At 34.9% G+C, this 273,992-nt stretch overlaps 1 protein-coding gene across 7 annotated transcripts; it reads left to right on the top strand.

The window, feature by feature from the left end:
* Positions 1-34,492: 34,492 nt before the first annotated feature.
* Positions 34,493-180,627, top strand: GABRA2 (gamma-aminobutyric acid type A receptor subunit alpha2). Of its 7 annotated transcripts, none has more exons than XM_074396081.1 (11): positions 34,493-34,802; positions 36,282-36,362; positions 38,833-38,948; positions 94,578-94,645; positions 117,443-117,663; positions 119,904-119,986; positions 124,565-124,708; positions 126,236-126,388; positions 163,655-163,857; positions 169,391-169,570; positions 175,591-180,627. In XM_074396081.1, exons 2-11 carry the CDS (start codon positions 36,292-36,294, stop codon positions 175,885-175,887), a joined length of 1,536 nt encoding a protein of 511 aa, XP_074252182.1. In that variant the 5' UTR covers positions 34,493-34,802; positions 36,282-36,291; the 3' UTR covers positions 175,888-180,627. The 7 variants fall into 7 exon arrangements, with proteins under 7 accessions (XP_074252182.1, XP_039324518.1, XP_074252180.1 ...); XM_039468584.2 differs by lacking the exon at positions 34,493-34,802 and adding an exon at positions 34,819-35,237; XM_074396079.1 differs by lacking the exon at positions 34,493-34,802 and adding an exon at positions 35,261-35,724.
* Positions 180,628-273,992: the final 93,365 nt, after the last annotated feature.

The following is a 273,992-nucleotide window of genomic DNA, read 5'->3' as shown; positions in this document are numbered from 1 at the left end:
CTCAATGCCCATTAGAAATGTCTCACTCATTTCTGGCTCCTTTGTTTGAGCCATGCTGGGTACTCAGTTAGAATTGGAATAATGCTGAACTGTCCATGTGAGGGGATAGCAGAAGGAAGTCAAGGCCACCTTGTTCGTGCTTTACTCCTCTTTGTGGTCTCAGACACCATCAGAGTGCTTTCACACTTTTCCCTTCCTTATCTCTGAATTCATTCGTTGAAAATATATTTATGAGATGTCTACCATACGCTTGTCACTACTGCAGGCTCTGGGATCCATCAGTGAATGAAACAAACAAAATACTGCTCTCATAGAGCTTACCTTCAGTATGTAGGCAGCAGAAAAATGATCAAATGGATATAAAACACAAATGTCAGGTAATGATAACTATCATGAAGAAAAATAAAAAGGGATAGAGAGTTTCCAGACGAGATCCAGCGCGTTCAGGGTGGTATGGCCATAGATGAGAGTTTCCAGAGATGCCATTTTTTTAGGTAAGGTGGTCAACATTTTGAAATAATAATAGCTGATCAGAGACAGTATATATCTAGTGATTGAAGGTGCAAGAGTAGAATGGCAAGGTAAGGGGTCAAGACAGAGCATGTGTGGTGTGACTACCACCACAGCAAAATGAACCATGTGTCTGTAGCATAGTAAGCAGATGGAAGTGTGGTAGAAAGAAGTGGATGTCTGATATTGTGGAACCTTGAAGGAATATTGCAGGACTCTGATATTGTAGGGCCTTGATATTATTGTGACATATACACATAATCATATATTGATTTATTTGCACCTTACTTTAATATAAGATACTACTTAAGTTTGAATAGAGAACTGATAAGATGTGATTTATCTTTGAAAGGATTACTCTGATGTTGTGCATTATAAACTGAAGGAGAGCAAGAGAAAAAGCAGACAGACTAGTTAGAAGGCAATTGCCCCAGTCCAAGAATGAAATTGCTCTAATGTGGATTAGGATAGCAATTGTAAAATGAATAAGAAACCGTTACTTCCTAGATTTAAGCTGAGATAATGGGAAATGTGACTGGATTACATGGAGGAGGTGGAAGCTGAGAAAAGTAAAGAATGGCTCCATAAAATTTGGCCTGAGCCACTGATAGAATAATAGCATTCTTTAGAGAGTTAGGATGCACGATAGGGTGTATGGTAGGAAGGCAGAGATGAGCTGGTTTTGAAGTGCAGCAGGAATCATAATTTCATCTTGGGAGACTCTCAGTCGATTTTTCTGTTGGTATAACAAGATATCTGAAACTGGGTCATTTGTAAATAATAGAAATATATTTCTCACAATTCTGGAGACTGGTAAGTCCAAGATAAAGGTGTCAGCATCTGGTGAGAATATCTTGCTGCATCCTTAAATCGTGGAAGGTGTAAGGGGAGGAGAGAACTGAACACTGCATAAAGCGTTTTTTTTATAAAGGCATGAATCCCATTGAACAGGGAGAAACTCTCATTGCCAAGTCTTATCATAAAGGCCACACCTCTTAATACCATCACATTGACAACATCTGCGTTTTTGAGGGGATATTCAAACAATAGCAAAGATTTCTTTTAAGTTTCTGATGCTTACTGGACACCTAAATGAAATGTCCTAGATTTCCGAAAAAATGGGAAAGGCTGGATGTTTAAATTTGGGAGTTATTAGTGACTACAAGCCATGGAATCAGGTGGACTCAGGAATTAATTATAGGAAGTAAATGGAGAGAGATAAGAGAATGGAGAAATGAAATACTCTGTCATTTATGGGTCAGAAAGAAGAAGGTAATCCAGTAAAAGAGACTGAGAGGAAGAGAAAAAAAAAGAAATTTTTTTTTAAAAAGCATATCTAGTTAGAACCTGCTTTTCTTTTTTGCTTTGAATGTTTTTTATTTTTTTTCTCATTTTCTATACATCTCAAAAAGTGAGATTGATCCTGTGATCCAATCTATGTATTAAAATTATTCAGGCAGAGTATGGTAGCTTAAGCCTGTAATCCCAGCATTTTGGGAGGCCAAGTCTGGCAGATCACCTGAGGCCAGGAGTCGAGACCAGACTGACCAACATGGTAAGACCCTGTCTCTACTAAAAATACAAAAATTAGCAGCGCATGATGGCCCAGGTACTCGGGATGCTGAGGCAGGAGAATCGCTTGAATCCAGGAGGCAGGGATTACAGTGAGCCGTGATTGTGCCACTGCACTCCAGCCTCGGTGATAGAGTAAAACTTCATAAATAAATAAATAAATAAATAAATAAATAAATAAAATTATTCACACTGAGACCAACACATCCAATTTCCCCAGTGTGTAAAGTGATGTCTAAAGTATCCATCATGGATCATAGTGTTCCTGATTCCATCAGTCAGTTACCTATCTCATCTTACAGTTCGCCCCTTGCTTTATTATAGAGGGACAGAGCTGCAGGGTGGAGGTTAGATGTTTGGACTGTGTCCATTAGGTTTATTCAGACCTAGGCTCTGAAGAACATTTTATCTTATTAAGGTCAATTTTGCTAAAATTTATAAATGCTTTGAAAGTAATTACAGTAAATGCCTTCTTATTTGGCCTCTTAAAAACTAGCTAAGAATGTTTCTCTTTCCTATTCTGTTCTTTAAAAATACTAACTAAGGCCTATATATACTAATTGCTCTCAGCCATAGACTTCTCTCCCACTGTGTTTAGGATGATTTCAAATTTTTTTGTTACCAGACCCATTTGTGCCAATTGTACTTATACTCAACTTGATGTAATATTTGTACACTGATAAAATATGAAAACAAAATATGCTGCTTTGCTAAATGTTGATGAATGTGAGTTATTACATTATACTAAAATAATTTTGATAATTTTGTGTTGGAGAAACAACTTAAAACTAGAGTGAAATTATAAATGTTTATAAAAAATGTATAACCAAGTTCTGAATCTAGATTTCTCCACCTGCCTTTTAAGCACCCATATAACTGGAGGAAGGAAAGAAAGCAGGCAGACAAAAAGAAATACATGAAGAAAGAACAGAGAAGAATTTTGCAAAAATATGGAACTGTGAGATGATGCATTTTGGATACAATTCATTTAAGAGAGATAATTTAAAACTTCAGTTACACCCAAAGAAATGTTACATGTTGACATTTCTGTATCAAAATATTGGCAAATAAATGGATATGCATGTGATTTAAGTTAAAATAAAAATGTTTAAGTATTGTATGTATTATATTTATTGAATGCACTGTAAAACCGATTTTGATGCCTACCACTGTTTTTCCTATTACTATGGTACTTATGAATATATATTTATTTGTGGCTCAGAAGAATTTAAGATGGTCAAAGTTGCTGCAAAACAACCCAAGTAAAGTGCCTATCTCTTTTCAAAATAGCTTCCCTTCATGACATAATTTAAGAATAAGTTGACCAGCATCTTTTTGAAATTCCCTTCCTCTTATTGATGCATTTATTTAAATAAATTTTAAAATTAAATTTAAAACATGACACATTTAACAAATTTGACATTAATAGTATAAAATCAAAAGCACTTATCAGTGTCCTATCTAACTTTGAAAACAATAATAAAAATAACTATTTAAAATGCTTCTTTGGAAAACAAAATGAAACAGCTGAATCTTCTAAAAAAGAAAGGCAAAATCAATTTGGAAGAAAAAAAAACAGAAATAACAGAAAAGACTATGAAGCAGAAGATACCATTCTAGTGTCATTTTTAAATTCTCAGAATAAAATGGATTTACATCTTGTCATGTAGAGAGAATTGTGCAGCTTTCTAATTCTTTTTATTTTGAATATCTGTGTTAACTAACTTCTACCTGACTTAATGAAAAGAGAAAACCCCAGTTATAAGCTTAGTTTTACCATAAGCTCCCTATAAGATAGTCAGTTTTCAAGCATTTACCCCAAGCCATGCACTGTTTCCCCTTTAATTCTCTTAATAATCTTTCCAGGTAGTTATCATCAGCCTCTTTTTTTTTTTTTTTTTTTTTTTTTTTAACATAGAAATTCAGGCTTAGAAATGGACTAACCACACAAACAATGGCGGGGCAGGGGTGCCTGCAAATCTTCGCCTGATGACAAAGGCTGTATGTTTAACCTATCCCTTACTATCTCAACTCAATCATTCATGTGTCCATTTCTTCTTTTGCGAATTAGAGATGTTTGCCTTCCCCAGAACAGGTCCAATCCAAATCTCATGCAGTGTTTATTGTTATTAACATCTCTCAGAGAAAACGAGAAAACATTATAAAAACTCAGTAGCGGTGCTTTCCCTAGAGACATGGAAACATGTTCAGCCCAAAAGCTAGGCCCGTGCTTCTAGTCAGCCGTTTCCTGCTATTCCACACTCCAAGCGAGGGTCCCTTTATGCTACACAAATTGTCCTGCATTATTATACTGCTTAGCAGTGGGTCAAAGAATCAGCAGATTAACTTTTCAAACAACTTAATTTTGCATCATGGAAGAACCAGAAGTTGCATAAGTCTCAGTTCTCATTTTAACAGGGGACAGAGAGGACTGCTGGCCAGTGACCAGCTATCAGCAAGCATGCCTGCTTCAGATACCTCCCCAACTTGGGAGAAATGCCTAAAGACAGGAAATGATGAAACAAATACTACAGAGAGTTATGGAATTGTCTTTAGGTCAAAGGTAGGAATCCCCTTGGAGAATCAATTTTGGACAGATGCCTGGTTATTAACATGTGACCTCAATGATGAGACACATATCGTATTGCCCCTGTCAAAAAAAATCCTACATTTATTTGAAAAAAATTCTGAATGAAACATAAGGAAAAAAAATATATATACATATACATATATATATATATATATATATATATATGTATATATATATATCACCTTTTCTACTGAGGTTTAACAAATCAGTTTAAAAAATTTGTCACTAAATATTTCATGATTACATTAGCTTGCAGAAATATCCAGGGATTAGAAATTAGAATGGATGGCCGGATATAAAGTGGCTTAGGGGTAATTATTAATTGACATTTTACTGAACAGGTTAAAGATGATGTTCCCCAAGAGTGAGTTTTAGGGCAGACAGTGTGAACAGTAATGGTATGTAATTGATTCCTAGGAGGGGACTTCAGATATTTGTTAGAAGCATGTACTTCAGGAAACCTAGAAATAGAATAAAGCTACGTAACTATTTTTTTATTAAACATAATGTGTTAGTTTTCACTCAATGAGCAGAAGGACCAGAATAAGATATGGGATAGATAAGAGATATATTAAATAAATAATTTAAAAAAAAAAAACTAAAAAAGGATACATTCAAATTCCCAGCCTGGGGTGCTTGATTTCAGAGTGTCAACAGATAGTGTTTCTTCTAGTTTCCCACAGTGTCCTAAATGAGGATATTTTCCAAGATATCTAAAAATTAGGTCTTTTAAGTTTAAAATTTAAGTCAAATCACAAAAGAAAATGAAGACAATATTTAGAGGTGAGTTTTCATTTCATTTCTGACTCATGAAAGTGCTGTGATAAAACTGTGAAAGAAGATGCTCTAGCTATGAAATTCTCCAATAACAGTGTTCTACAGGGATTTATTAGGAAAGCATGTAAGTGGGCAAGCAGGTTTAGGAATCTGTATTTTTGGGCCTTTTTTGGACACTCACAGTGCACAAAATCATGCTACAAAGAAATCGATCTAACCTTGTTGGGTCCAGTTTTTCCTATATTTTTCTCCCTTACAGTAGATGATTTGTTTTGTTTTGTTTTTCTAATGGAAATTAAATAACAGCTTTCCAAATATTCAGGGATAAGCTGATGATGCATTAAGGATAATTTGTTATATGTCTTACTGTGTGCTTCTCTATGGACACTAATTACACTGGCAGCAAATATTTTTTGCCTAGCTTCTCATTTATAGGAGTATATTTAGTATCTAGTAGACTGCCTAGCATGTAACAGATGCTCAATAAATAACTGTTGAACTAAATGGAATGAGGAAAGTTATTACTTGATTGATATTTAGTCAGATATGTGGTCCTAATAATGAAGTAGTTACATGTAATGCACACACACACACACACACACAGTACTCACACATGGAGCTGAGATTTTAATTGTAAGACAGAGTTTACAAAATAGGTTTTTGTATTAATAAGAGTATACTCATATTTTATTTCCACAAATACTTGTGAAATAGCTTCTATTCAGCAGGATACTGAAGAAGATGGCTAGCTTTCCATCAAAACTTGTTTTTTGTTTTTTTTTTTTACTTGTAATATTGTGAAAGTAATGTAGTTGCTGGAAAGTGACTAAGTAGATATGATTTCTCAGTGCTCCTCCATCCCTTATATATAGATGTGACTATTTTTCACCAATGTAACATGAGTGGATATGAGACCTATCACTTCTGAACCAAGGCTTTTAAGCAATGTATGTCCTTCTCTGTGCTCCCACTCCCCTTTTGCTACTGCATAAAATAAACAGAACTGCCATATAGGGAAAACTTGGGTCCATGTATTGTATAGAATAAGGTTGATTACCAGCCTAGAACAACCAATTAGGCTGTTAAGTGTGCAAGAGAAAATAAATTGTTGAGGTGAGCAATTGATAATGGATTTATTACAGCAGGTAATGGTACTGTGACTACTTAAAAACATCTAGGGCAGAAATAGTTTAACATATGCAAGACAATAAATGTGATACATCTCATAAACAAAATTAAAAACAAAAATCATGTGAACATCTCAAGATGCAGAAAAGGCATTTGAGAAAATAAAGCAATCCTTTATAATTAAAACCCTCAGCAAAATCAACATAGAAGGGACATACCTCAATGTAATAAAAGCCATCTATGACAAACCCACAGCCAACATAATACTATGGGGAAAAGCTGAAAGCATTTCCCCTGAGAACTGTAACAGAACAAGGGTGCCCATTCTCACCACTTCTATTCAACATAGTTATGGGAGTCCTAGCCAGAGCAATCAGACTAAAAAAATAAAGAGCCTTCGAATCTCTAATGAGTGAGTCAAAGTATTGCTGTTTCTTGGTAATATGATTGTTCACCTAGAAAACCCTAATGAATCCTCAAAAAGCTCCTAGAACTGATAAACGAAATCAACAAGGTTTTAGGACACAAAATTAATGTATACAAATCAGTAGCTCTGCTATATGCTAATAGCAACCAAGCTGAGAATCGAATCAAGAACTCACCCCTTTTACAATAGCTGCAATAAAACAAAATAAAAATAAAATACTTATGAATATACTTAGCCAAGGAAGTTAAAGACCTCTATAAGGAAAACTACAGAACACTGCTGAAAGAAATCATAGATGACACAAATAAATGGAAGGAAACACATCCAATACTCATGGATGGGTAGAATGAATATTGTGAAAATCACCATACTGGCCAAAGCAATCTACAAAGTCAGTGCAATTCCCATCATAATAGCAACATCATTGTTCACAGAACTAGAAAAAGCAAACCTTAAAATTCATATGGAACCAATAGGAGCCTGCACTAAGCAAAAAGAATAAATCTGGAGGCATCACATTATCTGATTTCAAACTATACTATAATAAGGCCATAGTCATCAAGACTGCATGCTGCTAGTATAAAAATAGGCATATTGACCAATGGGACCGAATAGAGAATCCAGAAACAAAGCCGTATATGTACAGCCAACTGATCTTTGACAAAGCAAACAAAAATATTTCTAAAAAAAAAATTTGTTGAATAAGGGGAAGGACACCCTTTCAACAAATAATGCTGGAAAAATTGACTGGCCCCATGTAGAATAAAACTAAATCTTCTCTCACCTTATACAAAAATTGACTCAAGATAGATCAAAGACTTAAATCTAAGACCTGAAACCATAAAAATTCTAGAAGATAACATCAGAAAAACTCTTCTAGACATTAGCTTGGGCAAAGACTTCATGACAAAAAACCCAAAAGCAAATGCAACAAAAACAAAGATAAATAGATAACACTTCATCAAACTAAAATCCTTGAGCACAGCAAAAGAAACAATCAGCAAAGTAAACAGACGACCCACAGACTGGAATAAAATCCTCACAGTCTATACATCTGACAAAGGACCAGTATCCAAAATCTACAAGGCACTCAAACAAATTAGCTCAAAAAAGAAACAATCTCATCAAAAAATGGGCTAAGGACATGAACAGACAATTCTCAAAAGAAGATATACAGATGGCCGACAAACATATGAAAACATGCTCAACATCACTAATGATCAGGGAACTGCAAATCAAAACAACAAGGCAATACCGCTTTATTCCTGCAAAACAGCCATAAAAAAATAATCAAGAAATGATAGATACTGGTGGGGATGTGATAAAAAGGGAAAACTTTTACATTGCTGGTGAGAATGTAAACTAGTACAACCACTATGAAAAACTGGCAATTCCTTAAAGAACTGAAAGTACAACTACCGTTTGATTCAGCAATCCCACTACTGGTTATCTACCCGGAGGAAAAGAAGTCATTATACAAAAAAGACACTTGCCTGCTTATGTTTATCGCAGCACAATTTGCAATTGCAAAAAATATGGATCCAGACCAAATGCCCATCAATCAAAGAGTGAATAAAGAAAACGTAAGATATGTGTGTGTGTGTGTGTGTGTGTGTGTGTGTGTGTGTGTGTGTGGTGGTGGTATACGTATGTGTGTGTGTGTGTGCGTGTGTACAGAAACAAGGATAGATGTATATAAACACACACACACACACACACACACACACACACATACATACACTACCATATATAAATATAGATACTGGAATACTACTCAGCCATAAAAAGAAACAAAATAGCAGCATTTCAAGCAAACTGGGTGGAATTGGAGACTATTATTCTAAGTGACGTAACTCAGGAATGGAAAGTCAAACATCTTAAGTTCTCACTCATAAGTGGCAGCTGACCTATAAGGATTCAGAGGCATAGGAACGATACAATGAACTTTGGGGACTCAGGGAAAAGGGCAGGAGGAGGTGAGGGATAAAAGACTACAAATTGGGCACAGTGTATACTGCTCAGGTTATGGGTGCACCAAAATCTCAGAAATCACCACTAAAGTACTTATTCATGTAACCAAACACCACCTGTTTTCCAAAAACTTGTGGAAATAAAAAAAATAATAATATTTAAAAAAAACCTTTTTCAAATTCCAGAATCCATGAAAGACGAAGTTTGATTACATTTTTAAAAAATTTCATGTGTTGAAATAAAATAAAAACAAAGGCAAAAGACATAAAGAAACTAATAAAAATGAACACCATGAATGTGTTGAACTAAACGAGACAGACACAAGAGAGTGAGGCAGTATGATTTCACTTTCACAGTTTCAATAAAAGCAACACTAATGTGTATTGTTAGAAATCTCAAGGAGTTGGGTTAGAACGGGAACCCAGAAGGTGATTATGGGGTGCTAGCAATTTTCTGCCTCTTGTTAAAATGCTGGTTATGTGGGTGTGTTCAATCTGTGAAAAGTCAGAAAGTTGTATACACTTTTATGTGTATATATGAGTTATTGTATCATACTCAGGTTTTTAAATGTTAAAAAGGAACAGTAGTTTAGTTAGTGGTAGTTTACTGACTTTGGGTTTTTTCTGATGTGCTGTAGTTATGTAAATATTATAAGAAGAACCTGAATAATGTTACATAGGACTTCTTTGTACTATTTTTGCAACTACTTATGAGTCTGTAATTACCTTAATTAAAAATTTACTTAAATGGAAAAAATAAAATGAAAAGAAAGCTAGTGCTATCATAGCATATTAGAGAAATTGAAATGTAAAAAAGTCAACTGACTTAACTAATATTAGTCAGTGAAAGGCCCAAATGTCAAATCCAGGTCCTTTAATTATAAAGTCAAAGCTCTTTTGAATGCTTCCTGCTGCCTCCCAGCCAGATATTCATTCAGGTTGGCCAGGCAGAGTTATTGACGGAAGAGTTTGTCCTTTCTGAAGTCTTGAATTTAGTACCTTGCATTTGTGAGGTTGCTTTGACAATTCAATATGAGAATAATATTTTTAATGATGATAATAGTGCCATCACATTTGGCACTTTTTAGTTGATAACATATTTCTTTAGATGTCTCATTTAGCCCTCATAATAATTCTGCATGCTATGTAGATTTCTATGTCTATGTTATAGATAGACTAGATAGTCTAGGTGATAAAACAGAAAGTTAGATAAGTAATTTTGTCCCAGATCATATTATCCAGTTTAGAACAGTAGAATGAAGACTCCAGAAAAAAAGGTTTTTAGGGAAAAGAAAAAAAAAGAGGTAAAGAGAGACTGTCTCAGTAGAATTCCCAACATAATACATGTCTGGAAGAACATTTGAGAATACAATCAAGAAAATGAGAGATAATTAAAATGTTAGGTGAAAAGAAAATACCTAAAAAAAAAAAAAGAAAATGGAAGAAGAATTACTCTGCTTGGCTCTCCAGTGCAAAATATATACCTAACCATAATCATGTATGCACTATTTATTCATTGAAATAAAAATAGTAATAAAACCATATAGGGCCTATGAGATAGATTAGTAGGGTCGAGTTGTAAAAGAATAAAATCCTCATCCAAAATAACAGAGACTCTGAGGGTATTTCAAATTAATGAGCAAGGGGTATCAACATGTGAATGTTGTTTTTATAGAAGGAGGTAGCTGCTAGACAAAATGATTAAAAGGGTTAAAAGTTGTTGCCTCTGAGGTGATGCAACTAAGGGGTGAGAGGCAGGGCTTAGGTTTTTTGTTCAGCTTTCTGTGACATTTGGTGTTTTAATTATACACTACTACTCTAATTAGAAATGACATTTAACTGGCAATAAAAAGTCAAATGCATAAAACTAGTGAGAATGATATATATATAGATATGCTGTCCACTTTTTGTCCCCTGAGGACAAAGTCAGAAGTTAGCTCAGTTCCCATGTGGCTGGGATGAAAGTGGCAGCTTACACACAGACGTGCAGGATTACAGGGAAGAGACTATAGGGAAACATGAATACTTGCAGAAAGAGCCTTTAGGAGCAATTACCATTACCGAAGTCAGGGAGTTTAGGCCTGGAGTAGTTGTTGTAATGGAGTCAATGAGAATGGGAAGCATTCTGATATGCCCTGAAGGTAGAAACAAAGGATTTGCAGATCCATTGGATATTGAGTGTAAGAATAAAAGGTAGTAAACAAGGACTTTAAAGTTTGGGACTGAACAACATAAAGAATGAAATTGCTGTTTTATGGAGATTAAAAAAAAACATGTGAGGAACAGATTTGGGAGATGGAAATCAAAATTGCAATATTGAACATGATAAATTAGTTATACTTATTAAACCTCCAATATGGTTTGGATTAGTGTCCCCGCCCAAATTTCATGTCAAATTAGAGGAGTGGCCTGGTCAGAGGTGATTCGATCTTGGGCGTAGATTTTCACCTCGCTCTTCTCGTAATAGTGAGTGAGTTTTCACGAAATCTGATTCTTCAAAAGTGCGTGGCACCTCCTCTCCCCTCTCCTTCCTGCTGCACCATGATAAGATGTGCTTGCTTGCCTTTCACCATGTTGTCCTAAGTTTCCTGAGGCTTCCCAGTCATGCTTCTGCTTAAGACTGCAGAACTATGAGTCAATTAAACTTATTTTCTTCATAAATTAGTCAGTCCCAACTGGTCATTTATAGCCATGTGAGAAGAAACTAATACAACCTCCAACTGGAAATGTCATGTAAGCACTTAAATATATGAGTCTGTAATTCAGGAATAGTTTTAAAATAGAGCTATTGAGTGAAGTATTAGTCTATAGATGGTATTTAAAGCCATAAATGGATGAGGCCAATTAAGGAGTGAGCATAGAGAGTGAAGGAATCCAGTCTGAGGATGGAGTCTTATTTACTCTGAAGGGTAGAAGTAGGGGAGATGAGAAGAAGCCAGCAAAGGTGACAAAGAAAAAATGACTAGAGAAGCAGACACCACACTAGACAAAGTGGGGTGTCCAGAAGGTTAAGTGAAGATAGTATTTCAAAGAGGTGAGAATGAACAACTGTTTCAAACACTGTTAAGGACTTAAATGAAGACTGAATATTAAATGATGCTTACAGGATGGTAACATGAAGATTACACAGGATTTTAGATTTGGTAGTGGGAGCATGTGAAAACTCTCTCTCTCATCCATTTTGCTTATTTTCCTGGAGAACAAGAAGCAAAATTATCAGCAGAGTGAGGCAAAGAGAAGTGGTGGATGCTTGATGAGAGAGAAGAGGTATGAAATAACCATCTAGCAGAGTGACAGAGAAAACTGCCCCTAGAAATACGGCAGTAATTCTCTGAAGTGCTAAGGTAAAACACTTTCTCTCTAGCCACATGCTGCTGCTTCCCAAGTTACCAGATTTAGCTTCAAACAGTAACGGTCTTTTCCTAAATTAGTTTGACAAAGTAAGAGAGGAGTAAGGGAGAATGGGTCTATTCAGGGAATGATTATGGAGATTGGAATCCAGATCAGGTAAAAAAAAGACAAGAGCATGGTCAATGATCCTCATGCTTAATAGGGCCTCACATATTTGTGGAATTGTAGGAACTTAAGTACCAGAATAAAAGGGTAAAAAGATAGAAAATGGGAACAAGAAGAAGGGATAAGAGGTGATGTACTCAAGAAATTAACTTCAAAAAAGATGAGATAATGAGGTAGGAGGAAAGGACAATGGTCTGAATGCCACAATGGGCAACAAGTGTATGAGGGCTATAGGAAATTCAGTCTTCCGTGTAGATAGACAAAGTTCAGTGTACCTGTCAAAATAAATTATGCACATATATTTTAGAATATATTTTTGAATTTAAACATACAATATGACACACCCTTTAAAAATTATATAAACATATATTATTTTTTTCTAGAAATAAACACCTCTGAGGATTTTTTCTGATGTTTTCTTCTTTGTAATCTATATAATTTACATACTATAGCCATATAATTATATAATCTACATATGTATCTGCATATGTATTATGCATTTGTTCTCTTCTATTATTGGATAAGAAAATAATAAAAGGGAAACAAAACAAGTCCCAGGAAGCATTAATATTAAGTATAAGATTATTTGTCACAGCTACTTGTTCTCTGAATCTCTTTAACTCAAATCTTATCTCTTAGCATAAGTTTAACATATTCTTTTTGTCATTTAAATATTCACCACTCAGCATTTTGGAAATGACTTCGTAGTATTTTGCTAGCAATAACTTTCTTTGGCTCTTTTGCCAAGTAGTTGATATCCAGATGCTCGTAAGCACAATAATGTGTTGGCATAAACTAATTATCTGCCATGTGCAACTATTTATACGTCCTCACTACATTAGTAAGATATGAAAGCGATTTACAATTTCCTTTAAATAGCCACATGCACCTGCAGGCAGTTTTGGTTCAATAACGCAGAAATGAATGATAAAGATATGTTAGGCATCTTTGTTCTTTATGGCTTTAAGAGTTCAAATGACTGCGAATAAAACATTTCCTTTCCCTTTGCAGTGTTGCAAATACTGTGACTCTTTTTTTTTTTCCAATTCCCAGATTAATTCTGGAGTGTTATATCTTGGAAGGAAAGAAATTTAAGTTCTTTAAACTCATAGAATTTAGGCTTGATGGATTATGCTATTAGTATTTTAAAAATCATTTTGGGAGAAGTGGGAAAAATGTATGGTTCATGATTTGATGGTGGCAGAGATGAGGGGAATACATAGAAGGACATAGCTGTTGGATTCATTCCATCAGCCCAAGTTTGAATTCTGTCTCTGCAAGGTCAACTTATTTATTAGGCATAGTAGGCATGATTTTTGGTGGGGTCTCACAAAATATTTTAATTTTAATTTCTTTTGAATTCAAGAAAAAACAATTGAATATAGTAATAATGAAAATAGTAAATCCAGCTTGAGTTATAATTGTCTTCATACTTAGGCAGTTACAAGACATAATTTTTGTTTTTTAATGAAGCAATGGGCCCACAAAGACAAAAGTGCCTAGACCTCATAAAACTGATAATGCTGTTCTGAGTGGCTCGGTTGCCTTGAGTGAATAACTTGGAATAACTTAACCAGCTTGAACCTTTCTCTTTTAATCTTTAAAGCAGAGATAGTATCTGAGAGGGCTGTTATAAGAAATCCACGAAACACTGTATGTAGAGTTCTCTGTAGACTGTTAGGCATAGAGTAAGGGCTTAATAAATGGGAGTTATTGCTAAGTTTTGCTAAAAATGGAGACTTTGACACTCTTACCACAGTCAAAGTAGCTTAAGGATTTCTTTCTTTCCTTTGTTCTCTCCCTAAAATGACATTCTTCACTACATTGCTACTTGATGAAACTGATTGTAAGGTGATTGGTGAATTCAATCAGAAAGAATCTTTGTTAAGATAATTGATGGCTTTATAAATTAACTGCTGATCTTAACCACTTAGGCATTTAACTGAAATATCTTTGGCTACACATCCAGGTTCCTTGGCTTATGTAGAGCTCGTGGACCTTGTGTACATTTATATTTATTTTTCATTTGAGTATTTATAAATGAGTAGGAAACTATGTATTTTTTTTTTACCAAATTCTTAAATATGGGACTACAGAAAATCTGACTTAATTTGAAAAAAGAATGTTTATAAACACTCTTACCATGTAAATTATGGTTGAATTCCTATGAAAAATAACTGAATGAAGAAAAATAAAGTATTAGTATCACTCTTCCTCTGGCACCCAGTAATGATAGCCAGGGTTTCAGTCACAGAAAGAACTGGAATTAGGCCAGGTGTGATGAATAGGAGTAACCCCAGCACTTTGGGAGGCTGAGGTGGGAGGATCCCTTGAGCTTAGGAATTCAATACCAGCCTGTGCAACATAGTGAGACCTCACCTCTAAAAAATTTTTTTTAATTAGCTGGGTTTGGTGGCACATGCCTAGAGTCCCAACTACTTGGTTGAGATAAGATCACCTGAGTCCAGGAATTTCAGGCCACAGTAAGATATGATCATACCAATGCACTCCAACCTGGGTGTCAGAGCAAGACCCTGTCTCAAAACAGCAGCAACAACTACTGGAATTATTTCCAATTTTATCTGCTGATTTTGGAAAATGACAATGAGAAGTGAGGTGACAGAGGGGCCTGAATATTATGTGGTCTGGTATAAATTTAAATCTTTAAGTGGGAACAAGCTGGACCTTCCCAATGCCAGATAGTGTAATGGTATGCTTGATTTTCTGTTCTTGGAATGTTATAGCCTTCCCAGCCTTGCTTATTAACTCATTAATCTGGCTCGCCTTCAGTAGAGAATCTAATGGAATCTGATGATTCCTTGGCTAATAGCATAGTCTTGTTAAGTTTTCAACTGTCTCTTGAGCTCTAATCTATGGCCCTAAATCTGTGATATTTCTGTCAGTGAAGAGAGGGTCCTTAGGAATGATAGGAACTTAATCAAATTGAATAATCAGCCCATTGTACAGCATCCTGCCCCAAAGTCTATTTTTCCCCTATATGGAATACAATCACCTTGTTGGTTGGAACCAGTTTCTGACAGACTCTGGCAACTTACAGATGGACACTAGTGAATTTTCCTTATTACATTGCTAAAATATCCACCCAAAAGGAGCTATAGTTTTGTTACCATAACATGCAACTTATGTACTGGTGTAATGACTCACTACGTCTGTATAGCTGAGACCCCTATTCTCCCTTATCTACATGTGATGAAGTATTCTCTCCCCAGTTCATTATCCCATACAACTTCTTGTCTCTTGCCCTCAGGAAGGTACTGCTTTGGAGAATACTCTCAGTGTCCTCCTGTTTAACATTCTTATTGATGGAAACTTGTGTTCTCATGGACAGCCATTTGTTACTCACCAGGTGAGTTAAATCTGGTTTTTTACTGGTAACATTTCCATTTCAGTCCTATTCATGCTAGTATGTGCCATTGATACCTTTCCCACAAGATTAACAAGAATTGCATGCTGAGTTGAACTCAGAATGCAGAGCTTCGATGAGTCAAGATTACACCACTGCAAGTTAGGGTCCTAATACTGTGTAAGACTTGATTTGCATTTTCCGTGTTCCTATAGATGGGATCTCTGACATTGGAATCAAAAGGTTTTTGATTAAGGATTACTTAAGATGATTTTCAGGACCAGAATTCCGCTAGCCAGGTTGAATACTCTTACAGAGGAATAAGATCAGCAATATAATAGAACTTCTTCATCTCCTTGTCCCATGACTTCGTTGTGCACTCTTAGACCAGTCAATGATCTCTACACTTCAACCCATTCCAAGATCCTTAGAAACCTTAATTCCAATTCATCTTAATTCATCTCCAAATTCCTTTAGGAGATGAATTTGAGGATTCTTCCTATCTCCTTGTTCAGTGATCTACAATTAATTCTCTTTCTCTGCTCCAACTCAGTGTCTCAGTGTATTCACCTGCTGTGTGCACCAGGTAATAAGCCTATTACAGTTACACCTTAGTGGTGATCCTACTAAGAGGTACCCCTTATGAGCATCTGTCCATGGCTAGTGCCCCTTTCATTTTGGAGGACCAAGAGATAATCTCAAGTAGCTGCCTGAGTCATTTAAGCCAGGGGCGATCTCTGGAGCCTTCCTTGCCAGTGGAATGTTGTCAACATTTAGCACATAAGCTTCCTAGAAGTAGAGAAATGGTTTCTGAGTCTGAAAGACGTCTTCTGAATCTGATGAGTACTCCCAAGTTCAATGAACACCACTTTTCCCCTCTCCTGATCTGTTGACCTTTTCAGAGGTCCTGTAACCCGTTAGAAGGTCCTGTAGACCCTCCCTAACCTAAAGGAAGGACCTTGTTTAAGGGGATTTTCCCCAACTTGAAAGATAATAAAGAGCACTGTTTGGAGGAGGTACTCCTGGAAACTTTGGATCTCAGTTCTGAAATCTGGTTTCAGAATTCTGGCTTGTAAGGCTACATGCTTGTTCTTGTTCCATTTGTGAGTGTGGAACCCTGAAGGAGTCACTAGCAGATGCTCAATAGGCCTGACTTGCAGGGAACCAATTTGTCTCTTTTTCTATGTTAAAACCAGATACTGAGAAGAGTGACTGGTATTGCATCTTTGTTACATCTATAATTTTGTCTTGCCTGCTATGGCAAACGATAAGTTGATCCTTTTAAGCAGCCTACTGGGCTGTGTACTACAAAATTGGGAATTCTCCACCTAAGAATCCATGAAAAAGAAAAAAAATTATTTATATTTATAATGTAGTGTCGACCCAGTACTTATTAGAATATAGGGAAAGATGGCCAGAAATGGTTCCTTTAGTTACAGTACCTTTTTGCAGCTAGACTTGTTTTGAAAGAAAGAAGAAAAGCAAGATGAAGTCCCTCATTATAATGTTTTGTATTGCTTTGCCAAAATAGGTCAATAAAGAAGACAATGTTAATCAACTGGTACTGTAGAATGTTAATTAACCTGTACTACAGGTTAATATACCTGTATTAGTACAGGTTTATTAACATTAACTAGAGAATATTAATATGCTTGTACTAGAAACATTATCTCCTTACTTCCAGTAAAGACGTAATGATACTTTGCTAATCTAGGTAAACAAATGATCAGCTCCCCTTCTCCTTCTTTATGGGGGATTCCAGACCACATCAAGAGGTCCTTAACCATTGTTCCCACCTCCAAGAGGCCAGGAACGAGGGGGTTACAGGAATGGTCTTCTTTCTCACACCTATCAGAGAAACCTTCAGCCAGGGTGCCACTTTAACATCAGCAGGGCAATTCTGCCTTTGGCAGCTAGTTATGGGAGGTATTGATGTCAGTGTAGTGTAACCTATGGGGCTGATTTTGGGTAACCTATGGGGCTTCATTCTCTACTTCTGACTTACTCAATTGGAAAAATAATATGCCCACTTATTGGGATGCTTCCAAATAAATTTTAAAAAATTGTTTTCATTGTGTTTTCAATTCATAACCCCACCTGGGCCAATGTTCAAAGCCTGTTAAATATACTTCTAATATCTGCAGAGTGGAGAATGGTCTTAGAAAGGCTAGAGATGAAGCAGGTCATTTGCATGCTGACTTTCCCAGCAACCCTGGTATAGGCAGCAGGCCAAATTTCAGTGCCTATAGCCAACCCTGGATGGAATGCTAACGCTGGAGACAAGCCTAAACTTGAGCATTATCATGATTGCATTGTGGCTAGACTCCATCAAGAGGCACTGAAGTAAAAAAGCCTTAACAAAGTTCAAGAAGTAAGGCAAAAGCCCAATGAGAACCTCTCAGAGTTTCTGGGATGCTTTTTAAAGTTTTCAGGCAGGAAATACATATATATTGACCTCACTGTTCCAGAATATTTAAACACAATAAATATAACATGTATTAGCCAGAGTACTTCTGATATGCTGAGAAAGTTGCAAAAGATCAAAGGGGGATTGGGCATGTCTTTGTCTCAATTGGTGGAGATTTCTTTCAAAGTATTCACCAGCAGTGACCAAGTTCAGAAGCAGAAAAAGCAATGAAAAATGCAACAACAAGCCACCCTGCTTGGGCACCCAACTTAAGATAAGACACCATTTTCCCCATGCTTCCAATAAGAAGGGGCACTCCACCTCAGATCCTGACCAATGTGCTTATTGCAGACAGGAGGGCCATTGGAGAAAAGATTGTCCAAATCACAGAGGGGCAAATACTCAGGAAAATAAACCTCTCTTTCAGCAAATGCATTATCTGCTCCCCACAGGCAAGGGGCTTGAGGCTGAGAACTTTGTTGATGAGGGACAGGAATTACAGGACCCCGAGAGCTCCTTCTGATCTAAACAACACCCTTCAGGTTTCCCACACAGAACCCCAGGTTGTTATAACAATGTGATACAGACTTTTGGAATTTCTAGCAGATACTAGAGCTACCTACTGGGTATTAAATACCTACCCATCCAAACTGTCTTCAGAAACCACAAAAGTGACTGAAGTCCCAGGGAGGACCCTATAAAGAACACTTCAACCCCTGGATTCCCAGCATAGTTTCTTCAAGTTGAATTGTTACATTAAGCTGGTAGGCCCGCTTCCAGCCCAGAAGAATTGCTACAAAGGGTGAGTCAGCATTCCTGAGCAAACAGGACAGCAGAGAGGGCTAAATCCATAACACCAGTACAGGACAGGTTAATGTATGTGTAGAAATGGCACTGCCAAATATAAAACAATATCTCTGAGGAAAAAAGCACAATAAGATACAAATCTTTTTTACTCATTTTCCTCCAATTTAGGCTCATTAGACCCTTCTGGTCCACATATAACACACCTATCTTGCTGGTCCAGAGGCCTGGGACTAAGGATTATAGGGTTATTCAGGACTTGAGACCATTAACCTAATTGCAAAGGACATTCACCCAGTGGTTTCCAATCCTTATACACTACTCACAACTTTAGCTGGTGAACTTCGCTGATTTACAGTCTCAGTTCTAAAAGATGCTTTCTTTTTCATTCCTTTTATTTCAGAGTCACAGAAATTTTTGCTTTTGAATGAGAGGGCCCAGATACTAAGGAAAAACGGCAGTACTGTTGGACAGCTCTCCAGACCTTTAAAAACTCTCCAATCATCTTTGGGGAAATTCTTGCTAAGCACTCTCAGGACCTTCAACTAAAATATGGGACTCTGCTCTCATATGTTAATGACATATTAGGTGCTGGCACAAGCAACGAGGCTTCCGACCAGAACACCATATTAACATTAAATCTTCTGGACAAACAGGGATACTAAGTATGCAAGAAAAGGCAAAATGTTACAATCCTTAGTTAAACACCTTGGGGCTAAGCTCTTGCAGGGACAGAGAAACGTCCCTGACTAGAAGAAAGTTCTTTCTAGAGCTGCCAGGCCTAGGACGTGGCAGCAGCTAAGGAACTTTTTAGGCCTGGCTGTGTTCTGCCGCATTTGGATCCACAACTTCAGACTTATGGCAAAGTCGTTGCATGGTGTTTTAAAGGGGGGATATAATGATAACCCGAACTCCATGTTGTGGTTACTTCACACTGAATGCCTGTATCAAAATATCTCACATACTCCATAAAATATGTACCTACTATGTACCCGCAAAATTTTAAAAACAATAAAATATAAAAAGGGAATATAACAAACTGTTAAAATGAACTGGGGATTGCTAAAAAGCTTTATTTGACCGTTAAAGAGAAGCTGATAACAGCTCCGGTATTAAGACTCCCCAGTATAAAGAAGCCATCTGACCTATTTCTACATGAAAGACGAGGAAGAGAACTAGGAATGATAACCCAGTATTTAGGGAACATCAAGAGAACAGATGCCTACTTCACAAAACAACTGGGCACTGCCACAAGGAGATGGCCATCTTGCCTTGGGCTATTGCTGCCAGTTGTGATTTTCTTTAGGAAGCAGAAAAGTTTATTCTGGCCCAAACAACTAGAGTGCATGCACCCCACTATGTAGGTCCATTACTGGGACAAAAAGGAAGCTACTAGTTGACCTCTAGAAGCCTAGGTCAATATTAAGCTATCCTCCCGAGTAACCTAAATGTGATGTTGAGAGCTGTTATTACTTTAAATTCCCCCACCTTGCTCCCTCAGATAGCATCTAAACCTAAGTATGACTGCTTAAAAGTATCCAACAAGTTTATTCTAGCTGGCCAGATTTGATTGACATACTATTGGAAGATCCAGATCTAGAGATGCTCACAGATGGACGTAGCTTTATGGACCAGCAACAACAACAACAACAACAACAACAACGCCAGGTATGGTGTGTTGAAACACCAGTAAGTTTTCGAAGCTGAGGCACTTCCCCCAGAACATCATAGAAAGCAAAAGTCATTAACCTCACCCACATCCTGCAAATAGGTAAAGACTACAAATGACTAGCTACACAGATTCCATTTATGCCTTCTCTGTTATCCATACTCACGTGGTGATTTGAAAAAAAAAAAAAAAAAAGAGGGGTTTTAAATTCTGGTAACAAGAAAATTAAGCATTCTGAAGAGATTTTAGCTCTGCTGGAGGCAATCATGGTCCCCAAAGAAGTGGCTGTAGTTCATTGCCCTGGGCATCAATAGACAGACAGTTTGTTAGCAAAAGACAATAATGAGTTAGACAAGTATGAAAAGACAGCAGCAAGAGAAAAGGTCCCCCAAACTTTACTAATGCCATTAACACCTGGAATAATCCTTGACCTTGAACTGCCAACATACTCAGAGGAGGACTTAAAAGAGCACTTGATAGGAGTTTTGACCCTACTTGAAAAACAGAGGATGGATGGATACCTAACCAAGAGGGGATAGTTTTAGTGTTTGAATGCCTCATGGGTGGCATTGCTGGACATACTCAGGGCACCACTGGGTATATAGGTCGGAAAACCTTTTCCATTGGATTAGAGATATATTGTTGACCCATGTTTGAGTAAGATTTTTCAAATGGTCATACAGAAATGTCTCCCCTGGGCCTGAAACAACCCCAAAACTATCCCTCCACCCATGATACAAGGCATCCAATCAAGAAGCAAAGGCCATCTTGGGATTGGCAGGTTGACGTCACCAGGATGTGGAGGGTGGCAGGAAACTTTAAATATCTGCTCATGTTTATAGATACTTTTTCAGGATAGATTGAGGTATTCCATTGCAGAACAGAGAATACATCTGAAGTTGTTAAGGCTCTGCTTTAAAAAATATCATCCCTCAGTTTGGCTTGCCCTTTTCTAATCAGAGTGACAATGGTGCCAGCTTTGTGGTCAAAGTCACTCACTATGTCGCTCAAGTCCTTGGCATAACATGGAAATTCCACACAGCCTGGAGAACCCACCAGGAAGAGTGAAAAAATGAAACATGTCCTGAAAAAAGGCTTCAGTTAAGATTTGTCGGGAAACTAACCTGACCTTGGATAAGGCTTTGCCTATTTCCTTGCTCAGAGTAAGAGTGGCTCTTAAAAGTAGGCTCAAATTTAGTTCTTTTGAAATACTATATGGGATGCCATTCTCATGCTCCACCCTTAGATTAAAAGACCTCAACAACATACATAAAAAACAGTGAGACACCATCAGGTATGTGCAACTTAGGCCTGATTCTATCTGCCATTCATAAGTTTGCTTCTAGCAGATTGCTGCTTCCTACAGATGTGCTCCTTCATCATACGCAGCCTGGAGACTGGGTGTTATTGAAGGCCTGGAAAGCCAGCTTCCTGGCAACTAAGTAAAGCCTCAGTAGAACAGATCACATGAAGTCTTGCTGGAAACTCACTTTTCCATAGAGCTCATGAGGATTAGACCTTGGGTTTAGCACAGCCACGTGAAGTCAGCCCCGCCTGACTTAACAACCGAAGTGCAGCATGATTAATGCTTAATTATAACTGTTTTTTTTTTTCTGCCCAGAATCCAGCATGTAATTCTTGTAAACTCTATGGGGGCGGTTTCACCATGGTGAGCTTTCTTTGGGGAAAGATGCTAAAACTTAAAATATCTCTGGTTCCGACTTGGGTCAGAGCCAAACTCTGAGCCTACCAACAACCAGGCTCAAGAGTTTCTTCCCATATTACCTACAAGTATTCTAGAAATAAAACTCCTTTTATTCCCCATGCCCTTTCTACCTGTGGCATAAGTTTTATTTTCCAAGGGAGGCCTTGTCTAAGTTGAAAAACCTAGGCTCAGGTGTGAGTGCACCTTTCCCTTCTGTACTACCTTCAGCCAGCTTGTGTCACTATTGCTACCTTTAGCCGTATGACAACTCTAAAGCCATGGCAACACTTTCTTAAACACCAGCTGCTCACTCCTTGTTCTCTTATTTTCAAACTCTACAGATCCTGTGAACAGTTCTACATCACCCAACTATGAAAAACCAACTTGATCCTTTAGTGAATGTCAAGTTCTTCTGGTAATCATGAGTAACCACCACTGATTAGAGGTAGTCTCTAGCCTGCAATCTCTCCACTAGATGTTAACTCACAATGAAAGCAGATGTCGGGAGAAAATCTTCCAAGCAGAATACATTTATTAACAAGCAGGTATAGTCATGGAACTTCTTAGCTTGGGAAAAGTTTCATTCCTTTTCCCTTAGTTCCACAGACCAGAATCTTCCATGAAATATTCACTTTGAGTGGGACACAAGAGGTTCTAATGGCAAGATCTGCTGGCCTTGCAATTGGATCCATTGGCAAGATGTCTCCAGGCCAGAAGCTCTATAGTTGGCTTCCTGTAATCTGGTCATTGCTGAACTTGCTCTTTGTAGTCCTTATTCATGAAAGGAGTTTTGGTGCTCTTAAAGTCTTCTTAACTTCAAATCCCACTACTATTACCACCAAAAGGTTATTTTGCCATTTGCTATCATAGGTCTTACACTAATTAATGAGCCTAGTACAGGTTGATTTACACTGAAAAGTTTCTTAGGTTAATTAACCCCACTGTAAGGTATTAAATTAAGTTGTCTATACCTGTATGTCTACTACTTATACTGAAATGTCTGCAGTTAATTGCACCCAGAAAATATCATAAACAAACCAGCTTGTGGTGTTGGCAGAGTGTTTGAGAGGGTTTCTCACTGAGCCCCTAGATGACTTGTAAATTCAGTGGTTTCTTGAAGTTAGTCAGCTTCATGGCTCAGACATAGCCCTAGGTAGAAATATATGGTAGGACTGATTTTGATGACAAAGTCCCTGAAAACATTTCAGTCTGATTTTCTAATGTCAGTGTTCATCTTTATCCATCAGACTGTAGTCCTTCATCCTAGCTAAATAATAATAGATGATTCTATTTTAGGCAGAGATACTAAGGCAAGATTTGATGGATGTCAGTTCCCGAACACCTGCAAAATCCCACATGCAGTTTTATCCTTTGAAGCTAATAGTCAATTGGCTTCTATCATTACCAACTATACTGGATGAGCAGATCTTCCTTATTGTGAACCAAATACATCATTTCCTTTTGCTGGCCTACCTTGATTGAATTTCTCTCCCACTTTTTTACCAACATAAAATGTGTCCTCGCCGGGTGCGGTGGCTCAAGCCTGTAATCCCAGCACTTTGGGAGGCCGAGGCGGGTGGATCATGAGGTCTAGAGATCGAGACCATCCTGGTCAATATGGTGAAACCCCGTCTCTACTAAAAATACAAAAAATTAGCTGGGCATGGTGGCTCGTGCCTGTAATCCCAGCTACTCAGGAGGCTGAGGCAGGAGAATTTCCTGAACCCAGGAGGTGGAGGTTGTGGTGAGCCGAGATCGCGCCATTGCACTCCAGCCTGGGTAACAAGAGTGAGACTCCGTCTCAAAAAAAAAAAAAAAAAAAAAAATGTGTCCTCTTCTCATTTCTCATAAGTGTAGAGAGGCAGTGACATTGTCTCTAGTTCCTAGATCTCCATAGGGTCTTTATGACCATGGCAGTAATCCAAATAATTCGACTATAGACTTAATTTTAGGAATAGGAGATGTTAGCTTTGAAAGAGACATTATACATCACATTCTGAGTTTGTTACACATTTATTTGTTTTTCATTTTTTTCGATAATGACTTATTGCATGCTTACAATGAATCAGGACATAATGTCCTAATTCAAGGATATTTTACAATGTTAAGTAAAAATAAGCAGGACATCTGAACTCAGAATATATTGCACCTTTTGTTAACCAATGTTAATAAAATAATCACCCACAATGATTAAAAAACTGAGAGAAAGATATCTAAAAAAAGCACATTTAACAAGGGAACATAACAGAAACTGGAGGTGGGGTTACTGTGTCAGGAAAATCTTGAGGAAGTGCTTCCTAATTTTTCTAAGAGGAATGAATAGGTGCAAATCAGGTAAAGGAGGTAGGAGGCTTCTGTCAGAGGAAACCTGTGCTATGATGCTCTATGGCAGGAACAGAAATGCCATCAGGGAGCCTGGCATATTTCAGGTACTGAAGGAAGCTGGTGGTCCTGGAGCCAGGAAAACAGTGGTCCAAGACCAGACAGGAGCCAAGGCATGCAAGACCCAGCAATATAAGAAATCTAGTCTTGACTTTAGGAGAAATAGAAAGTGTCTGAAGAATTTTAAGTTATGCAGTGGCATGATCAACTGATTGAGGCAAGATCATACAGTCTACCGCACTGGGGCCAGGCTAGAGAGGGTCCAAATGGAGAAGGTGAGAATAGGTGAGCTACTATAAACAACCTTTGAGAACTTTTTGACATAGTTTTTCATTCATTTATTAATTTACTCATATTTATTCACTTGTCTATTGTACTCTCTATTAATGTTTATTGAGCACTTATTGTATGGAAAGCACTGTGAGGAATATAAAGAGAAAGAATCATAGTTTCTGCTCCCTCAAGGGCTTATTAAAGAAAAGTACCTTTTTCTTCTCACAATTTGATGTTAAATTATCTCAATGGATTGATTTTGATTGACTAACTAAAAGCAGTTTAAAACCATAAATTTTTGCTCCAGTGAATTTGTGCAGTGACAACAGAATAATTCATATTAAAATCTGTAACTAACTGGCCTTTTATATCTTGTCAAAAATCTCTGAAAATGGCCTCAAAGTTCTCACTGTATTTTTAGGTCAGAGCCAATTTCTTTTGTCTTTCTTTGTATAGTGAAACACAGAGATACATTCCTAACATGCGTTTCTACTCAGAACCCGTTTTTTTTTAGTTATCTCTCTTTCACTTTAACATCTAGCAGTTGCTGTCACACCAGTCCTCTTTTCCTTATCCCTTTTTAAAAATCATTTCCTATCCCATTTCTTATACCTGTCAGATGATTTGATAATCAGAGTTCCTGTTAGAACTCAATGAATATCATCCACCTACCCAATGTCTGTGCCACTGTAAGGAGGAATGAAACAGAGATTTAGAAGAAATGTTTGTCAGGAATCATCTCAGATGTTTTCTCAGCCTCTCTGGGTATTTAGGTGGAGAAAGAAAGATAAGAACAGTTAAGAAATGGGGGAAAAAAAAGCATAAATACAACCAAAGACCAAGGAAATCAATTGGTTTAGCCTTAGGCAAGCAGATATTTATGGGCTGTGATTTTTTGGATCTTTTACAGAATCTTCTTTGCCAGAAAAGATTTTATATGCCACTTCATCAATCAATGTTTGGTATTAAAACGAGACAAAAAAAAAAATACCTTGCTTTTCTCTTCATATGTCAGCAGTAAGGATAGGTCAAGTTATTCTGTAGTTAGATACTACTCCAAATTTTAGAGATTTAAAGCAACAAATATGTATTTCTTGTCCACGCTATATGTTCAGTGCCAGTTATTTAACAGTTCTAATCTTTGTAATCCTCATTCAAGGACACACTGAGCAACCACCACTATTAGGAGCATCACTGGCCATAAACAGATAATAGGGAAGGAGAAAACCTGTGAATTGGACACTCATTCATTCAGTTTCCATCTTGAAATGGCCTATGTCTGTTTAGCTCCCCTATCATTGGTCAGAGAGATTTTCAATAGCAACTCTAATTTCAAGGAAATAGGGGAAATTTAATCTGTTCATACATCTATGCTGGAAACTAGCATTATTTGCTGTATAGCCCTAATGTCCATCATTAACCACTTTAAAAATATCTCCCTCCCTGGAGGTTGTGATGAGCTGAGATGGCACCATTGCACTCCAGCCTGGGTAACAAGAGTGAAAACTCCATCTCAAAAAAAAAAAAAAAAAAAAAAAAAAAAAGAAAAAATCTCCCTCCCCACCAAAATATTTTGGGACAGTTTGTTATTTTAATTGTTATCCTATTTTAAGGATCGTTTGTTAATTCTGAATTCATAATACAGACAATTTTCATATTTCTTGTTTTCCAACGGAGTACATACTGGATAATCAGAAGTCACAGAAAAAGGAAAAGAAACTTTTAATCATATTTCACCCTAGGGCATGGATAGGAGGGACAACTGGAAGCCTCCACATTGACAAATGAATTTAGCTCTTTAGCTGTTACAGATTTGGGCTTCATTTAAACATGTGGCATTAAAAAAAAAAATTCAGGCAAATCAGTAGTTATTTCAAAAAAGAAAGTCACCTGACTTTTCAATTCAATTAATATAATTGATCAATAGCATACATTTGAATGGATTTAATAGTAATGCTTATACAGAGACCTTTACCCAGAAACACAGACAGGGATGCCCACACATGTGCAGCATAAGCATTCACATTCCCATCTGCTTAAATAGACACTGTCTTCTTATCTGTATGCACTCTTACAAACACGTTTTTCCATATGCCAAAAGACAAGTGCATACACAAATGCAGATGTATGCTACGTATGAATACTAATGAGAAAGAGGGAGGAAAAGGGGACATTAGAGAACTAACGAAAGATGGAAACAGGCCGAGCTGGAATAAAAAGGAGGGCATAGGATACTAAAAGGAGGACAGGAGAAAAAACAGAGCAGAGAAAAAGGGAGGGAACGAGGGAAAAAAACGTATTCATGAGAAAAAAAATATCTAATGCAACGTAAGAGAATGTAGGTATATGTGCTGGGTTCTGACAGGTCATTCTGTGAAGGTGGGAGCTTGAATGTGGGTGGGAAAGAGTGGATGGGAACATATTCACACTCATGAGAAAAGATAAGAGCCAAACGATTCAACACATTCAAGGGCTGTGCATGCAACTAAATCTCATCAACTGAATGTGGAGGCAGTGATCTAACAGCTTTCAAATACTTCCATAACACCAGCAAACACTGTTGTAGTGTGGTCTATGATCCGTGTGTTGTTCTGTGCACATATATTAACTCAAAAAACACTTGTGATGACCGAAAGTAGTGAGTTCTACGAATACGTTTATTATTCAGGTAAGAAAACTAAGACAAGATTAGGGAATTTGTCAAAGGTTTTATAGTGAGTAAGTAGTAGAATCAGGATCTAGAACCAGAGTCTGAGCTCTTAACCACAACTCTCTGTTACATTTCATTCCTCTGAAGGAAGGATTGTGATTTCCATATACATATTGTTTTAGTTCATTTTGCAATGCTATAAAGAAATACATGAACCTGGGTAATTTATAAGAAAAGAGGTTTATTTGGTCTATGGTTCTGCAGTTGCTGTACAAAAGGCAGGGCACCGGCATCAGCTTCTGGTGAGGGCTTCAGGCTGCTTCCACTGAGGAAGAAGTCATATTTTTGACAGAAGGCATTAAATGGCAAGACGAAGAAAGAAAGAGAAGAGGCAGTGCCAGCCTCTTTTAACAATCAGATCTTAAGGGAACTAGTAGAGGAAGAACTCATTCATTACTGTGGGAGGGCACAAAGCCCTTCATGAGGGACCTGCCCCCAAATACCTCCCACTAGGCCCCATTTCCAATACTGAGAATCAAATTTTGGCATGAGATTTAAAAGGAACAAATATGCAAACTCTATCACGTATGAAGGTACAAATGCTCATGTCCTCAAGAATTTCCTGAAAGATGATGTATGTTTGACTGCCAGTGCATGTAGAAGGTGAACAATGAAAACACACGGACACAAGGAGGGGAACATCACACACCAGGTCCTGGGGGCAGAGGGGCTAAAGGAGGAATAGCAGGGGCTGGCAGGATTGGGGAGGGATAGCATTAGGAGAAATACCTAATGTAGATGATAGGGCAATGGATGCAGCAAACCACCACCATGGCACATGTATACCTATGTAACAAACCTGCACGATCTGCACAGGTACCTCAGAACTTACAGTACAATAATGGGGAAAAAAAAGGTAGCTAAGATGAGTTTCCTTTTGCCTTTAAATTGCTCACAATCTAATAGGATGTGTGCTATGATCTGAATGTTTGTGTTCTCCCAAAATTCATGTGTTGAAATCCCAATCCTCATGGTATTAGGAGGTGAGGACTTCTGGAAGATGCTTAGGTCATGAGAGCAGAGCCCTAATGAATAAGGTTGATGTCCTTATGAAAGAGGCCCCAGAGAGCTACCTTCCCTTTTCTACCATGTGAGGATACGGCCAGGAGGCACCATCTATGAACAAGAAAGCATGCCTTCACCAGACACTGAATCTGGCAGTGCCTGGATCTTCGAGTTCTTGGCCTTCAGAAATGTACAAAATAAATTTATCATATTTAAAAGCTACCACTGTATGGTATTTGGTTATAGCAGCCCAAAGTGACTAAGACAGTGTGATGAAAAGGTTAAGAAATAATTTCAGCTGATTATTCTAGGTTTAATGTTAAATGACTGTGCTAAGTTCATCAGGAGTACAAAGTAAGGTATAGTAATTTTATCTGGAAGAAGAAGTAGTTTATAGAGCTGAAATTTGGAGTGTTAATTGGGTAGACAGAGTGAAAGTGGCATTCTGGTAGGAGAATCAGTGAAAAATAAAAGCATAGCAACATGAAACCACTGGCACTTGAGAGAAATGCGAAAAGTCGTATTTGGAGGGAGCATAGAAGAAAAGATGATGCTTGAAAAATGAATGCTGGTTATGGATGTGTGTGTATGTCTCTGTGTGTGTGTATGTGCATGCGTGCGTGTGTGTGCTTGCATGCATGCCTGCATATGTGTAACAAGGAGTGTGCAGAGAGAGCAGAGTTGAGGCTGGAGGTATAAGCTATAAACCGAAGTCAGATGTGATATACAAAAGAGTTGGACCTTATACTATTATCCAGAAAACATTTTGGGTGACTGAATGACACTATCAAAATCAGTTTTAGAAATATTTTTGTTGCTCCAATGGAAGATATATTGGAGAGAATGGAGATCAGAGTCAGAGAAACTAATTAGTAGGCTACCACTGTATGGTTTATTAGTATTGCAGTAGTCCAAGTAAGGATAGACGTAAGGCTATGGAATTGGTAATGAATAGAATGGTTCAGATAATGGATAGATAGGATGTAGTTTCTTAGCAATAGTAAATGTGTGTGTGTGTTTGTGTGTGTGTCTGTGTGTGTGTATGTGTGTCTGTGTGTGTCTGTGTGTGTGTATGGTACTGGCTGGGTGTTGAGAGAGTCTAGAATGAACATCTCCCAGTTTTCAGGATTTTGGTAGAGGAAAGGTGATAAGATAGAGAACACCAAAAGAAATACCCTTTGAGGAAAAAAGGTATCTAAGCACTAATAGTTATGTACAGTTAGAGACAGAGCTTTAAGAGTTAACAGCACATATCATCGCTAAGACTATCCAAGGTCAGGCTATTATTAACTCTGTAACTAAGGCTCTCAATTTTTATTCCAAAGTGCTTAACTTTACTAAGATCAGCAATTATTTATTGAGCATCTATGAGAAAGCCGCTCTCTCAGATACAAAAAGTCTACCAAAGAGAAATGATCTATATTTAAAATCATTTGATATCCATAATTAATTTGCCATAGCATTATTCACTTTTTCTTAGAAATAATTGGTTTCTATTTTCTTTCATGTCGCTCTGACTGACCATAAAATGTCCATAGCCTGATTATATTTTTCATTTATTTTTTCACTATATGTTCTCTTTTCCTCTCAAGATGCAAGAGTTTTGATGCTATAAATAATTATATTGGAATAATCCTTCAGTTGGACAAATCTTATCCCACCTGAGGTGTTTACAAATGGGTTCAAATTAGGTGCTGAACTCCCTCTGTTTTCTGATTTCCTTGTTGTTATTATTGTTGTTGAATAATTGCACATGATGAGGTGTTATTACAAATAGTATAGTAGTTATGGAAACTCTGGAATCATATTGTCAGGGCTCTACTCTTTCCGTCACCACTGTAAGAACTTGAGTCAGCTTAATGTTTCTGTGTCTAAACTTTCTTATCAGTGAAACAGAAATAATAATAACTTCTTACTTTTAAAGATTAAATTTGTTAAAACGAAGTATTTAGAATGGGATCTAAGATGTTATACCATTGAAGACATTACAGGTTTCCTTTTATTATTGTCATTAGTATGAATATTATTTAAAGGACATATGTCTCAGGCAAAGCTGCTGATCATGTAGCCTCTTATACTTCGTTAACATGCATAGTTTTCAATGAGGGAATTTTTGGTTTGAATTGCCAGAGTTTTATCTTTGTTTTAGGAAGCAATTTGTTAACCTAAAAATAAATTTTACCTATAATTTTACAAAAGGAAGGCAAAATAATTTTCTTACAAATAATTCTTATGTGTGTCATGATGTAAATATTTTTTAAAAATCTCAGAAACCACCAGGATATCCTTAATGCTTGATATATTATATTTGCAAGTTGGATGATAATTTGTAAAATTACTTTACAAACAGTTACTAATTACATTTGAAGAAGGTAATGTGCATAGTTTGTTCAAGCTAGTATGGATGATATACTTAGCTCTAATGAAATGTAACCTAGATCCATTAATAGAAAAGAATAGTTTTGGAATCCTTTGTTTGTGAAACTAGTTATTTTCACTTTACAGCTGTTTCTTCTTTCAGAATCTTGGGGCCTAACTCTCCACCTAAATGCAATATATGGGGAAGTAGAGCTTGACCACGTCCTGGTTTTGACTTGATAATTGTCTACTAAAAATTTGCACCAGTTTTGTTTTTTTTTTGTTTTGTCTTTTGATAATGTGGTGAATGTATGAGAACTGACTTATACTCCAGGTCCATTTTGAAATCAGTAAATCATTCAATGGGAAAAGTAGGAGATAATATTTAATTGCTTGAAAACAGAATAATCAGTGGTTCAGTTCCTAATTTTTCATAAATTTGTATTCTCATTCAAATGAATGAATCACATAGAAATGTATGTAGTTAAAATATATGTAAATATATAAAATATGTACTGAGAGTTTAAAAAGTTAAATATAGTAAGAGGCTATTCTTATTGAAGTAATTATGATATTGCTCTTCAAAGCATGTAAAAATCATCATGATCCAATTTATGTAGTAGCAAGATTAAATGTATTTTGTAGAATTGTGATATTTAAATGCTATTCTTATTAAAATTCTCATGTCTATTTTTATTAGTTCAGATATATATTTATCTACAGCTATATCAGCATATCTGTATATATGTATGTATGCATATGTGTACAATAAATATAGACGTATTATATATACACATATGTAATATATATTTACATACATGTATCATTCTATAGAAAGCTTAAAATTAATGCAGTCCCCTAGGGCATTAAAGCATATAACGTAGTAGATCTGTATAGCAGTAATGTTAGGTTGGGTCCTAAAAATGAAAGCTGTACAAAATATCTGTTCAAGCACATGAACAGTTTATATAACAAATCTTAAAATTGTACAATATTGTGAGACATCAGCTAATAAGAAATCAGACAAAACCAGGATCTCCCAGTTCTTCAGCTGTTTAAAATTCTTGGTCTTTATGTGGAAGTTTTCCTAGAGATTTTAGTGTTGGGGCTGGGGAATATACAACAAATGACCACCCCACCCACCAACCTAATTTGTTTGTCAGTTATTCGAACAGGCTCCAAACAGAAGGTTTTGTGCTACCCAAGCCTGGGTGGAAATGGATTTACTGGTAACCAATTAGATGTCAATTCTTCCTCAGGATTGGTTGCCTTAGGACATGTTTCAAAAGGAGTGGGTAGGAAGACCTTAGGCTAGCTCAGATCTCAGATAGTTAACCTGCACTCTCTCACAAAGAGCAGAGAAAAAAATCTGGCTGAGTTCGTCAGATGTTTGAGGAAGATGGACAATCCTTAAATTCCCAGAGAATTTTGTCTGGGCTAGTGATACAGCAAAATAACAGTATAAATACGCCTATATAGTAGAAATCTGCTGCCCACAATCAACTTTTCTAGTTCGATTTTTTTTAATGTGATTTGAAGTTCAAGTCACAGCTATCCAACATTTAAAATTGTAAGACATTTTGGGAGATCTAAAAGCAAGGTTTTATAATAAAACATTTTAAATTGAGTTTTTATGGTGGGTCTTTCTCCTGTAAATGCATCCCTAAATCTGTGGGATGTACTAACATACACTTAAAGAGAAAACTAAAATGGTGAAAATCATCCAAAGCAGTTTGAACTTTGTGTAGTGTCATATAAGAGGGTCATATGTCATTGAAATTACACATTTAATAAGAGTGCTAATGGGAAAAGCTAATTCCTCAAAACAAATCATTCCCATTAATATAAATGTTGAATGAAAAAAATTAAAACTAACATTTATAATTTGATACCAGAATCCAGGAGAAGACCATGTAAATATGAGAATAACATGTAAATATATTTACAAAAATTTTGACATTCATTAAAGAAAAATGTTGTTGGAGCATAGCAATTATGGAAAGAAACCATGCACTGCTTAGCTTCTATTATCAAAATATCAACAATTTAGTAGTAACATAAATGGAGAGGCGATAGAGATCTTAATGAAGATTAACTCATAGAAATGGAAAACAGGAAAATACAGTAGAAAGTGAACTGTTCATGCCAAGACACTTAGGTTCTCTGGTTGCAAGGTTTTAAATGGCATGCTTTTTATCTTGGTGAATTTCAATTAGACTCTGCAATGGGCAAGTCAGGAAAAGAATATTAATGATGGAGGAGAGAGCTGGGTGGTATTCCATTCTTCACAGAGCAAGCTAAATAAGACAGCAAATGTTTGTTTAGGTTGTAGCATGTTAAATGCTCATCCAGAAAATGGCGATTAATAGGTTAAAAAGGACAGCTGGAAATATTTACAGTGTAAAGGTTTTACTCTCTTCCCATAATTTTCAAAGCAAAGCTAAAATTTACTGTAGATTACAAGTGCCTGTTAGAAAAACTGCACCATCTAGGAAAAACATCTGAATTTTTGGTGCATAACTAACAAAATTGAAGTGTTTGGCACATATTGACTCTGAATGTAAAATGACAGAAACATATCAGCATACTTATCTCTCTCTTTTTCCTTTAAAGTGTCTAACGTTTATAACAACTTCTGGAAGAGATAAACACTGGCTCTGCTTTGCCTTAGTAGAATGTGCATAACATTTTGTCTTATGTGCAGTACAAAAAGGAAAATGTCTTTTTTTTGTTCAAGTTGCACGTTTGGATTTTATTGCCTCAGGTAAAATAGAACAGAAACGAGACAGATCAAACACACAATGCTGAAAGTTTAAGATGGGACTGGAATTCCAAGTCCCTTTGCCAGCAAAAAGCCCTAAAGGGGGAAAACCTCAAACCTTGTTTCCTTTCCTCCCGCTGGAAAAGGAGTTACAGAGATAGTAGAAGCACAGCAGGTCCCTGTTTGCTACGGGGTAATGTAAACTTTCTGGAGCTGTTGATTGAGTTTGATCACCTGCTAGGGAGGGCACCTGTGAAAAGAGGTTGGAAAAAGGATTGCTGGAAGTGAGCGGGAGGTTTCCCAAGATGTGTGTGTAATCTGCAAATGGACTTTACTGACTGGCTCAAAGGAAGTCTCCAGCCCTCAAAGGTTTGAGGGGAAATCGGTCTTGATTGCAGGAGTGTGAAGGAATGAATGGTGTATCAGGAGGGTTGAGGAAATCAAAGAAACTTCCTGCTGTCTGATTCCACGCAACATGCTTTGAACTTGGTCCTGCGTGGATGAGCTGATGACTAAGTGAAGGCGTGATTAGTCCCTCGCCCTCCAGCGGGAGCGGTACCTCTTTACCTCTTAGCAGCCACGTCTCTCCACAGCAGGGTGATGTTGGGGGACGGGCGGCTGGGCGCGGCCCCAGGGATCTAGGGCGTCACAGCCACGCTGCATTCCCGACTTTACATCAACACCCACCGGCAGCTTCCCCAGGAACCTTGGGGCCTCTCGGGAGCCCCAGCAAGCAGCCTCGGGGAGCAGCCCGGGGCGGCGCGTGGGCTCCGCTCCTCCGGCGCGGCGTGGGCGAGGGGAGCGGCGCTCGGAGCGCACCCAGGAGCCCGACGCCGCCCGGGACTGCGCCGCTGCTAGTGCCAGGCGGGCGACGGTCAGTCACCAGGGATAGGGGCGGGGGAGAGTGTGTGCGGGGGTCCCCGCATTCCCGGGAACCTCCTTAGCCCTCCTACCGGGTCTGACTCCTCCTCCTCCAGGCGCGGGGCTCGTGCCCGCCACCGCCGGCGCGCACCGCGCCTCCGCCCGCGTCCCCCCAATTTCCCCCCGCCCCAGCTCCTGCCACCGTTTTCCCCCTCCTCCTCTTCCTCCTCCTCCACCCATCACCGCCACTACGAACGCCTTCGTCTCCTACACCTCGCGCCGCCGCCGCCGCTCCTCGCGCCCCGCTCTGGCTTCCACCAGCCCACCGCTCCGCGTTCGCTCGGCTGCTGCAGTCTCAGTCAGTCTCTCTCCTTCTCTCTCTAAGTTTCCTATCTCGTCAAGATCAGGGCAAAAGGAAGAGCACACCGAATTCTGCTCGCCGTTTCAGGTAGGGTCGCACACGTTGGTCCCGACAGGGACCCTTTCTCGTTTGTCTGTGCCTCGCGTGCAATCCTCATCTCCCCCCACCCCACTTTCAGAGGCTCCCTGGAAACGGGGGAGGCTCAATTCCCCCACAGTTCCCCTCCCCAGCGCAGTTTAAACATAATTTCGATACTTATCCCCAGAAGCCTCTTTGCGACTACAATAAAATCCAGGACGCCCGCCCGGCAGGCAGCACACTAGCCTGGCTCTTTTCGAGTCTTCAACTTTGCACGCTGTGGCTGCCGCTGCCTGCCTGCCTGCCTGGCGTTTGCTGCCGGAGCCTCGCGCTCCTTCTCTTATTGTGGTCGTCGGCTCCGGAGCAGCTGTCAAACGCATCGTTTCGCAGCACTTGATCCGATCCCGGCTGCCTCCAAGACACGGTCTTGGGCAACCGTGGGTGGCCAGGGAGGGAGATTATTTTATTCCGTTAAGGGGAGTGAAGAAATGGAGACGTAAGGACCGCAGTTCACTGTAATGAAAAGAATAATTGCAAAAGTGGGCTGCCTGCCCCTAGCTTTTGCCGCTGTGGTTGCGGAGGTGGTCTTGGTTGAGGGGGCTGTGGCGTGAAGTACTCATCCCTCCTCTCCTTTCCGACTCTCCCCTCCAACCCATTCCCTTTCCAGCTCATATGTCAGTTTGAAGTCCAGGGTGTTATTACATGTGTGCGCAAAACAGTGTTTGCTGACGATGAGGCTGGGGGGACGTTCCTGGCAGAGAGAAGTCTGATTACTTGATCCTCTTGCTGTTTAAAAAAAAAAAAAAAAGAAGAAGAAGAAGAAGAAGAAAGAAAGAAAGAAAAGAAAAGAAAGAAAAAGGGTGGGATGTGTGTGGGGGGGGTGGGGGGAAGAAAAATCTCCCAATTATCAAAGCCTACACACAATCCCGGAAGTAATCTCCATAGCTTTAACTCGAATCCCTAACTAAAAGGATATTTTGGAGGGTTACTTCGATAGTGGAACTGAGGGCAATTTTAAGTGTATTTTGTTTTTCCTTCCATGGCTTTGTAAAGAGCGGCGGTGATGAAGACAAAATTGAACATCTACAACATGCATTTGCTGCTTTTTGTTTTCTTGGTGTGGGACCCTGCCAGGTGAGACATTTACTGTATTTGACTATGTTAATTCAGGGTAAAGGTGTGTTTCTTGTATGTCATCAAAGCTTTTGAGAATCTAGAGTGTTTTAAAGAATTATTTCTCAGAAAAGGGGGTGTATGGGGAAAGTGCACTATGAAGTAGTAGACTGTAAAAACTTCACTGCTTCTTGTTCTTAGCGATAAGCTCCAAAAGCAAACAGAAACATTTTCTATGGAGAAAATTCACAGAAGAAAAGAAAATCCTTTTAATGGCATATTACTACAATGAATTGAAGTGATTAGTATAGGCACTTAGAATATTCTAACACCAGGATTCAGTAAGGAAGCCAAGTTTCCCTTCAAAGCTGACAGAAAAGTACCAGCTAAGTGATTTGAGTGTTAACTTAATTTTTTTTCCCTTTTTCTTTTCTTTTTTTTTTTTTTAGTGGTATGGCTCCTTTAGTCATCATAGAAAACTCCAATGATGTGTGAGTCTTAAACCTCTAGGTGGAGGTAGTATACAACTTCACAATCACAAACAATAAAACAAAAGCTAGATTTATTAATCATAAACTTTTTGCATTATTAGAATCCTTTTTGTCTCAAATGCTTAGAGTCAGAAGTACTTATTTAAAATATATAATGAATTTTTTTTCACCTATGCTCTAAAAAGATGAAATTAATTTATATTGCTTTCAGTAACTTCATCTTAGTTGCAGTATTCCCTGCTTTTCATCATCAGTGGACACCTTTTCATTAATGCCGTTAGGATATGATTTTCAAAATACCAGAATACGTAAGATACAAGTTTTAGAAGAATATTCCTGTAATCCCTCATTTTTTAAAAAAAACAAATGTCTTTATTACACATTTATTTCTCTTTTAACTTTTTATTTTATTGTCCAAGTAATGGTCAAAATATGAAAACATTTCTTAGAATTGAGAGGCCGTCTATCTTATAAAGCCTTGTTTTCGTTTGGTAAATATCTACTAATTTAACATCTACATATTGATTTGAGAAAGAAAATATAAAATATGATTAAAAAACACTTTTAAGTGAAAATCTCTATGTGAAACTTTATGAACATCTTAGTTACTGGTTGTAAAATTAGCCTAAGTGGGCAATATAGAAAGTTTTGAGGCCGGAGAGTTTAAAATGATGCACTTATTTAATTTGTAGATGTTTATCTTCATTTCAAGATTTTAATATTTTCTCTGCTCTTAAGGCAATATTTGTTTGAAGTTGGTTGCCAGTTTTTGATGTATCATGACTAGTTTTAGCTATTAGCTCTGTAGTCATTTAAATGCAAATTGACACTTTCAATAATATTTTATACAATGCACCTTGATCATTAGAATGTAATTACATATAATATTTTAAAGGAGTGGACAATCCATGATCAATTAACAATCATTGAAAATCTCAGTGTTTAGGCATATTTCTCTTAACTAGTTTCCTGTTCTATATTTGAGCAGTAATGCTTATGCCAGTATTTTATTCTATTATATAAATGATTCTTTTTCAGGGCCAGTAATTTAAATCTCTGATTCATTCTGAGAAAAAAAAATGGCAGTGGAAAGGGACATTCTGTTTTATACATTCAGTTGCTTCTGTAACAAATGGCTGCATGTCACAAAATCAGGTGTTTGGCTTTATGATGGAGAAATAATGGAGAAAATCACATTTTCTAAACCTTTTCTGGTGATATTTTAAGACCATTTGTCCTTTCTACAAATTTATTATTTTTTAAAAAAAGTAACTAGGAATTTTAATCTTTACATTGCGCCTTATTGCTCTTCTCAGAAATCAATCAGGAAGAACTAGGCTCTAAGGCTCTCTGCAGCTGTGTATGTGTTACTGATGCTTTCATAGCCCACCTCCACCTCCTGGCTACATTTTGCCTGGCACATAGCCAGTGGAGTTTCCCTGATGTCTATATTGCACTTGGCCATTGGGTGGAGGTATACGCAAAGTAAGGAAAAAATCCCGATTTAAAAGAGAAAAAGACATACAAAAAAGAAAGACACTTACGAGAGAGATAGAAAATATATTTACCTCCAAAAAGAAAATTTATTTTCCAATTCATATTGAAAACAGTTATTTCAGGAGTCTGTTTGATTATTGGACTTTTCTAGCTACACTATAGCAATACTAATAGTGTTTGCATGTGAAAATCTATCATCACAATATGTCCCAATAGAGAGATTTAGAAAGACAATGAATAGTCTACATAAAATGTTAAAGGAGTAAGAATCTCAGATAATGTTAACACCAAACTTCTGATAATCTACTGTTTAGAATCTATTTCAACTTCATGTTCACCTATTTTTGCAGACGTACTGGTATTTAGGGAAATTTTAAAAGGAGGAAAACTAGTGGTACTAATAGGTCAGGGAGTGTTAAAATTTCAATTAAGGAAGAAAAGCTTTCTGGCATTTGCAAAACACACATATGTATATATATCAGCTTTTAAAATTATCTGTTTAGGTTGGTGCTGGCTAACATCCAAGAAGATGAGGCTAAAAATAACATTACCATCTTTACGAGAATTCTTGACAGACTTCTGGATGGTTACGATAATCGGCTTAGACCAGGACTGGGAGGTAAAAATAGTTTTCCTTTTTTAAAACTCTCATAAAATAATGCCTTTAAAAGTTAAGGGTAATACTCCTATTTTAATACATTTTATGTATGTATGTATCATTGTGTATATAAAATTATAGAAAATAGAAAGATATATGAAAAAGCATTATCTGTGATTCCTTTTATACACACATAATGTATTTAACATATCTTTCATAGAATGCCTAAAGTCATCTGGATCCTAGAGTTTCTGCATGAATAGTTTTTAAGTTAATTTATTTCAAATGGCTAACTTTCTCACACTTAGAGTATGTTAAAGTCTAGTATTATTGAGCAGATATACTTATGTAGTATATTTACTTTATTTGATCATATTTTCATATCAGTTCAGACACACAGAAATAAGGAACATAAAAAGTATAAGAATAGAGTCGTTGAGTTTTAACAAATATACTTTTTAGAATTCCATAATGATACTTCTTTACACATGCATGTGATATTTCTAAAATACAGTACAAGTTTGTTATTCTTGAAACTTTCAGACATTTCAGATATACACTAGATATAGGTCTAAATTTTTGGATTGAAGCGCAATTTGATTTCAAATTTAAACATTATTTTTTTACTCAGAAAAATAGATACATGTATTTATTCAAAAAGGGAAAAGAAATTGGGTTTGGCTAATATGTTAAATTTTAATGACCACATTTAAAGCTTTTATGTTTCACAATCATTAAGATGTTTAGTTTCACAGTTAATATAAGACAAATTAGTTGAACAGTTGATACTAATATAAGATTTATATAGTTTACCTGGTTATTGACAGGTTTGGTGACTTTGCAATGCTAAGTTTCTGGAAAAGATTTGCATTAGTCTGACTAAATGCCTGAGTATTTATGCAAATAATTCCTCTAAAAAATATAAATTTTGTGTGTATGGTTTGGATTGTCTCTGGGTAATAAAAAGTCAGAAGAGACCAGGCTGGTTCAGTAATATGCCATTTAAGTTTGATTAGTTTTTTACTTGAATCCCTGAGTAATATCTTACATTTAAATCCCAGAAAGGACTAATGTTCACATCTATATGACACATTGCATCCTGAAGGAAAAATTCAGTTGTTGCATATATACTCAATTTCTAACAGGAAAAATAAAAAGGAAAAGAATATGTGATTAGTAATTAATACACCTAAAAAGCATGAATATAAAGAATTACTGTCCATGTTAACATATGCGGCAATGAACTATTGGTCAAACTCGTATAAGAGAAGTAAGCCTAGTAAGTAAGAAGTAAGGCTTTCATAATTCACAATGGTACTTTAAGAGATAGCACTAAGGCAGATTTTTTTTTTCTAAACCATAGATTTTATTATTTTTAAATAAATCATCTACTGTCAAATTTTAAAATGTTCAAGCTAGACTGTAGACTTTGTCTCTGAAGTTTTAGGAGGAATATTTATCCTCTGGGTGTATGGTTGGGTAGTAGAACCTACCTGTTTGAGGCCTTACATATTGTTGTTGATCTCTTTGTATTTCCTTTTAAAATCTTGCATCCTTTTTATTTCTAATGCTTGCATTCAAGTAGATTTTGTTAATTGGGTTAGTGCAATACACTAAGTGACTTTTCTTGCATTATTTTCTTCCTGTCTCAATCCTCTGATATTGAACACAGCTAATATCTCACAGTCAGGTCAGTCTTCTTTTAGCTTTATATTCCTTTTTATATGCCACTCTCTTCTCTTGATCAAGTGCCTTTGGTGGCTCCCCATTTCCTTTGGTAGATGGTGGTGAGGGATAGTGGAAGGAACATAATCCTTGGAGGCAGATAGATCTAGACTGGAATTCTGCTCCATCCACACACAAAGCTGTGCCTTGGCCATATCACCTCTGTTTCCTTTATTTAAATTGGCTGTTATATATTTACCTTTCTACCTTATCGGGTTGTTGAGTTATTTATATAAACAAAGAGTATACACAAAGCATGTGCTACATACCGGCAGTTCAATGATATCAATTCTTTCCCTCCTTCCTTGGATTGCTAATTTAATGAGGATTTCTGCAGTCTACTTCTCTGGTGTCATTTGCCACTTTATCCCACCTCCCATTCTTCCTGCCCTTCAGACATATCTATTTATTTTCTCTTGATAATTCATCTTATCTACTCTCTTGGTTTTTGGTAATATAATCTCCTCTGACTAGAATCATTTTTTTCCTCATCCCCTCTGGTGATCCAAACCCTACCTTTCCTATGAAAATCATATTAACACCAGTCCTTTTTAGTAAAGATATTTTACCTGAATTGAAGCACCCAGAATAAATTTTCTCTCTTGATTTTTTTTTTAACTAGTCATTGACTCTGTGTCTCCTGGTACATATGTGCTATCATGTGTGATTTATTACCATTTTATGTTTCTCTTGTTAAATTATTAAGATTCAAAGCTCATTGAGTCCAAATATTGTATAATAAATCCTCTTTTTTCTCAGCAACTAAATAGTGATTTGCATATTGTGGTCATAAAATAAATGTTGATGCTTGATTAACTTTTCTGTGATCAGTTAATTGTCTGGAAAATGGGACTATTCATATCTGGCTGACTTTCGAGTTAGGAGTGTTGAGGTGGTATGTTGAGTATTGCTCTGTAGAAGAGCAGTGTGACTTAATGAAGAGAACCTTGCTTTAGACTGGAGATTTAGTAAAATCCTGGCTCTTGGGCTAAGCAGTTGTGTGACCTTTCAATCCTTAGCCTCTCTGGATCTATATTTGTCATCTGTGAAACAGGATTTCTAATGCCATTCTTAAAATTTTTGATGAATATTAAATATGATATATACAATGAATTTAGCACAGTAACTGGCAATTAGTTTATAAATTACAATATATAGGATATTGAAGTCTTATAAATGACACATAAGACATAAATGACAACTAAAAGACTCTGAAGAACTTTCTAAATGTACTGTTGCAAGTTTAAATGATTATCTGATTACTTCTGCATCCAACATTTTTAGTCTGAAGGCACACATGTCATTTCCAATAGAAAGCTCAGGGAAATAACCTATAGCATTATTTCCCATAAATGAATAATAAGGGAAAAATGGGTTTAATGCAATTTTAATATATTAAACTGAACATCTCTACTGATGGGCAATCTAGTTAATCTCAAATACTGTTTTCTTTCCTTTATAACTTTAATATAAATGGGTACATAGAAAAGGGAAACCAGTTTTGAACTATGAGTTAGAAAAATTGTTCTTTTCACCTGGCTTACTTACCACCTCTTATTGTAGGCATTTTGAGCCTCGATATTTTCTTTGGGAAACTGGGAATAATAGAATTTTATTCTGAGAGGAGGAGAGTCCATTGTGATTCATTTATATGGCAAAGATTATATAATATATTGAGTAAAAAATCTTAAGATATTTAATGATTAATAATAGATCCCTTTAAAAATTTAAGTCAGAACCTGCCCCTCAGCTGCTCAGATCCTTGCAATGGTGTCCTATTCATTCAGAATAAAAGCTGGATTTCTTGTGGGGGCCTGTAAGGCCCTGCAAGGTTTGTCTCCCCACTCATTCTTTAACCTCACCTCACACAACTCTCCCTCTTGTTAACGTTACTTCAGTCACATTGGCTTCATTCCTACTTTTTGAACACACTGGGATGCTCTGTGGAGCCTTTCCCCTGGTTGTCTCCTCTTCCCTGGTATATCCACGGATCTCAACCTCTCAGTGAGGTCAACCCTAACCAACCTAATGAAAGTCCAACCTGTCTACCCATAAGCAATCCTGATCCCCTTTGCCCACTTTCATTTTTTCTTTGTGCTTCTTTAGCATTTTAAATATATACCATTATTTATTACCATTATATTAATTACATATTTTTGTCTCTTTTGCTAGAATATATGCTCTATGAGGTCAGGAATTTTTGCCTGTTTTGTAGCTTGATTCACTGATACATCTATGCTAAGCATCTAGAACAGTGACTAGCACATAGTAAGTACTGAACTAAGTATCTCTTGAATGATTCAATTTTATTAATTTCATTTTTGTTTTTAGTATGCCACCATGAAAATGATCAACTATAGAGCTTAATTCATCCTTAAAACTAATGGAGTGATGATTTAATTACTACCCCGGCCTCTCCACTATTAACATCAACATATTTGAAGTTGATTTCTCAGTGAATTGGAGTAATTGTTACACCAAATACTCAGACTCCTGACTTATAGTACCTGTGATTCTGTCATGAATGAACAAATGGAGTGATTCATTTGTCCCATCTATGACTTAATTTACTCATCTGTCAAGTGGGAGTAGGAGTTCCACATATTCATTTATATCTCATAGGGATAGTATATGGCTCAGATACATTGAAATTCTTAAGAAAGCACAATGTGACGTGCAATCGATAGGTATTAGTATTGTGAGGTATAGCAGAGGAGAATTCTTCAAGGAGTATATTATGTCAGGGAGTATTATTCTTCAAAAACATGTCAAGAAAATACTGATAGGTCTTATGCATTTGGTAGTCTTATTCCATTGTGGGCCTGAAAACTTGAGATGGGATTGCCTCAAAAATCTTATCTGCCAAGACCATGCATTCAGATTAGCTAGGAATAATAAGCAAATCAAGTCTTCTTTTTGTCTTTTGTCTTCAATTTAGTCATTAGAGCTAACAAGTTGGGGTACCACCCAAATGAAAATATTTCATAAGGGGCTTTCACATTGTTAAATGAATAAAAGGAACATTTGTTTTCTGGACAGATTTTATAAGGTCATTGGAAAATTGAATGTGTAGACAGGCCTCATATATTCATGAAAGCTGACATCCACATGCTCAAGAGTAACAACTATTCGAAATGACAAACCTTGGAATCTAAATTATAGATTCAGTCTGGAAAATCTAGATTGAGTACCGTGCTTAACCGCATTTTGAAAAGCTGTTTCAAGGAGGTTGGCTAGTTAGAACCACTCTGTCCCAGCTTGATGCTTTTGTCTTATACTCTGAAATCTTGAAGATACCTTATGCTTAAAAACCATGAAAAACTTGAGGTCTGAACATAGAGTCTGATTGTCAGTTTCCATCTTCACTCTTGGATATTTATCTTTAGGCTGTGGATAGATGTATAATAACATATTTCCATCGATTTTATTACTCACATTTATAAAAAAATAAAATAGAGGCTACTGAGTGGGCCAAAATTAAAACTGAAAAATCTGATCTCTCGCAGAACCTAAGAGGAAGTCTGACCTCAAAAGAACATTGTATTATGTCATAAAGTAATGGTTAAGATCAGTGCCTGCTTTTGAATTCTGTTCCCGTTGTATATTAACTATGTAACTTTCAGTACATTGCTCAACCTCTCCTTGCTTTGATTTCTTTATTTGTAAAATTATAAGGCTTGTTGGTTTGTTCTGGGCTTATTTTAGTTTTTACATCTAATTCCTTTGGACAGTGGCTGACAAACAGAATAAGGATTCAATACATGTAGAAATTATTATCGTTATTGTTGATCCTACTACCACTTCTACTAGAAATGCAATAGAATAAATATATCAATCCATGTTACACTTAATTTATAAAAGCTTTGACTTTCCAAACATGATAAACTTGGAGCATACAGAATTCAGCTTTAAAGAAAGAATTTATTTGTGTGTTTCTTATGCATTCAATCTTATTGTGTGGGCACATCTTTGTACATGAACAAAATCCCTGAAGACAAAACCAATGATCATGACATATAACAATTTGGCATCATCAATTCATGGTAATGAATTTGCCTATAGAAGCAAAGATGTATTTATAGAATAAAAGTTCATCATATGATATAAATGATGATTTTAGGGACATATTATAAAACTGAAAGCATGGTCACCACCCTAACATGGGATATACCAGATACTTCAGCAGCAAAACCTTGAAACTTTACCATCTTGATGCTTGATCACATCATACTTATCTTTATGATTATGGGTGGAGATATCAGGATGGAGAGAACACACTGAGAATGGTTTCAAATCTCAGTACATAAAATTGAGGGGGCGAGGAAAAGATGGGGAAAGGTAGGTTGCCAGATGAGCAGAGAGAAGAGATTGAGCTGAGCTGTTAAATAGTTCTAGTCTCAGTTGAAGGCAGAGTAAACTCCAGATGTTAAAGCTTCTGCTTCTTTGAAAATCTGTTATGTTTGGCATTCTCCTCATTCAGGCAGCTGCAGTCAAGGCTGATGCTCCTTCAGAAGCATGAGGCAGCTGAGAATCTAGACTCTCTTCCCTTCAGACTCAGATTCCTGGGGTCTCCTAAAGTTCATTGAGTAGGATAACCTTCAGAATAAGCCTTCTGCATAAGAAGATTTCAGAGTCCTTTCATGCTCTGCACCAGATCCACCCACTAGACTGCCTAAAGGTCACAGGGAACACTGCATTTCATTATTTCATGAGTGAGAAAATGAAAATAAATTGGGATGGTTTCATACAAGTGTGTATATAGCTTTTGATAAAAGTGTAAATACTGATATAAAGTCATTTGTCATTTCCTATTTATTTAAACTTACTTTGTGGGAGGGATGAAACATGTACTGGTTGCCTGAAGTGGGATGCCATTAGCGGGGCTGGAGACTTGTGGACACAGCTTTCAAAGTCAGTTTCTTTAATTTTGTCTGGGGGCTGTCCTATTTCTCTCCATATGGCACAGAAATAGCATACTGATGGACTTCATCACAGTGCATGCTAGGTTCAACTAGAAATATGGTAATGTTAGGTACAGCTTTTTGCAATGCTTTTTAATATTTTTGAGGCATGACTAACAAGCATCTTAGTGTTTCTGCACACCCTCACTAACACTGTGTGTTGCTTGCCCACTCCTTGTTTCAGAATGGGACTAAGATAGGCTTCTTAGGAAACAGGGTGAGGTAGTTTTGCAGAATTTTTTCTCAGTTGGTTGTTTTGACCAGATATATAGCTTATGACTGTTTTATAGGAAAGGCAGACTGAATATATGACAGTGCTGGTGTGCGTTAGATTAGATAGAAGCACTTTCTCCCCGTATAGCAAGTGTCAGACAAAATTCAGGTGATGTCGGGAAAGTGCACGACCCAGAAAATATTACCTATATTGTTGTTGTTGTTGTTTTTTGGAGACAGAATCTTGCTATGTGGCTCAGGCTAGAATACAATAGGGGGCTCATTCTCTGCCCACTGTGGCCTCCACCTCACAGGTCAAGTGATCCTCCTACTTCAGCCCCCTGAGTATCTAGGACCACAGGTTTGTACCACCATACCCAGCTATTTTTTAGATTTTTGTAGACATAGGGTCTTATTATGTCTGGTCTTGAATTCCCAGCTTCTAGTGATCCTTTCATCTTGGCCTCCCAAAATGCTGGGATAATAGGCATGAACCACTGCGCCTGGCCACTACCCATGTTTTAGTGAACTAACACTAGGGCTTTGTTTGTATCTTAAAATATTTTTGGTTAATAGTAATTTGTTTTTTCAATCATCACTGTTGTGAAGGTGTTGCCCTCAGTCGTAATTCTGAGGGATAGTTATTTTCACTGTTTTAGGCACAAGCATGCTTCACTCACCATATTTTTACCCCATAGCATTTCAGCTCAGATGCAATCAAAGATTTCTTTCTCTCTCCCTTAATACACAGTGGGTAAATTGGACCATAAGTATGACCAATCCATTTGTTTTAGTGTTCTACTTTGATTGCTACAGCTCAATCACCTTGTAGAAATCTATATTTGTAGTGAAGATAGTGAGATGAACAGATTGGCCAGTAAACAATTCATTACTTTTCAATGTGTTAACATGGAAAGAGTCAAATGAAGTTATTCTAGTACTTTCTTCCTTAAAATGTGTATTGAAAGCATATGATATGCCAGCCATGCTGCTCTGAAGGACATAAAGACATACAAGTTGTGGTGTTGGTCTTCCTGGAGATGAAGTCCCTCAGGGGGAAGATAAGGCCAATACACTATCATTTTCAAAATAGCTTGAAACCACGCAACACATGGGCCATTGTAAGAACATACTATTGAAGTTTAGAGAAGTAAGAAATGATTTTTACTTGTACCATATAACTGAAGTTAGCGAAATTTTGTAGCTAAAAGGATAGTTCATTCATTCAACTGTTTCTTACTAAAGGCTTAGGATTTGCTGCATACTGTTTTAAATGCTGGAAATACTATTATGCATAAGTTCGTATCACACCGTATTTTGGCTCTTTCTGGCTTTCACATGTTCTAGGCACTGCTTTACTCTTTCTCTTCTTAACTAAAAATTCTGTATACCCACTCTGTGTCTTCTTAATTAAACTTTTTAAGTCATCTCTCATAAAGGGAAGAGTGATTTCTGGTATAGTTGTTGTGGGGCAGATAATTATATCTACAGAAGAGTGTAAAACCCAGAGAGCACATTTTCTTTTTGTTTGTAGTAGGGACGCTTAGGGTGTTTACCTTAAGCGTGGCATTCCCAGAAGTACTAAATGACTGTTAATTCCAACAGAAACTTCTGGATACTTCAGTTATCTTCTTCAGAAAAACCCATTCTTCTGTCTTATCTTAATTTTATTTGAGCTACAGGTGAAAGACAAAATAACCAGACATGAATGGCAAAACAAAAAATATATGAAGAATCATACGATGAGAATTATGTTTATTTCTTCTAAATTTTTAGTGTTGACACAACACAGAATTCTGAAAATTTTTGTTTTTAACTTAAAATACCCTCATCCCTTGAGTTACAGAGCTTATCATTTACAAATAAGGTATAACAATGAAATTAGTGTTTAAATATTAAAAGATTTCATATAGAAGCTAATCAAATTAGGGACATCAACTTATCACCAAATTTAGATTCCTTCAAATTGTTTACTGGATTTTGCAGTTTAAACAATTAGCATTAGTGGTAGTTTTGGTATTTTGTGTTTCTACTATACCTTTTTAAGGTGCAATCTTAATTTGATATATGAGTTAAATCTATTTCATCTTCTCTGTATTTCTTGTTGTTTATTTCAGTATTACAATATGTTAAAATTAAAAATTGTTTCATATAAAAATACAAAAAGTAGCATTCTTTCATGAGAGTATCCATTTAATATATTTTTAACATTCAGATCGTCACAAGCTTATTGGGGAATGAATGTAAAATGTTTCAGGGATATATGTAATGCAATTTTTTAGTATAGCAGCATGTCAGTATTCTTAGAGGATATGATTAATTAGGTCATTATTAGTTTGATTTAAAACATAATAAAAAGTAAGATGTTTCTTCTTTTATATATATATATATATATATATATATATATATATATATATATCTGTATGTATGCATATAGTATCCATAGAAAAATATGCTAAAAATAAGGTAATAATATTTTCAACTTTTTTGTGGAGATAGCTAGCAAAGTCTAATAACTTTATGAATATTTGAAGAAAATATTGAAATATATGAATATTCCAGTATAATGAGTAGTACACTTGGATTTTGTCTGTGAGTAGAGGAGTAGAGTTACTTCTCAAGGTTAAGGAAAGTTGAAGAAGGAATAAAAATTGTAAGTGTCTCCAAATAGTATTACAAAATACATTATTTAGATTATGTTTTGTAATGGCACCTAACATATATTAGTAAGCATTGGGGAGACATTTGGTTTCCATTAAGTTGACAAAAGGATCAGATGTTTATAGGATTATGTATGTTAAAAACTTTCCAAGACAAAAGATAACTCCAAACTTGAATTGGAGGAGGAGTTTAGAGAAGGAAGAAAAATGTCAGGGGAGACTTTTAGAATGAGATGGAAGATTTCGTGTTTACTCTTAATTAATTGTGAAGATTTTTTGATTTTGTAGCAAAAGATGATGAGATACAAAGGTTTTTTGTTTGGAGACTTCAATTTTTTTCAATTCCATGACTTTCTTAAGGGTCATTACAATAGAATTCAGTAAGTTAGCAATAGCAGAGAATTAGGGTAAATAGGACAAATTCATTGTTGTTACTGTGATTATACAGAGAAACTCTTCAAAATTTTCAAGAAAAAAAAATAGTGGGCTAAAATGCTACTTAGGTTTGCAAGGAAGATGAAAATTTGGATACCACAAGAGAGGAAGTCTTAATTAAAAGAAAATGGAATTGAAAGGCTGGTGTTCAGGTCAGGTAGTGGAGAATATGAGAGGATAGATTTAATTAGTTATCTAGGGCATGTAAGGGTAATCATTGAAGCAAAAAAAAAAAAAAAAAAACGAGAAACTGATGATTCTTGTTAGTAAAATTGCAAAAGAATTGTTCACTACGTATTCGAGTAAAAGAAACTTCAAAATCTTTAGAGACTAAATGGGGCAGGCTTATGTTGGGAAAATACTATAAAAGAATGGGAGTTAATGTAGAGTCACTTTTCAGGAAGCAGAGGATTTTTAAGAGAACAGGAAAGTGCCTTGATGACTCAAAACTAAAACTGAGGATCCTTTTATCATTTTGAGTAGTTTTGGCTTAGTAGCAATTACAGAATTGCAGGATCAGAGATAACTAACAAGAAAACCATATGTAGAACCCTATTATTAGCAATACTTACATTGTAATTTGTCACCCTTTAAAATAGATTAAATATCAAAAGTTGACTTTTTATTATTCAGATACATACATCAGAATAACAGTATCTGAACTCTTAAAGGAGAAAAGGCAATGTAGTAGTAAGGAGAATATTGCTGTAACAGAAAGCTTTATTTCAGCTTTCATGCCTTCAAGCTTCCCTGATGATCTGAAGGGCTCTAGGAGGTATTTTTGGCTGCGCCAAATTGATGGCATCATTAATATCTTTAACAGAGATGGTCATTTAGGATTTACATTATTATCTATGTAATGTAGGGGTGATAAAAAGCCCCATGGGATACAGTTGCTGACTCAGGATGAAGACATTTATGTTCAGATGCTGATTACATAGATGTTGACAGTGTTTGCCATTCTCTTTTAGCTGCTACCCCACCTAGTCTGTTTTTTGTCATTTTTGGTTACAGCTTCTAATACAGGCATCTAAGCCTCAGACATCTGATTGCCACCAGTTGCAGGGGGCAGCTGCAATTTCTGCCTGTGTTGCTACTGCATTGGAACAGCTGGGATGTTAAGAAAAATCTATCAACACATAGGGAAATTGGGCAGGTGCATGTTTAAGTGAGTAGATATGAAAGTTAGTGGGGTGGAAGCAGATGTCTCTGCATCAAATCCCTTCCCTTTACGGAACAGTTTTATGGTATGTCATCTCTGTAATTTTCCCCACCTGCTCAGAGAGGGTGGTGTAACACTTTACATACTTCTGTCTGAAGACATTAAAAAAAGATATAATAATCTCAAGTGGTGTTTTACACCACAAATTTAAGCCAGTTGGAAATAGAGGAAACTGTTCTCTAGCATTGAATAAATTATCAAATATAGGTAAGATAATAATTGCCATAGTAGCCTTAATCAGTTAGGGATGTGTTTCCCTGAGTATAATTGGAAATTTCATCTGCAGTGACTTCATTGGGGGTTATCATTATTTTTTTTTCTCACAAACAAGAATTTTACCAATAGGTGGCTCCTAGCACTGAGTTCTTACAAGATGGCTTAAAGAACCTTGACTCTTTACTTTTCCATCGCCTTTCTTAGTGTTTCCTTCTCTTTACGCTTTTGTCACCTCATGATCCCAAGATGACTGCTGCAGCTCCAACTATCCCATCTATGATTAAGACCAGAATAAAAGGAAGGAACGACATCATCTGTTCCTTATGTCAGAAAAATAAGCCTTCCAGGCACTTGTGGCTGATTGCTTCCTTTATCTTCATAGCTCTTTTCAGCTAGGGGGACATCTGGGAAAATTAGAGTTCTATTTGGGTTTGGGCACATTTCTACCATAAATTGGACTTATTGGAAATGAGGAGGATGTATTTGATAATCAGTAAGCTACTGGCAATGTCTTTCACATTTGCTAACTTTTTAGTAGAAAAGTTACTTATTTTCTCTGTGCCTCCATTTCCTCCTCTCTAAAATGTGCATATGAATAACATGAATGATGATTGCTAAGATGCATATGTTGATTCAATAAGTTTATAGTTTATGTGGGGCTCAAGATGCTGCATTTCCAACAAGCTCCTATGTGATACCAGTGCTGTTGTTCTGTGCACCACACTTTGCCCAGCAAGAAAATGATTAGCTGAGGCTACCATGTTGTACAACTCCAGGGGAAATTCATAAAGAATATAATGTAGTGAAGAGAAGAGGTCTTTTAAGTGCTCACTAAATATTATTACTATGTCAATTTTTTTGACACTTAGGGATGTCTAATTTTGATTCCTAAATTTTGGTGGTGATAAACTTTATTTTTAGCAGAGTATAGGCATAAAAATTTTTTTTTCTTATACTTTTACAAAATTGTTGGTAAACATAAAACTGGTCATTAATTTAGGTGAATGTGCTGCATAATATTAAATACAATTTCTTTATCCAGTCATGACTGTACCTTAGTTATATCATCCTCTATGAGTTAAAATATATCTATATCTAGATATAGCTATCTAGAAAAAATTAAAACTAATCTGTAAAAATGCTTGGTAGTATTTGAACCTTGCTTTATAAAAACAAATGTATTGGATACTGCAGCTAACTAGTTGTGGGAAGAAGAAAACTGAAGTGAAGATTGTGAACTAAATCTGTATACATTATTGATTATAAAATAAATAATTCTGAATATGGCATTATGGTTAAAAATTACCACATGTATAATTTTGGCAGAAATATAATAGTGCTCTCAATTTAAGTTATTTTATGTTCTATTTAGCATGTTCTAAATTTCCCCTTTGGAGAGACAAAAGGGGTGATGTACTTTAAAATAATATTATATATGATTTGTATCAGAGTGCCTTACAAAGACCACTTTATAAACTTAGAGGATCCTAAATTGGTGAAAAACATTGTATTTTAATTTCACAGACTTGCTAAGAGGAGAATCTTTAATTTGATCAGAGGATTTTGTGATAGCAAAGCTGTGTATGAGAGTATAAAACAAACACTAGTTAGTACATAAAAAAAATTTCTTTTTATAAAAGCTTTATGACCTTGGAATAGTATTATCTCTGTGCCTCAGTTTCTAGAACATGAATATGAGAGGACTGTAGTCAATGACCTACAATGCACCATCTATCTAAAATTTCTCCTGTGGTTTTGTGTGTGTATCTGGGGTGGGGGAGGTAGTTTGAGGCAAATAGAGTAGAAAATAAGGTTCTTGGAACAGAAATCTAAAACCAATGTTTTCTTTATAGAGAAACAGACAGAGTATAGGGTTGAATAAAAGCTAGCAGAATAAGGCTACTAAACCTCTAAAGTCTCTCCAGCCTGGAAGGGCACAAAGGCTGCTTTGGTTTTCTGACTCCTAGCAACTGGGAGTTTGTACAAAATTCGGTGTTCCCAATGCATGAAAATCCCAATTAAGAGCTCCTTTTAAATCTGAGAAACATTTTATTAGGAAGTGACTAGAGTAAGTAATAAATGCATCAAACTATATTTCTCAGATGTTTATGTTTCTAAATCTTGCTCTACATTCTTTATTCATGGCATATGAATGGCCACATCTCTTCAAAACTCTTTTACTTCTCTGCTCTGTTTGACCTCATAGATCTACCTCTACCTGAAACTTCTCTTTCCTTTTTTTTTTTTTTTTTTTAATCCTTCTACTGTTCTTTATCAGTGTTTTATTCTTTGGTTTCTCTTTATCTTCTCTCTTCTGAAGTATGGGTGCATTCCAATGTTCTATAATTTTAGCTCTTATCTTTTGCTTTAATGATTTTCCCATAACAGTTTAATTCAATTTCATGACCTTAAACATTAACCTATACGTAGTATCTGATACTTTTTTTCCCCTGATTTGCTTATTATTGCTCAGATGAACTCCTTTCTATGACGACCCACCATTTTCATGATTATTTCCAGGGCACTTAAGGTAGCTCATGTCGCCAATAACCTGTGTTCACTTTTCTGGCCCCATCTGTTACTACTTGTCATTAATTTTGTATGTAGTGGTCCAGATTCACTGAATTCATTTCATTTTTTAATTTTTTAGTAAAATTTAAAAATAATCTTTGGACCACGAGCCTGTGAGTCATTATGTAGACTGTTGCTTCTATCGGGAACCAAATTTTCCTATTTTTAGGTTCAAGCTTAGATGTTACCACTTTCTAGAAGTCTTAAATGACTACCATCTACTCACACACACATTTCCTTTGGAACAAATTGCCGATTAATATATTTAGTATAATATTATCATGCAGTTTTGTAACTCTATTATTTACCTATTGAAATCTAAGATCTCTAAATACAAAGATTTATGACTCTGCCTGTTGATTTATCCCCAATATTATGTGTAATATTTCTAGGATATAATAGTAATCATATATGCTGAATAGATAGACAAATGATTAACTGTGCCCTTTCATACATGGATTTCTCAAATTAAGTTTCTAGGAACTAAATTCTGCCACCTGAAACTGTTTTTTTCAGCCTGTAGTTCTCTTGCATGGCTAAGGGTACCTGAATTTGTCAAGCTGCAAAAACTGAAAATCTATCTGAAAATAATTTTTCACATTCTCTTTACTCCTACCCAGATTATTGCTTCTAGTCTCTATCCTCTAATCCACAGGTATCAACCTGACTTATTGGCCTATTCCTGTTTTTAAATCAATAATTAACTTAAAACATTTGAAATCTGATAAACGGTGAACTTTTAAAAATGACAAATCTGGTGACCCCAAGCTGAAATTCCTGATGATTGTAGCTCATTGAAATTCAGTAACAGCTTCCCTGATTACAGGGGTGTGCCTTCTAGATTTAGCCAGAGATTTTATACAGTGTATGCCACTCATCAAGTCAACTGCTTGACTAGGACATATTGTGCTGCCCCAAGGAAAAGTTTGAGTATATTAACCTAGCGCTACCCTATTTTCCATATTACCAGATTTCTAACATTTAGTTAGATTTGATTATGCCATTATTTTGCTCAACATCTTTAATAGCTTTCTTCTTTCCCAGTTTCCAGAGTGGAATCTCCAGTCTGTGTAACATAGCCTTCAAGAGCCAGAACAAAGGGACCCAAACTCAAATGCTCTCCATGGGCAGAACAAATAAAGGAATGAGTGGAGCATAATGGAGATTGAAGAACTGGAGAGCACGTTTCTTGTATGAAGGGGGTTGAGTTTTATCTGATTATGACCACATACATGTTTAAAAATCAGAGTTGCCAAATGCTCCAATTATTTTTCAAAAGTTATTGAAGATCTCCATTTTTATAGAAATTTTTTCTTACGTCTTAAAGGTCAACCAATTTTTATTTAAATCAAAATAAACAAAATCTGTTCTTCCCAAATAATTCATACTTGAGTATTAGTTTGCAGCCTCTGGCCCTAAACCAAGACTTCTCATAAAGGGTATGAAGAAATCAGTTGGAGAACTTATTAAAGCAAATCTAACAAACCTTCAAAGACTCATTCAGATTTGGTATGGTCCCAGAACTATAGTTCATCAAATGATTCTGATGCTCATGGTCCAAACACTGGACTGAGTCATCCGTTTTCAAGGTTCTGGTTAAAAATGACAGTTTCTTTCTTCTTTCTCTTATAGTACTTTGTTTGAACTCTTTTTAGTTAAAGGGGAAAAATAAATATGTATAGTAAGATTGGTCTGTTACCAGATGAGTCTAGCTAGCATTTTCCTCAATAACATCAAAGAGGGGCCTTTCTCTCACATTGTTATGAGCTGGCGGTCAGTATTATAAGGTCAGAGTCCTGCTTTTGTTTAGTAATTGGATTAGTTCGAATTAACTGTCTTATGCTTCAGTAATAACTTTCCAATTTTATCTCCCTTTCATGTATCTTGTTCACGACCCAACCTTGTCCACTGAGGTTGGATGGTATATAGGAATGGGCTCTCTTTCATGTCATCATCCTCACTTAGGGTCTCATTTTGATGAACTTCCAACATCTAAAACATTGCTAGCCACTGGGACGAGTGGAAAGATGTGGCTAGGTGCATACTGTCGCTTAAAGCTTCTGCCCAGATGTGACACAATGTTCTTCTGCCCACAGTCATTGTTCAAAGGAAGTCATAAAAACATGTTCAACTTCAAGGGGGCAGGGAAGTGCAACCCTACCATTTACTCAGAAGTGGAATAACTAGCAATATTTGGCAAGTAACTAAATGATTACCACACTTGGCAAGCAGAACCCATTTCTCAGGGTGCAGATCATCTTCCATAGTGACTGATTATGCAAACTGCTTGGTGAAACAGGTCATATATTATTTTAAAATATATAATTCTGCAATTATGTTTGGTCTGTAACATGCATAAAATGTTTACGAAGTTAACTACTACAGGAAATTAATTATTATGAAGGTATGAGATCAATAATGATTTTTGGATATAGTCAACTTTATATACCTTCTCTTCATTTGGTGTTAGAAGGCAGTGCTGTATGCTCTTTTTCCCTAGCTCCCAGGAGTAAAGAGCTTTGCCATTTGTGCTATGAAGACATGGTTCCAGTTGAAGATATTTAAAAAGAGATAGTCTTTGAAGCGTTAGTCTGAAATTTCAACCTCTGTAACAGTAATTGCTAGGGAGAATGGAGTTAGGTGAGGAACAGAGATCATGTCTGGTTTGCTACTGTGTCCTTAGTGACTGGCACAGTATGTATGTAGAATTCACCATTTGTCAATTGATTATGTATGTGAATCCAACATTCATATATGTAAAAACAGACATATCTGGACTTTGGAGAGGTACTTATTTTGGGTTCTCAGAAACATTTTTGACATTCAACAATCAATTTTGTCTACATATTTTAGTGGTTTAGACTTCTGACATAGCTAAAAATGAGTCATCCTTCTCAGAAACAATGTTGATTGATAGATAGGTTCAAATACTCTGCTGAACCTTAAATTCAGTAGCACATAAAATTAGAACCATTGGGTTGAACCTGGATTTAATATAGTGAAATGGACTAATTCAGTAGCCCTTGCTGTTACCGCATTTTAGACCAGCTGAGCAGTGATCATGAGCAAAGGCTCAGTTGTCTGTAATGCATGCAGCACTGCCTCTTAACACCACAACAAAAGCTTTGGAAGAGCTATTAGTTGCACATGACAGAAACCAAAACAAGAACTACAACAATGTATTTCAAAAGCCTGAGAAAGATAAGCCTAAAATGCCTATGTTGAGATTTTGCAAAACTATTATTAGTTTCATACAGACCATTTAAATTTTTTCAATTGTCTTAGAGAGGCTGTTAATCAAAAATTATAAGATAATGTGAATCATACTAAATTATAATTTCTAACAGGTTTTGAGAGTGAGATACCATGCTAAGCACTTTACATATCATTTAATACTCATTATAACTCCCATAAGATAGATAAATTGATGACCCCTACCTTACAAGCAAGGAAATGAGAGGCAGAAACCAATTACTTGCCTTTTGTCACTTAATTATTTTGTGATGGCATGGATGTTCTATCCAACATAATTGTCTCAAGAACCTTTCTCCATAGTCTCATCAATCAGGAATTAAGCACCCTCAAATCCAACAAAGGTGGGTTCAATGAGTATAGCTATGCTTTGGAGGAGGAGGTCACTATTTGTTGCATTTGTGTAATCATTAGCCTCTAGATAAGTACCTCTGGAAGAGGAAGAATGGTATACAGTTTTATTCTTTTATTTGTTTAGGTGTTCTCATTGTCACATTTCTTGGTCATTCTGACTTTGGCATATATCCAGACTTGAATATAGTTTTAGACATGAAGGATCAGAAAGGACAGTGCTTAGCAGAAAATCTTGTAGAGCATGGTGAATTACAGCCAGAATCTTTTACTCTCACTGCTGATTTTACTCCCTTACTATGTGAATCAGAGCTTTTGGTATTATCATGCCAAAGAATAGCTAATGAGAAGGAGATAAGAAGACTAGGTAGATATGTGGTCTAGGTAGATAATCCCAGCATTTCTTGGTACATAGTACTTGAGTTATTTGTAAAATTACTAATACAATGATGCAATCGTTCACATACATTTAAATCATGTTAAGCTTATTATAAGTGATTTTGAAGAAATACGGTACGTGAAGAAGGGATACGTATATGAAAGGCAAATAGATTAAGGCATATTTAAATACTAGAGTCCTCTTTTCAGATGCATTGGGTTACAATTGCTTCTTCTCTCTTTGTCCCCATTTGACCCATGCTCATTTTATGAGATGCAATATAGTGTACTTTGGAAAAGATCAGGCTTTGGAGCCTGACAAACTAGGGTTTGTATTCTAGTTTGAGCAGCTTCTTACCATGTGGTTTTTGTACACGAGTTGCCTTGTCTCATCCTCAATTTCTTCATCAGTAAAATAAGTCTAAAATACTGACACTTACAGCAAAGTTGTAAAGATTAAATGAAATTATTTGTAATATTCCTGTAGAAGTACCTGGCATGTGTTGGTTGTTTATTAGTGGTCTACTTCCCACATGCACTTTGATTTCTGCTATCATGTCATAGTACAGAGATTTGTTCACAGTTTAGGAAATAATGAGTTAAAATGAGAGATGCTCTAAAAATAGGACATGAGATAGTTATTTTTACTAAGAGAATTCATGGAGTTTGATAGTCTTTATTTAACCGTGTATCCTAGGGTTACGTGTGATTAAACTTCTCCTTTGTGGGATGCCCTTTAAGTAGAAGTTTATTGCAAAACTCTCCATAGAATTTGTAAATTGCATCGTATTTCTTGTCATACACTGGAGGTAAATGAAAAGGAATTGTTGACTTTTGTGATTACATCTGTGGAAGTACAGACCCAAACAGGAGAATAAGGTGTTTCTGAGAAAACCTGAACAGTAGAATAAATGATAGTTTAACTTCATCTGGCTTTTCTTTAGAAATTTAGACTCCCATAAATATGTTGTATTTCATATGTATAAATATTAGATAATAGTGATCTAATTACATGAGAGTTTTTGTTAGGTTTCTAATCATGATACTTATGATTTCTTCAAAAATTAAAAAGGTAACCTTTTAAAATGATTGAAAGTGTTATGTAATAGATAATTTTTAAGACTTCTACTGAAATGAGTAGGAGATAGAATTCTAGGATATGCCCAAATTTTCTGTCATGTGTTTTACATGCACTGTATAATTTCTGGGACTGTGATGGTGGTTTTACTCTGATGATTAGGTTTTGTTACATAGCGTAGTTGATTTTAACAAAGGGAGATGATCCAGGTGGGTCTTACCTAATCACATGAGCCTTTTAAATCTAAATCAAGAGGTCAGAGAGATAAATGTCAGGGATATTTAAAACATGACGGAGATTCTCCATTGCTGGAGGGGGCCACATGGCAAGGAACACAATAGCCTCTAGGAGATGAGACTTGAGAGCCAGCAGGAAAAATGGGAATCTAATTCAACAGCTGCAAGGACCCAGATTTGGCCAACAATCTGAAAGAGCTTAGAAGCTGATTCTTCCCCAGAGGCTCCAGAAAGGACCATAGCACATCAATACCTTGATTTTAGCTGTGTAAGACCCTGAGTAGAGAACCAAGACATAGCATGCTGGACTTCTACAAAACTATGTGCTATTAAATGGATATTGTTTTACATTGTTAAATTTGTAGTAATTTATTACACAATAGAAAACTAGTATCTCTACTATTACAAATTTTTTTAAATACATTTTTTTCAGTGTTTAACCTGTGCTAGTCACAGTGTACTTTACACCCACCATATCATTTAATTATTTTAAAATACTGTAAGATAGGCATTATAAGCTACATTTAACAGATAAGAATATTGAAGTGCATACGAGTTAAGTAATATGCATAGGGTCACAAATCATTAGTGTATAACTCTGAATTGAATTTAGGTCTCTTTAATTCCAAGGCTTGGCATCTTACTATTATGTAGGAATAGATATTTCATGAAGATGATAACAAGCCATCTACAGAATATCATATGGCATTGATGTGACAGTTTACCTACAAAATATCTTATTTTTGAGCCTTCAGCAAGAAAAAAAAAAGTTTTATTTTATTTTTTTACATGACAAGATTACTAGTTATGAATGTTACAATTTTAAACAATTACATGTAAAGTATTCCTCCTTTAAAATTGCTATGGAAAGTTTAATTATTTACAACAGGTTTTATGGCTATCAGTTATACCTCCAAGTTGTCATTAACTGAATAAAACTGCACATTCCAAAATGATTAACTTTTAAAGTGCATTATTGGTACATTCATAATGTTTAATTTTATTTTTATCATCCTTGCTCATATTGAATAAATGCCTTTTAAAACTGTATTAAGATGGCTATGGTTCTCATATCTTTATTAAAAATCTTATTAAATATTCTCAAAATATTAACATTATAGCTAAAAGGATAAACTATTACACCTTAGAAATTTTATATAATAAAGTTTATTTTTCTTTAAGGTTTTTATCACAGAATTGTTCTTTAAAAGTCATTATGTATTCTCAAATAGGCCACTATCTTGTCTTAGTTTATAGTTAGTATTAATATATTGCTGCCTCTTTCCTCTCTGAGAACTTCCTCTCTTTCTCTATCAATCCATGTGGCTATCTCTTGCTCTCATTTTTATTCTTGGTGCTCTCTTCCTTTCCTAGGGATTTAGCTGCCCTTCTATGTACCTGATTCCAAAGTCTTTCTTAGTGGAGACTACCTTTCCAGGTGATAATATCTCCTAGCTCTATCTATTAGTGCTTACATATTACCTGTCTCCATTAACTCTTAATAGTCCCCTGGCCACTTTTCTGGCCTATTGAAATACATCATTCACTTATTCCCTACATTCAATATTTCTTTCTTGTCATCTATCTTATCCATGTCTCATGTATTCATTTTTTTCTAAGAAACATGATTTGTTTTATATCTTGCAGGGAGTGGTTATGTAACTTGTTAGACTAGATGAAGTTAGAGAAAGAAGAATCAAGGAAGATTAAAAGGATGTTGACTTAGGCAAGGGGGTAGAAACTGTTTATTTTTACTTAAATAGGACATATTTGAACGGTAGTTACTATTGTACGTACCATAATTACCTGAGTAGATTATGAATTGTATTGCTAGAGATACGAAGTTTTCTTGTTTTATCTCTACAACACTTGACACAGCTCTCTGCATATAATATCACCCATAATATCACTGGTTTATTCAATTATAATAATTGCATAACTTTATTATCTTTTAACTTTATTAACGTTATTACCTTTGCCATTTTGCAAACCACTGCTTTACTGCCTGTAAACCAGCTAAGAATTTCTAATAACCAGCAACCATATGGCAGTTGCTTATAACCTGTCATTAAAACTTTAGAGACATAATCCCAAATCAGTTACTTAGTTGCTTTTTGTGGTTTTGTTATCATGATTTCATTTAACTATTTTTGAAGTTAATTCGATTTCCAACCTGAGCTTTTCTTACTGAATGAAATATAAGTTAACCTCTCCCTGTAAAATACTGTATCTAAATTTATTTTTAGTTTTTGTGTTTCTTTTTCTGACTTGATTGAGATATAGTTTGTATTCGTCCTTTTTCATGCTGCAGATAAAGACATACTTGTGATGAGACAATTTACAAAAGGAAGAGGTTTAATGGACTTACAGTTCCATGTGCCTGGAGGGGCCTCATTATTGTGGAAGTCAAGGAGGAACAAATTACATCTTACATGGATGGCAGCAGGCAGAAAGAGCATTTGTGCAGGGAAACTCCAATTTTTAAAACTACCAGATCTCATGAGACTTATTCGCTACTAAGAGAAGAGGATGGGAAAGACCTACCCTCATGATTCAATTACCTCTCACCAAGTTTCTCCCACACAGCCATACCATCTTTCTGTCTCAGCCCCTCCCAAATCTCATGTCCTTACATTTCAAAACCAATTATGCCTTCCCAACACTCACCCAAAGTCTTAAATGATTTCAGCATTAACTCAAAAGTCTGCTGCCCAAAGTCTCATTTGAGACAAGGCAAGCCCATTCTTCCTATAAGCCCATAAAACCAAAAGCAAGTTCATTACTTCTTAGATACAATAGAGGTACAGGCATTGGGTAAATACAGCTATTTCAAATTAGAGAAATTGGCCAAAACAAAGGGGCTACAGGCCCCATGCAAGTTCAGAATCTATCAGGGCAATTAGATCTTAAAGCTTCTACATGATTTCCTTTGACTCCATGGCTCACATCCAGGTCATGCTGATGCAAGAGGTGGGCTGCCATGGCCTTGGGTAGCTCTGCTTCTGTGGCTTTGCAGGATATAGCCCCCCTCCTGGCTGCTTTCACAGGCTGATGTTGATTGCAGCTTTTTCAGGTGCATGGTGCAAGATGTTGCTGGGTCTATCATTCTGAGAATCTGGAGGATAGTGGCCCTCTTCTGACAGCACCACTAGAGAGTACCCCAGTAGGGAATTCTGTGGGTGTTCAACCCTGCATTTCCCTTCCACATTGCAGAGGTTCTCCATGAGGGGCCTGCCCTTGCAGGAAACTTCTGCCTGGCCATCTAGACATTTCCATACATCCTCTGAAATCTAGGTGCATGTTTCCAAACATTAATTTTTGACTTTGGTATACCTATAGGATCAACACCATGTGGAAACTGCTATGACTTGGGGCCTTCACCTTCTGAAGCAACAGTCTGAGCTGTACCATGACCTTTTGTAGTCTCAGCTGGATTAGCTGGGGTGCACAGCACCAAATCCCTAGACTGTACACAGCAGGAGGACCCTGGGCCCAGCCCACAAAACAATTTTTTCCTCCTAAACCTCCAGGCCTGTGATGGGAGGGGCTCTCACAAAAGTCTCTGACTTGCCCAGGAAACATTTTCCCTACTGTCCTGTGATTAACACTGGGCTCCTCAGTACTTATGTAAATTTCTGCAGCTGTCTTGAATTTCTCCTCAGAAAATGGGATTTTCTTTTCCATTGCATTATAAGGCTCCAACTTTTTTAAACTTTTATTCTCTGTTTCTGTTTTAAAACTGAATGACTTTAACAGCACCCAAGCCACCTCTTGAATTTGCTGCTTAGAAATTTTCTTCTGCCAAATACTCTAAATAATCCTTCTGAAGTTCAGAGTATCAGAAGTCTCTAGAGCAGGGGCAACATGCCACCACTCTCTTTGCTAAAACCTAACAAGAGTCGTCTTTACTCCAGTTCCCAACAAGTTCCTCATCTCCATCTAAGACCACCTCAGCCTGGATTTCACTGTCCATATCATTATCAGTATTTTAGTCAAAGCCATTCAAAAGTCTCTAGGGGGTTTCAAACTTTCCCACATTTTTCTGTCTTCTTCTGAGCCCTCCAAACTGTTCCAACCTCTGCCTGTTACCAGTTCCAAAGTCTTTTCTACTTTTTTGGGTATCTTTTGAGGAACACCTTACTCCACTGGTACCAATTTACTATATTAGTCCATTTTCACACAGCTGATAAAGACATACCCAAGACTGGGCAATTTACAAAAGAAGGAGGTTTAATGGGCTTACTGTTCCTCGTGGCTGAGGAAACCTCACAATCATGGTGAAAGGCAAGGAGGAGCAAATCACATCAAAACTCCTGTTTTTAAAACCATCAGATCTCATGAACCTTATTCACTATCATGAGAGCAGCATGGGAAAGACACACCTTCATGATTCAACTATCTCTCACTGAGTTCCTTCCACAAAACCTGGGAATTTTGGGAGTTACAATTCAAGATGAGATTTCAGTGAGGAAACAGCCACACCATATCACAATTGACATGCAAAAATTATACATATTTAATGTACACATTTTAAGCAATTTGGTCTTATATATATACTTGTGACACCATCACCACAGTCAAAATGCTAAATGAGATTTAAGAAATGCTGGATTTATTATTTTTTAATTTCCTGGATAAATCACATTTTCAGAGCCAGGAAGAATTAATATTTAATTTCGTTGCTTCCCAGCTAGTAGCACAGAAGGAGTCATCCTCATTTTACCAGTTGGGTTCCTTCTTTCCTGTCTGTTTTAGGAATGTCAGTGGAACTATCACTGCTTATATAATTCTTTAAGCTTTGATTATTTTGCATTTTAATGTAAAAATAAAAATCAGTATGTAATAATTACCTTCTTTTTGAAGGTAATTATTTTTGAAAAAATGGTATAGAGTATTAAACAATAGAGAGCTCACTAAAGATATTTCCATTATTACTTGGTACAGGAAATTGTAGATACATTGTTTTGGTTATCCATTTCTGAGTAAGGAATGATATGGCACTTGTCAATCACCTTGGACTTGATGGTTTTTGAAGGGGCTGACTGTACCTTCTCTTGAGTTCTACAAAGTTAAGTATAATGACTATGAGTATCCACATTTGAATATGGGCTACAAAGTGTCAGATAATGTTAAGTCCTATAAATATTTAGTTTAAGAAAATTTCCTTAAATTTGGAGTGAGTGATTTTCATTAAACTTTATAATGTAAGTAGAAGGTGTCAGAGACAGTTAGGTCCCATAATGATTTAGTTTAAGAAGATCTCCTTAAATTTGGAGGGATTGATTTTATTCGATTTTACAACATATTTGGGCAATTTTGGCAAATTTCTGAAGACCAGTGTCAGACTCTGGGTCAAGAAGAATATTTTTGACTAATACTTCCACTATTTACTATCTTTATGACCTCATGTACCTTATATTTAAACTCTCCAAGTTTTGATGTTATCTGAAAGTGAAGATAAAATTACAGATCTCAATATTTGGTGTAACAGTTGTGTGTTTATGATTGCAGAATGAATGAATGAAGATATGGGTTGCATTTGAAAGTTATCTGCTGTTACCTATGAAGATAATTCATCATTCCTTATGTATATAACACTAATGTGGCTGAGATGAATGGCTTGATCACGGATGATTAGACAGGTATCCAAATGGGCATATTCTACCACTTAGCTAAGTTAGTGCATAAGATAATCATAACTGGCATGACATGTAGATAAAATGACTCTCTGATTGAAGACTGCTCAGGAATATTTAGTCTGAGACTAATCCTAGATTATTTGCATCAGAGATAGTGGCTGGGTATCAAGCTAAGGCCAAGAGTATGTTAGTTCCGCCATTTCTATACAAGAAACTATCTCAGGAAACATGTGATCCATTAATTCCTAACCATCCAATACATGCACTTAAAACAATGACTATTCCTAAAGAGGTGCAAATTCTGTCTGGCCACATCCTTGTTGACTTCATAAATATATTTATTTAGAGTCCTACCATCTCTAAGAAGATAAGAGAAAATAATTTTTCAATATTGCCCATCAAAATTCAATTAAATATATGATATACTACATGGAACATCAACATTGCAAAACAAAACAAAAGCTCTATGCTTTCAAAGTAAGAAAATAATTCCTCCTAGCACAGTGTAGCAGGCTAAATAACAGTAGCCCCCAAGGAGCTGAGTTGAACGTTTGAGAGTGGAATTTAGAAATCAGAATGTAAAATATTATTATCTAAATAATCATCTTTGCATCATGGGACATCTGAAGCTCAGAGATAATCAAAGAGAAAAAAAACTGCATTAGTATAATGCACAAGTTGGTTGGTAAGAGCCGGCATTGCTTCTCTCAATGAAGCAAAGACCATCATTGTCATCATCATTATCATCCTCATCACCTATTGAGTGCTTACTATGTCCAAGCAACACTGTAAGTGTGAACTTTATGTCCTTGGATTGTTTCAATTTTACAGTATAAAAGCTTCACAAAGGCAGACATATTCGTCTGTTTGTATCCTGTGTATCCTAAGACCCTAGAGCAGTGTCTGGCACATTGTGCTCGTTAAATACTACTTCAAAATATGATTGTGGAAACCGAGGGACTAAAAGATTATATAAATTGTGCAAGGTTACACACATAGTAAGTGACAGAATTCAAATTCAAATTGATGTCTTTTTACTCCACACAGTTCTAATAAAATGAAATCCAACATTCTAGGTAAGAGGCATGCCTAATTATTCCTCTGTAGCTGTTTAGGGTTTATGGGGCCTGTAATAAGACTTTTTTTTTTCCTCCTGCTCAACCCCAAACCAAATAAAAATTAGATATTGAAAGCAGACTTCCAGAGATCAGAATATTAATTTTATTACTAACAGGCTAGATTGGAGAATGTAGCTTATATGTATGGTCATATTCAGGTTCCCTAATGTTATACCCTAGGAGTACTGGTGCCTGCAGATAGACAGACAAATCCCTGATCACTGTGTTATGTATGTAAAGCCCCAATTGGGCAGCCAAAAAAGCTTTCAGATCTACCTCCAGATGACAGGCCTGTGTCCAAACTTGTGTACTAATCACAGGAAGCAAAAAAGAAAAAAAAAAAAAACGTAAAAACAAAAACCAGGACACAGCTCTTCTGGGCAATGAGATCTTAAATCAGAGAAAGTGGCAAAGCTGATCATGTTCAGTTTCTTTTCCCAATCCCTCTTGTCACAAAAGTTACTATTTCTCCCTCAGGAGAGGTATTTATGGGTAGAGAATAGGGCTGGATATGTTACTTCTATTAATGTTTCCTCTAGGGAGACACATGTCCAATGAAATGTGAGAAAAGGGGAATAAGTGTTTTTCCACCAGTAGATCGAACCTCTACAGAGCAGTAGTTCTGTCTTGTTCATTCTGCTCATCACAGAAAATAGAATATACTAATCTTAAGACCATTAGATTAGTTCCTAATTGTCCTGTGATAATGTCTGCAAACCCAGGCTTTGTGTGAATATCAGAAGTGATTTTGATATGCAGACTCTAGGTTTTTCATATGCATACTTATTCTGATGCAACTGCCATGCACCCTGTAATTGCTTGATAAACATCAAAGAGATGAGCTGCTAGATACTATAAATTTGGGAAACTATAAAACAGTGGCTTTTTTTTTTTAATTTTCTCAGTGAATTTGCCGTATTTCCAGATAATTGCAAGTATGTTTCTTCCTGGACATACATGTGAAGAGACTGCAGCAAAAATGTTCTTGAATGGGAGATTTAGAGAAAATCAGAAAATTGACAAGTAGATTGGCTTTGGCAAATCCATAGAGGGAGGCTAGACAGAAGGATAAATTAAAGGTCTTGGGAAAAGAGATTAAAAGCAGAGCAAATGAAAGCTGATTTTGATTTTTTTGAGATGTCCAGCATTATTAAAGTTTTCTGAGGAGTACAATGGGGAATGGTTGAAGATATTTACTTTAAGAGTTTAAGGGGTGAAGATTAACCTAGGCAGGGGCACTAAGTACCGCGATCCCTCTGATGATTAACAGGCGTATAGTGTTGACATCTTATGTCCATTAAGAAATATCACATTTCACCAAGTTCTGTGAAGATACATATGAGTCCACATGCCTTTTGAAGAGTTACTAAAATTGCCATTATGAGAATAATGCTTGCGAAATGTAAATAAGAGTATTTCAACTACATTTTGTTTCAAGTGGTCTACTATGTTACCTGATGAGGTGTGTAGTTAGAAAGAGCCTTAAAGAGTCTTACTATTCATATGCAATTTTAGTTAACCCAGTGATAGTTTAAGGTATACAAAAATTATAAAAATAAATGAAAGCAAGATGGAAAACATGTGGCGGATAAGACTGTAATGTGTTTTCTTCCAGCTCTGGCAATGCTGTGCTTAGTGTAGCCCTGATTATTTGGGGGCTCCTGTGCTTGGCAGAATCTTTGGCAAAGGGAAAACCAGAAATGCTATGTATTGAAATGAGCTACCCTGCAGGAAGAGCTAAAGTGAATGCTTTGCACTTGTAACAGTTCTTCTCTAGTTTTCTTTGATTTAATAATAACTTTGATTTAAAAAGAAATTTGAGAATCCATTTAAGAAAAGTTATTTGTGTTAAAGGGTCTACTGGGGGAAAAATGATGCATAGCCTGACCCCAAAGGATGTATTATCTCTTTACTGAGCTTGCAAAGGAAAGGACAACTGCTGTTTAAGGCACCATTTAGAAACACAATCTGTTGGAGTATTTTTAAAGCATGATGGATGTTTAATTCTAAAAAATACTGTTTAGTGCATTGAAATGCTAAGAATCTGTTGACTGCTTATATATTCCTCTATGTTTATACCACAAGAAGTGAACAATTACAGTTATAAGGACTATTCAGGTTAAGAAAATGCTGGCAAAAATAAAGTAAGACATTGGGATTGAAGCATTTAATATAAATTTTTAGCACTGATATGACTCACCAGGCAAATGAGAAAGAAAGTGAAGTGTTGACGTGGGTGGAGGGTGCCTCGGAAGGGAGTAGACTAGGATATTTTTATCAGAATGCACATATTAAGAGACTACTCAGTTCATGGTTGCCTGTGAGGTCTGTATAAAGTGACTTAGTATATATAATTATATCCCGATCTCTCCTTCTCTTGTGGAAGTTTAGAATCTAAGACACAGGTGGAGCCAGCCATGACACAGATGGGGCAAAACTGGATGACAAATTCAAGCTTAAAATAATGCGATGCGTACAAAAAGAGTGGCAAGTGTAGACGCTGGCACCACGAGTGAGGGAAGTTAAAGGATTTCCTTTCTTCGTCAAGCTGAGACTAAGTGCTAGCATTCTTGAAACTGGGTAATTTTGAGAGGAACCAAGAGAGTAAGTAGCCCAGGGTCAGCTGGTTGGTTGGTTTACATGATTCCAAACAAGCAACTTAAAGAATTTAAAAAAAAAAAACCTAGCTGCTTTTAAAATGACAAATTTACAAATAGTTTGGTTTTGTGTTAGTTGGAGGTCAAAAATAGAGATCAATCATTAGAGACACTTAGAAGCAATCCCTAAGAAAGGAATGAGAGTCAGAGTATGATGAAATGAATGAAAGGGATAACCAATTAAAATTTGTCCATGTTCACTGTGTTTTTCTTGACTTTTTCTATAGATATTATGAGACTTTTCTATGATATTATGAGTGTCTTGTTTTGAAAAATGTTCTAAATTAGGATTAGATTCTGGAATAACATATTTCTTGATAATTACTTTATGCTTCTCAGTCCAGAAAGCTTAAATCCTTTCCTACACATAACAGAAACTCATGATTATGCAGAACTGTGTAGTAAAACAAGTCACTACTTTCAACATGTCACAGCAGTTAACATCCAAGCTTTAGAGCTGGATATGAGTTTCAATCTTGGCTCTGCCACTTACCTTCTGTGTAACCTTGGGCAAGTAACAAACTTTTCTAAGTGTTGGCTTCTGTATTTGCCAAGAAGAGGAGTAATACCTACCTCATATGGTTTATGAGACAAAATAAAATAATGTGTGCAAAATACTTAACAAATCACTGACGGGTAGAATGCTGTCAGTAAATGACATTATTTTTATTCATTCTTCATAAATTTATTTATTTAATAAATATTTATTGAGTGTCAAGTGTGTGCCAGCAATTGTTCTAATCCATTACAATTTATCAGTGAACAGATGAGATTCCTGCCCCTGTGAATTTACATCTTAGTGAATGGAGTGAAAATAAATAACAAACACAGTGAAGAGGTAAAATATATAGTATGTCAGGAAGTCATGAATGCTATGGAGAAAATAAAAATAAATAAAAGAACAGGGAAATAAGAAGTGGGAGAAATGGGAGCAAAATGAACTTTCTAAGTTTATGTGGGTCTGTTAATATTAGACTCATTGAGATGCTAACATTTCAATGAGGGCTTATAGAACTTTGGTGGAGTCAGCTATATGGATGCCTGAAAAAAAAAAAAAAAAAAAAGCATTCTCCAATAGGGAAGAGTATGCATCCAATTCAAAAGATGTGAAATAGGAGTGTGCCCAGGGAAAGGAGGCAAAGACAGAGACGGTTAGACTAGCAGGGGATGAAGTCAGATATATAATGGAGAAGACTGTTCAGACTACTTACAGTCTTGCAGGCCATTGTAAGAGCTTTGGCTTTTACTTCTAAGTAAAATGAGAAATCATTACAATGTTCTGGGCAGAGCCATGGCTCAATTTTATTTTCTTGTATCTTATAAGATCCAGTCTGTTTGCAGTGGTGAGAGTAGACTGTCTGAGCAAGGAGACTGGTCAAGAGGTCACTGCTTTTACCCAGGTGAGAGACAGTGATAGCTTGGACCAGGCGGCCAGCAGTGGAATTCTTGGCAGGTGGTAGGATTCTGGATATCTTTTGATGATGGAGTCAGGTGAATTTCTGATGGATTGGATGTGGGTGTGAAAGAGGAAAGTCAAGGATAACTACAAGGCTTTGGCTTAAGCATCAGAAAGAATTACAATAAATATGATTATTGTTATTTTATAATTTGTGGCTTCTTGTTTTCCACTCTTAAAAGAGAACAGTGAACACACTTGTACCTGTTTGTATCCTCCTTAGAACTTTCGAAAAATGGTATGCACAAAATTGGTGATGAGTAAATGATAGCTGAAACTTTGAAGGGTATGGAGACAATGCTACTGCTGAGAGAAAACAGGAAGGCATGAAAAGACAGCGAGGCCTTCCAAAGAGAATGTTGTTTTCTTTTATGGCTGGGTTAAAGTTACTTGGGTCCTGACTTTTCATCTTCCATTAAATTGTCTGATCCAAGAACTTTACCATAGACATTCTCCAAAATCAATGTGGATGCCCAAATCCTTCTTGATTGCAGAAAATGGTCTTCCTTTTTAAGAGCCTTAGAAGTGAAATAGCCTGTATTCTCTGGCCACATAAAGACAAGTGCTCTACAGTCAATGGAAATGGACAATAGATACAATTACCCGACAAAATAATCCCCAAAAGGTCTATCTAAAATTTCTTTTATGTGGGCAGAAGTGGATCTTGGTTCCTTTCTTTGTGTGGTGATATATCCTTAGGAACTGAAGAGAATTGCCACAATGCTTTCAGGAAATGATGCATTTCATTTCTGTATTGGATTTATATTCTTGTGAACATTTACAGATGGGATACATAAAACTTTCACACTGAGAGGATAAGCAGACATTATTATTTGTGGGAGGACCAGAAGAAAAGTAAATTATGTAGCTTACCATTTCTGTTTTTTGTTCACAATCTGTGAGTCATAAATATAAGCAGAATGTTGAGACTCAACATCTGTAAATGGAGTTCAGAAATGTCATGCCAATTCCAAACAGGAGAGCTTGGTTGAGGAGTACCAAGGCATATATGGAAAAACCTGATTTAGTTGTAAGTGTCCCTTCGAGTACAAACTGGATATGTTTTCATTACATGAAGTGCAAAGCCTTATTTCTGGTGATTCTCTGCCCTTACAGCAAAAATCTAACCATCCCACGTTCTGAGTTCAGTGAAGGCAAACATGGGGAGAATCTCTTTGATCTATTAGCTGGGGTTGTACCAAAGCTGCCTATAAAAACTTCCTGGAGAGCTGAAACAGCAGCTTAAAAGACTACCAGAAATGACAGGAACAAGTAAGAGTGGACAGGGAAAAACACCAGTTTTTGGTAAAATCCCAAATGTATCAACTTGCAAGTTTATATAACAAATAGTTTTATAAGAAGAAATGGTGGAAACCAAATTTAAGATAGGAGAAAACAATCAACTGCTTCTAATAGTGTATCAAAACAGAGAAATGAAGGGATAAAATTTAAGTGTGAATGAAGAAAGAATAAAGGAACTTGAATATTGACATTAAAATGTTTTCTATGGATATGATCATACTGACAAATTGTTTTAGACTAATAAATAGTAAATACAACCTTCAATTTCAGACATGGTCTGTAATCATTCTTCATGGAAGATTGTTTTCTTATCTGTGTCTTTAATGTTGTTAACCATGTATCTTTTAAAAGTTTTGTTTGTAGAAATTATATTTCTTGTTTAGTAGGAGATATCTAAAAATATTTTATTGTCTGAAAAAAGGTATAGACATAATTAGGATTCACAGACATTTCTAATAAAGTAAAAGTGTTGTGAATTGCAAAGAATTCTGAGTTTGAGAACTCACATTAAGTTAAAAATAATATTTTATGACAAGGTCTAGGTGTAGCCTTGAAAACAATTTTGAAGGACCATTAGAACATTTTTAATTTCATAGAACACTACCTTAATTTCATAGTTATCTTTATTTCATTCTCTCATCTCTCTTCCATGTCTAGTGAATCCCTTTTGTTAAATTTCTTCTACCAATTTCTGCACTCACTTTGGGGTCCAAACCCTATGCTGCATCAAGTAAAATATAGATCTCCTAGAATTTTGTCAAAGGAACTTATTATAAGTATTAATATTCACTATGGTTCATAGTTGCCCATTTTTTTTAAAACCTCCAACAATGAGACCATATAATAAAATTTGTTGAAATGATAGAAGGTAAAGACTCTTAAAGCAGAGAAATAAATAACAAAAAGGCAATGCATTATAGATAGAAGGATGGTCTGGAAAGCCGTTTTCTGGGAAGCATCTCTGGCTCCCAGCTTTGAGTTCAGAACCATGTGCCTCCACTTCTCCTGTCTCTTACCTCTCATACCACACCTTTACACTTTTGATTGTTTTTACGATTTATACACACTTCATGAACATAATCTATCTACTTGTTTCTTTTTCCTCCATGACTATGATATCTACATACTATGTTTTGTATTTGTCTCTTATCTAAGTATATAGTATAATAGGTACTCAATATGGTTTTTTGGGTTCTTTTTTGGAAGGAGGAAAAACAAGAATGAAATGAGAAAAGATATAAGAAAGACCATGCATTTTACCATTTCTTAGGGTCTTTCTCCATGTAACCCTCTTTGCAAGTTCAAGATTTAAGATAAAGTGATATAATTATTTTGATTTAAATATGAGGCAATTCAAGATTAAAATTAAAATCTAGATATGATAGAGACATATTCAGATAGTTGCCTTTATATCTATATACATGTATTTATGTGTGTGTATATATATATAAAATACATGTATGATCTACGATATAGACCAAAGATGATATATACCTACATATATGTGTGAGTACATATATCTTATATCTATATATATAAAATGAGATGAAAATTTAATTTAAATTTTCAGAACTAGCATTGACTTCTTAACTGGACTGTAAGTTTCTTTATTATTATTTCTATATTAGCTCCAAAATATTTAACATGAGGCTGGCCCATGAAGACTGTATAGTACATATATATGGTTTGACTCTATTGGGACTACTCAAGATAGTGGTTTAAATTAAATGAAAATCCTTTTAGTGGTTGTGTTTGTGAGTGGCATTTTATTACTGTAGTGATTAGGAGAGTGAGATTTCATGTCATAGTAAAATATTTCAATGCAGCTCTATCTCATATTAGCTGTTGAATTTGGATGATGAATAAAATGCATATAATTACAGTTCATATGGTGATCATGAAGATAAATTTTGATAATATATACAAATTTAATCTATTTCAGGCTTACCGTAAATGTTTAATAGGTGGTAAATTCCTTTTATTATCACACATTTGGAATTCAGCAGATATGACAAGTACTTAAGGGTCGCTACTTAAGTTTCTAAAAGTTCCTAATTACATGTTAAGTATAGAGTAATCATAATATTTTTTCAATATACATACATTCAAGAAACAGCATCTAGTAATATGTGGTAAAGTTAATTACTTTGTATTTCATTTTTACTTTTATGCTACTTTAAGCTAAATTTATTTTTATGAAGAAAGTGATACTATCATCAAATTAGAATATCAATAAGCTCTGTGTTATAAGTACTGAGTTTCTTTTTGAGACTGATCCAGGAGATTCAGGGAAAGATAGCAAGGGTTTGTACTAATGCCAAATGAATGCATTTAACTTTGGAATGTTGTAGATGAAAAATGTCGAATTGTTGAAGGTGAAAATTGAATTCTACTTGAAACAAAAGCAACTGATCTTAAACTTATATTTTTTAGCACCTAAATCTAAAACATTGCTTTAAATTTTTCCATATATGATTAATGTAATTCAGCAATGTATCATCATAACAATTTTCCTACATGTAAATTATACTAATTATCCATAAGTATAAATTGGACTTACTTCATATTTAAGTGTGATAGTATTTGTATAGCCTTATACTTGATTGTAGTATGCTATCCAACAAGGAGATCAAAATGAATATCCTACATGAAAATCATTTTTCAAAGATATTATAACTACAGGCATAGCTTCTAGATATTTCAGGTTCAGTTCCAGACTACTGCAATTAAGGAAATATCTCAATAAAATGAGTCACATACATTTCTGGCTTCCTAGTGCATGTGGAATTATGTTTACACTACACTGTGTCCATTGTGTGAAACAGCAATATGTCTTAAAAATGTACATTAACTAAATACTTTATTGCTAAAACATGCTAACAATCATCTGAGCTTTCAGGAAGTTACAATCATTCTGCAGATGGAGGGTCTTGCATGAATGTTGTTGGCTGCTGGTTCATCAGGGAGGTGGTTGCTGAAGATTGGGGTGCTGTGGCAATTTCTTTTTTTTTTTTTTTTTTTTGAGACGGAGTTTCGCTCTTGTTACCCAGGCTGGAGTGCAATGGCGTGATTTCGGCTCACTGCAACCTCCGCCGCCCGGGTTCAGGCAATTCTCCTGCCTCAGCCTCCTGAGTAGCTGGGATTACAGGCACGCACCACCATGCCCAGCTAATTTTTTGTATTTTTAGTAGAGACAGGGTTTCACCATGTTGACCAGGATGGTCTCGATCTCTTGACCTTGTGATCCACCTGCCTCAGCCTCCCAAAGTGCTGGGATTACAGGCTTGAGCCACCGCGCCCAGCCGACTGTGGCAATTTCTTAAACAATGAAGTTTGCCACATTGATTGACTCTTCCTTTCACAAAGAATTTCTCTGCAGCATATGATGCTGTTTTATAACATCTTACCCACATTAGAATTCCTTTCAAAATTAGAATCAGTCCTCTCAAACTTTGCTGCTGTTTTATCAACTAAGTTTATGTATTATTATATATTATTTGTCACCATTTCAATCATGTTTACAACATCTTCACTAGGAGTATATTACATCTCAAGAAACCACTTTCTCTGCTCATCTATAAGAACAAACTCTTCATTAGTTTTTATCCTGGGACTGCTACAATTCAGTTTCATCTTCAGTGTTACCTTTCAACACTTGTTCTCTTGCTATTTCCACTACATCTGAAGTTATTTTCTCCACTAAAGCCTTGAACCCCTCACAGTCACCTATGAAGATTGAACTCAGGTTTTCTCAAACCTATTAATGTTGATATTTTGACCCCCTCCCATAAATCATGAACGGACTGAATGGCGTCTAAAATGGCTAATCTTTTCCAGAAGGTTATCTTTTTTAAAAATTACTGTACGTTAAGTTCTGGGGTACATGTGGAGATGGTGCAGGATTGTTGCATAGGTATACACATGCCATGGTAGTTTGCTGCATCCATCCCCCCATCATCTACGTTAGGTATTTCTCCAAATGTTATCCCTCCCCAATCCCCCCGCCCATTACAATCCCTTCCAGATTCTTTCAAGGAATCACTATGACAGTGATATAGCCTTATGAGATGTGTTTCTTAAGTAATCAGAATTGATAGTTGAAATTACTCCTTGATGCCTGGCCTGCAGAATGGATGTTGTGCTAGCAGGCATGAAAATAACATTAATCTTGTGTATCTTCATCAGCACTCTTGAGTGACCAGGTGCATAGTCCAGTAATGCTTTGAAAGTAATCTTTCTTTTTTAGCAGTAGATCTCAACAGTGATCTTAAAACATTCAGTAAACCATGATGTAAACAGATATGCTGTCATCCAGGCTTTGTTATTGCATTTACAGAGCATGGGAACAGTAGATTTAGCATAATTCTCAAGGGCCTTGAGATTTTTGAGATAGTAAATGAGCATTGGCTTCAACTTAAAGTCACCAGCTGCCTTAGCCCCTATCAAGAGTCTGTCTGTTCTTTGAAGCCAGATATTGACTTCTCCTCTCTAGCTGCAAAAGGCCTAGATGATATATTCTACCAACCTAAGATAGTTTTGTGCACATTTAAAATCTGTTATTTGGTGTAGCTACCTTCATCAGTGATCTTAGCTAGACCTTCCAGATAACTTGCTGTAGCTTCTACTTTAGCACTTGCTGCTTTACCTTGTACTTTTATTTTCTGAAGGCTGTTTCATTGCTTAAACTTTATAAACTAACCTCTACTAGCCAATTTTTTTTTGCAGCTTCCTCATCTTTCTCAGCCTTCATAGAATTAAGGAGCATTAGGGCCCTGCTCTGGATTAGCCTTTGACTTAAGGGAATGTTGTGGCTTGTTTGACTATTTAGACTATTACATTCTCCATATCAGCAATAAGACAAAACAGCTTTCTTGTTATTTGTTTGTTCACTGGAGTAGCATTTTTAATCTCTTTCAAGAACATTTCCTTTGCAATCACAACTTGGTTAACTGATATGAGAGGCCTAGCTATCAGTCTCTCTTGGCTTTTGACATGACTTCCTCACTATGCTCAAGAATTTCTGGCTTTTGCTTTAAAGTTAAATGTGTGACTTCTCTTTTCCCTTGAACATTTAGAGGCTATTTTAGGGTTATTAATTGGCTCAATTTCAAATATAAGAATACGGTTTTAGTCTCAGAGAATGGGGAAGTCTGAAGAAAGGGAGAGAGACCAAGGAATAGCTTGTTGGTGGAGCTATCAGGACGCACACATTAGCTAAGAATAGCTTGTTGGTGGAGCGATCAGAACACACACAACACTCATGAATTGTTTGCTGCCTTATATGGGTGTGGCTTGTAGCACTAAAAAATAATTACAATGGTAATATCAAATATCACTGATCACAGATTACCATAACAGATATAATATTAATAAAAATATTTGAAGCAATATGAGGATGACCAAAATGTGACCCTGAGACATGAAGTGAGCACATGCTATTGGAAAAATAATGCCAGTAGACTTGCTGGACACAGGGTTGCCACAAACCTTCAATTTGTTAAAAGCACACTATCTGTGAAGCAAAATAAAACCAGCTATGGCTGTAGATGATAGAAAACAGTGAAAGATAAAGTGGTTTTCTCTAGGATTGCTTTGTGTCATTCTCTGGTTATTTATGATGCTGTGAGTTAATCATAAAGAACAAAGTACTAGGAGTTACTGGGTGGTGAATAGAAAGGTGGACTGTCATTTAATAAATTCTCATGCATTGAATGTTACAATGTGAATCATTTTATTTGAAGAAAAACCACAAATTCCTGAATCCAGCAGAAAGACTGATTAAGTATCTGAGGAATGGCAAGGATAACTTCATAGAGAAAGTATGATTTGAGCTGATTTTTTAAGAACAAAGTTTAAATGAAAGGATATTTTATGTACAAGAAAGTCTAAGTATGAAGAAACAAAGGTATGAAGGAGAATAACATGGGATTTGGTGTGACTAAGGTACACAATACAGAATATCACTGGATTAGGAAGTGAACATGAACAAAGACACATCATGAGAAGTTTTAAATTCCATGCTAAGATCTTTGAACCTTAAGCAAAGAAGAGCCATTGAGAAAGATTTTGATCAGAAAAGAGACACCATGAGATATCTAATTGGGAAGGAACATTTGCAACAATATAACGGGAGGTAGATAGCAGCTGGAAACAATAGAGGCAGGAAAATCTTTAAGATATCATTCCAGAGGTCACTACCAGTACAGATGGGTAGGAAAGGAAAATTCAAAAAAGATATAGAAAATTTAACCAGCAGAACCTGGTCAAAAATTAAGATGTAATATATGAGTTGGAAGTTCAGACCGTCCAAAAATTTGATAATGGCCTCAATTATGGTGCCTTTTGCCAAGAATGAAAATAAAGGAAGTTTGAAAGGCATGACATAAATACACATGTGAAATTATTGGGGTTGTGCTTTCAGTGTTAATATTTTTATTATACTGAATTGCTTTCCTTCTACAAAGAGTAAAGAAATAACAGAAAATAATTTTGCAAAGTAAACAGATGTATTGTTAACAGCAGTATTCTGTGGGAGTGATAGAAATATCATAAAAATTAGCATGCTTTATCTTATGTACCATTTTATAATAAAATATGGCAAAAATTTTTAGTCCCTTACTATTAGTAACATACATAAATTGTATGTCTTAACACATTAAGAATTTTCACTTTATGTTGATTTATAAATAACATCTCACAAAGATAAAAGTTTGCCCCTATTACATATTGGCTTTCAAAGTTCTTTCTTATTAATATGTTTATTAAACACAACATGAATTTTTTTTTTTTTTTTTTTGAGACGGGGTTTCGCTCTTGTTACCCAGGCTGGAATGCAATGGCGCGATCTCGGCTCACCGCAACCTCCGCCTCCTGGGTTCAGGCAATTCTCCTGCCTCAGCCTCCTGAGTAGCTGGGATTACAGGCACGAGCCACCATGTCCAGCTAATTTTTTTTTTTTTTTTTTTTTTTTTTGTATTTTTAGTTGAGACGGGGTTTCACCATGTTGACCAGGATGGTCTCGATCTCTCGACCTCGTGATCCACCCGCCTCGGCCTCCCAAAGTGCTGGGATTACAGGCGTGAGCCACCGCGCCTGGCCGAAAATTTTTAACAGTAGAGTTTTTATTTTTACGTTCTCGTAACTCGGCTGTTAAGCTGGTTACTATTAGTACCTTAGAGAACAGCACGGGCTGTCAGAATGATGACTGATAAGCTACAAATTACTGTCTAACCCAGGAATACTAGCTCTATATCATCCAGTGCTCTGACCGAAGTGTGGACTCCTAATGTTCTAGCATACTTCATGTGCTCTGATTTCCATCTTTAACAGCTTGAGATAAAGTGGGAATCTATTCTTTCCAGAAGAATAGAGTTTATAATAGAAGTTGTATCTTTGAGAGTATCTTCACTCTTCCTTTCCCTTGTCAGAGAGCCAGACTGAGAATGCAGCAATTGCTTGATGAAAGTTGCCTTGAGGAATGTAAACAGCTGAAGGAACCATACATAGCCTCCTCTTGGAAACATTCTCTCCCTTGTCTGTCAGGCTGGGGATGTCTCCAAGTTGTACTTAGTAAGCTCTTAGTAGATATTTGTTAATTGAACCAAATGATCCCACTAAATAGATGCAAGTCAGTGTTCATTCCGTCTCTGCTTCCCTTTCCTAGTTGGCTGTTTTCACTAGTGCTTTGATGAGAGAGGTGTTTCTTCAGCTCCCTTGTCAGAGTAAGCTGAATCACTAGATTTTGAAGAAAGACATTTCGAAGAGAGAGAAGGCATTGCAAGTTTTCTACCGAGGTGATGGTTTAAGAGACGGAACGGTTCCAAAATGTGTTGGTGATAGATAGACCTTGCATTCATTCTTATGTTGTATTTATTTGTAACTAAAAACCAGAGAATATCATGATTAGATGTCTTTAGTTTCTTCTCCACTAACTTTTTGCATCCTGTTTACAAGTGTACAGGCATTCTTTATTAAAAAATGAATTGGCAAATAATAACTATATATTTATCCCTTACAATGTGAGGTTTTGATACATATATACATTGTGGAATGAGCTAATCAGGATAATTAATATATAATCACCTGACATACATATAATTTCTTGTGGTGAGAATATTTAAAATCTACTCAGTAATGCTGAAATAGAAAATACATAATTATTCATTATAGTGCCTTTGCTCTCCAATAGATCATCAGAACTTATTCCTCCTATCTAACTGAAACTCTACACCCTTTGACTGGCATTTCTTCTTTTCCTGCCTCTTCTCCGCATTCTCAGCCTCTGGTAACCACCATTCTACTCTTTTATTCTATTATATGGACATTTTTTGAGGAACCTCCATACTGTCTTCCTTAACGACTGTAATAATGTACATTTCTATCAATAGGGTACAAGGGTTCCTTTTTCTCTACATCTACACCAGTACTTGTTATCTTTTATCTTTTTGAAGATAGGTATTTTAACAGGTGTGAGGTGATGTCTCATTTATGGTTTTAATTTGAATTTTTCATATATATTTGTTAACCATTTGTATATTTCTTTCTTTCTTTTTTTTTCTTTTTTTTTTTTGAGACAGAGTCTGGCTTCATTGCCAGGTGCCAGACTGGAGTGCAGTGGCACAATCTCAGCTCACTGCAACCTCCCCCTCCTGGGTTCAAGCAATTCTCCTGCCTTAGCCTCCCGAGTAACTGGGACTACTGGCGTGCACCACCACGCCCAACTAATTTTTGTATTTTTAGTAGAGATGGGGTTTCACCATATTGGTCAAGATGGTCTCTATCTCTGGACCTCATGATCTGACCACCTCGGCCTCCCAGAGTGCTGGGATTACAGGCACCCATTTCTATACTTCTTTTGAAAAATGTCTATTCCAGTCTTTAGCCACCTGCTTTTAAACAAAATTATTTGTTTTCCTATTATTGGATAGTTTGAGTTTATTTTATAGTGTAGATATGAGCTTCTTATCTGTTGTATGATTTGTGAATATTTTCTCCCAGTCTGTTCTTTTTCTCTTCCATCTGTTGTTTCTTTTGCAGTGCAAAAATTTTTTAGTTTGATACGATTCTGTTTATTTATTTCTGCTTTTGTTGAATGTGCGTCTAGGGTCATAGCCACAAATCGTTTCCCAGACCAATGTTGTATAGCTTTGTCTCATGTTTTCATCTGATAGTTTTATAGTTTAGAGTCTTATATTTAAGTCTTTAATCAATTGTGGTTTGATTCTTGTATCAGGGGTAAGATAAGGATCAAATTTCATCCTTCTCTATGTGGATATTCAGTTTTTCTAACATCATTTATTGAGGAGGCTGTCCTTTCCCCAATGTGTGTTCTTTAAACCTTTGTTCAAATCAATTGACCTTGGATATGTGGGGTTATTTCTGTGCTTTCTATCCTGTTCCATTTGGTTGCTATGTCTAGTTTTATGCTAGTATTATGCTGTTTTTATCACTATAATTTTGTAATGTATTTTGAAGTCAGGTAGTGTGATGTCTCCAGTTTGCTTTTTTTTTTTGCTTACAGTTGCTTTCGCTATTCAAGATACTTTGTCATTTTATACAAATTTTAGAATTGACTTTCTATTTCTATGAAGAATGACATTGGACATTTGATAGAAATTGCATAAAATCTGTAGTTCACTTTTGATGATATGGATATTTTGAAAATATGAAATCCTCTAATTCATGAACATGAGGTATCTTTTCATTTATATGTGTCATTTTCAATTTATTTTAGCAGTATTTTATAGTTCTCAGTTTATGGATCTTTTAGCTCCTTGGTTAAATTTACTCTTAACTATTTTTATGCTGTTGTAAATAGGACTCATATTGTTCATTGTTAGTGTATAGAAATGCTATTGATTTAGTAGGTTAATTTTGTTGTATGACTCTTTAATTAATTTATTACATCTAAAAGTTTTTTGATGGATTATTTATGACTTTCTATATATAAGATCATATTGTTAGTGAGCAGAGAAAATTTTACTTCTTCTTTTCCCACGTAGAAGACTCTTATTTTTTTGTCTTGCTTAATTATTCTAGTTAGGATTTCCAGCACTGGTGAATAGAAGTGGTGATAGTACACATACAGGCATTCTTGTTCAGGATTCCCAAATAGTCTATACTTTAAAATTAAATGTAATATAATTAATTGAGAAAAATAAAAAGCAAACAAAGGAAACTACAACAAAAAATATAATACATAAAGATGCAACTGATTTTAAAAGCACCAGGAATCTTACACTAAGAGGACAAGTAATGTATTAAACATATGTTTATATTTTACATTTCCAAAACATTAAAATATATCAAAGCCAAAACGTAGAAATAGAATAAAAAATGATGTACTTAAACAAAATACACGCCAGTTTTATTATTGTTCTTAACTCTTCCTGCCTTTATGGACCCTTTGTTGACCATCCAAATACAGTAATGTATTGTTTGGGTTATTCTTTTTATCAAATGTATGTTGATTGCCCACTGGGAGTAAATTAATAGGTAAGGGGCAAGAGTTCCGTAGGGATAGAATGGAGACCATTTTATTATCTAATTTAATGTTTTCAACTTTTACTAGAGAACACTAAGTATCATATTCACAGAAGTCACTTAATAGGTATTTGTTGACTTTAATTCAATTGATAGATGACAAATGGCACATGTAGGTGTTATGGGAATCATCCCAGAAAGCAGAATGCCTTTGTTGTTGCTGAGAGCATAAGGCAAAGCATAGCAATGACTAACCCATCTTAAAATATGTGCATGACATTCTAGTTATGATACAAGATGAGCAAAATTATTAGCATCGTGATCTACTTGAAGGGATGTCATCTACAGCTTGATTTCCTCTCAGTATTGTACATTAATGTCTTTATTGATATTACTGTTAATATCTAAATTACAAGGATGAAGACAGTATAACATATTTCTTGGATAGTTAGCACCAGTGAATATAATTGAATTTCTCCTGTGCCTGTCACTATTGTCATTTTTCCTTCTTAGAATAAGCAAATGATGTTTGTACTTGCCTCTCATTTTCCCTAGAAGCAGACTCTAAAACACAGATTTTTGGGGGGAAATGATATCAGGAGACACTAGAAGAGGGAGTGCAAAGTGAGCCAGTAAGGAAAGAAAATCAGTGCAGGGTATCCTAATGAGAAGGTTACTGCTGAGGACAACTGGAGTTTAGTGCCACTGTGGACTCTTGGGGAGTGACATGGAATATGTTGTCTCTACTTATGGAGAGAGAAAACTGTTTTATAGTTCTTCCATTTTCCACCAGTCACTGGTTGCTTGTTGCTCCCAGGAACATAACCCTGTATACTTCCAGTCTACCATCACCACCAGAGAAAAAAAGGCAGAGCATCACAGGTACAGCAGAATGCCATCACATGTATAGGAATTGTGATTGTCAGGGCAGTATGGAACAAGAAGCTGACACTAGATGTAAAATTGGTTTTATGTGGTATACTAGTCCATTTTCACACTGTTGTAAGACTGGGTAATTTACAAAGAAAAGAGGTTTAATTGACTCACAGTTCCACAGGGCTGGGGAGACACCGAGAAACTTACAATCATGGCAGAAGGGGAAGAGGCATATCTTACATGGTAGCAGGTGAGAGAGTGGAAACAAGCGAAGGGAGAAGAGCCTCTTATAAAACCATCAGATCTCATGAGAAGTCACTCACTAACATGAGAACAGCATGGGGGACACTGCTCCCATGATCTAATCACCTCTCATTAGGTCCTGCCCTTGCCACTTGGGGATTATGGAAAGTACAATTCAAGATAAGATTTGGGTGGGGACACAGAGCCAACCCATACCGTATGGATATACAATATTTTACATTTTATTAATAGGATTGCCTAAACTATAAAACTTTTGACCTGGAATTATTAGTTTTTAGAATAAAAATGATGCACATATTTTTGGCAGCTAACTAGAAATTTCTCTCCAGGAACTTCTTCTACTTTCTTACCACTAGATTTAAAAATCTATTTCCATTTGTTTAAATACTCTCCGTACTAATTCCTGATATAATTAAGGATGTTCTCTCCTCCCTCTGTGTATTAGTTGCCAATTCCTTTTAGTTAATGTCCTGGCTGCATGCTCAAAAATTTTTCTCTGTCATTGATCTTTTCTCTCTCCTGTACATTCAGCTTCTCCCTTTCAACCTCAGTCTTTCCCATCTGCCATGCCATATGTTCAACTATCTTCTGCCTTAAACAAGCAAAACAAAAAGCTGTCTCTTTTCATCCACCTTGCCCTTTTGCTAGAGTTCTCTTACCCTTCACAGTCTAACTTCTCAAGGCTTGTTTAACATCTCTCTAGTCTTTTCCTCTTCTGTCTCTCACACAAAGCTGGCTTCTGCACAATTTCTTTACTCAGCTAGTGACTTCAGGATCTCTAAATCCAGCAAATATTCCAGGCCTTAGACTACTGGATCTCTCAGTAGCATTGACTGTATGTCACTCCTTCCTTCACAGGAACATGAATTGCCTTTGTAGCACTCATCTCTAGTTTTTGAGATACTGTATTCTCCTATAATTTTGGTTTCACTACCTGTCTGTATGCTATTTTCTAGCCTAATTTCTTGGCTTATTTTCATTTATAAATTGTTTAAATGCTGGGACTTGGGCTTTTTAAAATTTATTGGTGTGTATTCCAATATTAGGTATATTCATCTACTTTTTAGACTTCAGTTATAATAGTAACACTAATAATAGCTAGCATTATGGAACATTATTATCTGACATTGTTCTATACTCCTTTCAAGTCTTAATCCTCACAGGAATCCAGTAAGGTGGCTTCTTTTGCCTATCTTGCATTAGGGATGAGGAAACTTAGGTGCATAGAGGTTAACTGAGTTGTCCAGTTATTGTTCAGTAGAATCACAGACTCTGGAGTATGCATTCACAGCCCGGAACTCCCCAATTAGATACAGATATACATAGATGGCAAAATCTTTTATATTACCTTGTATTACCATGTCTGCTATAAGTGATTTTATAAAGTAACTCATTTAATCTTTATAACAAGACCATAAGGTAGGTATAGTTATTATCTATGCTGAATTGTACACAGTATACAGATAAAACTAGTTTTCCAAGGTCACACAATTACAAAGCATGCATGTTAGCTGTGCCTGTTTCTTCAGATCCACCTTATACTATTCTTCTAATCCCTCTGTATTCTCTTTCTGTACTTTTTTCACTTCCTGATGAAATCCAACTATTTTTTCTATCAGTATCTTTGAATGTACTGTTTCCCCTGTGCTGGTTAGGCCTAATATTATCTAATGTGTCTCACTCAAACCTACTCACTTTTAAAAGATCTTTATAATGTACTTTTTTGTATCCATGAAATATAATTTGATTAAGTAATCCTACCCTTCCTCTATCCCAAATTGAGTCAGGCTAAATGGTTGGTTCCCTCAACCAATATTTATTTAGAGCCTACTATGTTCCAGAAGTTGTTATTTGTTCTTGGGAAATACCATGAGACAAAACTATTTTTGTTTTCTTATGGTTTTTATTTTAAAATATGTATGTAATATGGAAGAAAACTATAGGAAATATTGGAAATTAATGTTATTATGGAAAAGGCAGGGAAAAACAGGGCAAGGCAAGGGAGATTTATAGTATTGGTGGTTGAGGGAAGGTGAAATTTGAATTACAAGGTCCCTTTTGGTCTTATTGAAATCAGGTGACTTTTGAGCAAAGTCTTAACTAAGTTAACATTTTTAAATGCTTAGAAAGTGTTGAGCATGTAGTCAAACCTATAGAAATATTTGTTAAACATAAATATGCAGAGCTCTGTGGCTTATACCTGTAATCCCAGAACTTTGGGCCAAGGTGGGAGGATTAGTTGAAGCCAGGAGTTCAAGGCCAGTTTGGGCAACAAAGCAAGTCCCTGTTTCTAAAATAAAATAAATAAATAAAAATTATCTAGGTGTGGTTGTGTGCACCTGTAATCCCAGCTTCTCAGGAGGTTGAGATGGGAGGTTCACTTGAGTCCAGGAGTTGAAGACTGCAGTGAGCTATGAGGCTGTGATCATACCACTACACACCAGTGTAGGCATCAGAGTAAGACCTTTTCTCTAAAAATAAAATAAAATAAAATAGTAAGGTGAGAGAGTAAGCTATGTACCTGTGACACGGGCCTCCTCGGTGGAGGAAAATGTCTGTGAAATACCAGGAATGTTTGATGAACATTCAAGAGGTCAGTGAGGCAGCAGTTAGTGAAGATAATAGCAGAGAAGAAACAAAGTAACAGGGTACAGTTATGAAGTGTTATGTAGGTCATGAATATAAGGCTATAGCTTTTAATACATGGAGTGAGATAAAGATCCATTCTGAGGTTTTATGAAGAGAATTGGCACGAATGAATTTCTGATTTAAGAAGGGACTGTGGAAAAATACTTGTGGAATGGAAAAGTAAAGACCTCCAAAAATCTGCTCCTCCACAAAAGCAATAAGAGCAGTAGCAAAAATTATATAATCAACCTTCTCAGTACTCTTAAAATTAACCAAAACCTTGCAACAGTTTGAGGAGTATTTACAAGACAAAAGTCTGAAGCTTACTCAGCACATTGAGTTTGTGTAATTTTAACTTTCATTATTTCATCTTCTTTACTGCATCTCCAGGCTTAACTTAAAAATCAAGTCTTGCAACTCTGTTAATTGTGAAAAGTGGCAGTCTAGAGGCCACCAGATTTGACAGAATCGGTTTAGAGCTACCCCAAAATTCCCATTGCCAGCGAACTGTCACCATTTGACCTGTCTGTCCACTCTCAGGATTCATCTTTATTTTGCTTTACTTAGCTTGCTCTGTGTGGAGAGCTAAATTTCCAGGGCATTTGACTAAAACAATTAGCAGATTTTGTTTAATGTCGCAGTGATTTTAAAAGAGATATCAGCTGGAGTTAACAAGAAGCTGGGCAAAATCTAAAGAAAAAGCTGAGGACTTAGATGACAATAGGGGGCTTTTAAAACCTCAAACCTATTATTGGGAATCTCAAAAGCCTTGCACAAGTGCCTGAGAAACACTTAGAATGGTCTTAGTCTTTGAGGTAGGATAGCCTCAAGATTCTGCAAAGCAGGAAGTGAAGGCTAAGGTAGAGTTACAAACTGTGTGCTGGAGTGTTGAAGACATTACTTGCCCCTAATCCTTTTACCTCACAGAACCTTTGTTCAAAGGCTGGGAAACTTACTGGTTCAAAGCATTTAAGAAAATCACTATACTAGTATTAGCTGGACACTAAGCTAATTGAGCAAGAGACTTCAGTGGCTGCAAAAGACGAAGAATACAGGCTTTACAGAAATAGTCCTATAAAGTCACTAAACAAAAAATAGTGACAGCAACAAAGAGCAATACACACAAACACACACACATGCACACACAAACATGCACACACACCTTGAAGAGTGAAGAATTTATCTTTAGACTTATCATATTATAATATGTAAAATTTTAAGTTTTCAACAAAAAATTATGACCCATGCACAGAAACAAGAACATATGTTTCATATAGAGAAAAAATATGAGTCAATGTAATTGTCCTTTAGGAAACTTAGATATCAGAATTACTAGTCAACAACTTTAAATGATCTTTTAAAAATATGTTTAATAAACTAATGGAAACAATGTCTAAAGAATAAAAGGAAAATATAAAAATAATATCTCACCAAAAGAGAATACTGACAAAGATTTATATATATATATATATATATATATATATACACACACACACACAAAAGGATCTCATAGATACTTTGAGTATGAAAACCAACTGAAATAAAACATTTACTAGAGGGGTTCAGTAACAAATTGAAACAGTCAGAAACATCAGTAAATCTGAAAAAAGTTCATTGAGATGATTCATTCTAAGAACCAGCAAGAAAAAAAAAAAGAGAGAGAGAAGCAAGGAATACAGCCTCAAAGACCTAGAGAACACATAAAGCTTATCAACATTTGGTTAATAGGATTTCTAGAAGGAAAGGAAAGAAAGGACGGAATGAATATTTAAAGAAATAATGATTAGGGAGCTCCCAATTTAATGAGAAACATTATTCTGTACACCTAGAAAGCTCAACAAAATCAAAGGATAATTTCAAAGATATATCTACAAAATATTAGCAAATTAAATTCAGCAACATGTAAAAAATTATACACTAAACCAAGTTATATTTATGCCAGGAATGCAAAATTGCTTCAACACATGAAAATCAATTACTATAATATACAGTATTAACAGAAAAAGGATAAATCCTTCATGATCATCTGCACAGGTGCAAAAAAAAAATCATTTGACAAAATCCAACACTCATTCATGACAAAAAATTGTACAAATTTGGAACAGAATAGAAAATATCTGATTCATAATAAAATGTACAAAATAGGCAAATTTGTAGAAACAGAAACTGAATTATTAGTTGCCAGAGCTTGTGAGAAGGGAATATGGGGAAAGACTGCAAATGGATATGGGATTTCTTTGTGGTGATAAAAATGTTTTAACTTTAGAGAGTAATGATGTACAACTTGGTGATGATACTAAAAACCACTAAATTGTAAACTTTAGAAGATGGTATTTCATATTATGTAAATTATATCTGAATAAACCTATTACTTTCTTTTTTTTTTTAAAAAAAACGAGTGTAGGGGTGAATGAGTGCAAGCAGATGATTGTAGCTTCAAGAGTCCTAACAATGGAGGAGGTGAGAAGTCTTTGGATTGTACCTATCTTTGAGAGGAGATTTACTGTTGAAAAGAGAGAAGCTGTGAATAAAACCAAGATTTGTGACCCAAACGGTTAGAATAAATAAAATACAATAGAGAAGGCTGTAAATGAAGTAATTTTGGAGAGGAATATCAGTTTTGGTTGAGACATGATTAGTTTAAAAAACCTATTAGACAGACAAGTGAAGATGCCAAGTAAACAGTTGTATGTAGAAGTCTAGATTTTAAAATAAAGTTCTAGATTGCAAATAAAAATTCATAAGTCCTTAAATACATGAAATAAATCAAGAGAAGTAAGTGTAAATACAGAGGACCAAAAATGGAAATTTGAGGCATTCTAATATTATTAGGTTAGGAGTTAGGAATGAAGGATTTAGAGAAGCAATCAGTAAGGGTGGAATAAAATAAAGTTATTACCATGTCCTGGAGAAAAAGTGAAGAAAGTGTTTCCAGGAGGAACTCCTTTATTGTATATTCTCATAGCATATATCATGTCTGCAATTGTATATTTATTTGATTTTTGGCATAGTATCTCTCTTTGTTAGGCTATAATAAGCTTCATTATGATAGCAGAAGCTAAGCCTGCTTTAAATGACTATGAACTAAGAGTAAGAATTTATTTAGTTAACCAGGATTTATTAAGACCATAAACTCTGTCAGGGGCTGTTCTGCGCTGTGACTTTATCTTTCTGAGCAAACAAAACCCTTGTCTTCATGGAACTTAACTTCTATTGGAGGATATAGATGAGTACTATTTTACAGAACTTTCTGTGATAATGGTAATCAGTTGTTCTATCCAGTATATCCAGTATGGTAACATAGGCACATACGGAAAAAATATGGCCAGTGTGCTGAAAAACAAAATTTTAAATGCTATTTTATTTAATTTAATTAAAAATAATTTAAATGGCCACATGTGCCTTGTGTCTTCCATAGATACAGATATGTACAGCAAACAGAAAAAATAATAAATGAACTTACAGAGCTAGGGAGAGATTTGGAGTGGTTGTAATTTAAGATAGAATGACAACTTTATTCACTCATTCATTCACTCAATTGTGTTGAGGACTATATACCCATCCATAATGAACATCAGGAAATAATAAGCCTGATTAGCCTTACAGATGGTGAAAAAAATTTTTTCATCTCCTTTTAACTGCCTGATCTATATTTTGAAGCTGCAATGCCTTTGAGTCAGCAAACTGGTCCAACCTTTCTACTTCTCAGTAGCTATCTGTTTGCACTCTCAAACTCCAAGAAAATAAGACTAGAAGGTCAGAAATGGGTAGGAGACATTAGCCATAGAAATATTAGCCTGAGAATTAATTCAAGAAAAATTCTATGAATAAGAGCAAACAGGAAAGAAATATTTTTTAAAATGGAAAATTGAAACTTTCCAAGATTTTCAATCTCAAATTCCTACAAAAATCAAGTAATTGGCTTACATATGAACCACAGAAAATCAGATAGTTCTCTTCCCATTTACTGTGGATATCTTACTTTGGGAAGTGCTATACTGAAATTATTCTCTGAATTTATTCTTAAGTTTAAAAAGATACGTTTTTAAAAATAATGATGAATGCATGATTTTATTTTCACTATTATTTAAAATATTATTGAAGATTGGCTAATGCAATAACCTAAAATAGAAGTAAGAGTAGGAAAAATGATGTTGTTTTTTTCCCCTAAATATGCAGATAATTGTGTACTTAGAAACTTTGCTGGTTCAATTGCATGTGAATGAAATTATAATTAGTTTTTCTGGATTACGCATCACTGAAGTGGAGAACATTTTCCTAGAGAAGTTATTTTCTATTCCTAGAATAACCAGTGCTACTGGCTAGATCAAACAATAAATGGTCAATATGAGTTTATTACTTCTTTCATGTGATACACACAAAAACTTTCTCAAATATTTTTATGATTCTGTTTCTAATTCTACATATATTGTTACCAGTTCCTTGAGAAAATCAATTTTGAAATGTTTGTGTATGTGTGTGTGTGTCTGTCAGAGAGAAGAAAGAGAAAGAGGATCTGGCACAAAGAATGTACATATTAAACATCCATCAATCACTTAAAAAAGAGAGGATTTTGCTGTTGTCAAATGTTAGAAATTTTATTTGGAAAGTTTGATCACTATTGTACGTATTGCCCAGTACAGTTCAACTATTATTGTGTTTGTCAAAATAATTTTGATAAGCTTTTAAAAAGAATACTTTCCACTTACTCTCTTCATGTTCTTACCCTCCATTTACTTTCCAAACCTCATTTGTTTTATGCCTTTATAGTTTTACTGAAAATACTCTTTTCCAGTATCTGCACATCCTCCGACAGTCAAACATAAGGTCCTATACCTGCAACATTACTTTAAAACAAATTATTTTCTTGAATTTTACCATTTCCTGTTTTCTCTCTCTCCCCCCGCCCTTTTTTTTTTTTTTTTTTTTTTGGTCTTAACAATGGCATCATCTTCCAAACTGAATACACTGTCCTCAGTCTACTTCTGTCTACTTTGTCTCAACTTGCCCCCTATATAAATGTACCATAATGTAACATAGCCCTGGACACAAAATTCTCCAAGTCAATATCCTCCAGTGCATCAACTGCTGCCATGTATTTGAAGATAATATTCTCATTATTGTGGCATGTCAGGTCTGTTTTGATAAAACTTCTGCTTTTCTTGGCAACCTGATCCCACCCTCTGCACATACATGTCAACCATGTTTATGAGTGAAAGTTAACTATTTGTGGAAACTAGCTTCTGCAAAAGGGAGTTTCCCTGCCTCGAATATCTGCCCTGCTCTTTGTTGGATTAGAGGATGCTCAGGACCACTGAAAATCACAAAAGAGTGAAACCTTCATGTCTTTCTCCAACATGCGTCTCTGGGCATTGAGATATCTTCTTGGTTACAGCAGATATTTCTCGTATTACATTTTTAAAATTTCTTTTTCTTATTATGTTTTGAATCTTTCACAGGCAAACATTTTAATTTACTCACATTTTATCCTCAGCCATCTATTTTAAGTGAATCTTGTCAAATAAATAATAATTGAGCATTAATTTTCTTCTTTCATAGTTTTGCAAAGAACTTTCTTAATAAAGAAATCCTTATTGTTATTCTATGCTGCATTTGCCAGCAAAAAGTAATTTTTTATTAATTAAACACTTCTTAAAATTATTTATATGTGCATTTTGGGTATCCTTTGGGGCCATTTATTTTTTCTGTGAATAATTTTAAAAATTCAGAGAAGTACACAGAAGAGTAAGGTTAACAATGACCACCCCAATCATACCATAAGATTTTGTCAAAATTTATTAGGATTAATTTTAAAAGAAGGAAATATTAGGATTAATTTTAAAAGAAGGAAACATTAAGAATACATTATGTATTCTTCAGTACATTTCTGCAGGCTATTCCCTGTCCTCTTTCACCATCCTGAATTTGATGATTTCTCCTAAGGATTATACATTCTTCTGTGTATGCCACATGCATTACTTATTTCTCCTAAAGTACCTATTATCAAGCTTCTTGTGTTTTGCCTCTGGAGAAATCTATATAGAACATCCTCTTACTTTTTCATATTACTGTAGGTATTTCTCATGTCAAATATTTAGCTGATAAACAATTATTTTGAGGTAACTAATGGTGGATATTTATGCTAGGAGCTCTTTAACTGTTCAGATTTCAATTTTGGTTTGCAGTGAATCAGGGCAGTGAATTCCAGTGAGTTTGTTACTTCACTGGAAGCCTGTTAGACTCTCAACTTGCATTTGTCAATGGAAAGTTTGGGCTCTGCCTTCACAAATGATAGGTATCTTTTCCTTATAACTAGCAATAGCTATGCATGACCATTTTCAATGTTGATGAAATATTTTGGAAAAAGATCGATGTTCTACATTACTAAAATGAAAAATAAGTTGTTTGTTCAAACATACAGCACCTAACATGCAATAGATATTGTAGTAAGCACTCGTGACATAATAGTGAACAGAAGTGGTGCAGTCCCTGTTTTTTGTGGAGCTTACATCCTGGTTGTGGAGACAGACCAAATCCAAAACAAAAAGTAAGGAGAATATATTAAGGCATTAAAATAATGGCAAAGTTGAATAGTCCCGTAAAAAGTGTCAGAGAGCAAAAATAAGAGAAGAGGACTTACACTGCATAGGGGGGATATGAACTCCGGCTCTGAAGAGAGAACATGTAGATTGAAACTTAAGTGCAGAGAAACAATTAACCAAAGAGAAAATGAGAAACAATAGCCGTTTTGAAGGCTCTGAGTCAGGACAGATCTTGGTGTGTCAACTAAGAGTGATCAGGGCCAGGCGCTACAGCTCATGCCTGTAATCCCAGCACTTTGTGAGGCTGACGCGGGTGGATCACCTGAGGTCAGAAGTTCAAGAACGGCCTGGCCAACATGGTGAAACCCTGTCTTTACTAAAAATACCAAAGCTAGCTGGGCATGGTGGCGAGAACCTGTAATTCCAGCTACTTAGGAGGCTGAGGCAGGAGAATCACCTGAACCCTGGAGGCAGAGGTTGCAGTGAGCCACGATCGCAGCACTGCACTCTAGCCTGTGAAGCAAGAGTCAAACTCCATCTAAAAACCAACAAAAATGAAAGAATGATCAAGACTGAAGAGTGAATCGTGGTACCTAAGATTCAGAGACTCAAGTTGCCACAGATTATACATTCACTTGTTTACTCTGTAACATACATCTCTTCAGTGGATCAGAATATTGTAACAGGCATTAATAGCACAACTCCACCCTGTTCGAAAAACAAACATAATCAGAAGATACTATAAAATGCCTTCACAAATCAGAGTCACAAGATTAGAATATCCTGTATTCTACTGGAAATAGCCTACATTCAAATAATCTCCCTAGCCACCCCTCCCCTCCATTTCTTTCTTTTCCCTTTTCCTTTGTTTACTTCCCTTTCCTTCTCTAAGGAAAAGCCAAATTATAACCAAAGATTGAGTTTTGATCATGGAATTCTAGAAGATTGTGTTGGATGTGTCAAATATCTATACTCATTGCACTAAAATAGTTCATTAGCACATGTGGATTCTTTACAGCTTTTGCATCATCGGTATTGAAATCCTAAAACAAAACAAAATAATTCTTTACTAAGGATGCCTTTCCTAGGCCAAGACACTATTGGATGTTCCTCATCAGTGTTTGGCTTATTGATTTTCCTTTTTCTTAACATCCACAGCAGGAAGAAGTAGCTAAATAATGTAATAATCTTCCCAATGCATACATTATTTAGCTATGTTTATGATATCGGTAATCCATGAAACCATTTCTTTTTATAAAAATAACTTTTCATATCTATGTTCTGAGTCTTAGGCATTTCTCTTACTACTTAGAGTTTTGAGGCTAATCTTATTTTTTATATCAGTTCTTAAGATACCTCCCTATAGCCACTAGGCACTGATGATACTCCCTTACCCTTTACTTGCCATTTGGCATATAGGAAATGTTATTCACATCTGTAGCGTCAATACCTTCACACATTTTTGTCATTTCTTAGACTCTAACTTTACTACTTAAACTAAGGAGAATCATTTCACCTTTTTCTCTTAGGCTAAAATCTGCCTTCACAATTTAATTTCTCTTCTCTGGACATTTTAGATCAACTGCTATAACAACGGTTTATTCAATTACTAATTGATTAAATGTTATTGTGTGATTAATTTGGTGTGGATAAAAGGGAAAAAGCATTGGGCCTCATCTCTGCAATTGCTTTCTAATAGTATATATAATTCAGTTTCAGGACCAGCTACATAATTTGTGATGCCCAGTCCAAAATGAAAATATAGGGCCCTTTATTTAAAAAATAATTAAGATTTTTAAAGAAACCACAAATAGAATATTAAATTAAGCATGGACATCTTCTCAACTCAGAGTCCTATGGGACTTTGTATACTCAGAAAGTTGCTCCTGTGCAGGTCTTTGGGGTAGGTGGCATCTGAAAATAAGTTTATAAATTTATTTCTTTTCAAATGGACTTTATAATAGAATTTCAAAAATACAGTTTTAGTGATAAAATAGTATATATACAACAAAACTTAGTGAACATGTTTCTTCAGAGCACTGTAACTATGCCTTTGGCATGGAGTATTCTGGTGAACAGAAATGTGTTTAACAAGAAGCTACTGTTAGTTTTAAGTTTATCATTGACTATGGTATAATGACTTGATTTAGCTTGAGTACTCAGAAACGAGATTGCTTGGATTATAAACCTTTGCTCTATCTACTCTACTAGCTGTGGGTCCTTGGCAAGTTTACTCACCTTTGTTTGAAACATTGTACACATGCAAAGGGATAATAGAGAATGTACATCATAGGTTTGACATGCAGATTCTGATATTTCACGTGCTTTAAAGAGTACCTGGTATGTAGTAAGCATTCAGAATCTACTCTGTTTTATCAAAATCCTTTCTATTTTTTATTTGTGCCTTAATGGAAACAATATCCTGGACATAGTTTACTCTCTTTAATGGTTGTTAATTAATGTCTAGTATAATATGAAAAATATTTCATGTTATTGTTTGTGTAGAATTACAAATCTGACAGCTAATGGATAAGACATTTAGCTCATGTTGATAAAAATTAATGATGTGTATCTTTCTACTACAAGAGTAGTGAAAAGATTTTTGTGTTTAGATCTTTTCTTTGACCCTCTTCCCCATCACCATTTGGCTTATTTAAAATAAAGGATGTAAATCATCTGGCTAATAGAGCACTCCAGATAATTGTATTACAGTTATTATGTGACATAATTTTAGAATCCAATTTAGTTCAGTCATAGCATTTCATGCAATCTTATATACATTTAAAAGTAAGCTTGTTTGAAAGTAATCCACTGTAATTAATTCAAGTGATTTAAATTTATTTTTATGTCACTGAATGATAAAGCTTTTTATATTAATTGGAATTGTGTTTATTTGTAATTACCAAGCTGTTTTTTTGTGTATGGAGAAGATACACTGATTTACATTCTATAAATTGAATCTTTACCATCAGGAGATAACATCTAAAATATTTAGTTGAGACATCAAATTTAGGATCATATCAAACAACAACCATACTTTATTTTTAGTACTGGTAACACATTTATTGTAAGCTAATTTGCTTAAGGTATTTCCTAAGAAAGTATTCGTTTTGAGCAGTATAGTCTTAAAATGAGGATGCTCTAATCACGTTTGGTTTCCAAGTAAGAATATCATAATACTTCCATGCATTTTGCATTAAGGAGGGTGAAAACCTATGAAATAGCCCAGCATTATAGTCATTATGGTTGCAAAAGTTGACAAGAAAGTAAAATCCAGTACTCCTGAATTTATGACAACACTTCCAAACCATATCATGTACTCAAACCCTTCTCTCTCCTGTGACTCTTATTATATAATATCTATATTCAATCTCTTTTCTCATATCAGACAGTATTACTGAAGTCTTCACTAACATCTACGTGACCAGTTTTGGCCCTGTCTCAGATACAGATATGGTGAGTTTTTTCATTAAATAGTATTTTTACTTCACATAATGGGAAGTGGGGGGTAATTTAGAATAAACTGGCATTTTTAGTGTTATAGCATTATATGTATGTCTCATGTCTATTTAGTCTACCCAGATACATGGAGAGTTAAAAAAGTTTGGATTTGTGGTTTCCACTTCGAACTTCAGTATTTGGATTAGCCCTTTATGTTTTATATTGTTTTTACAACATGTCTACCTAGCTACAGTGTAATAAATAATTATTTAAATAAAATTAATTGTATTACAGAGAAAAATTTTCTAGAAAGATTAAGGCAGCAGTGTGAACTTGCATAAGGAAAGAGAATATAGTTTCATAGATAAATGCTTCTTATAGAATGAGGTAATGGTCAGTGTTACATATTTAAAAAACAAACAAATTTCTGATTGATACTAAGCAAACTGGTTGCCTTGTTATGCTGTCTGCATACATACGTACAATATATGTAATCTGCACACATAGTAGGTATATAAAAAATCAACCTAAAAAAATTAGAATGTTGGTACTCTTGGATTCTATGGAACTGGTGTTATTTACTTTTTCTTTAAAATGAGACAGGCCTGGTGTGGTGGCTCATGACTGTAATTGCAGCACTTTGGGAGGTCTAGGTCGGAGGACTGCTTGATCCCAGGAGTTCAAGATTAGCTTGAGCAACATAGTGAAACCTCATATTTACAAATATATATATATATATATATATATATATATATATATATATATATGAAAATTAGCAGGGTGTGAAGGCACAAACCTTTTATCAGAAGGCTGAAGGCTGAGGTGGGAGGATTGCCAGAGCCCAGGAGATTGAAGTTGCAATGAGCCGTGATCATGCCACTGCACTCCAGCCTGCATGACAGAGTGATACCCTGTCTCCAATTAATCAATCAATTAAAATAAAATAAAATGAGATAGGTAGGTGATGAAAATTGGTCTCATGTGTTAGGTACTGGTGGGTTAGAATCACCAAAGATGAATTATTGATGAAGCATAAAAAATTTAATAATCAGTCCTCCACCTTTACTGCTAACTATAGTGTGCTGTAATAGAAATTTTTGATGAAATAGTTTTTCATTCATTAGTACCTTGTCAGATTCTACCACGTCTCTCAACTGACATTTGGTTCACTTTGCATTTCCTTGATGTGCCTGTCTCGTGTCCCCTGCTACTTCCCTGCCAAATCTGAGGCTCATTCACCCCTCAGGCAACTTTCTCTCCAGGACTTCATGGCTTTTTAGAGCTCCATCTTCCTTATGGCCTAGACACTGAGAATTAAGTCCTTGTTGCTTTTTGCCCAATTATCCTCCATTATGTCATTTCTACTCAAGTTTTTCCCTTTCTCTGATAACTCTGGGGAGAAGTTGACAAGTTTGCACATTTTCTACCTGGTAAACAAACAAAACAAAATATTTCATTTTTGCAGGCTTGCATAAACATTATCAGCTAATTTATCAGGAGCTCCCTACATTTTCATTAGGGACCTACATTCCACTTTTATGATAAAAAATATGCTGTTTATTTCATCAGAGCCACATCTCTGACCTCAGAGATCTTTTCTTACTTTGACCTGGCTGGCAGAAAACATAATAGTTGGGGGGATGATCCCCACCTTTGGGGAGTGGTTGATGCTAAATGTTGGCAGGCCTTTAAAATTCTTTGAAACAGGAATGTCAAGATTTCAGTGCTTTCATTTTTCCCTTTCAACTCTGTGTCTTAGGCACAATTCTGAAACAGGAGGAAAAAATCCTTTTCTTCAGCGTAACATTCCTTTTCCCTTGCATCATCTTAAATTTCGACCTGAAATATCAATCTGCCTCTTCCCATGAGTCAGTTGAAGTGGACAGATCCTTGTAATGATGGCAGAGACTGTTTTTTTTTTTTTTTTTTTTGCAATAATATGCATTCCAAATGTTATTGGTTGGCTGTGAGTATAATTTTATCCTAGTAAATATTCTTTGCCTTAGTGCAGCTTGTCTTATATATTCCCAAATGTTAGAAAGATACAGTGCAAATAAACACCTAACTTCTATCTAAATCAAATAGAAGAGTCAGAATTTTGTTAAGTACTACATTGAAAAATTAGCATAATATTATATAAATTATGACTCTTACATATGGTTACTTTGTGTTTTATTATCAGCTAAAACAGAAAGGCAAATGATATAAGACTCCCAAATATCAATATATTTTCAATAGATTTTTTTATATTGTAAATTTCAGTAGTAGCAGTTACTGCATTGAAATTTTAGCTTTATTTTTTTTCAGAATAACTTCACCTAAAACATTTCTCTCTCTCCATATATATATGCATACATATATATATATATATGCACATGTACATACATAAATACCAATATATATATATATATATATATTTCTAGCAAGATATGTTTGGTGTTTGAGGATTTTACACAAACTCATATCATACTTGTTTGCCAAAATGTACAAAGTCATTTGTTTTACAGTGATGATAATGGATTAGATTAATCCTCTACCTCTCCATATTGTGACCATTCTTTGGGATTGTTAACGTATTTAAAAAGTTGGTAGTTGATGTTAGGTATATAGTCATGAGCAATAGGACACATTTAACTCCTTTATATCTGAACTGAATAAAAGCAGTCTTGTTTCATCAGTAAATTGAACCTTAGAATGTTAAAATTTTTTAGCAGGCTCAAGATATGCTTTCTTATTTGTGAGGATCCTATCACAGATTATAGAAACATTAAAATATACTCACACTACCAATATAGGTTGCACTGAGTGTAATTTCAGTTGACAATATTTAAATAAACAAAACCACTTACTTTGATTTTTCAGTTTTCTTTTTATATTTCAGAATACGTGGGTGTGTGAGTGTGTGTATGCACACCTAAATACAGATTCAGTTTCCAAAATGAAATGCATATTCAGCATCTTAGTAGGTTTTGGAAAATCTTGAAGGACCTAGACATTTTCCCTAATGATACATTTCCCTTAATGCATTCAGCCTAAAAAATTTATATGAGATTGCTCTACCCTTGTCAGATTTCCTATTTTATTTCTGTCTTTATTTACCTCATTTGGTTAGGATTATCAGCAGTTGTTTAAGAGGAAGTCTAATTAATCACAAAACTACCAAATGGGAGCATACTATAGAAACACAGTCCAGTCACAGGACAGCACAGGAAAATTCTGATATAAAGAAACATTAACTAATAAAAGACAGTTAAATTCATTTTAAAAACATGGATAAAAGAAAATGCCAAGCAATACAAAATTAACAAATGCAGACAGAATATCTATTTTTAGGGGTTCAGTGTCACCATTTCCAGAGTCAGGAAGAAACTGAGGACTTGGAAGAGCACCCTTTTCCCCTAAGGCCAATGAATTCCAACCTCACTGGAGGGGTGCTGCTGCTATAGGAACATGCAGCTAGCTACTGCTGGTGAAGAAACATGTAAGGGTATATGCTGAAGCTGGTCCACAAAAATAGGCTGCCCGGGCTGAAAACTCATAGCATGCCAATCTTTTGAAGCTGTGCCGAAAAATGGCAATGCAGCTGACCCAGAAAGAGACCAAGAAAGAAAACTCCCTTCTCTTGTTATGACCCTGGAGTGTCCCTCCAGCACCCTCTTTTGACAAAGCCTGACATTGTGTGAGCTGGGAGAGGAGCAGTATTTATAGGGTCCATCAGGTATCATAAAGGGAAGAAAAGAAGGGTGGATTTCAAGTTAAGAGGCAGTACACAGATAGCTGATATACTAATAATGTGTAATACAGGGAGGAGGATGGAGAGTGAGGACTAGGAGATAGTTTGATTAATCAACAGGTACTGTTGATATTTGTCCAAATCTAGATAAGAAAGATGAACCTGGGAAAAATTGCAGTTGAATAACCTGTATACATAAGTAACAGAGACACATGCAAACACATGCATTTACTCACATTTTAAGTCTATTAGGGAAGATGGTGTTCAACTGAAAAACATATATACATTTTATAAGGAGAAAGGATTTGGTCTTCATGATGATTGAAAGAAATGTTTTCCATCTTGATATTATTTTTACTGGAAAGCAAGACAAGTAATGAGGCAAAGTTTGAATTTATGTTTGGTGTGGATGGCAAGCTTGAGGAATGAGACCTGGTTGTGACACTCAATAAAAAGAAATGTTATAATGATGGGGAGAGAAAACACAGCCATATTATTATCTACAAGTCAAAGTGGATTTGGAGATAGCTAATGAATATCTTACAGAAGGAGTTTGTTAATAAGAAAACAAGTATGGCCGGGTGTGGTGGCTCATGCCTGTAATCCCAGCACTTTGGGAGCCCGAAGTGGGTGGGTCACAAGGTCAAGAGTTCAAGACCAGCCTGGTCAAGATGGTGAAACCCTGTCTCTACTAAAAATCCAAAAAAAAATATAATAATAATAATTAGGCTGTCATGGTGGAGGGCACTTGTAATCCCAGCTACTCAGGAGGCTGTGGTAGAGAATTGCGTGAACCTGGGAAGCGGAGGTTGCAGTGAGCTGAGATCGTGCCACTGCACTCTATCCTGGGCAACTGAGTGAGACTCTGTCTAAAAATAAAAAAGAAAAAAGAAAAAAAAGAAAAACAAATTTAGTTTTTCTATTAGTTTATTTAGTTTGTTAATGGTTTCATTAAAAAATGGAAAAAGGACATGAAAGAATATATCTTACAGTGACATACATGTAGCCAACAAGCATATGAAAAAGTGTTCAATGTCGCTTATAATTAGAGAAATGCAAATCAAAACCACAATGAGGTATCATCTCACCCCAGTCAGATGGCAATTATAAAAAGTAAAAAAAAAAAAATCACATTGGCAAATTTGTGGAGAAATGGGAATTATTATACACTGTTGGTGGGAATGTAAATTAGCCACTGTGGAAAGTGGTTTGAAGATTTCTCAAAGAAGTTAAAACAGAACTACCATATGACCCAGCAATCTCATGACTATCAGTAAGACATATACACTTGTATGTTCATTGTAACACTATTGCTACTTTTAGGAGCCTAGGTGATACACTTTTATTTCTAATTAGTGTGCATAGTCAGCAGCAAAATCTAAATTCCTAATTTCTCCTATTCACGGCAGTGATGTAGATTTGTTTTGACATTAGCCTAAGAGAAAAAAAACAACATAGCAAGAAAAATTAAGAACCAAAAAATATGCAAACACACACACACACACACACACACACACACACGGTTATCTTGGAATCATTAACTAGTGTAATTGTCTCAAAAAATTTGTAGCTCTAAATGATAATTAAAGATCCTACTTACAGTTTCTGCAATTAAGTTGAAAATATTTTATTTTAACATTTGAAATTCATAAGAAGGTAGTTAATTTTTGAAATGTACCAGTAGCTAACAATTGATAAAGTTTGTAGTAGGCATGTACATTTTAGCGATTTCTAAATTACTGTACTTTTTTTTTTAACCTTTTTTTCTTGGTTTATATATGGGATGTCTTTTCTTATATTAGTAAACATTTTCACTGTGTGTACACATTCTTCAGGTGTAAGAGTTATAACTACCAATTATTTAGCCTAAACCTAGACTGAGAACCTCAGCCATAATGGTTGTCTATAGTGAAGTGTTAGGGTTAGAGCTTGGACAATGAAAGCTTTGAAGTAATCTTGAGATTTCTGATACAGAGTTTACCATTAGGCTAAGATGCAGGCAGTCTGTTAAGTAGGACCTTGGCTTATTGATTACATTGATTACCCCAGATAATACTTTTCTTCCTCTACAAAAACACAGAGTGCATTATCCCTTAGAATCTCCAGAAGCTACTGAGATATTATTTAGTTCAATATTTAACATCAAGGAAATTTAAAGACTTGTAACATTTAATATCTGATCAAAATTGGCACTGAACTTAATCTCTTATCCTTTTTCAGAGGTTGTCATTTGTAAATCTAATTCATTAAGAAAACCTGTGACAAACATGGCAACCCCTTTATATCAAAAGTAAAGCAATAATGTTTACTACTTTTAAAGCCAGCGTGTTGAAGCTGGTTGCTGTAAGGTAATTGACATTTTGGAAAGTTAGGAAACAGACTCTGGGAACATTCATTCATTCGTCAAATTTTTTCAGTGCTGACTTAGAATTTCTAACGATATTCCCCAAAATGTGATTTATAGACACTTGCATTGTAACCACCTGAATTATTTTTTTAAATAGTTGTTTCCTGGGATCTTCCGAAGATCTATGGACTCGTATTCACTATTTGTAGGACATGAAGGTCTGTATTTAACATGATAAGGTATTTGACTTCATGCTAAGGGAAGCACAAATCTATTATAAGATTGGTGAATGGGTGGAGGACGGTAGAGGGTATGTGGCAGAGTAAGAGTTCTATGATCCAATAATTCATATTAAAGGATATGGAAAAGGAAAACTAGTTAGAAAGCTATTCTATTACAGGCAAGAGATGAATGTGGATTGCCCCAGGGCAGTGGAACTAAAGATGGAAAGCAGTGAAAAGATTTAAAAGTTATCTGTGGGGAAGGATTGGTGATTGGTTGGATGTAGAGGTGGAAGAAGTAGTATAGAATGACATCTTGGGGAATTGCAGAAATAGCGGTACCATTCACCGGGATGTGGAACACAGGAGGAAAAGTTTTGTTTGCTTTTGTTTCATTTCTCAGGGATGAACATTTACATTTTGCACATGTTGGGTTCGAGACTATAATTGGAGATGTCCAGGTAGCAGGCATGGATCTGGAGCTCAATAGAGAAGCCTGGAGTGTAGACGGCTTGGGAGCCATCTAATGCTGGTTGAAACCATAGGCATACCTAAAATTTTAAAAGGAGAGAGATTAGAGCGAAATGGCATCATACTTTCGCAGAAACTCTAGAACACCAATATTTAAAGGATGGAAGGAGGACAAAAAAGTGGAGGAAGATAATGAGAAGGAGCAACTGTGGGTATCTTTCAAAATGTAGGATGGTTCCATTTTCTGAGCTAGGCTGTGCTTTGATCCTTAATTAAAAAAAAAAAAAAAAAAGGCAGAGACCACTGCCTTATTCCTTATCAGATACAGTGGTATGCCCTTGTCAGCCCTCTGCCAAAATGGGATTCTCTAGATTTAAAGTGAGATGGCTTATTTGGTAACTGGATGAACACATGCATTTTGCACACAGTAAAACATCACCCAGAGGGTGGGGAAACAGTTTCAGAAGTGTTTAGGTAAAAGTAATTTGACTCCATTCACTACCTTTCTTGGGGAAGGAGAGTTGTAGAAACTTAGCACATCTAGTCATAGCTCTTTCTGTTTTCTAGGGTCACAAAGTAGCATTCCCTACCACCCTCACCATTCTTTTGTATAAACTATATAACATTTGTTCCTATCAAATTACCAACATAATTATTCACATTACTAGAAAAAAAAATCCAAAAATTCCAAAATTTATATGGAGCCAAAAAAGAGCTTGAATATCTAACATAATCGTAAGCAAAAGAGCAAAGCTAGAGCCATCACAGTACCCAGCTTCAAACTTCCCTGCAAGGCTGTGGTAACCACAACAGTGTGGTGCTAGTACAAAAACATGTAGATCATTGGAACAGGCTAGAGAACCCAGAAATAAAGCCACACACTTACAGCTAGCTGATCTTTGACAAAGTTGACAAAAATAAGTAATCGGGAAAGGACTCCTTATTTAATAAATGGTGCTGGAATAATTGGCTAGCTAGATGCAGAAGATTGAAACTGGACCCTTCTTTGAATAACATACAAAAATAAACTCAAGATGGATTAAAGACTTAAATGTGAGATGTAAAACTATAAGAATTACAGAAGAAAACATAGAAAAATATCATTCTGAACACAGACCTTGACAATTTCATGATGAAGTCCCTAAAAGCAATTATAACAAAAACAAAAGTAGATGACTGGGACCTAACTAAATGAAAAGAGCTTCTTCATAGGAAAGCAAACTATTAACAGAGCAAACAGATAACCTACAGAATAAGAGAAAATATTTTTGAACTATACATCCAACAAAGGTCTAATATCCAGAATCTATAAAGAACTTAATAAGTGAAAAACAAAGAACCCAATTAAAATAAGGAAAAAGGGCATGAAAGAACATTTCTGATAATGACATACATGTAGCCAACAAGCATATGAAAACATGTTCAACATTGCTTATCATTAGAGAAATGCAAATCAAAACCACAATGAGGGACTGTCTCATCCCAGTCAGATGGCAATTATAAAAAGTAAAACAAAACAAAAAAAAACAAAAAAACATGTTGGCAAAGTTGTGGAGAAATGGGAATGGCTATACATTGCTGGTGGGAATGTAAATTAGCCACTGTGGAAAGCAGTTTGAAGATTTCTCAAACAAGTTAAAACAGAACTACCATAAGTCCCAGCAATCTCATTACTATCAAAAAGACATACATACTTATATGTTTCTTGCAGCAGTATTCACAATAGCAAAGACATGGAATCAACCTAGATGCCCATCCCTGGTAAACTGCATAAAGACAATGCCGTCTATATGCAGCCATAAAAAAAAATGATGAGTTCATGCCCTTTGTAGGGACTTGGATGACTATCTGGAAACTATCATTCTTAGCAAACTGACACAAGAAAAGAAAACCAAATACTGCATATTCTCACTCATAGGCGAGTGTTGAGCAATGAGAACATTTGGACTCAGGGAGAGGAGCATCACACACAGGGGGCAGTTGGGGGGCACTAGGGGAGGGACAGTGGGGGGTGGGGAGGGATAACATGGGGAGAAATGCCAGATATAGTCAAAGGGGGAATAGTGGCAGCAAACCACCTGGTTATGTATGCACCTATGCCACAACCCTGCATGACCTGCACATGTACCCCAGAACCTAAAGTAAAAGAAAAAAAAAAAGAAAAAAGAAAATATCATCTATATACACCTTGGAAAACTATGCAGCCGTGAAAAATAATGAAATCATGTTATTTGCAGTAACATGGATGCAGCTGGAGGCCATTTTCCTCAGCAAATTACTATAGCAACGCAAAAGCAAATATGACATGTTTTCATTTGTAAGTGGGAGCTGAACATCAAGTACACATGTACACAAAGATAGAAATAATAGACACTGAAGCTTAGTTGATGGAGGGGTAGGGTTGAAAAGCTACCTATCGATACTATGTTCACTACCTGGGTGGTGAAATAATTTGTACATCATACCACAGCAACAGGCAATCTACTCATGTAACAAACCGGTACAGGTATCCCCTGAACCTAAAGTAAATGTTGATAAAGGAAAAAAAGAAAAACACAACTAAATAACAACTGTGATTACTGAAAATGAAGTGATTTTTAAAATAAAAATTGCAGAGGTTGCATGTTTTTGCCCTAGGTTTCAAGTTTCGAGACTATCTTTGGGAAAGCCATGAAGACCTTATATGCCTAAATTAAGAATAATAAATATTATCCATTGGGGCTACCACCATATATTTTCTAGGGGATATCAACACATGTAGATAGTTGACAGGCATTGAAGATCTCTGGTCCCATGATGAGGATTTTCTCAATGGTTCTCACAATACCAGGAGAATGCCATTTTAAGAATACCAGTACAAGAGAGCATTGCAAAAGTAGGGAGGGAACACTGTGTCATATATTATGGTAAAACCCAGAAAAAGGTTTAAATATGTCATTAGATTAAAAACAGAAGTATTTGCTGATTGTGGTAAAAGCAACCAGATTGCAGTGGGTGGAGGCAAGTGGGAGGTGAGGAAATGGAGAAAGAGTAGAGGTAACATTTTTAAGCAGCGTGGTTGAAGAGAGGAGGCGAGACAGAGGGCAGTAGCTCTACGGCATTATAACTACCAGTGAGGCTTTTATTTTTAAAGATGGCATTGAACTTCTCACTGTTCCCTGAGCACGTCATTATATTTAACAACTCTTTGGCCTCGCACACGTTTTTTCCTGTTCTTGTTATGATTACCTCCTCCTTTGCCAACTGGAGATATTTTATTTATTCAAAGCCAAGCTCAAATTTCTTTCTTTCTTTCTTTCTTTTTTTTTTTCTGATTTCTTTCTAGGTTACTCCAAGTCCTCAGTCCTCCTTATCCCTGTGCTCCACCACGTGGTGTTCATACATTTTTTTTTGTTATGACATTGTACATGGGCTTATGAAAATCTTCCCGACTTTTTTATTTTTATTTTTACTGCAGTGTGAGCTACTAGAAGGCATAATTTGTGTCTGTTCATTTCAGCAAGATTTCCCAAGTACACACTAAGTGCTCCTCACCATCTTGGGGCTGAAATACGTAGGCGTAGCCCTCAAATTGCTCACAGGGTATTGGAGGACAGCTAAGGAAATAGTTCATTTTAAAACAGTACAACAATGCTTTCATTGAAGTATTTATGAATTAATATGATATCAGAGGGAGTGAGGGTGGTAGATAAAGAGTTTGTTATGGCTTTTAGGGAAAAAAAAAGATAGCCAAGGTGAACAAATAAGGATTGGCTAGCTACAAAATGGAAAAAGTATGTTTTAGCACAAACTGGAAGAGCTTGTTGAGTTTAGTAAAATGTGGAATTTCAGTATAACTGGAGCCTAGAATGCTTTTAAAAATTCTGGGAGGGAGGAGGCTAGAAAAGCATTCAGAGCCAGGCCATAAAGGTCATAAAGACTATGAAGGTCGTAGTCACCACCAAAAAGTTATAGCTGAATGCCCAAATGATAATTTAAAGTGTGGTGTTTTCTGTTACTAGACAACTTATGATTGCATGACTTTTTTGGGTGCGTTGATTTTCCTTAAAATATAACTATTATACATATATTTATACATGTATACATTTTACATACATACTACACATTCTTTAAAAAATAACTATTAATATTTAAAAATTACTATATTTAAATATAACTATTCTATAAAATAAAATCTGTTTATATAACTATAAAGTATACTGATGGTTAGTTTAATGTAGTTACCTAGATGCACACATGTAAATGCACAAACAAAAGTCACTGACACCTGTGAATTTAAGGCTTAGGGTATTGTTTGCAGGTTGCTGCCATAAGACATCTGCGAGCTTTTCTGTCATCAGCCTCTGCTAATGATCCCTTTCTTCTTATGTCTCATCAGAAACATTATGGTTCAATATCCTTCATTTAATTTACAATGACTTCCGTTTTTCATTTATTAATAAGCAAAGTATTGTATATTTCCAATAAGCAAAGTACTGTATATTTCCTGTGTTTCAAGTAGTTTTTTAGATGCCAGCGACATAGCATTGAAGAAGTTGGTCACTGTCCTTGTTCTCAGTGTGGAATGAAAGTTGTCCAGATATGGGGGGATAGATAAGACTGATCAGCAGAGGTTAATGAGTTTGCATAGTAAAATGCAGCTTGATAAATCAGAGGCCTGAGATGTACGTATGTCATTGATGTGGCAGCAGAGAGGGGTGTGTGTGTTGGGGCATAGGTGTGTGGATGTGGTGAAAATTATTGTAAGCAAGGCTAGAGAAGAGGCCTTGGAGGGCCTTGGAGGCTGTGAGAGTGTACTTCATGTCAAGGACTTTAGAAATGCAGGTGAATGAAATCAGCAACATTTTATTCTTTTAAACTTCCTTCCCCACATCATGGCAGTATTTCAGTGCATACCATAGCTTAAGGAGTCCAGGCCACACTCGGCATCAGTCTTTTAGGCCATCTATTAGATGCTCTCTCCTTTTCCACACCTTTTTCACAGGTAAGGAATATACTGTGGGGACCGGCTAGAATCTAATCTTCCTCTTTTATTTTCTGTGTTTTTCAAAGAAGATGATGCAAGGGTAAAAGAGAGTAGTAAAAGGGGAAAATATCTTTTTACTTAACTGATTCTATTGGTAGCTCTCTTAGCAATCTATGCCATTTGTATGGTTGGTAGATGAATTCTGGATCTCCCGTGGGGCTTACTTGTGATGTCTTCTCAGTGACCTCCTTATTGCAGTAACCAAAAACACAGGTGGCTGACTCTCCAGTGGCATTCTCTGTGGTACTGTGTGACCGCTGCCTATGGAACTTTATGGCATTTACTTGCTGGGTGTCTCTACCTTGTCAGGCTACCCTTTTGTTGAGTATGGGGAGAGGGAGAAGGATCTTTCGAAGATGATTTATGTCAGCCTATCTTCTTCCTTGGTGTCTAAACTATTTTCTAAGAACTTTGCACATATTATTTCTTTTCTTTTCTTTTCTTTCTTTTTTTTTTTTTTTTGAGACGGAGTTTCGCTCTTGTTACCCATGCTGGAGTGCAATGGCGCGATCTCGGCTCACCGCAACCTCCGCCTCCTGGGTTCAGGCAATTCTCCTGCCTCAGCCTCCTGAGTAGCTGGGATTATAGGCACGCGCCACCATGCCCAGCTAATTTTTTGTATTTTTGGTAGAGACGGGGTTTCACCATGTTGACCAGGTTGCTCTCGATCTCTCGACCTTGTGATCCACCCGCCTCGGCCTCCCAAAGTGCTGGGATTACAGGCTTGAGCCACCGCGCCCGGCCCATATTATTTCAATTCATCCTAATAAGAGTCCTAGGAAGTAAGTTCTATTTTTCTTACCATTTTACAGATTAGTTAACTGATATAAAAAGGGGTTTGCCAACCTGCTCAAAGCCAGGTTCCCTGATCTACCTGACTTGAGAACCTGTGCTTTTAACATCTATTTCTTATTGCTTAATACATATCATTATTATCTGAATTTGTGTTTGAGTTAGTTTTAGTTGTGAAAAGATTTTTTTTTTTATTATGGACATTTAAAATGTACAACATTATACTTTAGTGCACTTAGAAGAGTAAGTGGCTACTGTAGTCAAGTAAAATTAACATCTCCAATATTTTGCATAGTTTCCTTTTCTTGCAGTAAAAGCAATATTATAATTATAGTCTTTATGTTGTATCTTAGATCTGTAGAAATTCATCCTACGTATCTAAGCCTTATACCCTTTGATTGACACCTCCCGGTTTTTCCCTCTTCACATCTCATTCCTGGTAACTAGTATCATTTTATTATATTTCTATGCATTCAACCAACCAACCTACCTACCTTCCTTCCTTTCTTCCCTTTTCCCACATGTAAGTGAGATCATACAATATTTTCCTTCTGTGTCAGGCTTATCTTACTTAGCTTAATGCCCTCCATGTTCAACCAGGTTGTTGCAAATGATGGGATCTCCTTTTCTAAGACTGAATAATATTTCACAGTGCATATATTCCACATTTTAAAAATTTATTCATGCATTGACAGACACTTAGAATGTTTTTGTATATTGGGTAGTATGAATAATGCTGCAGTGAACATGTGAATACCAACGTCTTTAAAGGTCATGATTTTATTTCTTTGGGGTACATACCTAACAGAAAGATTCCTCGACCGTATAGTAATTCTGCTTTTAATAATTTGAGGAATCTCAATATTGTTTTCCCTAATGGATGCACCAACTTGCATCCCCACCTGCAGTGTACATGGATTCCTTTGTCTCTGTCACCTGTTGAACACTTGTAATCTCTTGTCTTTTTGATAATAGCCATCCTAACAGCAGTGAGGTGGTTTTAATTTGTAATTCTTTGATGATTAGTGATGGCTTTTTATATACTTATTGACCATTTTTGTGTTTTTGTTGGAGAATTGTCTATTCAGGTCCTTTGCCCATAGATGATTTGTTAACTATTGAGTTGTGTGAGTTTCTTATATATTTTGGATATTAATCTCTTATCAAATATATAATCTGCAAGTATTTTCTCCCACCCCATAAGGCTACCTTTACATTTTGTTGATTGTTTCCTTTGCTGTACAGAAGTTTCTAGTTTGATGTATGCCCACTTATTTATTTTGCTTCTGTTGCCTGAACTTTTGGAGTGATATTCAAGACATTTATTGCCAAGATCAATGTCAAAGAGCCTATCTTCTCTTCTAGGAGTTTTAGTTTCAAGTCTTACATTTAGGTGTTTAGTCTGCCTTGAGTTAATTTTTGTGTATGGGATAAGATAGACATCCAATTTAATTTTAGTGCATATGGCTGTTCAGTTTTTCCAACATCAGGTTTTGAAGAAAATACCCTTTTTAGAGATTCCAAAACTCCAGTCTCAGTCCTACAACTTAGTTCTTCCTATAACTTTTCATAAGCCATGAGAAATGTCCATTTATTGATCTATAAAAGAAGAAAATTTTATTCTGATATTCTGCCTTCAAGGGTTGTTTTGTATATGGTACAATGAATGAAAAGACCATGGTGTTTAGAAACACAGAATTTGAGACCAAATTTTGCCTCTCTGTCTTTTTTTAAGTAAATATTAGTTTTGAAGTATTTCCCACTAGTGAAATTAGGATAATTTTGCATATTCAATAAGGTTGTTATAAATTTTAAATTACACATATCGAAGTAAATTACTGTCTACATAACTATTAATTATAGTGAATACTTTTATTAGATATATTCTAATTATCTCCTGTTAGAATATGAATCTGTAGTATAATTTTCTAATTTGATAGTAAAATTTGCCTTGTCCGAAGTTCCAAAAAGAATGCCCAAAACATCTTACCTCCACAGTGTTTGGAATGTGCAGTAGCTGTGTTGTTCTGCAACTGTAGTTTGTGCGAACTTCGTTGTATAATAGGGCTTGTACTAATTGGGTTTGTTGGCGCTTTGCTGATAGGTTCTTAAGATTCTCATTTTTTTGCAACTTTGCAATGCAAATACAGTACTGAATTTGTTGTATAGACCCCTTTGAGTACCAACTGAAAATATTTGAGCTTAATTATTCTTGTGTATTCCAAGGATGATTTTTTTTTTAAATTGCTGCATACCTGCTTCATAGACTACATGTTCCTCGTTAGAGAAGAAACACACTGATTGGAATTTACACAATGGAGACTAGCTTTTATTAGCAAAAAGAGTATAATGAAATAAATGTTGATATTTTAAAATAAATATAGAAAATCAAAGTAAATGAGACATCACTCCAGAAGCAGTCCTATAATTTAGTTGTGTTTTAGTGAGTGGTTAAAATCCTTCAGGAATTGGCTACAAGCATTGATTTATAATTAATATAGTCAGGCAGTAAAGAATATGATGCTGTCATTAAGTTAATGTGTCCTTTAAATCATGTTTATATAACAAACTGTGCAATAGTTTAAAGAGAGTGATTTCTTTGTTTCCTGGACAAATTATGTATATAATGCTTAAGGGGTCTACTGTATAAATGGAGATTTTTAGTAGTGGCAAAAAACCTTTGACTGGAAACTGAATCATTGTATTCTGTCACTTACAAACTTGAAAATAGGAAATTCATTGAATTTATCTATAATCCCATCTGTGAATGGAGGAAATTGGGTTACATTTCCTGTAAGGAATTTTTGAAAACTTGGGGTGTATGGGTTTTTCAATAGTATAGTGTTACCCAACAGTCAGTCTCACTTCTCCTGTGTATAAGTCATAGGATAGCTTCAACCTAATGTATCCTTGTGGTTTTTTTTGTTTCTTATTAAATTTGCACCTTAGTTTTATGTGTATTCTCCAATGCATTGTGTAATTCATCCTTTTTAAATTGATTTCTTATAGAATCTCAGTTCACAGATCTAAGCCTTTAAGTTTGTATGAAGAAGTTAGACTGTTTTTTACTTTTTTGGTAATTTTCTTATAAAACACAAATTGTGTAATAACTGTGTTAGTATGTACTCATGAAAAACCTGAAGTTAATTTTAAATGCACTTTTCAAGAATATTATTTTCAAATACTGAGAGTGTGCATTTTACAAGCATTTAAGGAAATCACATGAAAATAATTTATTTGGAAATCTTGTTGTATTTAGTGGCTATGCAATGAATATTATTTTATTGAAATGTCTTCTTTACCTGTCTTTTTAATCTAGAAAGCAAAATATACAAAAACTAGACAATCAACTATATTTGTTTATGTATCCATATATCTATATTTTATACTAATATATAAACATATAAAATGTGGACTAAACTGAACAATTAAAAATAAATATTTAAGGAGTAATTATTATATTTATCAAATAAATACATTTATTTTTTCTATGACTTAAAATTTTTATATTTCTAGTAATTAATATGTTTAAGTACAGTTTATTATTTTTAATATTTTTCTTAGATACATTATGTTGTAGCAATTAAAAGATAGGATTCTAAATTTATATCATGTTCATACTTGCCTTAATGACTATTATAGATTCAAATTTAAGAAGTGCGTCATTGGCTATTAGTTACTGACTTATCATGCTATTTTTTAAAAATTTATCCGCCAACTTTAGAGATTTGTCTTTGTGTTCTGGATTTTTAGTTTTTAAAACAACTTATTACTTGCAATGGTCTGATGCTATCACTGACCATTTTAAATTACAACATGCGCTTCAGATGAAACTTATAAACAGTGGGCATAAACCCATATTTTAAACAGATAATTGTAAATGCTTTTTGGAGTTTTTTTTTTTTTTTTTTTTTTTTAGGTTGCTTACCATTTTTTACCTGGCTCATGTAGAGCTCCTTAGGCAGAGAACTGGTATTTATTTTTCTCGTTTTCTACTTTTGTTTGTACAATTATTTTATTCCATAGCATTTTATCAGTAATCTTCTGAAGCCAATTGCCTATTTTCATTAGAAATAGTTTAATCAAAACGAAGTATTATACATTCACCTAACTGGACACAATCACAGTACACTGATAGTAAATGCATTCACTAACCCATTTCCTGTTGTTGTCCCTTCTTTTCCCATAGAATTCCTTATAAACATGACCTTAATTTACTTATTTGCATTCTTACTCTTAACAATGTCTATATCATTCTATATACTATCTTTTAGTGAATCTTCAGTTACTTTTTATATTTAAAAAGTATATATATATATATAAAAATCAAAATTTTAATATTTTCTTCCTGGACCCAAGCACATATACACACTTTACTTTGTAAGCCACTATTATTCTAAGCTGATTATCCTGTTTCCACTTAAAGGCTCACTCTTCGTTTAGGTATAATACAGTTGATAATAGTTATATTAAATAAGCTATAAACAACCTGCTTTCCTGAGATTAGACTCATGTAACTTTCACTGAAATTTCAGATGACCTCACACTATTCATTCACCAACATCTTTCACTTTTCTCTCACAGAGGCCTAGTGTGCTCAGTTGCAGTATTTTTCTTAATTACATTATGTTGTGGCAATGAAAAGATATGGCTCATGTTCTTTACCTCTTCCTATAGCCATGTTTTCCCATTTCACTTTGAAGCGCCCTTTCACTGAGAGTTGGGGTTAGCTGCTATACCACTTGTCCATCAATTTAACTATGTACAATGCTTTAGCCAATAAGATGTTAAAACATGTTGCAGAAGCACTAGCTTTAAATGGGCTTGTGCATTGGAGTGTCTGAGGCAGGACAATAGACAGTTCTTACTGAGCTGAATTGCCCCAGCAGCCCTATGCAATGACCGCCTAAATCAGACAATGTTCATCTAACTCACAGACCTATGAGCAAGCTCAGCTAAGATTAACCTGAGCCCAGGTGAGATCAGCCAACTTCCAGCCTCATGACTTCTAAATGAATAATAAATGGTTGCTTTTTAAGCTCCTGTATTTCCAGTATTGTTTTTAATACAACAATAGCTAACTTATATTAGCTAGTCTCTAAGTTTTCCTGGTTAAACTAGATTTCCAAAGGCATTTAAATTCAGGAGTGGAGAGTACTCTATGCTTTATTCACTTGTACCTTATGTTCCCTCCTCAACTCATTTGCATTCTGACTTCTATGCTCTCTCTTTCTAAGTCTTTATGACCTTTCAGTAACGTTTGTTATTTATGAATTCTATATACTTCTTACATTTTCTTTTGGTTTGATACATTTTCTTCCTTCTACTTCGTGTATGCTTTCATGTGTGTTCTTTTATGGTTCCTTTTAATTTTCTAGAGTTTTTCTTTTATTTATTTTTATCAGTTGATCATACAATCTAATATGTTATCTCTTCTATTCTTATAATTTTAATTCACTTGTAAAAACAATATAGCCTTGGGAACATGTTCAATATTAGTAACCACAATAGATATAAATGGACTGAATTATTATGAAAGGATGGAGATGGTCATGTTCAACAACAACAAAAAAACTCTTAAATTTTTTATGAATTGCAAAAAATTGTTCTATAGTGCCTAATATCTTATTACAACTGTAGTAAAATCAAACATTAATGATTAAATATAAAAAAGGGACCAATACATTTAGAAATACAAAAACACAGTTAAAAATGTTTTCTATGTAAAGAGGAAGGAAAGCCATGATAGAAATTATAAAGTATTTTCAACTGGACAATAAAGAGAACACTATGAATTAAACCTTATGATGTAACTATTATAATAATGACTTTGAAATTGAATAGGCCAACAATAAAAACAAAATAGAAATCAGAAACAAACCCATACCCATATGGATACTGGATATATTATAGAAATATCATTGCATATGTGTGGGGAAAAAAATGGACCAGTCAATAAATGGTGCTGATAAAGCTGGTTTTCTATTATTAGAAAAAAATGTTGGACCTTGATCTCATATCATATATAATAATGCAGGGTAGATTTAAGGTCTTCACGTAAAAAGCAGAGGTTTTTTTTTTTTTTATATCCATTGAAGATAATAAGGGAATATGTTTATGATATTTTAAATAGCTTTAGTTTGACTCTTGTTGAGTTGTATATTAGTTAACAAAGTGTTAGTATGGAGACTACATAAAGAATCATCATAACTTAGTAAGAAAAAGACAGACAACCTAAAGGGAAATTGAGTAGATGAAGTCATCAGACAATTTATAAAGGAGAAAACTATAATTTTTAATAAACATGAACATATATTAGTTTTTACTACTTAACAGAGGAATCCACATGGTTGCACCATTACCTGTTTCACACTAATAATGTCTAAAATGAAATATTCTGTCTCTACCAAGTAGTACATAAACAAGAACATTTATACCCTTCCATTGAGAATAGAAATTTACACACTTCTTAGAAGTGTGTAAATTTAAAAATATCTTCTTATTTTGAAGATGCACATATACTAAATTCCAGTAATCTTACTTATAAATTTAGTCTAAGACAGTGTCAGCATACTACAGCCCATGGGAAAAAAGCTGTCAGCTGCCTATTTTTGTAAACAGAGTTTTACTGGAACATAGCCATGCTTATTCATTTATGCAATCTATGGTTGCTTCCACATTGCAGTGGTGGAGTTGAATAGTTGTGATACTAACCATATGGCCCACAAATTCTAAAATGTTTATTGACTAACCCTTAATGGAAAAAATTTGCTGACCTCTGATCTACGGTAACTCATCTTATAACTTTGTATTACAAGTGTTGAACAAGAATATTTGTAGCAATATTGCTTGTGACAGTGACAAATTTTTAATAAGAAAAAATAAGGATTAGAAAAAATGATGACTTTATTGTGAAGTGATCTTCCAATATAATGCTATAAAGTAGTGAAAATGAATCAAAGGGCTAAATATATTGCCATGCGTAAATCTCAGCAAAGTAGCTAAAAGATGCAAATGTCAGAAAAATATACAACGTATATTTACATGTATATGAATGTTTAAAATGTGACACATTGTATATTTACGTAGTCAATTTGAAAGTACATGTGTGGGAAGGCTGTACACTAAATTCGACATACTTATTTCTTCAGGGACTAGGGGGCTGTGATTGAGAAGGAATAAACAGAAGAGAAAGGGCTTCAAAAATATTTGTGATGACATTTCTGTTAGGTGATGGTTACAAGGTATTTTTAATATTCTTTACAGTCTTTTTTATGACTGAAAAAAATAAAACACAAATGAAAACCATGGTCCCTTTCTTGAAGATGTATAGACTATTCAGGAGGCAGAAAAGCAAATGTATAATTCCAGTGATGATCTTGAAAGAATTAAGAGCTCTATAGAAATACAAAGAAAGCTGGCTATGCTTTTTGCATGTGTTCAAGAGACTGAGTCAGGTGGAGATCTTGCTTTATTTGAGGAATGGCGAGGAGTGGGGACTGTTAAAACTGTGTAGAACTGTAGATTATAACATGAATTTACATGATGACAGTGGGAGAAAAAGACTCAAACTATGTTAAATAGACTGGCAGAGCACACCTGGGACACTGTGAGCTCTCAGATAAATAACAATTCTGGAAACAGTTTTTAAGAAATTTAAATAATTCTACAAGTAAACCAAACAACCTCATTTAAAAATGGGCAAAAGACATGAACAGACACTGCTGGAAAGAAGACATACAAGCAGGCAACAAATAGATGAAAAAATGCTTCATATCATCAATAATCAGAGATATGAAAATCAAAACCACAATGATATATTACCTTATATCAGTCAGAATGACCATTATTAAACAGTTAGTAAAATAATAAAACTAGATGCAGACTAAAGTGAACACCTACAGACACCTTTTCTGAGAATGTAAATTAGTTCAGCTACTATGGAAAGCAGTCTGGAGATTTCTCAAATAACTTAAAGCAGACCTACCATGAGACCCAGCCATCCCATTACTGGTTATATATCTTAAAAGAAAATGAATCATTTTACCAAAAAGACACATGAATGCATATGTTCATTGCAGCACTATTCATGATAGCAAAAACATGGAATTAATTTAGATGTATGTCAATGACAAATTGGATAAAGAAAATTTGGTTCACATGCACTATTGGATGGTAGGAAGCTTAAAAGAGAACAAAATCATGCCCTTTGCAGCAACATAGACGCTGCTAGAAGCTATAATCCTAAGGAAATTAATGCTGTAACAGAAAACCAAATAAGGCATCTTCTCACTTATAAGTAGGAGCTATTAGGTATTCATAGACATAAAGATGACAGCAATAGACACTAGGGACTGTTACAGGGTGGAGGGAAGGAGCAGGACAAGGGTTGAAAAACTAACGATTGGGTAATATGCTCACTCTCTGAATGATAGTATCCCAAACTTCAGCATCACACAATATACTCACGTAACAAACCTGCATGTATGCCCCCATTTCTAAAATAAAAGTTGAAGTTATTTAAAAAATAAAATAAATAAGTAAAATATATCATTAAAATGTAAAAAAAAAAAAAAATCACCTGCAACTTTGTTTGTAAACTTAAAGTATCTCCTAAGTAGTCGACCTCCAGAAAATGACTGTCATATCAATAGTTTCTGAAACAGATAAAACATACCCTCGTTTTACAGAAATAAAATATAGAATTTGAAGTTTTATAAAAAGTTCAAAAATGTATTAATTTTGCCTGGAAAAGTAAGTGTCATATATATTTATGTTAGGTTAGTATTTGAGGAATCCCAGATAAAAAAGAAATACTTGCATAAAACTTACAGTGCAAAGACTCATTTCTTTATTCATTATCTTTAAATTTTAGAGTTCCATTTAGATAAAGTTAAACATTAATAGAGATAACTAGATGATAGTAAGAGTGATAAGGTTATGGAATATTTCCTTAAGAATTAACAGCCCAGAACCTCTGTTCATATCCTACTTACATGCCATTACCTATAATTTTCACTTGTTAGTGTCATCACTGTTTCAATTTTTGAGGGACCACTAGGATTCATGTACTTAATTCAGATTTATATAAATGATTTTCTAAGTCATAAGTATATGGCCTTTTAAATCTGTTCTTTTTTGCAAACATTACTTTAGTAAAATTGCTATTGCTACATTGTTTATTTTCAAACAAGTAATGACTCTGTTTTTGTGCTCAAAGGACAGTTTCTGAATTTCCAATCTCAGGTGTGTAATTGAACATTTTAATTATTAGTAGTATGTTTATAACAACATACATTGACAAAAAAATTAACATCCAACAGATTGTAAATATTAATCATAATTGTGCATTGTATAGCTCATCTAAAATGTATATGTTGTCTTAAGAAAGATAGATAGGGAAAGGTAGAGACAGAGGTAAAGAGAGAGAGAGAAAAAAAAAGAGGTTTACCTAAATTAAGATATTGGAGAAAAATAATAAAGGAAATTATCACTAGCAGGTCTGTAACAATATTTTAAAGTACATTTTAACATGAAAGAGTTTATCTGCAAAATATTCATACATACTTTAAATACTCTAAAAACATGTAAAGTGCTTGTATTACAACTAATTTCATAAATAAACTTTATTGAAATTCAGACACAGTCTTGCTAACAATATCATGTTCTCACCATTTTTTAGGATTAAAAAATAAATATGATAATTTACAGTTTCTTTGGCAACAGGAGATGATTCATACAGATCTGACAATGCACTTAAGTGTTGTGGTTTTTTGTTTTAATTTTAACATAAAAATATTGTTTATTTATTTATTTGCTATTGGGAAAGCTGCCTGCTTATTTTTTCTTGAAATAAGCTACTTGAAATAATTCAACCAGAGCCTAGCTAAGCTCATCCCTTCTAGAAGCAGTTCTCAATTACATATGCAGTGAAGCAGTTTGACTGAGACCTTGTTCAACTGAAAGAGGCCAAAGCTAACTTGTTTATTCTTTTCACAAGAATATATAGCTAATAGTGTACACAGGTGTACTTTATCCCATTTTATGTGGCAAAAGTATTGATAAGCCAAAGGAGTGATATTTGTGATTAAAACTGATTTTCCCTCAATGTAGTTCTCTCTGTTTAAATTTTTTAGAATATATTTTTTGGAATTTTATAGTGTCTCGTTGTGTCTAAAACATTTACTATTTTGAAAGGAATTCAATTTTTTTTTAATTTCAGGAATATACAATTGATGTTTTCTTTCGACAAAAATGGAAAGATGAACGTTTAAAATTTAAAGGTCCGATGAACATCCTTCGACTCAACAATTTAATGGCTAGCAAAATCTGGACTCCAGATACCTTTTTTCACAATGGGAAAAAATCAGTAGCTCATAATATGACAATGCCAAATAAGTTGCTTCGAATCCAGGATGATGGGACTCTGCTGTATACAATGAGGTATGCCTTTAGGTTTGATGTGATGCATTTATATACTGAGAAATTCATGTGTTAAACAACCAGTCAATCTAGTTGTCAAGTATTAACAAAAGTTGAATGTTTTCTAACAGATTATTGAAGCACCCATAATATGTTTGCAAATGCTTTGATTAAAAAGAAAACTACATAAAATAGTATTTATGAGTTTGATTCTCATCTTGGTTCTTTAAATGCTCAGAATTGCCATTATTATTCAGAATTGATGTTTTTGGTTATTCTTCACACTCTATTTTTATTAAGTACAGTTTTAATAATATGACTTGAATTTGGTTTTCATCAGCATACAAGTTTAATTTCTTATCAGATATCCCATCAAAATTTTTGTTATTTCAAAGTAAGACTTTATTTATGTATTTATATTTATTTATTGAGATGAAGACTTGCTCTGTTGCCCAGACTGGAGTGCAGTGATGTGATCTCGACTCACTGCAACCTCCACCTCCCTGGTTCAAGTGGCTCTCCTCTCTCAGTCTCCTGAGTAGCTGAGACTACAGACCCGTACAACCACACCGGACTAGATTTTGTGTTTTTAGTAGAGATAGTGTTTTGCCATGTTGGCTAGGCTGGCCTGGAACTACTGGCTTCAAGTGATCCACCCACCTCCACTTCCCAAAGTGCTGGGATTACAGGCATGAGCTTCTGTAGCCAGCCTAATTTAACATTTTAATTCTCCTTATGAAGTTACTCCAGAGAAAAATAACTTTAAATTCAGAGACAAAGCTTTATTAATAAGGCTTACAAGTATATTGGATACCATAAACATGTAGTGGATTGAACCATATGAAATTGTCATTTTGTAACTCAAAAAGTATCCTAAAGCATTAAGTTTATGTTTTAAACTTTAATGAAATTTTACGGCAGAATAAATAAAATTTAACACCTATTACATCTTAAGTATGCTTATGATTTAATCTTGGGAAATAAGTTACTTGTATTATGTAAGAAAAAGATCACAAATCTAGTAAAAATTTGTGGAATCTAAAGATAAAATGTTTCATAAAAGATTTAAAACAAACATCTGACATCAGCATTATATATAGACAGAAACATGTATTCCAGTTATTTGATGTGTTGTCATTTCATAAGGTAAGTGCTAGATTTTAGTTATGAAAGTTATTTAAGAGGGACAACAATATAGTCCTATGCTATTTCTGATCTTTAAGAAAACATTTTTTGAGGACTCATTACTGGATGTTCATTGCCTACAATGGAAGTGCTAGCTAGTCTTTCTGCCTACCTCTCCCTCTGAATTTTGCAATATATTTAGATGCAGTGCCCTTGTTGACTTTGTACTTTGATCATTTCTGTGAATTAAGGCAATGATTAAAACTTTAGAATTTAAACAAAATGCAGGTACAGGATACATAGTATTTTGGAAAATATTGTATAAGTTTCTATTTAAATATTCTCTTAGAATTTAAGCCATAATAAATTGTTGGTCACATTATATGCTTTGCTCATTACAACAGATTCTTCTATAAATTTTATTTAGTATCTGCTATACTCACTTTGTCTTTATGTGAAATGGAATAATTGGAAATTTGCTTTATATCAAACTTTCTATGACTAATGTTTGTTGCGATCATGTAGATACAGACAAAATATGTAATTAATATTCTTAGTTTGTGTTTTATAATTTAGCCAACAATCTAATCTTGATTAGTTATTTCTAGGAAATACATCTGTATATGTATTTACATCTAGTTCTATATGTATAGCTGTGAATATATATGCAGTATATGATATTTATTCACAATTCACATATGTTGAAGGGAGCTCCTCTGAACTAATATTGAATTCTTTTATCAATTTTGCTATATGTTTGTCGATGAGATAATGGAGACATTAGTATTCTTTTAATGATAGAGTTATTTGTCCTTAAGATTTCAAGTGTTAATAGTGAGCTTAAGGAGGAAAGAGCCCTTTAAAATGCCTATGTAATTTCTTCATGTCTTAAGAAACTAAAATGGCTAAAGTATATTTTTAATTATTATCTTCAGTTATACTCAGAATTTGTATGTGTCAATATCTTCTGAGGGATCACCTAAATATGAAAGAACAAGAGTATTTACATATGAATGAGCCTAATAAAATGCTGTGATTAAGTCTCTACCTTCATCAAGTCTGTTGACAGTAGACACAAGTGATTTTTCTTGACTTAACCAATTTACTTAAACAAATAGTGGAATTTTGACTTTTAGGCTTACAGTTCAAGCTGAATGCCCAATGCACTTGGAGGATTTCCCAATGGATGCTCATTCGTGTCCTCTGAAATTTGGCAGCTGTAAGTACAGGAATGAAGGTACATGTTTTGGGTCAATAATATCAGGGCAAGTCAGCAGCACTCCTTAGTTGTCCAGGTATTTTTTTTTTCCTCAAATTATGAGTGGATTAACAATTGTCCAATAAGATACAGAAGTAAAAGGCATGCAAATTGCCCTTAAAGAACATCTCTCAAATTTCACTATAATTTAGTCATGGTGTTAAACAATTATCACTTATTTTTATTGCTAATAAAGAATATCATGTGTTTTAGTACATGTATAAAATTAGGCCATTTATAAAATTTATAAATGTATAAATTTAGACATGTATAAAATCAAGACCTAACTTGAAGGTTAGGGCTGTAATTTACTTCCTTTTCCAACTGCTAGAACCTTAAAAACTCAAAATAAATGTTAATTTTTCATTGACTAAGAATGAATTGGAAAGGATAGATTCTATAGTTTATTAAAGTGGCAATCAGCCTTTTGCAAATGACATGCACAGAAACTTAGTCTGTGCCACTGTCTTCTATTGTAACGAATGGAAGAATTTCTTTTTTATTTCTTAAATTAAGGGAGATAATGTAGCCGTATTGCTACATTTTGGCACCTTCTATGTACACAAAACATTTTAGAAAAGGGTCTGTACACCTGGGTAACAAGAGCGAAACTCCGTCTCAAAAAAAAAAAAAAAAAAAAAAAGAAAAGGGTCTGTGCAGTTGGCTGTTCTGTTCTTTAGATCATAGGGGTTATATCATGTATATCAAGCAGAAGCATTCATACTTCCAGAATAATTGAAAAAGGGGAAGGTTAAGTCATCTTCCTAGGCCCACATGACATTCTGGGTAGATTCAGCATGAATTCATGAACACAGCTAAGCAGTCTCTCTCTTGTGAGGGTGTCCTCTTGCCTGACCTTTTTAGAGACTGTGCTCTTTCTGGCACCATCATTGTTGTCACTTCTGAACAGCTTTTGAATTTTTATTCTCTGTCAAATAGAAATGCAGGGCTCTCTCCTGATTAAAACTATGTATCACTGAATAGTGTGCCTTCTCCTTACAAACTGTATCAAGCCAAAGAAAAGGAAGGAATGACAGCTCATATGAATGCAAAACTCTCTATTTTGATGATCATACTTTTGTGGTATGAGAAGAGCAGTCTTGTTTGTTGTTACAAACTGTGTCGCTTCTCAATTTTCTTTGAGAATCTCCCCTTTATTTAACTGCAAATCCTTCTTTTATTGTCATGGAAACCATAAGTTTAGTACCAGCATTTCTTCCAACATTATTTAAGATATTCAGTCATGTTATATAATGTAAACATGATGCTGAGAAAACCACAGCAGATGCAGCAGAGAAAGACTTATTTCCATTACATAAGTGGCATTATAGGAAAAATTGAAAGCCTTGATACCAAAGAAAAGATTAATTCAAGATGTAATCATGTTGTAAGAAGGATTTTTTTTGGCACGAAGGTATCAAATATAAATGATGTGATGGATATCTCCATTCTGAAAATGAAATAAGCACACTTGAAAATATTTTAAATGAAATTTAAAAATCTCTTGTACTGCATCTACAGAGTGGTAGAATATCACATGCTTGAGAATATAGTTTCTGTACTCAGAAGGAGCTATGAGCAACAGGTGAAGTGTGTTGCCAGGCTTTTTAGGTTTAAGTAATTATCACTAATTTTGTTTTCTTCACATTTATTTTCTGACACACTGAAAAAAAAAATTATGTTATTTTATTGTCTTTGACTATAGTAGATTCTGGATGCATAAGTATTAACAGTATGGGCATCAGTGTAGAGTAATATACAAGCCAAGCCAAACCTAACAATGTTTGCATAATAAATTTGGTTTGTTATGCAAGGCAGAAGCAGCTGTGACTTTTTCTTCTATTCATTTATTCCTTGCTTATTTGAAAGCCCTCTTATTCCCTACCCCTACTCCCCAAAAAGATTGGATTTCAGGAACTTTGTCATTGCCCTCAATTAAAGGAAGAATTTTTTTCTGTGTGCTTACAATTTTAAATTCAGTCTTGTTTTGTTTTATTCCTATTGTCTCATACCTTTCAATTGTTCCTTGTTGTTTAACTTGATTTTTAAATTTCTGAATGAAAGTCTAGGGATACTCCAATCATTAATCCCAGAGAAGCTGTAAATCATCTTCAGACTAAAAATTAATAGCTAAAAATAATTTTGATGTATTTTTCCTGGTTACTAAATATTAAGAATCAGTTGGTATAATCTGTTTAATGCAACATAGGAATAAAAAATGGGTTAATTAACATAAACAAGATTATTTAATGGCAGCCTAATTTAGAAGTGGAATTTATGATGAATTTTGTAAAACTGTCTTTCTCTCCCTTGATACTTTATTGAGAAACATTATTATGACCTCTTGGCTTATATGTGTGTTAATGTCTTCAGGAGAGGCTCTAATCTGCATTACATAACTTTCTGCTGCATTATTTTCACCAGACACAAATTTCAAAACTATATTTCTGTCTAACTAATGAAGTACAGTAATTGCTTTTTCAAAAGTCATGTGAAGAATCAGTCACTTTCTTTAATAAATTCTTGAGTTCTTCTCCAGATTTCCTTCTTCCATAACAGTAAAGAACATAATTAAAATACTATGAGTTAATTTATTAATCTAGTGAGGATGGACTGAGACTTTTTATTCTGTGTATCAGGCACTGTACCAGGTCCTGGAAGAATTGACACGAATCAGGCAGAGTTCCTGTCTATCAGTATCTCATTAGTGCCTTAAAAATGACATCTCTGTTACAGGGTTTCATTTTTACTTATTTATGTTTAAAAGAAACATTATAATTCAAAAGTGATTTATGCTACTTAAAAAAAAAACTTCATAATTTGTTGACAACTACAGAGTATTTTGAGCCCCTTCCAATGTAAAGTAGACCATTTGATGTATCTTTTTCCTACGTTCCATGCCATTTAAAATTTTATTGAGGAGAGAGCCAGAATATGTATTCAAGGGAAAAACAAAGCAAGCTATTTGATCTACAGATCAGTTGCTAGTTATCTACATTAGTAGTGTTGTTGTTTAGTCTTCTCAGGGTAATCAATCATTAGTGATTGATGAATTGAAATTACTTAACAAGAAAATTAAACCATAGAATAACTAAAATTCATTTATATGCAATCATATGAATGTTTCTCTGCTACTAAAAGTATATACATACATAAATATATACATATGCATTTTTAGAATCCTATTTTAAAAATTGTTTCGCATAATATAATTTGATCGTTAATGTAGGTAACTACATATGTAGTGATAGTGGTGTTTCACTGATATTAACATTTAGTAGAAACATTCAGAAAACTTGACAACATTGCAGTATGTCATTAAAAGACACAAACTCATAATCATTCACTCTGTTGTTACTGATACTTGAGTGGAAATTGATCTGTGATCACAGACTTTAGATCAAGTTCAGAACCAGGGTCACCACAGTACCATGCCATTAAAGCTAGGAAAGTTATAGATGACAGAGAATGATATTTCCAGTGTCCTGGAGAGCTGGAGTCAGAACTATTGCCAGCAACATATTGTCCTTTCCCTCCTTTAATTGGTGATGTGATTGTGATGCTGAGTTTTGTTAGGGGTAACTGTATCTCTAAACATTCTCACAAGTATAAGTGCATAGATGTTCTTCAAAGTGTCACTGATATAGCAAGAATTGCCTGTTATTCCACTGTGGAGGGACTCTGCCTACCTGGAGAGGTCACCTGTTCCCCAATGGGACATAAAGGGGTAAGAAAATGCAGTGCCAGAGAAAGGGGCGAGATCAGATATGTTGCCTGCTGCCAGCTCTGAAGTCATCTCACTTCTGCTAAGTTCTGCATCCTTGGCCAATAAATCAGAAAGTTATATCTGATCTGATTGCATTTTTCCTCTTTGTGCCAATCTGTAATTTAACTGGGATGCTATAAATATGTAGGCTAGTGTTATATGTGTGCATTAATTCCTTTAAAAATAAGCATGATTTTAAAAGGATTTGCAACTTGATGCAACTATAACATTATTATTTATCTTATATGTTCTATAATAATTATATTTTATTCTTCTCATGAAATGCATTGTATCATGATAACTAAGCCATTTAACTCTTAACTAGTGTACATTTATGTCCAAAAATTAATATAATTTTGACTTATGCTTTTTATCTTATGAGTGATTGATATTTATAAATAAGTGGTTTTACTGGACTGTGGGCATTTATAACCTGTTTACAACATTGTCTTCATATGCTACCTTAGGCCTAAGGGAGATGTTATAATTATCTCAGGGCCCAGTGATTGTAATAGACTAAGAAGAAATTTGCTTTTCACCTTTCAAAGTGGCTGCAATGAATATACTGTCATGGCCATGATCATCTTTTTTGGTCTGCTTCATGTCTCTCATATTGAAGTAAATTTAAATGAGACACTTTTCCCTAAAATTTGATGTTTAAGTATTAATATTAAAAGTATATAGTGATTGTATGAAATACACAACTGTACATATAGCATTAGATTGATGGCTCTTGTTTAAATGCTTAAAATATTTTTTCTGATTTCTTATAGATGCATATACAACTTCAGAGGTCACTTATATTTGGACTTACAATGCATCTGATTCAGTACAGGTTGCTCCTGATGGCTCTAGGTTAAATCAGTATGACCTTCTGGGCCAATCAATTGGAAAGGAGACAATTAAATCCAGTACAGGTTAGTAAAATTAGTCCTAAGAAAACGTGGTGCTTAAGAGTATTAAAAGGTTAAAGGACTTGGAGGTATGTCAGATGGCTTAAAATCATTTGCTCTTGAGGCCCAATAACTAGTTGCATAGACTGTGCTTGGAAGTTTTTTAGACATTTGGAATCTTAGGCCCCACTCCTTATTAAATCAGAATCTACATTTTAACAAGATTCCAAGATTAATAGTTGCATTGAAGTTTGAGGAACACTGGCCTAAAATGCACCATGTATTCACAATATACATGTTTTCTCAGAGTAGTAAATTTTAATTTTTACCTTCTGACAAGTGATAATTTCTTTTTTACTTTTTTTTTTTTTTTGAGATGGAGTCTTGCTCTGTTACAAGTCTGGAGTGCAGTGGTGTGATCTTGGCTCACTGCAATTTCTGCCTCCTGGGTTCAAGTGATTCTCCTGCCTCAGCCTCCAGAGTAGCTGGGACAACAGATGTGTGCCACCACACACAGCTAATTTTTAGCTCACACACAGGTGTGAGCTACCTTGTCCGGCTGACGAGTGATCATTTCCTTAGTTTTCTATTTTTTCACTCCTATTCTAGATAATTTATGATTATTCAACTTTTGATATTGATAGTTACTACAGGCCCATGTGGAAAGCTGATTCCCTCTGTGAGGGCCACCTTCACCTAAAAAAGCCCAGCAGTGTGGACCAATGATCTTACATCTGGCAATAATTAAAACCCAGGGAGCAGAAAGAAAGGTAGATATGGAGATTAGATAGGAGTAACTGAAGCAAATTAGAACAGACATAAAACAATGAGAAATTCAGAATTGGTGATAGGGTTAAAAGTGAGAAAATGTGGGCCAGAAGATCAGTCTTGGAAATCTGGCCAGAGATCAACATTTTTGGAGCCAGAGAGCACTGAGTTAGAACAATCAAAACAGAGATTTGAGGTTTATACTAATGAAAATGAAGGGCCTAACCAAGTAAAGTAAACCATTGGCAGAAAGCATTTATGAATCCTGAATTATTTTGGTCAATAAGCATGACTAAGAGAGGAAAACAAATGCAAATTGAACATCTCTAATTTGAAAATCTAAAATTCAAAATGCTTCAAAATAAAAAAAATAAAAAAAACTTTTTGAGTGCTGACATGATGCTCAAAGGAAATGTTCATTAGAGCATATTAGATTTTATATATTTGGAATAGGGATGCTCAATTTGTAATAATGTACATTTTGCAAAATCTGAAAAATCCACACTTAAAAACACTTCTAGTTCCACATATTTTAAAAAACAGGCATTTAACCTGTAAACATCATGGGATGTGCACTGCAAGTTTCTTGACATTATTAAAGTTCTCTTTGAAACACTCATGCTAAGCTAAGGAGGCTTTTAAAGGTGATATAAATTTCATGACATATATGTGATAGATTCTTTTTTAAAAAATTAGTTTTTGTTCCACCTCTGATCCTTTCTATTTCCAAAATGTTCCATCTATTGGTTATTACTCATTGAGCTTCTTAAATTTTTCTTCCAGGTGAATACACTGTAATGACAGCTCATTTCCACTTGAAAAGAAAAATTGGGTATTTTGTGATTCAGACATATCTGCCTTGCATCATGACTGTCATTCTCTCCCAAGTTTCATTCTGGCTTAACAGAGAATCTGTGCCTGCAAGAACTGTGTTTGGTGAGTGAATACACTCTTTGCAGTACAGCACATTATCTTTTATAGCATGCTTTCAAAAACATTACCTCTCTTGATCCTCAAACTAATTCTTTGTAGTATGTGGGGCAGGGAGCATTGTTTTTGTCTTATAGTTGAAGAAATAGGTTCAGAGAGGTAACATAGTGTTACACTGTTAAGATAGGATATAAACAGTATTCTGAAAACACACTCAGTCTTCTTTCTTGAAAATCATACTGCTCTTCAACATTTGTCCCTACTATATTTATATCAGGAGAATTTTCTTAGAGATTTTAATTTACAGTCTGACTACCATATTTCTAGGCTTTCTATATTTTTCCATTGTTTTTAAATGAAGAGAGATGATCTTACAATTTAAGTTAGAAACAGAGGGAGAAAAGGAGGGAGAGAAAGAGACCTCATTCACTTTTATTAGAGTATTCGATTTTCTTGAAGAAAACCGGGAAAAGGAATTTTTAAATTTAGAACATGAAATTCCATATTTCTAGACTTTAAATGTTTGTTTTGGTTTTGTTTTGAGATGACAAAATATATTAATACTTTAAATGAGAGAGAGAGGCTGGTGCAATGCTTCATATCTGTAGTCCTAGCACGTTGAAGACCAGGAAGGGAGGATTGCTTGAGTACAGGAGTTGGAGACCAGTCTGGGCAACATAGCAAGACCCTGTCTCTCTCTCTCAAAAAAAAAAAAAAAAAAAAAAGGCAAGCTTGGTGTCACACCTAGAGTTGCAGGTATTTTGGAGGCTGAGGCAGGTGGATTGCTGGAACCTGAAAGACTGAGGCTACAGTAAGCCATGATCATGCCATTGCATTCCAGCCTGAGTGATAGAGCAAGACTGTCTCAAAATAAAACAAACAACAAAATGAAAAGGAGAGGTATGTTATTCATTTCATGAGTTTATTTAATAACAAAGCTTTCATTTTCTTTATTAAAACCATGCAAAGGAATTTGCTTACTGCTTTTTGGATATATGGGTATATGAATTAGGGCAAGCACATTTTGTAACAAAGTATATTATCTTTGTGTGTTTGGTCCACTCATTCATTTGGGAGTGTTATTGAGAACTTACTTTGTTAGATACTGTACCAGGCCCTAGAGAGGCAAGTATGAATAAAATGTAGTCACTGCATTCAATTACTTGGTATAGTAGATAGCACAGTATAACCAGGAAGGATAATGACATCACAAGGTAAAGGTATTGTAAAAGAGGCATAGACAAGTTATCATAGAAAACAGCAGCATGGATCCTTCGTAGAGTTGAGTAAGTGGCTCAGTTAACATTTTTGTGCTGAGACTTGAAAGATGAGTAGGAGTTTCCCAGATAGATGAGATGGGCAAGAATCCTAGCTCAAAAGAATAGATTGTGTAGTGACATTAAGGTATGTTCATTGAAAGGGAACTGTTTAAAAATCCTAAAATTGCAGAACTAAAAGGAACTAATTGGAATGACCAGAAAATTGACAGTGCTCTGAAAGGATAATTTCAACATCTCTCTCTCATTCTCTCTCTCTCTCTCTCTCTCTCTCTCTCTCTCTCTCTCACACACACACACACACACACACACACACACACACAGAGAGAGAGAGAGAGAGAGAGAGAAATGGTATGTTCATTGAAAGGGAGCTTGTTTCACTGTCTGTGGAGATACAGATAGAAAATAAGTTGAGGCCTATATGAAAAGGGACTTATAGGTCATCATAATAAAATGAACTATTATTTTAACAGGTTATAGAAAGTCACTGTGGTGTTTTGGACCATAGCATGTCTAAAGCTCTCAGAACAATGCCTAGCATTTCATACATGCTATAAATTGTTAGCTCTTCTTCTTCAAAACCACTTTGTTGAGGTTGATTGACATGTAAAAATCTATATATATTTAATGTGTACAACTCCTTGAGTTTGAGGTGTAGGATACATCTGTGAAACTATCACCACCATCAAAGCTATAGACGTAGTTATTACCTCCCAAAATATTCTCTCACCTCCTTTATTACTGTTGAGTTGTGTGGAGGGAGGATTGGTAAAGATACTTAACATAAGATATACGCTCCTTGTAGATTTTCAGAAGACAGTATATTGTTGTTAGCTATAGGCACATGCTATAGTAGATCTCCAGAACTAATTTATCTTGCCTAACTAAAGATACTATTATTAATATGATAATATTTGTATTTTAGAAAGATATGGCATCTTTGCAGAGAATTAAAAGATAGAAATTACAAGAGGTAGGGAGAAAAGTTAGGAAGCTACTAAAATAGTTCAGGTGAGAAATGATTAGTTTATTTTAAAAGAAGACAGTAGCAAAAAAGAAATAAAAGGATCAAAAGATGTTTAGGAGAGAGAATCAATGGATGTGGTGAACGTATACAACAAGCATATAAAAAAGAATAGTTTAAGATAACATTTAGGATTTTTCTTGGATTATTAAAATGGATAAGGTTGCTATTAATAAAAGAAAAAAAGGAAGATAAAGGGCAAATAGGAAAACTGAGTGTAGTTTGAGTAATGTGTATTTTGATATTCCTTATACTATCAATTTGATCTTTAGTATACCAATAGAAATAAGTATCTGGAACACAGATGAATATTAGAAATATGTTGATAAATATGATCATTAGTCACTAGATAATAGAAGTTATAAATCTAGAATTTATTTCAAAGATAAATTAGGTGGGTGAATCTGATATCAGAGGACAGAATCTTTAAAAATCCTAAAATTGCAGAGTAAAAAGGAACTAATTGGAATGACCAGAAAATAAGGAAGGAAAACAGGGGATAACAGTGCTCTAAAAGAAAAAGAGGATGCTTTCAATCTCTCTCTCTCTCTCTCTCTCTCTCTCTCTCTCTCTCTCTCTCTCTCACACACACACACACACACACGTACTGAATATCTGATACCAAATGTACACTGATAAGTCTAAAATGCAGTGAGTGAATTTGACTAGTAGAAAGTTACTGATGGTAAGGAAATAAATGAGTAAAGTTGCTTTGGAGTGAAACAGGATTGAAATGGAAATAAGAGATGAGAAAGGAAAGGAGCTGAGCATAGAATAAATTTGGAAGAAGGGAAAGATTAAGACAGCTATAGAGACCGGTCTGGTATGCATGTTGCATACCTCCTTGCTAATTTTTTTCCAATGAAGTAGATTATAATATCTCTTTTTTAAGGGGGAAAGATATGAGACTCTAAAATTTTAGGTATCTTGTCTAAAACCTTAAGGCAGACATTACTCCAAGGCTCAGGTGCCTTCAACTACACTATGCTGCTGTCATGACTCTCCTTTAAGGGGAAGGGGTTCAAGAAGGAGTAAGGAAATTGAACATTTCTGTAGAAGACATAAGAAATTCTGATAAACAGGTACCTAAAGAAAATACTTATAATATGGTTGGATTGACAAAAAAAAGTAAACCCAATTTTCCAACATATAATAAGTGACACAAAGCAGGCTTTGTTGGTAGTTTACTTTTTCCAAATTTTTGCCTGGCTGTTTAACAAACCCACGTTTTTTTTAATCTTGGAAAAATATTTTGTATTATTACATTATTGGATGAACATGTTTGCTTAAAGACTACGCCACTATCAACATGATTCAAATGGTAAATAACCTCAAGATAGTATAGTGAGTTTAAATTGCAATCAAGTTGCGTAAGATTCATAACAAAACTGTTTTGCAGACTAGATTTGAGGGGAAAATTTTAGAAAGAACTAAACAAACACAACATGTATCAGAAATAAAGGGTAAGAAGAGGAGAGAATGAAGAGGATAGTAAAAAGAGCAATTTTTAACAAATGTATTCACCTATGAAAACTTTTTTAAAATTCAGGAATAAAGTTTTAAATCAGGATATGTCTGCCAAATCAAATTTAACTTAGGGTTATTATCATTTGTTTGTTATTATGCTGTCATTCATGTTTTCTTTGTACTAATATGATGCATGCTTATGATCTATTTATTTAAGAGATATATATCTTTATCGCATCCTATTATATACACACATATATAGGTACATGTATAGGATATCTATCTATCTATATCCCATATATGTACCTATATATATCTATATATATATATAGATATATAGATATATATCCTATATATAGGTACATATATAGGATATCTCTCTCTATATATATATTCTATATATACATATACATATATATATATATATACCTCTCATGTATGATATATATGAGAGACATATATATTGTAAATATATAGGATATATATCTCATATATAACTAACTATAGGATACACATATGAGATATATACATAGGATGTATATATGATATATATCATATGTGTATCCTATATATATCCTATATATAGGTAGGATATACATATGTATATATGATATATACATATATATGATAAATATCATATATGTTTATATGATAGGATATATATAGGCTATACATATGAGATATGTATAGGATATATATATGAGATATATATGATACACATATAATATATATCATATATACATCCTATATATATTTCTCATCTCATATGTGTATCCTATAGTTTTATATATATAATATATATATATATATATATATCCTTTATATATAAGTTATATATAGGATACATCCTATATAATATATATCCTATATATATGAGAGATATATATACAGGCTATTCTATATATCTCTTATATATTATATATGTGTGTGTATATATATGTATGTGTGTGTGTATATATATATATGTGTGTGTGTGTGTGTGTGTGTGTACACATATTCTTTGTATATATTTAAAGGGGAATTTATTAAGTAGCCTTAGCTGACATGAACAGGAGTTCCCACAATAGGCCATCTTTAAGCTGAGGAGCAAGGAAGCCATTCTGAGTCCCAAAGCTTAAGAACTTAGAGTCTGATGTTGGATGACAGGAAGCATCCATCATGAGAGAAATATGTAGGCTGGGAAGCTAAGCCAATCTAGTCTTTTCACGTTTTTCTACCTGCTTTATATTCTGGCTAAGCTGGCAGCTGATTAGATGGCTTCCACCCAGATTAAGGGTGGGTCTGCCTTTCCCAGCCCATTGAATCAAATGTTAATCTCCTTTTGCAGCACCCTCATGGACACACCCAGGATCAATACTTTGCATCTTTCAGTCCAATCAAGTTGACACTAGGTATTTACCATCCCAAGTCCACCCCTTATCAACTTGATTCTATACACATCTCATGAGATCATACATAATCTTCAAATAAAGACAATAATAATGTCATAATTACTCCTAAGATAATACAACTATCCTTCATGCAATGGGAAATGCACCACTCCTTAAATCAAATGCTAATACATAAAGTTAACAATATGAGGTTAATAAATCTTGTGTCACATGATAAAGGAAAAAGGGAACAAAATGAAGACATTTTCTTAGTACAGGTGTATACATGCACAAACATGTTTTTAACAAAAGAAAGAGGAAATATTTATGACAATTACTGTCCTTGTATCTGCAAATGGTCACATGGTTATAGTTGGTATTGATGACTAGCTTCACCTTCTACTACCCATTCTATATTTTCTTTGCCTTCAGCAAGCACCTGGGCAGATCATGTTTTTTGATTGTTTGTTTGTTTGTTTGTTTTGTTTTGTTTTGTTTTTTGTTTTTTTTGTCCTTGGTGGAGTGATCTAAACCTTCATTCCTGAAGGATCTGGGCAGTCCTGCTTGGTTTGGGCTGTTAGAGTTTCCAATTGACCTTAATCGCAGGACATGGTAATACTAAGAGATGCCTTAATGCCTTAATGTATCTCCTGTGTTCCATGCATGTTCTTCCCTACCTTTGTTATAGAGTAGTAGATTGGTTTCATCTTGATATAACCCAGCAAACACTGTAACTACCTCCTTAGCCTATAGACTTAAAGGACACACACACACAAAGTGTCCAGGTGGCAATCTTAATTTCCAGTTTAATGGAATCATTCATGTGTCCTCTGTTGCCAGTGTTCCTGTCTCTAAAACTAAGAACTCTAGGCCAGCAGAACATAATGTTGTGGAAATAGGAAGCAAACATTTTGCAGTGGATCACTAGGGGTGAGTTGAGTGGTGCCACTTATTCTTCCACCCCTTGATTCCTGGACCCATGAATCTTGGCTATGGTAAAAACATTACCATAAAGGAGATGCTGATTCATAACATACATGGCATTCTGGAGAACTTTGCCCCTGCCCTGCAAGATATTGTCACCTCGTTGGCACTGTAAATGTGACTTCAAAAGGCCATTCCACCATTCTATCAATCCAGCTGCTTCAGGATGGTGGGGAATATGATAGGACAAGTGAATTCCATGAGCATGAACCCACTGCCTCACTTATTTAGCCATAAAGTCAGTGCCTTGGTCAGAAGGAATGCTGTGTGGAATACTATAATGGTGGATAAGGCATTCCATGAGTCCACAGATGGTAGTCTTGGCAGAAGCATTACATGCAGGATAGGCAAACCCATATCTGGCATAAGTGTCCATTCAAGTGATAGCAAACCTCTGCACTTCCCATGATGGAAGAGGTTCATTATAGTCAACCTGCTACCAGGTAGCTGTTTGATCACCCAGAGGCATGGTGCCATATCAGGAGTCAGTACTGCTCTCTGTTGCTGGCAAATTAGGGACTCAGCAGTGGCCATAACCAAGTCAGCCTTGGTGATGGGAAGTTCATGTTGCTGAGCTGAGCCCATGTGTAACCTTCATCCCTCTCACCATGAACACATTGTTCATGGACCCTTTGGGCGATGACAGGGGTGGCTGAGGAAAGAGGTTGGTGGTGTCCATAGACTGGATTATTATATCTGTCATTAAAATCCTCTCTGCTGAGGTCACCCATTGGTGAGCACTCACATAGGATACAAATATCTTCACAGTTATTAACCACTCAAAGGGGTCCTTCCACCTGCCTCTTCCCCAAATTCCTTTGTCACCAGTTTTCCAAACATACTTCTTCCAAGTCCCTGACCATCCAGGCAAACATGTGTCTTTACAATAGAATAATTTATGTTCCTTTGGGTATATACCCAGTAATGAGCTTGTTGGCTCAAATGGTATTTCTGCTTTTAAATCTTTAAGGAATTGCTATACTGTCTTCCACAGTGATTGAACTAATTTACACTCACATCAACAGTGCATAAGCTTTCCATTTTCTCCACATCCTTGCCAGCATCTGTTTTTTGTTTACTTTTTTTTTAAAATAATAGCCATTCTGACTGTGTCAGATGGTATCTCATTGTGATTTTTATTTGCATTTCTTCTAATGATCAATAACATCGAGTTTTATATGATTGTTGGCAACATGTACACCTTCCTTTGAAAAGTGTCTGTTAATGTCCTTTGTCTGCTTTTAATGGTTTTTTCCTTTTCATAAGTTTGTTTAAGTTCCTTACAGATGTTGGATATTAGACCTTTTCAGATGCATGGTTTGCAAAAATTTTCTCCCAATCTGTAAGTTGTCTTTACACTCTGTTGATATTTTTCTTTACATCTTTAGTTTAGTTTAATTAGATGCTCTTTAGTTTTATTAGATCCCATTTACCAATTTTTAATTTTGTTGCAATTGCTTTAGTTGTTTTCATCATGAAATCTTTGCCTGTTTTTATGTCCAGAATGGTATTGCCTACATTGTGTTCGAGGGTTTTTATAGTTTTAGACTTTCCATTTAAGTCTTTGATTCACCTTGAGTTAATTTTTGTGTATGGTGTAAGAAAGGGGTACAGTTTCAATCTTCTGCATGTGGCTATCCAGTTATGTTAGCACCAGTTATTGAATGGGGAATCCTTATTTGCTTTTGTCAGGTTTGTTAAGATCAAATAGTTGTAGGTATGAAGCCTATTTGCAGTTTACATCATCCTGTATCTGAAAAACCTCATAGTGTCAGCCCAAAAGCTCCTTAAGCTAATAAACAACTTTTCAAATTCTCAGGATACAAAATTAGTGTACAAAAATCACAAACATTTCTATACACCAACAACAGTCAAGCTGAGAGCCAAATCAGGAACATATTCCCATTCAAAATTGCCCAGGATTGCTTTGTGAAGTATGGTCATTGATATGGTTTGGCTGTGTCCCTTCCCAAATCTCATCTTGAATTGTAGCTCTCACAATTCCCACCTGTCATGGGAGAAAACCAGTGTGAGGTGATTGAGTCATGGGGGTAGGTTTTTCCTGTGCTATTCTCATGAGAGCAAATAAGTCTCATGAGATATGACAGTTTTATAAGGGGGTGTTTCCCTGCACAAGCTCACTATTTGCCTACTGCTATCCATTGCTCCTCTGTGCCTTACACCATGATTGTGAGGCCTCTCAAACTATGTGGAATTGTATAAGTCCATTAAACCTCTTTCTTTTGTAAATAGCCCGATCTTGGCTTTATCTTTATCTGCAACATGAAACTGGACTAATACAGCTATTTTAACAATATTGATTCTTGCTACCCATGAGCATGGATAGCTAGTAATACAGGTAAAATTCATACACAATCAGAAAAGATCCTTAATAGTCTGAAAAATCCTAAGCAAGAAGAACAAAACTGGAGGAATCATGCTATCTGCTAATTGATTTTAAATAGGGGTGCTAAAATTATTCAATGGGGAAAGAATAATCTCTTTATCAAATGGCACTGTTATAGCTGGATAAATGCCACATGCAAAAGAATGAAGTTGGACTACCTACCTTACTTAAGAAACAATAATTAACTCAAATAGATAAGAAATATATAATATCTGAACATAGCACCTAAAATAAAAAACTATTAGAAATAAACATAAGGATAAATCTTCATGATCCTGTATTTAAAAATGAATTAATTCTTAGATTTAACACCAAAAGCACAAGCAACGTTAAGTAAATAAATGAAAATTTTTATATCATGAAAAACTTTTGTGTATCAAAGAACATTATCAAGTACGTGAAGACAGCTTACAAACGATGAAAATCTATTTGCAAATATTTTATCTGATTAGGTTTTAATATCTAGAATGTATAAGTAGCTAAGCCATAAGCAAAAATATAAACAATTAATTCTAAAAACTGGGCAAAGACTTGAATAGACTTTTCATCAAAGGAAGTATACAACTGACAAACAAGCACATGATATGGTATACAATACTATTGGTCATTAAGGCAATTCAAATGAAACCCACAGTGTGATACATTTTATAACCACTGGGTTGGCTATATAATTATTTTTTAAAATATAATAATCATTGGCAAGGGTGTAGAAAAATAGGAATCCTTGTATATTGCTGTTGAAAATTTAACATGCTGCATCCACTGTGAACAAGTTTAGTTGTTCCTAACAAAGTTAAACAAAAAATTATCACATGACCCTGTAATTCTACCACTAAATATATATCCAAGAGTAATAAAAATATATGTTCAAACAGAAAAATGTACATGGATGTTTATAGCAGCATTATTCTCAATAATCAAATAGTGGAAACAAAATTTTCATTAACAGTTGAATATACAAAATATAGTATATACTTACAATAGGACATTATTTATCCATAAAAAGGATTGAGTACTGACATATGCTACAATCTGGATGAATTTTTAAAATTCTATGCTTAGTGAAAGAAACCAGACAAAAATGGTCATATAGTATATGATTCCTTTATATAAATTATCCAGATAGACAAATCCATAGAGACAGAAATGATTAAGTGGTTGCCAGTGGATAGGAATGGAATAAATGAAGAGTGATTACTTAATAGAGACAGAGTATTCTTTTGGGATAGTTTTAAAAAGTTTTGAAACTAGAGAGAGAGAGAGAGAGAGAGAGAGTGGTTGCAGAACATTATAAATGCATAAATTGCATTGAATTGTATAATTTAAAATGATAAATTGTATATGATATGAATCTCTCCTCAGTAAAATAATTTTTAAAAGTAATAAGCTTAAAAATAGCAATGAATTTGTATTCCAAGGATTTCCCAGGAATAAGAAGAATCTTCTCAAATATCTATTAAAAACTTTGCAAGTTATTGCACCAATACCAAAGCCATAGGTGTGCCGAAAGCTGAAAAGAAATGTTTTATGCAAATGACTTAAAAAACAAGGTTGCATGATTTTCAGAGCACAAATAATACAGAAAATAGTTTCAGGGAATGATTATATAGTAATGAAAACCAGAAAGGAAATAAATGGGACAGAAATTATATTTCAGAAAGACCTAAATTAATTTGCAACTATGTGATAAATCTCTAATAAAATAATGAATTATCTGTTTAATAAAGATTATAAGGAAAATTAAATAGTGTATTGAGGTAAATAAAGACAGAAATTTCCTAGAATAAGTCAAATGGGTGTATATTTTAATGGGAACCAACAGGAGACTCTACCCATCCTAGTACAGAGGTGAGATACATAGATGAATAGATATTTAACTTAAAATCAACAGAAGGTGTCAAGGCTGCCAGGTTTAATTTTTTTTGTATCAAATGTATGAATGTTTTTATAAAGACTGATAATAAATATAACATACATAAAATAAAAAATCCAGACAATTTGAATGTGTAAATTTTATATGAGTTCTCTACAATATCACTTTAAAGATTCAAAAATCGTATTTTATGTAAGTTGAAGTTGTCAGGTGGTGAAAATATTCTACAAGCTATTCAGTATAAAGATAGCAATAAATATTCCCTATGAGTGTATGTGTATGCACATGTATATTGGAGAGGGAGCAAGTCAAAGATAAACGAAAATTCTAACACCTGCCTGGAATGAGGCTTGAAAGCTGTCCAGCCTCCTTATTCTATACCCTCATTTCATCCTTCACTGTTTTCTACTTTCTCTTTTTTGAGAGTGAACATTGTCTTTGGATTATTGCATAGCAGTTACCTAAGAAAAGTTGCTACCCTCTTTAAATTTCTCACTTTAAATTGACAATCAGGTTTATGAACTCTCTCCCTGATGAGAGATAATTAAATCTTCTGCACTCCCTCTATGGCCAAAGCTTTCTTTCTTTCTTTCTTTCTTTTTTTTTAAACAAAACAAAACAAAACAAAAACAACTACTACTGTTTAAAAAATAATATGCCATCAGAGACAGAAGGTCAAATTTTTCAACCTCTGAGGTCTTTATGGCCTTCATGCTGTGAATAGAATAAGAAAACAGAGTAAATAAGACAGTAGGCAGAGAAATTAAAAATAGAATGTGTATGCCTTGATATTAGAGACTATGCTCCATTATATTGGGTTTTAGTTATTCATTTTCTGGCATATTTATTTATCTCATGGATATGTAGAGCTAGCCTGATGTCTTTCAAAGATACCCTTGTTTTTTGCAACAATAAAAGCCTCCTTTGACTTTCTCTGTTTATCCAATTCATTCAATACCAACAGATACTTACTAAGCACCCGTTTACACACCCTTGAACACAAAGTATGCACAACTCCCTTCAAGGTGAGGTATTTTCCCTTGGTTGACAATATAAGAAAGAAAGCATTTGGAAAAACATACCTTAGGTTAAGTTATGCTTTAGAAGTTCCTGAGACTAGACAATGCATTATTATGGATTCTGAACTTTTCAAAGAACTTTATATAAAAGACATAATTGTGAGAAATTTGCCAAGTATTCTCTCTATATTTGATGCCAAATCATTTTTTGAATTTTGGATAATTTTATATAAATTATGAACTTGTGTTTTTTCTTAATATTACGTTTAGTATATAACAGAGTTTTTTTCTATTAAGAAGTCAAATAAAATAACAGACATCTGTTAGGATGGAGGATTTTGATAAGTAAGTACAGGGAATGAATTTTGTTTTCTATAAAATTCAAGGTATATTCAAGGGCATTAGCTATTGTCTTATATAAATTTTGGAATAATTAAAACTCCAAAATGGATATGTTTGGACTGATCATTTCTATCCTTAGTTCTACAGATTTCTCTGATTCATTTTGACTTTTTAGACCAGAGAACCCAAATATGGTGGTTTGAATCCAGAATACTTTTTGTTTTCTTTTCCGATGTGGAAGAAGTCCACAAGTAGGTGGTCCAAGGCTAGTATGACAGCACTATGGTCATCGGGTATTCAGTGTCTGCTTTTCTGTTTTGATGTACTTAATTTGTGCTTTTGCTTAATTCATGGGCTAAAATAGCTGTTGATAACTCCAGTCATTATACCCATATTACAGGAAAGATGAAGAATAAAGTGAGGGAGGGTAAAAGACTTCTGCTCTCAATCTGCCATACAGTGAGCTTTCCAAATGTCCCTCTAACTAATTTCTACGTGTCATTAGAGTAACGTGGTTATACACCTGGAAAATCTGAGAAATTTCTATCTTAAATAAATTCAGTTTTCTACTATTATGGATTGACTGTCAGATTGGTAGCTAATGGTTTCTGCCACAATAAAAATAAGTTGTTATGAAGATACCCTGGATGCCAATCACCTTAGGTTAAGAGCACATACATGGCAGCCCCAGTATTTTGGTTCAAAACAAGGCCTTTTTACTACCAAACTTTGTGGCACCTGGCAAGTTTCTTAACCCTTATGTACCTTAGTTTTATTTCTTTTTAAAACGGGGTTAATAACAATAACTTTCTCATAAGATAGTTTAGGGAATTAACACACACACTTGCATGTACACATTCACATTTATTCATATATGGAGTACTTAATGGAATTCTGGTCATATAGTAACTGCTATGCAAGTATTTGCTATTATTATTACTGTTTATTATCTGATACTGATTATCTATTTCATGTCAAAAAACATGTTTAAAAGATGGTCAGATCTTGTTTATTGCGAATAACAGTAATCATTTTGCAAAATGGCCTATTTCAGAAGCTATGGATCTCTATAAACTTCTGGGAAAAACAGATCTGGGCAAGAATCCAGCTTCTTTGACATCATATTATTAGTGTTTGGTTTTGTTTGAAGGGGATTTCAGAATCTTTGTCATTCGGTTATTTAAGCAAATTATGCCAATGTGGCTTCAGTTTTAGTAAAGGCTCTTTCAATTGCAGTGGAATAAAATCCATGCAAAGTTGCTTTATAACTCTCTGTTACTTTTATTCTTATCAATCACAAGTTTGTCTAAATATCCACAAGAAACACTATCTCAAATATGTCTCTCATCCCAAAGTCCCATTCTTGGGTCTTTTTGGTTAGACATAGGTCGCATGCTCTTCCCTGATAGAATCATCCTGGCCAGTTACACACTTATTAGCAAGGCTTGGGTCCAGTCCACTCCTTGAGCCAGTGGAAATTGTCAGATTCACCCTGAACATGGAAGAGGAATATTCCTCCAATGGAAAGGAGAACAAGAGGTTATTAGAAGGATTGTCATGCACCCTCACTCTGCTATTTGTGTACATTTTCTTTGATGAAGACCTTCATTTGTACTTCACTGAGAAAACAGAAGCCACTAGAAGAGAACCTCCTTCAAATCCCACAGCCTCATGCATCCAAGCTGCTACACCAACATACTCTGCCTAATCATGCTTCTGTGTATTGCTAACCCTTCCACCTGTGCACTAGAATGCATTCCTTCTCTCTTGCTTCAGAGCATTAATCTAGGAGTGCTCCTCTCCCTTTTCATGTCATTAGTGTCTTTGATTTTTTACTTAATCATCTCTAGAAGAAAGACAAACATGGCATTAATTACCCAATCCTCAAATCAAATTCCCTTGACCGTACTAATGCCCTGGCTAACATTTCTTTGCCCTCCTTTTAAGTTGATTTGCTTGAAGGCATTTTCTGTTTTTACTGTCCTCAATGTTTCTCCTTTCATGAGCTCTCAAATCCACCTAATCAAGCTTTTGTCTCTACTATTCAAACATCATCCTGCCAAGGTCCTCCACATTGCTAAATAGAGTGGCCAAATATCAGGCAAATTTACTTGACATACTAGTGGCCTTTGACAGAGTACATTCCTTCCACAAAATTAGAAATACAATATCCTGGAGATAATTTCTTCATTCTCTTTTTAGGATAACCATACTCCCTAGATTCACCCCTAACTTTTCATGCCTTCTTAGTCTCCTTTGCTGGCCCCTACCTTTGCCCATAGCCCTTAAATGTTAGCGTGCATCAGGGCTCAAATTTTAGCCATTATTTTTTCTGTCTATACTCTCTACTTTGGTGATCTCAGCCTTTATTGTGACTTTCTACTATTTAAGTGTGATAATCACCAAACCTATAACTTTTGTACAGAGCTCCTCTCTTAACTTCAGATTCATACACCAAATTGTCTTCCTTATGTCTTCATTTGTATGTCCAATAGACAAATTTGATCAGCACAAAACTGAGCTTTCAAATCACCTCTCGTCAAAGTCTGCTTTTACTTGTAGCCTTGCTCATACCCTAGACTGGACTATCATATCCCACTCTCATATCTCTTTTGGATTATTGCAAGTTTGACTTAGTCTGCTTAGAACTGCTATTAACAAATACTAAAGATTGGGTGGCTTAAAAAACAGAAACTTTATCTTCTCATAGTTCTGGAGACTGGAACTCCATGATCAAGGTTCAGCAAGATTGGTTTCTGCTGAGGTCTGTCTTTCCAGCTTATTTATGGTTGCCGTCTCTCTATGCTCTCGTATGGCTTTTCCCTAGTGAATATGCAGAACGAGAGCGAGTGGGCTGTCTGGTGTCTCTTCTTATAACCACACTAATCCCATTTCGATCAAAGCTCTGCCATTATGACAGATTCTTCTATAAATTTTATGACAATATTTAACCTCAGCTACTTGCCTGCAGGATCACTCTCTAGAAATAGCCACAGGCGAGGCTAAGACTTTAACATGGATTTGGAGGTAACACAAACATTCAGTCCATAGTGCTGTACTAGACCCTTAATAGACTCTTGCTTCCACCTGTATGGAGCTCTATGCCCAACACAACAGTAAGAAGGATCGTTTCAAAATGTAGGTCAGATCATGTCATACCTGTGCTCTAAACTTTTTTGGCTCTCCAATATACTCAAAGTAAAAACCAAAGACCCTTCACAAATCAGTCCTTATGTGACATGAATTCCCTTCCCCTACGAGATGAACTTCTGCTATCCTTCCTATCCCTCAGTCTTTCCCTAACATCCACACTGACTTTCTTTTATTCCATGACCCTGTGAGACATTCCCGTACAAGCTTTGTTTCCTTTTGCCTGGACCTCTCTTTTCCTGGGTATCTGTGTGGCTCACTCCTTCACCTTCTTAGTGCTTCTTATCAATTATTATCTTCTCAAAGAGACCTATTTTTCAACCTGACTTAAAGTTGGAAGCTATCTCAACATTTCTGAGACTTCTGCTCCTTGGCCATACTCTATTTTTCTTCTTCATTGCATAGATCATATTCCAACATTGTATAAAGATATATATTGTGTTTGATTTCTGTCTTTCCCACTGTACTTTAAATTTCAGGTGGCAGGCATTTTTATCTTATGTAAAAAAAAATAAGAATAAGCCTAGAGGAATGTCTAACATATAGTAGGTACCTAATAAATATTTGTTAATAGAATGGATTGATGCATTCTGGATAAGAAAAAAAATCCATTCCACTACTTATGTAATCTATATAATCTACTTATATAATCTGTAAGTAGTAGAATGGAATTTCCATTTCCACTGTAATCGGCTATAGATTATAGTATGCTCCAAAAAAAATCATAAAACTCTAAATTCTTAGAATTAATAAGTGGTTTCATCAAAGTGATTAGAACCACATAGCCCATATGATCCCTAAGTTTCCTGCATAATAGCAATCATGAGTTGGATTATTTAAAGGGGAAAACAGTAGCGAACAGAAACTATATTAGAATAGCCCAAATAATCATTCTAGAAAACTTTACTGTGAAACATATATTTGAATGTATGAATATTTGAATATATATAAAGATATATGTCCATATAAGGTTTTGTATGACATATCAATATGACTCTGTTTAATATAACTCTTTTTATGGAAACACACAGTTGTGATGCAAAAAAAAAAAAAAAGGAAAAGAGATGAAAAGGAATTATCCATTGATAGATTTTATTATCTAAAACTATAGTGCTTGAAAATTTTATATAGGTGTGAGGCAATAAATAAGTGGAAAGTTATTTTAGATACTCATGTACATAGGTAGTAGATACAGACAAATATACAAATAAATATAAATTGGCTCATACATTCATACATAGATGATAAATAAACACCTACATTCGTTAATTCAACAGGAGTTAAGTTAGCAAGAGCAAATCTATATAAATGAAAAGTGTACAAAAGAGCAAATCTATACAAATGAAAAGTGTATATCAGGAAATTAGCCATAGGAAATCAAAGTACTATATCACAAAGAAATTTATAGAGGTATCAGACAGAAAATAAATTAATTTTCCTCATTGCAATAGATTATCTGACTGTGAAGTTTATGGGGGACACAGTGCACAGAACTGCTGTCCCTCAGACACTACCTGTAAGTTCTGGGAGTTCCTAAAATCACCTTCTGTTTTGATAGTTCACTTTATTTTGTGTGTATGTATATATATATATATATATATATATATATATATATATATATATATATATAAAACCAAATATTAAATATATAATTAGATTATCATCTTATGTTATCAATATATCTGCCTCCTTTATACCTTTACTGATATTGTTACTCTTTTATTTCCCATCTCCTATTTTTACCTTCCCTTCATTCTGTTTTCCTCATCATTGTCTAATTCTTAATGTCTTAACATTTGATTCTACTCGGAGCATTCCTTTTTACTCCCAGCTAGTTATTTAAAGCTAGAAATACTTGTTTTCAGTGAAACTGGTGAGTGAAACCACGCTTCTTCATATAGGCCTGGAAATCTATGCAGGAAATGGGCTCATATATCCGTTACATGAAACACAGCTATACATTGTATGTGATCAGAAAAATTGGTAGAGGTAAAATAACATCTCTTTATAACTTTTGGGAGACCATCTTGTGAGCAAAAAGTTCTTTAATAATGACAGTATTGTACCATAAAGAGAGTCATAATCTGAAGCAAGCAATATAGAGTTAATCTTATAATAATAAGACTACCCTATCAAGCACTTACTACCTGGTTTAAAAAATATTGCACCAGAAATGAGGGAAGTTTGTGTCAGATTCTGACCTCACGTTTAGCTTGAGTAAGTTATTACCTCTCTAAACTCTAGATTTTCTCTACTGTAAGTGAATGTAAAGCATATGCTATCTACTTCATAGGAATGCTAAGAGGATGCATAGAACAATATGTGTAAAGAGTTTCTTAAATTTAAAGTCAATGTATGCCTTTGTTCTATTTATTCAACAAAGAAAAAGTTTGGATATTTTCTGAGAACCAAGGACACTGTAATATATACTATAGATCCACTTGTTGTGTAAGTGTGCTTAAGTGTGTGTGTATGTTTTTCTTAAAATTTCTTTATCCTGGGATCATAATCTTCAGTTTTACAACATGTCAACTACTTAACATATTTGTATACAAAACTACTTCTTACATTTTTAATATCTGACTGTCTATAGAATATGATAGAGTTAAATGAGATGTGAAAACCATCTAGCTAGATAGAGGAGATAGGCAGATATAGATTATATACACACAAATGCATATGTGCATTTGCATATGCATATATATTAATATTTTCCATTCATTAAAAATAGGCAATGAAAATTCAGAAGATTTGGTAAAGGAGGAACTCACATTCTTGCACTGGCAACCTTCAACTGACACTGAAAGCAGCAGCCACCTTTAGACCTCTCTAGCTTGCCACAGCACTTCCCATTCACTATTGCCCACCTTACCAACTTATTTTTCCTATCCAGTCCCTATGGATATTTGAATTTGTAACCCATGGATCAGGGCACGCAGAGACAGGAAAGGGCATTCTATAAGAACTGATCAAAGCAAACCAGTGCAAAGAGAGAGACAATCAGAAAGTCACACAAGTAGAGCTTCAGCTTGTCCGAACTAAAGAGTTGAGGCAATCTTAGACAGAGATAGATACAGATGGTTTTAATTGGAAAAGTAGGCGAGACGGTGCCAGCAGGAGTAGAATGCCTGGGTGGTAGCAGGATAGGAAATCAATGAGCACATAGCCTGTAGAGGGTGGAATCTCATTCCTAATCCGTCTTCCACAAGGCATGGGCTGGGAGTGCTAACGGGAGGCACACCTGGCATCCCAGAATTGACTTTGGCACAGGGCAGCACTGGATAATCAGATGCAAGCTGCCAGCCCACTAGCAACCCTCCTCCCTGCTGTTGTCTGAGTCTCATCCCAGTTAGCTTATTGCCAATTAGGAAAGTGACTGAAGCAAAATACATTAATAAGCCATGGCAAGGAAAATTAGAGAGCCTTGATTATTCTAGTCTAGAGGCAGGCTGAGAAGTTGTTTCAGGAATATAGGTGGCCTGGCCTGATTGATAACATGAGTTATTATGTCCTTACAGTAATGACATAGGGAGGAATTAAAAGTATATGCTATTGTTTCTTGGTGATTTCTTTTTAATTTCTGGATTTTGACCAGGACATGCAGATATCAGTTTAATACAGTTATAACCATTTAAGGCATGAGAGCAGGAAACCCACTCCTACTTCCTACACTAAAATTTATATAGTAATAATGATGACAAAAATACAAGTAGCATTTATTGAATACCCTTTATATAACATACACTCTGTTAGACACTTCAGATTAACTCATTATTAATTCTGAAAAAAAAAAAAAAAAAAAAAGGAAAGTGACATTTCACCCACTTTTCAGACAAAAACATTGAGACCCACAGGTGTTAAAGTGCTACTCTATTAGCAAACATCAGGTCAGTTCCAAAGATAAAATTTAAACTTTGATCTCCCTGACTCTAATGCTTTCACTTTTTCTAGTACACCATTATGACATCAAACTACTGTGCCCTTTTTGTTTGTTTGTTTGTTTTCAACCTGAAGTAAGAAATACTCTTGGTGATTTTTTCTTATTTCTGTTTAAAAGTCAGTCGGGCTTACTAAATCTACATCAGAACTTGAGGTGAACTTTTAGATTTGGATTCTCTTAGTTAGCTGTTACCTGTCAGCAGCTGTAAAGGATTTCAGATTCTTTGCCCTGTAGTAGAAGTTTCTACTATCAGATGATACTACAGCACCTGATCCTATAAAGTGGCTTTTCCAAGTTCAGTCTTGTCCTGATACAATATTCTACATTTTTAAGGGAAATTAACCTAGTTAACCTATGTCTAGGTTAATTTTGCTTAAAAAATGCCCGTGTTCTTGGAATCTGAAGTGAATAATTTACTGGTTTTGACTGCCTTCAGTAAATCCAATTCTCCATAATGTACTCTTTCTTGGAACTCATCTGTGAGAGCTTTATAACTTTGTTGAATATATGAAGGAGGTTGCAGGTGTTTCAAGAGAAGAGCTTTTTGTTCTTGTTTTCTTTTGATTTGATTTTTTTGGTGAACGTAATGTTTATTTTCTTCATTTAAGCTTTAAGAAATGTGGAAAATATCAACTTTTCTACTCTAGTTATTCTACTATTTGTAAGGCTTAGGTTATCACTAGATAGTAAAATATTTACTTTCACTACAGAAAAGTTTTGAGTGCATATTTATTGCTGTTTTATAACTCCTAAAGAAATAATAAAAACTATCCTTTATTTTTAAATAGGTTTTAGTATTTCAAGAAAATAATTTTCATTTGGGTGAATATTTTGTGATAATTCTCTAGTGATGCTTTATCACAAAATAACATATATCCTCAGTTAAATCTTCTCAAGGGGTTATAAGAAATCATTAAAACTATTAACATAAGACCAGTCAACCTGCATTTTATGGCAATGAAACTTACAAGAGTGAAATAGAAAAATAATTTGATAATAATGGGGGGATTTATATAGGATAGGGTTTTTGATAGTCTCCTGTTATTTTATTGTCTGCTTTTCATTATTATGAATATGTTATTTTAAGCTCATGAAATTAGAATATAATAGTGATTCTTATAGTAACATCAGGTCGAAGCACGTGGATAGAGGGGCAGAGGTGGAGGGATCCCAGAGTGATAGCCCTGGTTGGCCATCTTTGTCCGTATTTAGATCCACCATCACCTTAATGCAGAACCTCTAGATCATAACTGATTTCAGTTGATGTGAACCACACTAGAGTTCTTGGAAATCACTTCTCAAATGTAGTAGATTATGATTTGATGGGTTGTTGTTGCAAGAGAATAGTTTTAAGTCATAAAACAGTTTAAAAGTCTGCTAAATACATTTGATAGCATCATTATCAAATTTGTCTAATTAAGGAGCTTAATCAGAGTAGTTCTGTCATTAAGATGATGGGTTTAATGAGACCAGAAACAGGTGAATCCACTCAGAAGGGATTCTGTGCTCTATTGGAGCAATGGAAGAATGAAGGGGAATCCAGTTCAAGGCTTTCCTTTCTTTTTCCACAAGAGCCACATTAAATTGTTTCCCAAGGTGGGAAATGAATTAACTAAAATAAAACTGCCTAATACTTTCTAGGCATCCATTTAAGCAGTGCAATTTCTAAGTGTCTTTTGATTTTTCTTAAACCACCACTAGATGGGACTCTTGCATCCTTTGTTTTGGGTTAGCCTCTTTGTCCACAATTTGGGGGTCTAATGAATTCAGAAATAACAGGGAAGTTATAAGGTTCTCTAATTGACAAATTCTGCATAGGGCCTCTGCATACATGATTTAATCTTTGGAATTACATAAGATGCATATTCTAATTCCCATTTTAGAGATAAAATCACTGAGGCTCAGAAAGAAAGAGGAGACAGGACAATTTAACATTCATTGGTCAACTCTGCATATCAGGGATGTATGCTCATAGGTTTTCCTTCTAACAACGCCCAAAATGTTTTCCTTTGCAGATGGAGGAAGGATCTACAGTTTAGCAAAGTCACATAGCTGCTGTGGCAGAAACAGAATTCAAGCTCTTGTCTGCCTTTAGGGCCTATTTTTCTCTCTGTATAGCCACTTCTCAAGCAATTTAAACACTTTAATGCATGACTCAATTTTAAAATTCATAAAGATCTTGTTGGCTTCACCAGTAAAATGCAAGGGTTAGATTAATTGTATCAAAAATACACAAATAAAATCTCATTTATAGATTCAGCAATGTAATTTAGTAGTAAAGAGTGTGGACTTCTGAGTTAGGTTGCCTGGGTTTGTGTCTCTTCTGTACTACTTGATACTACAGTATGATCTTCAGTAAGGTACTATACCTTATTTAAACTCAATTTCCTCATCCGTAAATGAGAAAAATAATAATACCTAAACTTACATGGCTGTTATATGAACTACACAAATTAATACACAGAAATGTTCTTAGAATAGGATCTAGCATTAGGAGAAATACCTAATGTAAATGATGGGTTGATGCATGCAGCAAACCACCGTGGCATGTGTATACCTATGTAACAAAAATGCACTTTCTTCTGCACATGTACCTCAGAATTGAAAGTATAATAAAAAAAAGAATAAGATCTGATAACACTTAATTGTTAACACTTAATAGTTAATAATTAATATTAATAGTTAATAGTTAATAAAATATTAACACTTAATAGTTAATTGTTTCTCAGTAATGATTTTTTATTATTCAATACAGAGTAATGTAATAATATGAGATTTATGTGCAAAAGGCATCAATTTATATAATTCAAAATTATATTTATATTGCAATATTGTGATTAAGCTTCTGTTTCATTCTAAAGCTTACTATATTTTTAAATTATATATTCCTTAGACAACCTGTAAGTGTGATCTACTAGTGTTACTATTCACAATTTTTAAAATTAATTCTTTCATTTAATGAACCAGGTGATAAATAGTATTTACATTCATTAGAATCTGTATTAGGAGACATTATTTTTTTAAAAGCACATGCACACAATCAGCTCAGAATGTAGAGGGATAAGCAGGCCTGTAAATAAATAATTGAAGTGAAGGATCATAGTGCTAGGAGAGAAATTGTCTAAAATAAGCTAAGACTAAAAAGAAACACTTATAGGAGTCAGAGAATCCCATAGGGAAGAAGAATCAACTCAGGCTTTGCAGATTAGCATAATGGAAAGACCATATTCTAAGCGGAGGGTATATAATTATCAAGGGCAACATGGAGCTTATGGAGAACAACAAATAATGGAGTGGTGTATCTCTGGCATGGAGTTCATTTGCTTATCAGCATGGTTAGAGAGAGTCCATCATTTGCTTATCAGCAAGGTTAGAGAGAGTCCAGTTCACGTGCAGTCTTTTATTCCATTCTCAGCCCCTGGAAACTACTTCAAGGGTGTTTTACCAGGAGAGTACAGTGGATATATTTGAGTTTGAGGAAGACTATTATGGGAAATATTGCATAAAATAGGTTGCAGTGGAATGAAAGTGGATATAAGGTGACTAGTAAGAACTAATTTTTACGTTTCATATGAGAGAATGAAGGTCTGAAATAGGATCATGCATGTTTATGGAGAGAGAATTACATATGTTGGAGACAGTAGAAAGGTAGGATATGTAGGACATAGGGTATCTGGCGGAGAGAGAAATGTAGGTGTGGGGATTGTAGAATACCTTCAGCCCTGTGTCCAAGGGCTCCACATTCATGGATTTAATATGGATTGAAATATTAGGGAAAAACGCATAGCTGTGACCTTACTAAACAAGTGCAGACATTTTTCTTGTCATTGTTTCCTCAACTATACTGTATAACAGCTATCTACTTATAATTTACATTGTATTAGGTATTATAAGTAATATACAGATGATTTAAAGTACATGGAAGGGTGTGCATAGGTTACATACAAATATGCTATCTTCTATGGGGACTCCAGCATCTGTGGATTTTGGTATTCACAGGGAGTCCTGGAACAAATCCCCTGTGGTTACTGAGGAATGACTATATTCCTAGATTTCCTAGTGGAGTTACTAGCTAAAATCCAGTGTTTTTTCCTTCATTACAGAATTATGAAACATGAAGTAGGTTTTGAGTTAGACTGTAGACTCACTTGCAAAAGTTTAAATTTTGAGACTTCTATGGGACCCATTTCTGTTGGTGCAACGTAAAAATTTTCTCTGGTTTTCCGTCTCTAGTCTAACATTCCTTCAGCTTATTCTACACATTGTGGCAAAAGTAATTTTCTGAAAACTCAAATCTAGTCATGTAACCCTTTCCTGCATGAAACTTTTCAGTGGCTCCATTGTATCTATTGACTAAAAATCTTACTATGGGTTATAAGAGCTTCATGAGGCCTCCCCAGCCGAATCTGTTGTAATTATTCATTTTGCTATGTTAACCTATATTTGGCCTAGGGATGGGTTTTGTTTTGGGCTGTTTTGCCTTGAATATTATTCCTCAGACTTTTTCTAGTGACTTTTTATATATCAGTTCCTCCAGGGAGCCCTATCTGATTCCAGAGTCTTCAGTACCTCTTAGGTAGTCTTAGAGTACCTCATATGTTATCACTTTTTGTACTTTTTGTGTAACATGCCTGTTGGTCATCTCCATCTTTCTGTAGGTTATATTCCCCCGGAGAATATGATTTATGTTTTTCATATACTCATGTCTAAAAAAGTGACACATAGTAGGCCTGATATATTTTTAATGAATAAATGATGTCATACAGAAGGCTTGACAAATGTTGATTGAATCTATGTGGAGATATTCAGAGGAAAAGAGATACTTGGCTCCCGGAGTCATGAGATACGTGCTTGAAGGTCTTAATAATCTGGGAGTAAGTTGGAAAATGAGAATAAATTAAATTGCCAAGGGAGAGGAGTAAAGTAAGAAGAGCAGAAGAACAGCATTGTACCTTGTGCCTACTAACAATTAAATGACTAGTGTTAAAGGAAATAAAAAAGAAATACTCAAAAGATAAATTGTGTATGGAGTAGTAGTAGCTTTAGAATTTCTATTTTGACAAGAACATACTGTTTGGAAGGGGGGTTAGAAATTATCTCGAAGCTGCATTTGCATAGCAAGCATATTGTAACAGTTTGAAGGAGACCAATGCATGTATGTTGAGTTTTATTTATTAGGTAGTTTGACATTTTAGAGGGTCAGCATAAAGCATGTCTTTTTTCCTCTCTCAAATTTGAGCTAAGTGATGTGTTCAGTACCTAGATAATCAGCATTCCTTCTGTCAGAGATGATTACTCTCTCCCAGTAATTTACAGAATACTGTCATTCCAGATTATAGCTGTGTTTGTCAAATCAAAAACTACATTTTTCTGCCTCCCTTATAGTTATAGAAACTAAGAGATATGAGTAAAGTTCTAAAAGAGATATGAGTAAATAATAGTCGTGTAATTTTTCATTTGTGACTTTAATCTTAGGGATATACCCTTAATCTCAGTAACATGCCCTTAAAAGGAGCAGATATGCTTCTCCTTCCCTCTTCTGCTCTCTGTTTGCTGGAAGCCAGTTTAGTGTTGGCAAGCCTTCTTGAACCTTGAGAACATGAGCAACATCTTAAAAATGGCAGCGAAATAAGAAATAGAAAGCCTAGGTCTCTGACACCAAGACTGTCCTATGCTTGGATGTCTTGTGCCACAATTGTTAAATGAGAGATAGAAGAGGAGAAAATATACTTCCATCTTCTCTTGTTAGCTTTCTTACCTTCTCACTCCAGAGAACAGTGTTTAGTTGGTGCTTAGTTTAATATATTCATTTTCTAAAACTTCTTTCTCTCTCTCTCTCTCTCTCTCTCTCTCTCTCTCTCTCTCTCCCCCAATCTAGTGAATGGTCTATATAGACACCGTCTATATATACTTGGAGTGAATGGTGTATATATATATATATATATATATACATATGTATATATATATGTGTACATGTGTATATATATATATATAGTGTGTGTGTATGTGAGTGTGTGTGTGTGTATGTGTGTGTGTGTGTGTGAGAGAGAGAGAGAGAGAGAGAAAGAAAGAGTAGAAAGTGAGAACAGAAAAGAAATATTTGAGATAATAATGGCCAAGAACTGTCTGAATAAAACCACAGATCCAGAAAGCTCAGAGAACACTAAGGAGGATAAATTTTAAAAATGAAAGAAAACAACAAGAAACACACCTAGTCTTATCATATTCAACTACTGTGAACCAAGGACAGAGAAAACCTTAACAACAACTAGGGAAGGAAAAACAACACTACTTTGAGTATGAAGAAATAATAGCCAAAGTAGTATTTTAAATAAGAAATACTGATCGTGCCCCTAACCTGTCAATTTTAACTCTGTAATAGTTTCCCATTGCTCTTGAAAGTAAGTTATATTACTTTAGCATAGTGAAACAGGCTTTGAATAGTCTGGCTCCTGCTTCCTCTTGTGGCCTCATGTTCTTTCACGAAACCCTCATATTTTGCCTTCCGGCCTTGCAGCCTTCTCTCTATTCCTTCTAAATGCCCTGGGCGTCACCATGTTCCTGAGATGTTCTGTACATGCTCTTTTCTAGTTTAGGATTATTTTTTCTTGGTACCCCTTTAACTTTGTCCCTTATTTCTGTAGGGAACCCTTACCCAAGCTCCACTTCTAGGTGAACTGCTCTATTATAGGTCATCTTCAACCTCGTCCAGTTGTGATGTTGGGTTGTTTTGTACTCTTATTTTTTTATGTCTCTTAGAGAGCTTATCTGGCTTTGCTAACACTACGTTCCCAACGCCATAGTGCTTAGCACAAAGTGGAGACTAAATTTATGTTTGCTTCATAAAAGAAAGAATAGGTTTCTTACAATTATCATAAAAATAGATATTTATTGATTATAGATTACTGGGAAAGTGGTTTCAATAAATATATTGAAAGACAAATGAACCCCTATCTTCAACTAAGCACCATTTTACATTTTGGGGAGAAGACACGCAGGATCTAATCCATATAATTTATTAGGGTATAAAGTTGTGCCAACTAACAAAAAATTGAAAAGGACAATGTAACAAAGATATACACAAGACCAAGTTGTGTGTGCCTTTAGGAAATAAATTCTACAGATTACAAAACCTGAGCTATATGTACAGCAGCATTAAAACAATATGCACTCTAGGGTGAAGGAACCTTTGCAATTATGTTAATTGGTGTATTCTCAGTTTTTATGAAAGTACCTGACATTTAGTAGGCACTTAGTAATAATTTATTAAGTAAAAAAAAGGAGGTAGCTAAATAAAAAAGGGGTGAACAAGTGACAAGGAAAACGCTCCGGGTAGAGTAAACAGCATGTACAATTTCCCAGACTGTCAAAACTTTTATATCTCTGCAACTTCAGCTCAGAATATGAAAATGGTATCAATTAGATTGTGAAGCCTTTCACTGAGAGAAGGACTTCAGGAAGAAAAGTGAGGAGAAGCATACAAATTTTAGATATATTAAATCCGTGATATATTTAATTAAATAGAAAAAATTTAATTACTTTAACCGTGTTGTTCACATTACTGTTAGACTTTGAAACATTTTCCTCTGGATCATAATTGTTTCTTTATTCTCACCGATATTAAAAATATGAGCTTAAGTTTTCTGACAAAATATGTAATCCAAATTCTAATTTCTCTAAAACATAGAAAGTCTAATGCTTTTATTATTCAGATGCAGTACAGTTCTGAGTTAAAAATTATAACCCTTTATAGTACACGTAGATTGTATTTGTAACTGTTTATTTGGTGGATACGGTATTTAACAAAATGGCAAAGATTCTTGCACCTGAAAGTGTACATTCTACTAATGCTGCCGTATACATAGCTCAGGTTTTGCAGTCTGTAGAACTTCTTTCTAAAGGCACATACAACCTGGTCTTGTGCATTCCTTTGTTATATTCTGTCCTTTTCAACTTTTGTCCTTTGGGCTGAAAGGGTAGGGGGAAACTTAACACGTGTTATCAAAGCATCTTTTGTTTCTGTCATTTCTAGCAGTAACCAGCAGGTGGTATCAAACAATTTTACATGTGTTCTATTGCAGTATTCCGTGCCTATTTGGTTTCTGAGACTTCTTCTTCCACCCTACACCCCAACCACAAATGCACACAAATATTTGATAAAATAAAGATCTACAGAAGGATTTTATTTTATTTTGTCTTTCTGATTTAAATCTCTCTTTGCTTTCAGGTTGATAGTTTTTGCATACATGCATTGAAGTATTTTTTTTTTTAATAGTAAGGGCACAGCTTTACATGAAGAAACTTATTTGGTCTTAGTAACAATACTATTGGAAAGCACTACTGGTGATCCTTGCTTCAGGAATGAGGAAGCTGCTGCAACACTGTCAGTCTCTGTGTTAAACTAACTCCTCTGGTTTGACTTTGTTCCCAGTGCATATTTTCATCCAACACTCTTTGTTTGGACATCACTTGCTCAGCTATTCTGAGTCAAAACATCAATTGTTTAACATTTTTTTTGTCTATACTTTGATATAAAATATTATATAAAAGAAACCAAAATATAAAAATGCTGTAAGTTAGATATTGTCATTGTGTGGGGAATAATCACATGTGTTTCACGTATTACAGAAAATTCGAGTGCTAAAAACACTTTAAGAACCTTACCTTTTTTCTTTTTAACTGACAAAAGAGCCTCCTAGAGAAGAAGTAGAGGTCTCACAAAGTGATAAAAAAAGAAACAGTCTGTTAAAAAAAAAACAAAAAACGCTAAAGAAACATTTAGAGAGTGCCCAACTAGGTGTAGAAAAATGTACATTGTTGGCAGACAGGTACATGGAAATTTTGTGAGCTTTCCAGGTAGGTGCATTGTCTTTTTGTTTAATGTCCATTATTTTCTGTTTATAGTGTGATGAGACCAGGCTACACCAAAGCAGGAAGCAGAAAATGTGGCATTTGAGAATTGTATTTTTCTAGTAAAAAGACAAAAAGAAAGGGAGGAAAGAAAGGAAGGAGGAGGGGACCCAGAGACAATGTTAATAATGTTGTCAAATTTCCAAAGTCAGATGAAAGAAAATGTAATTTAGATATGGGGAAGATTGTTGCATAGTAGATTTATATTAAAATTGCTGCAATGTTTTATTGCCTGGAATGAAGACACCAAAATCTAATTTTAAACTATAACTTAGAAATAAAATTCAACTTATGGGTTGCTATCATTTGGACTTGCATTTATTGCAAATGCTTTTATTTTTTTTAATTAACCAGTATTAATGCATCTGTCAAATATTCCAGGATTCACATTTGAATTTGAATTGATAGATGCCATCAAGTTTCCCTAATTTAAATTAAAATTGTTGTATTTTTTAATCACAAAAGCAAAGCAGATTCACCACAGAAAAAGAAAATAATAAAATCTCCTCAGTATTAATTCCTACAAATAACTAATATTATCATCTTAAATTGTATCCTTATAGATTTTATCCTTTAATTTTATTTCTGATATTTCAATTTAAAATAGCAAATATGTAAAACATCAAAAAGTAAGCCACAAGTCCATTTTAATTTTCTCCATTCAATCCAAATGCCACATTTTCCCCCAAATAACTGTAGGTGTTTGTTTATTGATTTTTTAGTATGTTTGTACAGGTATATTTATATTGATATATAAATCCAGCTATGTATACTTTTATTCAAATTGAATTATGAAGCTTTTAATGCAGAATATTTGTAGTCAGATCAATGTATAACACTACTTTGTTCTTTGATATTGCCATGGTAATTACAATGCAACTATTCAGTAATGTTTCAAAGTATTTCTGTGTCAATTAATATGCCAATGTGCCACTCTGGTTATTGAAAGCAGTGTTCATTGAAGAATTTGGTATATCATTTATCTCTATACTGTCTTTTTTATTATCTATTAATACATTACAGTTGTATATATAAATATGCAGTACAAAGTGATGTTATGATTTTGAATACAATGTGGAAAGATTAAATTCAGCTAATTAACATATCACTGCTAATATTTAACATCATTGTAATGAGAATACTAAAAATATTTTCTTAATGAAATAGAAGTTACAGAATTTAATTATTTGCTATATTTACCGTACTCTGCAACTCTTCTCAAAAAAATATCAAAATTATTTCTCCTATCTGAGGTTTTGTACCCTTTGGCTCTCATCTCCCCATTCTATTTCTCTGACCCCCCCAGCCTGTAGTAATTAACTTTCTTCTCACTGCTTCTTTTAGTTCAATTGTTTCAGATTTTACCTGTGAGAAGATGCTTTATTTTCTTTTCTGTGTTTGACTTACTTAACTCAGCATAATATTCTGTAATTTTATTCATATTGTCTCAAATGACATAATTTCTTCTTTTTTTGAGGCTTAATACTGTTTCATTGTAGATATATACCACATTTTCTTTCTTAATTCATCCTGTAGTAGACACTTAGGTTGATCCCAAAGTTGTCTGTTGTAAGTAGTGTTGTAATGAACATGGAAGTGCAGACATCTCTTCAGTATACTGATTTCAAGACTTTGAGATAAATTCCCAGAAGTGGGATTACTGGTTTATATGGTAATTTTAGTTTCTGTTTTTTGAAATCTCCCATATTGTTTTCTGTAATAGTTATACTAATTTGGATTCCAACCATGAATGTGCAATGGTTTCCTTTTATATAAAACCTTGCCAACACATGTTATCTTTTGTCCATTTGCTAGTAGCCATTCTAAAATACGTAAAGTGATATTCATTATGGTTTTAATATATATGCTCTAATGTTTAGTGATGTTGGCCATTTTTTTCATATATCGCTGAATGATTTATATGTCTTCTCTTGAGAGATATCTTTGCAAGTCCCTTGCTTGTTTCTCAATTTGATTATTTGTTTTATTTCTAGAGAGGTGATTGAGTTTTTTATATACTTGGTAAATTAAGCACTTTTCAAAATGTTGTCTATCAATCCATAGATTTTTATCATTCTGTTAATTTTTTTAATATATGGAAACTTTTGATCTTGATGTAATCTCACTCATTTATTTATTTTTGCTGCCTATGTTTTTGCAGTCAAAACTAAAAAAATTTACCCAGACTAATGCCATACATCTTTCTCTCTGTATTTTCTTATAGTAGTTTTAAGGTTGCTCTCGGGTTTTGTTGTTGTTGCTTTTCTGTCGTATCAGCAAGATAGATTTTTGAGAATGGCAGCACAGGTTGAGTATCCCTTATCCAAAATGCTTGGCACCAAAAGTGTTTGGATTTGGGAACATTTGTAGAATATATACGAGTTTAGCATTCATATCTGCAAAATCTGAAATCTACAATGCTTATTTTAGCACTTGAAACATTTAATAATTTAGAGTATATTAAATCTGAGATTTTTGGATGAGGGATTGTCAATCTGTCATAGTAAGAAAAGTAGGAGAAATAAAAATAGCTAATATTTACATATTCTTTCCTATCATTAGATGATTCACTAAGCCATTAAAACAGAGATTTTAGTATCCCCTAACTAAAAAAGAATACAGACTTTATAGAATTAGTTAAGAAAAGCTAATAAACAAGCAATAAGCACATCAACAATAACAACAAACCCCAGAGATGGATCAGAATCTGATTTCCCGATTTGCCATATTACAATATTCCTAATGTCCAATTTTCAAAAAAAATATGAGACATGCAAAGTAAAGAGAAAGTATAACCCATTTGCAGGAAATAAATGTATTCATTAGAAATTCTACCTGAGGAAGCCCAGACATTTTACTAACTACACAAAGACTTTAGCTATGCTAACTATGATAAAAGAGCTAAAGGAAACTTTGTTCAGAGAACTAAAGGAAAGTATAATAATAATGTTTCAAACATATTATCAATAAAATTATATAAATTATTTAATAATTGAAACAATTAAAAATTCTATAGTTTGAATTACCATAACTGAAATGAAAAATTCACTAGAGGGGGTCTCCAGAAGATTCAAACAGTACGAAAAGAAAAATCAGTAACCTCAATGATTAGCCAATTAAGATTGTTGAATGTGAGTAATAGAAAGAAAAAAAGAATGAAGAAAATTAATCAAAGTTTGTAAGTCTTGTTGTACATCATCAAGCATATTAACACATGAATAAATTGTAGTCACAGAACAAGAGGTGAGAGAGAAAGGTAAACAAAAATATTTGGGCCACTCGAGATGGCTCACACCTGTAATCCCAGGACTTTGGGAGGCTGAGGTGGATGCATCATTTCTGGTCAGGAGTTTAAGACCAGCCTAGACAATATGGTGAAATCCCATCTCTACTACAAACTGAAAAAAAAAAATTAGTTGGACATGGTAGTGTGTGCCTGTAATCCTAACTACTCTGAAGGCTGAGGTGAAGAATTGCTTGACCTGGGAGAGGAAGGTTGTAGTGAGCCGAGACCATGCTGCTGACCTTTAGCCTGGGTGACAGAGTGAGACTCCATCTCAAAAAAACAAAACAAAACAAAACAAAAAAACAATATTTGAAGACATGATGGCCAAAACCTTTCAAACTTGATGAAAACCATCAATCAGTACATTCAAGAAACTAAATGCACTATAAATAAAATAAATTCTAAGAAATCACAACTAGATATATCATAATAAAACTGTGGAATGTCAAAGGGGCCAATAGAGAATCTTGAAACAAGCAAATGCTTTAAGCAAAGTAACACTTCATGTAAAAGGGATCCTCAATATGATTAGCACTTAACACAACATCAAAAGCAATGGAGACCAGAGGTAATGGGTTGATAATGGAAAGAAAAATACTCAACCAAGAGTTATATGTTCATCAAAACTATCCTTTAAAATTTAGTAGAAATAAAATATTCTCAGGTAAACAAAAACTAAGTTTTGCCATTAGCAAAACTGCTCTACAGAAAATGCTAAAAAGCCACCTCAGGCTGAAATGAAAAGTCAGTAGATAGTATTTCTCCACAAGAAAAAATAAAGAACAACAGTATAGATATGCTGCACAGGTACATATAAAATACAACTTCAATGTATTTTTGTTTTAATTCATTTATTCTTTCTAATTTGAAAGAACTTTATAAAACCATAATTATAAATGTATATTAATGGGCAAACAATATATAGAGATATAATTTGTTATATAAAAGTAATAATTCGGAGAGACAAAGCTAAATAGAAGCAAATTTATGTATTTTTGATGCTTAGTTGGTATTAATTCAAATTAGATTGTGATAAATTTTAATTCTTAAGGCAAACACCAAGAAAATAACTCAAAAATATGTGGTAAAAACACAAAGGTATTAAAATGGTACATTATAAAATATCTATTTGACAAAAATAGAATTAATGGAACAATTGAAAAAATATAAGATATGACATAAAATTAGCAAAATGGGAGAAGTAAATTTTTTTATCAGTAAATTTTTTTATCAGTAATTATATATGAATGGATTAAACTCACTAGCTAAAGTTATAGATTCACTTAATGAATAAAAATCCAAAATATATGATTCAACTATATGTTGTTTACAAGAAAATCCCTTTAGATTCTAAAACACAGATTAATTGAAAGTAAAAGGATGGAAAAGCATGTTCTACACAAACAACAGCCAAAGAGATCTAGATTGGCTACATTTATAACAGAGGGGATAAATAATAAGAAATTAAGGCTTCAAAAGACAAATGACATTATATAATGACAAAAGAATGAATTCATCAAGAATATATAAAAATTACAAACATTATATAATGACAAAAGAATCAATTAATCAAGAATATGTAAAAATTGTAACTATATACATGTAATAAAATATTTCTAAAATATGTGAATTATAGAGTGAAAAAATTGAAGGGAGAAATTAATGGTTCAAAAATATTAGTTAAAGAGTTCAGTGTCCCACCTTAAAAAAATGAATATAACAAGGCAAGGCACGATGGCTCACACCTGTAATCACAGCAGTTTGGAGGCTGAGGCAGTGAATCACCTGACGTCATCAGTTCATTATCATCCTGGCCAACATGGTGAAACCCTGTCTCTATTAAAAAATACAAAAAAAAAAAAAAAAAAAAAAAGAAAAACAAAAGGAAAGAAAAGAAAAAATTAGCTGGGCATGGTGGTGAGCACCTGTAATCCCAGCTATTCAGAAGACTGAGGCAGGAGAATTACTTGAACCTACTAGGTAGAGGTTGTAGTTAGCTGAGATCACAGCATTGCACTTCAGCTTGGGTGACAGAGCAAGACTCCATATCAAATTTAAAAAGAAAAAGAATATAACTAGACAGAAGATCAGCAAAAATTAGAAGATTTGAATAAGGAATATACCAACTAGACCTAACATACTCCACCCATAAAAAGCAGAATGCACATATTTCTCAAATGGACATGGAACATTCTCTAGGATGATAATGCATTAGACCATTAACCGAGTCTCAATAAATTCAAAGATTGAATTATTACAAAGTATGGTGTTAATACTACAATGGAATAGAATTATAAATCAATAAAGAGGAAAATTTAGAAAATGTACAAATATGTAAACATTAAACAAGACATTTCTGAATTACCATGGAATCAAAGAAGAAATCACAAGAGGTATTAGAAAATACTTTAATATGAATGAAAAGAAAAAGATAATGTAACTTATGGAAAATAACAAGGTCGGTTCTTAAAGAGAAATTTGTATCCCTAACCTCTTGTTAAAAAGAGAAAAAATAATTCTCAAATCAAAAACTTAGCCATCCTCCTTGAAAAGTAGAAAAGAGAAAACTAAATCCAAAGCAAGAGGAAGAAAAATAAGTGTTAGAGATAAATTGTAGAGAAAACAGAAATAACAATAGAAAAAATTACCACACAAACATAAGTTGGTTATTTAACAGATCAATAATATTGACTTACTTTTAGCTACAATGACCAAGAAAAAAAAAAAGAAAAAAATCAGTTTGCTAAAATCAAGAAAGCAGATGGGATCTCACTTCTGACCGTAGACAAATTATATATGTAATGCTACATATGTATCAGTTAGAGAATATATATATATATGTAATTCTATATATGCATCAGTTAGAGAATATATATACAGTGACCAGGCTCATGCCTATAATCCTAGCACTTTGGGAGGCTTAGGTGGGCAGATCACGCACTTGAGGCCAGGAGTTTGAGACCAGCCAGGCAAATACGACAAAACACTGTCTCTACTAAAAATACAAAAATTAGCTGAGCATAGTAGTGTGCTCCTGTATACCCAGCTACTCGGGAGTCTGAGGCACAAGAATCATTTGAACCCGGGAGGTGGAGGTTGTGCCGAACTAAGATCATACTACTGTATTTCAGCCTGGGTAAAATATATACATATATATGTGTGTGTGTGTGTGTGTGTGTGTGTGTATGTGTATAAAATAACTCTGGGAACAATTGTTATGTCAAAAATTTAGATAATCTAAATTAAATATAACCATTCCTAGAAACTACAAATGACCAAAATTTACTCAAGATTCTGAATAACCCTATAATAAATAAAGCTATGAATTTAGTAAACAAAAAAACGTTCAATCAAGACAACCTCAAGGTCAAATGGCTTCACTGGTGAATTTTACCAAACATATAAAGAATTAACAAAAATCTTTCTCAAAATCTTCCAAAAAATAGATGAGAAGGAAACATTTCCTGACTCATTTTATAAGGCTGTATTAATAAGATGCCAAAATAGAGAAACAAATCACAATAAAAAACCTAGAGATCCATGTTCCTTACAGATATAGATGCAGATGCCCTCAATAAAATAATAGCAAACTAAAATCAGCTACATGATAAAGTGGGATTAATTCCAGAAATGCAAAGTTGATTCAGCATTAAAAAATCAAACAAATATAATACAACATATTTATGGAAAAGGAAAAAAGTAAAAATGCAAACAATCATAGGTGAAGGATTAAACTTTCTCCCTAACATCACAAATAAGACACAGATGTCTGCTCTCACCAATTCTATTCAATGTTATACTACAGTTTCTAGCTAGGGCAATTAGGCAATAAAAATAAAAATATAGAAATTGGAAAGGAAGAAGTAAAACTCTATTTGCAGATGACATGATCATATTTATAGAAGATCTTAATAAACCACATCAAAATTGTTACATCTATTAAACAAATTTAGCAAAGATTTAGGCTACAAAACCAACATACAAAAAGTCAGTTGTGTTTTTGTACAAAAGCAATGAACAATCTGGACAGAAAGTTAAGAAAATCAATCCATTGGCATTAGCATCCAAACAAATACAGTATCTATAAATAAATGTAACCAAGGAGATGAAAGATGTATACACTAAAAACTATAGAATATTGCTGCATGAAATTAAAGAAGTCCTAAACAAATGGAAATGTTTATGTGAAAGAGAGAGAGGGAGAGAGAGAGAGAAAACCTAGTGGAAATATATCCTATGTCCAAAGATTGAAAGCTTTAATATGATTAAAATGGCATTACTATCAAATAGCATGTGCAGATTCAATGAAATACCTATCAAAATTCCAATGACTTCTTTTGCAAAAATGAACAAAATGGCCATAACAACATATGGAAATGTAAGGGACCCTGAATAGCCAAAACCATATTGAAAAAGACAAAGAATGATGAATAAGAGTAAGAGGAGACTCAAACTTCTTGATTTCAAGTTACTCTAAAGATATAGTCATCAAAACAGTGTGAAACTTGACTAAGGATAAATATGTAGATCAATGGTATAAAATTTGGAGTACAGAGATTGAACTCACATATCTATTGTCAATTGGTTCTCAACAAAGTGTGCAAGACAATTGAATGGGGAAACAAGTCTTTTTAGCAAATGGTGCTGGGACAACTGGCTATCTGGGTGCAAAAGAATGAATTTGGATGTCTACCTTACACTCTCACACAAAAATGAACTAAAGGCGCACTAGTAATACCTCAAACTGTAAAACTCATAAAAAAATGTAGGCCTAAATCTTCATAACCTTCAATTAGACAACAGTTTCTTAGCTATGACACCAATTTGTAATACCCCATATCATCCTAAATACAAGGAGGGTATCAAATTTTTAAAGTTTTGGTAACATTTTGATGATACTATTGCTTTTGAAATGTATCTTATTGTTTGATTTGTATTTCTTTACTGCTGCTGTTGATTTGCTATTTTTATTTCCTATATTGTGTATGTATATGTATGTGTATATATATATATATATATATATATATGCATATGTATATCTGTCTTATATTCTACCCTTTTGTACAAAAATTTCAACGAAGAACAGCATATCAATTTAAAACCTTTCACAACTTAGCATGTGCAAGCACAATATGTTTCTGTAAATGCTGATTTTAATAACTCACCAGTGAAATAAAGTTCCTTTTTGCTTTCGTTTTTACCATTATTATCATATGGTATTTTTAGAGGCATTCACTCATGATTTACTAGAATTATTGATATTTTAAATTACTTACTGCATTCTAAATAAATAAAAATACTGATTTAATGAATAAAAATACTGATTTATCCTAAAGGAAAATAAAATACAAAGAACCTTTAAGTATGAATGAATATTTCTTTAACATTTTCATACTTTCTTTTAATTTAATGTACCTCCAGTGCACATAATTAAACTTATATTGAATTCCAGATAAAGCAGGTTATTGTAGCCATTTTGAGGACTTACAATGCAATTTACCTCCTGAATTATGGCCTTCTTTTCTCTTAACAATTGTGACTTCCCTTACCACTGTCAGAAAAGCTGTATGTTAAAAGGAAAAGAAATATTCTTTTTAAACAAAGAAAATTATGAAATAATGAATTATATTTTATGATGTTTTGTTTTTAGTGGCTTGCTTTATATCTTAAAGATTCTAAGTTATGTTATAAAAGATAATTATGTTCTCATAATGTCCTGATAATCCATAATTAATTTCATACTTAGTCATGCTTGAAGTATTTTTAAATCAGTTTCTTCATGATAACTTATGTGGATTATTGGTCCATTGCTTAACATGATTCAAGTAAATGATGAACAAATTAATGTAAAGCTTTTATAATATTTAAAAAAAATAATGTTGATTGGCAATGGGTCCATTTAACATGCCTGTTTTTCCCTGTAGGTAATTCTAAATCAGTATCCCCAGTCATTTTAACCCCATTAGTACTTAGAGGAAAAAGGATTTATTTTTATACAAAAATGGGAACCAAAAGCATTTTCAGAGTCATTACTTCCAGAAGTATTATAACCATTTAAGATAATTGACTTTACACTGTATTCTAGTATTTACTGATTTATTTACTATTTTTTAGTGGATAAAATTAGCAAAAATATTGGGAATAGAGTGAGAAGAAAAACTACTTCTCATGCTGTCCTGCTAGTACCTATTGATGTTTTCAGTTCCCATCTTTTATTTTGCAGGAGTAACAACTGTCCTAACAATGACAACTCTAAGCATTAGTGCTCGGAATTCTCTCCCCAAAGTGGCTTATGCGACTGCCATGGACTGGTTTATTGCTGTTTGTTATGCATTTGTGTTCTCTGCCCTAATTGAGTTTGCAACTGTTAATTACTTCACCAAAAGAGGATGGGCTTGGGATGGGAAGAGTGTAGTAAATGACAAGGTAAGTGAGAACTTCCATGTTATCATTATTAAGAAAATCCCCTAATGAATTCAGCTTGTAACAGATATGTTTCTAAAAACTGACATTAAAGACATCTATCTATCTCTATATAAGCTAGAATCATATTAATTTCTTTTAAAGTGTTCTTTTCTGAAACCCTTTAGGACTGCTTGCAGTAGTAATATTTCCATTAACACCACTCTGTAGCATTTGTTGAGCTCTATGTGTCAGGTACTGTGCTAAGTGTTTTACGTATGCTCGCTCACAAAATCTTTATAGCATCCTTATTACTAGACTGTCTTCTTAATTCTCATTTTTACTGATAAATAAGCAAAACAGTAAAGTTATTTACTTGCCCACCTCACACAACTTGTTAGTAGGTGTACTTGAATCCACATCTGCCTGTCTGACGATTGAGTTTATAGTTTTAGCACCACATTGCATTATTATAAAGAGATTGGAAAAAGAAAATGGGCATTTATTTTACCTATATTAGAATTCCAGGCTCTAGCAATGGTTTGAATCCACTTCACCTGTTCCAGTCTCTGTTGATTGATTGTAAAAGGCCATATAGCACTTTTTATCTCTCCATATTGTATGGAATAAATTTGTGGGTGCTGGAATGCCTAAGAATTTTATGTTGCTCATACAGTCTAAAAGAGAAAAGTTATTTGTTTTTAAGATTAACTTATTTTGAGATTATTGCTGTCCATTTTTAGGTTTCAAGTACTGAATCTAATGGGAGATTTGTGGAATGACATAACAGCTGCTTCCTTTCATACTCTATAGATTATTTATCTGCCTTAAGAGGAGTCTTTGAATGTATCGTAATGATCTGTATTCTTATTAGTAAAATGTATTCAGAGAATTTCTTTAACACTGTATTCACCTAAATGCTTCTTTTATTACATTTGGAGTAACTTACTTGCAGATTTGATTTTTTTCTCAGTTATTTGAATATAATATTTTTCATTTCTATGACTATATCACAGTTTAAACATACAAGCTGTAAATGTTATAGTTTAAAAGTCTTGCTCTTTTTCCTTAATTTTGTGAGCCATAGAAATTTTAATGAGACAGATGGTTCATTTAATTTTATAAGTTGTGTTTTGCCTACTAACAGAGCCAACAAATAAATAAGAAAAGGAATCTTATCAATTTTATATGCTTAACTTTTGGGCTGTTCCAGCCTTTCCATTACATTTTAATGTTGATTTATGTTTTCATTGCCCATATAGTATGCTGCTTTTTAATGGTATCTATGCAATTATTTTTCAAGCTATATTGATTATACATGCACTTTCATACTAATTTTGGGGGGATAAAATATTAGATATTTGTAAATAAATCACAAAAGATAAATGCTTTGTGCCATGAATTCCCATATGTAAATTTATTGATATATTGTTTTAATATTAGAGAATGCCAAATTAACATTATGAAATGATATGCCTTCTCAACTCTTGACCTTGGAAAACAGAAGTACCTCTAAATGTGAAAAACAAATAATTCATAATATTTTATAAAAGCAATAACTTACTACTCATGAATAGTGGATTTAAGTCTACCCATATGCCAAGTTACACATAGGCAGGATAAATTTATGTCGAAATCACTGAGATCCCAACCTAATTTTCAGGAAAAGAGCTAACAGTGTGTATGTTAGCTTGGTTTAGTTCAGGAGAACTTGTTCTCATATACTTTTCCATAGCTAGAGTGCCCAGCACAGTGCCTAGTCCTTAGCAGACATTTTAGAAATATTTATTGTATGAAAGAATAAATGAGTGTCTGATCTTAAATCTGAAAATGTAGTACCAGTGGAAAAACTTCTTTGCCTTCATGGAAAGCTTTTTAAAAAGCTTATAATAAATTTACCAATGGGTACTCTATCCAATTTCATGATTCAGATGAGTTTTGAGAGTTGTTTCATAAATTACCCTAGGTATAAGAACTAAAAACTCCTTAAAACTAAAAGGAAATTAAGAAGAGTGCATTAAAGTAGCCTATCTGTCTAAAAGATTTTTCACTGTAATATACTTTGATCTTAATATTCCTTAGACTTAATTTTAAGTAGAAAATTATGATTTTCTTTAAATAGAAAGTTTTTGTCCACAGGCTGTTTTCCGTGTCCTTTCTGATTAACTGGGCTTATGGAAGGCCTTTTGTTTTGCCATTAGTAAACATGAGCAAATGTAGTTATCTGTCAATCAAACAAGCACATGAAAAGTTATTTGAAAATTCATAAAATACCAAGCATCAATTTGCCCCATAAGAATAATGATTCAGCTACTTATTGTATGTTTTAAGAAAAAGACATAGGTCTTTAACCTGTCTACATGTGGATTGTGCAGTCAACATATTACATTTAGAATGTGCATTGATACTTAAATTTAGTTTTTGCAAATAAATAAATAAATACTCTCAGTTATATTCAAGCTACTTTTGAGCCCTATGTTAACAGGCAAAGCTACCTTGCTCTGTGAGCTTGGGCAGGACTTTACACTACTTTTAGCGTCAGTTCTGAAATTAGGCGAGAAAACCTTATTATTAGAAAAATGCAGTACTGGATCAGATTATCCAACTCCAAATTTTTATGCCTTTTCATATACAAAAGTATCAATGCAACTCCAGGCTCTTATGGAACTTTCCTTCATATTCGATGGTCCTCCTTTTCTCTTTCTGCTCAGTACAAATTCTTTTGCCCCAGCTCTTGATTTGATCTCTTCCATTCTTGTTGCTTTCTCAAACCTTCTCATTAGTTATTGTTTCTTATTTTATGTCTCAAAAGCTATCTTATTCTTTTCAATTGCCTCCTTTCTTTCAGCGTATGAAAATGCTTAATATGCTTAATTTACTAAGAGAAAAATTTTTTCCAGTCCTATGCCACTTTCTTTCCATATCCTCAGATTCTACCCTCTGTTCTATATTCAAACTTTAAAAAAAATATGTTATCTTATCACTTTCCCCTTAATCCAGACCCACTATAATCTAATTTCCTTTTCACTTGCCATTTTCTAACTGAAGGGCACAAATAACCTTATATTTTAAGATCGGATATTTTTTCTGTTTTTCTCAAGGAATCCCCATTAAAACTTTTTACTGTTATATTCCAGAATCATACTTCAGACCCAGCTCAGCAACTTTTCCTCTTCTTTTCTTTCTGAAATCAAGCTTCAGAATATCAGCTTTCTTTGCTCACATCCTGGAAGCTGCCTGTATCCGTTTTATATTTTTTGATTCTCTGCCAGAGTTCAGAGTGGACCTAGCTTCCCTGGCATCTGTTCTTGTTTATCCCCAAAGACAGTCAATTCTACTTTCTTTAACACAGTTTTTGTTTTCAGTATTCACTGTGTGATTTTCACTTTAAGGGTTTTACTGACAATGTTTGCATGAATATCTGCAACACTAAGCATACTGTCCTGCCATTTACCATCCTCAGCACAAATATCTTTTCCTCAGGAAAATTTTGAGTCCTCCCTTGCCCTTATAAATGATTAAGTCTCAATTACAAGTGTGTACAGAATTTTGTTCTTTTGCCTTAGAGCCCTTATTGTAGTTGCATATTGCATGTTTCTGTCTCAACTCCTCACTGATTATAACAATTACCATATTTGTTTAATAAATTTCTTCTTTTGTAATAAATGTCCAAGGCATTTTATACAGGCCCTTTCATGTATTAGGTGCTCAGTAAATATGGTATGAGTTAAGGAAGTATTACAAAATTAAAATTTAAAACCCATGCCTTTATTTTACTATTCAAGGTCATTATCAGTAAGTATACTGTAGCTTTTAACTTACAAGATCATGTATCTAACCTGTTCCTGGCACATTTTTACCTGAATATAATATCTCATTCTCAATCTCAACCTGAATATGACATATCTGTTTTATGAAGTATTAAAGAAATAACACAAGCAAAGACAATACAGTATCCTAAACTGATGTTATATCTTTCCACTGCCCATACTCAGTTATTCATCAGTAATTGGTACCTCAGTTAATGTCACAACCTAATCTTAGAAGCCAACAACTTGGAAATATCTCACAATATCTAGTCAGCCATTAAATCTTGTCCATTATTCTCCCTACATATCTTAGAATCATATCTCCGCCATCTCTCATAATTTTTACAGTTTTTTTTAACTCCTCTCTAACTCTAATCATGTCTTTTTCTTATCCGTCTCTGCATTGCAACAGTCAGAATTATTCTAAAACATAGATCATTTCACTCTTCAGTTCTTTAATGAATTATTAAAGGCAAATATTCAAAGAACTAAGCTAATATAGTCCAAGTGTATAGTTTCTCTTAGATTTGCTTATATGATGAATAATAAGGAAGAATTTTTTGTTATTATTTGCTTCTATATATCTGGGAATATTTCTATTTTAGAAATGAGAATTGGTCAATAAAGTTACCTGGCCGTAATCACATATCTAATAGGACTTAAGATAGATCTATGTTTCAAAATCATATTCTTCCTCTAACCATTACTAGCCACCATCATTTCCCCAAACATCCATGCCTCTGCACAGCTCTATAGCATTAGACCTACTGCCCCTCTTGCAATAATACCTCTTCTTCTTTTGCTAACTGACAAATTCCTATCATTTTTAAGATCAATCTGATTTTACATAATATGAAAGCTTTCCAGACGAATGTTTTTGACTTCTCTCAACCCCCAAATTGTATTTTGACACCACATGGTACAAATTATTTTTACAATATCTCAATACATTACAGTTTTACTGTAAATAAATCTGTTTCTTACACTAGTTTAAAAGATCCGAGTGGCAATATTTTGCCTTATTTATCATTGTGTATGCTGTTACTTAGCACAGCATTTAGTACATAGCTTGAGTTGATAAAAAATATGTTTGCTTTAATTCCTTGAAATGGTTTTGAATTCTAAATCTGAGTCAGTGAGTCCAAACTGGCTAAGGAAGTATAGTCAGTGAGTCCAAACTGGCTAGATAATAAATTACTTGAAACATAGACATAGCAACAAAATATAAAACTCTTATGCAATGTGCCATTATTTTGTGAGTCATTTTATTTAATTCATCGAAAACATCACATTTTCAAGTGTATTTATATAATTATTTGCATTTATAATATTCTGACTTGTTCCAAAAGTATTTCAGGCAGTTTATCAAAAGAATGCATGCACTTAAACTAAAGTTAAATAAAATACAAATAAAATTAGAAAACCGAGATGAAAGAAAATAGACTCAAATACATTCATCTTTGGGCCAGTACATTAGCTGCAGTCCATAGCAATAGTAGTTGAGCTTCAAATTCTTGCCTTCTTGGTGACCAAAGTAACCCCTTGGGGGAGGGAAGAGTTATTTTTATTTGGATATACACATTTTCTCAGAGAAAAACTTTTCCTTACACTGAAATTGCCTTTTGAAAAAACAAAATATCATTGTTGGCTTTTTTTTTTTAATTAGGGGAAGCTGGGTACTGTAGCAAGTGATGTCAAATTTTTCCCAATAAACGCAATAATGGATTTCATATTGATGTTTCTTGTAGTCCCCTTCAATAAAAGCTGAAGGCATTACATTAACATACAACTCAGTGAAAGCAATTCTTCAAGGAGCTAAGCTAATATGGTCCAAGTATATAGCTTTCTCATGGTCCAATTTATTCCAAGAAAAGACTTTAGAGTACTTAGAGAAGTGGATGGACTGTTTAACCTTCAAACAATCTTCTGTAAGTATCACTTTTCTCAGTCAGGATGATTAGTAGACAGTTAACAATAGCATTATCTGACCAATGAGCATGTTGTTATTTTACAAGTAATGGGCTTTCTAGTAGCCACAATAACTGTAAAAAGGCAACATGGTATGATAGAAAAAGTATAGATTTGCACTTTGGAGACCTGTTTTTTTTTTTTTTTTTCCTCCAAAGCCTATTATATTCAATGTTTGAATGAGAATCCCATTTCTTTATTGTAAGGAACAGCCACTAAGATTCTTTCTGATTCCAAACCATGTAACTATTATTTGCACTCAAATACTAGGTCACTTTACTCATAGGTATATTAGCTAGAACATCAGCTGAAGTTACTAGCAAATTATTTTCTCTACCACTCATAGGAAGTCAAGATTGTTTTGACACCATGGTGCAAGACATTTTAATTTCTGTAATCTGGGTTTTTCTAGACTTCATATTTTAAATATATAGCCAAAAGACCTCAGTAGAATAATACCCTCAAAATATGCCTAAGTCTAAGTCTATTAAACATCATTTAAAAATGGAAAATCAATTTGTGTGGATTATATTTCCTTTTTATTCCACTTCATTGACAGCTGAAGTCAACAAACTATGTAACAGCATAGTTTATTATTCCCCCACCCAGATAGTATATAAAAATACATATTTTTTATTTTGTTTACAGATCAAATCTTCACATTCTAATATGAGATCTAAATCACAAGTAAAACGGCTTCTACAAGCATTGCTTTTTTTTTTAAATTGAGCCTGTTTTATTATTTCCCAGTGTTACACATCTGTAGATGGTGAAATTGAGGATATTCAGGAGGCTTACATAGCAGAATTATAGAATAAGCTGTTAAATTCTGTATCTATTGATTGATAAAGTATTTATTATAGTTTATGAAACATTACCTTAAGTTATGCTTTATATGTTACATATACATTTTTATCATAGTAAGCATTTTAGTTACATGCTGCTCATTTTATATTAAGCAAACGTTTTTGAGCCTGCTCTGAGCCAAGAAGTATGCTAGGAGCTCTGTAGTACACAGTCTGTGTCTTCATAGAGCTAACAATGAAGTGAAAGAAAAACAAAAGAAGAGTGAAAGATATACATACATGTTTCATTATAGATGTGATCACCAGAATCCTGCTGAAAGGCATGAAATGGCAACTAAGTGCAGACAATGGAAAGTGTTGTCTCAGTCGATGTGACTCAAAGCTAAGTCAATGTTAGCCTGGTAATGGTAAGGAGGAAACCAGGGGACAATATGGCGTTAATTACCAGTTTGGGCTGAATTGTGTTACCAGTTGCAGGTTAGGGAGTACGAGTGAGTGTACAGATTTCTGCAGGAAGTGAGAGTTCATGGAAGCTGAGTGCATTTCTAGACATTTTTGTTTTAATTACCTGTGGGATATGCAGGTAGAGAAGTCTAGTGAAACTTAGTGGTTAAGAATTCTGGAGAAATACTGTATCAGTTATTCATGCATAGGTATCTAAAGCCACGAGAATTACTGACAATTAATAGAAAATAGTGTCAGTTTGCCTTCCTTTCCTCCAGTCTCCTTCCAACTGATCTCATTCTCAACTTTTAACATTACCTTTTTTTAAAAAAAATGACTTCAGAAACACAGTGTTTCTATGTGTGTATTTTTGGCTATACCTGGCCTTACTCTGAAAATGATAGGAAGTGTCTTAAAGTAAAAATGCAGCATTAGATTAGGCAACAGGAAATTAGGCTGTACGAACTATCAGAATTTTTCTAGTTATCAAAAGAAACAAAAAATTTTTGTATAGGAACACGAACATTAAAACATTCACTCATGGAAATGAGTATTGTGTTTAATCATTAACACAAAAGTTTCATTGGGCTATTTCTCTTCAGGTTCTGAGTGTAAGCTAAAAGTTACACTAAACAAAGTAAAACCAGTCAAGTGGCCCAAGGACTCAGCCTGCTGATGGTCTGGCTTGATCCAAAGCTGCACGATATTTAAAGAGGTCTCTATAGTGAAATTTGTCCCAACGTAGTTATTTTTCATAAACATTGATAGTGAATAGGGCAATGTAATATCTCTTGGTTATAATTTAGGTAAGCTATGCTTATTTTTTGGTACTATCACTACCAAATCTGTCTCAAAAAGAATATTAATAATATATAGTATATAGACTTAATCTTTAGGCTCTTCTTTAGAAGATCTTAGAATTGTAAGTCAGCTATGAATTCAACAGTATTTTTTCTCCATAAACACGGTTTTTATTTTAAACAAAGAGAAACAGATTGCTTTACTATAGATTTGTAGTTATTACTTTCAAATAGACTAAGGGAGTTATTTTCCCCTTTAAAATGAGACTTTGTAAAATTCTGAGCCAGAAAAGCTTTGCTGAGTTGTGGCTAGGAATTGAGAAGATTTAGCACCATAGGAATGCCCTGCCCTTCATTCAGTGAATTGGTAAGAAATTACGGGTGCCAACAACTGGGTTATTAACTAAAAATAGCACTTATAGCTGTTATATTTTGCTTACTTCGTCCTGAAAATGCTAGTTTCCAAGTCACAAGAGAGCATTTTTGAAGCCAAAACCACTACCTTGTTCAGTTCTGAGCCCTATTCTGAAGTTTACACTGATTCAGAGATTGAAGCCATACTTTAAACAATGAAGAAAATAAGACAAATTTTGTTATTTATGCTGTCAATAAAAATTACAAACACAACTTGGAAAGAGTTTTAACCCTGCTTATTAAAGAGTCTTTAGTGTTAGCATGGAACAAAAAATGCCAACATACAAATATGCAGGATGGATATTGGGCTGGTATGTGTTGCTTCTGGTTGTTTATAGCCAATGTCAGTTCTGATCGGTTAGAGTATCTGTTCAGATTACTTAGTCCCTCTGCTCTAGAGTTTTTCAAAGATTTTGTACCTGTATTTACTGGACATATAGGTGAAATTGGAGGATCTTCAAGTAGGGGCAGGAATATGTTGGTTAAAATTAGTACAGGGCTTCTAGCTGTAGACTCCTGTTACAACAACAGACATTTACATTTTGTGTTTCTTTGTCTAAATGTCTAAATACTACACCATAGTTCCTCATCCAACATAAATGTCCTACTTTTACAAAACTCTCCTTGAGATCTTCAACAAAATATGTTTCTTCTTCTACCTAACACATAATAAAATATATTGCCTTTACATCTTGTACACCAGTAATCACTGCCTGGTTTGTAACAGTTACGATTTGCACTCCATTAGGAAAATACATGTTTCTCAATGTGCTTAGAACAATACATTTGTCCATTTGTTTATCAGGACAGTTTGATATACCTTTAATCTTCCTTTTGTCAAGTTAGAAGCTAGAGAAAAACATTAAGAAACTTTCTCAAGGCCCAGATTCTTTATATGTGCAATTTGATACCATTTTAAATGATGTTACAATTTGGTTCAAATAATAATATAAACACATGCATTAGAAAAAAAAATTATGTTATTATTTGAACCACATGGAACCAGTTGTAACATTATATAAATTACAAATTGCAACTTATATACATTGTAAGTTAAAAAGTCATTTTTGAAGATTGACCTAGTGGTATAAAACTCAGCAAGGATATTTTAGGAAAAAGCATACTCCCAAGTCTCAAACAGCTTCCTCAGACAGAAAGTCATACGGCATGGTGTTTAAAAGAAGAGGTTTAGAAGTCAGATACATCTAAGTTTGAGTGCTTTTTCAGCCATTTAATAGACAGGAGACTGATCAAGTCACAAAACTTTTTTAGCCTTCATTTTTGAACTTATATCATGGGATTAATAAGGGAATTTAATTCCTATCTCACAGTGAGATTTCACCTTGGCTAACAATTAACCTGACACATCCTAGTGCTCAAAAAGTGTTAGCTGTAATTTCCTTATCAGTCTTTGAGTTGAGGATTGTCCTCCATTTGTAACATGGAAACTATATGCATCATTACTGAAAAAGAGATGCTCTGTAGCGTTTATAAATTTACAAATGGTGATCCCACATCCCTCCTTTTTTCATAGCTAGATCTGGAAGAATGTCAGCAGGGTAAAGAGCAGAGGGAGAAACCCAACCCAGTGAAAGATGAGTAATCCATGGCTGTTTTTAGATTCTCCTGGGCTTTTAGAGTTCCTTTCTTAACTTATTTGAACACTTTAAGAAATCTTAATGAAAATAACTAAGAGTCAAAATTTTATTGTAGAACAATTTTTCTTCTATCTCAGTTTCTTGACACACACTCATTATGTTGGATGATTCACTGCTATCTGAATTTACATTGTATTTAGATAACTAACAATATATTTGTATTAGTAAAGAAACACGGATACTGTTTATTTTTCATTTTATTAAATAAATTATATTTTAATTCACTGATGTGGCTACCTTGTAGAAGGCTTCATGCTAAATGCTAAGATTACAAAGGTAAACAAGACAGAAGCAGCACCAGACTTCATTGAAAAAGAAAGCAAGATGTCAATCAATTAATCATATGACTAAGAAATAACACATTTTGAAAAGTGTCATAATGGAAACAGGATGTTATGAATGAGAATATATGGAGACCAAATATATGTTTAGTTAGAGCACGCTTAAGAAAGTCCTTTCTTAGGAAATGGCATTTGAACCAAGACCAAAATAAGAGAAGGAATTGGTGGTCACGTGTAAAATGGAATGGGGAGAAGATATTCCAGGTTTTCAAAATTGAGGTGTTTTGGGCTGGGGAACTATCATGATGAGAAACATGGCATGAAAGCAAGAAAGTATTTTGAAAACTAAGTTTATTTCAGGGGAACCGGTATGTAATGAGCAAAAGAAAGAAGCCATGATTTTTTTTTTAAATGTTGTTTTAATTCTAAGTTCCATGAAATAGTATTTAAGGGATGTAAGCATAAAATTTAAATGATCCAATTTTTGTCTTAAAAAAGATCCCTGTGACCATACTGTGTCTAATGATTGGATAAAATCAAGCCAAGCTAGAAGAACACAAAATCCAGGCAGGAGATGATAGTGATATAGACAAGAGTTTGTGATGACTGAACAAGAATCTGTGATAACTGAACTGGAGATTATAAAGAGAAACGGAATGAGCTGAGCAAAATTCCAAGAGTTTGAATTGTATTCTCCTCCTGTGTTTCTAGTATTTGTTGCACTGCCATCTTCATAAGGTTACAGTTTCCCATCATCTGAGTAAAGCATTGCTGTATGATTTTGACATGAGGTGGGAGGGAATCCTGTTTCGAAGCTACGAATGTGGGATCATTCATTGTAGATTATCATTCCTCTTGTTAAAATATTTCTACATTTCACTTATTCAATCATTCATTTGACAAATACTTGAGTGACTCATGAGTAAAAAAAAGTTATATTGTTTTATTATTTATTATTTTATTTATTTGCTTATTATTTTTTGAGACAGAGTTTTGCTCTTGTTGCCCAGGCTGGAGTGCAATGTTGTGATATTGGCTCACTGCGACCTCCACCTCCCAGGTTCAAGCAGTTCTCCTGCCTTAGCCACTCGAATAGCTGAGATTACAGGCATGCTCCACTACAATTTGCTGATTTTGTATTTTTAGTAGAAATAGAGTTTCTGTATGTTGGTCAGGCTGGTCTCAAACACCCGACCTCAGGTGATCTGTCCACCTTGGCCTGGCAACGTGTTAGGATTACAGGCGTGAGCCACCACGCCCTGTCTTCATATTGTTTTTTAAGGTTGTATTTTTCTATTGTTTATTTTCCATGTCAACCACAACAAGATTCTCCAGGAAAGTGGTACCATTAATTTTACTCTGGGGGTTTTCTCACCCTAATGGATTTGGGATTTAATAAGTACCTTTATTTATTTTCTCAATTTCTGTTTTGTTTTGTTTTGTTTTGTTTTGTTTTGTTTTTTGAATGCGTGATGATTTGTATTAGGATACTTTCCTTCAGAATTTGAAGTGGACTTTAGAAAATGTTATGTAGGAGACTCAACTCACACTCTCTTAATTTTTGTATTTTTCAATAGAAAAAAGAAAAGGCGTCTGTTATGATACAGAACAATGCTTATGCAGTGGCTGTTGCCAATTATGCCCCGAATCTTTCAAAAGATCCAGTTCTCTCCACCATCTCCAAGAGTGCAACCACGCCAGAACCCAACAAAAAGCCGGAAAACAAGCCAGCTGAAGCCAAGAAAACTTTTAACAGTGTTAGCAAAATTGACAGAATGTCCAGAATAGTTTTTCCAGTTTTGTTTGGTACATTTAATTTAGTTTATTGGGCTACATATTTAAACAGAGAACCTGTATTAGGGGTCAGTCCTTGAATTGAGACCCATGTTATCTTTGGGATGTATAGCAACATTAAATTTCGTTTGTTTTGCTATGTACAGTCTGACTAATAACTGCTAATTTGTGGACCAACATGTACAGTATGTATATAGTGATACAGCTTACCAGTAGACCTTTAATGGAGACATGCATTTGCTATCTCATGGAACTGCAGACAGAAAGCACTCCATGCCAAAAAAGTCATTGCCTTTTTTCAAGATTTACCCTTGAACCTAATTTTAAGTGGATTTCAGATGACCTGATTTATTTCCTATCCTTCGAATAGAGATGAAAATGGGAATCCTGTACAACCTTTTATGGACCCTTTTGGTTTAACTCTTAAGTAGGGGTATTTTCTACTGTTGCTTAGTTATGATGGAAGATAACATTGTCATTCATAGGTTAATTCTTCTAAGTAACAGAACATTGTATCTGCAACATCATCTCCCTTCATGAGTGCTCAGAATCCCTGCTAATGTAATTGGAAGCTTGGCACATATAAGAAAAACTAGAGATTTGAAATCAGCTTTTAATTACTCTGTATAGAATATATAGCCATGTACATATTTCAGCATGACAAATTCAAATAATTATGAGTCCGCCCGACAGGATGTTAATTATGCCTATGATTTAATAACTACTGGAATGTCATGGTCATTACATTTTTAGTTTCAGAATTTATTTGAAAGTAATAATTGAAATCCTACAGTTTATTTCAATCATTGGAAGCTACCTTAATTTAAAAAAAAAAAGAAAATAAATGTGTCTTACTCTTTCCAGGTATGTGTTGTATTGAAATGGATCAGCTAAATTTTATTGGTGCTGGACACTGGAAAAAGCATCCAGTTTGGTTGCTGTGGAGCAACATGCATATTGGATTAGAAAATTGTGCCAAAAACTCCCACTGATGAGAATTCATAGGTGTCCCACACTACAATGAGCACTTATCTGATTCTCCTCTTTCCTGTTTACTGCAAATTCTGCCTTAAGGCTTCTTTTCAAGACTCAGAAGCCACTAATTATAAAGGAAAGGGCAGTTAATTGGCACATTTTTCTGTTGTGAAAGCAGTTCTTTCAGACAAGAATTAATGTAAATCTGCTTTTGTAAATTGCAACTTTAAATTTCGCTGACTCAAGTTTACAACAGCTTTGTATACCAGAAGAGATTTTGGTAAGTGTTGAACATTTTTACACTGCAACTTTAAAACATCACCAATAGATTGTGGGTCATTTCACATGCACAAACAAAACACACACACAGGCACACACACACACACACACACACACACACACAAACACAAACACAGCTAAATTAGAAACTACAATTTTTAATTTTATATAATTACTATTAATGGGTAAAATTCATTTTTCTTTTAATATTTTAAAATATATTTACATCCCTGAAATATGCGAATAAAAGTTAAAAATTGTGTATATTCCTAGATTCAAGGTTTTTGGCAAACTTCAAATACTTTTGATTGACATGTACGTTAGCAGTTATTAGTTGACTTTTCCTATTAGATGCACCTTTGCAATGGTGTTTTTGTAGAAACATAAGTAATCAAATAGTGACATTTCTTGCAGTTTTGTACAGTATTTGAGTATAGTGCATAAATAGGTATGTTCATAAAATCAATAAAAGGAATATCTATGGAAATAAGCAAAATCTCAACAAAATTGCTATTCCTTTGCCTCATTTATTTTTTTTTTAATTTTCTTTGTTTCAATGTGATTTTATTATATGTTTTGCATGACTGTATAATACCAAGGTCACAAATGCATCTTATTAATGGAATTTGCCAAGAAAACAGCCTTGGTATTAAAAATTCCCTCTCAAAAGGTAATCCATAATCCTTAATAAAATAAAATTGTTATATGAGCCAATAAACGTATTTCTTTAATTCCCTCCCAGTAACACCTTCTTTGTCACTTAGTTTTAAAATGTGCACTTTATTTATACATTGAAACAGAAGATATCCTATTATACATTTAAATATAGCATAGCTCTTCTGTGTAGTTTAGGGATGTTTGTAATTGAATGAGAAAGTACACAACACTTGAAAGTAAGCAATGAAATTGCTTTATGTGGTATGCATTATTAGACAAGTTAAAAATATTTTTCTTGTAAAGTCAACATTGCCCCTTTAATGTATGACTATGAATTATAAATTTATAAATATGTGAATATGTAAAAATCATTGTAAATAAGAGTTTCTGTATGATCACAGAAAAGATTCATCTATACTTTAGGCAAAGAGCTGTTATTATGTTGATGGCACTAGTTTTGTTAGCATTTAAGAAGATTTACCAGGAAACTTATTATTGTTATTATTATTTTTAATTTCAGTTGTTAAAATTTTATTTGAGCACAATGACATTCTGACAATTTAGATTTTTCAGTAATATGGATCAGAATTCTCTGTAATTTCACTAGAGATGCTTCATGTAAATTGCTTTTAAATTACAGAACAAGATTTTCAACAATTATTCTCCTTTCCATGAACCAATTTAAAAACAAACTAAAAGAATGTTAATTTATCACAATAAGACCAATTTTTCAGGAAATACATTTTACATATACTAACACTGACTAACACTGATCTCTTTGGCCTATAAGATTATACCTATTTTATGCAGTTATATAATCACATAAAGTGTTATGGTATTTACAAAATGTAGATAAATACATGTACATATCTAGAAGTATAATCTCATTATTTTATAGCTGCTACTCTGATTCAACTAATATTTATTCAAAAATATTTTACCTCCTCTGTCATGCCCTGAAATCGGTGTTAATAGTACTCATGTAACATCCACTGAATTTAGTTAAAATTTTAAGTGCATCTCAATCTTTTAATGACTTGAAATTAAAAACTATATAAAACATTTAAACTTACTAAGTACTGGGAGTTCTTTAATGAGCTATGATACCACTAGAGTGGTAAGGTGGTAGCTGTTTTTCTCTTTTCTCCTGTTCATGTTCCTATATGTTTTATTATGAAATGGAACAAATAGAACCATTTAACAATTTTTTAAAAAACTTTAATGGTTTTATTAAGTGCCAGTCTTAAGGTTTAGAAATCTATTCAGGGATTTCTATGTTTTGAATTGATTTCAGGCTTGGATAAGTGGTCTCCTTGAGCCGTGTTTCTAAATTTTTTTTCTTAAATAGTTCATAGTTTATTTTTAAAAAAACAACACAGAAGCTATGATTTCACTCTCATTTTTTTTTTTTTTTTGGTAAGTATACTTTGGTAAATATAACTGGGGGGAGGTAGATATACAATTGCATTTATGTGGCTCTTTTGGAATTCCTGGTTGAGGGACAGGAATCCTGCCATGATATAATCATGGATTCTACAAGAGCACCAAAGTTTTAGAGGTACTTTACTTTGGCATGGCCTGTCATCATTCCAGTGAAAGAATAAAGGAAATAGCTCAAGTCACCTTCTGCATTATCATGGTTCTTCAGCATGACAAAAAAAAAAAAATTGTTTAAGGCATTCTATGCCTAATACCCTCAGATACATGTTTGTGAAACATAGGCATAGTTATTTACTTACTTACTTGGAAATACAAAGTCTTGTTAATAGATTACTAAACAGATTATTTGTGTTATTAGTCTCCTGGCTCACCTACATTCATCTGGATATTTTTGAAGCAATGGCCAAAATTTTTATCATATGAAAAGATTCAGAATTTTAAGTGAATTGGTACCTGGCTCATTGCTGCCCTATAGTTCCATTTATTTTCCATTTAATTGAGGTCCCATAGGCACCTTGTGCTTCCCCTTTACTAGTTCAAACTATGCAGAAGTGTAAAATTTTAATTGGGGAAGGATGGTTATTTTTGACATCTGAATGGTTAAGAAACATGGATACTATATTAAAACCACTTGTAATAGAGTGGACCAGACAGTTATAGTTTTATCTACTGAATTCATGCTTTAAAAATAAAAGTAAATATTTAATATAATTATTTCATATTCATAATATTTTGCTATTAAAATTTATATTAAATATATTAATATTTTCCATCAGTATTTAAAAGCTCAGATTATTGGAGAGAAGAACCCACAGGAAATGTGAGGCTGTTGCTTATTAAACCAAGCAAAGCATATTTTCCTTTTTAAACTTCTGAGAAAGTGGGTAAATTATACATATGTAGACCCACAAATATTTTAAGAGTCTTTATTCTATTTTAGATAAATTATACATATGTAGACACACAAATATTTTAAGAGTCATTATTCTATTGTAGTAAGCATCATAACTAAAATACTGAAGTAGAGAAAGTTCATGTGAAAGACATTTGGGAAAGTAATAACTTATTCAAAATCTGCTTGTAAATATTATATACCATAACTGTTTTTTGCTAAAATTCTTAATTATCAACATATATAGACCGCTGTGTCTTCCATCTTGTTTAGTTGAAATATTCTATTTTTGTTTGTTTATATATAAAGAACAATGTGTACCGGTAATTATACATCCCACCTCAAACTACTTGATGATGTATTTAATACATAACATTACCTAATATTGCCAATAGGAAAGAACAATTAACAGATTTATGTTTCAGCTTACAGTAATGTTCCCAAAGATCTTTTAATAAGGTCTTAGCTGTATGTGTCAGTGATGTATGTATGTTTGTGAGTGTGTATGTGTGTAATTCCTAGGTATGTATGGAAGAATATTTTGAGAAATTTGAATAAATTTATGAAATGTAAAAAATTTGTTTTATTAATGGATCCAATCACAAATTCAGTTCTTATTAAACTAACAACTTGACCAATAGAATACCTTTTTCAGTAAATCCATAACAAACATTAATTAGAATTAGGTTTGTGGTATGTGTATGATTAAAAATATCTTTTCTATGTTTCTGTAAACATTTTTCCAATGTATTTCTGTTGTTTTTTTTTAAAGATAAAATTCAAAATGATCTCGCAATTCTGCTTTGTGAAATAGAATAGAAACATCTTTGAATGCTAAGTTTCTCAATGGAGGCTTACATAAGCTGTTTTAAAAGTTAAACATTTGGTTATTTACAAATACAAAGTCATCTATATTCAATACTGGTTTGTTTCATACCTTGCTTTTTGAATTGCAAAGATTCTGAGTATAATTATTAGAAAGCTTATAACATACTAGTCAATGTTCTAAGATTTTTATACATATTAGTTCATTCAGTCCTCACAACAGCCATAATCACTGTGTGATTCTTGAAGTTCTGGAAATCTAGAATTTCTATATAGTACGTAATCAACATACCAGTTTACATATATTATAAGAAAAGTAAAAGAAAGAAAGAAAGAAAAAAAATATGTTTTTTTTTTTTGCTTTAATTCATATTTATATTTATGCCTTTTGGGGGATATCCATGCAATAAGGAAGCCAATAGATGCTTTTCTTTTTTGTTTTTTTAATTTTTATTTATTTATTTATTCTTTTTTTTTAAATTGCATTTTAGGTTTTGGGGTACATGTGAAGAACATGCAAGATTGTTGCATAGGTACACACATGACAGTGTGGTTTTCTGCCTTAAGATGCTTTTCTATACAACAAAACAAACAAGCAAACAACAAGTGAAAAACAAGCACTAGACAAGAAAACTACTACACAGAAAGCAAGTACCCATTTTTGTGATGCTAGCTATTTACTGACTTGGTTACAATTTAGTTTCTGGGAATATATTACAGTTTTCTTTTTTGGTTCACAAGTAATGATCATGTATTAAAAATGATTGTTGTTGATTAAGCAAAAGTAGGCACTGCCTTCATTTTCTTTTTTCTTGTTTTGTCAGTTTTATTTGTTGTTGGAGAAATTTGTTTTTATTTGCTGTATTATTGGATTTCCAGGATTGGACTACAAGGATTATCTATTGATTTCATCAAACATTTTGTTGTAAATTACTGTTAAAAGAATGAGCCCTGAATTGATCCCAATAGATGCCATTGGTGGGACTGTAAGTATTTAATTAACGTACTAGATTGGAAAATGTCAATTTTCCATGCTTCTTTTTAGGAGAATTCACCATAACATGATGCCAAAATACAAATTTATATTGTTGGCTATATATGAATATTTCCAACAAAGTTTATTTGTCAAAACACTGATGCTAAGAAAGCAAGCAGGAAATTACAGAATTACTTTAAAAATATTAGTTATAGATTGTTCACAATTTATTTTTAATGACTATGTTGAAGCAATTGGCTGTGCTTTGAATTTAGCATAATGTGTAAAAACGTGTAATGTGTAATTAGAAAGAGATGAAACTCTATTATTGAGCCAAAATTTTCATGAATTAAACTTTGAAATCCACAGATAATTCCTGATTGCTTGTTAACCTTGGGTGCCTGCACTACATTTGATTTTAAGATTGTTGGTGCCCTATTCATTTTCAAGATTTTCCTGAGCAGATACAAATTCAGGTTTTGGTGTTCTTCAAAGTGAGGAACTTTTAAAAATGTCGGATTTATTGCTAAATTTGAATCGAAAATAAAAGGAATGAAAAATTTTTCCCTTGCTGTAAATTGATAATGCAATCACATGCTTAGAGAATGTGAGGAGGCTGCAACGCTAAACTTTGATATTCATATTATATGAAATTTGAAATTTTCTGGGTGACAGTATACTTACATGGTAGTTTTCCTGGTTCTAGAAAATAACTCAAGGACTAACAATATTTGTAACTATGACCTTGTAATTGGGAAAAGCCACTAGTTTCTCATATGACCTTCATTGGATACATCATGCTTGCTGTTCAAAAAATTCCTAACTAATCACATGCAAATTAATGCTAAACATATTTTTTGTACTTATTAAAATAATTTCAATGTATTTGATCTGAAAATTGTGTTTTTTATACTCTGTTACATCTTTGCTTACACGAATTGAATTTATTTGAATGTGGCTTTTATACATTGAGATATAAAATGATATTTTGTAATAGCGGTTTTAAAAGTTGTTAGTTTCTTAAACTTCTCTTTAAAATATAAATCTGTAGGGCAATAGGAAAAGCATAAAAATACCCTAAAATATGGAGGGGAGTATTGTATTGCTAATGTAGATCTCTTCAATATTTTAAGAAAGTGGTCCTATGGAAAATATAAGCTCACCCAGAAAATTGGCTACCTGCTATTATAAAAGTGTCATATTTACATGGAACTATTAAATTAATAATATTTTATTTTATATAAGGTAGATTGAAGTTCACCATCTCTCTGTAAGCCCCCACATAATGTAGTTTTCTTGTTTGCCCTATTTTCTAAATTCAATGCAATATTATTTAAAATAGTTTCTATTTTATTATTGTTATTTTGTTAATAGTACTAAAATATTTTATATGTCAAAGATATAGAAACAAGACAATTTTTATCAACACCATTTTTTATGTAACAGTGGTCAACCCTAGCCAAATTTTTTAATTAACTGAAAAGTATTTTTTAAACACCACTGCACTCGTACCAGCCATAACTGAGAAGTTTTTTTTAAAAAAATGAGTAAATCAGAATCTTGAGTGAGAAGGTTCTATTAAAAATAATTAAAAGCTCTCCAAGTAATTTTACTGTATAGCTGTGTTTATCTGCTTTCATGGTCTCTTCCTAGTCTCTTTCTTTTTTGAAGACTTCTGCTTGCTAGCCTATAGGCACAAAATTAAACAAATATTCCATCAGTTTTTACATAATATAGTAAGTATAATTGACAATATTAAATCTTATGTAACAAAGTACTCATTCTTATTTTATTAATTTTTATTAATTTATTAATCTAATTAAAGTTGTTGCTTTACTATTTGTACCCTACAGACTGTAATTAATTATGAACTGTGAATGTGTATATAGCTATAGATAATATAGATATAATTGTCATCTTCAGCCTATGATTTTAATCAAATATTTTAAAATCACTTATAGTAATATGTTTTTGCTAGTTTCCTGGGTAAAATATGATCAATTTAAATAAAAAGTATTAAGAGCTTGAAATTTACATATCAGTAAAATTGTTGCCAGCAAAATGCTAAACACATCAACAGCATTCAACTAGTTTCCCTCATATTAGTCAATTTATAGTCCACTGTTTCTCAAAATCATTTAAATGAAAGCATGCTTTAAATGGAAGCATTCATTTCACCTTTTCTCTGTACAATTAAAAAGGGAGAAACTGAGTTTTCTTTTTTTTTCTTTTCTTTTTTTTCTTTTTTTTTAAATTGCATTTTAGGTTTTGGGGTACATGTGAAGAACATGCAAGATTGTTGTATAGGTACACACATGACAGTGTGGTTTGCTGCCTTCCTTCCCCTCACCTGAATCCGTCATTTCTTTCCATGCTATCTCTTCTCACCTCCCCATCCCATCCCTCCCCCATTTCCCCCCAACAGACCCCAGTGTGTAGTGCTCCCCTCCCTGTGTCCATGTGTTCTCATTGTTCAACACCTGCCTATGAGTAAGAACATGCGGTGTTTGATTTTCTGCTCTTGTGTCAGTTTGCTGAAAGAGTTTTCTGTGGTGTTTTCACTGATCTTTAAAATGGAAAGCCAAGGAAACTGCTGATAAAACAGTAAGGCTCAAATCTTAACAGTATACTGTGAAGATGGCTGCATTGCCAAATTGAAAAGTTTTTATATTCTCAAACCTATCATCAATATTATCTCTGGGAAGTTTTCAGATGCAAATAGGAAGATAGAGAAATGGAAAAACAGATATAAGTGGTTAGAAGATTATCAAATCCCTCATATATCCCTTGAGAAACTGTGGAATTATATCCAGTTTTCTTGGTTTAGAAAATCAGGGATGTGAGTATGCTTAAATTTTAAAAAATTTCCTCCATCAATTAACAGTTAATATATTATAAATCAGTCGAGTTTCCTTACCTGGAAAATTTAATCCTGTGGAATACCTTATTCTCTTAATAACTGGAAATTTGGTGAAATTTCTTAATCAACAACAATTTATAAATCACTTCTTAAGATGTAGAATAATAAGATATAAACTAATAATTGAAGTATATCAGTTTTAAACTGTCCATGCACTTACTGTTTGAAAGCACTTTTATTTCCAAAGTAAAATATACATGAAATTCCAGATAAATGGAAAAATGAAACAGTTTTAAAGGTTATCATGCCTACCACTTAAGTCAACTTGTCTACAACCAGTTTATAGAATGTTTTCATAAAAACTATATATAGAGGTGACCCTAAGGTGTATCTGAATATCCAATCCATTCCAGACAACTGAATCTGTACCTCAGGAGAAAAATACCCATAATTCTATAATGTTTGTTTTGTTAACTTTTCTTCATACTGATCATTGCATTTCTCCTTCAAGATTCTGGTATACTATGTAGTAATTGTATTGAATTTCATGCGTATATTACTGAAAATCATGTTTTGCTTTCTGGAAGTCAATATATTAGCCATGACTCCTTTGAATAAGAACAGGAACACCTTCAAAGTAGTTGAAATACAGAAAAGAATGCTGGGAAGATGGCTGCCTAAGAACAGCTCAGGACTTCAGCTCCCAGTGAAAGCACAGAGGGTGAGTGAACGCTGCATTTCCAGATGAAATTTTATTGCCCACAGACCACGAGATACCCAGGCGGAGGGGTTGCCAATGCCGCAGTCCCAGCCGGTATGGCCATTTTGGCCCCCGCAGGGCTGATTCAGCCAGCACAGCTGCTGTGACCACGCCCTGTCGCTGCGGTTGTCCATACAAAAGCCACTGGTCTGGGAGCCCTCTTAGCTGGTGTTCGGAGCCCTGAGATGGCAGAGTTGCCCATTCATCTGAAATAGCGAGCCAGGCCAGGAGATTCCTAGGCAAAAATTCTGCCAGGAAACGGCTCCGCTGTTTGAGCCGACTCAGTGAGTCACAGTGTGGGAGATGCCGGCGCCTTTTCAACAAGCGACTGGAATGCGGGGTCCTTCAACTTAAAAGAAGACTCTGAGTCAGGGAGCCAGGTGATCAGGCTCGGATAGTCCCAGCCCCCCACCCCCAACAACAATGAAAACAAGAACAGTAATTGGAAACCCTCTGGGTTGAGCCCTTCAAACCAAGCACAGCTGAACCCGGGACATCTGGCTCGGTGGGGGAGGGGCTTCCGCCATTACTGAGACTCTCCACTGCTATGGAGGCAGGCCACCATCGCCGAGGCAACCCGCCATTGCCGAGGCAACCTGCCACAACAGAGAGAGTCCCCCATAACACAGGTAGGGCCACCATTGCTGAGACAGTTCTAACTACGTCCATATAAACAGGACTGCAGGGAAGAGCACAGGGCAGCTGGGCGGAGCCCACAGCAGCTCAGCAAAGCCTCTGAAGGCAGGCAGTGGCTAGGTGTGCTGCTATCTGGGCGGGTCAGACCTGAAAGAAAAATCAAAAAAGGCAGTAGCGCAACGGAAACTCATAGAGCCCCAACTCCCCGGGACAGAGCACCTGGGAACAAAATGTGCTTTATGAGTTCAGCTGCAGCAGACCTAAACGTACCTGCCCAGCAGCTCTGAATGAACAACGGAGCTCACAGCTCAGTACTTAAGCCCCAATAAAAGATAGACTGTCTCCACAAGTAGCGCCCTGACCCCCATAGATCCAAAGAGTCACCTCATAAAGGAGAGAACAGACTGACAGTTGGCGAGTGTCTTTCTGGAACAAAGATAGCAGAAGAGGAAACTGATAGCAACCCTTACTGTTCTGCAGCCGCTGCAGGTGATCCCCAGGCAAGCAGCGCCTGGAGAGGACCTCAGCAGTCCTACAGCAGAGGGGCCAGACTGTTAGAAGGAAAACTTAAAAAAAAAAAAAAGAAGAAACTTCAGCATCCACGAACTAGAAGCTCACTCAGAGACCCAATCTGAAAGACCGTAACTACAAAGACACAGGTGGATAAACCCACAAAAATGGGAAGAAACCAGTGCAAAAAGGATGAAAACTCCCAAAACCAGAACATCTCTTCTCCTAAAAGGGATCACAACTCCTCACCAGCAAGGGAACCAGACCGGATGGAGAAGGAGGGTGATGGAATGACAGAATCAGACTTCTGAAGGTGGATAGTAAGAAACTACAGTGAGGTAAAAGAACATGTTCTAACCCAACGCAAAGAAACTAGGAACCTTGAAAAAAGATTGGACGAAATGCTAATGAGAATGGATAGCATAGAGAGGAATATAAGTGAATTGATGGAGCTGAAAAACACAACACAAGAACTTCGTGAAGCATGCACAAGCTTCAACAGCCAAATTGACCGAGCAGAAGAAAGGATATGAGAGGTCGAAGATCAACTAAATGAAATAAGAAGAGAAGGCAAGAACAGAGAAAAAAGTGCAAAAAGGAATGAACAAAATCTTCAAGAAATGTGGGACTATGTGGAAAGACCTAATCTACGTTTGATAGGTGTACCTGAATGTGATGAACAGAATGAATCCAAGCTGGAAAACACTTCAAGATATTATCCAGGAAAAATTCCCCAACCTAGCAAGGCAGACCAATATTCAAATCCAGGAAATACAGAGAACACCACAAAGATATTCCTCAAGAAGACCAACCCCAAGGCACATAATCATCAGATTCACCAGGGTTGAAATGAAAGAGAAAATGCTAAGGGCAGCCAGAGAGAAAGGTCAGGTTACCAACAAAGGGAAGCCCATTAGACTCACAGCAGATCTGTCAGCAGAAACCCTACAAGCCAGAAGAGACTGGGGGCCAATATTCAACATCCTTAAAGAAAATAACTTTCAACCCAGAATCTCCTATCCAGCCAAACTAAGCTTCATAAGTGAAGGAAAAATAAAATCCTTTGTGAACAAGCAAGCACTCAGAGATTTCATCACCACCAAATCTGCTCTACAAGAACTCCTGAAAGAGGCTCTACACATATAAAGAAACAACCAGTACCAGCCACTCCAAAAACATACCAAATGGTAAAAGAGCATCAACAAAATCAAGAATCTGCATCAACTAACCAATAAAATAGCCAGGTAGCATCAAAATGACAGCATCAAATTCACACATAACAATACTATCCCTAAACGTAAATGGACTAAATGCCCCAATCAAAAGACACAGACTGGCAAATTGGATAAAAAGCCAAAACCCATCAGTGTGCTGTATCCAGGAAACCCATCTTACATGCAAGGATACACAAAGGCTCAAAATAAAAGGATGGAGGAAGATCTAACAAGCACATGGAGAGCAAAAAAAAAAAAAAAAAAAAAAGCAGGAAGCAATTCTCATCTCTGATAAAATAGACTTTAAAGCAACAAAGATCAAAAGAGACAAAGAAGGACATTACATAATGGTAAAAGGATCACTGCAACAAGAAGAGCTAACAATCCTAAATTTATATGCACCCAATACAGGAGCACCCAGATACATAAGGCAAGTTCTTAATGACTTACAAAGAGACTTAGACTCCCACACAATAATAGTGGGAGACTTTAACACCCCATTGTCAATATTAGACAGATCAACCAGATAGAAAATCAACAAGGATATCCAGGACCTGAACTCAGACCTGGAACAAGCAATCCTAATAGAGATTTACAGAACTCTCCATCCCAAATCCACAGAATATACATTCTTCTCAGCACCACATCACACCTACTCTAAAATTGACCACATATTTGGCAATAAATCACTCCTCAGCAAATGCAAAAGAGTGGAAATCATAACAAACAGTCTCTCAGACCACAGTGCAATTGAGTTAGAACTCAGAATGCAGAAACTAACTCAGAACTGCACAGCTTCATGGAAACTGAACAACTTGCTCTTGAATGTTGACTGGATAAACAATGAAATGAAGGCAGAAATAAAGATGTTCTTCGAAACCAATGAGAATGAAGACACAACATACCAGAATCTCTGGGACACATTTAAAGCAGTCTCTAGAGGAAAATATAGAGCAATGAGTGCCCACATGAGAAGAAAGGAGAGATCTAAAATTGACACCCTATCATCAAAATGGAAAAAGCTAGAGGAGCAAGATCAAAAAAACTCAACACCTAGCAGAAGACAGGAAATAACTAAGATCAGAGCAGAACTGAAGGAAATAGAGACACCAAAAACTCTTCAAAAAATCAATAAATCCAGGAGCTGTTTTTTCGAAAAGATCAACAAAATAGACAGACCACTAGCCAGATTAATTAGAAGGAAAAGAGAGAATAACCAAATTGAAGTAATAAAAACCGATAAAGGGGATATCACCACAGATTCCACAGAAATCCAAATCATCATCAGAGATTATTCAAACAACTCTCTGCACATAGACTAGTAAACTTGGAAGAAATGGATAAATTCCTGGACACCTGCATCCTCCCAAGCTTAAACCTGGAAGAAGCCAAAACCCTGAAAAGACCAATAACAAGGTTTGAAGTCTAGGCAGCAATTAAGAGCCTACCGCCCAAAAAAAGCCCGGGTCCAGATGGGTTCACAGCTGAATTCTACCAGACATACAAAGAGGAGATGATACCATTCCTTCTGAAACTATTCCAGACAATCCATAAAGAGGGAATCCTTCCCAAATCATTCTATGAGACAAACATCATCCTGATACCAAAACCCAGCAGAGACTCAACAAGAAAAGAAAATTTCAGGCCAATATCCATGATGAACATAGATGCAAAAATCTTCAATAAAATACTGGCAAACCGATTGCAGCAGCATATCAAAAAGCTCATCCACCATGATCATGTAGGATTCATCCCGGGGATGCAAGGCTGGTCCAACATATGCAAGTCCATAAACGTAATTCACCACATAAACAGAACCAAAGACAAAAACCACATGATTATCTCAATTGATGCAGAGAAGGCCTTTGACAAAATTCAACAGCACTTTATGCTAAAAACCCTCAATAAACTAGGTAGTGATGGAACGTATCTCAAAACAATAAAAGCTATTTACGACAAACCAACAGCCAATATCATACTGAATGGGCAAAAACTGGAAGCATTCCCTTTGAAATCTGGCACTAGACAAGGATGCCCTCTCTCACCACTCCTATTCAATATAATACTGGAAGTTCTAGCCAGAGCAATCAGGCAAGAAAAAGAAATAAAGGGTATTCAAATTGGAAAGGAGGAAATCAAATTGTCTCTATTTGCAGATGACATGATTGTATATCTAGAAGACCCCATCACCTCAGCCCAAAATCTCCTGAAACTGGTAAACAACTTCAGCAAAGTGTCAGGATACAAAATCAACATGCAAAAATCACAAGCATTCCTATATACCAGTAACAGACTTAAAGAGAGCCAAATCAAGAACGAACTGCCATTCGCAATTGATACAAAGAGAACAAAATACCTAGGAATACAATTAACAAGGAACGTAAAGGACCTTTTCAAGGAGAACTACAAGCCATTGCTCAATGAAATAAGAGAGGACACAAACAGATGGAGAAACATTCCATGTTCATGGTTAGGAAGAATCAACATTGTGAAAATGGCCATACTACCCAAAGTAATTTACAGATTCAATGCTATTCCCATCAAGCTACCAATGACCTTCTTCACAGAACTGGAAAAAAACACCTTAAACTTCATATGGAACCAAAAGAGAGCCCGCATAGCCAAGTAAATTCTAAGCAAAAAGAACAAAGCTGGAGGCATCACACTACCGATCCTCAAACTATACTACAAGGCTACAGGAATCAAAACAGCATGGTACTGGTACCAAAACAGAGATATAGACCAATGGAACAGAACAGCAGTCTACCCATCTGACAAGGGGCTGATATCCAGAATCTACAATGAACTAAAACAGATCTACAAGAAAAAAACGAGCAAGCCCATTCAAAAATGGGCGAAGGATATAAACAGAAACTTTACAAAAGAAGACATACAGGAGGCCAACAAACATATGAAAAAATGCTCATCATCACTGGTCATTAGAGAAATGCAAATCAAAACCACATTGAGATACCATCTCACACCAGTTAGAATGGCGATCATTAAAAAATCTGGAAACAACAGATGCTGGGGAGGATGTGGAGAAATAGGATCACTTTTACACTGTTTGTGGGAATGTAAATTAATTCAACCATTGTGGAAGACAGTGTGGCGATTCCTCAAAGACCTAAAAACGGAAATCCCATTTGACCCAGCAATCCCATTACTGGGTATATATCCAAAGGATTATAAATCATTCTACTACAAGGACACATGCACACGAATGTTCATTGCAGCACTGTTTACAATAGCAAAGACCTGGAACCAACCTAAATGCCCAACGATGATAGACTGGATAGGGAAAATATGGTACATATACACCATGGAATATTACACAGCCATCAAAAACGATGAGTTCACGTCCTTTGTAGGGACATGGATGAACCTGGAAACCATCATTCTCAGCAAACTGACACAAGAGCAGAAAATCAAACACCGCATATTATCACTCAGGCGGGTGTTGAACAATGAGAACACATGGACACAGGGAGGGGAGCACTACACACTGGGGTCCATTTGGGGGAAATGGCGGAGGAATGGGGGTTGGGGAGGTGGGAAGAGATAGCATGGGGAGAAATGACAGATACAGGCAAGGGGTCAGAAGGCAGAAAACCACACTACTATGTGTGTACCTATGCAACCTTGCATGTTCTTCACATGTACCCCCAAACCTAAAATGCAATTAAAAAAAAAAAAAAAGCAAAAGTCTACACTTTGAAGGACACATTAAGATTTTATATCATTTATCAGGGATTGAAATAAATAATATTCAGAAACAAAAAAATAAAAATAAACAAAAATAAGAAATACCGAAAAAATTTAGGGAAAGGATTGAAGATGTCTCATTCAATTGCAATGAAGCATTAAATCTCCTGTCTTCAGGCTGGGCGCAGGGGCTCAGGCCTATAATCTCAACGTTTTGAGAAGCCAAGGAGGATTGCTGGAGGTGTGAAGTTTGAGACAAGCTTGAGCAACATACTGAGACCCCATTTCAAAAAAAAAAAATTTTTTTTTTAATTAGCTGGACTTGGTTGCAGGCACTTGTAGTCCCCCTACTTGAGAGGCTGAAGCAGGAAGATACCTCGAGCCCAAGAATTTGAAGCTGCACTGAGCTGTGATCCTGCCACTGTTACTCAGAAGTGGGAGATGGAAATAGGACCCTGTCCCTAAGAAACAAAAACAAAACAAAACTGAAAACTACATGAACTCAGAAGTTAGGAATTAAGCTATGGAATTTATTAATGTGATGAAATAACAAGACTCATTGCCTGTGTAGCTCAGTTCAAAATCTGGAGTAAAATAATCTGATAGGGACAATTTGGTCTAATCAGCTGTATTATCTTGAGTAAAAAATACAAGCACAACTGCTGGGTCACCCCCTCATCAGCGGAGTGAGGCAGTATCCATGGAAGAGGAGCAAAGGTTCTGTTTACACTTCAAAACAGTGGCCATTACATTCAAATAATGTTTTTCTATTTTGAAAAATTACAAAAATGAAAATGAAATTAAAAATACATAAAAAATGAGGAAAAAATAGATACTATCAATACTAATATAAATATATTTTCTAATGACACAAATCAACTGTGTAAAGATGTTATAATTTATGATTGAATTGTCAGTGTTTATGTATTTGCATAATGTTTTTATTTTATTTTTATGTATTTATTTATTTTGAGGCAGAATCTCACTCTGTTGCCCTGGCTGGCGTGCAGTGGTGTGATCTCATCTCACTGCAACCTTCACCTCCCAGGTTCAAGCGATTTTCCTGCCTCAGCTTTCCAAGTAACTGGGATTAAAGGTGCATGCCACCAGGCCTGACTATTTTTTTTTTCTTTTTTTGTATTTTTAGTAAAGACAGGGATTCACCATGTTGGTCAGGCTGGTCTCAAACTCCTGACCTCAAGTGATCCATCTGCCTCGGCCTCCCAAAGTGCTGGGATTACAGGTGTAAACCACCATGTCTGGCCTGCTTAATGTTTTTAACATAAAAATAAATACCAACTACTAGATCAAAGAACACGTGTACATTAACAATTTTGTTATATACATTTCTATTATCAAAATGAGTTGCCCTTCACTTACACTGGGATGACAGTGTAAGTCACAATTGCTGTTAGCACAGTCTCTCAAAAGGTATGGAGGAGACTGGTGGCCCAGGCAAGTGGAGTCATGATTTGGATGTGGGGTCCTACAGGGCAAAATTGGAAATGTGTTGCCTGTCTCAAACAATCCAGGAATGGAAAGAGACTAAAACTTAATGCGAGACAGAAATTATCTGGCAGATAATATTCTAGGAAAATTTCTATCAACATGTTCAAATGACCGGAACATGGCCAAAACAAGAGGGTTAGAAGAAGAAACTTAACTGGAATGGAATTGAAACATGCTATACTCAAATTCTGGATTAAAATAATCTGATAGGGACAATTTGGTCTGATCAGCTGTATTATCATGGGTAGAAAATACAAGAACAACTGCTGGTCACCCCCTCATCAGTGGAGAGAGCCAGTGTTCATTGAAGAGGAGCAAAGGACATTATTTTGTTATAAATAATGAAAACAGAGTCTTTAGTGAGGACTAAGAATAAAACTGTAATATCTACCTGTCTTCATTACCTACTATCCTCATAATACATCCTGGGCACACTAACATCAAATAAAGTAAGATGAAACAAAAGTTATGAGAAGTGAATGCAATTTTGAGTCATAAGGAATCAGAATACATTGACTAAATAGCCAAAATTTGAGTAAGGAGAAGTAGCAATCAAGATTTGATGATTTAGTCTCATATGTTTTTAAGAAACAGAGTTTTCCATTTACTCTCACAAATAATTTATACCACTAATGTGCATTCTGCATATTACTATTTATTCAGAGGTTACAATTAGGAAACATTTTATGCCATATGAGAAATTTTGATACAGTAATTATGATCACATGTAATATAACATAAACTTAACTGATTAGCATATTTCATGATAGTACAGTACTACTTAGTGAAAGCTTGATTTTATAATTTCTATTTCTGCTTAAATAAAATTTTTATTCATTAATGTCTTGTTATTAAGCACACAATAGTACAATTTCTATAATATCAAACCTCATCTCTTAGCAACTTAAAATTGATGAGGCTACAATTAATATTTTAATAGTAGTATTAACTAAAATTTGGATAATAATTTGTTTTGAGCACACCGAAGACAAACTATTATAAAACTTTAACAACTTGTGCTTGATTGAATATTCACTGATCTCATGTGTTTCTCACACTTACTTAATGATTGCCTTCTCCATTACTCTATAATATTCTTAATGGCAGGGATTATACCATTCTTTTTCAAATATTTTGATTGAAATTTACCAGGATTCATTTAATCTGGGCATTGGCTTACCAGTTTTGGAACATTCTTATTTATTATCTCTTTAAATAACATTGCTTCTCTCTACTCTCTCTCCCCTATCTCTCTGTAATACCAATTATACATATTTAGAAATTCTTACTCAGCCCTCCATGTCTTTTAACCTCTCTTTCATGTATTTGGTCTGTATTCGGGATAATTTCTTTTAAGCACTTGTTAAATAACTGACCTAAAATCCTATTTTTAATTTTTAATCCAGAGTCTGACCATTAAATTACACACTGGTTCTGTAGTAATTCACTTGCTTTGAAAAAATTGATTTCAACATAAAATATTTATATAATTAATAAGACTCTGTGAAAATTATTCTTTAGTCTATGGGGAACCTCTAGGCTAATATTCAGTGATCTCAAATTCTTACAGTTGACTTCAACCAACTTATAAAAGATTAATACCCTTCATATTTCTGTACATTTTCTTCTAAAATTTTGAGGGATAATTCCAACTACTTAAAAACTAAAATGCAAATTAATTTATGTAAAGTTCAAATAAGTATCCTATCCAGGCATTGAATTTTAAAATCATTTCATAAGGCTACTATCAAACTACTATCAATAGATCTGTACAAACATTGTGCTCATTTATGAAATGGCGTATTTATGAAATAAGTACAATGTTTATAGAGATCCTACTGATAATAGTCTTAATTAAATGTTATATAAAACAAACTGATCAGATATAAATTCACCCTCTGTCTGTCAGATCAGGAAGACCATTAAAGTGTCATGTATTCATAGAAAAACTCACGAGAAGCCAAGATGGTATAGAAACCTTGGATAGATCTTTTAGGAAGCACTTCTACATGAGTGTCATGAGTGTCATAAGTGTCACATTTTTGCACATCTTGTCAGCAAAAGCACTGACTGCCTTTATTCCAGACTGACATTTCAAATATGTTCGTAAAGCAAGCAGCCTTGAGAGAAAATTATAGCAGCAAATTTTGGTTATTTATAGGCTAGTAAGATAAAGATATTGTGTCTCTTTGTGGCAAAGACCAGGCAAGTGCATGACCTTTTGCAAAAGCTTCAGGTTCCCTAATCATGATACTCTCCCATAATGTAATTCATTAGGTATGTAGGTATCTGCTGAATATACTTTTAATGTCCTACAGGAATTAGGAATTAGACTATGGGTACAAACATGATTATATTCTGTCTATTGATATTACCATAAGTAATAAACTCTTTTTATCTCTGACACAGGAGTTTCATGTCTTCTGCCAGCATCCAGAACACTTTGTCTTGTTAACATTTCAGCTTGCATGTGTGGGAAAAAATCTTGAACTTCATAGTTCTTGACAAATAACCACCACCACAACCATAACAGTAAAAATAATGTAATGTACAAAATATAAGTAATGACAATATATATGAATAACAAAGAAAGAACACCATGCCTATTATCTTTCAAGACACGTTAAGTATATTAATTATTTTTTACAATAAAGCTATTAAGTTAATACTATTATACAGATGAGGAAATTAAGGCAGATATATTCATTACTTTACCAAAGATCAAATGGCTAATATACGATAGAAGTTAGATTCAAGCATATACCACAAATCTCTAATCTATGACTTCAATCAATTTTGTATAATTGCTTGTTCAAGTAACCCTTTTACTATTACATGTCATGAATTACTATTCATGGTCAGTTTTATAATACTAGTAAAAACACTACCACCTTAAAACTGAGCCAGGTCACAAACTCCCATTTTCTTAAGAAATTATTACTTTCAAACACTCTTGTTACTAATTACTTTTTCAGTCAGTATTCATATGCACATCAACCAAAATCCACTATATTTTAAGCAAAAGTAGACTTCTTATAAAATTTGAATTATACAGATTTACTGAACATTTATGAAAAAAGCCCTAGATTTAAGAAAAATCTCTCAAAGATGTGCTGCAAAATGACTACCAAGGGTAATACCTCTTCTATAGTCAGGAGGCCACAGGTGTCAGACTAACATCATTGCCACTATAAATCATCATAACTAAGTAACTCCATGATATGTTACGTCAAGATGGACAAGCATATCTTGTTAGCCATAATCCAAATGAACAGAATGTATATCCGTGCCCTACCTTTCAAGTACTATGGAGCCAGAAGAGTGAGACCTCTGTTAATACCACTGCAGAAAAAAACTCAATATCATAAACTATCTTTAACTAAAATAAATAGCAGAAGCAGGAGATTTTCTTCCTTCTCTTGATTTCTGCTTTTGAAATCTTGTGTTACCTGTTTGGCTGAACTGAAATCAAATCCAGAACTCTAGTTACATGGGAATCTGAAAAATAATATTAAGCTTCTGGCTGCCACAGAAAAGGAATCTATATTCAGAATCTGGGGATGTAAGAGCTGAGAACAATTCTAGCAAATTCTTCCTCGTGCATTAATTTTTAACATAGTAGAACCTGTTCCAAATAAACCACACAATTCAAAAAACCTCAATGATAGGCAATAGGCCTTTTTGAAAATTAAGTAGCTATTAAACAGCAATAAAAAGTATTTCACTGAAATCTCTACTCATTTCATGACGTCATCTTGCTACTCCTAATTTGTGTAGGTAGGCTTGGAGCTACCTTTTGAGGTCATTAATGTAAATTGGAATGAATAAGACAGTGATTAGAGATTCTGTATGCCAGCTCCCTGAGACAGAGACAAGAAATTTTACCTGCCTATGTTGTGGAAAGACTAGGAAAGAAAGGATGATCATAGAAAATGGAATCTCGTGAGAAAAAATAATGTATGATAACAATCAGTAGTATTTCAATTTTTTCATTAGCAGTTGTATAGATCTACAATGAAAACTAGATTTAAAAGCCTGGGCTAGAGTTTTTAAAAATGTGAATTGTCTCTCTACTGACTACAACTAAATCTCGTAACACTCTTGAAATTGTAGAACTCTTTGGGGAACTAAATAATGAAATGTTTTTAAAATGGATACTGGGCAAATGTGGCTGAAAAATATCCCCAAATTATAGCATTCCTCAAGCTAAAAGACATCAACAATAAAATACTGTAGTAGATAAATTTCTGGCATTGTTATATGGTGATTTTGTGTGTAGTGAAGGGAGAAATTAAGGGCATGGTACAATCTGTTCCTCAGAAGATGCATTGTGTAGTGCTCTCATGAGAATGACAAGGAAATAATTGAATGCTTTTTGTGAACCAAAATATTGATGAATAAAGAAAAGACAATTCTTGGGCAAGAAATAGAGCCACGAAAGACAGGTAATTTTCAAACTTTAAGTTCAGTTTCTCATTGAGATATATGAGAGAATGAATGTGAGGTAACTCTGAAATCATAATTAGAGGGAAATCTGTAAGCATTACTTTTGCAAACACCTCTAAAAGTGACAGTGGGAAAGATTTTTAAACAAATAATTTTCAGTCCTATTGAAAAGATAATGGAGTGTGTAGTTCTCTCTTGGCACAGACAACAGCTTACTTTGTCCAGAAAATTATTGTGCAAGCAATACAGAACACTTGGGCTTCATTAAGAAGAACACAGCACACTGCTGACTGGGAAGCAAGTCGCACAGGAACAGAAAGCCTGGAAAAGCACCCACATCTTGCCTATTTGCCATTTCATTCAAATATCATTGTGAATGTTTTAAATTGTTCTCTCATTTCATTCTCTATAGGAAAAGAAAAAAAAAAAAAGTTCTGTTTTTGTAATGAGTCCAGCTGTTCATGCAAGTTAAGAATAATGGTATAAGTGAGTATGCATATTTAAAGCTAACATACAAAGAAGTTATTTATGGTATAACAATTGCAGAATGAAAGTCAAGAAAAATGGAATTTGTCTTGCTGAGCTTCTAGCCAAGTAGATCATGGCTGCAGGTGTGTCTACTTTTTTTTTTTTTTATTATTATTGTACTTTAGATTCTGGGGTACATGTGAAGATCATGCAAGACTGTTGCATAGGTACATTCATGGCAAGGTGGTTTTCTGCCACCATCCCCCCATGACCTATACTTGACATTTCTCCCCATGTTAACCCTCCTCCACCCTCCCTTCCACTATCCCTCCCATAGCCCCTCACAATGGACTCCAGTATGTTATACTCCCCTCTTTGTATCTAAATGTTCTCATTGTTCAACACTCACCTATGAATGAGAGCATGCTTTTTATGTGATTCTGATTACTATTCTTAGACTCTCCTAAGAATTACATTGTCTCTAGATTTTTAATGATCACCATTCTAACTGGTGTGAGATGGTATCTCAATGTGGTTTTGATTTGCATTTCTCTAATGACCAGTGATGATGAGCATTTTTTCATGTTTGTCGGCCTCCTTTATGTCTTCTTGGTAAAGTATCTGTTCATATCCTTCGCCCACTTTTGAATGGGCTTGTTGGTTTTTTCCTGTAGATCTGTTTTAGTTCTTTGTAAATTCTGGATATCAGCCCCTTGTCAGATGGGTAGACTGCAAAATTTTTTTCCCATTCTGTTGGTTGCCGATTCACTCTACTGACTGTTTCTTTTGCCGTACAGAAGCTGTGCAGTTTGATTAGGTCCCATTTGTCTATTTTGGCTTTTGTTGCCGTTGCTTTTGGCGTTTTGGTCATGAAGTCCTTGCCTACGCCTATGTCCTGAATGGTTTTGCCTAGATTTTCTTCAGTTAGAATGGCAATCATTAAAAAATCTGGAGATGCAATTAAAAAAAAAAAAATACAAAAAAAAAAAATCTGGAGACAACAGATACTGGAGAGGATGTGGAGAAATAGGAACACTTTTATACTGTTGATGGGAGTGTAAATTAATTCAACCATTGTGGAAGACAGTGTGGAGATTCCTCAATGACCTAAAAATAGAAATCCCATTTGACCCAGCAATCCCATTACTGGGTATATATCCAAAGGATTATAAATCATTCTACTATAAGGACACATGCACATGAGTATTCATTGCAGCACTGTTTACAATAGCAAAGACCTGGAACCAACCCAAATGCCCATCGATGATAGACTGGATAGGGAAAATGTGGTACATATACACCATGGAATATTACGCAGCCATCAAAAATGATGAGTTTGCGTCCTTTGTAGGGACATGGATGAACCTGGAAACCATCATTTTCAGCAAACTGACACAAGCGCAGAAAATCAAACACCGCATGTTCTCACTCATAGGCAGGTGTTGATCAATGAGAACACATGGACACAGGGAGGGGCGCACTACACACTGGGGTCCTTTGGGGGGAAATGGGGGAGTGATGGGGGGTGGGGAGGTGGGAAGAGATAGCATGGGGAGAAATGACAGATACAGGTGAGGGGAAGGAAGGCAGCAAACCACACTGCCATGTGTGTACCTATGCAACAATCTTGCATGTTCTTCACATTACCCCAAAACCTAAAATGCAATTAAAAAAAAGAATTACACTGTAAATTCACATATGGTGCTCTGAACTTCTCAGTTGAAAGGCATTTGACTAAGCAAATTATGGACTTAATATTATATTCTAGATCTTGTATTTTTTTACATATATTAAAAATTTAGGAATTCAATTAAATATGCACCTCAACCTCTCAAAATGCTAGAAATCAAAGACATAAAATTACTCACTAGGAGTTAAATCCTAAAGTCAAAAAAGGAAGTTTTAAAGTCATATATATATATAAGATAAAATATTTTCCAGGTCTGATGGACTAGAATAAAAATTGATTACAAATGGGACCTAATCAAACTCCACAGCTTCTGCACGGCAAAAGAAACAGTCAGTAGAGTGAATCAGCAACCAACAGAATGGGAAAAAATTTTTGCAGCCTACCCATCTGACAAGGGGCTGATATCCAGAACTTACAAAGAACTAAAGCAGATCTACAAGAAAAAAACAAACAAGCCTATTCAAAAATGGGCGAAGGATATGAACAGATACTTTACAAAAGAAGACATACAGGAGGCCAACAAACATATGAAAAAATGCTCATCATCACTGGTCATCAGAGAAATGCAAATCAAAACCACATTGAGATACCATCTCACACCAATTAGAATGGCGATCATTAAAAAATCGGGAAACAACAGATGCTGGAGAGGATGTGGAGAAATAGGAACACTTTTACACTGTTGGTGGGAATGTAAATTAATTCAACCATTGTGGAAGACAGTGTGGCGATTCCTCAAGGACCTAAATATAGAAATCCCATTTGACCCAGCAATCCCATTACTGGGTATATATCCAAAGGATTTTAAATCATTCTACTACAAGGACCCGTGCACACGAATGTTCATTGCACCACTGTTTACAATAGCAAAGACCTGGAACCAACCCAAATGCCCAACGATGATAGACTGGATAGGGAAAATGTGGTACATATACACCATGGAATATTACGCAGCCATCAAAAACGATGAGTTCACGTCCTTTGTAGGGACATGGATGAACCTGGAAACCATCATTCTCAGCAAACTGACACAAGAGCAGAAAATCAAACACCGTATATTCTCACTCATAGGTGGGTGTTGAACAATGGGAACACATGGACACAGGGAGGGGAGCACTACACACTGGGGTCCGTTGGGGGGAAATGGGGGAGGGGCGGGGGGCTGGGGAGGTGGGAAGAGATAGCATGGGGAGAAATGACAGATACAGGTGAGGGGACGGAAGGCAGCAAACCACACTGCCAAGTGTGTACCTATGCAACAATCTTGCATGTTCATCACAAGTACCCCCAAACCTAAAATGCAATAAAAATAAAATAAAATAAATAAAAACAGTGTTAAAACGGAAAAAAAACAAATTTTAACCTTTTAAAATAGAAAATTTAAATTGGAAGTGTTTTTGATCAGCCACAGAAACATAAAGTATTTAGTTCCTTAGAAACAAACAGCTGTACTACACATCCAAGCTCTGCTAAGTAAAAGAAGGACTTAGCAAACATGTCAGACTATCCTAGTCCCTGAATATTGGCAATATCATCCCTATTGTAGGATGGTTGCATCAGGCAAAAAAGTGCACCTAATTTAGATTTATATTCAATTCATCATATTCCTTTGTTCTGATTACTTATACATGAGAAAATTATTTGAATTTGGCTTCCTATTTAGGTCTCCCTACACTGAGATAATGTGCTGGATATATGGGATAGAAATGTCCTTGCCTTTATAATAGTTCTTTATTATTATAGATTAGAGTTATGGTAATCTGGATTTTTACATTTCAATTTCATATTTTGATTACTGTGAGTCTACAATCAATAGAAGAAAATGCCACTGGTCTACTAGCAATGTCTTGCTTCTAAAACTGGTAATGAATTTGGGCAAATTTAGCAAAATCACAAGTGGAATTCTGAAAGCTCTTTTGGAGAAAAGCTGCTAAATTTTTCTTCATTTCCTTATCACTGTATTAGGAAGACAAAAGTTATTCCTTATGTCCACAGGACATATTTTCTTGCACTGATTAAACACATTTTAGTCACTGCCTGTTTTTATTTTCCTGGTACATTTAATGCAGTTTATATTTGTTATTATCTCCTCTGTGAATTTTCTGTGGGTACCTTCAGAGGCTTTGATGTCTGAAAGCAGGAGAAGATAAATGTCTTAGCTCAAGAAGAGAGAGAATTTGGCCTATCTCTATTCAGGCTCTTAAGGGTTTGGATGATGTTCACCAACATTGGTGAGGACAAATCTTCTTTACCTAGTCTCTTGAATCAAATGCTTATCTGTTCTAGAAACAGCCTCACAGACACACCCAGAAATAATATTTTACCAGTCATCCAGGCATCCATTAACTCAATGAAGTTGACACATGAAATTAACTATCACATATCCAACCCTTGTTAACTTGGCACCCATACACATCTCCTTAAATCATACTTAATCTGTAAGTAAAGAAGATAACAGTCATAATTCTACCTTCAATAATACAACTGTTCTGCACACAACTGAAGAGAAACTAATTTCTTTTCCAGAAGAGACAGTCAAGTTTTTAAGTGATATTTACTCTTCTGATATTTCAAAACTTAAATACTACGATGTAAAATGAACAATATGTAAATACTGATATAAATTTATCATGTTATAAGATAAGGAATATGAGAGAGAAAAGCCAAAGATTTGCTTTAAATATGTTTGTATATACAACACTGTATTTGTAACAAAATAAGAACAATTACAATCTTGGAGTCTGTAATGCATCACGTGGTCTTCACTGGTATTCTCCCCACTTCTGAACACTCAGCTGTGTTAATTAGTTGATATTTTTAACTACCTTCCTCTACTGTCCGTTCTGTAATCTTCTTTCCTTCAGAAAGAACTTTACCTCTTCATAGTTCTTTATTTAGCAAAGTCACCCAAATTTTTTATTACTGAAGGTTTGGGCCATTCACAGTCCTGCCTGGATTGGTTTTCTTATATTGACCTTAATCCCAGGGCATAGTAATACTAAAACACACTGAAGAAAGGATCTCCTGTATTCCAGACACAAATTTTTTAATGTTCATTGTAGAGTAGCAGTCCAATTTCCCCTTGAATGTTCATATGAATCAGTACAGCCAACACCTTAATTCTCTTCTTGGCCAATTGACTCAGTCATGAGGAGCCTAAAATGATCAGATTGTAGTCTTAACATCCATTTCAATGGGATCATTGTTTCCTGGTTGAAATATTTATCCCTCTGGAGCTAGACCTCTAGACAAGCAGAGCATAACTTGCAGGAAGAAGAAGCAAAAATTTTGCTAGTGGGTCAGTAAGGCAATGGTAAAAAGCACCACTTCATTTTTAGCCCTTGATTCCGGGACACATGAATCCTGGCTATTGGAAAAAGAGTAGCATGAAGTGGACACTGATTCAGAGTATATACAGTCTTCTGGAGAACCTTGCTTCACTCTTGCAAGGTACTGCCACCTGGGTTGTATTGTAACTGCATCTTCAAAATGTGGTTCCACCCTACTTTCAAACTATATGCTTATGGATGCTGGAGAACATGGTAAGACTAGTGAATTCCATGAGCGTGAACTCACTGCCACACTTCTTTTGCTGTGAAGCGAGTTCCTTGATTAGAAGCAATGCTGCGTGAAATGCCATGAGAGTGGATAAGGCATTCTGTAAGTGTATGGATGATATTTTTGGCAAAAGCCTGGTGTATAAGTTAGACAAATTTATATTCAGAGTAAGTGTCTATTTCAGTGATGAGTGGAATCCAGAGTAAGTGTCTATTCCAGTGATACAGTATCTGCTCCTTCCCGATGAATATTGTTCAATGTAATTGACCTGGCACCAGGTCCAATGTAATCAGCCAATATAAAATGGTGCCATATGAGGGGTTCAATATTGGTCTCAGTGGCTGGTAAACTGGGCACTCAGAGCTGGGCATGGCCAGGTCAGCCTTGGTGAATGGAATTTCATATTGCTGAATCTATGCATAATCACCATTTCTTCCACTATGCCAACTTTGTTTATGATCCCATTAGACAATGACAGAAGGGACTAGGGATAAAGTTGGCTAATATCTTTATAACAGGCCCTTCTATACACTTGATTATTAAAATCCTACTCTGCTCAGGATGTCCTTTGGTGAGCATTCATGGACATGGACTCAGGTATCCTCATGTTTTTGCCCATTCATAGACATCTACCCACATACCTCTTTCCCAAATTTCCTTGTCACAAATTTTCCAAGTATGTTCCCTCCAAATTCCCTGACCATCTAACCATACCATTGGCTACAACTCATGTTTGGTATATAATCACATGTCCGACCATTTTTCCTTTGAAACACAGACCACAACCAGTTGTACTGTCCAAATTTCTACCCACTGGGGAGATTTTTCTTCACTACTGTAGTTCCAGGATGTCCCACAGAGGGGCTGTAATGCTGTAGCTGTGCCTGGGTCTTCTCTTCTTCTGTCAGTTGATTGAACAAATTCTCCATGAGGCTAAGAGAAAGAAGGCAGTATAGCAGAAGTGGGAACTATGGACATATAGGTTACTTCCTCATGCAACTTACTTGTGCTTGGAGGGCCAACTCAGGCCTGATCATGTATATGTCACTTCTATTTGATGATGGTGTTGCTGTGCATGACCACATTTCTGACTTCGTGGAATAACCAGTCTATGATAGGCAGCTCAGGTCACATGGTAAGTTGATGGCCCATGATCAAGATTTTTATTTCTACTATGGCCCAGTAGAAGGCCAAGTCTGTCTCTCCAAAGGTGAATAGTTATGTGAGGATGATGTCAATATCAGGTCCTTTATCCAAAATCCCAAAGGCCTTCACAATTAACTCACCCTTAGGGGTCTACTATGGGTACCAAACATGCCAATGACACTGCAGGCACCACTGGATCTGCTAGATCATATGTCTCAAATGGTAAAGCATCTTGCAAAGCAACTTGAACCTGTTATAGCGCCTTCACTTGTTCTGAACCAAACTCAAAACTAGTAACTCATTTGGTAAACCGGCTAAAGTAATACACTCAAATGAGGGATATGTTGCATCCAAAATCCAAACAGGCCCACAGCATAGGACCTCTTTCTTGGCTGTAGGAGGGGCCAGAAGCAACAACACACCCTTCATTTTAGAGGGTTATATTGATATGTTCCATACCACTAGGATCCTAGAAATTTCACTGTGATAGAAGACCCTGGATTTTATTTTGATTTGCTTTCCACACTTTGACATTCAAATACAATCCATTAAGTCTACAGTAGTTGCTACTTCTCAGTCACTAGGTCCAGTCAGCATAATGTCATCAATGCAGTAGACCAGCATGATATATTGTGGAAAGAAAAGGCAATCAAGATCCCTATGGATGAAATTATGGTATATAATTTATACCATATAATTCATACCTCAAGGGTATGTCATACCAGCTGGAGAGTTGACACACCCCTGAGGTATGACAGTGAGGGTGGATTTCTAATCTTCTGCCCTGAAAGTAACTGCTTCTGGTAGAGGTTTTGACAGGTATGGAGAAACTCCCCCCAAAAATGTTTTCCAGATTAATGCTACATACCAGGTACCCAGGGATATGTTAATTTCCTCAGTCAGTTAAACCACATGTGGTGCAGCAGCTTCATTTGGAGACACCATCTGGTTAAGCTTATAATAATCCACTGTCATTCTCTAACATCCTTCTGTGTTCTGCACAAGCCAAACAGAAGAGTTAAATGAGAATGTCGTGGAAATAACATCCTTGCATCTTTTGAATTCTTGATGATGGCACTAATTTCTGCAATTCCTTCAGGAACATAGTATTACTGTTTCACTAGGTAAGGACAGTTCTGATGTCTACCATTTGGCATTTTTCACCACAATAACCTCACCTCACAGGTCAGGGAACCAATGTGGGAATTCTTCCAGTTGTAAACTATGTGTGCTGCAGTTGTGCACCTGGAAATGGGAAAATGACCACAGGCTCGGATTGGGTCCCAGTAGACACACTGTGAAATGGTCCTGAGATAAAACTCCATTGATCTCCTGATCTTCATAAACATCTACTCTGATTAGTAGACCACAGAAACATTTTGGTCCTCCTGGAATTAATGTCAGTTAAGAGTCAGTGTCCAGTAGACCCTGAAAAGTCTGATTATTTCATTTTCCCCAACGTGCAGTTATTTTGGCAAAGGATGTAGATCCCTCTGTGGGAGACTGGTTCCAATATTAAAAATATAAATTTTTGGTAGTATGGTGGGTCCTTCTTCAAGGGGACCTGGCTCCCCATTCATTCAAGGCATTTGGGGTCTGTTAATTGGCTTAAGTATGGAAAATTGAGGGGATCTGTGGAGCCATGACCCTGTTTTTATAATTCAAGTTAGATTTTTATTCACTTGACTTGGAAATTATCTGCTTATACAGAACAAGTAAGAATTTAGTGGGTATCCTGATAATTTTATTTCCAGGACACCAAGATGAACTAGCCAACACCAGAGGTCTGCAAGGGTCTGAATATTCCAATTGCTGCTTTGACTCTGCTGTACATTATCGTAGTTATAGGCATCTTGCCAGTTGACTCCTACCACCCTAGGAACCAATTACTCCCATTGCATTTTGATTTTCCGGTTGAGTATCTATGGTTCCCACTGTAAGGTCTGACCTATAGAGAAGACGAATCGCTGAGATTTTCAAAGATGCTGGTGCTTCCCTCACAAATTTATTTCTCAAAATATTGTTGAAAGGTAGGACTTCTGAACCCACCTAGTGTGAGTGAAGAGGTCTTAAATGATACCTCCTCTCTAACATTCCATTCTCTCTGTCTTTGAATCACTTCCTCTACATTAAACAAAAGGGAGATCAGGCATTTCCAATTCACTCATAATGATGTTCTTTAATTTATGTTTTAGCCAGTTTAGCAACCAAATAGTTAAAGACTTTTTTTTTTTTTTTTTTTTTTTTTTTTTTTTTAGACGGAGTTTCGCTCTTTTTATCCAGGCTGGAGTGCAATGGCACGATCTCGGCTCACCGCAACCTCCGCCTCCTGGGTTCAGGCAATTCTCCTGCCTCAGCCTCCTGAGTAGCTGGGATTACAGGCACGCGCCACCATGCCCAGCTAATGTTTTGTATTTTTAGTAGAGACGGAGTTTCACCATGTTGACCGGGATGGTCTCGATCTCTTGACCTCGTGATCCACCCACCTCAGCCTCCCGAAGTGCTGGGATTACAGGCTTGAGCCACCGCGCCCGGCCAGTTAAAGACCTTTCTAACTCCTGAGTGCAACATTAAACACAACATCACTGCTAGTGGGCCTGTATCAATAAATTGGCCTAATTCAAACTGATGTTTCTTCCACCTTTATACCACAGCTTTGATACTGAATTCTGCACATATTCTCTGGATTTTTTTTTTTTTTTTGGTATAAATTAGAAAACTCAAGTAGTTCTTTTAGAGAGTAGCACATATCCTCATGGGTCACTCTTTGTTTCTCACTTCTAGGGGCCTGATGGGGCTGAGTCTAGTTATAATTGTAGAAGTAAAGAAGGATAGTAGGGTTTGCTCCTGAGAAGAATTAGCAAGGATTTGCATGATCACTGTTTCAGGGGACACCACAACCTTTTTCTCAGGCAATGCAAGCTGAATTCCCTCATAGGGAAGTGGGAAGACTTATTTCAATGGGGCAGGGATGCTGCTGCTACTGGAGATAGTAAGGCTGGTTTTGCTGGGGTTAGAAAGCCTACTTCCACCAGAGGTGGAGAGACCCCTTCCATTGTTAAATATTTGTCAGAATTTAGATGCTAAATATTTCCAGCTTCATTAGAGTCTCCCCACATGTCCCATCTCAACTTACAGAATCTCATTCTTTAATAATCAATGTCCTCACCTCATCAAGAAACACCCAGCAATACTGGGAGTTCAACTTGTCTTATAATTCAGCCAATCATTGGATGACGTCTTATATTTGATTTTCAGCACTTTTAGCCCTCTAGCTGTAGGAGATATGACTCTTTCTCAGGGTACACCTAAAAGCTCTTAAATCATTGATGTGCCTCTTGAGTCGGTAATTGAAATCACTGAACTTATTTTTTTCTTTCATCACTTTGTCTAGTGACATTAGGAACAAGTAACCAGTGTCATTATATTTCTTTAATTTCCAAAATGTTTGAAAGTGTCATAAACATAATTGCTTACATCCTTCCTTATTGTAAATGGTGAATTAGGAGTATCCAATGAAGATATTTTGCATATTGCACCATGGATTATCAGTGCTCTTTTTAATACTAGAGATAGAGTCATTAAAATCTTTAAATTTCATCAGAGTAAAGATGCAATTCTGGAAACCCCTAAATAATTCAGAAAACTCATTTTTTAAATTATGTTCCTCTAGAACCAATTTCAGTACCAAAACCTGTGCTACTCAGGATTATCCAGAGAAATGGAACAAATAGAATATATATATATATATAGATAGATAGATAGATAGATAGATAGATAGATAGATAGATAGATATATGAGAGAGAGAGAGAGAGAGAGAGAGAGAGAGAGAGAGAGAGAGGTAGATGATGAGATATGGGAATATCTCTTCAATTTCTTAATTTTTAGCCAGTTATTAAGAAAATTGGCTTACATGATTAACAAAACAAAGACATTCTATGTTGCATCATCAGCAAGCTGGAGAATCAGCAGAGGTCCTGGTATAATTCACTCTGAATCTGAAGGCCTGAGAACATGGAGGGCTAATGCTGTAACTTCTACTTCGAAGCCAAAGGCCTGAGGACTGATGAGCGTTGATGGAGGACTGGGGAGGTGAGACTGGCATAAGTTACAGAATCTGGAGTCTGAAGGCTAGAGAATCATGAGCTTCAAAGGGCAGAAGAAAATATTCCAGCTCAAAAAGAGCTGCATGGTCCCTCCTCCACCTTTTTGTTCTGTTCATGTCATTAAGGGATTGAGTGATGCCCACTCACATTGGTGGGTATAAACTTTATTGGCCATAAATTTTCCTTTTAGGATTTCACAGAGTCTATTCCTTTATTTTCAGTCACCTAGTGTTATAGAAAAATAAACCTACTATCTGAACCTTCATTATTTGGATACTTAATTTTTTTTTAAATAAAATACTTTCCCAGGTTACTTATTGGCACAGAATGCTTATTGTTGGCTTTCCTTAGAAAGTGGTGAACATTTTCTGTCTCTATGTTGAAATTAAAAATAATAAAAATGATGTACTTCCAAAACCTTTTTTTTTTTATAACATGACAATGTTTCTCAACATTGAAGTAAAATAGAGTTACCTAGTTCTAAAAGTTTCCAACATACAGGTACACGTTATGCCCTTTGATCCATTCTTTGTTCAATTGGTTTTTGGTCTAATCCACTTAGCAAATCTAAAGTTAAGTCATTTTATGCTCCTAAACTTAGAATAATTTTCTGTATAGTTGTTCTTTATATACTATTGTGCTCTAGGCTTGGAATATTTGCTTACCCACCTCAGCTACATGGATTTTTGATGCTCCTATCAGAGTGCTCTGCTATTACTAGTCACGTGATCTTGAGTAACTGATTGAACTTATCTGATCCAAGTTTCTTCCTTATGAACTGAGGATAGTGTCTATCTCCTCTTAAGTATCTGATTCATGGAGCTGCTGACAGCACAAAATCATTTAACAACATACAGTGCTTGGTATATACTGATGGCTCAATGAATGATAAAGATCATTGGCATTCTTGTGTCATCATTATTTATAGTCCAATCACCAGAAGCTACTGTTACCACAAGGTCTTTCTTTGCCCACAGAAGTTAATTTGGGAGAATTAAACTTTTCAAGGTATAAGACACTCATGTCATTTCCATTTCCCAGGTCCTGAACAATTTTCTGGGGAGTTGTTATTCAGAACTTGATAATATTAGTATGGACTTTCTGTTTCTAATTCAGAGGAGATATCAATGCTGAAAAAAGAATGGTTTTACTTATACTTTAAAATGGGCAAACTTGTATAAATGGTCCATGTTTTATTTTTAAAGTTCCATCATCTTTGTAATTAGTGAAAATTCTTAATGGAAGCTAGCAATAGGTTAACTGTTAGATCTTTTATTATTGTGTGTAGTTTTTTTCTGTGTGTAAATTTGTTAATATTTAATTTAAAACATGGGGAAGTTTAATATTTGACAGAAAACCTTTTAGGCAGTATCATGTATAATAGAGTTGATGTGTTCACTGCTAATCTTGTTCACAGATATCGTCGTTTTTTTAGGCTTCTGTGACAAAGTATCAAAGACTAGGTACCTTAGAAACAATAAAAATTTATATTTCATATTTCTGAAGGCAGGACGTTCAATATCAGGTTACCAGCATGATCACGTTCTGTGAGGGTCTTCTTTCTGGTTAGTAGAGAGCCCTCTGCTCAGTGTGTCCTCACATGGAAGAAAGGACAAGAGGGCACTCTTTTATAAGGCACCAATCCCTTTCATGAGGGCTCCATCCTTACGGCCTAATGACCTTCCAGAGGTCCCAACTCCAAATCCCACCACACTGACTATTATGTCTCAATGTATGAATGTGGTTAGAACATAAATATTCAGTCTACAATAACAGGAAACTCTCTCTTTGCTCATATCAAGTCCTGCTTTCACTATAGCATGAAGCTGACTCAATGTGCCATAATCCTTTACCAGGTTACTCATCTACATGTTTGTAGGTATTTGGGAAGAGCCTTGATCACCAGGTGATTGACTTTCCACAGATTTTCATTCCCAGACTCTTGTTTTGGAATAGCTTTCTCCTACATTTTGGTTGAGTTAGCTCCCCATTCTGACCTCAGGTCCTTTGATAGAAAAGTCTTCACTTTCATCAGCCTTCCCATACAGCTCACCAGCATCCAGATTTACTTCCCTCTTTATTTTCTTTTCAGGTTTATTTTATTTTCTTTTTATTATTATTATTATTTTTTATTGCATTTTAGGTTTTGGAGTACATGTGAAGAACATGCAAGATTGTTGCATAGGTACACACATGACAGTGTGGTTTTCTGCCTTCCGACCCCTTGCCTGTATCTGTCATTTCTCCCCATGCTATCTCTTCCAACCTCCCCACCCCTCCGTCCCTCCCCCATTTCCCCCCAATGGACCCCAATGTGTAGTGCTCCCCTCCCTGTGTCCATGTGTTCTCATTGTTCAACACCCGCCTATCAGTGAGAATATGCGGTGTTTGATTTTCTGCTCGTGTGTCAGTTTGCTGAGAATGATAGTTTCCAGGTTCATCCATGTCCCTACAAAGGACGTGAACTCATCGTTTTTGATGGCTGTGTAATATTCCATGGTGTATATGTACCACATTTTCCCTATCCAGTCAATCATTATTGGGCATTTGGGTTGATTCCAGGTCTTTGCTATTGTAAACAGTGCTGCTATGAACATTCGTGTGCATGTGTCCTTATAGTAGTATTTATAATCCTTTGGATATATACACAGTAATGGGATTGCTGGGTCAAATGGAATTTCTATTTTTAGGTCCTTGAGGAATTGCCACACTGTATTCCACAATGGTTGAATTAATTTACATTCCCACCAACAGTGTAAAAATGTTCCTATTTCTCCACATCCTCTCCAGCATCTGTTGTTTCCAGATTTTTTAATGATCGCCATTCTAACTGGTGTGAGATGGTATCTCAATGTGGTTTTGATTTGCATTTCTCTAATGACCAGTGATGATGAGCATTTTTTCATATGTTTGTTGGCCTCCCGTATGTCTTCTTTTGTAAAGTATCTGTTCATATCCTTCGCCCATTTTTGAATGGGCTTGTTTGTTTTTTTCTTGTAGATCTGTTTTAGTTCATTGTAGATTCTGGATATCAGCCCCTTGTCAGATGGATAGACTGCAAAAATTTTTTCCCATTCTGTTGGTTGCCAATTCACTCTACTGACTGTTTCTTTTGCCGTGCAGAAGCTGTGGAGTTTGATTAGGTCCCGTTTGTCTATTTTGGCTTTTGTTGCCGTTGATTTTGGCATTTTGGTCATGAAGTCCTTGCCTACACCTATGTCCTGAATGGTTTTGCCTAGATTTTCTTCTGGGTTTTTATGGTGTTAGGTCTGATGTTTAAGTCTTTAATCCATCTGGAGTTAATTTTGGTGTAAGGTGTCAGGAAGGGGTCGTCACTCTGCTTTCTGCACATGGCTAGCCAGTTTTCCCAACACCATTTATTAAACAGGGAATCCTTTCCCCATTGCTTGTTTTTGTCTGGTTTGTTGAAGATCAGATGGTTGTGGGTATGTTGTATTTCCTCTGAGGCCTCTGTTCTGTTCCATAGGTCTATATCTCTGTTTTAGTACCAGTACCATGCTGTTTTGATTACTGTAGCCTTGTAGTATAGTTTGAAGTCCGGTAATGTGATGCCTCCTGCTTTGTTCTTTTTGCTTAGAATTGACTTGGCTATGCGGGCTCTCTTTTGGTTCCGTATGAAGTTTAAGGTGGTTTTTTCCAGTTCTGTGAAGAAGGTCATTGGTAGCTTGATGGGAATAGCGTTGAATCTGTAAATTACTTTGGGTAGTATGGCCATTTTCATGATGTTGATTCTTCCTAACCATGAACATGGAATGTTTCTCCATCTGTTTGTGTCCTCTCTTATTTCATTGAGCAGTGGCTTGTATTTCTTCTTGAAAAGGTCCTTTACATTCCTTGTTAGTTGTATTCCTAGGTACTTTATTCTCTTTGTAGCAATTGTGAATGGCAGTTCGTTCTTGATTTGGCTCTCTTTAAGTCTGTTACTGGTGTATAGGAATGCTTGTGATTTTTGCACGTTGATTTTGTATCCTGACACTTTGCTGAAGTTGTTTATCAGTTTCAGGAGATTTTGGGCTGAGATGATGGGGTCTTCTAGATATACAATCATGTCATCTGCAAATAGAGACAATTTGATTTCCTCCTTTCCAATCTGAATACCCTTTATTTCTTTTTCTTGCCTGATTGCTCTGGCTAGAACTTCCAGTATTATATTGAATAGGAATGGTGAGAGAGGGCATCCTTGTCTAGTGCCAGATTTCAAAGGGAATGCTTCCAGTTTTTGCCCATTCAGTATGATATTGGCTGTTGGTTTGTCGTAAATAGCTTTTATTGTTTTGAGATACGTTCCATCACTACCTAGTTTATTGAGGGTTTTTAGCATAAAGTGCTGTTGAATTTTGTCAAAGGCCTTCGCTGCATCAATTGAGATAATCATGTGGGTTTTGTCTTTGGTTCTGCTTATGTGGTGAATTACGTTTATGGACTTGCGTATGTTGAACCAGCCTTGCATCCCCGGGATGAATCCTACTTGATCATGGTGGATGAGCTTTTTGATATGCTGTTGCAATCGGTTTGCCAGTATTTTATTGAAGATTTTTGCATCTATGTTCATCATGGATATTGGCCTAAAATTTTCTTTTCTTGTTGAGTCTCTGCCGCGTTTTGGTTTCAGGATAATGTTTGTCTCATAGAATGATTTGGGAAGGATTCCCTCTTTTTGGATTGTCTGGAATAGTTTCAGAAGGAATGGTATCAGCTCCTCTTTGTATGTCTGGTAGAATTCAGCTGTGAACCCATCTGGACCTGGGCTTTTTTTTTTGGGTGGTAGGCTCTTAATTGGTTTATTTTATTTTCTCTTCATTTCTTCACAGTTCTATTCTTATGAAAAATGGCTAACATTCCTTGCCATAGATTGACTTTGTTGGGAACTACATAAAGAATTTTACATGAATCTATTATTTAATTACCATACAAAAAATGAAGAATATATTATAATTATGTGGATTTTACCAATAAGAAGCCTAGATACATTGTAGTTAAATAAAGTAACTTTCCCAGTATTACACAACCAAGGAGAGATAAAACAAGGGATGTGAACAACAGCTTTACTGTTATGCACCACTTATGGACTCCTGAGGGCATCAAATCTTGCTTGTTTACATGTATGATAGTATTTATGCCAATTCCAATTTACTGGGATTGCTTGTTCTTTTTAATTTTACATTATTTTTTCAGTCAGGATCTCACTGTGTTGCTCAAGCTGGTCTAGAACTCCTGGACTCAAGTAAACCTCCCTTTGTAGCCTCCTTAGTAGCTGGGATTACAGGCCTGGCCACTAAGCTCAGCCCACATTGTTACTGCTTCTGAAGTAAATATCTAAAGCTAAATAATATGTATTGTTATGAACAAATGGGGCAGTAAAAAAAACCCTGCATAATTATAGCAAAAACTTCTGGAGAAATACTTCAAGTTAAAGCTCAACCACAATTTATTATCATTCTCACAAATTGTACTAGATTCTTTTAAAATAGTTTTATGTATAAAATATTCTGAATTTTACTGATTTGTCCAAGTTCTGAGTAAGACATAATATTTGCTCCATCTTCTTCTTTAATAAAACTTAAAAAAATTGCTCATCTTCAATGAAGCAAACTCATTTGGCTGAATTATTGGAACCTGTTTAAAATATAGTAGTATTATTAAAATGTTTTTGCTCTTGGATGTAGTTTTTTACTAGACTCTTATGATTTAATTGCATAGATATATGGAGGTCAAGGAAACCTGGAAGCAAAGGATGATATCATGACCTAATGTTCTGTTTTATAATCGTTAATATTATCATACAGTGAGAGAGAAAAATTTCCACTATACTGTAAGAATTATTTTTAAGTTAGAGGGACACAATTGATTATAAAGAAGTAACTAATAAGGGCATTTATGACTCCCTTTATGTATATGATTTACCCATTAGATATCTTCTCAAAGGGGTCTGAGTAACTCTGCAGCATCTTCATTTTGTCTAGAGCTTAGACATTTGTCATTGTGTCATGAAATGAGATAACCTGATCTGTGGCTTTGTGAAGGCAGTGACAATATTTGTTTTGGCATCCTTATTTGTGATCAGTACACTTTGATATGGATAGCATTAGACATCTTATTACAAATCAGCCCAAAATTCCCATCTTCAAGGCCATCAGCAGCAAATGGCAGTTGAAAAGGCAGGACTCATAAGGAGAATCACTTTAAAATGCTGTTGTCCTTTCATAACAGTTTGTATCTATCTGTCTCTGGAAGGTACAGTCTGTGTAAGTTATGTGAACAGTCCCCTGTATTTAATATCCAAGTGAGTGCTTTAGTAATAGTTTTTGTTAGTCAATAATAATGGAGAAGTTAGGCAAAAGTGATACATATATATGTGTGTTTTTTGTGTGTGTCTGTGTGTGTGTGTGTGTGTGTGTGTGGCCAATGTCTCAGTTTAACAAAATGAATTTGCCTGAGTTTTATATGATTGACTGCCAGAATGTTTCAGTGATCCAAAGTGTTTTTGTATTCACTCTATCTGCCAGTAAGATTCATTGTCTTGTTTTGTTTTGTTTTGTTTTGTTTTCATTTTGTTTTCTGTTAAGAAGCCCTTTCAAAGTGAATGGTGTTTGACATCTTTGTGGAGATATATGTATTAACACTTTTGCATGCATAAAAATTCACTTACTCAGAGACACAGAAATTCATGAACAGCAGAACCACCCACTCAGAAAGGTATCTTAAGCATTGATCTTCTGGGAGCCCACCACACACTATTTGTAGAAGAGAAAGCTTGCCGTCACTGATGTTTCTATTCTTTTTCCACTTTCATATTAAATCCCTTGTCAATTCTTGTATCTAGAATAACGGACAAATATTTCATGTCCAGCTGAAAAAAAAAGTTGCTTCTTTATCTGAGGGATAACTTGAATGCTTCCATTTTTCTTTACCACTTAATGCCTTGTCACTGTCAGGTGCCCATCTCCTTCCCTTTCCAGAACTATTGATTGACCTTCTATTCCCCAGCAGAGTGGCCTTTCTAAATTCCAAATCTGACCATGTCAGGATATTGATTAATGACTGTTTTGCAAAGATAAAATCTAAGCTGAAAATATTAGCTTGAATAATTTCCTTCATAATAGAACCATATCCTAAATTATATGGCCGTATTATTTTTTGGCCAGTTTTCATTGATATTTTCTTTCAAGCACTTTAGTTTCCATCCACAGTGGACTTCTTCCTAACCTCCAAGTGAGTTGTATGCATTTCTCTTAGTAACTTCCTATGTGTTTCTTATTCTCCTAGCCTGTGCCCTGCCTTCTATCTCTACCTGCTGAACACCCTTTTCAGCTTTCAAGACACCATTTTACCTGCAGTTTTTTTTTTTCTGTGAATTCTTTTCGTATTTTCCCATAGTTAGTCTGACTTTGAGCCTCCTTAGAACTTTAAACTAAATAATTTATTATGTTTAAACTGCATTAGAACAATGACTATTGAAGTAGGATATATTAATTTTAGATCTAGCTATAGTAGGCTCTGCCCAATGTTTCTAAGACTAATAGCCTATGGATGCCTACGATTTCTGTAGCTCATTTAAAATCATACCTTTAATAAATTTTTCAGTACAGAATTCTTCATGAGTTATACATTATATTGATGTGGTGACTTTTTCTACTTTTATCTCTAATGAAAATAATAAAGAGGTTAAAACTTGTCTGTTTCAAGCCTCCTAATTCCACTTGGAATAAAATTAACACCCACAGTCATATATTACAATTTATGCACTTTCTTTGTCTGCAGACTTCCATCTGAAATTATGTTCATAACCCATCCAATTTAAATCACTTGGCAATGGTAATGAACCCCACCTGGGAAATGCAAAAGAGCCATAGATATCCATTAATAGTTGCAATCTCAGCCAAGCCTGACCACCTCTGCACATTAAACAGCACTCTTTGAAAATGACTTCTGACATACACAGCTGTTTAATACCTTATAAGCCATTTTGCATGAATAAAATTTCAGAAACATAGATTTTTCTGTTATTTTATGTTTTTGTTAAGATTACCTTTTTAAAAAATAGCCAAATGAAGATCAAAGTGAAATGTTTTAAAAATGTTTGAAGAGGCACAAAACTTTTAAGATTGAAGCCAGCAGGATATCACTGAAGAGGTAAAATATATTAAATGGAGGTGTGGAGAAAAATGTTAAAATATTTTTCTATAGTTAATTAATAATATAATATAAAAATCAAGAGTAAAAACATTGAAAATTGTAAGAAAAATGGAACATACACACTTAAATGAGTTTTATTCTTATACATATAGATTTGGATCCTCATTTCTGATGCCAAAGAAAGTTCAGATGGTAGGAGTTTAGGTAGTAAGGAACACAATTTCCTCCAATAGAATACATTAAAAAAAATATTGAACACTAACAGATTGATGAATTCACATAAAAGATTTTATATTTTTATTAGCATTGTGGATGTTTATACTTATTTTTAGAATAATTCTTTATGCAGTAATAGTTCCAATTATCTTAGGACCACCTTATGTGTAGCCATTGGGACATGCCTCTCTGAAGACAATTTTATTTTATTTTTTGAAATGTTTTAAAATGTCCCATTAAATAATATTGATTTCATTTGTAATTACATGCAACACTTTGTCTCATATTTTAAGCATCTTGTTTTTACCAAGGAGTGGGGGAAAAAATAAAAAGTCTTAGGCTGAGCACAGAGTACTTGAGGAGAAGTTAAAAAATCTTGAATTCAGTCATTCTACTCTCAGATAATGATCTTCAAATTCCACATTATTGCCCAAGTACTTCTACAACATTTTATTATTATTATTATTATTATTATTATTATTATACTTCAAGTTCTAGGGTACATGTGCAGAATGTGCAGGTTTGTTGCATAGATACACATGTACCAAGGTGGTTTGCTGCATCCGTTACCCTGTCATCTCCATTAGGTATTTCTTCTAATGCTATTCCCCCCCAACCCCCCGCACTGCCCAACAGGCCCCAGTGTGTGATGTTCTCCTCACTGTTTCCCTGTGTTCTCCTTATTCAACACCCACTTATGAGTGAGAACATGTGCTGTTTGGTTTTCTGTTCTTGTGTCAGTTTGTTGAGAATAATAGTTTCCAGCTTCATTCACGTCCCTGAAAAGGACATGAACTCATTCTTTTTTATGGGTGCATAGTATTCCATGTGTATATGTGCCACATTTTCTTATTCCAGTCTTTCATTGATGGGCATTTGGGTTGGTTCCAAGTGAGCCTCCTTTCCTAAAATAAATAAATAAATAAAAATTAGGGCAAGAAGCCATGTGTCTTTAATGAAGTTCAGGAACGAATGTTCTTCGTTCCTGAACTTCATTAAAGACACATAGCTGCTTGCTCTAATTTTATTTATTATGTGTTTGTTTGTTTATTTGTTTATTTTAGGAAAGGAGGCTCACTAAGTTACCTAGGTTGGCTTCAAAACACCTAAGCTCAAGAGATTCTCTTGCCTCAGCCTTCTTAGTAGCTGGGATTGGAGGCACTTGACACATTGCCCAGCTTTTCTGAGCTCATTATTTTCTATCTTCTTATGCACTTTTCCTTTTTGACTGATCTGGGTCTTATGATTCATTTATTATAATAAATCTCTGGCAAATACCCTCAGCTTTTCCCTATCTTTTCTTTCCTTAATTGTCTCACAGTGAAACCCATATCTGGATGATTCCAACTAGCTGCCTTCTCTCTACTTCAGTCTAAACATCTGAACTGTGGTATAGACAAGTTACACCACCTGGCAAATTGCTGAAACTTCAAATCACTGTCACCACTACCAAAGTTCACTTAGCATTCCCTGTCAACTCTAGCTTGTTCCCTAATAAGCTTATTTTCTGAAATAATCATTTCTCTTCTCTGATAAAATCTTCAATGTCCATCTTCTTTCAAATTCATTCTCCATTGATGATTGGCCTTATTTTTGATTGAAAGAAATAGAAGATATGTCTTGGACCAGTCCTTTCTTCCCACAAAATAGTTCTATCAGTTAGAAGTAGGCTTAGATGCAAGTTAACAGTGACTAAAAATAACACTGGCTTAAAATAAGTTAGAGATATTTAAATTTACTTTCTTATATTGGAAACAATGACATCCTTTTTATTTTCTTCACTTAAATTCCTTAAACTTTGATTCTGATAAAATTGAAGTAACAGTGATGTGATTTGCTCTCACATCAGACAAATTCTTCTCCTGGCCCCCTCAAAAAAAATCAGACAAAAGACATGAAGTGGCATTTTTTTAAGACATTAGACATCAGGCAGTAGATGACAGAGACCCTTTAAATGCAAGAAACAAATGAAGTGAGTACTACAGTTTTGAGAGAGTTTCTAGGCTATAGTCATAGAAAAGTAACTGAAGCAGAGGCTAAAGAATCTTATGAATTTAGGAGACAGAGCTGAGAGTCCAGAGAAACCAGGATAGCTATAGGTCATAGAACAGATGATACAGTTTGGTTGTGTCCCCACACAAATTTCATCTTGAATTGCAGCTCTCATAATTACCAAATGTTGTGGGGGAACCCAACGTGAGGCAATTTTGCATCATGCAGGAGGGTGGGAGATTTACTATGCTGTTCCCATGATAGTGAATAAGTCTCATGAGATCCGATGGTTTTATAAAGGACAGTTCCCTGCACATGCTGTCTTGCCTGCCACCATTGTATAAGACCTGCTTTTGCTCTTCCTTCACCTTCTGCTATAATTGTGAGGCCTCCTCAGCCATGTGGAACTGTGAGTTCATTAAATCTCTTCTTTAACATAAATTATTCTGTCTCAGATATGTCCTTATAGCAGTGTGAGAACATACTAATATAACAGATCCCCAGAAAAGTTAGAGTTACACAAAGAGAAAGAACCCTGGGTATATGCAGATGGTTCTCCCTGAGTTGTCTGAAAATTACTCATCAGAGCAAATGTGAGGAAACTACTCTCACCTTGGAAGAGAACTTTCAAAATGGGCAGAAGAAATACTGACCATTTCTCAAATAGGGCTGGTATCAATGCTTATTTCTATGATCCACATTAGTAAAACTCATAACTCATAATGCATTGAGTAGAGAACTCAGGAAGGTCTTGCTCAAGTAGTGTAGAATAATTAGGCAGAGATTCAACCTTATTCCAGAACTACTTAAAAATCACAGAAGCAAGGCATGAAAAAATCAAAGTGTTTCCAAGTAACTAAACTGTATCCCAGAATAAAGCTCAAGAAAATTTGTAGGAATGAAAATGTATCAAGCACTCAATAAGGTGAAGTCCACAATGTTGGACATATAATCAAGGGTTACTCAAAGCAGGAATACACACCACACAATGGCAAGAAGAATTAGTCAATAAAAACTCATATGGACTTTAGATGAACAGAAAATGGCACTGAAATAGCTATTGTAACTGTATTATATATGTTTGAATAGGTAAATGGAGACATAGGAAACAAGATCTAATTCAAACGTCTAGAAAAAAACCTATAATGACTCAGGGGATAAACATGCTAAATGGAATTAATGGCAGATTAGGCATGACAGGAGAAAAGTTTACTAAAACTGTCCCAAATGAAGCAGAAAACAAAGTGTGTGTGTGTGTGTGTGTGTGTGTGTGTGTGTGTGTGTGTGTTCTGAGCAACTAAAGAATGGAGTTTCTCTTACTTGAGATGGGAATAAAAGAGTGTAGCATGGCGGTTGTTTTTATTCAGATATGTTTGTTTAATTTTGAAAGCTGCTAGATGTGTAAGTAGAGACATCACACAGGAAGTTATAAAGTTACATATGATTTAGTGTCCTGCAGAAAGGGCTCAGATGAAAATATTAACTTGAGCATTATAAGCATATAGATGGGGTCTTTTTGGAGCTGGATTTATATAGAAAACATAAAATTCCCAAACTGGGACCACTCAGATATTGAGTTGAGTGAGAAAGAGAACAGATAACAAAAGAAAATGAAAAGAAATAATTTTGAAGGGGTAGAAAAATCAAGAGTGTGGTGATCTGAAAGCTTAGTTGCAAATAGAAAATTAATAAAGGATAAGGAACACTCATATTGATTAAATGCTTCAGAATGGTCTAATATAATGAAGACTGAAAGAGACCATTAGATTTAGCCAAGTGTGCCATTGGCTAATTGACAAGAGTAGTTTCTGAAGAGTAGAAAAGTCAAAGTCAGGTAAGTAAATTTAAGTGAGAAAGATTGAAAAAGAACTTGGATACTGAGAGGATACTCTTCAGAGTTTTGTTTCAAACGTATTCTGAGTAAATGGAACAGCACATAGTCGAAAAATAAAAGGCTTTTTTTTTTTTTTTATAATGGGAGAAATTTCACCATGTTTATATGCTGATAAAACTGTGTTCAGCTACGTGGAGTCAGGGACAGAGTAGATGGTGGTTTGGATTTAACTAGTCTGTGCCCTGCAAGGAAGGGAGCATGCAAAAAATGATAAGGGATAAAAGTGACATCCTTTACTTATCTTTGGATTTGTATATTTTTCCTTTTTATACATCCCTATTTTTCAATTGTCAATCTACCAGAGTTGTTACAAATTAGACCTTTTTGTGATAAAGTTCTGATTTTAAAATCTATTCCCATTGCACTTATGTATAATGCTGAGTAAATTAATTAGCTTCCCTGTTCCTCAGACTTGTCCTCTATAAAATACATATATTTTTTTGAGGTAGAGTCTCACTCTATCACACAGGCTGGAGTGCAGTGTTGCAATTTCAGTTCACTGCAACCACTGCCTCTCAGGTTCAAATTAGTCTCCTGCCTCAGACTCCTGAGTAGCTGGGATTAAAGGCACACACAATCCCCAGCTAATTTTTGTGTTTTTAGTAGAGATGGGGTTTCACCATGTTAGCCAGCATAGTCTCTATCTCCTGACCTAGTGATCTGCCTGCCTCACCCTCCAAAATTACTGGAATTATAGGCATGAGGTGCCATGCACAACCTCTATAAAATATTCTTAATAATGTTATTGATCTCATATGATTATTACGGAATTAAATGAAGCAATATACATAAAACATAATCCAGTGTCTCCAACACAGCACATAGCAAAATCACAATTACTGCTGAGAATTATACTTATATTGCTGCTCCATTACTCACTCATTTTTGACATAATTGAATTCTTCTGAATAATTTAAATGATATATTTGTAACTTAAGAATTGGTACTTTGCCTAACACTTGTGTTTTTGGTATTCCCCCAAGTTTGTTTTAAATTTTTGTATTACAATACTTTGCATGTATTCAAGTTTCATGTCATTAAAACTACTGACATTAATTTGATATCCTCTGCTGCTTTAAAACTTAGAAACAGTTGTCTCATAGAAGAATCAAATTAATTATCACATATGTATTTCTTTGTAATTCCTTCTTTATTTAACCATTTAATCAATTTGAGAATTTTTTTGTGGTGACCAATATCTATGGCAGGCCATCTATCTTCAGTTTTCTATGACCTACACCAGTAGTCCCCAACATCTTTGGCACTAGGGACCAGTTTTGTTGAAGACAATTTTTCCACAGACATTGGGTTGGGTATGCTTTGGGGATGAAATTTTTCCACCTTAGATCATCAGGGATTAGATTCTCATAAGGAGTACACAACCTAGATTCCTCACACACACAGTTGACAATAGGGTTTGAGCTCCTGTAAGAATTTAATGCCATAGCTGAGCTGACAGGAGGCAGAGTTCAGATAGTAATGATTGCTTGCTGGCCACTCATCCCCTTCTGTGTGGCCTAGTTCCTAACAGGTCAGGAAACTGTAATGGTCCTGGCACAGGGGTTGGGGACTTTTGATCTACACAACCTCCTTTTCTTGAATTCATGAGAAAGCACGTTGTGTTAATTCATTCACTTTTATTGAGCATGTACTAGATATTGGGTAACATGCTAGGTCCTAGAGTCAAACTGGCAAATGAGATAGACATCACCTTTTCCTTCATGTAGTTTAAAAAGAAAAACTAAAACCAGCAAACATTGTTACAATTTTATTTGAATGGCATGAAGGGAACAAAAGAGAATAAGAGAATATGGAAAATACAGCAGGAGATAACTACTTTTTAAAATTTGATCAAAATCTTATTCTAAAAGATGCTGCTGATGAAAAGACTAGAAGCATGAGAAGAAACTTCACAGTGACAGCAGCTATCTATTCCTCACAGAATAGATAGCACATAAAAAGTTAGAATGGGATTGAGTTATTTAAGAATAAAAGAAACTACAATGACCAGAGCAGGGTGAGATGAGACATGATATACTTAGAGTCAGGGGACAGATCTTGCACAACATAGATCACAAGAAGTAATTATAATTACACTGCATAATAAATGCTTAACAAATAAATGAACAGTTAAAATGGACTACTACACTACACTCCTGGAATCTGCATCACATAATCGAACTGATTTTTAAGAATTGCTGTAGAAACCTGACTTGCTTGTTGGAAATCATTTTTATATTAAATAAAAATGGCCTTTAATTTTTATAACCATTCCACTTGAAATTAATGTTTCCCAGAGGTACTGCTATTACCATTATGATGGTAGAAAGTGTCTTTCAAATCTAATACTATATATTCTGTATAATATAAAAAGTAGATTTTAAAGACTATAAATAATTCTGATCAAGATGTAAGCCAGATGGAATTCTCATATATCTTTCTTTAGCAATTCACTACTTCCAGAAATAAAAATAACAGAACAATGAAAGGTGGTTTCATTTAGAATGATAAAAGACCTGTGTGAAAGAGATCCTTTATATAATTGTTCAGTTTTGCTCAAGAAAACGTTCTTCAGAAATACTGACTTTTCAGAATTCATACAAGAAATTTAATGTTTGAAATTACTTTTTTATAGGATTTTACTCATCCTAAAGCTTCTACTACTAATAGCATTTATTGTCTGATTTCTATGTGCTGGACAGAGCTATAAGAACTTTTTTAGTATGAATTCCTTTATTTATCATAATAACCCTAGCATAAATATATTATCACTTATGTTTTTCAAGCAAGGATACCAAAGTTTGGACAAATTATCTTCCCACTTTTTTTACATGTTCTCAAATTATTCAGAAACCATGTATCAAAAAAAGCAATGAGTAGATATAGAAGTCATTAATCTATATAATGATTATCACCATAGGTATAAATGGAAGCATGTAATTTTACTAGACATTTAAGCATGTGGACAAAGAACTTTGATGGATGTATTTTATAGATTACCCAATTGCACTGCAGAATTATTCTTCAAAATTGAGATTTCTATGCCCATTTTACACATAAGACAAAATAGTTTCAGGGAGGTTAGATTTTAAATACAGCCTGTAATTCAAAGGTTCGTCTTTCTGCACAGTGAGGTCTTCCAGCTCAATATTTGAGTTTTTGGTTGAATTGTGAAGATCTCCTAATGGAGGAAATTACTGCACAATAATTAGGTATTAGGTATCTTAAGTATTCTCTTTTTTCTTCAGGTCTATCATTCATCTATCAATCCATCAATAAAATAAGAAAAGTGCTTCACTTTTAGTTAGATAAATAGATATTTAGAGAGAGAAATAATCACAACAATAAACTTAGAATTCATCCTTTTTGAAATGGGAGACCAAGTCAAAATTGATTTGAATATATCTCTTGGCATCCATATACCAAATATGAAAAAAATATTTTCCCACATTTTAAAGCTAGTAAATATTAAAGTTGGAATTTAAACACAGGTGATTTGATAATAAAGGCTACAGTTTTATCTCTCTACTAGAATCCATTTATGTATAACTTTTAATTTTTCTTCTTCACTCCAGCTTTGATGATCTTTGATTCATTTTAAATAGATAGTCACATAAGAGCACTATCATCTGGTGTGTTGACAAAATGGTGACTTCTGCTTGCTAAAACATTTATGACAAAACATTAAGTTGAAGAAAGTTGTTTTTAAATATTCTCCATTTATATTAAATTAACAGTAAATGTAAGCAGTCATTTTAATTATGTTGCTACTGTAAACACCTTTTAAAGAAGATTGTATATTAAGCTTTTTACTCTGTACTCATCACTCTCACCTTGGGGTGAATAGTGAAGTCCAGTGTTCAGAAAAATGCTCCTCAAAACAAAGTACATCTAGACTAAGAACTGAATGATGAGTAGATATTGAGCAGGGAACAAAAAGATACTTCAGAAGTATGGTATGTCAAGTATGTGAGTGGAAAGGAGTCGCAGGACTACCTTGGAGCTGAAGTATGAATTGTTGACGTGATGGGATTTTACGTTGGAGACAAAGGAAGAGAGTCACAGTATCTTGAAAACTAACATACGAAATGTGGATTTCACTCCAACTACTTTCGAGAGAAGTTAAGACTTACTTATGGTAATAATACGTCCAGATTTTCATTTTAGAATCACCCTGACTACAGTGGGGATAAAAGAAAAAAGGGGAAAAAAAGGACAACTAGGGATATTGTAGCAGTGATCCTTGTAACAAATGATGTTATCTCAACTAGGTGCAGGAAATGTGGACAAAGATTTGAGAGCCATTAAGGAGGACTGAATGAATAAAAACCAGTAACCAATTAGATGTAAGCCGTAAAGGAAGATATACAATTTTAAAATTATGTGTATGATTCTGGCTTCAGAAACAGGATGAATAATGTAGGGCACCACAAACTAAACAAGGGAGCACAGGCAGGCACATGTTTGATTGGAGTAGGGAGGGGAAGATAAGAAGTTTGCCTTTCCTGAATTTGAAATAGGCCTCTCAGATCTGATGATCCTTACAGTGATCCATGATAGTCCTAAAGATTTTGGAATAGAGGACTTGGATCCAAGATGGCCGAGTAGGAACAGCTCTGGATTGCAGTTCCCAGTGAAAACGCAGAGGGTGAGTAATCACTGCATTTCGAAATGAATTTTTACCACCCACAGACCAGAATATTCCCGGGGGGACAAGTGCCACGAGTTGCCAGTGCAGCTGTTTCAGCTGGCGCAATGGGTCTCCGCACAGAGACTCATACAAATCCGGGGGCCGTTTCAACTGGTGACTGGAACACCTGGGAGACAGAGTCACCCATTCAACTGAAAAAAAGGGATCTGATCTGGCTTGGCACAGCTGGACCTGGGACAGTCCAGCTCTGTGAGGGGAAGGGTGGGTCACCATTACTGAGGCAGTCTGCCATTACCGAGGCAGTCTGCCACTACTGAGACAATTTGCCATAACTGAGGCAGCGCACCATTACAGAGATAGTCCACCATTACTGAGGCAGACCGCATTACCAAGGCAGTTCTAACTATACCCCTATAAATAAAACTGCAAGGAAGTTCGCAGAGCAGCTGGGCAGGGCCCAGGGCAACGCAGCAATGCCTCTTCTGGCAGACTGTGACTAGGCTATCTCCTCGTTGGGCAGGGCATCTCTGAAAAAAGGCAGCAACACAACAGGCACTTATGAATAAAGCCCTACCTTCCTGGGACAGAGCACACAGGGAAAAAAAGGCGGTTATGAGTTCTGTTGCAGCAGACTTTAACATACCTGCCCAGCAGCTCTGAACAGAACAATGGAGCTCACAGCTCAGAACGTGAGCTCCTGTAAGAGACAGACAGTCTCCGCAAGCAGCTTTCTGACCCCTGTATATCCAAAAAATCACCTCATAAAGGAGAGCTGAGGCTGACATTTGGTGGGTATCCTTCTGGGACAAAGATAGCAGAAGAACAAACTGGCAGCAACCCTTACTGTTCTGCAGCCACTGCAGGTGATCCCCAGGCCAGCAGGGTCTGGAGGGGACCTCCAGCAGTCCTACAGCAGAGGGTCCTGACTATTAGAAGGTAACTAAAAGGCCACAGGTAGATAAATTCACAAAGATGGGAAGAAACCAGTGCAAAAAGGATGAAAACACCCCAAACCAGAACACCTCTCCTCCTCCAAGTGATCACAGCTCCTCAGCAGCAAAGGAACAAGGCTGGATGGAGATTTAGTCTGATGAATTGACAGAAATAGGCCTCAGAAAGTGGGTAATAAACTTCTTTAAGCTAAAAGAACAAGTTACAACACAATGCAAAGAAACTAAGAACCTAGAAAATAGGTTTGATGAAATGCTAATGAGAATAAAGAGCTTAGAGAGGAATATAAATGAATTGATGGAGCTGAAAAACACAACACGAGAATTTGACAAAGCATGCAATGTTGCATATTCTTCACATGTACCCTAAAACCTAACATGCAATTATATATATATATATATATATATATATATATATATATATATATAAATTTAATGAACTAGGTATTGACAGATGCATCTCAAAATAATAAAAGCTATTTATGACAAACCCACAGTCAATATCATACAGAATGGGCAAAAAGTGGAAGCATTCCCTTTAAAATCTGGCACTAGTCAAGGATGCCCTCTTTAGTCACTCCTATTCAGTATAGTATTGGAAATTCTACCCAGAGCAGTCAGGCAAGAAAAAGAAATAAAGGGAATTCAATTAGGAAAGGAGGAAGTCAAATTGTCTCTATTTGCAGACAACATGACTGTATAATTAGAAGACCTCATCGTCTCAGTCCCAAATCTCCTGAAACTGATAAGCAACTTCAGCAAAGTCTCAGGATACAAAATCAATGTACGAAAATCGCAAACATTCCTATACACGAATAACAGAGTAACAGAGAGCCAAATCAAGAACGAATTGCCATTCACAATGTTACAAAGAGAATAAAATACCTACTAATACAACTAACAAAGAATGTAAAGGACCTATTCAAGTAGAAGTATGAACCACTGCTCAATGAAATAAGAGCAGACAAACAGATGGAGAAACATTCCATGCTCATGGTTAGGAAGAACCAATATCATGAAAATGGTCATACTGCCCAAAGTAATTTATAAACTCAATGCTATCCCCATCAAGCTACCGATGACCTTCTTCACAGAATTGGAATATACTACCTTAAACTTCATATGGAACTAAAAGAGAGCGTGCATATCCAAGTCAATTCTAAGCAAAAAGAACAAAGCTAGAGGCATCACACTATCTGACTTCAAACTATACTACAAGGCTATGGTAATCAAAACAGCATGGTACTGGTACCAAAACAGAGATATAGACTAATGGAACAGAACAGAGGCCTCAGAGGCAATGTCACACATCTATAACCATCTGATCTTTGACAAACCTGGCAAAAACAAACAATGGGGAAAGGATTCCCTGTTTAATAAATGGTGTTGGGAAAGCTGGCTAGCCATGTGCAGAAAGCAGAAACTGGACCCCCTTCCTTACACCTTACACTAATATTAACTCCAGATGGATTAAAGACTTAAACATAAGGCATAACACCATAAAAACCCTAGAAGAAAACCTATGAAAAACCATTCAGGACATAAGCATGGACAAGGACTTCATGACTAAAACACCAAAAGCATTCGCAATAAAAGCCAAAATAGACAAATGGGATTTAGTTAAACCCCAGAGCTTCTGCAGAGCAAAAGAAACAATCATTAGAGTGAACCGGCAACCAACAGAATGGAAAAAAATTTTTACAATCGACCCATCTGACAAAGGACTTATATCCAGAATCTACAAAGAACTAAAACAGTTTTACAAGAAAAAAAGAAGCAAACCCATTCAAAAGTGGGCAAAGGATATTAGCAGACACTTTTCAAAAGAAGACATATATGAGGCTAACAAACATATGAAAAAATGCTCATCAACACTGGTCATTAGAGAAATGCAAATCAAAACCACATTGACATACCATCTCATGCCAGTTAGAACGGTGATCATTAAAAAATCTGGAGACAGGCTGGGTGCAGTGGCTCACGCCTGTAATCCCAGCACTTTGGGAGGCCGAGGAGGGTAGATCACAAGGTCAGGAGATTGAGACCATCCTGGTCAACATGGTGAAACCCCTTCTCTACTAAAAATACAAAAAATTAGCTGGGTATGGTGGTGCGTGCCTGTAATCCCAGCTACTCAGGAGGCTGAGGCAGGAGAATTGCCCGAGGTTGCAGTGAGCCAAGATCATGCCATTGCACTCCAGCCTGGGTAACAAGAGCGAAACTCTGTCTCAAAAAAAAAAAAAAAAAGAAAAAGAAAAAGAAAAAAAAAGAAAAATCTGGAGACAACAGATGCTGGAGAGGATGTGGAGAAATAGGAACATTTTACACTGCTGGTGGGAGTGTAAATTAGTTCAACCATTGTAGAAGACAGTGTGGTGATTCCTGAAGGATCTAGAAATAAAATTCTGTTTGACCCAGCAATCCCATTACGGGGTATATATCCAAAGAATTATAAATCATTCTATTATAAGGACACATTCACACGAATGTTCATTGCAGCACTGTTTACAATAGCAAAGACTTGGAACCAATCCAAATGCTCACTGATGACAGACTGGACAGGGAAAATGTGGCACATACCAACCATGGAATAATATGAAGCCATAAAAAATTATGAGTTCGTGTCCTTTGTAGGGACATGGATGAACCTGGAAACCATCATTCTCATCAAACTGACACAACAGAAAATCAAACACCGCATGTTCTCACTCTTAAGTGGGTGTTGGACAATGAGTACACATGGACACAGGGAGGGGAGCATCACACACTGAGATCTGTTGCAGGGGACTAGGAGAGGGACAGAGAGGAGTAGGGAATTGGGTAAGGGTAACATGGGAAGAAATGCCAGATATAGGTGATGGGGATGAAGGCAGCAAACCACATTGCCATGTATGTACCTATGCAACAATACTGCATGTTCTTCACATGTACCCCAGAACCTAAAATGCAATATATATATATATATATATATATATATATATATATATATATATATGTGTGTGTGTATATATATATGTATATATATATAATATATACTATATATGTATATATAGTATATATACATATATATATGTAGCATATATATATGTATATATATGCATATATATGACTTTGGAATAATGAAAAAATCAGTGTTTCATAAAGCTGTGAGGTGGATTTGTCTGACAGAAACAAATGAATTCTTAGGTTCTAACTTGGAGGATCATTGGCATTTTTAAAAAGAGTATAAATATTGTTGTCTCCAAATAATATAAATAGAAGAACTGATCAGGGTCACTATGTTTGTTAAAAATGTAGTATTAATAAGAAGCTTTAAAAAATATTAATGTCATTTTACTTCCCAAACATTCCTGAGTTGACCCATGTTACTAGGTAGATGGACTGGATCTTGAGTTATGCTATTCCAATATACTCATTTTATTAGTCTCAGGAATACATGGAGAAAATAGGGAATATGAATGTTAAGTTCAACTCCAAGGAATTTAGATGTAGCGCAATTTTAGAAAGTGGGTCCAATTTATCCAAAATTAAAAATTGGTTTGGAACCCTGTTGCATTACAATCAAGAAAATCAAGTTCTTGTATTTACTTCAGTTGAAATTCAGGCTCAAGATACCTAAAGAGTGAGTCTACTTAGTAAGAAATACTTCAAATAAAAATGATATACTGTGCAAGTATTGTAGAGATGTACAATTCCTCATTATTTTAAAACTTTGGAAAATTGAGAGCACAAAAATTATTTCTGCTTTTTTTCTCTCTTTGGAATTGATACTATAGTATTAAAAATTAAAATAGAAAATAGTGTTCTGGTTCTCACTTTATACTCATTAACTCATTTATTTACCCACTTAAAAAAAGTAACAGTCCATGATTTTCAGTTATAATTGTCTGATATGCATAAACAACATATATTCATGGATATTTATTTATCCTTTTAATTCTCTTGTAAAGCAATGAATAATTAAATGATGTTTTTTAGGTGCTGAAAAATTGTAGACTGTTGGTAAGTATGTGGATATTTTATTTATTTTCCTGGATTATCTGGACATACAGGCTAGGTTTCTTCTGGTTTCTCCAATCTACAGAGGTTTACTAATGGATAGAATGGACTAGAAACCAAACCTAAACAAGACATTTTTTTATCATTGATGGTATGAAATTAAGTAATAATCAGATTAGAAAATTAAAAGTCTGGTCAGTTTTCCTGAGCCTAACCTGAGAAAGTTGCTAAAAGTGAAAATGATTTGAGAGTATTTTTGCATCTTTGGAAGTAAGAATAACGTAAATCCTATTCAGTCAGCACCAAATGGGGAGTCAGCATTTTGAGGTTGGGCATTCTTTCTGTTCTATATCTCCTTTGCAACTTCATTCAGTCCTTTCCATCCAGTCTCCATAGAACATGAATAATACAAGTATGCATTACTGAATTCTATCAGGATAAACACCTACAAACAAAATGCAAGGTCCAACAGCAACCATTCACTGTCAATTATTTATTGAAATTATTCAAAAACAGAGTATTATGTTAGGTATGGGAGGTGATTATGAAAACACTTTCCTAGACCTTAAAGACCTCAGAAACAAATTGATAAAAATACTCACTTGTAACCATGTAATTGCAGAACTCTATAGATTTGCTTATTTTAACTCATTTTATACCAAAAGAAGTACTTTTAAAATACATATTGCATAATGACATTTTTGTAAAAAAGGCTTTAGAAAAATAGTCTAAAGGAATGAAATTAAACTACATCTACAACTCCTTCAGAGCTGATAACAAAAGATATCTCTAAACTAATTACATCTTAGTTTAGAGATATCTTTAGTTATCAACTGTGAAGGCATAAATTATCCATGTCTCCTCAACGAAAAGTATAGCTATACATAGCTATAAATATTCTTTTCATTTCTAGAATAACAAATCAGGAAGTAATCACAGTAAAAAATTAACAATTCTTCTGAAGGAGTTTAGAGAACAAACATAACTTTCTTAGGTACAGAATATTTACAAAAATAAAATAGAGCATCACTAATTATACCTCTGATTAGCATTTATTACTTACTTATTGGCAAGCATATTTCTCAAAACTCATCAGTTATCATTTGTACACTGTTTTTAGATAAGATACAGACCTTTAAGATATCTTATTTAAAATGTGTATATAAATATGTGCACTTGTTTTTAACATTAATATTTTTTTTCTGAAAGTAAATATAAACTATTTTATGTAGAATACACACACAGAAAATCATAAATTGTAAGTGTACAGCTAAATGAACTTTTCCAAATTAAACACACCAATGTAACCATTGGCTAAACCAAAGAGACAATTATTAGCATCCAAGGAAACGCCCTCATAACTTCCTCTAATTTATAACCCCCATGTGTTAATTAATTTAAACATACAGGTTAGTTTTATCAATTTTTAAATAATGAAATAATGCGTATTTATCCATGGCATTATGTGATTTTGTTTATTCTCAATCTACACAGCTGTATATTCCATTATATTACTCTACCACAATTATTTCATCCACTATACTCTTGATACATATTTGGGTATTGAGCATAATGGACCTCTACCTAATTAATCATGATATCTCTGATACTGAAAATATTTTTTTTAAGTTAAAAACATACTCTTAAAAACTGTTAACAACTTCATGCATTATTTAAAACATGTGCAGTGCAAACAAATCTATTGCAAATAGTGGAATGAATCTTGAAAAACCATTATTTTTACATATGAAAATCAGAATTGTATTGCACAGTGTTCTATTTCAACTTTTAACAACTAACTAATCATAAAACTTCTCCAATGTATTCAACTTCAAAATTGCTTTACTGTTAAAGGGCTTGTTCTGACATCTTATTCAGAGATGTTTTATTATTCATGATATGTATAGAATAAATTTTCTCTGGCCTAATGGGGATTACAAAGAATCCAAGATCACGCATCATGATTAAACAGAAATTTAACAGTTAAATCCTTAAATACATGTGACAAGGAATAAAAGTCTCCTTAACATTATCCAACCTACTCTTTGGCTTGCTGCCTCTGATGTTCAGATGGAGACTTCTGACAAGACATGTTGCCTCTGAATTAGAAAGTCCATTCATATTACAGCTTCCACTGAAAACACAGATGTCAGCCTAGATTATCTAGGTCTTCCAGCTTGATGAGAATACTCTTCCTTTATAATTCAGATAAATTAATATCTCTTCATCCACTCAGTTGGACATCCAAAACCCTTCTTTTATCTTCAGATGGTTGCCTTCTTGCTTCAGGCTGAAAGAAGGAACTACTTTTCTCCTAATCTCTTCTGGCCCCACTTTTTTAAAGGCTAAATTCGGGTTACCACAGAATTTTACTTAAACAAAAATACATTTACCTTAAAAGGCATATTACTCTTCATTAGTGCTGCAAGCTGATTGCATCAGTTGTAGCTTTAAATTGTAATTTATTTGCTACATTTCTCTATTGCATTTCTTTTTCACAATTATTTATATTAAAATGTTATCATACAGTTTATATTTTGCATTGGATCTATTTATAGCTTTTTAAAATAGGGTTTAAGTGTTTTCTTCCAACCTCAGGGTTGATGGACTCTTGTGAGGATGTAGTTCTTGGTCAACTTCAGTGATTCAGAAATTCATAAAATTGTTTTCTGTGTGCAAATGTATTATTAAAGGGGTTCATGCCCCTGAAATAATTCAATTATATTGAATCTCAATTCTGCAATTTTTAGCTAGATGGCTTTGGCAAAATATTTAAACTCTATTTTTTAACTCTAAAAGGAAATTGTAATGGGATCTACCCCATAGGGTTGTGAGTTCTTTTATGTAAAGTAATTAATTTGTGCTTGCCACATAATAAGCATCATATATGTATTATTATTATAATTATTATAAAATGCTTCTGAAATACCATTCACAAACATTACCCATAAAATTTCTCTTCATCCACTCAGTTGGATGAAGTAAAATAAAATTGGAGTAATGTGGTCTTAGAACCAGAGAGGTTTTTGACTTCTGCCTCTGCCCTTTAGCAGCCATGGTATTTTAAGCTATTATATAAACCACTTGTGCTTCAGTTTTCTGATTTATAAAATGAGCATAGTTATTCCTACCTAGAAGAGTTGTTCCAGGGATTCAAGGATGATGTAATTAGAAGCATGCTTTATCACATATACACTAAATCTCCAGTAATAAGACTTTTATTTTTTTCATTTGTTTAACACCTGAGTAGGACTTTTGTCATAGTCTGCAGTTATTTGACAAGGGCAAAACAACCAGTGTTCAAGGTGTTAGTAGATTAGAGATAGAGAGCAAAATGAATGATCACACCTAAATGTCACATTTTATTCTGTACTCCTGCTCAACAAACCAACAGAAAAGCTACAATGTAGGACATTTAAAAGAATGAAATGTAGTGCACAAATAAAACATGACACTTTTTATTCCTAACAGTTTTCCATCACTGCAAGATTTATGTTGATATTCAGCCATAAAGATGGATCTGTATCCCAGGCTGGCAAAATTTATAAAAATGAGACTGGGGTACAGATCCATCTTTATGGATCAAAATAAAATTCTATCAATGATTGTAATTACAGACTAAAATTTCTGTCATTTCTGAAAAACACAGTTGAAAATGTCATTCAGTCCTCCAATTGTTTTCTTTACTTATATTTGCCATTGTTTTAAAATAGGTGACTTGGAGAGAGCCGAAGAATTGATACATCCAGGTGGGAGGGGGTTCCTGGAGAGACTCCAACCAGCCTGCTCCCTGAGGTGGAGCCGTGGCAAGTTCACTTTTATAGCAGGGAGTAGCCTAGCCCCTCCTCTTCCTATGTGGAACCTGGGATTCAAGCTGTGGGCAGGAAGCAGTCTAGCAGGGACTCTGGCCTAAAAAAGTCCCTATTTCTCCCTTTTCTTCCCTTTCACCTAATAAAACCCTGCTTTACTGACTCTTCAAACTACCTGTGAGCTAAAATTTTCATGCTGAAGTCCAACTCCCTATCACTGGTGGCCACCAAAAAAAGTACTTATGAAGTGACTTTATTTGGAAAAAGGACTGGTTGCATATATAATAAGTTAAGATGAGGTCATACTGGAGTAGATTGAGACCTTAACCTAATAGACTAGATTATAAGAAGAGGATAGAGAGACATTAGAGAACACCATGGGAAGAACACCATGGGAAGATTATAAGAAGAGGAGAGAGAGACATTAGAGAACACCATGAGAAGCAGCAGGTGCAGAGGTAATGCAGTGATGGGAAGAAAGAGGCAGAGCTTGGTGTTATGCTACCACAATGCAGTGCCTAAGACTTACCAGAAGCTGGAAGAGGCACAGAAATAGTCTTTCCTAGAGGGTTTGGAGGGAGCGTGGCCCCACCAACACCTTGGATTTCAGGTTAACTAGCATTCAGAATCATAAGAGAGTAAGTTATTCAGTGTATGGTACTTAGTTATGGCAGTCCCAAGAAACCCTTGAAAACAGCATGTTAAAAACCACTGTGGAATTGATCATTTTGGGGTCACCACCTGAGATGTTGATCACCACCTGCAGGGATCCATCCTGCAAACCCTTACTCCACAATGGAGGAATAAAATACATTCAGTCACTGAGTACAGTGAACGAGTCAGCTAGGGAGGTCTTCAGCTGCTCTCAGAGGGTGATTGCATCTACTTGGCCCCTACTAGCTGTTCCTTCTCACATTTATTCGGTATAGATTTAATGACAGAGGTTCTAAGTCAACATGCTTACGGATACTTAACATGGTTAAAAGAGTGGTTTTACAAATGATAAAACTTTGGTTCTGGGCACAGAACAAACACTATTAACTGGTAATCCCCCTTTGCGCTACCCTTGAGAGGGTTATCTAGCACCAAGTTTACATTAGTAAACAAGTAGTTAGAGACAAAGGAATGTGGGGTAAACAGACAACTGGAGAAGCTTCTATTATCCTTAATCTTCACCCTATGACCTAATGCTCTAAGGTAAGAACTGGCTGTCTTCAGCCTGTTCAATTATTACAAGTTAATGAAAACCTTTCAGGCTTCCAAAAGGTTTGAGGCTATATTTTATAACTTTCCCTAATATTTCCTTTAATATTTTGTCAGCCACTCTGAATGAATTTCAACAAACCATCATCAATGTTCTGAAAGAAAACACTGTTGAGATATTTGCCAAATACAACAGTGCTTATTTCTGGTCAAGTTTGTAGGCTGGCAGTGAGAGTTCTGGTTAGAGGCATTATAGAGGACACTTGTGTGGTTATTAAAAACTCACGCTTAAGAATCATTTTTAATTATTTTGATATTGATCATTTGATCTTCATCAATTTATATTACCCTTTAGAGCCTTATTTTTCTCATAATAAAAAGAAATCTAAATATTTGCACTGCATAGCTGCTTTAAAGAATGAGTTAAACATAAGAAATCCTTTAAAAGGGGCAGTGCAATTTGAAAATGCTTGACAAGGATTCAGTACTCATTTCATTGTGTTTTTTCTATTTCTGGTCTTTTATGAAGAATTGTAAAATAATTTTGTGACAATAAAATTTATGAAAGTTATGTAAAAAATAACAAAGATTATTTAGAAAATCACTAACAGTTATTGAAAACTTACAACATACCATCACCCTGCTGAGTATCATGCATGCATGCATTATCTCCCTTAGGCCTCACATGTAATGTAATATATGTATTATTTCAAGTTACATAATACATATAAGGCTTCGGAGGTTCAATAAAGTAAAATAAATTAACCAAAGACTTGAGGATGGAATAAATATTCTTAGACAGAATAAATCTAAGTTATTAAAACTTCTGAAGACATTTGGTTAATTACTATGTATATTACCTGTTGGATCATTCATCAGCCCCTCTCTCACATCAAATAATACAATCTATGTCAACTGATTATGCTCTGTATGTTGATATACAGTGTTGGTATAGTCAAATTTAGTTTGTTGTTCTTTTAAATTGTGAGATTCAAGTTAGAAAAGAGAAAAATATCACTTCTTTATATTTGCCAGAAATCCTAATTTAGAGTCTATGGTTTGAATCCCCTATAACTCTCACTATTTTGATTAACTTCTTATATTATTATATTGCCTTTGTGTAAGACACTAGGTTTTAGATGAGACTGTGTACAAGCTATAAACTTTGACTGAATTGCATTTCAAAGTCCAAATTAGAGACACATATAATGCTCTTCTCACACTGAATATCACAAACAACCCATGGAAAGTCTAACTGTAATCTTTTGTGCAATGTTTTAATTTAATATAATCAGATATGAGCATATTTTAATATCCTTTTATTATGCCAATGTGTAAGACTGTGATCCCAGCAGTTTAGAGATAGGTTAAAAGCAAAAAATAATTTTACTAGTTATGTGGATGTATTTCTCTTACTTAGCCACAAATATTATTAATGATTTTTTTTCTGCTTTTTGTTTTCTGGTAATCCAATTTTATCTGTTCTTATTATGTCTCTTTGGCAATAAATGGCCTGATAATTTTAAAATGGCTTTCCAGCAAGTGTGGAGAATTTGTTTTTCCTAAAGAAAGGTTTTCATTGTAGGAGCATGTGTCTGAAGAATGAGCTGTTTCAGAACCTGTTAGACTACTTTCTGATTTTGTTTATGTCATTTTTTGTTGTTGTTGTCGATGCAGAAAATGGAAAATTTCTCTGTATCTTAATTTTTCTTAGTTAAAAATACTTATTGTTTTCTTGGTATAATTGCCAAGATAGATATATCAAAAAATGGCTGAAATACAAGAGAAATTTATTTCTTGCTAATATAAAGTTTACAAATTAGTGTTTCTGATCAATAAGTGGCTCTCCACAAGATGATATCAGGTCTAAGCCCTTTCATCTGTGGCTCTAACATCTCCAACATATGGCTTTTGAGTTTGCAGTATTAACTTTCATCAGTCTGACATCTGATAACACAGTTGCAAGTTGCACATAGGAGATATTTATGGGTCAGTTCAGGAAGTGATAGATACCTGTGTTGCTTACATTCTATTGGCTAGCAATATGTCAAAATGCCAAATCTGTGTGCAAGTAAGCTGAAAAATGAAGTCTAACAGTGTGCATGAAAAGAAAAGTCAAAAAGTTTGGTGAATAGTTTTGCCAATCTCTCTCACACTCATGAACTCAAATAATAGTGCAAATGGTTCACAGCAAAGGATTAGATGAGGATTCTCTTTGCTACTATACCTAGAGAAAGAAATATTATCCACACTTAACAAGCCAATGAAATGGGAAATTTACAGCAATCTAGACAGTCTAAGTGAGTCACATCCACATCGACTGCTAGCAAAAGCCATTGTTAGGGAGAATCGTTTTGTTTTCTTTTTCTTGAGAGGCTCTTGCCTTGGGAGATTAGGGAAATTGTGAGGAGGAAAAAATCAATCTGCTATTACCTTCTTTTTCTTCCTACATCTCAAAAGCAGTCTTTTACCTTTAAAGTTGTGATACTGAGTGCTTATTTTGAATGACACATATAAGTGGATCAGAAAAGCTGGAGAGAATGGTATTCTACACCCCGGAGTTACTCCTGGAGTATTTTATACACATATATTTTCCTTTAAGAGTGAAGTTAAGATGTAGAACTTGTCAAAGAAAACAGTTTTAATGCCTAGCATGAGAGGGGACAGTGTAATGCATTATTTTTAATACCATTATTTATCACAGAATTATGTAGGTTTTAGATGGAAAAATATTGAATAAAATGTCTTCCTTTTAGCCTCTTAAATCATTCACTCACAGATACTCATACACATGCATTTCCACACATAAAGTTAGCTTAAGAAATATCATTATCAGGCCGGGCGTGGTGGCTGACGCCTGTAATCCCAGTACTTTGGGAGGCAGAGGCGGGTGGATCATGAGGTGAAGAGATCAAGACCATCCTGGTCAACATGGTGAAACCCCGTCACTACTAAAAATACAAAACATTAGCTGGGCATGGTGGCGCGTGCCTGTAATCACAGCTACTCAGGAGGTTGAGGCAGGAGAATTGCCTGAACCCAGGAGGCGGAGGTTGCAGTGAGCCGAGATCGTGCCATTGCACTCCAGCCTGGGTAGCAAGAGTGAAATTCCGTTTCAAAAAAATAAATAAATAAAAATAAAAAGAAATATCATTACCTACTTTTTAAGTCATTGAGTTTTAAAATACTGCAGTTTACTTCAAAGCAAGTGTTAGCAAAGCAACCATCTGACATCTTTAAACCACTTATAGAAGCACTAAAAACTTAAAGTCTCTGATTCAATCAAATACATCTGATTGCATCCAATCCGAGAAGGTTTCTTCCCTACATCACTGTGGGATCACAGCCAACATGGACTTCCAGAGTTGCTAGGTATTACCAATTACAGGCAAACTGATTCCACAGCTGTTCAAACACAAAAGACAGTTAACTTTCAGGCTTGGGCAATTTTACATGACTACAGAGGATCTTGTAATTGTTTACCCCTGCAATCTCACTTTATGATGTCAAACCTTACACTTACACCATCAGTCTCATTCATCATATTGTTTTCTCATGATATTTCTTTCTCCTTACAATATTATTTTCCTCTGGATCCTTTCATACATCATTCTTCTGGCCACTCAGATCTCATCTCCTGTATAATTGTATTAGAAAGGTCTTTTCTGATCACGATCTGTAATATTTTGCCTTTTATCCCTACCCTCCTTCAATTGCTTTCTATCAAATCACTTTGTTTTGTTTTCTTCGTGGTGCTTAAACTACCTGAAGTTGTCTTATTCCCATATTTGTTTCTTAATCTCATCCTTGTATTCTGTACTTGACAAGGAATGTGAACTTGTCAATCTTGTTCCTCGTTGATGTATTTCTAGACCCAACACCAATTCTTGACATATGATAAGTTCACAGTCAATATTTGTCAAATGAATAAGACAGTAAGTGATGATAAGTGAGTTAGAGAAGCTGATGTTAACTCTTCCAAGTGTGAGGGTGATTCAGAGATTGATCAATAAATTGCATATTTTCTCTGAAATACGCTTTGAGTAAAAAACCGTGAGACTCTCATCAAAGCTAAATGAATATGTAAGGCACCAACCTAAAATCTTTATATGGTGACTCACCAAGGAAACTGTCTTCTCTTTAATATTCTTACTATTCTGACCCTGGTGGAATTATATTTATATCTCAGACATTTCTGAATTATCTTGTTAATATTAGTTCAGAAAACTGGTTAATCAGGGTAATGTAAAAGTTAATTAATTCTTCATGAAGCCATTTTGTCAAATGGAATAATTAAGCTTTGTAACTATCAATGATAGCAAAAATAATTTTTATATATCAAAAATCTAATTAATGAATAATAATCATTATTGATTGAATATACTTTGAAAACGAAGTGTAATAGTCCTTATTTACACATGAGAATACTGAGATTCAAAGAGGTTAAGTACTCTGTAGAAGGCTGTACATCAATAATGGTGAGGCCAGTTTGTCACCACAAGTTTTACTGGTGGTAAGGTTTTTGCATCTTAATCACATTGTCTGATTGTCATTAAGAGTACCAGCACCAAATGCTTATTGAGTCTTTTTATGTTACACAGAGCTGGAATATGAACCCAAAAGTCTAGTTTCAGAGCCCATGTTTGTAACCAATACTCAAAGATATTTTGTATCTTGTTTTAAGTGTCTACTAGCTCCTCACTAGAACTATAATACAGTTATTCTCTTTGCATACATACTTTTAAGGATAAGTTAAACATGATTATCTAGGTCAGGAAGTCTTGAAGAGTGCATTCAAACAAATTTCGAAAATGTATAACAATGACAGATTGGGGCTTATAAATCGAATTCATGTTTATTATAAAAAGATTTTTTTAAAAAAAAGAAAAAGAAGAAAGTAAAAGTCACCTGTAATTCCTCTTTTCCAGAGATATTTATTGTCAATCAATCTTTGGGTTTGGAAGCAAAACTGCATTGAATTGTAAGAGATGAAAATTTAAAGACTCTCTAAACCAATCAAAAGGTGTTTAGGTCATCAGAAAAACCCCTGAAGTCCCTTAGTTTTCATGTGGTACTATAATGAGAAATTACCAAAATATGCACAGAAACCACTGCATAGCAAGGTCACTTCGCCTTTTGGCACTCAGGTACTCCTTTGAAATAGAAGATTAATAAGTCCTTGCATACATGCCTCAGGGATATTTAAGGACAAATTAGATTACAATTTAAGGAATAATAAATAAAGAAAGTAATACATGAAATGATAATTCTTTCAAACAGGTTAAAATAATGTGTAATTATAGCCCAGAGTATCAGTCTCACATTCCAAAGTAAAATTGTCAAGGTTAGTCTCAGGTCCTGGAGGCTTTCAGTACTGTAGTCCCCTGCCATGTGGTCCTTCACAGGTCCTTGCACAACATGAGAGCTTAATTCCTCAAGGCCAGCAGAAGAATCCCTGCTGCTTTGTGTCTCTTCTTTCAGAAAGATCTGGACCTCTTTTAAAAGAGGTTGCTTTAATAGGTTGGGACAGCCTTTTCTCTTTTGATTAACTCAAAATCAACTGACTAGAGACCTTCATTACATTGGTAAAATCTACTCATCTTTGCCATATTCAACTGGTTAGAAGTAAATTATAAAGTCTGTGCATGCTAAAGGGGAAGGCATTGTATTAATACAAACCTGTGGTCATCAGGGCTAAAATTTGGGGGGACTTTTAGAATTCTGTCTACCACAGATCGATTCTTCAGTGTGATGCTTGCATTTAAATCTGCTTATAATATTTTTCTATAGATATTTTAAAATTTTAGGTGAACAATTTTAGAAACTATTTATTTCTACTTTTTGGATTTGTGTCTTCTTCAGTACCCAGGTAGGAAGCCAAGCCTCCATTAGCTATTTCTCCTGATGTTCTTCCCCTACCCCATGGATGTCTGGTATATGTTCCTGCCATATGCCCATGTGTTCTCATCATTCAACTCCCACTTATAAGTGAGAATATGCAGTGCTTGGTTTTCTTCTCCTGTGTTAGCTTGCTGAGGATAATGGCTTTCAGCTCTATCCATGTCCCTGAAAAGGACAGATCTTGTTCTTTTTTACGGCTGCAGAGTATTCCATATGTATATGAACCACATTTTCTTTATCCAGTCTATAATTGATTGTTATTTGGGTTGATTTCAGGTCTTTGCTATTGTGAAGAGTGCTGCAATGAACATACACATGCATGTATCTTTATTACAGAATTATTTCTATTTCTTTGGGTATAAACCCAGTGATGGGATTGCTGGGTCAAATGGTATTTATGTCTCTAGGTCATTAAGGAATGACCACAATGATTTCCACAATGATTGAACTAATTTACACTCCCACTAACAGTGTAAAAGCACTTATTTTTCTCTGCAACCTCACAAGCATCTTTTTCTTTTTCTTTTCTTTTTTTGACAGAGTTTTGCTCTGTTGCCCAGGCTGAAGTGCAGTGGCATGATCTTGACTCACTGCAATCTCTACCTCCTGGGTTCAAGCGACTCTCATAACTCAGCATCCCTAGTAGCTGGCACAGGCACGCACCTCCACATCTGACCAATTCTTGCATTTTTAGTAGAGATGGGGTTTCACCATGTTGGCCTGCCTGGTCTCGAAATCCTGACTTCAGGTAATCTGCCTGACTCTGCCTCCCAAAGTGCTGGGATTACAGGCAGCCTCACCCAGCCACATCTGTTGCTTGTTAATAATAGCCATTCTAACTGGGATGAGATGGTTCTCATTGTGATTTTGATTTGCATTTTTCTAATGATCAATGATATTGAGCATTTTTCCATATGTTTCTTGGTTACATGTATGCCTTGTATTGAGAACGGTCTGTTCATGTCCTTTTCCCACTTTTTAATGAGGTTGTTTATTTTTTATTATAAATTTAAGTTCCTTGTAGATTCTGGATATTAGATCTTTGTCAGATAGATAGATTGTAAGAACTTTCTCCCATGCTGCAGGTAGTCTTTTTACTCTGATAATAGTTTATTTTGCTGTACAGGAGCTCTTTAGTTTAATTAGATCCAATTTGCCAACTTTTGTTTTTGTCGTAATGGCTTTTGGAGTTTTTGTCATAAAATTTTGGCCCATGCTTTTGCCTTGAATGGTATTGCCCAATTTTCTTCTAGGGTTTTTATAGTGTTTATAGTTTGTATTTTGGGTTGTAGTTTTTAATTCATCTTGGTTTAATTTTTGCATATGGTATAAAAGGGGTCAGTTTCACTTTTCTGCATATGGCTAGCCAGTTCTCCCAACACCAGTTATTAAACAAAGAATTATTTCTTTGTTGCTTGTTTTTATTAGGTTTTTTGAAGATCAGATGGTTTTAGGTGTGTAGTCTCATTTCTGAATTCTCTATTCTGTTTCATTCTTCTCTGTTTGTTCTTGTAGCAGTACCATGCTATTTTGTTTACTGTAGCCTTGTTGTATAGTTTGAAGGCAGGTAGCATGATGCCTCCAAATTTCTTCTTTCTGTTTAGAATGGACTTTACTATTTGGGCTCCTTTTTTTGTTCCATATTCCCTTTAAAATAGTTTCTTTTCTCACACCTGTAATCTCAGCACTTTGAGAAGCTAAGGTGGGTGAATTAGGACCTCAGGAGTTCAAGACCAGCCTGGCCAACATAGTGAAACCTGTCTCTACTAAAAATACAAAAATTAGTTGGATGTGTTGGCACATGCCTGTATTCCTAGCTACTAAGGAAGCTGAGGAAGGAGAATCGCTTGAACCTGGGAGTTGGAGGTTGCAGTGAGCTGAGACCACACCATTGTACTCCAGGCTGGGTGACAGAGTGAGACTCTGTCTCAAAAAACAAAACAAAACAAAACAAAAAACAATATTTCTTTTCTAATTCAATTAAGAATGTCACTGATAGTTTAATGGGAATTCCATTGAATCTATAAAATACTTTGGGCAGCAAAGCCATTTTCACAATATTGAGTTTTCCTATCCATGTGCCTACAAATGTTTCTCCATTTGTTTGTATCCTCTCTGATTTCTTCAAGCATTGATGTGTAGTCCTCCTTGAAGAGTTCCTTCACTTCTCTTGTTAGCTGTATTCCTATGTATTTTTTTTTCATTTTTTAGCAATTGTGAATGGGAATTCATTCATGATTTGGTATGTTGCTGTGTTTGGGAATACTAGTGATTTTTGCACATTGATTTTATATCATGAGACTTTGCCAAAGTTGCTCATCAGCTTAAAAAGCCTTTGAGCTGAGACAATGGGGTTTTCTAGATTTAGAATAATTTTATCTGTAAACAAAGAAGATTTTACGTCCTCACTTCCTATTTGAATACCTTTTATACTTTGTCTCTTCATCTTGCATGATTGTCGTGGCCAGAAATTCCAATACGATATTGAATAGGAGTGGTGAGAGAGGGCATCCTTGTCTTGTGTCAGTTTTTATGGGGAATGCTTCCAAATTTTACCTATTCAGTATGATATTGGCTGTGAGTGTGTCATATATGGCTCTTATTATTTTGAAGTATTCCTTCAATAACTAGTTTATTGAGTTTTAAACATAAAGGGATGTTAAATTTTATCAAAGACCATTTCTGCATCTATTGAAATCATCATGTGGATTTTGATTTTGGTTCTGTTTATTTAATGAATCACATTCATCATTTGCATATGTTGAACCAATCTTGCATCCCATTTATTGATTTGCATGTGTTGAAGTCAACTTGATCATGGTGAATAAGCTTTGATGTTCTGGTGGATTTGGTTTACCAGTATTTTATTGAGGATTTTTGCACTGATGTTCATCAAAAATATTGGCCTGAAGTTTTCTTTTTTCTTTTTCTTTTTTTTTTTTTTTGGTTATATCTCTGCCAGGTTTTGGTATAAGGATGATGCTGGACTTATACAATGAATTAGGGAGGAGTCCCTTTTATTGAACTTTTTGGAATAGTTTCAGTAGAAATGATATCAGATCTTCTTTGTACCTCTGCTTGTATTCCTCAGTGGATCCATCTGGTCCTGCAATTTTTTGGTTGGTAGGCTATTTACAACTGCCCCAATTTCCAAATATTTTATTGGTGTATTCATAGATTCCATTTCTCCTGATTCAGTCTTGGGAGAGTGTATGTGTTTGGGAATTTATCAGTTTCTTCTTGATATTCTAGTTTTTGTATGCAGCATTGTTTATAGTATTCTCTAATTGTTGTTTGTATTTATGTGGGGTCAGTAGTAATTATGTCATCATAATCCTCACGGTATGTTTTGTAGACTTGTTTGTGTGGTAGCTTCACAGTGTCACTAGTCTGTTTATTTTAGTGTGTTTCTGTAGTAGCTGGTAACAGTTTTTCCCCTTCATATTTAGTGCTTCTTTTAGGAGCCTTTGCAAGTCAGGGCTCGTGGTAACGAATTCCCTTGGCTTTTGCTTTATCCTTCATTTATGAAGCTTAGTTTGGGTTCATATAAAATTATGGGATGAAAATTCTTTTTTTTAAAAGAATGTTGAATATTGACCCTCAATCTCTTCTGGCCTGTAGGGTTTCTGCTGAGAGGTCTGCTCTTTGTCTGATGAGTTTTCCTTTGTAAGTGACTTGGCTTTTCTCTCTGGCTGCTCTTAACATTTTTTTCTTTCATTTTGACATTGGAGTATCTGATGATTATATGTCTTGGAGTATCTTCTCATGGAGTATGTCCCTGGGGTTCTCTGCATTTCCTGAATTTGAGCATTCACGTGTCTTGCTAGATTGAGGAGGTTCTTCTGAATGATATGCTGAAGTATATTTTCCAAATTGATTATATTCTCCCTGTCTGTTTCAGGTACCCTAATCAGTCAGAAGTTCAGTCTCTATATAATCCCATAATTTTCAAAGGTTTTGTTCATTTATTTTTTTTCTTCTATCATTGTCTACCTGTCTTATTTCAGAAAGATAGTCTTCCAGTTCTGAGATTATTTTTTTCAATGGTCTACTCTGCTATTGATACTTGTGATGGAATTGTGGGTTTCTCATGTTGTGTTTTTCAGTTTCACTGGTTGGTTATGTTACTCCCTAAACTGGCAATCCTATCAGCTCCTGTATTGTTTTATCATGATTTTTGGCTTCTTTGCATTGGGTTACAATATGCTTTTTTAGCTTAGCTCGGTTTATTATTACTCACCTTCTGAAACCAATTTAAGTCAGTTCAGCCGTCTCAGCCTCAGCTCAGTTATTTGCTCTTGCTGGATGGGTGTTGCAGTCATTTGCAAGATAAGAGGCATTCTAGCTTTTTAGTTTTTAGTATTTTTGCATTGATTCTTCTTCATCTTTGTGGGCTTATTGACCTTTGATCTTTGAGTTTCTTGACCTTTGAATGAGATTTTTGTGGGGTCTTTTTGTTACTGTTGTTTGTTGTTTTCTGGTTTTTTTTTTTTTTTTTTTTTTTTTTTCGTTTTTCTTTTAATAGTCAGGCAACTCTACTACAGGGCTGCCATAGTTTGCAGGTTATCTGCTGCAGTCCCTAGTTGCTTCAGCCACTCTGGCACCCGGTGGTGTCACCAGTGTAGGCTGTGAAACAACAAAAATGACAGTCAGCTCCCCTCTCCAGAAGCTCCATCCTGGGAAGGGCACCGAACTGCAGTCTCCTGCAGTTGACAGCTGGGTACCTCCAGTGGGAGATATCACCCAATCAAGAAGGATGGGATCAGAGGCCCACCCAAAGAAGCAATCTGGTTGCTTCCTGGTAGAGCAGGAGTGTTGCACTGGGAGAAACCCTTTTTCATTGCGACTGTCTGTATTATCCACAGCTGGCAGAGAATGTCCCTTTACTAGAACAAAAAGCCACATTAGTACGTATTTAGTGTCTTGTAGGCATTTAGACTTGATGCTAAGTTTTTAACAATGAATGAGAAACAGAATCTGCCCTTCAGTCAGTTGTAACACACTAATTGAGACAGGCATATTGACATTTAACCAGGTTTAAATTTAGAATCCACCACGGAGTGCTTTGGGTGATTTTAGGAAGCACCTTTGGAGTTCTAGCAATATTTCCAAAAACAAACAAACAAAAACACAAAACATTTGAACTGAAGAGGAAGAGAGGAAAAGTTGTGTACTCTACAGCAGGAATGCACTCTAAACAAAGAGATCTTTAGGTGACGGGGGATGGATGCAGCAAACCACCATGGCATGTGTATACCTATGTAACAAACTTGCAAGATCTGCTCATGTACCCCAGAACTTAAAGTAAAATTAAAAAACAAAAAACAAAAAACAGACCTCATAAGCAAAAGCACAAAAGTCTAAACCTATTAGATGATTTAGATAACTCATAGCAAGAAAAATCACTGGCAAAAAGGAATGATAGGAAAAGAGTTAACAAGAGTCCAAGTTACTTAATTTATCTCCTGAAAGTTAATTAATAATTAGTTTTTCATTTGTGAACAATAAATACACAGAGCAAATGAGATTTTGCTTGAGAAAAATAAACTCTTTATATTAATTGACTGACTCTTCTATTGAGGTCTCAACAATTGGGAATTTTCTTTTAACCAACCACAGTTATTTGATAATTTAATTCTATAAAATTTGGTTTCCTTATCTGAAAATTGTATTGCTTACTTTCTGCTTCTTACAAAAATCACAAGAGAGGAAGTATGAAATGATTTTTGTCTAAATAGGCACCTTTAAAAATGCAGAATATAATAAATGTCTAAGTCACATTATCAAGACCATTGGAGTTTAGAATATTGTCTGTTGTAATAATTTTGATAGAAAGAGTGTAAGAAATAATTTAAAAATCTTAAAGTATAGCTCTAGCAGAACGCATTAAGAATGAGACTTACTAGAAAATGTTTAATATGAGTAAGAAAAAGAAAAACATAATCAGATATAGATCTCTGGATAAATCCTCTATGCTATCTGATTTTACAATACTTATATAGATTCAACATTATTTTATTCGAAATAGAGCTATTTCACAATGTTAACAAAACTAGGCATTTGAATTAAAGTGGAGAAAGAAATGATAAATACAGGGCAGGGCATTGAACCCTATTTTAGCTTCAGGCTTCAGACTACTATTCTGGAATTATAGGTCTCGGTTCATCATAACTTCAAAATCTTGTATTTAAAATATGGATTGGTTTTTCTGTTGTGTTTCAGAATGATTTCTTTTTGTAAAGACAACAATGACTTGTTTTTTGCTGTGTGACTCCTAGGCATAATGTTGACTTTTTGATTTAAGAAAAAAAAAAAAAGTAAGTCAGAGGCTGTGTCCCTGTGATACCATTAATAATCAACTGAAAACTAGTTATATTAAGCTATAAGAGGGGGACAATGTGGACAAATATAGAAACATTTCTTTTTTATATATTTAAAAATAGTAATGCCATTAGATGCTTGGCATTACTCAATATTAAAGTGAGGTTGTAGCTATAAAATGTTGAAAGGCAGAAGGTAGAGTACTTATTTTATTGACATAAAAGAGGAAGATTCATTTATTTGAACATTGCATTCAAAATATTAGCTTTTGAAACTCAGGTATAAAATCAATGAAATAAAAAGTTTAATAAGTGATTTTTTAAAATGTTGCTGAGTCACTGAATATAAGTTCTACATGGGCAGTTAATTTGTGTGTGTTTTATTACAAAAGGAATTCCCAGTGCCTACATAGCACCTGGAACCTGCTATGTGCAAAAAAGAAAATAATAATTGGTTAGAATGTTAATACATGTTCTCCTAGGTGATCAGAATGGAGGCAGCAAACCACCATTGGCATGTGTATACTTATGTAACAATCCTGCAAGATCTGCATATGTACCCCATATTTAAAGTAAAATAAAAAGAAAAAAAAATGTTAATAAATGTTCTCTCAAAAGGAATTTTGAGGAAAGAGGCATGATTTCTTTGAAAAGTTTGCAAACTCGGAAGACACAGCTTTTGTGTAAAACGAAGATAGATTCCAGAGAACAAAAAGGGAGTTCAAAGTTTATAGAAAATTTGCCACCCAGGTTCCCAACCAGATCTGTTGGGTCTTGTTACAAATAAAGGATTCATGCTCACTTATTTCTGATTGGTGGGTAGAGCTCATCCCTGATTGGTTCATACAGTTAAGCCCTAATTGAGTAGAACAGGTGATTTCTGATTGGTTTCTAAGTCCAAAACTGGAAGTCTCTGTCAGATGTTTTTTTCAAACTATAGGTTGTTGGGAAGGGAGGAATAATCTATTTGAAGTTTATCTTGACACTAACAACAAATAACTGGTTTGGCTTGATTGTAGAAATGGAAGTACTGTGATAATTTGACATCTTTCTAGGAACACAGAGCACACGTTTATGCCCTCATCCAGCTATGGCTTCCTGGTTCTGATTTAAATTTTAGTACCTCAGTTAGCCATGGGGAATGCATTCTCTGTGTTAGCTGGGGCATAGTTTAACAGGACAAATGGAAGAAGGAACACAAAATGAAACACTTGATAAAGAGGAAGGAGGAAAGTACTTACATGTTTCTAAAAATTGTGTTATATAATCCTCACAATAAGCTAGTGAGATGGATATTAACTTGATTTAATAGATGAGAATATTAAAGCAAAGCTATGTGCCTCATCAAAGTATGCATATATGTATTTATGTATATGTGTGCATATGCACCTATATAATCTTACCTCTTATCTACCTGTCAATCATGCCTACCACCTTGCCTAAAAGAGAGTAGGTGCTAAATATATGTAAATTTTCTTCCCTCATTCTCTTATTAAAAATCCTGTATTTACCATGCAGATAAAATAAAATCTTCTTAAAACAGATCAACATTTTAGCCTTTTAGAAGACTGTATAGTCACAAGGTAATTTAAACAGCACAATTTTTTTTTCTCTCTCCCTCATAATAATAATTGATTTGGCTAGCTTCTTTTGGATCTCAAAGATTATAGGTACCAGACTCATTCAAGGATTTTATTCATTTTCATCAAACACTTGGCATTTCTTTATACTTCAAAGAAATTACAATGTAATACATTGTATTTTTCACATTATTTGAATGTGTGTCTAGGGATTTCTAAAGTCCACGACCTTAAAAGATGTACACAATGAATCTGAAAGCTAAGAAAATATAAAATTTAAAGAAATATATTCATTTTGAATGTGCTAACTTTTCCCCACAGAATTTGAATAAAATTACTTCTTCAAAGGAACAAGTTCTCAGAGGCTTTAGGTTTTTGAGCAAATTAGGTCAATACATAAACTGTGGTTAAATGCATCCATAAAAATGGTGACTTAAAAATCATATATGCTAGCAAGAAACATTTATCCAGTCATATAGAAGCTTTTCTTGTAAAATTTAGGCATCTCAATGTTGTTGTAAATAATGAAATGAAGTCAGAAATAAATGAGTTCTTTGAAACCAATGAGAATAAAGGCACAACATACCAGAATCTCTGGGACACAGCTAAAGCAGTGTTTAGAGGAAAATTTATGGCACTAAATACCCACAGGATGAAGTAGGAAAGATCTAAAATTGGCATCCTAACATCACAATGAAAAGAACTGCCAAAGCAAGAGCAAACAAATTCAAAAGCTAGCAGAAGACAAGAAATAACTAAGATAAGAGTAGAAATGAAGAAGATGGAGACATGAAAACCCTTCAAAAAAATAATGAATACAAAAGCTGGGTTTTTGAAAAGATCGAAAAAATAGATAGAACACCAGCCAGACTAATAAAGAAGAAAAGAGAGAAGAATCAAATAGACACAAAAAAATGAAAAAGGACAGATTACCACTGATGCCACAGAAATACAAACTAGCATCAGAGAATACTATTAAAAACCTCTACACAAATAAACTAAATAATCTAGAAGAAATTGATGAATTCCTGAACACATACAGCCTCCCAAGACTAAACCAGGAAGAAATCAAATCCCTGAATAGATCAATAAGAAGTTCTGAAAATGAGGCAGTAATCAATAGCCTACCAAACAAATAAAGCCCAGGGCCAGACAGATTCACAGCTGAATTCTACCAGAGGTACAAAGAGAAGCTGTTGCCATTCCTTCTGAAACTATTCTAGACAAAACAAAAATGGGGAATCCTCCCTAACTCGTTTTATGAGGCCAGCATTATCCTGATACCAAAACCTGGCAGAGACACAACAAAAAAAGAAATTTCAGGCCAATATCCCTGATGAGCATTGACGCCAAAATCCTCAGTAAAAGACTGGCAAACTAAATCCAGCAGCTTATCAAAAAGCTTATCCATCATGAGCAAGTCAGCTTCATCCCTGGGATGCAAGGCTGTTTCAACAACACATGCAAATCAATAAACATAATCCATCACATAAACAGAACCAATGACAAAAAACACATGATTATCTCAAGGGATGCAGAAAAGGTCTTCCATAAAAGTCAACACTCCTTCATGCTAAAGACTCTCAATAAACTAGGTATTGATGGAACATATCTAAAAATAATGAGAGTTGTTTATGACAAACCCACAGCCAATATTATACTGAATGGACAAAAGCTGGAAGCATTTCCTTTGAAAACTGGCACAAGATAAGGATCTCTTCTCTCACCACTCCTATTCAATATAGAATTGGAAGTTCTGGCCGGGAAAATCAGGCAAGAGAAAGAAATAAAAGGTATTCAAATAGGAAGAGAGGACGTCAGATTTTCTCTGTTTGCAGATAACATGAGCGTATATTTAGAAAACCCCATCATCCCAGCCCACATTCTCCTTAAGGTGATAAGCAACTTCAGCAAAGTCTCAGGATACAAAGTCAATGTGCAAACATCAAAGTATTCCTATACACCAATAATAGGCAAACAGAGAGCCAAATCACAAGTGAACTCTCATTCACAATTGCTACAAAGAGAATAAAATAACTAGGCATACAACTTACAAGAGATGTGAAGGAACACTTCAAGTATCTTCAAGGAGGACTACAAACTACTACTCAAGAAAGTAAGAGAGGATATGAACAGATGAAAAACATTCCATATTCATGGGTAAGAAGAATCATTATCATGAAAATGGCCATATAGCCCTAAGTAATTTATAGATTCCATGCTATCCTCATCAACTTACCACAATCTTTCTTCACAGAATGAGAAAAATTTACTTTAGATTTCATATGGAACCAAAAAAAGAGTTCATATAGCCAAGGTAATTTAAGCAAAAGAACCAAGCTGGAGGCATCACACTACCTATTTCAAACTATACTACAAGGTTATAGTAACCAAAACAGCATGATACTGGTACCAAAATAGAGATATAGATAAAAGAAACAGAACAGAGGCTTCAGAAATAGCACCACAGATCTACAACTATCTGATCTTTGACAAATTTGACAAAACGTCATTGAGAAAATGACTCGTTTAACAAATTAGTTGGGAAAACTGGCTAGCCATATGCAGAAAACTGGAACTAGACTCCTTCCTTAAACCTTATACAAAAGTGGGCAAAGGATATGAATAGATGCTTTTCTAAAGAAGACATTTATGTGGCCAACAAACATATGAAAAATATCTTATCATCACTGGTCATTAGAGAAATGTAAATAAAAACCACAATGGGATACCATCTCATACTAGTTAGAATGGCAATTAGTAAAAACTCAAGAAACAACAGATCCTGGACAGGATGTGGAGAAATAAGAACACTTTCACACTGTTGGTGGGAGTATAAATTAGTTCAGTCTTTGTGGAAGACAGTGTAGGAATTCCTCAAGGATGTAGAACCAGAAATACAATTTGACCCAGGAATCCCATTACTGGGCATATACTCAATGGATTGTAATTCATTCTATTTAAAGATACATGCACACGTATGTTTTTTGCAGCTCTATTCATAATAGCAAAGACTGGGAACCAACTCAAAATGCCCATCAATGATAGACTAGATAAAGAAAATTCAGCACGTATCTACTATGGAATACTAGGCAGCGATAAAAAAGGATGAGTTCATGTCCTTTGAAGGGACATGGTTGAAGCTGGAAATCATCATTCTCCGCAAACTAACACAGGAACAGAAAACTAAACACTGGATATTCTCTCATAAGTGGGAATTGAACAATGAAAACACATGGACACAGGGAGGGGAACATCACACACCAGGGCCTGTCAGGGACATGGTGACTAGGGGAGGGATAGTATTAGGAGAAATACCTAATGTAGATGACAGGTTGATGGGTGCAACAAACCACCATGGCACATCTATGCCTATGTAATATACCTGAACATTATGCATGTGTCCCAGAACTTAAAGTATAATAAAAAATAAAAAAAAATAAATAAAGCATAAAACACTAAATTTTCAGTTATCTACTTTCTGTAGGATAAATTAATCACATTGGATGGGTTTATATGTATTGATCACTCAGAACTTAATGTAAATAATAAATTATGTGTGTGTATGTGCATAAAATGCCTAGTATGTCAGAATTGATAAATAATATATGCCATGTTTCCTTCTACCTCGACTCTTACACATATACTGTTCAGTGAGTGCCTAGAAGGTATTGGGCACTATAAGAAGATATAGTTATTATTCTTCCAGAAATGCCCTTCTTGTCTACTATATTCTTATTCTGTTGATTCATAAAAGACATTTTGTTAACAATTTCACATTTGAACTTTCTAAATAGTTTCTGACACGTATAATTGACAAAAGAAGCAGCTAAACATAATTTGATTTTAACTAGTTTCATATTATAAATTTTGTCATGATGAATGTTGCCATTTATATCCAGGAAACAGCCCAGTTCTGCCACATTTCCTTCTGCCAACACCTTAATTTTTACCTTTAGCATTTCACACAGAAATAAGCATGATGTAGTTTAACTAGCTGCCTGCACTACGTTGCTTTTTCTCTTATCTATTCTGCATTAAGTCAAGTAAGCTGCCTGTTTCTATTCTTTACAAATACAACAAAGACAAACACAACAAGCCTAACAATAGCAGGAGTCAACACTCTTTGACTAGCCTCAAATTTCTTCTGTATTTCTATATTCAAATGCTTACCTTTCTTCTAGAGTTTTTATGACATTAGGCCTCGTGTTTAAATCTTTATCCATCTAGAGTTAATTTTTGTATAAGGTATAAAGAAGAGGTCTAGTTTCAGCTTTTTGCATATGGCTAGCCAGTTTTCCCAACACCATTTATTAAATAGGGAATACTTTCCCCATTGCTTGTTTTTGTCAGGTTTGTCAAAGATCAAATGGTAGCAGTTGTGTGGTATTCTTTCTGAGGCATTTGTTTTGTTCTATTGGTCTATATCTCTGTTTTGGTGCCAGGACCATGCTGTTTTTGTTTCAGTAACCTTATAATATAGTTTGAAATCAGGTAGCATGATGCCTCCAGCTTTGTTTTTTTGTTTGTTTGTTTGTTTGTTTTTGTTTTGTTTTGTTTTGTTTTTGCTTAGGATTGTCTTGGCAATGTGGTTTCTTTTTTTGGTTCCATATGAAGTTTAAGGTGTTTTTTTTTTCCAATTCTGTGAAGAAAGTCATTGGTAGCTTGATGGGGATAGCATTGAATCTATAAATTACTTTGGGCAGTATGGCCACTTTCATGATACTGATTATTCCTGACCATGAGCATGGAACGTTTTTCAATTTGTTTATGTCCGCTCTTATTTCCTTGAGCAGTGGTTTGTAGTTCTTCTTGAAGAGGTTCTTCACATCCCTTGTTAGTTTTATTCCTAGGAATTTTATTCCTAGGAATTTGTAGCATTTGTAAATGGGAGTTCGCTCATGATTGATTATCTGTTTATTATTGGTGTATAGGAATGCTTGCTATTTTTGCACATTGACTTTGTATCCTGAGACTTTGCTAAAGTTGCTTATCAGCTTAAGTAGATTTTGGGCTGAGATGATGGGGTTTTCTAAATATACAATATGTCATCTGCAAACAGAGAAAATTTGATGTTCTCTCTTTCTGTTTGAATACCCTTTATTTCTTTCTCTTGCCTGATGGCCCTAGACAGAACTTTCAATATTATGCTGAATAGGAATGGTGAGAGAAGTTATCGTTGTCCTGTGCCAGTTTTCAGAGGGAATGCTTCCAGGTTTTTTCCCAGTCAGTATGATATTGGCTATGGATTTGTCATTAATACCTCTTATTATTTTGAGATACGATCTATCTGTACTTAGTTTATTGAGAGTTTTTATCATAAATTGCTGTGAGTTTTGTCAAAGGTCTTCTCTGCATCTGATGAGATGATCACGTGGTTTTTGTCTTTGGTTCTGTTTATGGGATGGATTATACTTACGGATTTGCAGATGTTGAACCAGCCTTACATCCCTGGATGAAGCTGATTTGATCATGATGGAGAAGCTTTTTGTTGTGTTTTTGACTTGGTTGGTCAGTATATTATTGAGGATTTTTGCATCTATATTCATCATGGATATTGGCCTAAAATTTTCTTTTTCAATTGCATCTCTACCAGATTTTGGTATCAGGATGCTGTTGGTCTCACAAAATGAGTTAGGGAGGCTTCCCTCTTTTTGTATTGCTTGGAATAGTTTCAGAAGAAATGGTATCAGCTCTTCCTGGCACCATTTCTTCTGAAACTGTTCCAAATAATACAAAATTGTTGGAAGAGTGTAAGTGTCCAGCAATTTATCCATTTCGTCTAGATTTACTGGTTTATTTGCACAGAGGTGTTTCTAGTAGTCTCTGATGATAGTTTGTATTCCTGTGAGATTGGTGATGATATCCCCTTTATCATTTTTTAATTGCATTTTAGGTTTGGGGGTACATGTGAAGAACATGCAAGATTGTTGCATAGGTACACACATGGCAGTGTGGTTTTCTGCCTTCCGTCCCCTCACCTGTATCTGTCATTTCTCCCCATGCTATCTCTTCCCACCTCCCCACCCCCCATCCCTCCCCCATTTCCCCCCAATGGACCCCAGTGTGTAGTGTTCCCCTCCCTATATCATTTTTTATTGCATGTATTTGAATCTTCTCTCTTCTTTTTTATTTGTCTCACTAGCATTCGATCTATTTTGTTGATATTTTCAGTAACCAACTACTAGATTTATTGATTTTTTGGAAGGGATTTTGTGTCAAATGTTTCAAATCAGAAAGATATACCTGGTTTTGAGACTTTTTGAGAGAAGACAAAAAAATTAGTTTCAAAAAAAAAAGTTTAGAACTATATCAAGGAAGTAGAAAATGTTTTAGAAAAGGGATTAGAACCCAATTCCATGATCTTTCTCTTGGCATTAACAAAGATAGCATTCATTCTTTTTGAATTTTAGTGATGATTATCTAAGAGAACTACTTCCCTGATGTCCTGTACACAGAGAGAACAAATTTCATTCAAATGAATGATGATTTAGTTGTGAAACTTTTACAACTTTTAAGTCTCTAGATTGTATTACCAGTCTTCTTTGTATTTGGATGCCTAAATTTTGTATGTCTTACCCCAAAGATTCACATGTGGCAAGGACATGTTTTTATCAGTAATAACTGTTGCAATATGGAAGATAGTCCAGGGTGAACTGAACTTAAATTTGCTTAGAAGTGACTGGGCATTTTAAAGAGAAAATAACAGAGTAGGGAAGGGGACAAACACAAGCTCAAATTCAGAACAGTAAAAAATTAAAAAATTACAAAGGTTTAATTAATGTAAATGCAATTGGTGCAGCTGTGCCTGCTAGTTGGCAGTTATTGAAGTTAGGATTCTATTCTTCAGCAGAACTTGGAGCCAGAGGCCCTCTTTTTAAGTGTTGGCTGAATCCAACAATAAATTGTTTTAGTGGCCTTGAATGTTCTCAAAAAGGCACTTTAAGGGGTGGGGAGATGAAATAGCATCCTATTTGGGATACAGTCTTCAGCTATTAGAACAATGTTACTGCTTGTTCAAGTCTTTATAGACCAACGCTGATGCATAGTGAAGAAGACCCAAAGGAGCCTAGCTAGAGTTCTGCACTGAGAAACTCTCCTCTTCTTACCTTTCCTCCCATTCCCATCCAAACCACAAAACTCCTCAACGTGGATTACTTTCTCTCATTATTCAACTGTAAATGTTCCTTCATGTTATGTCCCTAATCAATTCTCCAGTCAAGGACCAAGTTTTCTCTAAAAGAAAAACTCAGGCTTGGTGGCTCACATCTGTAACTCCAGCACTATGGTAGGTCGAGACTGGCACATCACCTGAGGTCAGGAATTAGAGACTAGCCTGGCCAACATGGTGAAACCGCATCTATACTAAAAATACAAAAAACTTCCAGGCATGGTAATGCATACCTGTGGTCCCAGCTACTCTGGAGGCTGAGGCAGGAGAATTGCTTAAACCCAGGAGGTGGAGGCTGCAGAGAGTCCAGATTGCACCACTGCACTCCAACCTGGGTGACAGAGCAAGGTTCTGTCTCAAAAAATAAATAAAAAATAATAATTTAAAAAGACTAATGTAACAGCCAGTAAGTTGTTTTGCTTGCTGTGCTTGATAACAATACTATCTTTGCTCTTTTATTTAAACTTTCATTTCATATTCAGGGGTACATATTTAGGTTTGTTACACAGATAAATGTGTGTCATGGGCTTTTACTGTGCAGATTATTTCATCACCCAGGTATTAAGCCTAGCAATCTTAATTACTTGTCTTGATCCATTCCCTACTCCTAACCTTCACCTTCTGAGAGGCCCCAATTTCTGCTGTTCCTCTCTCTATATCCATGTGTTCTGATAAGTTAGCTGTTACTTACAAGTGAGTAAATATGGTATTTGTTTTTCTGTTCCTGTGTTAGTTTGCTAAAGACAATGACCTCCAGTTCCACCCATGCCCCTGCAAAGGACATAATCTTGTTTTTTTTTTGTTGTTGTTGTTTGTTTGTTTGTTTGTTTTAATTTGCTTTTGTTGTTATTGTTTTTGTTTTATAACTGCACAGTATTCCATGTTCTATATGTACCACATTTTCTTTATCCAGTCTATCACTGATGGGCATTTAGGTTGATTTACAATATCTTTGGTATTATGAAAATGCTACAATGAATATACACGTGCATGTGCCTTCATAATAGAAAGCTTTGAGTTCTATATATCCCTTTGAGTATATACCCTGTAATGGGATCGCTGGGTTGAATGCTATTGCTCCCTTTAGGTCTTTGAGTAATTACCACACTGTCTACCACAATAGTTGAACTAACTTACACTCTCACCAACAGTGTAGAAACATTTTTTTATCTCTGCAACTTCACCAGCATTCTTTTTTTTGTTCCTTTTCAGTAATAGTCATTCTGACTGGTGTGAGATGGTGTCTCATTTTAGCTTTGATTTACATTTCTCCAATGATCAATTATTTTGAGGATTTGTTTTTTAAATATGATTTCTGGCTACAGGTATGTATTTTTTTTTTTTTTTTGAGAAGTGTCTGTTCATGTCCTTTCCCTACTTTTTAATGGAGTTATTTTTTTCTTGTAAATGTGTCTAAGTTTCTTATAAATGCTAGGTATCAGACTATTTTCAGATGCATACACTGCACAAATTTACTCCCATTCTATAGGTTGTCTGTTTATTCTGTTGGTAGTTTCTTTTGCTGCGCAGAAGTTCTTTAGTTTAATTAGGTCTCATTGTCAAGTGTCAAGTTTTGCATTTGTTGCAGTTCCATTTTTTTTTTTTTTTTTGAGAGGGTCTCACTCTGTGCCATCCTTGCTGGAGTGCAGTAGCATGATCACAGCTCACTTCAGCTTTGACTTTCCAGGCTGAAGCATTACCTCATGCCTTCACCTTCCCAGTAGCTGAAACCACAGCTATGTGCAACTATGTCCGCTGAATTTTTATAATATTGGTAGGGATGAGGTCTCCCTATATTGTCCTGGCTGGTCTTGAACTTGTGGGCTCTAGAAATCCTCCCAACTTTGCCTCCCAAATGCTGTGATTACAGGTTTGAGTCGTTACACTTTTTTATGAACACTTGTTAGAAGGAGTAACAAGTTTATTTTTCAGTCTGCCATATGGTAAACACTCAACAAATACACATGATGGCATGGGAAATTTTACAACCACACTTAACATATGCACACACGCTGAATCCCAAATAGTTTAATCAAAACAAGTAGTTTTGCTTTATATTGACTACTATTTTCTCTTCCTAATCCAATAAATAAAGTTATCAGTTCTGAAATTGAAATCTTAAAAAAAGAAAAAAAAGGAAGGAAAGAACAAGACACTACTGTTAAAGAGCCTCACATTTCCCATAGATTCAATTGATCTTTGATTTTAAAATTATTAAAATATAATAGCAGCAGCAAGATTAATATTTATGCTGATGATGTGACAAAGTGAAAAATAGAAAGTGGTTTTAATTACTTTCCATTTGCTCTAAACATATAGAGATGATCCAATCCACAGAGAATAGTGGTCACTATAGCCATATGGACAATAGCTGTAAAAAGTTTAATTAAGTTCTCATCTTTATAAATGGTGGCATCAGTACTTAACAGTGTGTATTAAGTGCCAGATTATGTGGCAAAAACTAAGTCTTGATAACCTTGGCCCACTAAATTGTTGCTCATGTGATACAAATATTCATATTTGAGATTTAATCTCAGAAAATTAACTCTCTTTCTCTCCTGATGTTTTCTTTGTCTCTTCTTTTGTTTTTTTAAATCATATCCTTGATAGAAATTTTTTATTTTTTAACAGAGTTTATAGACATGAAACATATTTATATTTGTATCTATTTTTATAACTTAAAAATATTAGTATCTCTCTCTCTATATATATTTTCAAAATATTTCTTAGTTTTCATCCCAAGCATATAATTTTTGTGAGTTGCCTTTTAGGATCAATCCCAGGCATTGCTCTTGTTTTAGTTGGCCCAAGTCCCTAGATTGCCATTATAGTATTACCTCTCTTTGTACCAAATACTTTATTTGTGTTCAGCCATAGATTCTCTCCTTTAGTCTTAAGTCCATTTTTACTTCTTTTGTGTATATGGGTGCCACATTGATAGTATCTAGAAAAGAAAGATTATTTTCTTCCATATTTCAGTGACACATTAGCACTTCTTGCTTAAACTATATTATCTACACAAAATATTGGATTGAAACATGCAAAACAGTTTCTAGGTCAAAAAACAGAATTCTGTTTGCTTTTTTAGTATGGTTCTGATATGCACAGTTTTGAATTTTGTCAGTTTTCACTGTTCTAGGTATATCTGGCCCCCACTATCCCTCTGGTCCATACATGCTATGTCTGCTTTTCTTTCTTAACTTATGTCACAGTTTTGGTGTTTGACACGTGGCACAAATACCTGTAGGTTCCATGCTGGAATTCATTTTTTCATGGCTTCCCCTGTTGAAAGTATCAACAAACTTTCAATTTTTTTTTTCACTCTTCGTTGTGAAACGTGATGTCCATTGTCATTTCAATCTACATTTCATCTTTTATCACCTAATATTGCCTATTAACGTACACAATCACAAGCTCCCACAATAGGCTGTCTACAAGCTTGAGGAGCAAGGAGAGCCAGTCTGAGTATCAGAACTGAAGAACTTGTAGTCTGACGCTCAAGGGCAGAAAGCATCCAGCATGGGAGAAAGATGTTGGCTGGGAGACTACGCCTGTCTCTCCTTTTCACATTTTTCTGCCTGCTTTATATTTTCTGGCAGCTTATTCGATTGTACCTTCCCCAGCCTTCTGACTGAAATGTTCATCTTTTTTGGCAATACCCTCACAGACACACCCAGGATCAATACTTTGTATCCTTCAATCCAATCAAGTTGGCACCCAGTATTAGTCATCACAAGTCCACCCCTTGTCATCTTGAACCCATACACATCTCCTGAGATTATACTTAATCTTCAAATTAAGGCAATAATAAAGTCATGATTATGCCTAACATAATGCAACTATTCATAATGTACAACTGGAAATGCACCAATTATCAACTAAAACACTATTACATAAATGTAACAATACTTAAATGTTGATATTAAGTCAATAAATCTTATGTCATATGATAAAAGAAAGTAAAATAATATGAAGATATTGTCTTAGCACAATTGTATACATGCACAAATATGTGTTTAACAAAAGAAGGAGGAAATACTCATGCCAATTACAGTCCTTGTTTCTTTGATTGGTCATGCAGTCATAGCTGGTATTGATGACTACCTTCTTCTACTACACATTCTGTATTCTCTTTGCCATCAGAAAGCACCTCAACAGGTCATTTTTTGTTTGTTTGTTTGTTTGTTTGTTTGTTTTTTGTTTGTTTGTTTTTGTTTTTGTTTTCCCAGTGCAGTGACCCAAACCTTCATTCCTGAGAGGTCTGGGCTATTTTTAGTCCTGCCTGAATTGGGCTGTTGTAGCTTCCCATTGACCCTAATTGCAGGGCATAGTAATACTAAAAGACACCCTAATGGATCACCTGTATTTCATTCATACTCTTCCTTGCCTCCATTATAGAGTAGTAGACTGAATTCATCTTGATAGTCTGGGTCAGTCACCCCACCCAACTCTGTAACTCCCTTCTTGGCCTGTTGACTTAAAGGTAGAAGGAGCCCAAAGTGTTTGGGTGACAATTTTAACTTCCAGTTTAATGGAGTCATTGTTGCATCTCCTGGTGTCAGTGTTCTTCCCTTTGGAAATAAGATCTCTAGGCCAGCACAATGTCACTTCATGGAAACAGGAAATGAAAATTTTGCCAGTGGATTACTAGGAGTGATGGTGACTCCTTCTACTCCTTGACTCCTGGACCTGTGAATCCTGGCTATGGGAGAAACAGTGCCATATATTGGATGCTGATTCAGAGCATGCATGGCCTTCTGAAGAACTTTGACCCAGTCCTGAAAAGTATTGTCACCTAGTTGGTGGTGTAATTGTGAGTTCAAAAGGCGATTCCACCATTCTATCAATCCAGCTGCTTCAGGATGATGGGAAACATGGTAAAAACCAGTGACTTCCATGAGCGTAAGCCCACTGCCACACTTCTTTAGCTGTAAAGTGAGTGCCTTAGTCAGAGGCAATGATGTGTGGAATACCATGATGGCGGACTTGGCAGAAACATTGCATGCAGGATAGGCAAACCCATATCCAGAGTAAATTTCTATTCCGGTGATGACAAACCTCTCCCTTTTCCATGATGGAAGAGGTCCAATATAATCAACCTTCCACCAGGTGGCTAGCTGATCACCCAGAAGAATGGTGCCATATTGAGGGCTCAGTGTTGGTCTCTGGTGCTGGTGGATTGGGCACTCAGCAGTGCCAGTAGCCAGATCAGCCTTGGTGAGTGAAAGTTCATGCTGCAGAGCCCATGCATAAGCTTAATCCCTTCCATTATGGCCACTTTGTTAATGGGCCCATTGGGTGATGACAGGGGTGTTGGGGGTGGCTCCTGAAGAGACCAACATTATTTTGCCAGGAAACTGCCTCGGGGAGGCCATCATTGTTGCTTCATGTAACACAAGGTATATATTTTCAGACAAAGGTAGAAAGGCTGATGGCAGCACGGGTTGGGGAGGGGATATTGACACTATAGGGGATGGATCAGCTGTTTTTTTCTGGAAAAATGGATTCACCAGATTTTACAAGATCAGTGCCCCTAGCTTCATCATGATTCTCCCACATGTCCCCATTCCAAGTTGCAGGGTCCCATTCTTTTCTAATCAATGTCCTTATTTTAACAGTAGACACCCAGTGAGGCTCTGCATGCATCTTTTGTTGCAGGTCAGCCACTTGCATGATAAGAGTTTGGGTCTGTTTTTCCATAATTTCAGCTCTTTCTCTACAGGAGATAAAACTTTCACTCACGGCAATCTTAGCAGATTTGAGCTCAATATCTGCTTCTGAAGCTAGGAAACAGAATCCCTGAGTTCATTATTTACTTTCATCACTGTCCAATCAGCTTCATTATGTTTCTTGGTTCTCCACATACGGTCAAAGGTATTATGAATAGGGTCACTAAACTTCTTACCTGTCATGACCAGTGAATTAGCAGTGTCAATTGCATTTATTTTGCATAACTCTTCAAATGGTTCATGCCATCGACTATCAGTGTTCTCCATACTATTAGAAGTAGAGTCCTTAATATTTTGGGATCTAATCATATTAAGCAGCCAACTCCTGAAACCCTAAAACCAGCAAAAGAACTCCATCCTTAATATTCTGTTTCTCTAGAACCACCCCTGGTACCCAAATCTGTATTGGTCAGAGTTCACTACAGGGACAGAACTAATATAATATATATATTTTATCAGAAATATATACAAATATATATTCTATCAGAACTGATAGAATATGAATATATACATGTATATAGTTTATTAATTATTAACTCACAAGATCATAAGATTCTATAGTAGGCCATCTGCAAGATTGAGAAGCAAGAAGAGCCAGTCTGAATCTCAAAGCTGAAGATCCTGGAGTCTGATATTCAAGGCAGGAAGCATGCAGCACAGGAGAGAGATGTAGGCTGGGAGGCTAGGACTCTCTTACTTTTTCAGTTTTTGTTTGTTTGTTTGTTTGTTTGTTTTGGGGTTTTTTGCCTGCTTTATATTCCCTGGCAGCTGATTAGGTGGTGCCCAGCAGTTTAAGGGTAGGTCTCCCTTTCCCGGCCAACTGACTCAAATGTTAACCTTTTTTGGCAACACTCTCACAGACATATCCAGGATCAATAATTTTCATCCTTCAAACTAATCAAGTTGGCACTCAGTATTAACTTTCGTAGTACTGAAAGAAAATGCAGACTGATTTACATAGCTACCTAATGTAGGTTTCCATTGCAATGGTTTAACTTTATTCCTCAAAGAAATCTCATCCCATAATTGAAGTGGCAGGGGGTGGAATGATGTCTGCATTTTCTGTGTAAATGAGTGAAATGTTATTTGGCCAATGTCACTTTAGAGTATATAGCTTGAGTGCCGCAAGCCTGATTTTGTGCTCCCCTAACTGCCAAAGTAAAGATGATTTTCTTCCTGTAACATTGACTATTGACTATTTTGGAAGCCCTAATTTCTAGAAGCCTTTTTCTATATACTATAATATTTTAGGCTCCAACATGCACATACTAATAAACCTGTTTAGACAGCTGTGCTGTTGTTATAAATTTAATTCAGGGAAAAGAAAGCTGTATTATTCACTAAATAATGATCCTAAGAATTGACTAAGGGGCCCTTTATTATCACTTATTTTTTGACTCTAATTTTGGAATATTTTAAAATTATAATAATCAGTGCAGTAACCTGCACTAGTGTGTACTTTGCATCATAGTTTGTTTTCTATCTTGTTTCTTTATTGTCATGATTGCAAAGACTGTTAATCTCCAGAAGTTTTAAAAAATATATGCTGTATTTCTGGTTCATTTTGCTTTCCAGGGTTATTTTTGTTTTTGTTTCTTTTTAACAAAAAGTAGCATTTCCACAAATGCATGATGTATATAGGCTTGGAGAAGGTATAGTTTTCTGGCTTCTCTGTTTTGATCCAATCTTAAAATATCCAATATTAGTATGTAAAATAATGTATTATCTTTTTACACAAAAGTGGGATTTGGGGTTGATAGACACAGTAGATTGGCCCATTTGGAAGCCTACTCCAATCTCCTTCTGGTGTGCTAAAACTACACTTCCTTGATTTTCTTGGAGCTAGGATTCCAGATCTGATTTCAGCTTTGTCAACCAGATGAATTATTAGCATGACATTTGAATTTAGTAATAATCTAAATAAAGTGAGCAGTGTACAAATAGTCTTTTTGTTTTGTTTTGTTTTTTCACTGCTGAGGAATTAGTGATAGGGCTCATAGTTCAGCATTCTGGAAAAAAGTTCTTGATTCCTGGTTATTACTACAAAGCAGTGTGCTTTTGGGACCAATATTTACAGGAGTTGCTTTCTGGTTCTTCCATTTTCTGATTGTTAGAAAGCTTTAGGAACTCTTTCCTGAAATATTAGTCATGAATCTGTTTCTATGTTTCTTCCTGTTTAACATTCTTAAAAATATTTAAAACAGTGCTTGGCACAAGTTAAGTACACACAAAATTTAAAGTATTATTATTAATCTAATTTTTGCTTCTTCTTACTGTATACCTAGGCTCCATGAAAGCTAGGCCTGAGTCTGGTTTACTATTCTACACAAATATTGTCTTGGTGAATAGAATATATAAGTACCAAAAAATATAGGAAACCTTAGTATAAATAATTGGTATTATTTACAAATTCATACTATAAAAACTATGCTGGATTTATATTGTACATTCAAAACATACAGCAGAGTCTTTTTTCTTCTTCTTTAGTAGTGAATACCCTTAAAAGAATATTTGCTTTTCATTTTCATAAAAGTGAAACAATATATTGTAATGTATTCATCAGTGCATGCTATTAATATAAAGGGCACTAATGGAGAGGAACTAAATATGCATGATTATATTCAACCAAGGATAATAATAATTATTAAGAAAAACACAACCTATACCATTTTTAGTAATAATAAACCAGTTGTATCAAATTAAGAATCATTTTTATTAAGAGTGTGATGATGTGTTTTTAATAGAAAATAGTTACCCTACAACTTTTCTTTGCCTTCATTAAATTTATTACTGGCAGCACGAGCATGGCAATATTTTAATTAGATTAAAATTATCTTTTCAAAGCAACTGAAGAGTAAAATATGGAATTTAAAATGAACCACACTTGAGAGAGAATCCTTAATATTTAATTAACTTCCTTAATTTATATATGTCTTTGGAGTTGCAACTACATTGAACATTAAAAATAAGGTCCTTTAAAAGGAGTTACACAACATTGTAAGAACAAAAGCAAATTTCCTTAAAAATAAGCTGAGAGAAATGTTTCTTCCTAATACTTTATTGATCAATCTAATTGTTTAAGATAGACATAAGTTTATATAGAAAGACCCAACAATAGCCCAATCATATCAAGATAGGCAATGTAGAAGGGGATTGTGACTATATGTTAACTGTAAAATATTTTGTTATTTAAACACAAATTATAGTATATTTTATAGCTACTAGTTGATAAAGATCATATATTAGGGCAGTGATTCTCAAGCTGTGTTCCTTCAAAATATCATAGAAGAGGTTGTTGTTTTTGGATGATGTAAATAAAAGGAAGAAACAACAATGAAAGCAGCACAGGAGTCTTAAGCCTATTCTTATTCATTGCATATATTGGGATTTGTGGTCAGATTTTATTGGATAATAGGGCTCCATAACTAAAACAAAACTAAAAAAAATTGAAAAATAAACCAAGCTTTTATAAATAACAGATCTAGTTCAAGCTCTATATTTTTGAATGAGGGAACTCAAGCCTGAAAATGTCCTTTGATTAATGACAAAGCCACAATTTAAGACCAATTTCTCATCCATGATCCAATCCTCATTATGGAATGACACATTGCTTTTATTTTTGTTAGTCTTTATTCATTCAGATGTTATTCATTTTATGTCAACAAATATATTGAGTCTCTCCTGTATTCCATGCATAGCATTAAGCACTGGGGACATAAAGATGAATAATACACAATTCTCTCTTCTCCAAAATCGCAGTTCATTTAGGAGACAGATAGTAAATATAAATGTTAAAAATACATAGATAAATGCTGCTGTGATATACAGCATACTCAAATAGAATGAGGTTTTTTTAAGGCAAAATTATTTGAGAAAGGGCCGTTATTTCAGCTTTTGTTCACTCCAGATATCAGAATCTTGATTCTAACATTCCAAAAATATTGATGTAATTCACATATGGATATAGAACAGTATTTGAGTGTTTTCATTTTTATTTTAACTGAAAATTTTTGAAGCGGATAAAACGATTTATTGAGCATAAGTAAATCTATGCTCATTTATAAAAACTACCTGGAATTTACTGTACCATTGTACTGGTCCATTTTCACACTATCACACTTCTATAAAGACATACTTGAGACTGGGTAATTTATAAAGAAAATAAGTTTGATTGACTCACAGTTCTGCATGGCAGGGAGGGCCTCAAGACACTTACAATTATAGTTGAAGGAGAAGAGGCACATCGTACAAAACAGCAGTTGAGAAAGGGAGAGAGAGAGAATGAATGAGCAAGAGCTGGGAAAACTGCCTTATAAAACCATCATATCTCATTAGTGCTCACTCACTATCACAAGAACAGCATGGGGAAAACCACTTCCATGATCTAGTCACCTCCCATCAGGTCTCTCCCTTAACATCTGAGGATTACAGTTCAAGATGAGATTTCTATGGGGAAACAAAGCCTAATTATATCATTCTGCCCCCCCCCCCCCGAATCTCATGTCTTTTCACATTTCAAAATGCAATCATGCCTTTCCAACTGTCCCTACAAGTCTTAACTCATTTCACTATTAATCCAAAAGTCAAAGTCCAAAGTCTCATCTGAGACAAGGCAAGTTCTTTTCTGCCTCGGAGCCTGTAAAATCATAGGCAAGTTAGTTAGTTACTTCCTTGGTGCAATGAAGGTACAGGTATTGAATAAATGCTCCCATTACAAATGAGATAAATAGGCCAAAAATGAATTGGTTACAGGCCTCATGCAAGTCCAAACTCCAGGAAGGCAATCACTAAATCTTAAAGCTCTGAAATAGCCTCCTTTGACTCCATGTCTCACATCCTGGTCATGCTGATGCAAGAGGTGGGCTCCTCTTGGACAGCTCTGCCCCTATGGCTTTGCAAGGTACAGCCCCCTTTTGCTCTACCTTGGGCTGGCATTGAGAGTCTGTGGCTTTTCCAGGTGAATTGTGCAAGCTGTTAGTGGATATACAACTTCGAGGTCTGGAGGATGCTGGCCTTCTCAAAGTTCCACTAGGCAGTGTCCCAGTGGGGACTCTGTGTGTGGATGCCAAACCCACATTTAACTTCCATGTTGCCCTAGCAGACATTCTCCATGAGGGCTCTACCCTGCAGCAAACTTCTGCCTGGACATCCAAGCATTTCCATGTATCCTCTGAAATCTAGGCAGAGGTTCCCAAACCTCAATTCTTGACTTCAGTGTACCCACAGGCTCAACAGCACATGGAAGCAGCAAAGGTTTGAGGCTTGCACACTACATATAGCTCAAGCAATAGCTACATATAGCTTAAGATATATGTAGGTCCCTTTTAGCCATGGCTGGGGCAAGGGGCATCAAGTCCTAATGCCACACAGAGCATTAACGGGGCCCTATGCCTAGCCTATGAAACTATTTTTCAGAGGTCTCCAGGTCTCTGATGGGAGGGGCTGCTTTGAAGGTCACTGACATGCCCTGGTGACATTTTTCCTATTGTCTTGGCAATTCATATTTGACTTACTTTTATTTATGCAAATTTATCCAAGTGGCTAAGTGGCTTTAATTTATCTGCAGAAGATGGGATTTTCTTTTCTGCTATATTGTCAGGCTGCAAATTTTCCAAACTTTTATGGTCTGCCTCCCTTTTAAACATAAATTCTAATTTCAGATCATTAAGCTCCAATTCCACAGATCTTTAGAGTGGTACAAAATGCCACCTGTCTCTATTAATGCATAGCAAGAGTGATATGTGCTCCAATTCCCAATCTCATCTCCATCTGAGACCACCTCAGCCTGGGCTTTATTGTCCACATCGTTATCAGCATTTAGATCAAAATTATTCAACAAGTCTCTAGAAAATTAAAAACTTTCTCACGTCTTACTGAGTTTTGAGGACTCTAAATTGTTCCAATCTCTGCCTGTCACCCAGTTCCAAAGTTGCATCCACATATTAGGTATCTTTATAGCAGTACCCCACTCTCTATGGTACCAATTTACTGTATTAGTCCATTTTCACACTTCTATAAAGTCATACCCAAGAATGGATAATTTATAAAGAAAAGAGGTCCATATGGTCCATATGGCTGAGAAAGCCTCTGGAAACTTACAATGATGCTGGAGGGGGAAGAGGCACATCTTACATGGTGGCTGACAAGATAGAGCAAGCAAGAGCAGGGAAACTGCCTCATAAAACCCTCAGATTTCCTGAGAGATCATTATCACTAGAACAGCATGGGGGAAACCACCCCCATGAACCAGGGATCTCTCCGCAGGTCTCTCCCTCAACACATGGGGATTACAATTCCATATGATATTTGGGTGGAAACGCAAAGGTTAACCATAGCAACCATTACCTTAAACAACTTTAAAGGATAGTAGCTTTTGTTATAAATATCTAGCTCTTCACCATGAATAACCAATAATACCATTTAAACCATTTGTAAAAGAGAATCTCTAGTCCAATCTGTGTTTTCTTTGTCCTGATATTCAGCCTGTTGTTCTTTCCACATCTTCTCATTGATCCCAGAATGTTATTTGTTTCACTTCAAGGCCTTTGTTACTAATTTTTTTTCTGCTACAATGATTAATCTCTGTCTTTAATCTAAATAATTATGTCTTGAGCTTACCATTGGATTCATATATTCCTCCAGTGAGTTTCAGTCTTGTTGTTGGAGATTGGTTGTACTCAAGTCCCGTTAGCTGCAATACTTCCTTTACTAAACTCAAGATGGAGTCCCCAGTTCACACAGATTCAGTTCTGGTCAATCATCATTAGCAATAGCTCAGGACCCATTTCATCATATGCTAGTCCAATGTCACATAGATCATACCCAAGTTGAAGCTCAGTGTAAGCTGAAATTATTAGAACTTGCAGCAGATTTTACTGGAAACTGTGTCCTGCCAGAAATGATGTTATAAACTGACAGATTTGTCTCTGTTTTGAGTTATGTACAATGCTAACTTCAAATATATTTGAGATATAACCAATCATCTATTTTACTACGAGAAGGTGACTTAAGGCTTCAGGGAGCATGGCTTAATATTTGCTCATATGAAAGATTTTTACTGTATAGTATTCTTCTCTAGTCATGTTTACTTTTTGTTCAGGTTAAGTGTACACTATCCAAAATGCTTGGGAAGTGTTTCAGATTTAGAATATTTTTGGATTTGGAAACATTTGCATATACACAGTAAGATATTTGGGGGTTGGAGCCCAAATATCTTACAATGTATATGCAAATGTTTCCAAATCCAAATGTTCTGAAAGAATGTGAAATTTTTTTATATTTCATATATACATGCAAATGTTCTGAAAGAAAATGAAATTTATTTATATTTCATATATACCTTATACACATAACTTGAAGGTAACTTTTATAAAAATGTTAATAATGTTGTGCATAAAACAAAGCTTTGACTACATTCTGCCCCATCACATGAGGTCATGGGTAAAATTTTCCACTCGTGGCATCACGTCAGAGCTCAAAAAGTGTCAAGTTTTGGAAGTTTGGGGTTTTGATTTTGGGATTAGAGATGCTCAACCTGTATTTCTATACTACCTAATAAATTATGTTCACCTTAATAACACAGTGATCATTTAATATTTGAGTAAGCCTATATTATCTTTAATTAGATATTGTGATAAAGACACTTGAGCTGATGTTTGTGAGACTGACTTCTTCATTAATAAATTCTAATACCCTGAGTATAAGTTGTAATTATAAAAGTATTATCAATGAAGCCATGTATGTAATAAATGAATTAAAAGAACAAAGAAAAGTCATTGTGAGGATATATTTAAATGTCTGTGGGAAAATTAGTTTTATTTGTTGTATTCAAGCCCAATATTTCCTTTGTGATAAATAAAATCAATTATTTTTTACCATAGGTATTCAATTTGCAAATTTCTTCTTTGATGTTTTGTGAGCATGATGTTACTTAAATGAAACAAATAGGCTCTTAGCTTTAAGCAGCTACTTAAATAGTTTTGAAGCATAGTGGAAAACAGCAGGATATTAGAGTTAGGAAGTTCTGAAATTTTAGTATCAGCTTTGCCATTTAGTAGCTGTGTAACCTTGAGCAAGTTAGCTTTATTTGAGTATTCATTACTCCATCTGTAAAATAGATACAACATATTAAACTGGAATAATTCTTCTAGGGATAAAGAAAATAATAAATCTATTAAAAGACAACACAGATTCTACCAAAAAGTAATTGTTCATTTAGTGGTAATGATTATTATTATTTTTTCTTCGGATGTAGTCTCAATTTTAATGGCTTACTTTGCAAATACAAATATTTTACAATAATATAATATCATTATATTTATAATATTCTAGAAATTTTCAATTGGTCTTTTAGACACAACTGTATTTCCTATGTCTCAATTTTCTCTCTCAATTGTGAAGTTTAGTCCTTCCTTGCTACACAGAAAGATATTTAACTAAGAAAGTCAAGCTACCAGTGTCCCCATACTAACACATTTGTGAAGGGCACATGGCTAGAATACACTAGGGCAGTCAATTTTTATTGTAATAAAAGCATAATAATAAAAAAATGTTTCTTAAAATATGTTCTGTAGAGTTTTAAATGTGAGATAATCTAAGAAAAAAAATAAAGCAACAGTAATAAAAGGGTGTTGGAGGTTATGTAATGAATACTAAGTATTATCTATATTTCTTGGAGATTCACAGAACACACAAGGCTTTGAGAGTTGCTACAGAAAATAAATCTAAGTCTCCTTCGATATTTATATTTATTTAAATCATATATATATTTTTGACATCAATGAAATCCTATAGTATTAACACTTTTTTTTTTTTTTTTTTTTTTTTTTTTTTTTTTTTTTGGTAAGACATTTGGGAAATTCTGGTTTAAGGCTTTGGCACTAAATACTTATGTGGAGTTTTGAACTTTGAGGAACAGAGTTGGACTATTCATACTTGTTCCAGAAAGACTCTATGTATTCTTTTTCTATGGTCTTCATTGAGTAGACCAATTTGCTTTCTTGACTCCCTTCTAATGAACTCAAAGATTTCATTTTAATTGTCGTGGTCTTAATGGAAAGAAGAATAAATTACTAATACAGTCAAATAAAGGAGACTGTTGGCACTAGGTATGTTTCTGATCTGAGAATTAAATACTAGGATATACCTATAGAGGTGCAGCAATTTGATGAAGACATAGTGAAAGTTCCCTGAATTTCAGTGGAGGTAGATATAGAAATCTAACAGAATAGACAATGGAATTATTGTTAAAACACAGATAAACTTTATACATTTATTTTAAATGGGAAAATTTAAATAAGGTACATAAGAGTGTGATTAGCATATAATAGGCGTACACTAACTCATATATTGATTCATTGTTGGTATTCTCAACTTTTTATGATGATAATCTACTATTTTATTTTTAAATATATATTTATTACTATTTTTTTATTTCTATATATTTTTAATTACAGTTTTAAAGTATGTTTTATATTGCAAAATATTTTTACATACCAATCAACTAATATGTGAAATAAAAATTTTATGCATTTTATGCATCTATATTTTGAACTCTAAGGTGCTCCATAATTTGTTTATATTCACATATTTAGAAAAGTATAAGAAAAGGAAATCTAAAGTATAAAACATATTCTCAATAACATTTCTCATTCTAATAATTTCTAAAAGAAAACACAGATTTTCTTTTCTGCTTGTTACCAGTTTATTTTCCACTGGGAGCTTTGCAGGGATTGTTATCATATTTTGCTATTAATTTGATTTAAAATATGTTTTCCAAATAACTTCAGTTGCAAAAATGTATCTTTTGGTCTCTTGAATGATGCTCCCCCATCATAGATTTTTATTTGTCAATGTTCTTAAAGTAGAAATACACAGAATTCAAATAGTACAAATGAAGCTTAAATACTTGTATTCAATATAAACTTTTTCTTGACCCTTGTATAAAATTTTTATTAATTTAAATTTTGATAGATATATAGTAGTCTTCACTTTTAGACTACACAACTGAATTATGTCAAAAAATTTTGAATATGTAGTTGCATAAAACATGTGGTATTTTTACTTCTTCCAATGGAACATAGTCACACTAATCCCTTTGTTTCAGAAATTATGCAATTATTATTTTTCTTTTCTGTTTTTTCCCTTTGGTCATGTGAAAAAGAGCAATGTTTTTTTAACTAAGTGTAGACTTTTGTTTCTGCTTAGGAGGTAAGAAGCTGTGAAGAATGTCACCATCACCCTAATATCAAAAACAAAACAAGGTGAATAATTTACAAAATCATTACTTTTTTTGAGCTCATCAAAGAGATAAGGTTACCAACAACTAAGTGAACTGATTTTCAATTAGGTCAGATGAGACACAAGAATTATTTCACTTTCAGCAAAGCATAGAAAAGGGAAATCAACATACAATTGAACAATAAAAAATCTATTAAAAGTTTAATAAGTAATTAAGGGCTAATTTCAGTTTAATGTACCAGTGTGGAATAGGTAAAGACCACCGGAACAAATGGAAGTTCATTTACTAGGAAGCTCTTTCTAACAGGACTTCACCTTTTGGGAAAATGCAATGAATGAATTTCAGTTTTGTCCGCTAAAACGTTCAGAGGTAGTACAGCCCTGCCAACACTGTGATTTAGGTCCATTGATATGGATTTTATACGTCTAGCCTCAAGGTACTGTGAAAAGAACATCTTTTTGCTGTAATCCTTTATGTTTGTAGTAATTTGCTATAGCAGCCAGATGAAACTAATATAAGATTCTTGAGGAATAGGCCTTTCCCCATCTCCAATAAAATGAACTGAAAATTCCTAACTTCTATTTTCTGGAAGAATTTGTGTATCACTGAGACTATTTCATCCTTTAATGTTTGTTAGTGTTTGCCAGCGACGTCATCTGGGCGTAAAGTTCTCATTGTTGGGAGGTACTTAACTAGAAATTCTGTTTCTGTAATAGATATATAATCAATTTTGTTATCGATTTTTTTTTAATGAACATTGGATGTTTTTCTATCACAAAGACATTTTGCATTTTATTTACTAGACTACATTTATTCACCTAAATCTGTTCAAAACTCTTTCTTATTACCTTTTTAATATGAGGTTGGCCAGATTAGTCTCGCTATCTGTTTTTATACACTTAATGAGGTAAAAAACATTTTATATTCTAAAGGGTCCTAAAAATAAGCAAGATTACAAGAATATGAAACAGAGACTGTGTATGGCCTGAAAAGTCTAAAATATTTACTTTTGGTCTTTTTCTAGAGAAAGTTTGCCAATGTTTGCTTTAATGCCTGTAGGATCAAAAGATATTCTCTCTTTCCTTCCTGATTTTGGCAATTAGACTAATCTCTTGATTTTATGATCAGTTTAGCTAAAGATTATCAATTGGATTGATCTGTTCAATCAGCTTTTTGCTTCATTGATTTTTCTTTGGTGTCTTTTCACTTTTAATTTAAATGATTTATGCCATCTTTATTATTCATTATATATAATATAGTAGCAGAGAAAGCAAATTCTTTCTACTCCATATTTTTGCTCTATATAGACCTCTGAAAGATTCAATTAGGCTGACCCACATAGAGGAGAGCAATCTGATTCACTCAGAGTGCAGATTCAAATGTTAAGTTCATCCAGAAACTCCCTCACAGATATACCCAAAACGATGTTTAACCAAATGTCTGTGTACCCTACATCCCAGTCAAACTGACACATAAAAATAACCATCACACATAAATTGGACTGTAGAACTAAACCTTAAACCTACAAAACTTCTAGAAGAAGAGAGATACAAGAGAAAATCTTTCTGACCTTGGATTAAGAAAATATTTTTAAAAACATAGAATGTACAAATTGTAAAAACAAATTGATAACTGTTATTTGTAAAAATGATAATCACTCGGTCTTCAAAAGGTACTGTAAAGAAAATAAGAAGACGAGATACTGACTTGGGGAAAATAT

Source organism: Saimiri boliviensis, chromosome 3 (genome assembly GCF_048565385.1).
Source record: "Saimiri boliviensis isolate mSaiBol1 chromosome 3, mSaiBol1.pri, whole genome shotgun sequence".
NCBI classification, from domain to species: Eukaryota; Metazoa; Chordata; class Mammalia; order Primates; family Cebidae; genus Saimiri; species Saimiri boliviensis.
This window is presented reverse-complemented; position numbering and strand designations above follow the sequence as displayed.

Excerpts from the sequence above, each read along its gene's own strand:
- GABRA2 (XM_074396079.1), top strand. Across the intron at positions 124,709-126,235 it reads GACAATTAAATCCAGTACAG|GTGAATACACTGTAATGACA; the intron begins GTTAGTAAAATT and ends TTTTTCTTCCAG. Across the intron at positions 169,571-175,590 it reads TAACCTTCAAACAATCTTCT|AAAAAAGAAAAGGCGTCTGT; the intron begins GTAAGTATCACT and ends ATTTTTCAATAG.